At 45.3% G+C, this 261,170-nt stretch overlaps 1 protein-coding gene and 2 pseudogenes across 4 annotated transcripts; 1 reads left to right on the top strand and 2 right to left on the bottom strand.

The window, feature by feature from the left end:
- The first annotated feature begins 21,864 nt into the window (after positions 1 to 21,864).
- On the top strand, positions 21,865 to 158,958 carry ZNF92 (zinc finger protein 92). 4 transcript variants are annotated; one of them, XM_001097169.5, is made up of 4 exons: positions 127,363 to 127,506; positions 145,331 to 145,457; positions 146,252 to 146,347; positions 156,158 to 158,958. In XM_001097169.5, exons 1-4 carry the CDS (start codon positions 127,504 to 127,506, stop codon positions 157,690 to 157,692), a joined length of 1,761 nt encoding a protein of 586 aa, XP_001097169.1. In that variant the 5' UTR covers positions 127,363 to 127,503; the 3' UTR covers positions 157,693 to 158,958. The 4 variants fall into 4 exon arrangements, with proteins under 4 accessions (XP_077852789.1, XP_001097169.1, XP_014988891.1 ...); XM_077996663.1 differs by lacking the exons at positions 127,363 to 127,506; positions 145,331 to 145,457; positions 146,252 to 146,347 and adding exons at positions 21,865 to 22,041; positions 121,167 to 121,228; XM_015133405.3 differs by lacking the exon at positions 145,331 to 145,457.
- Positions 91,401 to 91,892, bottom strand: LOC708787 (putative ribosome biogenesis protein RLP24 pseudogene; annotated as a pseudogene).
- Positions 158,959 to 177,589: 18,631 nt separating the features above from the next.
- On the bottom strand, positions 177,590 to 178,684 carry LOC698978 (S-adenosylmethionine decarboxylase proenzyme pseudogene; annotated as a pseudogene).
- Between the last annotated feature and the right edge of the window lie 82,486 nt (positions 178,685 to 261,170).

Below are 261,170 nucleotides of genomic sequence, written 5' to 3'. Positions count from 1 at the left end.
GTCTTCCCTTTGCTAGGAAAGAGAATTCCCAGACCCCTTGCGCTTCCCAGGTGGGGCAATACCCTGCCCTGCTCCATGGGCTGCACCCACTTGTCTGGCAAGGCCCAGTGAGAAGAACCCAGTACCTCAGTTGGAAATGCAGAAATCACCCGTCTTCTGCGTTGTTCATGCTGGGAGCTGCAGACTGGAGCTGTTCCTATTCGGCCATCTTGGCACCATCCCCCTTTATATTATTTTTTTTGAGACAAGCTCTCACTCTTTTGCTCAGGGTGGAGCGCAGTGGTACAGTCATGGCTCACAGGCATGAGTCACAATGCCCATACCAAATAGCATACTTTAAATATGCATAGTTTATCATATGACAAGTATACATCAATAAAGCTGCTTTTACAAGGGTATGGTGATAAGTAACTTGGCCAAAGTCCCACAATAACAAAATGCCATAGAGTAGATTCACCACATTTTTTTTCTTTTTTTGAGAGGAAGTCTTGCACTGTCGCCCAGGCTGGAGTGCAGTAGCGCGATCTCAGCCCACTGCAACCTCTGCCTCCTGGGTTCAGGAGATTCTCCTACCTCAGCCTATCGAGTAGCTGGGACTACATGTGCGTGCCACCACGCACAGCTAAGTTTTGTATTTTTAGTAGAGATGGGCTTTCGCCATTTGGCCAGGATGGTAGCGATCTCTTGATCTTGTGATCCCCCTGCCTTGACCTCCCAAAGTGCTAGGATTACAGGTGTGAGCCACTGCGCCTGGCCAGATTCACCACATTTAATGAGTCCTCTATGATTGGATATAGAGATTTTGTCAATTAGAAATAAAACTGTGATGCAATCTCTCTAGCTGTTTGGTATCTTTAATTATATTGAAACCTATTTCTCTTTTTCTTAAACCCAGTTTCAAGAAGTAGAATTACTACATGGGTCAAAGACTATGGACATTTCTAAGGCTATTAAACAAGTGGGTCTACAGGAAGCTTGTAGGAAGACCATGCCATCTGTTCCTTTAATTAGCCCATGTTCCACCAGAACACTTTCTTACCATGAAGGAGTAAATAAGTTCCCTTTTATCTCTTATTTTAGCCCATGATTTCCCCATTCCTGACTTCCTGTGGAAATATAGACAATGAAAGGGTCCCTCTGAGCTCTTAGTTTGCCAGCCTGTGAGATGAGCTTATGACCCATCTCTCTCCTTGGTAGCTGTGAGGCATGAGGACAGCAGTGGTGGGCAGAGCCTTCCATGAGGACATGGGACTTGGACCAGTCCACTCTGGGATGCCCTTGGCTAAAATCAGCTCCCTGTGAGCCACATGCACCAGGAGCAGTGCCCTACCTGCTCCCAGAACTAGGGAACAGTGCTGCTCTCCCCCATTTGTTGGTGTCCACCTCTAGAATGCCCATTGGATTGATTATGATGTTTTTGGACATCTTCTTGTACTTCCCAATCCACAGTGAGATGGTGAGCCGGTTGAGGTGCCCTGTGTACATAAAGGTCTCACTGTCCCACTTTTTCCATTCCAAACACCTGCAATCACAGGACAGAGGCTAAGCTGGCCCCACAAGGGATCCCAAGAGCAGCTCACAGCCCTGCTTTCAGAAAGAGGGAGATGGGAAACAAACCTCAATCCAGGCACTGGGAGAAACAAAACAAGGAAGAGGCCCCCTGTCACCTCCTTGGCTAGTGAGGCCTGCAGAAAAGCTAACAAGTTGCTACAACACAAGGCAGAATGAAGAAAGAACTAGAATATAGGAGCAAGGTGTTTTGAAAACATTAATTCTCTTTTTTCTTTTTTCTTTTCTTTTTATTTTTGAGACAGAGTTTCACTTTTGTTGCCCAGGCTGGAGTGGAATGGCATGACCTTGGCTCACTGCAACCTCTACCTCCCGGGTTTGAGTGATTCTCCTGGCTTAGCTCCCTGAGTAGCTGGGACTACAAGTGTTTGTCACCATGCCCGGCTAATTGTATTCTTAGTAGAGATGGGGTTTCACCATGTTGGCCAGGTTGGTCTTGACCTCAGGTGATCCACCTGCCTTGGTCTCCCAAATTGCTGAGATTACAAGTATGAGCCAAGGCGCCCGGCCTGAAAACATAAATCCTAACTGGGAAGTTTGAAAAAGGTTTTGTAATGGTGATAGTAGTGATTGTAAAAAAAAATCATTACCACTACTGGGTATCCTCACTGTGCTAGGTGTCTATTGCACACTGTCTTGTTTAATTCTCTCAACAATCCCAGGAAGTTACGATGACACCATTTTGTAGATGAGGAAACTCAGTGGCAAAATAACTTGATCAAGGTCACATAACTAGTAAATGGCAAAGCCCAGATTCGTAGCCAGGATTATTGAATTTCAGGTCTGGAAAAATCGATGGACTCGTGGTAATAGTCCATAGGATAATAGCTAACACCTATTGAGGCTTATTACATGCCAAGCCCTGTTCTAAACATTTGTATGTGTTAACTCATGTATCACCTTGAGGGAAAGAAAAGGGACAGGGAAGGACCACCAAGCCAATGAAATAAAGAGCTCTTGCAAAACCTCTAATGTAAGTGACTAGAGCTCAAACACAGAGAACAACTGTCCCAGGATGACAAGCCCATTAGGACCATTAGGAACACGGAAGGAAGTGTACCCTTCCTACTGAGATCTGTTTTTTTTCTTTTTTTTTGAGACAGAGTCTCACTCTATCATTCAGGCTGGAGTGCAGTGAGGCAATATCAGCTCACTGAAACCTCCACCTCCCAGGTTCAAGGGTTCTCCTTCCTCAGCTTCCCAAATATCCGAGATTACAGGTGTTCACCACCACACCTGGCTAATTTTTGTATTTTTAGTACAGAAGGGGTTTCTCCATGTTGGCCAGGCTGGTCTTGAACTCCTGACCTCAAGTGATTTGCCCACCTCAGCCTCCCAAAGTGCTGGGATTACAGGTGGTGAACCACTGCACCTAGCCCCTCTTCATCTGCTTCTAACAATCCCTGTCTTCCTTTGGCTCAGGTAAGGCTAATTCTACTCACTGTGCCCCAGAAGGCACATGACTAAAGGTTGATTTTATTCTCCTGGCCACAGAGACAGGTTTAGAGATGGGCCTATGACCCAAATCAGGCCAACAAGACTGGTTCTAGGAAAGGCACTCTGCCTTTGTGGGAGTTGCTAAGCCGAATCTAAGCCTGAAAATTTCTGGGGCCTCTACAGGAAGACAGGCTGCAAAGAATGAAGTCGACCTAGAGGAAAGGAGAGACAAGAAATAGCAGATGTATGAAAAGATGGAAATGGGGAAGAGAAGGATCCTGGATCCAGCCATGCCTGATCCAGTTTTATTCCTGGACTTTAAAATCCCTTCTTGCTCAAGCAAGTATGATTTGAGCTTCTTTTACTCGCAACCAAAAGGCTGGTCAAATACTGGTCAGGCCTCCTAGAGAAAATCGCACTGGAGTTGGCCAGGCAAACAGCTCCACATGGAAAAGGGCTTTCCTACTATAAAAGGCCAGGGAGCTGGGAGAGAGCTGGTGTTGATGAAGGGATTCTTGTAAGTTAGGGGTGAAGGAACAAGTGGTTGAATTCCATGGCCAATCATGCCTCCCTTCCCAACTCTGCAGCCCCAGGACTTGATACAACCCCAGAGGTGGGAGGGACTGAGTTGGGACACTGTATTTAAGCTGGAGAGTCACATGAAGTGAACGCAGAAGTCAGAAAGCCTGAGGCACTGGGTGGACTGGATCCTGACTAGAGCCAGCCAAGATTTTACGCAGGGAGCCAGTGCCATGAAAACCTACTCTTGGGACTATGTGTAGGTCAAAGAGAGGTGTGGGGTACCTGGAAAAAGGGCAACTGATCAGACAGCTATTACAACAAGCCAGGGATGAGGCAAAGGAATCAGAACTACAGGAGGGAAGGGAATGGGTGGGAAGATGGTCAAGAATTTTGGCTCTGAAATCAGGGTAATCTGGATTCCAGCCCCATTGACTAGCTAGGCCATACTGGATACACCACTCACACCAGAAACTCAATTTTCCCCATTTGTAAAACCAGCACAAGACCTACCAGGGTTGCTGTGAGCATTAGAAATAATGGACATCAATGGCTCATGGCAGGTCCAGGGCAGTGGGTAGTCCAGCTGGGCCTCTTGTCTTCCTGCCCACAGTGAATCCTGTAGTTTAGTTGAGGTTAAGAAGTGCTGACTAGGCTGCTTGGAGCCAGGTCTCATGGGCCAGAGGTGAGTCAGATAAGTGTCCCTGATTTCCAGGAGCTCATAGTCTGATGGAGGAGACAGGAAGAAAAATGGAGAATCTGAACTCATGGAAATAGCTGGGAAAGAGGATGCAATTGAGGAGAAAGGGTAGGCAGGGCTCTGGGGCTAAGACTGTGACCAGCAGAACCAAGGGAAGCAGGCAAAGCGCCTCGAGACGCTGCCTTCCCCCAATCAGACCCGAGGTCTCATCTCTCATAGGAGTGGCTCGCCCCATCCATGCTCAGGCTCTTGCTGCAGCACCCCAAGCAGAGCTCACAGAATACAGAGGCTGCTAGGCCTATGGAAGGGTGGCAGCAGGAAACAGAAGCTCTCTGCAACCTGATGCCAGCAAGAGAGGAACAGAAGGAGGGGCAGCGGGAGCCAAGACACAGCCCAGGCCCCACAACCAGGCCAGCCCTGGACGCAGAGTAGGCTCCAACTGGGACATGGAACAACTGCATCTGTCAAGGAGTGAACCCTCCCTCACCGGAGGCTATGAGGCTCTTCCCTCGGGATCCTGCGCTGAGTTCCACCTTCTTACTTTAGTCCTCTCCTCTAAACCGGACAGAAGCACCTTGCTCAAAACTCAAACCTGGCAGCAAGGCCCTCTACAACCTAGCTCCAAGCTGACTTTCCAATCTTCTCCCCCTCCTGCCCTAGGCTTTCTCCTTTCCGGGCCTTTGCTCACACCATTCCCAGGTGCCCACACACCTTCGCCCAATCATTTCCTCCATTTCCCATTCTCCAGGCCCACTTCCGCCTACCGAAAGCCTTTCCTCCTGTGAGACGCTTGGACCAGGTGAGTTACCTGGTTTTTTGTTTGTTTGTTTTTTTGTTTTTTTGATGAGGAGTCTCGCTCTGTCGCCCAGGCTGGAGTGCAACGCGCAATCTCTGCTTACTGCAACCTCTACCTCCTGGGTTCAAGCAATTCTCCTGCCTCAGCCTCCCGAGTAGCTGGGATTACAGGCGCCCACCACCATGCCCAGCTAATTTTTGTATTTTTAGTACAGACGGGGTTTCACCGTGCTGGTCAGGGTGCTCTCGAACTCCTGACCTCGTGATCTGCCTACCTCGGCCTCCCAAAGTGCTGGGATTACAGGCGTGAGCCACCGCGCGCGGCCTCTCTTAGCATTCTTTATATCCACCCCAGGTACCCGCACATGCCCTGCACACAGCGTACACATCCGGGCAATGTTCTGTTTCCATCGCACCCTTTTTTTTTTTTTTGTTAATTTATTTGGTTCCAATCCCCCTCCAATGCCAGCTCTCCATGAAGTCCTGGCTCCCGCCTGCACCGCATCTCCCTTGCTGCCTTAAGTCCCACTTTCCCTGTCACCCGTGTTCCCGTGGCTCTGGGCCCCCGGCGGCACCAGGCGCGCTCTTCTGTTTCTGGCTGTCCCGCTGGCGCTGCTGCGCTTACACACCCCCCGGCGCGCAGTCGTTGGTAGATGTGGAAGGTACCGAGAGTCGTAGGAGGAAGAGGCGCGCTGACACCCAGCCCCTTCCCGCGCACCCAGAGCAGGAAGAGCAGCGCCCACCCGGCCAGCGACGCGGCGGGCCGCACTGTGCCGCGCGCACTCCGAGCGGGGAGGATTCAGCTAGGCAGGAGATTCCCCAGCCACTGAGGGTGGAAAACTGGCCTTGACCTCAGCAGGTCACGTCACTTCGTGTGCACAAGGCCTCGAGAGACACTTTTTGAAAAAATTTTGAGGTACTTTTCTTTTTTGTCTTTTTCTTTTCTTTTTTTCTGAGACAGAGTCTCGCTCTGTCGAGACTCACACCACCTTGCTCCGCGCCCATCCCAATCCGCACCCGCCTCCCAGGAACGCGGGCTAGCCCTCCGCCTCACAATTGTCTCGGGGCCCGGAGGGTCGGTGGCCAGTGGCCCGGGAGGTGATCACTGAGCAGTTGTGCTGGGGAATCAGACCAGGAACTCGCTGCTCTCATTGGCTGCGGGAGTCAGACCGTCCCACCCTCTTCTCCCAGCCGCCGCGGCAAGGCCGGGGCGAAAGGAACATGGGTGCTGCTGGGGTCCTGGGCGCTCTGCGGGTCCGGGACTCAGGGCTCCTTAGGTGGCAACTTGTGGACACCGCCAGTAAGCGGTAAGGCGTCAGGTGTCCTCCCGAGGGGTGGGAGGCGCCCTGGCCTCGATTCATCCTTCAGCTAGGCAGGAGATTCCCCAGCCACTGAGGCTGGAAAACTGGCCTTGACCTCAGCAGGTCATGTCACTCCGTGTGCACAAGACCTCGAGAGACAGTTTTTGAAAAATTTTTGAGGCACTTTTCTTTTTTGTCTCTTTTCTTTTTTTCTGAGACAGAGGCTGGCTGTGTCGCCCAGTCTGGAGTGCAATGACGCGATCGCGGCTCACTGCAACCTCCACCTCCCGGGTTCAAGCGATTCTCCTGCCTCAGCCTCCCGAGCAGCTGGGATTACAGGCGCCCGCCACCGCGCCCGGCTAATTTTTGTATTTTTGTATATATATATATTTTTTTGGTACAGAAGGTTTCGCCATATTGGCCAGGCTGGTCTCCAACTCTTGACCTCAGGTGATCCGCCGGCTTCAGCCTCCCCAAGTGCTGGGATTACAGGCGTCAGCCACCGCGCTGGGCCCAGGCGCTTTTCAAAAATGTATTTGAGCTGTGCGGCAGTCCTGGGCAGTAGGTTGTGGTGAATCTCATGTATTCCCGTTGCAATGCCCTACTCCCAAATAAACATCTTCTCTTTGAGAAAGCCTTTCTCTGTTTGTTATTTTGGTTGGCAGTTTGAAAACATATAATAAAGCCGGGCGCTATGGCTCACATCTGTAATCCCAGCACTTTGGGAGGCGGGTGGATCACTTGAGGTCAGGAGTTCCAGACCAGCCTGGGCAATAATGGCTAAAACCTGTCTCTACTGAAAATACAAAACTTAGCTGGGTGTGGTGGCAGGCGCCTGTAAACTCAGCTACTCGGGAGGCTGAGGCAGGAGATCCCTTGAATCTGGGAGACGGAGGTTGTGGTGAGCTGAGATTGCACCATTGCATTCCAGCCTGAGTGACAGCCAGACTTGGCTTCAAAAGAAAAAAAAAGAAAAGAAATAGAAAGAAAAGAAAACAGATAATAAGGAAAATTCACTGAACCTTGCTCATTATAATGAATGTTTGGAGACAATTTAAGTGTCTTTTAATAACAGACTAATTGAATAAATTAAGCTACACACAGATGAGTGTGCATACACACACATTTATACACAACTTGTGTGTGTGTGTGTGTGTGTGTGTGTGTATATATATATATATATATATTTTTTTTTTTAAACGGAGTCTTGCTCTCTGGCCCAGGCTCAAATGCAATGGCATCAGCTTGGCTCACTATAACCTCCTCTCCCGAGTTCAAGCGATTCTCCTGCCTCAGCCTCCTGAGTAGCTGGAATCACAGGTGTGCACCACCACACCCAGATACTTTTTGTATTTTTAGTAGAGATGGGGTTTCACCATGTTGGCCAGGCTGGTCTTGAACACCTGATCTCAAATGATCCACCCACCTCGGCCTTCCAAACTGCTGGGATTACGGGCATAAGCCACCATGCCTGGCTTGTATCTATCTATCTATCTATCCATCCATCCATCTATCTTTTCAGAAGAGATATGATCTTGCAATGTTGTCCAGGCTCTGGGCAAATATATTTCTTTTTAACTTTATCATATTATTTTTAATTATTTTAAAAGTTTAAAAGATTATAACTTTATCATGTTATTAGTAAATACACGTAACATGACTGAACTGTATAATAAAATATATTTGATTCTAAATTTTATGTTATGTATTTTTACCACAAACAAAATTTAAAATGACACCTAAAAGAGTTATAAACTTGTTCAAAATTTGCCTTCAAACCTCAAAAGTATTTCTCTCACACTAAAATAATATAAACAATAAATAGATTTTAAAATTAAGAAAATTTCCATGACTACTCACCTAGACAGAACCAAACAATTATTGGCCACCAGCCAAGAATAAAAATATACAAATCATAAACAAAATAGAGGTAGTATTTATACAAGCAAACAAACACATAGATAATTATATTGACAATAGACATAGGGCTGATTCATATTTGACTTTTGTCCCACACTCTTAAGGTGTACAGAGTTGAATATTGTCATACAAAATTATAATATATAAATTAAAACTAAAAACACAATAAGCTGATGTGAAGTGGCTTACCCTAAAACACAAAATACAGAAATATAAAATTGCAAAACAGAGTTAAACATTAATCAAAAAAATTCTGACTCGTATACTGCACTTTGTAGAAACCAGAAACACAATGAACTGATGTGAGGCATCCTACTCTAAAAAAAATACAGAAATATAAAATTACAAAACATAATTAAGATAAGCTTTCACCCATAAAATCCTGAGTAAACATAGTGTTTATTCTAGATAACTACATTTTTTTTTTTTTTTTTTTTAGATGGAGTCTTGCTCTGTCACCCAGGCTGGAGTATGGTGGCAGGATTGCAGCTCACTGCAACCTCCACCTCCCAGGTTGAAGCAGTTCTCCTGCCTCAGCCTCCAGAGTAGCTGGGATTATAGGCACCCACCACCATGCCCAACTAGTTTTTGTATTTTTAGTAGAGATGGGGTTTCGCCATGTTGGCCAAGCTGGTCTCGAGCTTCTGACCTAAAGTGATCCACCTGCCTCGGCCTCCCAAAGTGCTGGGATTACAGGCATGAGCCGTCGCCCCCCCACCAGAAAACCACAATTTTCAACTCTGCCTGTGCAGCCATGAAGAGCATGAGTTTTGAATCATTAGCCTACAGTTAGGGCAACAACATTTCAGAGAAAACACATTATAATTATTCTTAAAGAGCTTTGATGAGAAAGTTTTAAGGAATAAAAATTTAAATAATACTAGAGAAATTTAAACTATGCTATTGATACATTGCTGCTCTTCTTACATATAGTAGTAAGGCTGTAATCTAGCCTTTAGAAGAAAAGTCTTACATTTCTAAATACAAGAACAATATAAATATAGTAAGTAGGGTATAAAATGTTGATATATAAAAAATTAGGAATAAATTGTACTAACATTCAGATAAAGTTTTAGGAACATGGATGGAAATGCTAATAATAATATTCTACCTACAGTTAATTAAACATACAAGCCAAATATCTTAATAAATTATTATGTTACTTTATTTTAACATACACGTTCAAGCATGTTATTTTAGAACTTTTGAAACCAAAATTACAGACAAATATGACATATGACAACTCAGAAAGTGAAAACACAGCCATGGTAATCTTCATATTAAAGAAGACAGAAGTATAAAATAATAATTGAGAAATAAGGTAACAATTGGGAATTTACTATATGTATAACAATGTTCTAAGTTTTCTTATGGCATAAGCTTTTGCAAGAAATCTATGAAATGAGTACACACAGTAAACTCCCTTATAGTACAGGCTGTTGGCATATAGAGTTTAAATTTCTAAGATTAGCTCCTACTAAGAAAGAGAAAATTTTTAAGTGAAATAATTAGATTTTTCTCTGAGTCTTATGGCTGGGTACGGTGGCTCACGCCTGTAATACCAACACTTTGGGAGGCCGAGGCGGGCAGGTCACGAGGTCAAGAGATCGAGATCATCCTGGCCAACATGGTAAAATCCCATCTCTACTAAAAATACAAAAAGTGGCTGGGCATGGTGGTGTGCCCCTGTAGTCTCAGCTACTGGGGAGGCTGAGGCAGGAGAATCGCTTGAACCCGGGAGGTGGAGGTTGCACTGAGCTGAGACAGTGCTACTACACTCCAGCCTGGCGAAGACTGAAAGTCTGTCTCAAAACAAAACAGTCTTATAAAAAGAATATAGGGATAAATGGCTTAAAAGTTAGTTGGAAAAAATGGAAGGTTCTGATAAACTTTCACATTTCAAAGTGATGAAACAAACAGCACTACCAAAAAAGAATACTTCAAAAATTAGAAAAAAAGAGACTTTCAAAGATAAAAAAAAAAAAAGAGCTAAGGGTGTTCAACACCAGGATATTTCTAGAAAAAATGTTAAAGAGAGTTCATTATGTTGAAAAATGAAATGATACTGGACAGCATCATAAAACTGTATAAAAATATTAAGCTCTGTGTTGAATGTAAATATAGATGCAGATATACAATTTTCCACTATAATAATAAAGGTGCATAAAATTGCTAAATCTCGACTTGGCATGGTGGCTCATGCCTGTACCCAGCACTTTGGGAGACTGAGGCAGGCCGATCACTTGAAATAGTCAGAAGTCCGAGACCAGCCTGGCCAATATGATGAAATCTCGTCTCTACTAAAAATACAAAAACCAGCCAGGCATGGTGGCAGGCACCTGTAATCCAAACTACTCGGGAAGCTGAGGCAGAAGAATCACTTGAACCCAGGAGACGGAGGTTGCAGTGAGTTGAGATGGCACCACTGTTCTCCAGCCTGGGCAACAGAGCGAGACTCTGTCTCAAACAAAAAAAAATTGTTAAATCTCTGTTAATATACACACAATATATAAATTGTGATGTTAGTAAGAAAGTGGGAAAAAATTTAAAGTATACATTTTGTATATTAATGAAGTTGAAGGCAAAATCCTTTTGCCCTGGGGACCTTAGCACCGGGCAAGGGAGGACACAAAGCTGCCATTTTCTCTCTGTCTATTCTTCCATCTCCCCCATCAGAATTTTTCTTGGTCTGCAGGAATAGTCAACGGGGCCAGGCTCTGTCCTGTCACACATACACACACACACACACACACACACACAGGCTGGTATGGTGTGTATGGATAAAACCTGGAATTTAAAAAAAGTTTAAATTTCCTAAAAGTGGGAAACAGGACTTTGGGCTGGGGAAAGGGTAAGTCCTTGCTTCCTGCCATGTGGCTTCTCAGCAGAGTTGTTGGGGCCTTCTCCCTGCAGGTGTCCCCCAAGGAGATGATGCAGGAGATTTATCTGGTGCTCATGGTCCGTGATGACATGTGTCACTGCACCTGCTTGTCACTGCACCTGGACAGCAACATGCCAGACCACTTCTCAGAGCTATATAGCATTGAGGAGCTACAGGAAGGCTCAGCGCTGTGCACAATGGAGGGTTGGTTTGGAAGTTAGGTGGTCTGTCCTGGCGAGAGTCCCTAGACACAGGGCCAGGCACCTCACCACCCCTTCTGGGGTCTCTGTGTCACAGATGAGCACATGAAGGTGGGATTGGAGCCTAGGTCTGCATCTCAGGCTGTCACACCAGCACCTTCTAACTTCATGGCCCATGACTTAAAGAAAAGAGTTGTGATTCTGAAAAAAAATCAGGCAGTACCGAGCCAGGGCTTGACATCAGCCCAATCAAAATTTGTAAGGATAAACCATGTTTTATTAAAAAAAAGAAAAAAACCCCCAAACTTTAAAAGTTTCAGTCTTCTAATGCAGAAGTCTGCCCAGTACAGCACCACCAACTGGTGTGGTGAGATCAGGTTGGGTGTAAAGCCAAAGCTCTCAGGTACTCAAATGCCCTGGGGAGGAGCCACTCGTGTTCCCAGGACCTATCTGCTTGTTAAGAGCAGTGTGGGAAACATCTGTAGCTCAGTGATGCCTATAACTGTTCACAGAACCTTTCCTTTTTCCTAAAAGAACCACCATTAAGCCGGGCACAGTGGCTCACCCCTGTAATCCCGGCACTTTGGGAGGCCAAGGCGAGTGGATCACAAAGTCAGGAGTTCGAAACCAGCCTGGTCAAGGGGGTGAAACCTCATCTCTACTAAAAATACCAAAATTAGCCAGACACGGTGGCAGGCACCTGTAATCTCAGCTACTCAGGAGGCTGAGGCAGGAGAATCACTTGAACCCCGGAGGGAGAGGTTGCAGTTAGCCGAGATCATGCCACTGTACTCTAGCCTGGGCAACAGAGGGAGACTCCATCTCTGAAAAAAAAAAAAAAGAACCACCATTAAAATCCCATGATGAGACTGGGAAGGAGGAGGCATCACCACCCAGGCGGTGGTGGAAAGGCTGGAGGAAACACCTAAACATGTGCAATCCCAATGCCCAGCTGCCAGGACCAAATCCATATCCCCCCAACATCAGATACCCTGGAGGTTCCAATCATGCCAATACACTCTTTCCTCCAGGCCCCTTTTCTTCTCTACCAGGAGCTCCCCAGGGAAATCCAGCTTTCCCTCCAGGTGGGCCCCCTCATCCTGTGCTACAGTCAGGGTATCCGAAATGCCAACCCTCAGGTCCCTACCCTCCTTTATACCCACCACCTGCCCCCGGAATGCCTCCTGTGAATCCCTTGGCTCCTGGTATATTAGGACCAGGAGTGATAGTGGACAAGAAGATGCAGAAGGCTGGGCATGGTGGCTCACACTTGTAATCTCAGTACTTTGGGAGGGCAAGGTGTGTGGATCTCCTGAGGTCAGGAGTTTGAGACCAGCCTGGCCAACATGGTGAAACCTGTCTCTACTAAAAATACAAAAATTAGCCGGGTGTGGTGGCGGGCGCCTGTAATCCCAGTTACTTGGGAGGCTGAGGCAGTAGAACCACTTGAATCTGGGGGGAGGAGGTTGCAGTGAGCCAAGATGGCGCCACCACACTCCAGCCTGGACAACAGAGCAAGACTCTGTCTAAAAAAGAAAAAGAAAAAAAAAGACGCAAAAGAAAAGGAAGAAAGCTCATAAAAACATGTACAAGCACCAGAAGCATGGCCAGTATTCCTTCTCTTCCTCCTCCTCTTCCAGCAGTGACCTGCGTGAATACAGGCCCTGGACCCTGTATTCAGACCCTCAAGTCGCACCAGTTCTGCTCGCCCATCAAGCTTTAGATCCCATGTTGTATTGGAGGAAAGTAGCCCTTGTGCTCTCCACCCCTACCCACGCCTGGGCCTCACCCTGCAGTTCAGCCTTGAGTGCCTAGAGAAAATGGGAAGAGGATTGGATTGCTACGGCACAACTATCTTCTTGCTGCTTGGATAGATCATATAGCCGGTGAATTTAGCAGGGGAGCTATTTTCCAAAGATGATGAGCTAAATGTTGAAGACAAGTTTACAATCTGTAAAATGTTATTTTTTATTGCTTCTTTTAATATTTGTGATTGAGGCCAGGTGTGGTGGCTCACGCCTGTGATCCCAACACTTTGGGAGGCCGAGGCGGGTGGATCACTGGAGGTCAAGAGTTCGACACCAGCCTGCTCAACATGGTAAAACTTTGTCTCTATTAAAAATATAAAAATTAGCCAGATGTGGTTGTGGGCGCCTGTAATCCCAGCTACTTGGGAGGCTGAGGCAGGAGAATCGCTTGGGAGGCAGAGGTTGCAGTGAGCCGAGATTGTGCCACTGCACTCCAGCCTGGGCAACGAGAGCAAAACTCCATCTCAAAAAACAAACAAACAAAAAAACAAAAACAAAACAAAACTTGTGATTTAGGGGTTTTGTAGAAATTTAATTATGATGAAAAACCTATATCTTTTTTGTAATGTTGGCATACCTCGGTAATTTAGTGGCAAATACATTTCCCAGTGGGACTTTTGTCGGTGGCACTAACTCAAGGTTGCTGGGAAGTGGAGTCCATTTCGTGGATGAGCTCTGACTGCCGTTTTGGAACCTCACCTCTACTTATTAGCCCAATACGCTGTCTCAGGTCCTTGTCTCATTCTCCAACTCTCAGTTCAAATAAAGTTATTTCTCCTGGAAAAAAAAATTCCGTGAAACGCCCATTGGATGACAGTACTGAAGTTGCATGCCCTGGGAAGTCCTCAGGACACCCCTGCATGAGGGCTGCCCCAGAAGAGCAGGGCAAGGTTGTGGAAGTCTCAAAGCTCTGAAGACCCTGCCTACAGAAGACAGGAGTGCACACAAAACAGTTGGCCTGTGGGCTCCCCAAGACCTATGTGTACCTCAGAGGCATTTGGCAGAAGATTTGCTGTGAACAAAAATCCCTGCCCACTAGGAGACAGGGGTGTGTGTGTGTGTGTGTGTGTGCACATGTGCACATGTGTTGAAACCAGAACTCCACCTTATGTGTTCATTGTAGAATTTGAAAATGGAAGCCTAAAGTTGAAAATTAAAATCACCCATGATAGCCGTAAACTATTTTCTGTGCTAGATGGGTTGTTCCAGGGTGCAGGGTCCTGGTAACACCCTTCTTTCTCCCTTCCTAAAAGAGTTACACACACTGCTCAAGGCCTGAATCCACAGGTACCACGTCCAAGCCCTGCTCAAGAGTCTGGACCCATCTGCCACCTTCAGCAGGGTCGACCGAAGCTGCTTGTCCTTCTTGAGCATTTTATTCAATGGTGACCTAAGAGGGATGGGAGGCATTGGTGCCAGGACTGAACAGAGGGAAAGGGAGCAATGGAGGCCAGGGGCTGAGGACCAGGCCTTCTGAGATGGAGGGGTCTGGCCCTGAGACACCCAGACCATGATCACATTTAGGTAGAAAGACAGCTGGCCCCGTTTGGCCCTGTGCTGACCACCAGCCTTGGGTTCCTCATAGATATATAGTTATCACAGATATTCAAACAGTGGGAATTGGAAGAATGGCTTGGAGATGGGCCCTGTCAACTGTGGGTCACCTGAGCACATCCTGCCAGGGACCCAGGAGGGGCCATTGTGTCTCCAGAACCATGACTGGAAGGTGCAACTCCTATGGGGAGCAAGGAAGAGGGTCCTCATTAGGGCAGAGGGTCACACACCAACAGGCCTGGCTTATTCAAACTTGGCCATTCCTGCAGCACTTCCAGTGCCTACCATGAGCAACTGGAACCCACCCACTGGGAACTGCAAGATGCATGGGGACCTCATGTACCTGTCTGTAATTACAGCCAATGGCCAGTGAGGCAGCATCACTGCATCCACACGGGACTTTTACTGGAACCAGTAAGTATCTGCCAGCACCCCACAGGCTCTTGGGATGCCACTTGTTCTGGGTCTGTGGGCAGACAACCAAGGCACTTACTTAGTGCCCATCCACTTCTTATAGGCCCACAGCCTATCACTCAAACCCAAGCCCACCAGCCCCGGCTTCCCAAGCCATTCCCACTGGAGCTGCTCAACCACATCAGCCTGAACTTCACAAAACCCTTTGTCATGCCATAGCAAAAAGGTGATGGCTTTGTCCCACTGCCCCTGCCTTGTGTCATGTCATGTGGGGGTATGGGATGAACTGGCCAGCCTAACTCCAGTGCTTCTGCCCAAAAAACTGCCCCCACTGCCTGAGTCCCCTTCTAGGGAGCTGTCAGTCAATGTGGGAGAGAGCAGCCCTGGGAGGGACCCCATCTGCTTCTGACTTCAGTGCCAAGAAGAACCTAGAGCAGGTAGAGGTCTCAGAGAAGAAGCCTGTGGCAGGGCTTTGAGCTTGGTGGGCTGTGTATCTCCCTCTCCACTGCCTGCCATGGGGCCTAGCACCACCCATTCAAGAGGACAACCATCCCATTCCAGGTGTGCAGCTGGACGGCTCCCAGGCAGGGGCTGCCATGACACTGCGTGCTCACAGAGGATGTCTACACCTTGAGGCTGGGCTATGAGGAGAACATTCCTGAACACGTGCATGCAGCCTGGCCCTGCCCTCACTGGGAACCCCCTTCCTCCTGGGTACCAGATAGAATTCTATGCCCTTTTCTGGAGGCTCCATGCTGGTCAGTTCATTTGGAAGTCTTAAGGCTATTAATGAAGAGGAAAAAAAAAAAAAAACAGAGAGAGAGACTTCTCAGAGCAGGTTGTGGAGCACAGGCTGAGCCCTTGTCTTCCTTCCTGGTCCCTCTGCAGACCTGGGATTGTAAGGAGCTGCAGATAATGAGGAAACTGCTCTGCCAGAAGTGGCCTGATTGGCTGCTTCAAGAAAGAGCCATAATCAAGGTGCCTATAGCCCCTGGTGACTGACTGGCGGCCTCAGGCCCAGCTGCCATCTGCAGGCAGGCTTTCTTGTGGACAGGATGAAAGCAAGGAAAGCTGGAATAAGCCCAGCCCTCTCAGGCACCCTGAAATGCTGTCTAGGTCTCCCTGCAAGGCCTTCTAGCCTTCTGCTTCCTGGCAGGCCACCCATGCACCTTTTTCTGGCCTCTTTGAGACCTTGATTCCTTGGAAGGAGGGGACTCTATTTCCCACTGGGCTGAGTGGCCAGGGCCTTCCCAGTTCCCATCTTCTACTAACAACCATGGGGCTCTCACCTGGGCACACACTGCCTAACCATGCCCCTTCTAAGGCAGGAGCTCATTTGTCTTACACTTTCAGCTTACTAGAACTTAAAAGTTATCAGTGCTGTTACTGAGATAGAGAAATGATGGGAGGAAGGTTACTTTCCCAGTATTCCCATATGGGGTGCAGGGAGTAGGGAGGCAAGTCAGGGCCTGTGGTTGTGCCTTTTGCTGTGCCTGAGGGCAGGCAGGTCAGGGCTGGGCACATGGATGTCTGGGGGACCACCACTGCTGACTCCCTCCCCTTTCCCCGGAGCTATAACCAGGCCAATCCATAATCTTATCATGGAGATAATCAGCACCAGTGACAGCATAGGTGAGGCTGCTGAGGATGCTGGGGGAGAGTTCCCAGCCTGTCCTGGCAGCCGGTCCTTGCCAGGGGTGGCTCATAACTCAGCCTCCGAAAGAAGCAGGCAGACATCTCTGCAGGAAACTGCGGGGCTGTGGCTCAGGGCAGCCCAGCCCCGCTGATGGTGGAGTGGAGCTACCTCCCATCAGGCTGTGTCTCCACAGCAGACCCTTGGAGTCAGGAGGTGATTTACAGCGTGTGCAAAGCAGTCAGCTCCATCAGATGCACGGCCTTCAACATTCAATTCAACTCTGACATCTCACCAGAGAAGCAATGGGGACCAGCCAGTGTAAAAGCCCTGCAAAGTTGGACAGAGCCTCACGTTGGGGGGTCTGGGGTCCTCAGTGTTGGTGGGCCTGTCTGCCCATCTGAGCACTGCTCCCTGGGGCTGTGTTTGCAGGCCTCCTGAAGGAGGGCTGTGGGCTCCCCAAGTGAGGTCCTGAGTCTGTGGAACATGCCTGAGGCCACGCTCACAGTGATTTGCGCCTACTTGCACCTCCTTGACCATCCCACTACATTATGAGTGACTGTGCCAAGGTGAGTGTCAAGCACCCTCTGGGCTGTATCAGAAAAGGCCTTTGGACCTGGCCTGGGATTGAAAGATGGCAAATGAGGGGTCTGGGGTTGCATTGTCACCCTACATGGTAACAGGAAGTGAAAGCATCCAGGCCTACAGGACTGGAACCCTATCGAGGGGGTTAGGAGGCTGTTCACTTTCCTCTGGGCCCATGTGGAGAAGCGGAGGGAGTCTAGGGAGTCCCCGGGAGACTCTTGTTCTGTCTGGGCGTCCCCCAGCTCCACCCTTTGATAACCATTTCCTTGGGAGAGCTCAGGAACCTCTTGTGCTCCAGTGAGGCAGGGCCTCCCCTCACAGGATATTGGTAAGGAGGCATTCTGAGAGTCTAGCTAGAATGAGAAGTTAGCACAGTGCCTGACAAGTACTTGTGGGAGCTGTCATCCTCTGTAACCATCACGTGGCCTTGTAGGGTTCAGACTACCTGGCCTGGGGCTTGGCAAGGCTGTTTGGGGGTCAGCTGGTTTAGGCTCCCACTCTCTCCTCAATCAGACAGCGTCTCTGTTTGGTGTTTATTTATGGGTTTAAAAAAACCTAAGATTTCATTTATAGTAGTTTCAAGCTTGTATGTATCTGTATAGATTTTATTAGAAGGAAGAGGGCTTAAGGCAACAACATTTTTGGCTGTGCGTGGTGGCTCATGCCTGTATTCCCAGCATTTTGGGAGGCTGAGGTGGGCGGATCAACTGAGGTCAGGAGTTCGAGACCAGCCTGAACAACATGGAGAAACCCGTCTCTACTAAAAAAATACAAAAAGTAGCCGGGCGTGGTGGTGCATGCCTGTAATCCTAGCTACTCTGAGGCTGAGGCAGGAGAATCGCTTGAACCCGGTAGGCGGAGGTTGCAGTGAGCCGAGATCACGCCATTGCACTCCAGCCTGGGCAAGAAGAGTGAAACTCTGTCTCAAAAAAAAAAAAAAAAAAAAGAAAAGAAAAAGAAAACAACATTTTTAAAAGGTCTCAGTGAGGGCATAGACTTCCATCTCACGAACGCTAATGTTGACCTTCTCTTGCTGCCTTTGTGCAAAGTATACATAGGAAGTGCAGCCAGAGGTGACAAGGCTCAGTGTCTAGAACCGTGCTGCTTGGGCTTGCTTGCTGCCCTGCAGCCAGTTGAACTCTGGGTGTGAGGTCATGCCCATCCTAGATCTACAACCCCACTCCCTCTCCCAGGCCCTGTGTAACCAACACAAGGCAGTGCTAATGAAAAGACTAGTGATGGGCCTCAAGCACCCCAATACCATCCAGGAAGATCTGAATGCCATCTGTGGCTGGGGCTGCCTGGGGACAGGGGCTGTGGCTGCCTTGGCTTGTCATGGCCCTACCACAGATGCACCCGTCCTGTGCTGCTTCACCAGCAGCCAGCTGTCCATGGCCCTGAGCCTGTCACACCATGCTTGCTACCTCATGCTGCTCTTGTGTGAAAAAATTATCCCGAGATGGCGCTGCTGGATGTTAGTGCTGGAAAGGGGGCAGCACCTTTGTCCTGGGGGATTAGGAACTGACCAGATCCTTCCTGACTGACCCCCAGAACAAGTGGGGGTTGGTGCTGCGTTGAATGATGACCCTCCCCAAAATGTGTTTGCACTGGCTCAAAGAATATATAATGCAAGGGCCTAAAATGAAGACACATGAATCGTGTTATGTGGAGATTAGCTTGCAGCCAGGAAACAGGTGCCTCTCAGGTATCTCATCTTCCCCAGCAAGTGTGGAATGTGTCCATGCCCATGGTGTGATCTGTCCTTCTTAACTTGTACACAACTCCAGGTCAGTTCTGAGTGAAGGACATGCAGATGAGATTTCTCAGGTCATTTGTATGTTTGACATTATGGCTGCTGCTTTTGCTGCCACTAGCCCTACACCCAACCTGGCTTAAAGTCTAGGCTTTAGGTAAAAAAGGTGGAGGGCTTCCTGTGTCCTGTGATGGGAAGTCAGAGATCTGTGGTAGGGCTGGGGGTTGGGGTGCACTTTAGTTTTGTGGCAGGATGAGAGCTGCAGTGATTTTATTAATTGTGATTGGCCTGGCCTGGTTATAGCTCCGGGTGAGGGAGAGAGAGTCAGCAGTGGTGGTCCCCCAGACATCCAGGTGCCCAGCACTGGCCTGCCTGCCCTCAGGCACAGGAAAAGGCACAACCATAGGCCCTGACTTGCCTCCTTACTCCCTAATCCCCAGATGGGAATACTTGGAGGCTACAATCTGAAAGTCTTTTTCTCCTATTTTAACCCCAGCTGCCTAACACGTCATGGAGATAGGATGGGTGAGGGGCTTTAGGGGAACCAGGGCAGAATCATGGGTCCTGGGGGAAAGTTAAAGATACAGGAGTGGTTTTCACCTCTCTGTGGAGCCCAGCTCTCTACCTGGTCATTGCCACACAGCACCTTCTACAGAGACTAGCTCTATGGTGATTGGGAATCCCAACAGCCCCAGGCTGCTCCCTGTCCCCTGCTGCCTGTGCTCCTTCCCTTGCCTGCTGTCAGAGCCCACATGAAGGAGGAGGTTGCCACCCTGTGAGCCTGAGGGAGCTGTGTCTGACTGGGGCTTCTGCCCGGTGTATTGCAAAGAGCTACTTATGGGTATGGTCTGTCCAGATACCTTGTTTCAAGAAGAATGGGTGCAAGCTAGCAAGTGTAGCATCCCCACAACTGATAAATACATTTTTCTTGTTTTTAAACCATCACATCTTTATATGACATTAGAATAAAGTTTTTAAAACCTGCTGCTCCAGTTTCACCTGGGTGGTCTGTAACCCAATCTCGCAATCAAACTGGATTTGATTGTGAGTGCTGTTGTTAGAAATGTTACTAAGAGAGGAATATGTATAAATTAGATCAAATTTAAGGTTATTCTTATAATGCCACTTGAGTGGAAAGCAAGAGGGTGGAGTCACAGGCACTCAGCTGGGGTTTACCTACCTTCCAGTTACTAGACTCATGAGGGTGTGGAACAGGTGAACCTGTCATTGGTGACAAAAGGAAAAAGGCTGGAGTAAAGGCCAGGTTGGGGAGGGGTGCTAGGCTGTGGGGTTAAACCCTGGGCATGTTGGACCTGTGAGGTCCCTGAACATCTAACTAGCTGGGTACCTGCCCTTGTCACATCAGTTGAGGTAAGGGGATTGGGCAGCTCTCTCTAGAAGTCACACTGCTGGGAGAATAGAGGAGTGTCTAAAACTTGCCATCCTAGGGTAGGTTTTAGACCAACCTGGACTCCCTTAGACAGCTAATGAGATGGGAGGAAGGTAGTCCCCCAGGTGAACCTGAGGGACAGAGCCTATGAAGTCAGAGGGAGTGTGTGGAGGTGGCCTGTCCCTATGAGAGGGGGAGTCTAAGGCTCATTACTGCTAGTGGCTGCTGCTCAGCCATCCCTCTGCAGAAGAGGCAGGTCCTCGGCCATATATATAGTTCAGTGCCTTTTGGAGTGTTTAGAGAGTCCTTCATGTTCTAGGAATTCTAAAAGCAACAACAACAACAACAAATTCCAATTCTAATGTCTGTTATTTTTCCCGGAGCCAACTGGAAAAAAAATGTCCTTCACCTCAAAGTCTTAAGGGACACCAAAGGATAGCCATCAGTGTCTTGGCCATTGAAGCTTCATGTATGCTCTCTGCCACCAATTTGATTTGCAGCCTCATGGTTGTGTTGTACTAAATATACTTTCCTCTAGCCTTGTCCACATATATAGGTGTATGTGTAAATATATGTGTATGTGTATGTGTGTGTGTGAATATATCTTAGCCTTTCTAAGATGAGCATATTGCCTGGGCGTGGTGGCTCACGCCTGTAATCCCAGCACTTTGGGAGGCTGAGGCAGGCCGATCACTTGAAGTCAGGAGTTCAAAACCAGCCTGGCCAACATGGCAAAACCCTGTCTCTACTAAAAATACAAAAAAGTTAGCCGGGGGTGGTGGCAGGTGCCTGTAATCCCAGCTACTCAGGAGGCTGAGGTAGGAGAATAGCTTGAATCTGGGAGGCGGAGGTTGGAATGAGCCGAGATCCAGCCACTGCACTCCAGCCTGGGTAACAGTGAGACTCCGTCTCAAAAAAAAAAAAAAAAAAAAAAAAAGCACATTTGGGCAACATAATTCCTGCTTATCCGTTCCCAGCCCCCGCTGCCCCTCCATTTCTAATAGCCATCCCACGTTGTGGTCAGCAGTGTGGTACAGCATGCTGAGAGAGGAGCTCAGGGATGGGACAGGGGTCTTTCCTGCATTATCCAAATGATTAGAGAGTTGTTAAAAAAGGTGTCCAGTTGTTCTACTTTCTACTTTTAAATAGCGAATAAGATGCATTATACAAAGAGACCCAGGTAAGGGAAAGAGCAAGTGCATTTCAAGGCTCAGCTCACTTCTTAAGTAGCTGTGATACTCAGGGCGTGTGACTCCGCCTACAGGGGCCTGTTTCCCTGTCCATAAAGGGCACTAATGCTGGGGACGGTGGGTGTAGGGGAGGGTCCTGGAGCCTTATTCAATCTGTGGCGCCAGTGTAGGAACCGTCCAGCGACGCAGTTGGGGAGGAGGGCGTGGCTTCCGGCGTTTGGCTGGGCCTCTGTCTCGGGCTCGGGCCGGAGCCTGGGATCCATCTCTCCTCTTCCGCGTGTTGCCCCTCGGGAGCCCTCGGTGACTTTGTCACAGCCTCTGTTGCCGTGAGATCTGCAGGTACTGGAAGATGCATAGCTAAGATGCCAGGACATCCTGGAAACTGGGAAATGGTGAGTATGCGGGGTTGGGCATCCCAAGAGGGGAGAGTGGGCTGGTTGAAACCGGCGGAACCGGCCTCCCCACGGTCAGCTCCCGGCTCCGCCGACCTGATTCCCAGCTGGCGCAGCTCCGCCCTCAGCCCCTTCGGAGGGTGGGTGGGGGGCCCAAGATGGAGGCGGGGTCAGCGAACTTTGACCCTTAGCGTCCCCTTCCCGCGCCGCGACCTGCCTGAAGCTCCCTGGGCAGCGGTGCACCCGCATCCCCTTCTCTCTCCCAGATTGTTCAGGGATGACAGGCGGGTTATCAGAGCAGAATCCCCACTCGGTGGGTGCGTGGGAGGAGCTGCGGCCAGTGGGGTCTCCAGTGTCTGCTGTTAAAAAAATTTTTTTTTTTTTTTTTTTGAGATGAAGTCTCACTCTGTCACCCAGGCTGGAGTGGTGTGGCGCGATCTTGGCTCACTGCAACCTCCACCTCCCAGGTTCAAGCAGGAGGACATTGTCCAGTGCCTCCTGGGAAGAAGGACATTGAGTAATTTAATGGGCAGCATGGGGATGGGAGAATGTTTTGAGGGTTACCATGGTCTGACTTGACAGTTAAGTCAGACATGTTTGTGTTTCCATCAGCACTGCCACTCCCTGAGTTTGTCACCTTGGAAATACTTTTTCACTTATTTCCACTTCAATTTTTCGATAACTGTGAATTATGTTTCATCAGTAGAGCTGAAATTTTTTTTATAAAGTCAAAGACCATGAAGGGTGAATTTCAGAAAAATCTAGTCGTATGTTTTATTTGTTAAAAATGTTTCTTTATCTTCATCAGAGTGATTTTAGTAAGTAAATTTCTTTCTGTTCTTTTTGGGTGGTGATTTCAAATAGAATTCCAAGGCATTGCTTTGGGAATGCTACAAGGGAAAAGAAATAGGAAAAATTTCTTTTTCATTATGGCTATAGAAAGTGAATACATTTCCACAAGAAAATATGAAAGATTAATTGATGAAGTGCATATATTTGTCAAAACATCAGCTCCCCTTTTTTGCAGGGTCTAAAATTTGTAACAGTGGATATCTCTGTTCTGTATTCTGTTGTCTAAATGCCCAAGTTTAATGTTAAATTTTATGAGATAGAACTTGGCACCTTCTGGAAATGTTCACATATGGTTTATTAAACTATTTATCATGAAAGTATGTAAGTGACATGTTTAATGTCTGAAAGAGATAGAGACTTCAGCTTTTCCTGTTGAAGTATAAAATTTAAGTGCCTTACTATTTCCTTACAATATTCTATAAACACGGTGTTTGAGTGATTTTGCTGTTTTCTTTAAACACTGGGCATTAGTTTTAAACTAACGTTAGGCAGAAAAGGGCTTTCTTTCATAAGGAGGAGCAAACTACTAGAAGGTCAGAAAAAAAATGTGGGACGAGGAGGACGGGATAAAACATGGTGAAATCAGATCCTAGATCAGAGAATGTTTTACCTAGACGTCAGCCTGTTCTTAAGAGGGACATAAGGAGGGGTTTTAAGGTTGGGTCGAAGTTTGGGGTCTGGGGAAGGAAAGAAAATTAAGAAAAGTTTGGTTCACAAGTATTTTGTTCTGTCCACTAGAGACAAACTTATTTGTTTATGAGACAAAAAAAAATAAAATAAAATAAATGGGAATTTAGAGAGTCTCTGGCTTTGGGATATCTAAAACAGGAAGGGTGTTTCTTAGCCATAAGATGCTCTTGAAAAACACAAATGATGGGGGATTTCTTTAATCACAGCTGTTATCTACCCACTCCATCTTCTCCTACCACTTTTCCTTGCCTTGTACTTTTTTTTCATTTGGCTCTTCTTGATTTGTACCTTTTATAATAAACTGGTAAATGCAAGTATAGTATTTTGCTGAGTTCTGTGAATAGTTGTATCAAGTTATTGAACTTGAGAAGGAGGTTATGGGAGCCCCCAATTTATATGGGAACTCTCTCTTCCTCCACCCCTCTAACAGGCCCCAGTGTATGTGGTTCCCCTTCCTGTGTCCATGTGTTCTTATTGTTCATCTCCCAATTATAAGTGAGAACATGCAGTGTTTGGTTTTGTGTTCCTGCATATTAGTTTGCTGAAGATAATGGCTTTCAGCTCCATCCATGTTCCTGCAAAGAACATGATCTTGTTCCTTTTTATGGCTGCATCGTATTTCATAGTGTATAAAGCAATTGCAACTGAAGCAAAAATTGACAAATGAGATCTAAATAAACTAAAGTGCTTCTGCACAGCAACAGAAACTATCATCAGGATGAACAAACAACCTAGAGAAGGGGAGAAAATTTTTGCAATCTCTCCATCTGATAAAGGTCTGATATCCAGAATCTACCAGGAACTTAAACAAATTTACAGGAAACAAACAACCTCATTAGAAAGTGGGCAAAGAACACGGAGAGACACTTTTCAGAAGAAGACATTTATATGGCCAACACACGTGAAAAAATAGTTCAACATTAGTGATTATTAGTGAAATGCAAATCAAAACTGCAATGAGATAACATCTCATGCCAGTCAAAATGGCGTTATTAAGAAGTCAAGAAACAGCAGGTGTTGGTGAGGCTGTGGAGAAATAGGAATGCTTTTACACTGTTGATGGGAATGTAAATAAATTCAACCATTGTGGAAGAGAGTGTAGCTATTCCTCAAAGACCTAGAATCAGAAATAACATTTGACCCAGTGATCCCATTACTGGGTACATACCCAAAGGAATATAAATGATTCTATTATAAAGATACATGCATGTGTATGTTCATTTAGGACTATTCACAATAGCAAAGACATGGAATCAACCCAAATGCCTATCAGTGATAGACGGAACAAAGAAAATGTGGTACTATTTCATTTATTTTCTTCTTTTTACCTGATTGCTGTAGCTTGACTTCTTGGTACTATGTTGAACAGAAGTGGTGAGATTTGATATGCTTGTCTTCTTTCTGATACTAGAGGAATAATTTGTTGCATTTCTCTCTTGAGTATAATGGCATCTGAGGCCTTAATATATATGGCCTTTATTGTGTTATAATGCATGCTTTTATATGTACATTGTTGGGAGTTTTTATCATAGAAGTGTATTAAGTTTTGTCAAATGCTTTTAATAATTTTTTTGAGATAATTATATAATTTTCATTAGTCATTTTGTTATTGTAGTATATTATTTTTAATGATTTGTGTATGTTGAAACATTCTTGCATCCTGGGGATGAGTCCCACTTGATCATAGTGTATGATCCTTTTAATATGTTGTTGAATTCAGTGTCTAGTATTTTGTTGAGAACTTTTTCTGTATCTTCAAAGGGATATTTGCTTATAATTTTCTTTTCTTGTAGTGTCCTTCACTGGCTTCAGTATGAGGGTACTAATAGCCACCTCAAGTGAGTTTGTAAGTGTTTTTTCTCTTCCATTTTTGGAAGAGTTTGAGAAGGACTGACATTAGTTCTCCCTTAAATGTGTGATGCAGTTCACCCATGCAGTCATTTGGTCATGGGATTTTTAAAAATTGGAGATAGTTGGTTACTGCTTCGATCTCCTTCCTCATTATTGATCTATTCAGTATTTCTATTTCTTTATAATTTAATCTTGGTGGGTTTGTTTCTAATAATTATTTCTTGAGTTATCAAATTTGTTGTCATATAATTGCTCATAGTAGTCTCTTACTATTTTTTGCATTTCTGTGGGATCTGTTGAAATAACTTAATTTTTTATTTATAACTTTTTTAAAGTCCTCTCTCTTTTTTTCCTTGGATTAATATAGCCAAAAAGTTTGTCAATTTTGTTTTTTTAAAAAAACTCAGCTCAATTAAAAAAATTTTTCTATTATCTTTCTAGTCTCTGTTTACTTTCTTTTTTCTCTAATTCTTAACATTTTCATAATTAAGCTAACATTGGAATTATTTTGGTCTTCTTGTTCAAGGTTTTTGGGAGTTAAAGTTAGGTTTTATTTAAATGTATTTTTTTTTATTAGTGTAGGAGTTTATTATTATAAACTTCTGTCTTAGAACTGCTTTTGTTGTATCCCAGAAGTTTTGGATCCTTGTGTGCTCAATTTTATTTGTGTTGGGATTCTTTCCTATTTCCCTTTTGATTTCTTCTTTGACCCCCATTGGTTGTTTATGAGCATGTTGTTTAATATCCACATATTTGTGAGTTTTCCAATTTTCTTCTTGCTATTGGTTTCTAGTTTTATACCATCAGAGTCAGAATAAAAGCTTGACATAATTTTAACCTTCTTAAATTTGAAAAGCTTGTTTTTAATTTTTTGTTTAATATATAATCTCTCCTGGAGAATATTTTATGTATTTTTGAGGTAAATGTGTATTCTTATACTGTTAGGTGAAATGTTATGTTTATATCTATTTAGTGTATAGTGTTACACAAGCACACTTTTTTTTTTTAAGATTTGTTTGAATAATCTGTCTGTTGTTTCAAGTAGGATATTAAAGTTTTCTATTATTGTATTCCTATCTACTTCTCCCTACAGTTCTGTCCATATTTGCTTTATATATTTAGAAGCTCCAGTGTTGGGAGCATATATAAATATGTTTTTTTTTTTAGACAGAGTCTTCCTGTGTCACCCAGAATGTAGTGCAGTGGTGTGATCTTGGCTCATTGCAATCTCTGTCTCCTGGGTTCCAGCAATTCTCCTGCTTCCTGCTTCCGCCTCCCGAGTAGCTGGGACTACTGGTGTGCACTGCCATGCCTGACTATTTTTTGTGTTTTTAGTAGAGACAGGGTTTTGCGTGTTGGCCAGGCAGGTCTCAAACTCCTGACCTTGGCCTCCCAAAATGCTGGAATTACAGGCATGAGCCACCACACCTGACCAAGCATATATATGTTTAATTGCAAATCCTCTTGACAAATTAGCCTCTTTATTATTATATGGAGAACTCATTTGACTGTTGTGATAGATGTTGCCAGGAGGTCTATTTTGTCTAATTTAAGCATAACTCCCAATGCACTTCTTTGGTTATTACTTGCACGGAGTATCGTTTTCCATCTTTTCACTTATAGATGGTTGTCCTTATAGCAAATGCTAGTCTCTTGTAAGCAGCATATCATTTTGTCTTTTAAAAATTTATTCATTCTGTTTTAGTCTATTTTGTGCTGCTATACCAGAACACCACAGACTAGGTAATTTATAAAGAGTAAAAGTTTATTTGTCTCATGATTCTGGAGGCCAGGAAGGCAAAGAGCATGACACTGGCATTTGTTAAAGGCCATATTGCTGCATAATAACATAGCCAAAGGTATGAGGGAGAGAGAACTTCCTTTTCTATAACAGACTCACTCTTGTTATAATTAATCAGTTCCCATGATAAGGACATTAATCCATTCATGAGGGCAGAGTGCTTATGACCTAATCAATTCTTTTTTTCTTTTTTTCTGAGACGGAGTCTTGCTTTGTCATGCAGGCTGGAGTGCAGTGGCGCAATCTCAGCTCACTGCAACCTCCGCCTCCTGGGTTCAAGCGATTCTCCTGCCTCTGCCTCCCGAGTAGCTAGGACTACAGGCATGAGCCACCACGCCTGGCTAATTTTTGTATTTTTAGTAGAGATGGGGTGTCACCATATTGACCAGACTGGTCTCAAACTCCTGACTTCATGATCTGCCCACCTCGGCCTCCCAGAGTGCTGGGATTACAGGCATGAGCCACCGCGTTCGGGTTTTTTTTTTTCTGAGATGGAGTTTCAGGCTTGTCACCAAGGCTGGAGTGCAATAGTGTGATCTCGGCTCACTGCAACCTCTGCCTCCTGGATTCAAGTGATTCTCCTGCCTCCGCCTCCCAAGTAGCTGGGATTATAGGCGCCCACCACCACCATGGTAATTTTTGTATTTTTAGTAGAGACAGGTTTTTGCCATGTTGGTCAGGCTGGTCTCCACAACTCCTGGCCTCAGATGATCCACCCACCTCGGCCTCCCAAAGGGCTGGGATTAACAAGTATTAGCCAGTGTGCCTGACCAGTCCTAATCAATTCTTGAAGGTCCCGCTTCTTAATAGTATCATAATGGCTATTGAATTTTAACCTAAAATTTAGAAATGACATTTTCTGTAGCAGTGTCTGTTTATTGGATAATTTAATCTCTTTATATATAAAATAGTGATAGGTTACTATTAATGTTACCATTAATAAGTTATTATTGTGGTTTTGTTTTCTGACTATCTAAAATTTATTTGTTTGTTTTTTCTTCTTGTCTTATCTTTCCTGTGACTGTGTTCATTTTTGTTGAGACAGGGTCATGCTTTGTTTTCTAGGCTGGAGTGTGTGGCATGGTCATAGCCCTCGGTAGTCTCAATATCCTGGGCTCAAGCAGTCCTCCCATCTCAGCCACCCAAGTAGCTGGGGCTACAGGCATGTTCACAACATGCAGCTATTTTTTGTAGAGATATGGTCTCCTTATGTTGCTCGGGCTGGTCTTAAACTCCTGAGCTCAAGTGATTCTTCCACTTCTGTCTCCCAAAGTGCTGGGACTACAGGAATGAGCCACTGCATCCAGCCTTAACTTTTTGGGTTTTTTTTTTTTTTTTTTATATGCTTTAATTGCTTTCTCTTTTTCTTTTGTGTATCTACTACAGTTTTTTCCTAGTGGTTATCATGGGACTTACATAAAACATCTTATATTTTAACAGCCTAGCTTAAGATGATAACAATATAACTTCAATGCCATAGAAAAACTACAAGTTTTCTCCTTTCACACGTTTTATACTATATATCGCACTTTAGAACTTTTTATATTGTGCATCTAACAAATTATTGTGGCTACCTGTATTTTTAATATTTTTTAATAGATCTTACATTAGAGTTAAAAGTGATTTATGCAAAACCATTACAGTATTAGAGTATTCTGAATTTCACTACTTACCATTTCCAGTGACATTTATACTTTATGTCTAATGTATAATGTAATGTTTTTCATATTGTTAGTTAACATTCCATCATTTCAGTGTGAAAAATTTCTTTTAGCATTTCTCGTAACACAGGTTAAGTGGTGATAAATTCTCTCAACTTTTTTCTTTGTCTTAAAATGTTTTGATCTCTTCTATGTCTAAAGGACAGCCTTATTAGATATAGTCTTAGTTGTCCAGTTTTTTTCTTTTTAAAGCATTTTAAATATATAATTGAGTCTCCTAGCTTGCAAAGTTTCTGCTGAAAAATTCACTGATAACATTATAAAGGTTCCCTTGTATGTGAAGAATCTCTTATCTCTTACTGTTTTCAGGAATTGAGCTTTATCTGTGAATGCTGAAAATTTAATTATAATGTGTTCTAGGGCAATCCTATTAGGTTCTTTTTGCTGTAAGTATATTGAGCTTCATGAAACTGGATGTTCATATCTTTTTCTAAATTTGGGGGTTTTTTTGGTTGTTGTTGTTGGTTTTTTTGAGACAGGGTCTCATTCTGTCAGCCAGGCTGGAGTGCAGTGGCATGATCTTGGCTCACTGTAACCTCTGCCTCCCAGGCTCAAGCAATTCTCCCACCTCAGCCTCCCAAGTAGCTGAAACTACAAGCATGTGCCACCACACCTGGCTAATTTTTGTAGAGATGGAGTTTGGCTATAATGCCCAGGCTAGTCTCAAACACCTGAACTCAAGCCATCCCTGCACCTTGGCCTCCCAGAGTGCTGGGATTACAGGTGTGAGCCACCATGCCTGGCTTAGATCTGGGAAGTTTTTAGACATTATGTCTTTCAATTTCTTTTTCTCTCTCCCTTCTTCTGAAAATTCTAAAATGTGTTGATTTGTTCACTTTATGATTGGTCACTTTCAAATAGCCAACTTTGAGTTCACTTAATTTTTTTATTTTATAATTGAGTCTCCTGTTACAGTTTTCTATTGTAGTTTTTCAGTTCTATCATTTTTTTAACTTTAGCTGCAGGATTTCTGTTTGGTTGTTTTTTATGGTTTCTATTTTCCTATTAATTTTTTTTTTTAAATGAGTGATCTTGTAATGTTATCCAGGTTAGGCTTGAACTCCTGGCCTCAAGAAATCCTCCTGCCTCAGCCTCCCAAAGTTTTATTATTACAGGTGTAAGCTACCATGCTTGGTCTACTTCTCTATTATATTTCTCACTTCATTTCTGTGTTGTTGTTTTCTAAAATTTTTGAGTTATCTATTGTGTTCTTTTGCATCTTATAAAAGTTTCTTAAGGTGATTATTTTCAATTCTTTGTCAGACAATTCTGAGATCTCCATTTCTTTGTAGATGTTTCCTAGAGCCTTATTAGTTCTTTTGGTGATGCTTATGTTTTCCTGATTCTTTTTCATCTGTATAGCCTTATGTTTGTATGCCTAAATGTGAAAGAACAAATCTTCCAGTAATTATATAATAGTTTTGAAAGATAATTTCTTTTATTGGGTCCCTGGGCTGATGAGATTTCAACTGAGTGCATTTGAGTTTGTTGGAGCCAGATGACATGACTTCTACTTGGCCTTGAGTGGGTTTCATGATTGGCTGACCTGTTATCAGGACATCAGTTATAGATTCTGTCTATTACCTAGAAAGACTCAACTTTCTTCAGAATCTTTATTATTAGAGCTGGTGTTGGGATAAGAAATTGCACTTGTTTCTGCATATAGGGGTGCTTGACTCCTGCTGGATCTCTGGTCTAACCCAGTCATTAGACAGTTCACTGGATGGGCAGGACTGACCCCTGATCAAAACTGAGAGCCACTGGAATTGATTCACAGGGCTGCTTCAAGATATACAACTGAGACTAAAAGTCTTCAGTTTTGTCTCTGGGTCCATGATATATTTCCCTCCGGGTTTCTGGGTGGGCAGGACTGTTCCCAGACGCTGGCCAACAGGGATTAAAACTGGGTTACAGGGCTTGCTTTAAGATTCACAGTGAAACTGATGTCAGCAGGCCTGCCTCAAGGGGCACAGACTTGGATGCTTTTAAACAAATCCCAGGTTGAGCAAAACTGCTCCTGAACTGTGGCTGCATGAAACAGAGCCAGGTTACAGTGCCATTTCAAGACTCATATCCAGAATAATGTTGATTGTCCTACATCCATGGGCACAGGTGGATGTTTTTCCCTGAGGGTCCCTTAATTTACATATGAATTAGCTGTATGCCTCTTACCTATAGAAATATCTGTGTTTTTCACCTGTGTTGTCCCTACTTTGTTTATGACATATTTCTTCTTGGCTTTCTTTTTTTTTTTTTTTGAGATGGAGTCTCGCTCTGTTGTCCAGGCTGGAATGCAGTGGCGTGATCTCGGCTCACTGCAACGTCTGCCTAGCAGGTTCAAGCGATTCTCCTGCCTAAGCCTCCCAAGTAGCTGGGATACAGGAGCCTGCTCTCACACTTGGCTAATTTTTTGTATTTTTTAGTAGAGACAGGGTTTCACCATGTTGGCCAGGCTGGTCACAAACTCCTGACCTCAGGTGATCCTCCCACCTCAGCCTCCCAGAGTGCTGAGATTACAGGCGTGAGCCACTGTGCCCGGCCTTTTTTCTTGGTTTTCAATGATTATTTTATTATATCCAGGTGATAGTCAGGAAAATAATCTGAAGTTCACAATGTACTTATAGTTTGAATGTATATGATTGTGTGAGAAGAACACTTTTGTTATTTGAAGGTAATTTAAAAAATTTTTTGTAACTGTCTCTTAAGTAGTCTGAAGTGTTTAATTGTTGTCACCTCAAACATTATTAAGTGTACAGTTTAGAATTGTTAAGTACAATCCTATTGTTTTTCAAGAGGTTCTAGATAATTTTTGTCTTACAAAAGTAAAAGTGAGTACCCGTTAAACAACAAATTGTCCTTTCTACCTCTTTTCCAGTTCCTGAAGAACACCATTCTACTTTTTGTTTCTATGAGTTTGATTAAATATTTTATACAAGTGTAATTATACAGTGTCTCCTTCTTTTTGATTATCTTATTTTACTTAACATAATGTTCTAAAGATTTATCTTTATTGCAGTACTTGTCAAGATGTCCTTTTTTTAAAAGACTGAATAATATTCCATTGTATATATGTGCCACATTTGTTTAAAATAGTCATCCATAAAGAAACATTTGCTTCCAGGTATTATTTTTTGTGAATAATACTGCAATGTACCTGAATGTACAAAATATCTACTCCATGTTCTGCTTTGACTATGGGATATTTTAAATATACTCATTTAGTACCATGTATATGCTCTTGATTTTGTTACCTGATCCTTTACGTTATATCCCCCAAATCATTGCCAAAACCAGTTGTCTCGAAGCTTGCCCCTTCTGTATTGTCCTAGGAGTTTTACAGTTACAGGTTTTATGTTAAAGTCTTAGTTCATTTTTTAAAATTGACACATGTAATGTTACATATATTGGGGTATAATTATATATAGGTTGTATAATGATCAAGTCAGAGTATTTAGTGTATTTATTACCTAATGCAATTGTTATTTTTGTGGTGAGAACATTCAAAAGCCTCTTTTCTAGCTATTTTATCTTATCTTTGTTTTTTGGGTTTTTTTGAGACAAAGTCTTGCTCTGTCACTTAGGCTGGAGTGCAGTGGTGTAATCTTGGCTCACTGCAACCTCCACCTCTCGGGTTCAAGTGATTCTTGTGCCTCAGCCTCCTGAGTAGCTGGGATTACAGGCATGTGCCACCACACCCAGCTAATTATTGTATTTTTAGTAGAGATGGGATTTTGCCATGTTGGCCAGGCTGATCTCGAACTCTTGGCCTCAAGTGATCCACCAGCCTTGGCCTTCCAAAGTTATAGGATTACAGGTGTGAGCCAACTTGCCCTACCTTTCTTTTTCTTTTCTTTTCTTTCTTGACAGAATTTTGCTCTGTCACCCAGACTGGAGTGCAGTAGTTGAATCATAGCTTACTGTAACCTCAAATTCCCAGGCTCAAGTGATCCTCCCACTTTAGCTTCCCAAGTAGCTGGGACTACAAAAACATGCCACCATGTCTGGCTAATAATTTTATTTTCTGTAGAGACGGGGTCTCATTATGTTGTCCAGACTGGTCTTGAACTTCTGACTTCAAGTGATTCTTCTATCTCAGCCTCACAAAGTGTAGGGATTATAGTTGTGTTTCACCACACCTGGTTTCTTCTAGCTATTTTTAATATGCAATTTTAAAAAATTAATTATTATCCTGCTGCATAGTAGAAAACCAGAACTTATTTCCCCTATCTAATTGTAACTTAATATTGTTAAGTAACTTCTTCCCATCCTCCCCGTTTACTCTTCTGTGACCCCTGTTGTATTCTTTCCTTCTATAAACTCCCCTTTTTTTTCAGGTTCCTCATAAAAACGAGATTATGAGATCATAAAGTATTTATCTTTCTGTATATGGCTTATTTCACTTAACATAAAATACTCAAGGCCCACCTATGTTTTTGCAAATAACAGAATTTTATTCTTTTTTATGGCTGAATAGTATTTTATTGTGTATATCTACCACTTTTTCTTTATGCATTCATGTGTCGCTATACATTTCAATTGATTCCGTATCTTAGCTATTACAAATAATGCTGCAATAAACATGGGGATGCAGATGTCTTTTTGACACATGAATTTCTTTCTTTTAGATATATATGCAGTAGTAAAATTACTGGATCATATAATCGCTCTATTTTTAATTATTTGAGAAAACTCCATACTCTATAATGGCCATAACTATTTATAATCCCACCAACAGTGTATATATGTTCCCTCTGATTGCATCCTCATTAGTACTTATTTTATGTCGTTTTAAAATTTATAGCCATTCGGCTGGGCACGGTGACTCATGCCTGTAATCCCAGCACTTTGGGAGGCTGAGGTGGGCGGATCACCTGAGGTCAAAAGTTCGACCTGACCAACATGGAGAAATCCCGTCTCTACTGAAAATACAAAGTTAGCTGAGCGTGGTGGTGCATGCTTGTAATCCCAGCTACTTGGGAGGCTGAGGCAGGAGAATCGCTTGAACCTGGGAGGCAGAAGTTGTGGTGAGCCGAGATCGTGCCATTGCACTCCAACCTGGGCAAGAAGAGCAAAAACTCTGTCTCAAAAAAACAAAAAACAAAAACAAAAAAAAGAAAGAAAAAAGAAAAATTATAGCCATTCTAATGAAAGTGAGGTGATATTGTAGTTTGGATTTATGTCTCCTTGATGACTAGTGATGTTGAGCATCTTTTTATGTACCTGTTAGCCATTTGTATGTCTTTTTTTTTTTTTTAACAAATGTCTATTAAGATCTTCTTCTTTTTGAGATGGAGTTTCACTCTTTGTTGCCCAGGCTGGAGTGCAGTGGCACAATCTTGGCTCACTGCAACTTCCGCCTCCCGGGTTCAAGCGATTCTCCTGACTCAGCCTCCCGAGTAGCTGGGATTACAGATGTGTGCCACCACGCCTGGCTAATTTTTGTATTTTTAGTAGAGATGGGAGTTTCACCATGCTGGCCAGACTGGTCTCAAACTCTTGACCTCAGGTGATCCACCTGCCTCGGACTCCCAAAGTGCTGGGATTACAGGTGCGAGCCACTGCGCCTGGTCATTTTTAATAGATTGTTTGTTTTCTTTTAAAATTTTAAAGTTTTTAATATATTCTGGATATCAACCCCTCTTCATATATATAGTTTGCAAATATTTTCTCCTATTTTCTAGGTTGTCTGTTCATTCTAATAATTGTTTCATATGCAAAAACATTTTAGTTTGATGTAATCTCATTTGCTTATTTTTGCTTTTGTTGCCTATGCTTTTGAAGTCTTACTTTAAAAATTTGTTTTCATTCTAATGTTGTAAAGCATTTTTTCTATGTTTTTATCTAATAGTTTCATAGTTAAGTCTTTAATTCATTTTGAGTTGATTTTTGTATATGGCGAGGGAGAGAGGTCTAGTTTTTTCTTCTTCATGTGGATATTAGATTTTCCCTGTACCGTTTATTGAAGAGATTAGCTTTTCTGCAAAATGTGTTCTCACCATTTTTGTTAAAAATCAGTTGGTTTTAGGTGCATAAATTTATTTCTGGGCTTATTGGGCACATTGATCTATGTGTATGTTTTTATGTGAGCACAATGCTGTTTTGGTTACTATAGCTGTGTAGCAAATTTTGAAGTCAGATATTGTGATGCCTTCAGCTTTGTTCTTTCTTTTTAAAATATGAGGAGTATTTACTAGACAAGTGGCTGATTACGTTTTTCAACAAAACCATCTTTGAAAGTACTGGCTGATTCCTCCTTAAAAGGTACAAATCAGTCTTTTAAAAAACGTTTATTTCAGAGGCCAAGTTGGGTGGATCACAAGGTCAGGAGTTCAAGACCAGCCTGGCCAAGATGCTGAAACCCCGTCACTACTAAAAATACAAAAATTAGCCGGGTGTGGTTGTGCACCTATAATCCCAACTACTTGGTAGGCTGAGGTGGGAGAATCGCTTGAACCTGGGAGGCGGAGGTTGCAGTGAGCTGAGATCACGCCCCTACACTCGCTAGCCTGGGTGACAGAGCAAGACTCCGTCTCAAAGACAAACAAACAAACAAAAGTTTATTTTAAATTCAGGGATACAAGTGCAAGTTTGTTTTATAGGTAAACTTATGTCATGTGGGAATTTGTTACATAGATTATTTAATAACCCAGGTATTAAGCCTATTACCCATTTGTTATTTTTCCTGATCCTCTTCCTCCTCCCATGTTTCACCCTTTGAAAGGTCCCAGTGTGTGTTGTTCCTCTCTATGTGTCCATGTGTTCTCATTATTTAGCTCCCACTTATGAGTGAGAACATGTGATATTTGTTTTTTTTTTTCCTGTGCTAGTTTGCTAAGGATAATGTCCTCTAGCTCCATCCACATCCCTGCAAAAAACATGATTTCATTCTTTTTCTGGCTGCGTAGTATTCCATGGTGAATATGTACCACATTTTTCTTTATTCAGTCTACATTGATGGGCATTTAGGTTGATTCCATGTCTTTGCTATTGTGAATAGTGCTGCAGTGAGCATGCATATACATGTGACTTTATGGTAGAATAATTTATGTTCTTTTGAATTTATATCCAATAATGGGATTACTGGGTTGAATGATATTTCTGTCTTTAGGTCTTTAAAAAATTACCACACTATCTTCCACAATGGCTGAACTAATTTATACTCCCACCAGGAGTGTATAAGCATTTCTTTTTCTCCACAACCTTGCCAGCATCTGTTATTTTAAACTTTAAAAAAATAACCACTTTGACTGGCATGAGATGGTATCACGTTGTGGTTTTGATTTGCATTTCTTTAATGATGAGGGATGTTGAGTTTTTTTATTTTTTTATGATTGTTGGCTGGACATAAGTCTTTTTAACAGTGTCTGTTCATGTCCTTCACCCGCTTTTTAATAAAGTTGTTTGTTTTTGTTTTTGTTTTGTTTTTTTGAGATGGGGTTTCATTCTTGTTGCCCAGGCTGGAGTGCAGAGGTGCCATCTCGGCTCACCGCTGCCTCCGCCTCCTTGGTTCAAGCGATTCTCCTGCCTCAGCCTCCCAAGTGGCTGGGATTATAGGTATGCACCACCACACCTGGCTAATTTTTTTTCATATTTTTAGTAGAGACAGAATTTCTCCATGTTGGTCAGGCTGGTCTTGAACTCCTGACCTCAGGTGTTCCTCCCGCCTCAACCTCCCAAAGTGCTGGGATTACAAGTGTGCGCCACTGCATCCGGCCAGTTATTTGTTTTTTCTTGTAAATTTGTTTAAGTTTCTTATCGATGCTGGTATTAGTCCTTTGACAAATGCATAGTTTGCAAAAATTTTCTCCCATACTGCAGTTTGTCTGTTTACTCTTTTTTTTTTTTTTTTTTTTTTTTTGAGACGGAGTCTTGCTTTGTATCCCAGGCTGGAGTGCAGTGGCGCAATCTCGGCTCACTGCAAGCTCCGCCTCCTGGGTTCACGCCATTCTCCTGCCTCAGCCTCCCAAGTAGCTGGGACTACAGGCACCTGCCACCACGCCTGGCCAATTTTTTTGTATTTTTAGTAGAGACGGGGTTTCACCATGTTGGCCAGGATGGTCTTGATCTCCTGACCTCGTGATCTGCCCGCCTCGGCCTCCCAAAGTGCTGGGATTACAGGTGTGAGCCTCTGCGCCCGGCCTCTGTTTACTCTTTTAATAGTTTCTTTTGCTGTGCAGAAGCTCTTTAGTTTGATTAAATCTCATTTGTTAATTTTTGCTTTTGTTGCAATGGCTTTGGCATCTTTGTCATGAAGTCTTTGCCTGTGCCTATGTTCTGAATGGTATTGCTTAGGTTGTATTTCAGGGTTTTTATAGTTTTGGGTTTTGCATTTAAGTCTTTAATTTCATCTTGAGTTAATTTTTGTATATGACGTAAGGAAGGAATTCAGTTTCAGTTTTCTGACTATGGCTAGCCAGTTCTCTCAACATTATTTACTGAATAATAGAAATTATTGTTCTTTCCCATTTCTTGTTTTTGTCAGCTTTGTCAAAGGTCAAATAGTTGTAGATGTGCAGCTTGATTTCTGGCCCTCTATTCTGTTTCATTGAGACAAAGAAGGGCTTTACATAAGGGTAAAGGGTTCAGTTCAACAAGAAGATGTAACTGTTCTAAATATAAATGCACCCAATCCAGGAGCACCAAGATTCGTAAAGCAAGTTCTTAGAGACCTACAAAGAGACTTAGACTCGCATATGATAATGGTGGTAGAGTTTAACACACCACTGACAATATTAGACAGATCATCGAGACAGAAAATTAACAAAGATATTCAGGACCTGAACTTAGCTCTGGATCAAGTGGACCTGATAGATATCTACAGAACTCTCCACCCAAAACAACAGAACATACATTCTTCTCATCACCACACAGCACTTACTCAAAAATTGGTCTTGTATTGTAGGTAAAATAATCCTCAGCAAATGCAAAGAACTGACATCATAATAGTCTCTCAGACCACAGCATAATCAAATTAGAATTCAAGATTAAGAAATCTGCTCAAAACCACACAAGTACATGAAAATTGAATAATCTGTTACTGAATGACTTTTGGGTAAATAGTGAAATTAAGGCGGATATCAAGAAGTTCTTTGAAACTGAGAACAAAGACACAATGTACCAGCATCTCTGGGATGCAGTTAAGAAGTGTTAAGTGGAAAATTTATAGCATTAAATGGCCTCATCAACAAACTAGAAAGATCACAAGTCAACAACCCTAACATTTCTACCAAAAGAACTGCAGAACCAAGACCAAATGAAACCTAAAGCTAGCAGAAGACAAGAAATCACCCAGATCAGAGCCAAACTGAAGGAGATAGAGACATGAAAAACCCTTCAAAAATTCAACAAAACTAGAAGCTGGTTTTTTTGAAAAATTAATAAAGTAGATAGACCACTGGCTAGACTGAAAAAGAAGAAAAAAAGAATCAAATAAGCACAATCAGAAATGATAAGAAGGAAATCACCATTGAGCCCATAGAAATACAATCATCAGAGAATTTATGCGTACATAAACTAGAAAATCTAGAAGAAATGGATCCTTTTTTTTTATATACACCCTCCTAAGACTGAACCAGAAAGAAATTCAATCCCTAAACTGACCAATAATGTGTTCTGAAATTGAAGCAGTAATAAATAGCCTGCCAACCAACCAACCAACCAAACAAACAAACCCAGGACCAGATAGATTATTCACAGTGGAATTTTACCACAGGTACAAAGAAAAGCTGGTACCATTTCGACTGAAACCATTAAAAAAAAAAAAAAATTAAAAAGACGGACTCTTCCCTAACTCATTGTATGAGGCCAGTATCATCCTAGTACCAAAACCTGGCAGACATACAACAAAAAATGAAAGTTTCAGGTCAATATTCTTGAGAAACATTGATGTAAAAATTCTCAATAAAATACTGGTAAACCAAATCCAGCAACACATCAAAACGCTTATCCACCAGAAAGAAATTGAATCCCTGAATTGACCAATAATGTGTTCTGAAGTTGAAGCAGTAATAAGTAGCCTGCCAATCAAAAACAACAACAAAACAAAACAAAAACCCGGGACCAGATAGATTCACAGTGGAATTCTACCAGAGGTACGAAGAGGAGCTGGAACCATTTCTACTGAAACCATTCAAAAAAATCGAAAAGGAGGGACTTCTCCCTAACTCACTTTATGAGGCCAGCATCATCCTAATACCAAAACCTGGCAATATACAACAACAAAAAAAGAAAGTGTCAGGTCAATATTCTTGATGAACATTGATGCAAACATTCTCAATAAAATACTGGCAAACCGAATCCAGCAACACATCAAAATGCTTATCCATATGATCAAGTTGGCTTCATCCCCAGAATGCAAGCTTGGTTCAACATATGCAAATCAGTAAATATGATTCATCACATAAACAGAACTAAAGACAAAAAACACATGCATATTTTAATAGATGCAGAAAAGGCCTTCAATAAAATTCAACATCCCTTTATGTTTAAAACTCTCAATAAACTAGGTATTGAAGGAACATACCCCAGAATAATAAGAACTATATATGACAAACCCACTGCCAATATCATACTGAATAGGCAAAAACTGGAAGCATTCTCCTTGAAAACCACCACAAGAAAAGGACGCCCTCTCTCACCACTCCTATTTAACATAGTATTGGAAATTCTAGCCAGGGCAATCAGGCAAGAGAAAGAGATAAAGCGTATTTAAATATAAAGAGAAAAAAAGTCAAATTATCTTTGTTTGCAGTTGACCTAATCCTATGTCTAGAAAATCCCATAGTCTCAGCCCAAAAGCTTTTTAAGCTGATAAGCAACTTTAGCAAAGTTTCAGAATATAAAATTAATGTGGAAAAATTACTAGCATTTCTGTATACCAACAAGAGGCAAGCACAGAGCCAAATAATGAACAAACTCACATTCATAATTGACACAAAAAGAATACAACACCTAGGAATACAGCTAACTAGGGAGTTGAAAGAGCTCTACAAGGAGAACTTTAAGGGCATGGTGGCTCACGCCTGTAATCCCAGCACTTTGGGAGGCTGAGGTGGACAGATCACTTGAGGTCAGGAGTTCGAGACCAGCCTGGCCAACATGATGAAACCCTGTCTCTACTAAAAATATAAAAAGATTAGCTGGGTGCGGTGGTGGGCACCTGTAATCCCAGCTGCTCGAGATGCCGAGGCGGGAAAATTGCTGGAACCCAGGAGATGGAGGTTGCAGTGAGCCGATATGGTGCTACTGCGTTCCAGCCTGGACGATGGGTGACAGAATGAGACTCCGTCTCAAAAACCACTTAAAGAAATCAGAAAAGATACAAACAAATGGAGAAACATTCCATGCTCATGGATAGGAGAATCAATATTGTGAAAATGGCCATATACCGAAAATAATTTATAGTTTCAATATTATTCTTATTAAACTGCTGTTGACATTCTTACAAAGTTAGAAAAAACAATTATAAAATGTATAATGAACCCAAAAAAGAGCCCATATAGTCAAGGCAATCCTAAGTAAAAATAACAAAGCTGAAGGCTTCACACTATTCAGCTTTAAACAATACTGCAAGGCTACAGTAACCAAAACAGCATGGTGCTGATACAAGAACAGACACAGACCAGTGGAAGAGAATAGAAAACTCAGAAATGAGGTCACACACCTACAACCATCTGATCTTTGACAAACTTAACAAGAAGAAGCAATGGGAAAGGGATTCCATATTTAATAAACAGTACTAGGAGAACTGGCTAGACATATGCAGAAAATTTAAACTGGACACCTTCCTCTCCACCTTATACCAAAATTAACTCAAGGTGGATTATAGACTTAAATGTAAAATAAAAAACTAAAAACCCGACTGGGCATGGTGGCTCACGCCTGTAATCCCAGCACTTGGGGAGGCTGAGGTGGGTGGATCACATGAGGTCAAGAGATTGAGACCAGCCTGGCCAACATGGTAAAATCCCGTCTCTACTGAAAATACAAAAAATTAGCTGGGTGTGGTGGTGGGCACCTGTAATCCCAGCAACTTGGGAGGCTGAGGCAGGAGAATTGTTTAAACCCGGGAAGCGGAAGTTGCAGTGAGCTGAGATCACACCATTGTACTCCAATCTGGGCAACAAGAGCAAAACTCTGTCTCAAACAAACAAACAAAAAAACCTAAAACTAAAAATCCTACAAGAGACCAAGCATGGTGGCTCATGCCTGTAATCCCAGAACTTTGGGAAGCCAAAGTGAGTGGATCACCTGAGTTCAGGCATTTGAGACCCACCTGGCCCACATGGCAAAACCCTGTCTCTACCAAAAGTACAAAAAAAAAAAATTAGCCAGGCATGGTGGCACAAACCTATAATCCCAGCTACTTGGGAGGCTGAGGCATGAGAATCACTTGAGCTGGGAAGGCAGAGATTGCAGTGAGCCAAGATCACGCCACTGCACTCCAGCTTGGGTGACAGAGTGAGACTCCATCTCAAAAAAACAAAAACAAAACAAAAAAGAAAAAACCCTAGAAGAAAATGTAGGCAGTACCATTCAGGACATAGGCACAGGCAAAGATTTCATGGCAAAAACACCAAAAGCAATTGCAACAAAAGCAAAAATTGACATATGGGATCTAATTAAACTAAAGAGCTTCTACACAGCAAAAGTAACTATCATCAAAATGAATAGACAACCTACAGTATGGGAGAAAATTTTTGTAATTCATTTAACAAAGGTCTAATATCTAGAATCTACAAGGAACTTAAACAAATTTACAAGAATAAACTAACCTCATCAAAAAGTCTCAAAAGAAGACATACATACAGCCAACAAACATTAAAAAAAGCTCAGGCTGAGTGCGGTGGCTCATGCCTGTAATCCCAGCACTTTGGGAAGCTGAGATGGGTGGATCACCTGAGGTCAGGAGTTTGAGACCAGCCTAGACAACATGGTGAAACCCTGTCTCTACTAAAAAACAATACAAAAATTAGCTGGGCATGGTGGCAGGTGCTTGTAATCCCAGCTACTTGGGAGGCTGGGGCAGGAGAATTGCTTGAACTTGGGAGGCGGAGGTTGCAGTGAGCCATTATTGTGCCACTGCAGTCCAGCCTGGGAGATAGAGCGAGAGTCTTTCAAAAAGAGAGGAAAAAAAAAAAAAAAAAAAAGCTCAACATCACTGATCATTAGAGAAATGCAAATCAAAACCATAATGAGATACAATTTCATGTCAGTCAGAATGACTTTTATTAAAAAGTTAAAAACAATAGATCCTGATGAGGTTGTGGAGAAAAGGGAATGCTTTTATACTGTTGGAGGGAGTATGAACCTGTTCAGCCATTGTGGAAGACAGGATGGCAATTCCTCAAAGACCTAGAGGCAGCAATACCGTTTGACCCAGCAATCCCATTACTGGGTATATACCCAGAGGAAAATAAATCATTCTATTATAAAGATACATGCATGTATGTGTTCATTGCAACACTATTTACAATAGCAAAGTCATGGAATCAACCTACATGTCCATCACTGATAAACTGGATAAAAAAATATGATACATATATACCATGAAATACTGTGCAGTCCTTTGCCCATATAGTCAAGGCAATCCTAAGTAAAAATAACTAAACTGAAGGCTTCACACTAGAAAAAGAACAAGATCATGTCCTTTGCAGGGACATGGACAGAGTTAGAAGCAATTATCCTCACCAAACTAATGCAGAAACAGAAAGCCAAATACCGAATGTTCTCACTTATAAGTGGAAGCTGAATGATGAGAACACATGAACATATGGTGGAAAACAACACTGGGCACCTGTTGCCAGGGGAGAGCATCAGGAAGAATAGCTAATAGATGCTGGGCTTAATACCTGTGTGATCAGATGATCTGTGCAGGAAACCACCATGGCACATGTTTACCTATGTAACAAGCCTGCACATCCTGCACGTGTACTCCTGAAGGTAAAAGTTGAAGAAAAGTTGAAGAAAGTTGAAGTACAGGCAGATAAGAGGCAATAAACAAGAAGAGAGGGAAAGAGAAGATGGAAGGGAAAGAAGAGGTAGCCTGGAATAATGAAAGGATCCCCAGGTGGTGTCAGAACATGAGGGCCAGAGGCCTGGCTCTGCCTCTGTCTAGCTGTGTGGCCTTGAGCAAGTCCCTTGGCCTCTCCAGGCCTCTTTTGTAAAAAGGGATAAGTGAAATAGCTGCTTGTGACATTGTCATGAGATTTGTATAAAGTATTAATCAAAGAGTTTTCTGTAAGCAACTGGAAAAGAGCTGTGTCATTCTGAGGACTGGTGACCTGCAGTCTCAGGGGATGTCCCAGGGCACTTGCCAGTTGCAGGCATTAGATTTGTATAGTCCTGATGCCCACAACAAGCCTTCACTCTTATTTCTTGCTATGAAAATGTGTTGGCCATCTTTGTTATATAATGCACAGTAGGTTTCAATTTCCTAAGCTCTTTTTCATCCCTGTTATTCTGTCTGCCCTTGACAAAAAACTAAAGGTCAAGTAGGGCAACCCCAGAATCAAGTCAGGGCCTCAGCTCCTCACACAGAAGCCAGATCTTTGCTTACTTCCTCAGCTTATGTCACCCTCAGCCTCTCTGCTTTTAGAACATGTCATGCTTCATCCCACCTTGAGGCCTTTGCCCATGCCGAAAACCCAGCACCTGATAACAGTATCTTTCATGTAATAGGTTCTTAATAAATATCATTTAAATGTTAAAAATAATAATTTATTTTTTAGCTCCACACTTTGCTTCTGTTTTTATGGTTTTAATCTCATTTTCTTCATGCATTGTTTTTCCTCTTTTGTTTAGTTTTCTGTTTTCTCATTTAGCTGATTAAGCATCTTTAAGATAGATGTTTTAGCCAGGCACAGTGGTGTGTGCTTGTAATTGCAGTTACTTTGAAAGCTAAGGCAGGAGAATTGCTTAAGGCCATATGTTTGAGACCACCCTGGGCAATATTGTGAGGCCCTGTGTTTAAACATACATATATATATATAAAATTATTATTATTTTTGAGATGGAGTTTCTCCCTTGTTGCCCAGGCTGAAGTGCAATAGCGTGATCTCGGCTCACTGCAACCTCTGCCTCCTGGGTTCAAGCAATTCTCATGCCTCAGCCGCCCAAGTAGCTGGGACTACAGGCATGCACCACCACACCTGGCTAATTTTGTATTTTTACTAGAGACAGGGTTCTCCATGTTAGTCAGGCTGGTCTTGAACTCCCAACCTCAGGTGATCCGCTCACCTCGGCCTCCCAAAGTGCTGGAATTACAGACATGAGCCACCACACCCAGCTAAAAATATTTTTAAAAATTAGTCATGTGTGGTTACATGTTCCGGTAGTCCCAGGAACTCAGGAGGCTGAAGTGACAGGATTGCTTAACCCCAGGAATTTGATGTTGCTGTGGCTATAATTATGGCATTGCACTCTCGCCTGAGTGAGAGAGTAAGACCTTTTTTCTTGCCTTCTTATACTTTAATTTTTATTTTAGATTTGGGGGGTACCTGTGCAGGTCGGTTACATGGGTATATTGCATGATACTGAGATTTGAAGAATAAATCATCCCATCACCCAGATAATGAGCATAGTACCCAATAGGTAGTTTTTTAGCTCTTGACCCCTTCCCTTTTTCCACCCTCTATTGTTTTCATTTTTATGTCTATGTATACCAATGTTTAACTCTCACTTCTAAGTGAGAACATGCATCTTTTGGTTTTCTGTTTGTGAATTAATTTGCTTAGAACAGTGGCTTCTAGCTGCTTTCATGTTGCTGCAAAGGACAAGATTTTGTTCTTCTTTATGGCTAAGTTGTATTTTGTGGTGTAAAATACCAATGGTAAATCCAATTTACCATTAATAGACACCTAAGTTGATTCCATGTCTTTGCTATTGTGACTAGTGTAGTGATGAACATACAAGCGCATGTGCTATTTTCATAGAATAATTTTCTTTTGGGTGTATACCCAGTAGTGGGATTGCTGGGTTGAATCTTAGTTCAACTCTCAGTTCTTTGGGAAATCGCCAAACTGCTCTTCATGGTGGTGGAACTAGTTTACATTCCCACCAACGATGTATAAGTGTTTCTGTGCCCCTGAAACCTCATCAACATCTGTTTTTTGTTTGTTTGTTTTGTTTTTTAATTTTTTTTTTTGAGACAGAGTTTCGCTCTTGTTGCCCGGGCTGGAGTGCAATGGCGCAATCTCGGCTCACTGCAACCTCCGCCTCCTGGGTTCAAGCTATTCTCCTGCTTCATTCAGCCTCCTGAGTACCTGGGATTGCAGGCATGTGCCACCATGCCCGGCTAATTTTGTATTTTTTTTTAGTAGAGATGGGGTTTTTCCATGTTGGTCAGGCTGGTCTCGAACTCCTGATCTCAGGTCATCCGCCCATCTCAGCATCCCAAAGTGCTGGGATTACAGGTATGAGCCACCGTGCCTGGCCTGTTTTTTAATTTTTTAACAAAAGCCATTCTGAGTGGTGTAAGATGATGTTTAAGTTTCTTACAGATTCTGAATACACTTAACACTGCTTTTGCTGCATCCCAAAGATTGTGGTATGTAGTGTCTATGTTTTCATTTATTTCAAAAAATTTTTAAAATTTCTGCCTTAATTATGTTCTTTATCCAAAAGTCATTCATGAGCAAGTTGTTTAATTTCAATGGCATTCTGTGGTTTTGAAAGATCTTCTTTATATTAATTTTTATTGTTTTATGTGGCCTGGGAGTATGGTTGGCATGATTTTTATTTCTTTTGAATGTATTGAGATTTGCTTTATGGCTGGAATGTGGTTAATATTACAGTATATGCTGTGGGCAGATGAGAAAAATGTATATTCTTTAGTTATGTGTGGAGTATACTGTAGATGTCTGTTAGTTCCAGTTGGTCAAGTGTCAAACTCCAGAATTTCTTCGTTTAGTTTTCTGCCTAATCTGTTAAACACTGTCAGTGAGATGTTGTATTCCCCAACTATTGTTGTGTGGCTATTTAAGTATTTTTGTAGGTCTAGAATTACTTCTCTTATGAATCCGTGTGCTCCAATGTTAGGTGCATCTATATTTAGGCTAGTTATCTTGTTGAATTGAATCCTTTATGCAATGCCTTTCTTTGTCCTATATTGTTAAAGTTCTTATTTCTTTAAAAAAAATGCCAGGTGTGGTTGCTCATGCCAGCACTTCAGGAGGCTGAGGCAGTAGGATCACTCTAGACCAGGAGTTTGAGACCAGCCTGGGCAACACAGCAACATTCTGTCTGTCCAAAAATTAAAAACAACTATCCAGGTGTTGTAGTCATATGTACTCAGCAGACTTAGGTGGCATGACTGCTTGAGTTGAGAAATTTGAGGTTATATTTAGCTATGATTGCACCATTACCTTCTAGCCTGGGAGACAGAGTAAGACCCTGTCGGTGTGGAAAAAGAAAAGAAAAATATTTTAAATTTTAAAAAATTAATTCATAAATTTTCACTTTTTAGTGAAAAAAATTTCACTTTTGTTTTGAATATATGTTTTGTTCCTTTGACTGGGCTATGTTTCCTGGTTACTTTTATGTATTGTGATTTTGTTGAGGTTTTGGCCAAGTAAGAAACAACTACCTATTCATCTCTTATGGAACGGCTTTTTACAGGGGAAAATTGACAACATTCAGCTGCACTAGTCATTCTGGGAGCTTTTCTAACCTATTAGCAAAAATGTGTCTTCTCTGGACTACTGTGTGTATTTTCTTGTTAAAAAGGTTTACCTCGGTGGCTCACTCCTGTAATCCCAGCACTTTGAGAGTCTGATGCAAGTGGATCACGAGGTCAGGAGATCGAGACCATCCTGGCCATGGTAAAACCCTGTCTCTACTAAAATACAAAAAATTAGCCAGGCGTGGTGGTGTGCCTGTAGTCCCAGCTACTCAGGAGGCTGAGGCAGGGGAATCCCTTGAACCCAGGAGACGGAGGTTGAGTGAGCCAAGATCATGCCACTGCACTCCAGCCTGGGTGACAGAGCAAGACTCTTTCTCAAAACAAAAAATAAGGTTTACCTCTTTTTCTGCTCAAGAGCTTTTAATCTCTTCCCTTGGTCACTGTTACAGGCACTGCAGTCTCTCTGTTGTTGCAGCAAGCATTTATCTTCATTTCCCTTGACCAAATCTCTCATTTTAACTGTATCTTTATTCTCTTCAGCAGGAGTTGTTAAAGGAAGCAATAACCAGTCTTTGATAGCCCAAGAATAACTCAGTAACTCAGAAATTTGGATACACGTTCCACTGTTTTAGTCTTTCCTCAGGGAGAAACAGAAGTGGGAAGATTTGTCCAACTGCACAGTGGTGTAGTGCACAAATGTAACAAATCTTCTAAATGTGGTTATTCTTGGCTTTTTGCTCACATGAGTTGTTGCAAACTCAACTGGTTTTGTTCACCCTGTTGTCATTAAAGTTAATATATTGGCTGGGCACGGTGGCTCATGTCTGTATCGCAGCACCTGGGAGACCAAGGCAGGCAGATCACTTGAGGTCAGGAATTCGAGATCAGCCTGGCAAACATGATGAAATCCCATCTCTACTAAAAAATGCAAAACTTAACTGGGTGTGGTGGCGGGAGCCTGTAATCCCAGTTACTCGTGAGACTGAGTCAGGAGAATTGTTTGAACCTGCGAGCGGAGGTTGCAGTGAGCCGAGATTGTGCCACTGTACTCCAGCCGGGGCAACAGAGCGAGACTCTGTCTCAAAAATAAAATAAAATAAAATAAAATAAAACAAAATAAAATAAAATAAATAAAATAAAATAAAATAAAGAATCAAATAGAATAGTTGATATGTTGAGAAAAAAGGGATCTCAGGTTTTTGATTCAACTATTATGGTGCTGTTCTCAGCTGGCCTAGTTTTGTGCATTCGATTTATGTAATATATTTACTTCAATCTAGTAATTGGAAAATTTTAAAAATATTTTTCAGATATGTTTTCTCATTATGCCTTAGATATGTTGAGAAAGTGCATAGAAGCTTTTTTCTTTTCTCTTTCTCTTTCTTTCTTTTCTTTTCCTTCCTTCCTTCCTTCCTTCCTTCCTTCCTTCCTTCCTTCCTTCCTTCCTTCCTTCCTTCTTTTCTTTTCTTTTCTTTTCTTTTCTTTTCTTTTCTTTTCTTTTCTTTTCTTTTCTTTTCTTTCTCTCTCTGTCTCTCTCTCTCTCTCTCTCTCTCTTTCTCCCATTCTCTTTTGATGGAGTTTTGCTCTGTCACCCAGGCTGGAGTGCAATGGTGCAATCTCGGCTCACTGCAACCTCTGCCTCCTGGGTTCAAGCGATTCTCCTGCCTTAGCCTCCTGAGTAGCTGGGATTACAGGCTACCGCCACCATTCCTGGCTAATTTTTTGTATTTTTAGTGCAGACGGGATTTCACCATGTTGGCTAGGCTAGTCTTGAACTCCTGATCTCAAGTGATCCACCTGCCTCAGCCTGCCAAAGTGCTGGGATTACAGCTGTGAGCCACCACATACGGCCCTAGAAGCTTTTTTTCAGAAAGTAATATTGGGAAGATATGGGAACTGTGACCTTGAGAATTTACCCTTAAGGAGAGTGGGAAAGTAAAGGGTAAGTGTGAAGAACACAATAGATGTTACGATGGCTATACCAAATATAGGACAACAAAGGGTAAGTGTGAAGAACACAATAGATGTTACGATGGCTATACCAAATATAGGACAACTACCTATAGCAAACATATCACTTCTAAAAGAGGTCAAGAATATGAAGTATTCCGAAGACAGCACAATTTATGTCAATTGCTTTTTCTGTACTTTTTTTTTTTTTTTTTAGATGGAGTCTCGCTGTGTCACCCAGGCTGGAGTGCAGTGGTGCCATTTGGGCTCACTGCAAGCTCTGCTTCCCAGGTTCACACCATTCTCATGCCTCAGCCTCCCAAGTAGCTGGGATTACAGGCATGTGCCACCACGCCCAGCTAATTTTTGTATTTTTATTAGAGACAGGGTTTCACCATGTTGGGCATTCTGGTCTCAAACTCCTGACCTCGTGATCCGCCCGCCTCAGCCTCCCAAAGTGCTGGAATTACAGGTGTGAGTCACCGTGCCCGGCCCTGTACCATGTGTTTCTACAAATATTGATATCAATTTTGAAATGTATTTTTCTTTGAAATAAAACTTAGAAAATCTGAATACTAATCTAGACTACATTCAAAATAATCATATGAACCAATTAAAATATGACTGGATTAAATGTTCAAAAATATTTCTAAAAAGCAGATATTTCAAAATGAGAATATTTCTAAATACGATCAGTTTAATGGGTCCTTGTTAAAAGGTTTTCACCAAGAAATAATACCTTCTTCTGCTATAATCTACAAATTTCGTCAATATGAGAAGGTATTTACCCCTTAATTATTACTTAGTCAATATTATGGAATAGATAATTGTGGAAAACATCACACATATAATACAGCTTTGACAACCAGTAGGGAAGGTTCTATATTACATATTTACCAAGATATTTTTTTGAAGAAAAAAATTATCAGTGCAGTAAGTCTGATAAAACCTTGAGCCAAAGCTTAGTCCCTAGAAAACATTAGAAAACTCATGTTCTAGAGAACCACTACAATGTGAAAAGTGTGAGAAAGTCTTTTATTCTTCATCTTTATTATACATCAGAGTACCAGTGTTCAAGAGACGTCATACAAATGTAACAAATGTGTAGAAGTTTTTAGCCAGTTGTCAAAACATACTCAGCATTAGAGAATCTATATTGGATAAAACTCAGATACAGTAAATGTGAGACAGTTCTTAGTCAATAATCAAATCTAAAAAAAATGAGATAATCCGTAATGATGAGAAAACTTACCAATTTAAAGAATGTGGCAAAGCTTTTAACCATAGTTTACACTTTACTCAACACCAGAGAAATTCATACTGCAGAGAAACCCTGGAATTGTTAAAATGTGACAAACTATTCAATTGGTACTCAACCCTTACTTAACATAAGAGAATTCATATTAGAACTCCATAAAAGTAATTAATGTGAAAAGAATTTATCCAAAATATGGAACTTAGAAATCACCATAGAGTGCACACAGAAAGAAACTTCACAGATGTAATAAATGTGAGGAAATATTTGATAAAACTCAAGTATAAATGTGTCAGAAGATTTACACAAGAAAGGACTAAAGCACGAACATTTTCAGACTTTACATTGAACCAGAGTATTTATTATAGAGAATAATATAAAGTCAAGGCAAATAGATAATTTATTTTCTTCTTTCTTTCACTCAAGGAAGAACATTGATGTTCTGTCATATTCAGTGGATATATTACTGATACTGGCAGTACTTGAAATATTTGAAAAGCAAGTATTATTGATATAATTCAATTCTCAAATCAGTTTATGCTATAAATTAATTCCTAGTGTTTATATAAAAATATGAGGTCTGCTTTTTCTGCCTCAGTGCTATGAAAGGTCTATATTAGGTAAAAGTTATTAATGTCTTTTTTTTTTATTATACTTTAAGTTCTAGGGTACATGTGCATAACGTGCAGGTTTGTTACATATGTATACTTGTGCCATGTTAATGTGCTGCACCCATCAACTCGTCAGCACCCATCAACTCGTCATTTACATCAGGTATAACTCTCAATGCAATCCTTCCCCCCCCCTCCTCCCCGTAATAGGCCCCGGTGTGTGATGTTCCCCTTCCCGAGTCCAAGTGATCTCATTGTTCAGTTCCCACCTATGAGTGAGAACATGCGATGTTTGGTTTTCTGTTCTTGCGACAGTTTGCTGAGAATGATGGTTTCCAGCTGCATCCATGTCCCTACAAAGGACACAAACTCATCCTTTTTTATGGCTGCATAGTATTCCATGGTGTGTATGTGCCACATTTTCTTAATCCAGTCTGTCACTGATGGACATTTGGGTTGATTCCAAGTCTTTGCTATTGTGAATAGTGCCGCAATAAACATAGGTGTGCATGTGTCTTTATAGCAGCATGATTTATAATCCTTTGGGTATATACCCAGTAATGGGATGGCTGGGTCATACGGTACTTCTAGTTCTAGATCCTTGAGGAATTGCCATACTGTTTTCCATAATGGTTGAACTAGTTTACAATCCCACCAACAGTGTAAAAGTGTTCCTATTTCTCCACATCCTCTCCAGCACCTGTTGTTTCCTGACTTTTTAATGATTGCCATTGTAACTGGTGTGAGATGGTATCTCATTGTGGTTTTGATTTGCATTTCTCTGATGGCCAGTGATGATGAGCATTTTTTCATGTGTCTGTTGGCTGTATGAATGTCCTCTTTTGAGAAATGTCTGTTCATATGCTTTGCCCACTTTTTGATGGGGTTGTTTGTTTTTTTCTTGTAAATTTGTTTGAGTTCTTTGTAGGTTCTGGATATTAGCCCTTTGTCTGATGAGTAGATTGCAAAAATTTTCTCCTATTCTGTAGGTTGCCTATTCACTCTGATGGTAGTTTCTTTTGCTGTGCAGAAGCTCTTTAGTTTAATGAGATCCCATTTGTCAATTTTGGCTTTTGTTGCCATTGCTTTTGGTGTTTTAGACATGAAGTCCTTGCCCATGTGTATGTCCTGAATGGTATTACCTAGGTTTTCTTCTAGGGTTTTTATGGTTTTAGGTCTAACATTTAAGTCTCTAATCCATCTTGAATTAATTTTTGTATAAGGAGTAAGGAAAGGATCCAGTTTCAGCTTTCTACTTATGGCTAGCCAATTTTGCCAGCACCGTTTATTAAATAGGGAATCCTTTCCCCATTTCTTGTTTTTCTCAGGTTTATCAAAGATCAGATGGCTATAGATGTGTGGTATTATTTCTGAGGACTCTGTTCTGTTCCATTGATCTATATCTCTGTTTTGGTACCAGTACCATGCTGTTTTGGTTAGTGTAGCCTTGTAGTATAGTTTGAAGTCAGGTAGCGTGATGCCTCCAGCTTTGTTCTTTTGACTTAGGATTGTCTTGGAGATGCGGGCTCTTTTTTGGTTCCATATGAACTTTAAAGCAGTTTTTTCCAATTCTGTGAAGAAACTCATTGATAGCTTGATGGGGATGGCATTGAATCTATAAATTACCTTGGGCAGTATGGCCATTTTCATGATATTGATTCTTCCTATCCATGAGCATGGTATGTTCTTCCATTGATTCTTCCTATCCATGAGCATGGTATGTTCTTCCATTTCTTTATGTCCTCTTTTATTTCACTGAGCAGTGGTTTGTAGTTCTCCTTGAAGAGGTCCTTTACATCCCTTGTAAGTTGGATTCCTAGGTATTTTATTCTCTTTGATGCAATTGTGAATGGAAGTTCATTCATGATTTGGCTCTCTGTTTGTCTGTTACTGGTGTATACGAATGCTTGTGATTTTTGCACATTAATTTTGTATCCTGAGACTTTGCTGAAGTTTCTTATCAGCTTAAGGAGATTTTGGGCTGAGACAATGGGGTTTTCTAAATATACAATCATGTCATCTGCAAACAGGGACAATTTGACTTCTTCTTTTCCTAACCGAATACCCTTGATTTCTTTCTCTTGCCTGATTGCCCTAGTCGGAACTTCCAACACTATGTTGAATAGGAGTGGTGAGAGAGGGCATCCCTGTCTTGTGCCAGTTTTCAAAGGGAATTTTTCCAGTTTTTGCCCATTCAGTATGATATTGGCTGTGGGTTTGTCATAAATAGCTGTTATGATTTTGAGATATGTTCCATCAATACCGAATTTATTGAGAGTTTTTAGCATGAAGGGCTGTTGAATTTTGTCAAAGGCCTTTTCTGCATCTATTGAGATAATCATGTGGTTTTTGTCTTTGGTTCTGTTTATATGTTGGATTACGTTTATTGATTTGCATATGTTGAACCAGCCTTGCATCCCAGGGATGAAGCCCACTTGATCATGGCGGATAAGCTTTTTGATGTGCTGCTGGATCCGGTTTGCCAGGATTTTATTGAGGATTTTTGCATCGATGTTCATCAGGGATATTGGTCTAAAATTCTCTTTTTTTGTTGTGTCTCTGCCAGGCTTTGGTATCAGGATGATGTTGGCCTCATAAAATGAGTTAGGGAGGATTCCCTCTTTTTCTATTGATTGGAATAGTTTCAGAAGGAATGGTACCAGCTCCTCCTTGTACCTCTGGTAGAATTCAGCTGTGAATCCATCTGGTCCTGGACTTTTTTTGGTTGGTAGGCTATTAATTATTGCCTCAATTTCAGAGGCTGCTATTGGTCTATTCAGAGATTCAGCTTCTTCCTGGTTTAGTCTTGGGAGAGTGTAAGTGTCCAGGAAATTATCCATTTCTTCTAGATTTTCTAGTTTATTTGCATAGAGGTGTTTATAGTATTCTCTGATGGTAGTTTGTATTTCTGTGGGGTCGGTGGTGATATCCCCTTTATCATTTTTTATTGCATCTATTTGATTCTTCTCTCTTTTCTTCTTTATTAGTCTTGCTAGTGGTCTATCAATTTTGTTGAACTTTTCAAAAAACCAACTCCTGGATTCATTAATTTTTTGGAGGGTTTTTTGTGTCTCTATCTCCTTCAGTTCTGCTCTGATCTTAGTTATTTCTTGCCTCTGGTAGCTTTTGAATGTGTTTGCTCTTGCTTCTCTAGTTCTTTTAATTGTGATGTTAGAGTGTCAATTTTTGACCTTTCCAGCTTTCTCTTGTGGGCATTTAGTGCTATAAATTTCCCTCTACACACTGCTGTAAATGTGTCCCAGTGATTCTGGTATGTTGTATCTTTGTTCTCATTGGTTTCAAAGAACATCTTTATTTCTGCCTTCATTTCGTTGTGTACCCAGTAGTCATTCAGGAGCAGGTTATTCAGTTTCCATGTAGTTGAGCGGTTTTGATTGAGTTTCTTAGTCCTGAGTTCTAGTTTGATTGCACTGTGGTCTGAGAGACAGTTTGTTATAATTTCTGTTCTTGTACATTTGCTGAGGAGTGCTTTACTTCCAATTATGTGGTCAATTTTGGAATAAGTGCGATGTGGTGCTGAGAAGAATGTATATTCTGTTGATTTGGGGTGGAGAGTTCTGTAGCTGTCTATTAGGTCTGCTTGCTGCAGAGATGAGTTCAATTCCTGGATATCCTTGTTAACTTTCTGTCTCGTTGATCTGTCTAATGTTGACAGTGGAGTGTTGAAGTCTCCCATTATTATTGTATGGGAGTCTAAGTCTCTTTGTATGTCTCTAAGGACTTGCTTTATGAATCTGGGTGCTCCTGTATTGGGTGCATATATATTTAGGATAGTTAGCTCTTCCTGTTGAATTTGATCCCTTTACCATTATGTAATGGCCTTATTTGTCTCTTTTGATCTTTGATGGTTTAAAGTCTGTTTTATCAGAGACTAGTATTGCAACCCCTGCTTTTTTTTGTTCTCCATTTGCTTGGTAGATCTTCCTCCATCTCTTTATGTTGAGCCTGTGTATGTCTCTGCATGTGAGATGGGTCTCCTGAATACAGCAGACTGATGGGTCTTGACTCTTTCTCCAGTTTGCCAGTCTGTGTCTTTTAATTGGAGCATTTAGTCCATTTACATTTAAGGTTCAGATTGTTATGTGTGAACTTGATCCTGCCATTATGATATTAACTGGTTATTTTGCTCGTTAGTTGATGCAGTTTCTTCCTAGCCTTGATAGTCTTTACATTTTGGCATGTTTTTGCAATGGCTGGTACCGGTTGTTCCTTTCCATGTTTAGTGCTTCTTTCAGGGTCTCTTGTAAGGCAGGCCTGGTGGTGACAAAATCTCTAAGCATTTGCTTCTCTGTAAAGGATTTTATTTCTCCTTCACTTATGAAACTTAGTTTGACTGGATATGAAATTCTGGGTTGAAATTCTTTTCTTTAAGAATGTTGAATATTGGCCCCCACTCTCTTCTGGCTTGTAGAGTTTCTGCCGAGAGATCTGCTGTTAGTCTGATGGGCTTCCCTTTGTGGGTAACCCGACCTTTCTTTCTGGCTACACTTAAGATTTTTTCCTTCATTTCAACTTTGGTGAATCTGGCAATTATGTGTCTTGGAGTTGCTCTTCTCGAGGAGTATCTTTGTGGCATTCTCTGTATTTCCTGAATTTGAATGTTGGCCTGCCCTACTAGGTTTGGGAAGTTCTGCTGGATGATATCCTGAAGTGTGTTTTCCAACTTGGTTCCATTTTCCCCCTCACTTTCAGGCACCCCAATCAGATGTAGATTTGGTCTTTTTACATAATCCCATACTTCTTGCAGGCTTTGTTCATTTCTTTTTCTTCTTTTTTCTTTAGATTTCTCTTCTCGCTTCATTTCATTCATTTGATCCTCAATCGCTGATACTCTTTCTTCCAGTTGGTCGAGTCAGTTATTGAAGGTTGTGCATTTGTCACGTATTTCTCATGTCATGGTTTTCATCTCTGCCCGTTCGTTTATGGCCTTGTCTGCATTAATTATTCTGGTTATCAATTCTTCCACTCTTTTTTCAAGATTTTTAGTTTCTTTGCCTTGGGTACGTAATTCCTCCTTTAGGTCTGAGAAGTTTGATGGACTGAAGCCTTCTTCTCTCATCTTGTCAAAGTCGTTCTCTGTCCAGCTTTGATCCGTTGCTGGCGATGAGCTGCGTTCCTTTGGAGGGGGAGATGCGCTCTTATTTTTTGAATTTCCAGCTTTTCTGCCCTGCTTTTTCCCCATCTTCGTGGTTTTATCTCCCTCTGGTCTTTGATGATGGTGACGTACTGATGGGGTTTTGGTGTGGGTGTCCTTTCTGTTTGTTAATTTTCCTTCTAACAGTCAGGACCCTCAGCTGTAGGTCTGTTGGAGACTGCTTGAGGTTCACTCCAGACCCTGTTTGCCTGGGTGTCAGCAGCAGAGGCTGCAGAAGATAGAATACTGCTGAACAGCGAGTGTACCTGTCTGATTCTTGCTTTGGAAGCTTCCTCTCAGGGGCGTACTCCACCGTGTGAGGTGTGGGGTGTCGGTCTGCCCCTAGTGGAGGATGTCTCCCAGTTAGGCTACTCAGGGGTCAGGGACCCACTTGAGCAGGCAGTCTGTCTGTTCTCAGATCTCAACCTCCGTGTTGGGAGATCCACTGCTCTCTTCAAAGCTGTCAGACAGAGTCGCTTGCGTCTGCAGAGGTTTCTGCTGCTTTTTGTTGTTGTTGTTGTTGTTGTTGTTTAGCTGTGCCCTGTCCCCAGAGGTGGAGTCTACAGAGACTGGCAGGCCTCCTTGAACTGCTGTGAGCTCCCCCCAGTTCGATCTTCCCAGGGCTTTGTTTACCTACTTAAGCCTCAGCAATGGTGGGCGCCCCTCCCCCAGCCTCACCACTGCCTTGCGGTTAGATTGCAGACTGCTGTGCTAGTAATGAGGAAGGCTCCTGGGGGCGTGGGACCCTCCCGGCCAGGTGTGGGATATAATCTCCTGGTCTGCCCATTTGCTTAAAGCACAGTATTGGGGTGGGAGTTACCCGATTTTCCAGGTGTTCTGTGTCTCAGTTCCCCTGGCTAGGAAAAGGGATTCCCTTCCCCCTTGCGCTTCCCAGGTGAGGTGATGCCTCACCCTGCTTCAGCTCTCGCTGGTCGGGCTGCAGCAGCTGACCAGCACTGATTGTCCGGCACTCCCCAGTGAGATGAACCCAGTACCTCAGTTGATAATGCAGAAATCACCTGTCTTCTGTGTCGCTCGCGCTGGGAGCTGGAGACTGGAGCTGTTCCTATTCGGCCATCTTGCTCCGCCCCGCAATGTCATTTGTTTTAATGAAAGTTTCATGGCAAATGTAAAATATATAGAGAGAATATAAAGAAAAATACTTGAATATAAAACAGTAATGCATCTAAAAATATACATGTTCAAGACAGTACAAGGAATATTCTGAATTTTTCAAATTATTTCACCAATTGCTCTTTTTAAAATACTGACATATCTTTGTAATGGAAGAAAGTAGCAGCATTGGGTACTTTTCATGATGGAAGACATAGAAGACAAATATTATCTGATAATATTTCAGATATCAGAAAAGTGAAAATAATTTCTATCAGAATAATTGTAAGTTTATTCAAAATTAATATTTATTAGATAGCCTTATGCTTTAAAAATGGAGAAAGCATGACTCCCTAATCACGGTATTGGAAAAAAAAATGCCCCTTCAGTGTTAATTGGATTTTGACCAGAGAGCATATAGGGGATTGTAAATGCTTCATTTAGACTATATGTGAACTTAATTTGGGGTTTCATTATTATTATTTTTTTGTTTCAATAGGTTTTTGGGGTACAGGTAGTGTTTGGTTACATGAATGAGTTGTGATTCATGTGGTGATTTTGGTGTACCTGTCACTGAGCAATGTACACTCTACCGAATGTGTAGTCTTTTATCCCTGACTGCCCCCAACCCTTTGCCCTAATTCCCCAAAGCCCAATTGTATTATTCTTATGCCTTTGCATTCTCATAGCTTAGCTCCCACTTATGAGTGAGAACATTAATGTTTGGTTTTCCATTCCTGAGTTACTTCACTTAGAGTAATGGTCTCCAGTTACATCCAAATTGCTGTGAATGCCATTAATTTAATTCTTTTTATGGCTGAGTAGTATTCCATAGTGTGTGTTTTCTTCCCTTTTTTCCTTTGAGACATATTCTAGCTCTGTCATCAAGGCTGGAGGGCAGTGGTGTGATCTTGGCTCACTGGAACCTCCACCTCCTGTGTTCATTCAGTTCTCATGCCTCAGCCTCTTGAGTGGCTGACACTACAGTCGTGAGCCACCATTCCCAGCTAATTCTTGAATTTTTTGTAGACACGGGGTTTTGCCACGTTGGCCAGGCTGGTCTCAAACTCCTGGCTTCCAGTGATCCGCCCATCTTGGCCTCCCAAATTGCTGGGATTACAGGTGTGAGCCACCACACCTGGCCACATTTTCTTTATCCATTTGTTGATTGATGGGCATTTGGGCTGATTCCATAGTTTTGCACTTGCAAATTGTTCTGCTATAAACATGCGTGTTCACGTGCCTTTTAATATAATGACTTCTTTTCCTCTGGGTATTTACCTAGTAGTGAATTGCTGAATTAGATAGATCTATATATCTCCACACTGTTTTCCATAGTGGTTGCACTAATTTACATTCCCACCAGCAGTGTATAAGTGTTCCCTTTGCACCATACCCGTGCCAACATCTATTATTTTTTTATTATGGCCATTCTTGCAGAAGTAAGGTAGTATCCCATTGTGGTTTTGAATTGTATTTCCCTGATCATTAGTGATGTTGAGCCTATTTTTCATATGTCTGTTGGCCATTTGTGTATCTTCTTGTGAGAACTGTCTATTCATTTCCTTAACCTACTTTTTAATGGGATTGTTTTTTTCTTGCTGACTTGTTTGAGTTCCTTGTAGATTCTGGATATTAGTCTGATGTTGAATACATAATTTGTGAAGATCTTCTCCCACTCTGTGGGTTGTTTGTTTACTCTACTGATTATTTCTATTGCTTTGCAGAAGCTTTTTAGTTTTATTAAGTCTCATCTATTTATCTTTGTTTGTGTTGCATTTGCTTTTGGATTCTTGGTCATGAAGTCTTTACCTAAGCCAATGTCTAGAAGAGTTTTTCCAATGTTATCTTCTAGAATTTTTATGGTTTCAGATCTTAGATACAAGTCTTTGATCCATCTTGAGTTGATTTTTGTATAAGGTGAGAAATAAGGATCCAGTTTCATTCTTCTATGTGTGGTTGCCAATTATTCCAGCACCATTTGTTGAATAGGGTGTCCTTTCCCCACTTTATGTTTTGGTTTGCTTTGTTGAACATCAGTTGGCTATAAATATTTGGCTTTTTTTTTTTTTTTTTTTTTTTTTTGAGACGGAGTCTCGCTCTGTCGCCCAAGCTGGAGTGCAGTGGCTGGATCTCAGCTCACTGCAAGCTCCGCCGCCCGAGTTTACACCATTCTCCTGCCTCAGCCTCCCGAGTAGCTGGGACTACAGGCGCCTGCCACCTCGCCCGGCTAGTTTTTTGTATTTTTTAGTAGAGACGGGGTTTCACCGTGTTAGCCAGGATGGTCTTGATCTCCTGACCTCGTGATCCGCCCGTCTCGGCCTCCCAAAGTGCAGGGATTACAGGCTTGAGCCACCGCGCCCGGCCAAATATTTGGCTTTATTTCTGGGTTCTCTCTTCAGTTTCATTGATCAACATGCCTTTTTTATACCAGTACCATGCTATTTTGGTTACTGTGGTCTTATGGTATCATTTGAAGTCAGATAATGTAATGTCTCCAGATTTGTTCTTTTTGCTTAGTTTTGCTTTGGCTATGCAGTCTCTTTTTTGGTTCCACATAAATTTTAGGATTGTTTTTTCTAGTTCTGTGAAGAATGATGGTGGTATTTTGATGAGAATTGCATTGAATGTGTAGATTGCTTTTGGCAGTATGGTCATTTTCACAGTCTTAACTCTACCCATCCATGCGCATGAGATGTGTTTCCATTAGTTTGTGTCATCTATGATTTCATTCAGCAGTGTTTTGTGGTTTTTCTTGTAGAGGTCTTTCACCTCCTTGGTTAGGTATATTCCTGAGTACTTTATTTTATTTTATTTTTGCAGTTATTGTAAAAGGGCTTGAGTTTTTGATTTAATTCTCAACTTGGCCACTGTAGGTGTATAACAGAGTTACTCATTTATGTACATTAATTTTGTATCCTGAAACTTTACTGAATTCATTTAACAAATCTAGAAGCTTTTTGGATTAGTTTTTAGGATTTTCAAAATATACAATTATGTCATCAGCAAACAGCAACTGTTTGACTTCTTCTTTACTGATTTGGATGCCCTTTATTTCTTTCTCTTGTTTGATAGCTTTGGCTACGACTCGCAGTACTGTGTTGAATAGAAGTGGTGAAAGGGGGCCGAGCGCGGTGGCTCACGCCTGTAATCCCAGCACTTTGGGAGGCCGAGGCCGGCGGATCACAAGGTCAGGAGACCATCCTGGCTAACACAGTGAAACCCCATCTCTACTAAAAATACAAAAAATTAGCCAGGCGTGGTGGCGGGTGCCTGTAGTCCCAGCTACTTGGGAGGCTGAGGCAGGAGAATGGCGTGAACCCAGGAGGCAGAGCTTGCAGTGAGCCGAGATCGTGCCACTGCACTCCAGCCTGGGCAACAGAGCCAGACTCCCTCCAAAAAAAAAAAAAGTGGTGAAAGGGTCATCCTTGTCTTGTTCCACTTCTCATGGGGGAATGCTTTCAACTTTTTCCTATTCAGTATAATGTTGGCTGTGTTTGTCATAGATAGCTGCTATTACCTGAAGGAATTTTCCTTCTATGCCGATTTTGCCGAGGGTTTTAATCATAAAGCAATGCTGAATTATGTCATATGCTTTTTTCTGCATCTATTGTGATATTCATGTGATTTTTGTTTTTAATTCTGTTTATGTTGTGTATTACATTTATTGACTTGTGGATGTTAACCCATTCCTGCATCTCTGGTATAAAACCCACTTGATCATGGTGGATTACATTTTTGATATGCTGTTGGATTCAGGTAACTAGTATTTTGTTGAGGATTTTTGCATGTATGTTCATCAGGAATATTGGTCTATAGTTTTCTCTTTTGTTATATCTTTTCCTGGTTTTGGTATTAGAGTGATACTGGCTTCATGGAATAATTTAAGGAGGATTTCCTCTTTCTCTATCTTTTGGAATAGTGTCAATAGGATTGGTACCCATTTTTTTTTTTTTTTTTTAATGTCTGATAGAGTTCAAGTATGAATCTGCCTGGCCCTGGACTTTTTTTTTTTTTGGTAACTTTTTAATTACATTATAATCTTGCTGCTGCTGCTGCTGCTGCTGCCTCTTCTCCTCCTCCTCCTCCTCCTCTTCTTCTTCTTCTTTCTTCTCCTTCTCCTTGTCCTCCTTGTCCTTCTCGTCCTTCTCCTCCTCCTTCTTTCTTCTTCCTCCTTCTTCTTCCTTCCTCTTCCTTCTTCTCCTTTCTTATTCCTTCTTTCTTCTTTCTTCTTCTTCCCTCTTTCTTCTTTTTCTTCTTCTTTCTCCTTCTTCTTCTTCCTTGCTCTGTCACCCAGGTTAGAGTGCAATGGCATGATCTTGACTCACTGCAACCTCCGCCTCCTGGGTTCAAGCAGTTCTCCTGCCTCAGCCTCCCAACTTGCTGGGATTACAGATATGAGCCACTCCCCCAGCCAGAATCTTGAATTAATTTAAAATTTTTAGTGAGCCACCACTCCAGAGAACAGAGGGTGGTATGCACAATAAAAATTCTTAAAAAGCAGCCATATGTTAAAAGTACACTAAACTCTTTGCCCAGTGAAGTGCATTTCTTGGTCTCTGGAAAGCTCAGAAGAAACTCCCCAGAAGAAATTGGATAAGACTTAATATGGTCAGGATTAAAGATGCAATTGGCAAATAAATTTGGTAATTATCTTTTTTGTTTTACACATTTTACTCAAAAGGTGAACCCCCAGGTTTTTTATTATTGCTTAAAAATACTTCATAAAAATTCTGTTTAAAAAAAGAAAACTGAATTGTATCCCGTGTTTGACACAATTGATTGTCTGATTAAAATTAAAGTGAACTTCAGTAAAATCTCATAAACAGATCAATGTAATCTCAGTCAGCTTTGACCGCTCATAAGAATTTTTTTTTTTTTTTTGACATGGAATTTTGCTCTTGTCGCCCAGGCTGGAGTGCAATGGCGTGATATCGGCTCACTGCAACCTCCATCTCCCAGGTTCAAGAGATTCTCCTACCTCAACCTCCCAAGTAGCTTGGATTACAGGTTCCTGCCACCTCACCCAGCTAATTTTTGTATTTTTAGTAGAGACGGGGTTTCACCAAGTTGGCCAGGCTGGTCTTGAACTCCTGACCTCAGGTGATCCACCCACCTCGGCCTCCCAAAGTGCGGGTATTATAGGCATGAGACACCACACCTGGCCCATAATAAGATTTTTTATAAACCTTTGGTTTTTTTGTTTGTTTGTTTTTGGAAACAGTGTCTCACTGTGTCCCCCAGGCTGAAAGTGCAGTGGTGTGATCATGGCTTACTGCAGCCTCAACCCCACCAGGCACAAGTGATTCTCCTACTTTAGCCTCCCCAGTAGCTGGGAATATAGACATTGGACACCATGCCCAGCTAATATCTAATTTTTTTTTGTAGAGATGTGGTCTCCCTATGTTGCCCAGGCTGGTCTCAGACTCCTGAGCTCAAGCAGTTCTTCCTCCTCAGCCTCCCAAAGTGTTGGAATTACAGACTTGAGCCACCAGGCTCAACTCTATACATCTTTTAAAAACTCTTTTAATTTTTTTCTATTCTTTTTCTTTCTTCAATTTCTATACCCATTTAATTGTTCTATCTCTTTTTTCTTTTTTCAATTTAAGAAAACATTTAAATAATCTCTACATTAAGCAAAATTACTGTGTAAGAAAAATCACATCCTCATGTCTCTTTTTCAATATTATCTTTTTTCCAACAAACGTATCTTATTTTCTTTATACACACTGTATACAGAATTGTTCTTTATTTCTAGTTTCAGTCGCCATGTTAGTAAGAATTTTAAATCCTAATGATGTTAATTCATAGTAAAAACCTAAGAAGTAAAAATGTTTAACCCATTCTGTAATGCCAGCACTTTGGGAGGTTGAAGTAGGCCAATCACGAGGTCATGAGTTGGAGACCAGTCTGGCCAACATGGTGAAACCCCGTCTCTACTAAAAATACAAAAAAATTATCTTGGCATGGTGGCGGGCGCCTGTAGTCCCAGCAACTTGGGAGGCTAAGGCAGGAGAATCTCTTGAACCTGGGAGGTGGAGGTTGCAGTAAGCCGAGATCGTGCCACTGCACTCTAGCCCGGGTGACAGTGAGAGACTCTGTTCCCCCCAAAAAAGAATTTATGAATACACATTTTATAATACTTAGAAACATAATTCTAGTTGAATAGTTTTTCAATTTGGAACAAAACATATTTACTAATATCTAAATATCTTTTGTTTCTCTGAAATAAAAAGCCAAAAGTATATGATTATATTTAGTAATTAATGTCAGTAATTATATCAGTTTTTTCAATTTGGAATTGATCTAGGTGTTTAATGAATAATACTTAATTTAGCTTAGCAAAACTCTAAGCATATAGAAACCTTTGTAATTAACATTATTAAACATTCTATGTTTGTAATCTTTTATTTATATCTATTTTATTCATTTTTAACTATGTTTGGAAAATCTCATGAGCCATTAGAAAAATCTGGTCATTATCTCCAGTTAAATTATCTGTTAGCTAATTTCATATTACTGTAATTTCATATTACATATAACATAAACTCATGTTAGGCAAGTTTCATAGAGGCAATAAGTTTAAAGTTAAATACATGCATATTTTGCTGATAAGTCAGAAGCCAGTTGTTTTTATTAATTCAACAATATTAAACTAATTACATTTACCAAATAATTTGCTCAAGTAATGTGAACTTGAAATATATTTGGACTTATTTATTTAATTTACAAACCCATGTTTATCTGTAAGTTAATTTGGTACCATGTGGATACTATACAAACAGGTATAAACATATACATACATGTAGACACGGTGCATAACTTACGCATATACACATGGATGCATTTAAAACTCAAAGAGATTGAGGAGTGCAATTGGAAAGATACTAGAACTTACACCTGAGAGGAACCTTTCTACCTACACAAGTCTTGGGGCTCTGTGAGAAAAAATAACATTACTCTGCCAAAAAAGAGTCCCTTATATCCTGTCTTCTTCGAAGGGTCCCTGGGCCTTTAGAAATTTCCTTCAGGGCCCCTTATATGGTGTCAAAAGTGGCAAAAGGAAGGACTGACAGAACATAGTAAATGAAAAAACTAATTCTAGAGCAGCCAGTTTGAGAATATCTTCTTTATCAAAAAGCCAGTAATGTTTTAGATTATCCTTGGCAAAAAATATGTCAACAAGAGGATAAATGGGGAGTTCGTATAGATAGCAGGAGTTTAAGAAGTGGAAAATTTAGATGACTGAGAAGCTTTTATGGAGAGAACAGAGACCTCAAATAAATGTATATGTCCATATATAGTCTAAATATCAGTTTCAATTAAGTAAACTTTTGACTATAGAGTTCTTAAAATATTTTTGCCAGGTTTTAGCTGCATAAATAGCAAACATTTCTGTTTCTTGGCTATTTTATTCTGAAATTTACACTACTAATAAGTTTTGGAGGTGGGGCATATTTGTTCACTAGAGGTGTGGGATAGTCGTTAGTTAAAACTGCCTTTGAAATGTTTTAATTATTTTCTCTTTGGGTATATATCTTATTTAGTTTAAGAGAGAAGGCTATACAAACAAAAACACTTTTTATCACATTCTTAACATATACCAAACTTTTAAATCAAAAGGATACCTTAATAAATGTCTCAGAGCTACACAAATAAACACACATGAGACCAAAACCAAGAAGTCCTTTATAGCTGTAATTAAAGTCTCCAAAGAAGAAGCAAAAGCTATAGCCCTTCTAAGATCCACATCTCTCCAACTGACAGCTTAAAGAACATTCGGCTAGCTGCAAATGGGGTGCAAGCCACATCTGTAGGTCATATATTTTAGGGTCCCGGCTTCTCAGCTGACCATCTTTACAAAGGCCAGATGGAATATTAAAAAATACAGTTGGTAAAACAAGAAAACGAAAGCTGTTCTTGGGTATAGAAAAGCTTACAAATGTAATAAACTGGACTTGGAAGTTAAAATAATTAATGTAGAATAGTTAACTGAGATAACAGTCATGATAAGATTATGTCAATAATTGAACTGGATGAATTAATAGTTTATTTAGTAGGACCATCAACATTTCAATCCTACAGCAAATAAAATTTACATCTTTCTATTTACTCTTTGCGTGACTACTCAGTTGCCCTCCATTACTTAATTACTAAAACCTAATTCTCAGTGAGGCTTTCCTGGGACCAGCTAAGCTTCAGTCCTTAACCACACTTGCATCAGCTTTCTCTCTTCTCCTTATCTTGCCTAGTGCGAACCACAGTGGTGCTCTGCTTGTCTGTTTCTTTGTATGTGTTTGCATTAAGACACCTGCCTTCATGTCAATTCTAACCAGTTACAGCTATGAGATTTTTTTTTCACAGCATATAAAATGGTTATTTTCTCATTTAAAATCTTGCACATGTTTACCACAGTGTGGGCACTCTTTTGAACTACATGTTTCTAAAAACACCTTAGATATACAACTTTAGAACACAGCCAAGAAGTAAAATTTTTTACAACAGAAATATTAAACTATAATGGTATTTTGAGTATAAAATCTTTAGATAATGTTTTAAAGAGTCATTGCTTTCAAAGTATATTTGAAAAATAAAAATTTTTAAAAATTAGCTTAAGCAATAGATCTTTTTGGAGACAGAGCTTCACTCTATAGCCCTGGCTGGGTGCAGTGGCACAGTCTTAGCTCACTGCCACCTCCATCTCCCAGACTCAATCCATCCTCCCATACTCAGGCAATATTCTCACCTCAGCCTCCCAAGTAGCTGAGGCCACAGGTACACACCATCACACCCAACTAATATATGTATTTTTTCTAGAGATGGGGTTTCACCATATTGCCCAGACTAATCTCAAATTCCTGGGTTCAAGCAATCCACGCATCTCAGCCTCATAAAGTGCTGGGATTACAGGCATGAGCCACCACACCTGGCCCTAGACTTTTATCTTTTAAGATGGAGTTTCACTCTTGTTGCCCAGGCTGGAGTGCAATGGTGCGATCTCAGTTCACAGCAACCTCTGCCTCCCAGGTTCAAGCAATTCTGCTACCTCAGCCTCCTGAGTAGCTGGGATTACAGGCATATGCCACCATGCCCAGCTAATTTTGTATTTTTAGTAGAGACAGGCTTTCTCCATGTTGGTCAGGCTGGTCTCGAACTCTCGACCTCAGGTGATCCACCCGCCTTGGCCTCCCAAAGTGCTGGGATTACAGGCGTGAGCCATCACACCTGGCCGGCCCTAGACTTTTAAATGAGAAAATAAAAGGACTTAAAGGGGGTATATTGTAACATAATAGAAAAAACACACTGAAAGTAAGCAAAAACAACAGAATCACATTTCAGTGGTGCTATAATCTAATTTGTTACTTGACATGTTTCACAACTTGCTTTGTGTATCATCACTGCATAATGACATCTTTATTAAGGGCTTCCATCCATTCCAACCAGATGTTATTAAACCATGCTCCCTTGTTGCATTCTTAGATGAAAACACCTTCATTGTCATGTGGAAATGATTCCTGACAGTACGCCCTGAGAGATGACCAAAAGAAAGGCAGTTGGTTTTTGTGCTCTGGCTTCTGAGATTTGGCCTAAGTGTCTCTAGTGAGATACATTAGGGGAGGTGAGAACATGTGGTTGCCTGTGAGTCTCGACCAGTGCTTTTCAGGTGAGTGTCTGGGCTGGGGGGAGACTCGAGGTGTCTCATGGAAGGGAGGCTCTGTTCTCCTGCACAGAGGCTGTCACACTGAGAATTGTCCTGTGATTCTGTTTCTCTCCCAGGGTCAGTGGAGACTGAGAACCATCAACTTAATATAATCAAAAAGTCAGAATCTTGTTTAGAGTTTATGTTTGGCAAAATTTAGGGTGACCACAGGGGAGCATAGATTACAGTTTCCCTGAATATACACTCCTATTAGTGTGACAGGCCAATTGTTTTCTAACAGTCACACAGACAGGCCTCCATAGCACTCATGTTATACAGGCAAACTTTCACAGCGTCTGCCTTAACATTAAGTTAGTACTTAACCCTAGAAAAATCAATCCCTGGACACCAAAGCCAGAAATGAAACATATGTTTGGTAAGAGTCCTGTGCAAGTTTCTCCTAAAACCTGGGGCAAGTCAAGATAATGAAGATAGCCCCACATTCCTTGTACCAGGACCAGTCTTGTGTCAAATAAATTTATTGGGCATCTGAGGCAACTCTCCAGACCCAAACCATAGGTAATATAAGATAGAAGTAATCACCCCAGTACCAGGGCCCTCGTAGATTAAGTAGATTTAGGGGACGTTTCTGGCCTCTGACCTTTTAGTTAAAACAAAATTATTTACCTGTAGACATAGGTGAGTATGATACTGCACATAGGCATGTAGTTTGAAACATATATAAGCAGTGGAAAAATGTTAGTCTTGAGTTGATCTGGGGAATTATCTTTGACCTTCTCCCTGTACTTGTTTACAGAAATAAACTCTCTTCTTTCCCAGTTTGTCTGCGTCTTGTTATTGGGCCACAAGAACACACAGCCAGACCCAGTTTGGTCCAGGAACAACATTTGGCAAGCTAGCCAAGAGTTCCTGAAATGGTGCTGCACTCAGTGACCCGTGATTGTGGCGAGATGATTATTTGGAGACTCCCAGAAGCTGCTGGATAAGATAGACCTGGGGATTCTCCCAGGGGCTATCCCATGTACAAAAACCACATGTCCCTCTCACCACTGGGGAGGAATGGTGATCAGGCAGGAGCAGATGCACTCATAGGGTGAGTAAAACTGGATCATATGCAGGAAGCCTGTTATTTTCTTATCTGGCGTATTAAGCCATTTGGTCTGATACCATCAGGAAAATAGTAGGGCTTATTTGTATGCTCACTTGCTGTTTGGTTAGAAGTAAACCTGAAGCTGATTTCAGATCTGTTTTATCCAAGTACACTTCCTTTTGTGTTTGTCTGAAACTGTCTCCATGTTCATGTCTGGTTTTGTCACTTAAAATGGAAAGTGCTGCTCTCCTTACCTCAGGGAGCCCTCTGGGAAAAATCCTGTCAGATTGGAAATAGTACAAGGATCCCCCCATGACTAAGAAGAAAATGGTTTACTATTGTAATGTGGTTTGGCCAATGTATGTTTTAGGATCCAAAAAATGGTGGCCAATTCTGGGGTCTTTAAGCTATTATATCTTTCAGTTACAACTGTTTTATCAATGTTTGGGGAAATGGGAGGAAAGATTTTAAAATTCCCCTACATTCAGGCACTTATGTTGCTACATAACCAAGAGGTTAAAGAGAATAAGTTAATGTTGCTTTGCTCAGACAAAGTGTGTCCTGACCCTGAGGGAGAGGAAGAAAGAAAAAGAGCTGGAGAGTCAGCAATTGCTATACATGCCTAATCCAGTAGAAGCTAGTGCCCCACCACCTAGTCAAGAGAGTGAAGAGTCACCTCCCGCAAAGTACAAAGAGGCTGCAAACATAGTCTCTCCCTCCTGAACTAGGCAAGACACTAATTTTGGCTGAGGAGCTACCAAGCCTGGGACAGGACAATTTCCCCTCTGACAATATCCCATGGGAGTTAATCAGCAAGAGCCTCTGGCTGGATATTACTGAGCATGAAGCCCTTTTTCCACATCTGATTTACTGAATTGGAAAAGTTCCAGTCCTTCCTACAGGGAAGATCCCCAGAAGATGACTGAACTGTTTACCACTATTTTTGCCACCCATTGCCCTACCTGGGCTGATGTGCAAGCCCTCCTAAATATTATGCTTACTGCAGATGAGTGAAGGCTAGTATTAGACAAAGGAGAAAACATGGCACTTTCATGATGAAAGCCCTGATGATACCCTAGAACCTGGTGAGGTGATTCTGTGCAGTGACCCAAATTTGGACCCAAATGAGGCCAGTGTGGCTGGAGTTAATTGTCTGTAGCGTTATAAAAGGTGTATTCTAAAGGACATTAGGTCGGGGTGCCGAGACCTAAAAGTCTGAACAAAGTGCTGGAACTTCAGCAGAAACCTAATGAGGACCCCTCAGAATTTATGGAACTGATCTGTCAAATGTATAGAAAGTATACAGACTTAGATCCACAGGACCTCAAAAATGTCAGAATGGTAAACATGACTTTTGTAGGGCAAAGTGCCCCCAGACATCAGAAAGAGAGTCCAGATGTGGAAGGGGCTATTGAAATGACTGCTTCTCAGTTAATTGACATTGCATTCAATGTCTGTAATAGCAGGGAAGCCAAGGAAACTAAGGCTCTATGGCAGGCAGCAATACTTATAGCCACTGTGGTAGGAAACCCAAAGAAAAAGGGACCCCTGAGGCAGAAAGAAAATATTGAAAAAGATCAATGCACTTACTGTCAGGAGACAGGGTATTGAAAGAAAGACTGCCCCAAGTTGAGTAAGAAGGAGCCCAGGTCATTTATGGCTGTTAAGCCTGAAAACTAATCCAAGGAGGACTGAGGGGCCCAAGACTCCTGATGGCTCCAAGCCTGTCTGACGTTAAGATTTTCCCTCAGGAGCCTTGGGTAAATTTGACAGTGGGGAAATGAAAATTGGACTTCTAAATCCATATGGGTGCTGCTTACTCATCAATTAATACCCCAATTACTGAACCTTTTTTGAGACTGAGTCGCTCTATTGCCCAGGCTGGAGTGCAGTGGCATTATCTCAGCTCACTGCAACCTCCACCTCCTGGGTTCAAGCATTTCTCCTGCCTCAGCCTCCCAAGTAGCTGGGATTACAGACATGCTCCACTACGCCCAACTAATTTTTGTATTTTTAGTAGAGACAGGGTTTCACCATGTTGGTCAGGCTGGCTCGACCTCCTGACCTCAAGTGATCTGCCCATCTTGGCCTCCCAAAGTGCTGGGATTACAGGCGTGAGCCACCACACCCGGCCTTACTGAACTTTTTGACACCTCTGTCAATATAGTTGGGGTGAGCGGAAAGCTAAAATCAGAACAGTTCTTTCACCCTCTATCCTGAAATGTGGGCAATAACTTAATAACTCATCGGTTTCTTTTTTTCTTTCTTTCTTTCTTTTTTTTTTTTAAGACATTCTTGCATTAAGACCATTTGGCAGCCTGTGGATACAAGGTCTCAAGCAAAAGGGTACAGGGGTACAGATATGCAAACAAACTGTGGGATACTTAGGATTTTTGTTACAGAGAGAAACCAGAGCCCTGACAGTGGAGAGGCAAAATGCAGTTGCCTCTATCACGACACCCACAACCAGAAAGCAGCTAAGGGGCTTCCTGGGAATGGCAGGGTTCTGTAGAACCTGGATTTCCAATTATGGCTGATGGTAAAGCTGCTATATGAACTGTTAAAAGGGGCCAACCACAACCCGTTTAAATGCATTGGAGGTGAAACACCAGAATGCGTTTGAACAACTAAAGCTTAAGATGACATCTGCCCCATCTCTGGGGCTGCCAAATCCTCATAAACCCTTGCAACTTTATGTGCATGAAAGACTGGGTCTGGCACTCGGGATCCTAACACAAAAACTGAAAGAAATATTGCAACCAGTGGCTTATTTGTCAAAAGGCTCGATACCGTGGCAAGGGGCTGGACTGGACCCCTTGTCTCAAAGCAGTAGCTGCCACCTGTTTGTTGCTCAAGGGAGCTAAGAAGCTGACTTTGGGTCAGCCCATCATGATTTATGTGCCCCATCAAACCTGGTGTTATTTGAGCAGAAGGGTGGCTACTGGCTGACGGGTTGGCAGATTAGGCCATCCTGCTTGATAATCCTGCAGTAAAACTGCAGACCACTGGAGCCTCAAACCCCGCCATTTTGCCGCCACCTACTGGGGAACAAAGGAACTAGTACACAACTGCCTAGAGGTTATCATCAAGTATTTTCTGGTCTCCCAGATCTAAAGGATGCAGCCCTCCCCTGTGCACACTGGTTGCTGTTCATGGATGGAAGCAGCTTAGTCACCAAGAAAGGAGAAATGCTGCCTATGCTGTAGTAACTCTCTTGGAGGTAGCAGAGGCAAGAACACTCCAGACAGGGACTTCTGCGGAAAAGGCCGAGTTAGTTGCTTTTACCAGAGCCTTGCAACTGTCCCAAGGTGAGAGCACCAATATCTACGCTGATTCCAAATAGTCCTTCATGATAATCCATGCACACGGAGCTATTTGGAAGGAAAGGGAACTGCTAAAAGCTGATAATACTGAAATTTAATATGCTAAGCAAGTGTTGGAGCTGTTGGAGGCAGTAAAAGCTTCGAGAAAAATAGCTGCTGTGCATTGTCCAGGCCATAAGCACAGCAATTTCAAACCAGCTAGGGGAAACACCGTCACCTACTGCACAGCCAGGCATCTAGCCAGCACCAGTGCCAAGGTCCAGGCACCTTTCATTTCCCAAGTAGATTTGGCAGCTTTCAAACCCCAGTATAGTTTGAGGATGAAAAGAGTGCCAAGGACAAAGGGTTTATTCAAGACAAGGAAGGCTGGAAAGTAAATAACGAGGGCCTGGTTTGGGTGCCAGCACAGCTTCCTTCAACCCAATGCTAAAATATATTCATGATAGCACGCATTTTGGATGAGATGCCTCGTTAACTTTTGTGCAAAAAATATATGAAGGAAAAGAGACTGAAGGCTCACTTGAAAAGTATAATACAACATTGCCATCTTTGCACTGAAAATGAGACCAATAACTATAGCAGAGGACAACCCAGACAACAGGCAAGAGGGAAGCATCTACTAGAAAATTGGCAGATTGGCTTTACTCAAATGCCACTTGCCTTTGGAGGGTACAAATACCTCTTAGTTGTAGTGGACACTCTCAGGCTGGGTGGAAGCATACCTATATCATACCGAGTGGCCAACAGAGGTAGTTAAAGTGCAGCTAAAGAACATCATACCCCGATATGGGCTCCCTGACATTATTCATAGTGAAAATGGGCCTTCATTTACCTTGGAAATAACCCAACAAGTAAGCAAAACGCTAGAAATAAAATGGAAGCTGCACTCGGCATGGAAGCCTCAATCCTCTGGACAGACTGAAAGAATTCATCATACTTTAAAGACAACTCTTGCTAAGCTATGTCAGGAAACTCAGTTAAAATGGATTCAGGTACTTGGGATTGCACTGCTCTGGGTAAGAATAACCCCCAGAAATGGGATTAAATTAAGTCCTTATTAAATTATTTTTGAGAGGCCCTTTGTAGCCTTGTCCTGGGTTGCTAGAGTGTCACTGGATACAGAATTAGCTGTTAGAACTTACGTCACTCAGGATGAACTCTTAACTATTTGCATAAGTTTGCTTCTTAGAGGAATGTCACAGATTTTGTAGGAGATTGCCACCCATTTCAGCCTTGTGATCAAGTGCTGCTGAAGGAATGCAGAGAAGCTGATCCTGCCCAACAGCTACAGGAAAAATGGAAAGGGCCCTATGACGTGCTGTTGACTAATGACTTGGCACTGAAGCTGACAGGCATCAAATCCTGGGTTCATCATAGGTGAGTGAAGAAATTCCAGTCAACCGGGGCCTCCACAACGGAAACACCTGCCGCCACTCAATGGGAAATGGAACCCCTGGAGGACTTAAAGTTCCTATTCAGAAAATGATACAGATTTCTTTTATGCTATGCTTCCTTTTACACCTCTTACTATTGCATCACACACTTATAACCCCTGTCTACAATGGGCACAGGACTATGCAGACAGCCTCCAGCAGGATTCCTGTTGGGTCTGTGGCCTGTAACCACTTTCTAGCACCACAGGTCAGCCTTGGTGGGTCTCACCTGTGCAAGGAAAAGACTAGGCGTACCTACAAACCTTTCTAGGAAATTTAAAAACTGCATTGGGTTGCAAATGACTGGGATAACTAAAGCAAGTGTGTCAGAATGGCCCACAAATGAGACTTTAAGTGAGCCAGGACACAAAAAGCCATTCTCTTTAATAGAACAAGGGTCCAAGTTATAGGATTAGCTACTCTTTTATTAGATTCAAAAGTGCCCATTCAAACCTTCAAGCCCCAAAATGTTTGATACAAGAATGACTTTCCCCAAATTTGGGATGGTTTCATTTGGTTAACTGCTTTTACTGGACATTTGAGACAAATAGCCTCCTTGTTCTTTGAGCAATGAAAACATTTCCTTGACCATTGGCCTAATGCAACTCAGGTTATAGGATGGATTCCCTCTGAGTGGTACCAATATATTATAGTACTCCAGCAGAGGGATATGTTCACCACAGATTGGTCTCAAATGGCCTGGCCTAAATTGGTATCCTCCCAGCACAACTCAGTGGCTTTGCAGCACCAACCTATGGCCATGGCTTCCCTTGGGCTGGTAGGGATGTTGCACTCTAGGCTTCCCATAGGCATAAAGTCATTAGGTAAAAACCATTCAAAATCTGCCCAATCTTCCACATATGATTAACAGATGGACCAGGTCAGTCTTTCACTGGTACAACCATCTATCTGCAATATTCATGCTCTTAATAGGATTAGATAATGTTACATGGCACATAGAGGCATTAGCCAACTTTACTCAGTGGGCTCTAAGTGACAGCTTCCAAAGCATTTCTCTTATAAATACTGAAATGTATCATATGTGAAAGGCTATTTTGCAAAATCGAATGGCCTTACTGCAGCCCAAGGGGGAGCTCATGCCCTCATCAAAACCGAATGCTGTGTGTATATTCTGAATAATTCTGGGAATGTCTTTCTAACACTAAAGGGTATACGTCAGCAAATTCTAGCCATTTCTAGCCCGCCGTTATCACAAAATGATTGACTTGCATCATGACTCAGCACAGAACCTTCTTGTTGGCAGGAAGTCCTGGCATTCTTTGCTGTTTTCCTAGGCTTAAGTATATCTCTGTGCTGTGTAATGCATTGCTGCTATATACTGTGTGCTGTTTCACAACATTCTCCAAACTCATGCCATCATGTTTCAGCAGGTGCTGCTGCTGAAAGCCTGAGGCGAATAGTATTTCCAAGAGCAAATGAACCTCTGCCACTCTAATCCCATGTTCACTGCCCCCTAACAGTGACCCCCCTCAGCAGGAAGTAGCCAGAATGATCACGATGTCCCGCATCCCAGCAGTCTATCCAGCTTGGGCATGATAGAAATGATGCGCAAATTGACAGTGGGGATTGTGGCAGGCCAATTCTTCCTAACAGTCACACAGACAGGCCTCCATAGCATTCCAGTTATACATTCAGACTTCCACAGCATCTGCCTTAACATTAAGTTAGTAATTAAACCTAGGGAAATTGATGCCCAGACACCAAAGCCAGAAATGAAACATATGTTTGGTAAGAATCTTGCCCAGGCTTCTCCTGAAACTTGAGACAAGTCAAGATAATAAAGAAAGACAGCCCTACATTCCTTGTACCAGGACCCATCTTGGGTCAGATAAATTTATTGGGGCTCTGAAGCAACTCTCCAGACACAAACCATAGGTAAGATAGGACAGAAGTAATCACACTGGTACCAGGGCCCTCACAGATTAAGTAGATTTAGGGGACATTTCTGGGCTCTGATATTTTAGTTAAAACAAAATTAATCACCCATAAACTTAGGCAAGTATAATATTATACGTAGGCATATAGTTTGAAACATATATAAGTACTGGAAGAACTTTAGAATCTTGAGTTGGTCTGGTGAATTATCTCTGACTTTCTCCTTGTACCCAGTTACAGAAATAAACTCTCTTCTTTTCCAGTTTGTCTGCATCTTGATATTGGGTTGCAAGAACATGCAGCTGGACCCAGTTCTGGCCGGGAACATTAGCTGCAGTTACATATGGGTTTGTAAAGGGAAATAGCAAAAATAGTTTCTAAGTTGTTTTCCAAGCTTTGCATTAAAATAACGTAAGCAGCCAGGCACGGTGGCTCACACCTGTAATCCCAACACTTTGGGAGGCTGAGGTGGGTGGATCACGAGGTCAGGAGTTTGAAACCAGCTGACCAACATAGTGAAACCCAGCGTCTACTGAAAATACAAAAATTAGCTGGGCGTGGTGGTGCGCACCTGTAACCCCAGCTACTCAGGAGGCTGAGGCAGGAGAATGGCGGGAACCTGGGAGGCGGAGCTTGCAGTGAGCCGAGATCGCGCCACTGCACTCCAGCCTGGGCAACAGCGTGAGACTCCGTCTCAAAAAAAAAAAAAAAAAAAAAAAAAAAAAAAAAAAAAAAAAAAAGCAAGTTTTATTTTTTCCAGAGGATCTCATCTGACAAGGAATCGCAGAGAAGTAAAAAAGAGAATAAAATGGCTGGTTTTCAGGTAAATGTGTTCAAGTTCAGGGGCTGTGTCCACTTCCTGGAATGTTACATGTTTAGAACTCAAAAACCTTTACTTCTCTACATGTGATATTCCTGCCTAATGTGTTTTATTTATTTATTTATTTATTTATTTATTTATTTATTTCAGCTACATTTTCCCCTTTTCTTCCTGTGGTAGTCAAAGAGCCCTGCAAAATTTCTCTCCACAGTATACCAGAACCTTCCCTCTACTCTTTTCATTCAGGCTTTGTACACACCATGACCAAACCTCACTATGAATGTATTGCATGCAATATTAAAAGTGTTCCATTTGGCTAGGCATGCTGGCTCACACCTGTAACCCCAGCACTTTGAGAAGTCAAGGTGAGAGAATCTCTTGAGTCAAGGAGTTTGAGACCAGCCTGTGCAATATAAGGAAACCTTGCCTCTACAAAAATAAAACAAATTAGCTAACATGATGTCACACACTTGTGGTCCCAGCTACTTAGGAGACTGAGCTGGGAGAATCACTTAGGCCCAGGATGCTGAGGCTGCAGTGAGCCATGATCATGCCAATGTACTCTAGCCTACATGACAGAGTGACACCCTATCTCAAAAGAATGTTCTCTTTGTGACAGATCAACATGAGCAGGTGTGGACACCCAAGATTTCTATTGGGGATAGGGTCATGCCCTCAGATATTGGTGAAGGGAACACATGCTGTTTAGGTCCCATCTGGATGCTCCATCTGCTCTATGCATAACAGAATTAAGGAAACGCAGAAAGAGGATGGCATTAATTCCCCCAGAATTAGAAAGTTTTGAACAAAAGAATACTTAGAAGACACTTTTTATGATGCTAAAGAAAAATATTAATTATATTTACTAAATATTACAGAAGCTGGGAGATTTCTGTGTGTAGCTTAATCTTTGAATAAAACTGACGTATCTATAATTAGATTCAGATTGTAATTTACTTCTTTGTGTTCAATAATATCACAGCTCTGGGTGCAGTGGCTCAGCCTGTTATCCCAGCACTTTGGGAGACCAAGGCAGGTAGATCACGAGGTCAAGAGATCGAGATCATCATGGCCAACATGGTGAAACCCCGTCTCTACTAAAAATATATAAATTAGCTGGGCGTGGTGGTGTGCACCTGTAGTCCCAGCTACTCGGGAGGCTGAGGCAGGAGAATCACTTGAACCCGGAAGGTGGAGGCTGCAGTAAGCCGAGATTGTGCCACTGCACTCCGGCCTGGCGACAGAGCAAGGCTCCGTCTCAGACAAAACAAAACAAAACAAAACAAAACAAAACACAGCAGTGATATTGTGCCCTCTGTGTGAATTAGCACTTATACCAATTCTTTGTATTACAGTTCATGTTAATTTTATTCTGTTGGATAAAGTACTGACAGAGTTTTTAACTGTAGAGTTAATGATTTTTCTCTTTATTATTAATAAGTAACTTTAGGAGATTTACCAACTGATGTACATAAATCATCACATATAATCTGGAGGCTCCCAATTCTTTTCAAATTCTCCTTGCTTATAGCTTGCTTTAGAAAAATGGAAGTTCTCACTTTTGTGTACTGGGATAAACCCAGGCTCTGCCATGTACTTAATATTTGACAAAATATTCTCCTTGGGCCAAAAGCATTGGCATAACTGGATAGCTTATTAGAAATTTAGAAACTCAGGCTTGAGCCCAGATCTTCTGAATCAAAACCTGCATTTTAATAAGATCTCCAGTTCATTGTTTTACACATTAAAATTTGAGGCATACCTTCTAACTGACCGTAACTTCTTCATATAAGAAATATTCAGCCAGGCTTGGTGGCTCACGCCTGTAATCCCAACACTTTGGGAGGCCGAGGCGGGTGGATCACAAGGTCAGGAAATTGAGATCATCCTGGCCAACATGGTGAAACCCTGTCTCTACTAAAAATACAAAAATTAGCCAGGCATGGTATTGGGCGCCTGTAGTCCCAGCTGTTCAGGAGGCTGAGGCAGGAGAATTGCTTGAACCCAGGAGGCAGAGGTTGCTGTGAGGTAAGATCTCACCACTGCACTCCAGCCAGGGTGACAGAGCGAGACGCCGTCTGAAAAAATTAAAAAAATAAAAAAATCACAACTTAGCCTGTATAATGTAAAAAAATATATATCAGTAAAAAAATATATGCATGGGTTAATGTGCTAAATTTTATGCTGTCTCATCCACAAAAGCATACTCACTAATCTGGTTTAGTGGATTTTTTGCCGTTCTTCTTCAGCATTAGAGAATAAATTAGAGAGTATTTCTGTGTTAAAAATTTTTTACTGGACAACTCCAGTCACTCATATACATCAGAGCCAGTTCTTTTTACTCTCTATTTTCTTTCTGTTTTTCTTTTCTTTTCTTTTCTTTTCTTTTTTCTTTTAGACAGAGTCTTGCTCTGTTGTCCAGGGTGGAGTGCAGTGGCACAGTCTCAGCTCACTGCAACCTCCGCCTCTTGGGTTCAAGCGATTCTCCTGCCTCAGCCTTCCGAGTAGCTGGGACTACAGGCGCCCGCCGCCTCGCTCAGCTTTTAGTAGATACGAGGTTTCACCATGTTGGCCAGGCTGGTCTGGAACTGCTGACTGCCTCGGCCTCCCAAAGTGCTGGGATTACAGGTGTGAGCCACTGCGCCCGGCCAACTTAGATTTTTCTGCAAATAAAAATTGGATAACCATTGTATACAATATAATGATTTTTTTGAGACTGAGTCTGGCTTTGTTACCCAGGCTGGAATACTCTGGTGTGATTATGCCTCACTGCAACCTCAATCTCCTAAGCTCAATTGATCCTCCCACCTTAGCTTCCCAAATAGCTGGGAGTACAGGTGCAAGCCACCACACCTGGCTTTATTTTATTTTATTTTAGTTTTGTAGAGATGGAATTTTGTCATATTGCCCACACTAGTCTCAAACTCCTGATCTCAAGTGATGTGCCTACCTTGGCCCCCCCAAAGTGCTGGGATTACAGGTATAAGCCACCATGCCCATCCTGTGCCCATATTAAATGAGTTTAATATGTGTATAAATTGTGAAATAATTTTTTGTTTTTTTGAGACAGAGTTTCACTCTTGTTGCTCAAACTAGAGTGCAGTGGCGCGATCTCGGCTCACTGCAACCTCTGCCTCCCAGGTTCAAGCAATTCTTCTGCCTTAGCCTCCCCAGTAGGTGGGATCACAAGGCACACTAATTTTTTTTTTTTTTTTTTTGAGATGAAATCTTGCTCTGTCACCCAGGCTGGAGTGCAATGGCACGTCTCAGCTCACTGCAACCTCCGCCTCTTGGGTTCAAGCAATTCTGCCTTCCTCAGCCTCCTGAGTAGCTGGGATTATAGGCGCCCACCACCACACCTGGCTAATTTTTGTAGTTTTAGTAGAGATGGGGTTTTGCCATGTTGGCCAGGCTGGTCTCGAATTCCTGACCTCAGGTGATCCACCTGCCTCGGCCTCCCAAAGTGCTGGGATTACAGGTGTGAGCCACTGCGCCCAGCCTAATTTTTGTAATTTTAGTAGAAACTGGGTTTCACCATGTTAGCCCAGCTGGTCTCAAACTCCTGACCTCAGGTGATCCGCCCACCTTGGCCTCCCAAAGTGCTGGGATTACAGGCGTGAGCCACTGTGCCCGGTCAGTTGTGAAATAATTAATTCAATAAAGTTAATGAATGCATGTATCATCTTACATAGTTTTCTTTATTGTATTCAAGTATACAAAAACATTATTATCTACTATAATCATGATGCTGTACATTAGATTCACAAACCTTAGTTATTTTATAACTAAAAGTTTGTACCCTTTAAACAACATCTTCCATTTTTCCTACCTCTTGGCTCTGGTATCCACCTTTGTACTCCCCGCGTCTAGGAGTTCAACCTTTTAGATTCGTCATACACGTGAGACAAATAAGAAATATTTGTATCTTCCTCTTTCAATTAGCATGTTTTTCTTCAGGTTTATCCATGTTGTCAGATTGACTAAATAATACTTCATTGAGTATATATACAACATGTTTTCTTGATCCATTCAGCATTCAACAACATTTAGATTGTTTTTATATCTTGGCAATTTTGAATAATGCTGCAAGAAATACGGGGATCTAAATACTCAGTATACTAATTTTATTTCTATAGATTATATATATACACACAGAAGTGGGATTGATGTATGGTAGTTCTGTGGGGTTTTTTTCTAAATAATCTCCATACTGATTTTTGTAATGACTACCAATTTATAACTCATTAACAGAGTACAGAATTTTTTTCACACCCTTTTCAAAATGTTATATATTTTTCTTTTTTCTTTTGTATAAACTCTGGGAGCACAAGTGTAATTTTATTACATGAATAGATTGCAGAGTGGTGAAATTAGCACTTTTAGGATATTCATTACCTGAGTAACATACATGTCTCATTTTTTTTTATATTAGCCATCTTAACAAGTGTGAAATGATAGCTCGTTGTGATTTTAATTTGCATTTGCCTGATGATTGGTCATGTCGAGCAGCTTTTCACATATCTGTTAGCCATTTGTATGTCTTTACTAAAAAAATTTATTCCTTTACCTATTTTTATTTTTTTATTTTTTGAGACAGAGTCTCACTCTGTCGCCCAGGCTGGAGTATAGTGGCATGATCTTGGCTCACTGCAACCTCTGCCTCCCGGGTTCAAGTGATTCTTTTGCCTCAGACTCCCAAGTAGCTGAGATTATAGTTGCGCACCACCACATGGGATAATGTTTGTATTTTTAGTAGAGACAGGGTTTAATAGAGACAGAGACATCCACCCTCCTTGGCCTCCCAAAGTGCTGGGATTACAAGCATGAGCAATGGTGCAATCTCAGCTCAACTGCAACTGCCACCTCACGGGTTCAAGTGATTCTGCTGCCTCAGCCTCCTAAGTAGCTGGGGTTACAGGCATGTGCCACCACACCTGGCTAATTTTTGTATTTTTAGTAGAGATGGGGTTACACCATATTGGTCAGGCTGGTCTCAAATTCCTGACCTCGTGATCCACCCGTTTCGGCCTCCCAAAGTGCTGGGATTACATGCATGAGCCACCGTGCCGGGCCTCCTTTACCTAGCTTTAAATTGGGTTATTATTATTATATTTATTATTGTTGTTTTCACCTTTGATTTGTATGAGTTATTTATATATTTTGGATATTAACCACTTAACAGATATATGGTTTGCAAATATTATCTCCCATCTTGTGATTTTTCTTGTCGTATTCTGTTTAGAAGCTTTTAAGTTTGATGTAGTCCAAGTTGTTTATATTTGCTCTTGTTTTTGTACTTTTGGTACCATTTCCCAAAAAATTACTGTCAAGACCAACATAGAGGAGGTTTACCATATGTTTTCTTTTCGGATTTTAAAGGATCGTGTTTTATTTAAGTCTTTATTTTATATTGAGTTAATTTTGGGGCATAATTTAAGAAAAATGGTCTAATGCCATGCTTTTGCTTGCAGATATCCGTTTATTTAGCACCAAATATTGAAGAGACTATACTTTCTGCATTGTGCATTCTTAGTACCCTTATTGAAGATTAACTGACCTAATATGAATAGGTTTTTTTTCTGGGCCCTCTACCATGTTCCATAGGTTCTTTTGTCCACTTTTATGTGCATGCCATCATGTTTTTATTACTGTAGTCTTGAAATACAGTTTGAAATCAGAAACTATAATGCCTTCAACTGTTTTCTTCTTTCTCAAGATTGCTTTAGCTATTCAAAGTCTGTTAGAGTTTCATATAAATTTTAAGCTTTTATTTTCTATTACTGTGAAATAGGTCACTAGAATTTTGAAAGGAAATTCATTGAGTCTATAGATTGCCCTGGATAGTGTGAAAACTTTAACAATATTTATTCTTCCAATCTATAAATGTGGCAACTTTTACATTTATGTATTCTCCAATTTTTATTATATATTTTATTTTTCATCATAAAGGTCTTTTACCTGGTTTAATTTCTTTTTAAGAAATGTATTATTTTGATGCTTTTAAAATTTATTTTATTTTTTATTTTTTTTGGAGGTGGAGTCTCGCTCTGTCACCCAGGCTGGAGTGCAGTGGCATGATCTTGGCTCACTGCAACCTCCGCCTCCCAGGTTCGAGCAATTCTTCAGCCTTCTGTGTAGCTGGGACTACAGGCACATGCTACCAGGCTCAGCTAATTTTTTTGTATTTTAGTAGAAATGGGGTTTCACCATGTTGCCCAGGCTGGTCTCGAACTCCTGAGCTCAGGCAATCTGCCCACTTTGACATCCCAAAGTGCTAGGATTATAGGTGTGAGCCACCTCACCCAGCCTCAATGCTATTTTAAATGAGATTTTTAAAAAATTTTTCATTGAATAGTTTGTTGTTAGTGTATGAAAACAATTGATATTTGTATGCTAATTTTATATTCTGCTAATTTACTGCATGCATTTATTACGTTAAACAGCTTTTTGGTGTACTATTTATCGTGTTTTTTTTTTTTTTTGAGATGGGGTTTCGCTCTTGCTTCCCAGGCTGGAGCGCAATGACGTGATCTTGGCTGCTGGCAACCTCTGCCTTCGGGGTTCAAGCAATTCTCCTATCTTAGCCTCCCAAGTAGCTGGCATTACAGGCAGGCACCACTATGCCCAGCTAGTTTTGTATTTTTAGTAGAGACTGGGTTTCTCCATATTGGTCAGGCTGGTCCCGAACTCCCAACCCCAGGTGATCCACCTGCCTCGGCCTCCCAAAGTGTTGGGATTACAGGCGTGAGCCACTGCGCCAGCTATTTATTGTTTTCTATATGTAAGAGTTTGTCATCTACAAACAGTGACATTTTTCTTTTTTCTTTTTATTTCAGATGGCTTTTTAAATTTTCTTGCCAAATTGTTCTACTTAGGATTTTCAGTAATATGTTAAAATAGAAGTATTTGAATTAGACATAACGTAGTCTTTTTGTAAATCCTTTCTTATTTTGAGCAGACTTTGCTTTCAGAACTTTGTTTTGTAGGGCAGATACCAGGGCAGGGTTCTGCAGTTGGGTTCACATAAGGTAGGCCTGTTAGAAGATGTATAGGTGAGTGTGGCTCCTTTTGAGTACCTGGGAGGATTTCCTCAGGTCTCTGTGTAGGTTCGCAAGTAGGCAGGACTGTCCATGAACTGTGGCTAAAATGGCTAAAACTGAGTCACAGACCTGCTTCAGAGGTCACAGTAAAGACTAAAGGCCAAGTTCTGTAGGCCCGCCTCCATGACCATGACTGAGTGTCCTGAGGCCTCTGGGAAGGACTGCTTCTAGACCGTGGCTAGGAGACATCAGAGATGATTACAGAGTCACTTCAGAATACTCAATGTGACCAAGTTGAGTGAGTCATTTTCTGGTCTGTAACCAAGATAAGGGGCCCTCAAGTTTGCCACCTGAATGAGGGCCTGCCTTCCCAATACAGCCCTCCTCAGTTTTGGGCTTTTGCAGGGTGTCACAATACTCTCCTTGGATCCCAAAACTCTCATAAAGGCACTTTTGTCCATGGATGGCAGCAAAATGATTGTTGCCCTGGCAGGATAAACAAGAGTTTAAGAAGAGTTTAAGAAGAGTTCCACATTCTTGCTGATGTCACTCTCGCAATAGGGTTTCACTTTCTATTTTTCTCTCTTTCAAATTTGTCTATAATTTTAGATTCAAACGTTCAGAACAATATACTGTAATTTACATGTTATGTAAGAAGTTTATTAGATACTAGGCACTCCTTATTTATTAAAATGTTCATTTGTAAGTTTTATAGTAGCCAAAAATAAATCAAGATTTTCATTTTCTCAACCAATATCTAAATTATTATATAATTTATTCCAAAATTTTTATTTTATATGCAAGTGACTCATATTTCAACATACACATTTTTACTTTATTTAGACGTCTAAGGCTTTTTTTTTTTTTTTTGCTTCTAAAGACTGAATTTGCTTCTAAAGACTGAATTGCAGACTTTTAATTTTGTGTAAAAATAGCATCAGTATATTAATGGTAACAAATTATCTTTACCGTCTTTAAATGCTATTTCTTATTAGAGCATTTTCCGAATGACTGTAGTGCATTTTCTGGAAAATTTTACTGCCAAAGCAGGATTTAGACTATGATATAGCTGTTAAGTGCTGTTGTCATTTCCTGTGCTCAAAATAAAGTTGTTTCTTGGCCGGGCATGGTGGCTCATGTCTGTATTCCCAGCACTTTGGGAGGCCTAGGTGGGTGGATCATCTGAGGTCAGGAGTTCAAGACCAGCCTGGCCAACATGGTGAAACCCCATCTCTACTAAAAATACAAAAAATTGCCAGGCATGGTGGCAGTCACCTGTGATCCCAGCTACTTGGGAGGCTGAGGCAGGAGAATTGCTTGAATCCGGGAGGCGGAGGTTGCAGTGAGCCGAGATTGTACCACGGGCGACAGAGCGAGACTCCATCTCAAAAAAAGATAAATAAAATAAAGTTGTTTCTTAACTATACCTGTTATTCTCCTGTAGCAACCAGGGATGATTGGTCTCATACATGTTAAGAAAGAAAGAGAGAGAGAGAGAAAGGAAGAAAGAAAACCAGGAAGAAAGAGAGAGAGAGAGAAAAGAAAGAAAGAAAAGAAAGAAAGAATAAAAAGGACCAGTCGCGGTGACTATCATGCCTGTAATCCTAGCAAATTGGGAGGCCGAGGCAGGTGGATCACTTGAGGTCAGGAGTTTGAGACCAGCCTAATCACCATGGTAAAAGCACATCTCTACTAAAAATGCAAAAATTAGCCAGGCGTGGTGGCACGCACGTGTAATCCCAGCTACTTGGGAGGCTGAGGCAGGAGAATTGCTTGAACCCAGGAGGCGGCAGTTGCAGTGAGCCGAGCTGGTGCCCCTGCACTCCAGCCTGGGTGACAGAGTAAGACTCTGTCTCACAAAAAAATTATAAAAAAGAAAAAAAATTTACTGCCATACAGTAGACACCAATTATTGCAAATGTGTCCACTCCAGAAGTGCACAAGCACATTTGAACACTGTAGTTATCTAGCAAAATTATTTTTTAATAGTACATCAATGTAGCATGCAGAATTTTGTGGGTAAATATTTCTCTTATTTTTGTTGTACAATTCATATTACTGGGTTTCTCTTTTAGGGTAGATTCCTTGACATCAGTTTATTGTGTTTTTGGTTTTACTTATGCATTATAACTTTGGATGACAATTTGCAACTCTATATATGCAATTTAAGTCAATGTGGGGCTTAATTAGAAAATGAATCAGTCAGATGGCTGTCATTCTTAAATTGCACATATGAATGTGCATGTTGTGTCTATAAATATGACCCCAACTTTGTTCACAGCTTATCTTATATGTTTTTTCTTGGCTGATATTTTATGTTTTTTTTTTCTTGTCTAGGTGAGTAGTCAGGAAAATCATCTTAATTTTACGATGTGTTTATTGATGAATCTATATTTTATCTATGTGAAACACTTTCGTGATTTGAAGGTGATTTTTGGATAGCTTTATAACTGATTTTTTTAGTTATCCTTTAAGAAAAATATTGTGGTAAAGAACATAACATCAAATTTACCATCTTAAATCTTTTTTTTTTTTTTTTGAAATGGAGTCTTCCTCTGTCGCCCAGCCTGGAGTGCAGTGGCACAATCTTGGCTCACTGCAACCTCCACCTCCTGGGTTCAAGCAATTCTCCTGCCTCAGCCCCCGGGTAGCTGAGATTACAAGCGTGCACCACCACGCCCAGCTAATCTTTTCGTATTTTTAGTAGAGACAAGGTTTCACCATGTTGGCCAGGCTGGTCTCAAACTCCCCACCTCAGGTGATTCAACCACCTCAGCCTTGATCTTTTTAAGTGTATGTTTCAGTTGCGTTATGTATAGTCACATTTTTTATGCAAAAGACCTCTAGAATGTTTACATCTTGCAACACTTTATATAATAATTGCCTATTTCACCTTTATATAACAACTGCCTATTTCACCTTCTCTCTACCCCTTGACTAATGCCATTCTACTTTATGTTTCTATTTGACTACTAACATATTTCATAAAAATGAAATCATACACTATCTGTCACTTTGTTACTGGCTTATTTCAGTTAACATTCTCAAGATTTATTCTTAGAGAATGTGATCAAATTTCCTTTTTAAAGGCTGAATTACACTATTGTGTGTATATGTGTGTGTATACATATGTTGTGTGTATATATATATACTCACTATAGTGCACATATGTGAGTATATATATTTGGCATATATATATATTTGTATATGCCACATTTTTTTAATTGCTCATTAGGGACATCTGGGTTGCTTCTATCTTTTGGATTTTGTAAACATTGCTGTAATAAACAAATATTGTGTGTGTGCAGATATCTCTTCCAGGTTATGTGTCTTATATTTTGTATGCATACTTAGATGTGGAATTGCTGAATACTATGACAATTCCATTTTTAATTTTTTGAAAAACCTCCATGTTGTTTTTTATACTGGCAGAGTCATATTTCCCCACCAGCAGATTACAAATGTTCTCTCTCATTTCTCCACATTCTTGACAGATTTTTTTGTAGTGATTATTCTAATTGGTGTGAGATAATATCTCATTGTATTCTGCTTTGCATGTTTGTAAATCATCCTTTCAAATGCTTATTGGCCATTTGCATATTTTTCAAGAAATTTCAGTTCAATTTTGTTCTCATTTTTAATTTTGTTCTTCATTTTTTTGTTGTTGAGTTTTAGGAATTGTTTATATGTTCTTGGTACTAATACCAATCAAATATGTGATTTGCAAATATTTTTACCTTTTTCTACTTCACCATTTCCTTTGATGTGTAGAAATTTGGAATTTGATATACTCCCATTTTTCTGCTCTTTGTTACTTATACATTTAATTCCATACATAAACAAGTGCTAAGACTGATGTCATATTTTCTCCTATATTTTTTCTAAGAATTTCATTACTTATGTTTTTTATGTTTAGTTAATCCATTTAAAAGATTGTTTTGTATCTGGAGAAAGGAAAGGATCCAAGTTTGTGGTGTTTTTAATGAAGATATTCAGTTTTCAACATTATTTGTTAAAGACTCTTCTTTCCCCATTGGGTGATTGTGGCAACATTGTGGAAGTTCAGTTGATCACATGCAAAAGAGCTTTCTATTCTGGGCTTTCTATTCTGTTCCCTTATACAATTATCTGTCTTTATGTCAGTACCACCTTGTTTTTATTTCTGTAGCTTTGTTACATGTTTTGAAACCAGGAAGTGTAATGCCTCTTTGTTCTTGTTTTTTTGGGAATACTTGCCTAGTCATTGTCCCTAAAAGAAATTTTAGGATTCTAAAAATATTTCCGCAAAAAAGTACCATTGGGGTTTTGATAGATATAAAGTTGAAGTTGTACATAACTCTTGGTAGTATTAAAATCTTAAAAATATTAAATTATTTTACCCTTGAACAAAAATATGTTCAAGCATGTGTTTAAATAATTCCAAGTAATTTTGGATTTGCCACTTTTTCTTCTTTTAATGTCTAGTTTCATTTTATTTTGGTCAGAGAAGATATATTTCATGATTTCAGTCTTTTACAATTTTATATGTCTTGTTATGTATCCTAACAGAATTTGCCATGTGCAATTGAGAATATTGTGTATTCTGCCAGTTTTGACTGGAGAGTTTTGTACATGTTTATTAGGTCTATTTGCCTATAATGTTCAAGTTTTCTGGTTTTTTTGATTGACCTTATATTTGATTTTTCTATTCATTATTGAAAGTGAGGTCTGGTCTAGAAGTGCATAATTATTGTGTTGCTATGTATTTCTTACTTCACTTCTGTCAATATTTCGTGTAATATACACACATAAATATGTAAATTTATGTAAATTTATGTAACTGTTATAGATTCCTGGTAAATAGATCTTTTTTTATTTTTTAATTTTGTGGATACATAGTAAGTGTATATGTTAATGTGTTTCTTGAGTTTTTTTTTTTTTAACAGGCCTAAAGTGTTTAATAATGACACCAGGGTAAATGAGATATACATCACCTCCAGCATTTACTATTTTTTTGTATCATGAATATTCCAATTATACTTTTTTAGTTATTTTGAAACATACAATAAGTTATTGCTGACTGTAGTCACACTGTTGTGCTATCAAATACTAGCTCTTACTCATTCTAATTACATTTTTGTACTCATTAATCATCCCTCCTCACTACCCTTCTCTGCCTCTGATAACTATAATCTACTCTTTATCTCCATGAGTTCAGTTGTTTTAATTCTTAGATCCTACAAATAAGTGAGAACATGCAGTTTTTGTCTTCCTGTACCTGAGTTATTTTACTTAATATAATATCCTCCAATTCTATCCACTTTGTTGTAAATGACAGAATCTCATTTTTCATGGCTAAGTTGTACTATATTGTGTGTGTGTATGTAGTATATTTTCTTTATTCATTTCTCTGTTGATGCATACTTAAGTGGATCCCAAAACTTTGCTATTGGGAATAGTGCTGCAGTAAACATGGGAGGCCAGATATCTATTCGGTATATTAATTATTTTTATTTTTTAGTATGTATACCTAGAAGTGTGAATGCTGGATCATATGGTAGTCCTATTTTTAGTTCTTTAATGAAACTCCATACTGTACTTCATAGTCACTGTACTAATTTATATTCCCAGAAACAGTGTATGAGAGTTCACTTTTCTTCACACTTTCAGCAACATGTATTATTGCCTGTCTTTTGGGGAAAAGTCATTTTAGCTGGATATCTAAAATGTAGAGATGATATCTCATTGTAGTTTTGATTTGCATTTCTCTTACAATCAATGATGCTGAGCACCTTATTATATACCTGTTTGTCATTTGTATGTCTTCCTTTGAGAAACAATCATTTTATCCAACCTTAATGGAATTATAGCATTTTTTCCATAGCATTTTTAAGTACCTTATATATTCCTGTTATTAGTCACTAGTCATATAGATACTATGCAAATAGTTTTCCCATACTGTGGGTGTTCTCTTCACTTTGTTAATTGTTTTCTTTGCAGTGCAGCAGCTTTTTAATTTGCTGTGATCCTGTTTGTTCCTTTTTTTTTCTTTTTTTTTTTTGAGACAGAGTTTTGCTCTTGTTGCCCAGGCTGGAGTGCAATGGCGCAGTCTCGGCTGTGGTACAACCTCCGCCTCCCAGGTTGTGGTACAACATCCGCCTCCCAGGTTGAAGTGATTCTCTTTCCTCAGCCTCCCAGGTAGCTGAGATTACAGGTGTGTGCCACCGTGGCTGGCTAATTTTTGTATTTTTAGTAGAGATGGGATTTTGCCATGTTGGCCAGGCTGGTCTTGAACTCCTGACCTCAGGTGATCCACCCACCTCAGCATCCCAAAGTGCTAGGATTACAGGCATGAACCAGCGTGCCCAGCCCTGTTTGTTCATTTTTGCTTGGTTGCCTGTGCTTGTGAGGTACTATTCAAGAAATTTTTGATCAGTCCAGTGTCCTGGAGAGGTTCCCTAATGTTTTAGGATTTTTTAGTAGCTTCATAGTTTCAGGTCTTAGATCTAAGTCTTTAGCCCATTTTGCTTTTATTTTTGTATATGCCAAGAAATAGAGATCTAGTTTTATTTTTCAGCATATGGGTATTTTTTTCCTCAGCATCATTTATTGACAAGACTGTCCCTTTGCCAATGTATGTTGTTGCCACCTTTGTTGAAAATAGGTTCACTGTAGATATACACATTTTTGTCTGAGTTCTCTATTCTGTTCTGTTAGTCTATGTGTCTGATTTTATACCAGAACCATGCTGTTTGGGTTACTATAGTTCTGTAGTATAATTTGAAGTCAGGTAATATAATTTCTGATTTTGTCCTTTTGCTCATGATGGCTTTAGTTGTTCCGGGTCTATTGTTCAGTATACATTTTGGAATCTTTTTTTCTGTTTCTGTGAAAAATGTCATGGTATTTTGATACAAATTGCATCAAATCTCTACATTGCTTTGGGTAATAGGAACATTTTAACAGTATTGTTTCTTCCAGTCCATAAAAATTGAGTATCTTTGCATTCTTCTGTTTTATAGTTTTCATTATAGAGATCTTCTTGTTTCTTTGGTTTAGTTTATTCTTGGGTATTTCTTTCTATTTGTTGCTATTGTAAATGGGATGACATGCTTAATTTCTTTTTCAGATTATTCACTTTTGGCATTTAGAAATGCTACTAATTTTTTTTGAGATGGAGTTTTTATTATTATTATTATTATTGTTATTTTGAGACGGAGTCTTGCTCTTTCACCCAGGCTGGAGTGTGGTGGTGCGATCTCAGCTCACTGCAGCCTCTGCCTCCTGGGTTCAAGCAATTCTTCTGCCTCAGCCTCCCAAGTAGCTGAGATTATAGGCATCTGTCACCACACCCAGCTAATTTTTGAATTTTTCATAAAGATGGGGTTTTGCCATATTGGCGAGGCTGGTCTCGAACTCCGACCTCAAGTGATCTGCCCCTTTTGGCCTCCCAAAGTGCTGGGATTACAGACTTGAGTCACCGTGCCAGGCCACAATGCTACTACATTTTGATTTTGTGTGCTACTACATTTTGATTTTGTGTGCTGCAATTTTACTAAATGTTTTAATTAGTTCTAATGGTTTGTTTTGATGGAGACTAGGTTTTCCAAATGTAAGATTATATCATCTGCACACAATATTACTTTGATTTATTTCTTCCTTATTTAAATGCCCTTTATTTCTTTCTCTTGTCTGATTGCTGTAGCTACAGCTTCCCTGACTATATTGAATTAGAGTGGTGAAAGTAAGCATCCTTCTTTTGTTCCAAATCTTAGAGGAAAGACTTTCAGTTTCTCCCCATTTAATATAATTGAGACGTGGTTCTATCATATATGGACTTTGTCATGGTGAAATATGTTCTTTCTATACCTATTTTTTTAGGGTTTTCTTATGAAGCAATGTTAAATTTTATCACATGTATTTTAAGCATTACTTAAAATATTCATAAGGATTTGTCTTCAATTATATTCATATAATGTATCACATTGATTGATTTGTATATGTTGAACCATCTTTTTATCTCTCAAATAAATTCCAATTGGTCATGATGAATGATCTTTTTATTTATTTATTTATTTATTTTCTTTTAAAATGGTTTTATTTTATGTGCAAATAATGAACAGATGTTGTACCCATAAATTCTACTTTACAAAAACAGGATTTTTTTTTTTTTAAGAAAACTACATAATAACTTTTAAAAGGCACTGGGATTCCTCTGCTTCTAGATCATTGCTAGGTTAGAAGAATAAAGTTTGTTCTACTAGGAATCACAAGTTAGAACTGAGTATTCTCCAAAGTGAAAATTCTAGAGCGTAGTGCCATTCCAGGCAAAGATTATTAGTTCTCATCCCCAACTTCCACAACTATCTATCAGAATGGTTAAATCAGGTCAAAACAGTCCAGCATAATTAGACTTCATCGAACAATGCCATTATGCTTTCTAAGATGCAAATAAACTAAAACAGGGTATACTAAAATCAAAATAATATTTGACACGGTCATACAAATTGTTAGTTCCTTGTATCTGCTCCCCACTTTTTGTTTTTTTTTTTGTTTTTTTTTTTTGGGACAAAGTCTCACTCTGTCGCCCAGGCTGGAGTGCAATGGGGCGATCTCGGCTAACTGCAACATCCACCTCCTGGGTTCAAGTGATTCTCCTGCCTCAGCCTCCAGAGTAGCTGGGATTACAGGTGCCCACCACTGCACCTGGCTAATTTTTTGTAGTTTTAGTAGAGACTAATTTTAGTTTTACCATGTTGACCAGGCTGATTTCGAACTCCTGACTTCAGGTGATCTGCCTGCCTCTGCCTCCCAGAGTGCTGGGATTACAGGCGTGAGCCACAGTGCCCAGCCATATCCCCCTTTTATAACATTAATAAAGGGAATATTTTACTGCAAAGAAATTTTTTTTTTTTTTTTTTTGAGGCCGAGTCGGGCGGATCACGAGGTCAGGAGATCGAGACCATCCTGACTAACACGATGAAACCCTGTCTCCACTAAAAATACAAAAAAAAATTAGCCGGGCGCGGTGGCGGGCGCCTGTAGTCCCAGCTACTCGGAGGCTGAGGCAGGAAAATGGCGTGAACCCGGGAGGTGGTGCTTGCAGTGAGCCAAGATCTCGCCACTGCACTCCAGCCTGGGTAACACAGCGAGGCTCCGTTTATACATCACTAGCCATGAATTTTTGCCATTAGTTATAATTGCAAATGCTACCTAGTGCCACTGTCCAAATGGCATAACCATTTTACGTCCACAATTCACTTCTATAGTTATAAGTAGAATTTTCATGATTTAAATAAGTACATCTATCAGTGAAGATTTAACACTGGATGCAGTCTGACATCCGTAATATCTGATGTTTTGTAGATAACAATGTAGGAAAGATATATTTTAATCACTTTTCATTTAAGTGACATTATGTAAAAAATAAACCAATAATTTAGCAGTTCCAATTCTCTAAGGACATTTTCAAATGTATATAAATGGTTACAGAGATTTTTAAGAAATGTCTTCCATGTCCACATCCTCTTGTAACTGCTGTACCATTTTCTCTTCCAGCTGCTTCCCTTTGCCTGCAAGGCTCGGATGAGATGAATGTTTTGCTTGACTTCTTTGATATCCTGAACATTCTGTAGCTCTTTCTTTTTCTTCAATCTGTTCATTATAAATTTAGCTTGATGTTTCTGTTTGATCTCTTCAACTCTCTTTATTGCATCAATAGTTTTATTCCATAGCTCTCGCTGGTATTTGATAGGTTCATTTCTACGTTTTTCAAATTCAAATGAACTATCCACTGTAAGGTCTTTACCAGCTGCTTTTCAGACGGAATGGTTTGGTCTACCTAACTTTGCGAGGATTGCACTTCTTTTTAAAGTTTTTGTGACATTTAGATTTACAAAATCTGAACACCTTGCAATCATTGCGGATGAACATCATGCCATGGCCAGAATAGATGGGCCCCAAACAGAAATAACACATCTTGACATGCATGTTGAATCCGTGGGTCCCCACCGACTGAATGCCAAGCTTGAGAGGAAGTTGAATGATGTTTTTAATGTGTTGTTAAATTTGATTTTCTAGTATTCTCTTGAGGATTTTTATAATGATGTTTATCAGAGATAAGGCAGTTTTCCCTGCCCTTGCAAAGCCTTTCTCACCTGTCACTATGTAAGATGTCCCTGCTTCCTTTTCTGCTGTGATTGTAAGTTTCGTGAGGCTTTCCTGGCCATGTGGAACTATGAGTCAATTAAACTTTGTTTATAAATTTTCCAGTCTTGGCCAGGGGCGGTGCCTCATGCCTGTAATCCTAGCACTTTAGGAGGCTGAGGTGGGTGGATTACCTGAAGTCAAGTTTGAGACCAGCCTGGCTGACATGGCGAAGTCCCATCTCTACTAAAAATACAAAATTAGTCAGACATGGTAGAGGGTGCCTGTAATCCCAGCTACTCAGGAGGCTGAGACAGGAGAATCACTTGAACCCGGGAGGTGGAGGTTGCAGTAAGCCAAGACTGTACCACTTCACTCCAGCCTGGGCTAAAGAGCGAAACTCCGTCTCAAGAAAAAAAAGAAATTACCCAGTCTTGGGTAGTATTTTTTGTTTGTTTGTTTGGTTGGTTGGTTTTTGAGATAGGGTCTCACTCTGTCACCCTGGATGGAGGGCAGTGGTATGATCTTGGCTCACTGCAACCTCCACTCCCCAAGTTCAAGTGATTCTCCTGCCTCAACCTCCTGATTCCCTGGGACTACAGGTGTATGCCACCATGCCCAGCTAATTTTTGTATTTTTAGTAGAGACAGGGTTTTGCCATGTTGGCCAGGCTGCTCTCAAACTCCTGACCTCAGGTGATCCACCTGCCTGACCCTCCCGAAGTACTGGGATTACAGGCATGAGCTACTGCACCTAGCCTCAGGTAGTATCTTTATAGCAGTGTGAAAATGAACTAATACAGGAAATTGGTACTGTGTAGAATAGGGTACCGCTATAAGGATACTTGAAAATGTTGAAATGACTATGGAACTGGGTAGTGGGCAGAGGTTGTAGGAATTTGGAGAGCTCAGAAGAAGACAGGAAGCTGTGGGACAGTTTGGAGCTTCCTAGAGACTTGTTGAACGATTTTGACCAAAATGCTGATAGTGATTTAAACAATGAAGTCCCGGCTGAGGTGGTCTCAGATGGAGATGAGAAACTTATTGGGACCTAGAGTAAAGGTCACTCCTGCTATGTTTTAGCAAAGAGGCTGGTGGTATTTTGCCCCTGCCCTAGAGATGGTGTGAAACTTTGAACTTCAGAGAGATGATTTAGGATATCTGGTGGGAGACATTTCTAAGCATCAAAGCATTCAAATGTGACCTGGGTTATTCTGAAAGCATTCAGTTTTATGCATTCACAAAGAGATTATTTAAAATCGGAACCTCCCAGCACTTTGAGAGGCTGAGGCAGGTGGATCACCTGAGGTCAGGATTTCAAGACCAGCCTGGCCAACTTGGCGAAACTCTGTCTCCACTAAAAATACAAAAATTAGGCTGGGCGCAGTGGCTCATGCCTGTAATCCCAGCACTTTGGGAGGCTGAATCAGGTGGATCACGAGGTCAGGAGATCGAGATCATCCTGGCTGAAATGGTGAAACTCCATCTCTAGTAAAAGTACAAAAAAAAAAAAAAAAAATTAACCGGGCATGGTGGTGCACCTCTGGAGTCTCAGCTACTCGGGAGGCTGAGGCAGGAGAATGGCGTGAGCCTTGGAGGCGGAGCTTGCAGTGAGCCGACATCATGCCACTGCACCATCCAGCCTGGGCAACAGTGTGAGAATCTGTCTCAAAAAAAAAAAAATGTATATATCTATATAGACAAAAGTTAGCTGAGCGTGGTGGTGGGCGCTTGTAGTCCCAGCTACTCAGGAGGCTAAGGCAGGAGAATTGCTTGAACCTGGGAGGTGGAGGTTGCAGTGAGCCCAGATGGCACCGTTGCACTGCAGCCTGGGCAACAGCGGGAGACTCCGTTTCAAAAAAAATAAATTTAAAACATAAAATTGGAAATTATGTTTGTTTGTTTGTTTGTTTATTTATTTATTTATTTTTCAGACACTCTATTGCTCAGAGTGATTGCAGTGGCACAATCTTGGCTCAGCACAACCTCTGCCTTCCAGGTTCAAACAATTCTCCTGCCCCAGCCTCCCGAGTAGCTGGGATTACAGGCATAAGCCACTACTGTCTGGCTAACTTTTTTATTTTTAGTAGAGACAGGGTTTCACCATGTTGGCCAGGATGATTTGAACTCTTGACCTCAAATGATCCACCTGCCTCGTCCTCCTAATGTGCTGGGATTATAGGCGTGAGCCACCATCCCCAGCCAAGAACGTATGTTTAAAAGGGAAGCAGAGCATAACAGTTTGGAAAATGTGCTGCCTTAAGATGCAGTAGAAAAGGAAAATTCATTTTCTGGGAAGAAATTCAAGCCAGCAGCAGAAACTTGCAAAAGTAACAAGGAGCCAAGACAATGGAAAAAATGTCTCCAGGACATGTCAGAGAACTTCACAGCAGCCCCTCCCATCACAGGCCCAGAAACCTTGGACAGAAAAATGGTTCTGTGGGCTGGGTGCAGGGCTCCCCTGTTGTGTGCAGCCTCAGGACATGGTGCATTCTGTCCCAGCCATGACTAAAAGATGCCAACATACAACTTGGGACATTTTTTCAGAGGGTGCAAGCCCCAATCCTTGGTAGCTTCCATGTGGTGGTAGGTCTGCAGGTGCACAGAAGTTAGGAACTGAGGTTTGGGAACCTCCCCCTAGCTTTCGGAGAATGCCTGGAAATGCCTAGATGTCTAGACAGAAGCTCACTGCAGAGGTGGACCCCTCATAGCAAACCTCTGCTACGGCAGTGTGGAAGGGAAATTTGGGGTTGGAGCCCTTATACAGAGTCAGCACTGGGGTACTGCCCAGTGGAGCTGTGAAAAGAGGGCCACCATCCTCCAGACCCTAGAATGCTAGATCCACCAACAGCTTGCACCATGCACCTCAAAAAGCCAAAGATACTTAATGCCAGCCTGTGAAAGTAGCCAGGGTGCAGGGGCTGTACCCTGTGAAACCATAGGAGTGAAGCTCCTCAAGGCTGTGGGAGCCCACCTCTTCTTTCATCAGCGTGACCTGGATGTGAGACACGAAGTCAAAGGAGATTATTTCAGTGCTTTAAGATTTAATGATTGCCCCATTGGATTTTAGACTTGCATGTGGCCTGTAGCCCCTTTGTTTTAGCTAATTTCTCCCATTCGGAATGGGAGCATTTATCCAGTGCCTGTACCTCCATTGTATCTTGGAAGTAACTAAGTGGCTTTTTTTTTTTTTTTTTTTTTTGAGACGGAGTCTCGCTCTGTCACCCAGGCTAGAGTGCAGTGGCCGGATCTCAGCTCACTGCAAGCTCCGCCTCCCGGGTTTACGCCATTCTCCTGCCTCAGCCTCCTGAGTAGCTGGGACTACAGGCGCTGGCTTTTAATTTTACAGGCTGCTGAGCAGAAAAGACTTTCCTTGTCTCGGATGAGACTTTGGACTTGGACTTTTGGGTTAATGCTGGAATAAATTAAGACTTTGGGGGACAGTTGTGAAGGCATGATTTGTTTTAAAATGTCAAAGGGACATGAGATTTGGGAGAGGCCAGAGGTGGAAGGATATAGTTAGGCTTTGCGTCCCCACTCATATCTCATCTTGAATTGTAATCCCCAGGTGTTTACGAAGAGACCTGGTGGGAAATGATTTGATTATAGGGGCAGTTTTCCCCATGCTGTTCTTGGGATAGTGAATTCTCATGAGACCTGATGGTCTTATAAGGCAGTTTTCCCTGTTCTTCCATGCTCTCTCTCACCTGCTGCCATGTAAGACATGCCTACTTCTGCTTTCACCGTGATTATAAGTTTCCTGAAACCTCCCCAGCCATGCAGAACCGTAAGTCAATTAAACCTCCATTGTTTACAAATTACCCAGTCTTGGTTAGTACTTTTATAACATTGTGGGAATGCACTAATACAGTCTGTTTCGTTAAAAGACTAAGTTTCAACTCGGAGCCAAGATGACTGACTAGACACAGCCAGGGGAAACAACTGACAAGACACTGAGACATTGCAATTTCCATCCCATTCTGAGCCTATCTTCAGATGAAATGCATTGCAAGTGGGCAGAGGGAGGACACAGATCTAGACTGCCAGGTTTTTTGTTTTTTTTTTTTGAGACGAAATCTCATTCTGTCACCCAGGCTGGAGTGCAATGATGTGATCTCGGCTCACTGCAACCTCTGCCTCCCAGGTTCAAGCAATTCTCCTGCCTCAGCCTCCTGAGTAACTAGGATTACAGGCACGTGCCACCACGTCCGGTCATTTTTGTATTTTTAGTAGAGATGGGGTTTCACCATGTTGGTCAGGCTAGTCTTGAACTGCTGACCTCGTGATCCACCCGCCTTGGCCTCCTAAACTGTTGGGATTACAGGCGTGAGCCACTGTGCCCCACCTAGACTGCCTTTTATATTTACTTAAAATTCTAGAGCACTTTAGCCTGAGGGGCTAGCAACAACTCAGGTACCAAGTGCTGGGATAAATAATTTTCTCTGTCTAGGGCTGATCAAAGTGTTCCCGTCATGGGCAGTGGCCAAATTCTGCCTTGGTTTACTTCCTACTAAGACAGGGCAGCACTGAGTTTCAATGCAAAGTTCAACAATCCCTTGCTCCCCTTCCCCTAAGCATACAAATTATCTTTGTGCCGCATATTACTGCTGAGAAATGAGGGATAAGTGGTGTAGAAAATTCTAGACTGTCTTTCCCTCTTCAGTGCCTCTATTTTGTTAAAACCGGGTACTGTAATTACTCACATAATTTTTGGTTGTCGTGAAGGTGCTTTCTTGTGTGAATAGTTGTTCAATTTGGTGTTCCTACATGGGATGATTGCTAGAGGGCTCTAATCAGCCATCTTGCTCCATCTCTGTCTCTCTTCTTTTTTACCATTATGAAATGACAATCTTAGTCTCCTGTGACAGTTGTTTACTTAATATGTATTTTGTCTAGTATAATTATGACTACCTTACCAAATTGTGGTTATTATTTGCATGGAATATGTTTTTCCATCCTGATACTTTCGGCCTATTTAACTCCTGAGAGCTAATATGACCCTATTGTGGAAAGCATATTGTAACATTTTGTTTGTTGTTAATTCCTTTAGCTGTTGTATTTATTTTCATTAAAGATTTTAGTCCATTTATAAATAACATAATCTCTAATGGAAAAGTTACTATTACCATTTGGTTTGTATTTCTTTTCTGTGTTTCCTGTGGATATGTTTTTCTTCATTTGCTCTCTGTCTTCATTTTTTTTTGGTGATTTTGTAGTGACATGCTTTGATTCCTTTCTCTTTTTTTGTTATACTTTCTGTAAGTTTTTATTATGATCATCTTAAGAAATGCAAAGTACATAAAACATTAAATTTATAGCTATATTTTATTCTAATAAGGTTACTTCAATTAAATCATAACTATACATCTTTACATCTGCCATTGTATTATTGTCACAAATATTTTATTTCTTATCAACAAACATTTATGCTGTTTTTTATTTTTTTCAAATTCTGTAACATTTTAAAAGCCGTATGCACCATGATTATAAGAGTAGCAAATTTTTTATCTGTCTAAATATTTCCCTTTAAAAAGAGTGTTATATTTACCTATGGTTTTATGACACTGTCCTGCATTATTTCACTTTTCAACATATTGGACTCCCTTTAACATGTCTTCTAGTACTGTACTAGTTGTGAAGAACACACTCAGATTTTGTTTATCTTGGAAAGTCTGTATTATTATCTTAGTTTTTTTTTTTTTTTCTGACGGAGTCTCAATCTATTGCCCAGGCTGGAGTGAAATAGCACGATCTCAGCTCACTGCAACCTCTGCCTCCCGGGTTCAAGCGATTCTCCTGCCTTAGCCTCCTGAGTAGTTTGGATTACAGGCACCCACCATCACGCCTGGCTAATTTTTATACTTTTGGTAGAGATGGGGTTTCGCTGTGTTGGTCAGGCTGGTCTCAAACTCCTGACCTCGTGATCTGCCTGCCTCAGCCTCTCAAAGTGCTGGGATTACAGGTGTGAGCCACCGTGCCCAGCCTAAGATTTTTATTTCTTAAAGGTCAATTTCTAGAGATTCATTTTTTTTCTTTCAAGGGGACAAGTTTTTTGGTTTCTCTATATGTGCAGTGATCTTTTGATGAAACTTGGTTATTTATGAAACAGCTGTCTAATGTAGTATTTATAGGCTGGCTTATTATAGGGCAATACTCACAGCAGTCAGCCAGGCTATCAATTCTGGATGCTTTATGAACATATCCTCAGGTATATCTTCTCTGGACTTCTGTATGTATGGTTTTTTGTTTGTTTGTTTTTGTTTTTTGGTGGTTTTTTTTTTTTTTTTTTGGTGAGACGGAGATTTACTCTTGTTGCCTAGGCTGGAGTGCAATGGCACAACCTCGGCTCACCGCATGCTCCGCCTCCCAGGTTCAAGCGATTCTCCTACCTCAGCCTCCCGAGTAGATGATATTACAGGCATGTGCCACCACACCAGGCTAATTTTGTATTTTTAGTAGAGACGGAGTTTCACCGTGTTGCCGAGGCTGATCTCGAACTCTTGACCTTAGGTGATCCGCCCGCCTCGGCCTCCCAAAGTGCCGGGATTACAGGCCTGAGCCACTGCTCCCCGCCTGTGTGTGTTTTTTGAATTGAAGAGTTTTTTTTTTTTTCATTCCTTTTTCAAATCCTGTAATATTGTGATTTCTTTGTTTACTTTCTGTGGTATTCCAATTTCTCTAGTAATATAACAAGCATCAACCTTCTTCTTAGCAGAAATAAACTGTTTTCTTCATTACTTCATCATTTCCTATAATGCACCATGTAGGGGAGATGGAATCTAGTCTACAGTCAGTCCTGGAGAAAGATAAAATTTTAAACACATCTTCTATTGTTCTAATTTTCTCCTGAGAGATATAATGGGAGGTTTTTTGTTTGTTTGTTTGTTTGTTTTTCTGAGTCCAGTTAATATTGTGGAAAATATGAATGGGTGTAATGGACAGTCTTTAAACAAGACCTGGTTACTTTGTACAGCAACAGGAATATACATGGAATGTAAAAAGAGCGGAGACAATTGCCATAAATCCTGATGGGTGGGAAGGAATGAACAGATAACACATGTGTGAGGTCCAAAGTTCAGTGGAAAACCAAAGTTTTAAATGTAGCTTAGGAAGCTCTGCTGCAATGGAACTGATTCTTTTTTTCTCAAACAGGGTTTTGCTTTGTCACCCAAGCTGGAGTCTCATAATCTCAGCTCACTGCAGCCTTGACCTCCTGGTCTCAAGCAATTTTCTCCCCTCAGTCAGCCAAGTAGCTGGGATTACAAGCATGTGCCATCACACCTGGTTAATTTTGTTTATTTTTTAAGTAGAAATGAGGTCTCACTATGTTGCCCAGGCTGGTCTCAAACTCAAGCAATCCTTCTGCCTTGGCCTCACAAAGTTCTTTGGTTACAGACATGAGTCACTGTGTTTGTCCTGGAATTGGTTCTTGAGAATTTGAGCTTTATTTGTCTTGTGGCCACAGAGAAAAATTTTCTGCCTATGCTTATAATGTTCTTAAATCCTTAAAGGTTTCTCCTATCCCTCCAGTGATTTTCTAGTGGATTCACAGTTAGAGCCAAAATCCTTTTCTTATCCTGGGAGGGCTTGCATGATCTGACTGCCCTTCCATTGCTTTTGGAGATCTGTAGCAATCTGTGCATATTTTCTGAGACCTGTATGTTATTTTTAATGTTCTGTTTGTGCCTTATGTCCAGATCATTTGAGGAATAGTGGAGAAATTGAGATTTCACTCAGAAATTCCAGAAATACCAGGGACAGATGTCATATGTTTTTATCTTTATAATTTCCAGTCAATAGCGTTTTCATATGTGATCTTAAAGAAAATCAGACTTTGACATTTCATCATAGCACAAAGCATCTTACTAAATGTGAGAATAATTATCAATTTTATTTTAAAAATTTATATTAGAAGAAACTCAGCTTAGAAATTTGAACTCCATATGTTTAATGCCTCTAGTGTAGAATATTTTTTATGTCTACTCATCTCAGGAAATTCATAAAGAAACTAATGTCAAAGAGGAACTTGGAACATTACCCAGCATATAGTAAATTTTAATTGTTACTTATTTATAATAACTTTATTTTAAAATTATGTTGGCCGGGCACGGTGGCTTACACTTGTAACCCCAGCACTTTGGGAGGCCAAGGTGGGCAGATCATCTGAGGTTGGGAGTTCGAGACCAGCCTGGCCAACATGGTGAAACCCCATCTATACTAAAAATACAAAAATTAGCCAGGTATGGTGGTATGCGCCTGTAATCCCAGCTACTTGGGTGACTGAGGCAGGAGAATCATGTGAGCCTAAGAGGTGAAGGTTGCAGTGAGCCAAGATCACACCACTGCACCCCAGCCTGAGTGACAGAGTGAGACTCCATCTAAAAAAAAATAAATAAACAAAAATAAAATTATGTCTTCTTTAACATAAATATTATCAGAATTGTGTGCTATATGTGTTCACTTTGTAATCTGAAATATGCCAAATTTGCTTGCAATTCTAGATTTAAAAGTTCTGAAATAAAATGGTTGATTTTACATGCCTTTTTAAAAAATTGTTTTACTTTAAGTTCTGGAATACTTGTGCAGAATGTGCAGATTTGTTACATAGGTATACATGTGCCATGGTGGTTTGCTGCACCGATCAACCCGTCCTCTAGATTTTAAGTCCAACATGCATTAGGTATTTGTCCTAATGCTTTCCTTCCCCTTGTCCCCATCCCCTGACAGGCCCTGGTGTGTGATGTTTCCCTCCCTGTGTCCATGTGTTCTCATTGTTCAACTCCCACTTTTGAGTGAGAGCATGCAGTGTTTGGTTTTCTGTTCCTGTGTTAGTTTGCTGATGGCTTCCAGCTTTATCCATATCCCTGCAAAGGACATGATCTCATTCCTTTTTATGGCTGCATAATATTCCATGGTATATATGTACCACATTATCTTTATCTAGTCTATTATTGATGGGCATTTGGGTTGGTTCCATGTCTTTGCTATTGTAAACAGTGCTGTAATAAGCATACGTGTGCATGTGTCTTTATAGTTGAATGATTTGTATTCCTTTGGGTACATACCCAGTAATGGGATTGCTGGGGCAAATGGTATTTCTGGTTCTAGATCCTTGAGGAATCACCACACTATTCTCCACAATGGTCAAACTAATATACATTTCCACCAACAGTGTAAAAGCGTTCCTATTTCTCCACAGCCTTGCCAGCATCTATTGTTTCTTGACATTTTAATAATTGCTATTCTGATTGACGTGAGATGATATCTCATTATGGTTTTGATTTGCATTTCTCTAATGATCAATGATGTTGAGCTTTTTTTTCATATGTTTGTTTGCTGCATGAATGTCTTCCTTTGAGAAGTGTCTGTATACATCCTTTGCTCACTTTTTGATAGTGTTGTTTTTTTCTTGTAAGTTTGTTTAAATTCCTTGTAGATTCTGGATATTAGACCTTTGTAGGATGGGTAGATTACAGAAATTTTCTCCCATTCTTTAGGTTGCCCGTTCACTCTGATGTAGTTTCTTTTGCTGTGCAGAAGCTTTTTGGTTTAATTAGATCCTGTATGTCAATTTTGGCTTTTGTTGCAATTGCTTTTGGCATTTTTGTCATGAAGTCTTTGCCCATGCCTATGTCCTGAATGGTATTGCCTAGGTTTTCTTGTAGGGTTTTTATGATGTCGGTTTTACATTTAAATCTTTAATTCATCTTGAGTTAGTATTTGTATAAGGTGTAAGAAAGGGATCCAGTTTCAGTTTTTTGCATATGGCTGGCCAGTTTTCCCAGCACCATTTATTAAATACGGAATCCTTTCCCCATTGTTTGTTTATGTCAGGTTTGTCAAAGATCAGATAGTCGTAGATGTGTGGTGTTATTTCTGAGGTCTCTGTTCTGTTCCGTTGGTCTGTCTGTTTTGATACCAGTACCATGCTGTTTTGGTTACTGTAGCCTTGTAGTATAGTTTGATGTCAGGTAGTATGATGCCTTTCTTTTTGCTTAGGATTGTCTTGGCTATACAGGCTCTTTTTGGTTCCATATGAATTTTTATTTTTATTTTTTTGAGAAAGAGTTTCACTCTTACTGCCCCGGCTGGAGTGCAATGACGTGATCTTGGCTCACTACAACCTCCACTTCCTGGGTTCAAGCAATTCTCCTGCCTCAGCCTCCTAAGCAGCTGGGATTACAGGCATGCGCCATGCCTGGATAATTTTGTATTTTTAGTAGAGATGGGGTTTCTCCATGTTGGTTAGGCTGGTGTCAAACTCCTGACCTCAGGTGATCTGCTTGCCTCGGCCTCCCAAAGTGCTGGGATTACAGGTGTGAGCCACTGCACCTGGCCATGAAATTTAAAATAGTTTTTTCTAATTCTGCGAAGAACGTTAATGGTAGTTTAAAGGGAATAGCAATGAATCTATAAATAACTTTGGGAAGTACGGCCATATTTATGATATTGATTCTTCCTATCCATGAGGATGAAATGTTTTTCTAATTGTTTGTGTCCTCTCTTATTTCCTTGCGTGGTGATTTGTAGTTCTTGAAGAGGTCCTTCACATCCCTTATTAGCTAACTGTATTCCTAGGTATTTTATTCCCTTTGTAGCAATTGTGAATGGGAGTGCATTCATGATTTGGCTCTCTGCTTGTCTATTATTGGTGTATAGAAATGCTTGTGATTTTTGCACATTGATTTTTGTATCCTGAGACTTTGCTGAAGTTGCTTATCAGAGTAATGATTTTTTGGGTGGAGACAATGGGATTTTCTAAATACACATTCATGTCACCTGCAAACAGAGACAATTTAACTTCCTTTCTTCCTATTTGAATACCCTTTCTTTCTTTCTCTTGCCTGATTGCCCTGACCAGAACTTTCAATACTATGTTGAATAGGAGTGGTAAGAGAAGACATCCTTGTCTTCTGCCAGTTTTTAAAGGGAATGCTTCCAGCTTTTGCCCATTCAGTATGATATTGGCTATGGGTTTGTCATAAATAGTTCTTATTATTTTGAGATATGTTCCATCAATACCTAGTTTATTGAGATTTTTTTTTTTTTAACATGAAGGGATGTTGAATTTTATTGAAGGCCTTTACTGCATCTATTGAGATAATCATGTGGTTTTTGTCATTGGTTCTGTTTATGTGATGGATTATGTTTATTGATTTGTGTATATTGAACCAGCCTTGCATCCCAAGGATGAAGCTGACTTGATTATGGTGGATAAGCTTTTTGATGTGCTACTGGATTTGGGTTGCCACTATTTTATTGAGGAGTTTTGCATTAATGTTCATTGGAGATACTGGCCTGAAGTTTTCCTCTTTTACTATGTCTCTGCCAGGTTTTGGTATCAGGATGATACTGGCCTCATAAAATGAGTTAGGGAGGAGTCCTTCTTTTTCAATTGTTTGGAATAGTTTCAGAAGAAATGGTACCAGCTCCTCTTTGTACTTCTGGTAGAATTCAGCTGTGAATTCATCTGGTCTTGAGTTTTTTGGTTGGTAGGCTATTAATTACTGCCTAAATTTCAGAACTTGTTATTGGTTTATTCAAGGATTTGACGTCTTCTTGATTTAGTCTTGGGAGGGTGTATGTGTCCAGAAATTTATCCATTTCTTCTAGATTTTCTAGTTTATTTGCATAGAGGTGTTTATAGTATTCTCTGATTGTAGTTTGTATTTCTGTGGGATCAGCGGTGATATCCTGTTTATCATTTTTTACTGTATCTATTTGCTGCTTTTCCTTTTCTTCTTTAGGAGTCCAGCTAGTGGTCTATCTAGTTATTTTTTTCAAAAAAACAGTTCCTGGATTCATTGATTTTTTTGAAGGGCTTTTTGTATTTCTATGTCCTTCAGTTCTGCTCTGATCTTAGTTATTTCTTGTCTTCTGCTAGCGTTTGGATTTGTTTGCTTTTGCTTCTCTAGTTCTTTTAATTGTGCTGTTAGGGTGTTGATTTGAGATCTTTTTTTTTTTTTTTTGAAACAGAGTCTCACTCTTGTTCCCCAGGCTGGAGTGCAATGGTGCAATCTCGGCTCACTGCAACCTGCGCCTCCCGGATTCAAGCGATTCTCCTGCCTCAGCCTCCTGAGCAGCTGGGACTACAGGCGCCCACCACCACGCCCAGCTAATTTTTGTATTTTTAGTAGAGACGGGGTTTCACCATGTTGGCCAGGCTGGTCTTGAACTCCTGATCTCAGGTGATCCGCCCGCCTCGGCCCCCCAAAGTATTGGGATTACAGGCGTGAACCACCGTGCCCAGCTGATTTGAGATCTTTATAGTTTTCTGATTTGGACATTTTGTGCTACAAATTTTCCTCTTAACCTTGCTTTAGCTGTGTCCTAGAGATTCTGGTATGTTGTCTTTTTGTTCTCATTGGTTTCAAAGAACTTCTTGGTTTCTGCCTTAATTTCATTATTTACCCAGCAGTCCTTCAGAAGCAGGTTGTTCAATTTCCATGCAGTTGTGAGGTTTTAAGTAAGTTTCTTTTTCTTTTTTTTTTTTTTTTTTTTTGAGACGGAGTCTCGCTCTGTCGCCCAGGCTGGAGTGCAGTGGCCGGATCTCAGCTCACTGTAAGCTCCACCTTCTGGGTTCACGCCATTCTCCTGCTTCAGCCTCCTGAGTAGCTGGGACTACAGGCGCCCGCCACCGCACCTGGCTAATTTTTTGTATTTTTAGTAGAGACGGGGTTTCACTGTGGTCTCGATCTCCTGACCTTGTGATCCGCCCGCCTCGGCCTCCCAAAGTGCTGGGATTACAGGCGTGAGCCACCGCACCTGGCCTAAGTAAGTTTCTTAATCCTCAGCTCCAATTTGATTGCACTGTGGTCTGAGAGACTGTTTGTTATAATTTTAGTTCTTTCGCATTTGCTGAGGAGTGTTTTACTTCCAGTTATGTGGTCAATTTTACAGTAAGTGCCATGTGGCACTGAGAAGAATGTATATTCTGTTGATTCGGGGTGGAGAGTTTTGTAGATGTCTGTTAGGTCCCCTTGATCCAGAGCTGAGTTCAAGTTCTGAATGTTCTCGTTAATTTACTGTCTCATTGATCTAATATTGACAGTGGGGTGTTAATAACATGTTTGAGTTTATATGTCATATAAAAAGTAAATTAAATAATTTTTATTCACCTTGCACCTATTAAAGTGTTTGCCTCTTATATTTATTGCATGCAAAACATTATTAGCATTTTCATCCACTTTTTTTACCCTTAATGTAAATGATAATATAATTTATTCCTAATTGTTCCTTTAATATATAAGTGTTTCATATTTTATAATATTCATAGTGTTTCTGCACTTGGAAATAAAAGGCTTTTGATTACTTCTTAAGGCTGGATTGTAGCCTTTCCAGTTTGTGTAAGAAAAGCAGCAATATATTAGTAACAAGTTTTTCTGGTATCATTTTATGCTTATTCTTTAAAATTTTTTATTAAAGCTTTTACTAAATAATCATAATGCATTTTGGTGAAATGTTATTGCTGTCACTGTGATACTAATAATTTTAAAATTGTGGTCTTTTTTTGTTTGTTTGTTTTGTTTTTTGAAATGGAGTTTCTCTCTGTCACCCAGGCTGGAGTGCAGTGGTGTGATCTTGGCTCACTGCAGCCTCCACTTCCCGGGTTCAAGTGATTCTCTTGCCTCAGCCTCCTGAGTAGCTGGGAATACAGGCGTGCATCACCACACCTAGCTAATTTTTGTATTTTTAGTAGAGACAGGGTTTCATCATGTTGGCCAGGCTGGTCTTGAATTTCTGACCTCAGGTGGTCCACTCGCCTTGGCCTCCTAAACTGCTGGGATTATAGTCATGAGCCACTATTCCCAGCCAAATCTGTGTGCTCTTCACGCATTCCCAGTCATAGTAGAAAATTGTAGTTATCTAGAAAAATTTTTCTGGGTAAAATCTTAAGTAGTACACTATTTTTTTATTTAGGTTTTTATGGTTTAAAGTTTCTTTTAAATTTCTTTTGCAATTTTATATTTCTGTGTTTCTAATTTCAGGGTAGGCCACCTTACATAATTTGTGTTTTAGTTTTTATTTATATATTATAGTTTTAATAGAAATATTCAACTGTGTATATTTTAAGAAAGTGTTGCTGGGCATGGTGGCTCACTCCTGTAATCCCAGCACTTTGGAAGGCTGAGGTGGGTGGATCACCTGAGGTCAGGAGTTCGAGAGCAGTCTGACCAACATGGTGAAGCCCCATCTCTACTAAAAATACAAAAAATTAGCTAGGCATGGTGGCAAACGCCTGTAATCCCAGCTACTTGGGAGGCTGAGGCTGGAGAATCGCTTGAACCTGGAGGCAGAGGTTGCAGTGAGCCGAGATCAAGCCATTGCACTTCAGCCTGGGCCACAGAGTGAGACTCCATCTCAAAAAAAAAAAAAAAAAAAAAGTAAGAAAAGAAAGAAAGAAAAAGAAGGTGTTCAGAAAAACTGAAATATGCATGTCATATGTCACTTGACTTATGTTCCTTGACTCAGATTGTCTTTTGGCAATTTAACTATCTATGCTTTTGTTTGCCTGTATACATACCCTCTCTTTTTTTTTTTAATGATGTATTGTTTTTGGTTGGTGATCAATGGTTGTTCATCCTGTCTAGGTGAGTAGTCATGAAAGTTGTCTTAATTTCTCCATCCGTTTATTGGACAATCCATATTATTTTTGTAGGAGAGAAATACTTTGTGATTCAAAGGTAATTTTTGAAAAGTTTCATAAATCTGTATCTTTTTAGTTTTTATTGTTTATTTTCAATAGTGTTCAAAACCATATAAAATTTATAATCTTAAATATTTTTAATGTATAGTTCAGTCATGTTAAGTATAGTGACATTATCACACAACATATCTTTAGAACATTTTTGTCTTCCAAACCAAAATTCAATACACATGAAAAAACTACTCATTGTTTTTCTATTACCTAGACCTTTCCAAATATCATTTTATTTCTTGTTTATAGATATCTCATATAAGTGGATTCAGACAATATCCAGTTTTTGTGACTACCTACTTTGTTTAACATGTTGTTAAGATTTATCTTTTTTATATGTTACCTTTTCTGGTTTTGAAAAGCTGAGTAATATTTTATTAGTTTTATATTCCAAATTATATTTATTCATTCATTTGATGAGGAAAGTTTTGGCTTCTTTGACCTATCTTCTTTTGCAAATAATGCTGCAATAAATATGGGTATGCAAATAACACATGACTGCATATGGGAAGCTTTATTTCTGAGTACACTGTTATGTTTTGTTTTTCTAGTTGTCTGCCTTTATGCTAGTATCAAACTGCTTTAGCTATTATGGCTTCAGAATGTATTTTAAAACCAGGAACTTCAGGCTGGGCATGGTGGCTCGCGCCAGTAATCCCAGCACTTAGGGAGGATGAGGCAGGTGGACCACTTGAGGCCAGAAGTTTGAGACAAGCCTGGCTGACATGGCGAAACCATGCCTCTACCAAAAATCCAAAAATTAGCTAGGCATAGTGGCACACGCCTGTAACCCTAGCTACTCGAAAGGCTGAGGCATGAGAATCATTTGATCCTCAGAGGCAGAGGTTGTAGTGAGCTGAGATCACACCACTGCACTCCAGCCTCTGTGACAGAGTGAGACTCCATCTCAAAAAGAAAAAAGTGTGATGTCTCCAACATTGCTTTTGATTTTTGAAAATTGTTTGGCTCTTCATGGTCACTTCATATTCATATGATTTGGGGGTTGTTTTTTCTATTTATGCAAAAATAAACTGAGAATTTGAAAAGGATTGCGTTGAATCTGTAGCTCACTTTAAGTAGTATATCATCTACCTAAAGACATCTTCATAATATTAAGTCTTCCCACCCTTAAAGAAGAGTATGCTCAAGAGTGTATTGCTTAATTTCCATATATTTGTGAATGTTTCAGATTTTCTTCTCTTATTTTATTCCATTTTGGTTATAAATAATAATCAGTAAGTTTTCAATTTTTAAAAGTTTAAGACTTGTTTTATGACCTAACATGTATAGTATCAAGAAGAATGTTTTATGAGATATTGAGAAGGTTGTGTATTTTGTTGTGTGGAGTGTTTGCCATATATACATCTATTAGGTGTGATTTTACAATGTTTCAAGTCTTCTGCTCCCTGTGTGTTTTGTACTTTAATTTTGTCAATATTTACTTTATAAATTAAAAACCCTGATGTGAGATATAAATGAGATATGCTCACATGAGCAGACAGACACACATATACAATTGTCATAGGTTTTCAATGAATGAACTCTTTTATTAAAGTCTTTTTTGATTCTTGTAGTTTTGAATTAAAATATATTTTATGAACTATGACAAATTTTGACTTAAAATGTATTTTGTCTAATTAATTGTGATCTCTTATGCTCTCATTCAGTTAACATTTGCATGAAATACCTTTATGTTTGTTTGTTTTTTGAAATATCTGGGTTTTGTTTTTGTTTTTGTTTTTTGTTTTTGTTTTTTTTTTTTTGAGATGGAGTCTTGCTCTTTCTCCCATGCTGGAGTGTAGTGGCGCGATCTCGGCTGTCTGCAACCTCCACCTCCCGGATTCAACCAATTCGCATGCCTCAGCCTCCCGAGTAGCTGGGATTACATGCACTCACCACCATGCCCGACGAATTTTTGTGTTTTTTATAGAGATAGAGTTTCAACATGTTGGCCAGGCTGCTCTCGAACTCCTGACCTCAGGTGATCCACCCACCTTGGCCTCGCAAAGTGCTGGGATTACAGGCATGAGCCACTGCGCCAGGCCTGAAATATCTTTTTTTATACTGCCACTTTTAGTCTATTTTTGTCATTAGATCTAAAGTGAAACTGTTGTACACAGAATATAGTTGGAGCTTTTAATCCAATTAAAAACATTTTTTTTGCAATATATGATTGTTAATTGGGAAAGTTAGTTCCTAAATATTTAAATAATATTCTGAAAGATGACTTACTATTGGCATATTATTAATTATTTTATTCGATTATTGTAACTATTGCATTCTCTTTTTCTTTTACTTTGTCTTCTTTGTTGTCTCATTTATTTTCATATTGACAGATTTTAGTTCCTTTCTCATTTTTTATGGAATATCTTTCTAGGTAGTTTATTTATGTTTACCATGGGCATTACATAAGACCTCTTGAAGTTACAACAATATATTTTAAACTGGAAAGATCTTCAGTTGCATCCAATTCTTTTGTTTGTTTGTTTGCTTTTTGAGACGGAGTCTTGCTTTTTCTCCCAGGCTGGAATGCAATGGTGCGATCTCAGCTCACTGAAACCTCCTCCTCCTGGGTTCAAGCAATTCTCCTGCCTCAGCCTCCCGAGTAGCTGGGATTACAGGCACGTGCCAGCACCCCCAGTTAATTTTTGTATTTTTACTAGAGATGGGGTTTCACCGTGTTGGCCAGGCTGGTCTCAAACTCCTGACCTCAAGTGATCTGCCCGCCTCGGCCTCCCAAAGTGCTGGGATTACAGATGTGAGCCACCGCGCCCAGCCCTAATTTTTTTAAAGTACATCTACCCTCAACTTTGTTATTGATGTCACTAATTGTATCTTTTTATATTAACAGGTGTTTATAACTCTATTTGTTTTTTTGTCTATCATGTTTATGAGTATAGTCAGTGTTTGCTGCATCATCATTTTATCACTGCACAGTTTTATATATGTGTTACATATATGGCTTTTCCAGAGAGTTATGTATTTTCGTATGATGTGTTGCTTTCTAGCATTTTATTTTCAATGGAAGGGACTCCCTTTAGCATTTTTAGTAGGGCAGGTCTACTAGCGATGTACGTTTTCACTTATTTATTTATTTTGAGACTCATTTAAACCTCGGAGGCAGAGGTTGCGGTGACTCAAGATAGCACCACTGCACTCCAGCCTAAGCAACAGAGTGAGACTCTTTCTCAAAAAAAAAAAAAGTTAAAATACAGAATTTATTTTTATGTAAGACTAAAAGAAGCAAGAGTTTGGTTTTTGAAGAGTTGTAATTATATTTAAAGTTTATTGTTCAATAGTAAAGACTTGGAACCAACCCAAATGTCCATCAATGATAGACTGGATTAAGAAAATGTGCCACATATACACCATGGAATACTATGCAGCCATAAAAAAGGATGAGTTCATGTCCTTTGTAGGGACATGGATGAAGCTGGAAACCATCATTCTGAGCAAACTATCGCAAGGACAGAAAACCAAACACCGCATATTCTCACACATAGGTGGGAATTGAACAATGAGAACACTTGGACACAGGGTGGGGAACATCACACACTGGGGCCTGTCGTGGGGTTGGCGGGGGAGGGATAGCTTTAGGAGATATACCTAATGTAAATGATGAGTTAACAGGTGCAGCACACCAACATGAAACATGTATACATATGTAACAAACCTGCACGTTGTGCACATGTACCATAGAACTTAAAGTATAATAATAATTTTTAAAAAAGAAAAAAATAAAATAAAGTTTATTGTTTTACATTGAAAGAATTTTAGATTTTTTGAAATATGAGTATCAATGAGCATTTGGTTACCTTGTAATTTTTTTTTCATTTTGAAGAAGAATTTTTCTGGTTATAGTATTCTTCCTTGGAAATTTTTCTCTTCCAGGACTTTGACTATATCTCTCAACCTTTTTTCTGGCCTGTAGGGACTCTGCGGATAAATCCACTGCCAATCTCATTGGAACAAACTTATAGACAACACATTAGATTTCTTTTGCTGCTTCCAAGATTCCGTATTTGTCTATAACTTTATTTATTTATTTATTTGTTTGTTTGTTTGTTTGTTTGTTTGTTTGTTTTGAGACAGAATCTGATTCTGTTGCCCAGGCTGGAGTACAGTGGTACATTCTTGGCTCACCGCAACCTTCACCTCCCAGGTTCAAGCAATTCTCCTGCCTCAGCCTCCCGAGTAGCTGAGATTACAGGTGCCCGCCACCATGCCCAGATCATTTTTGTATTATTAGTAGAGACAGGGTTTCACCATGTTGGCTGGGCTGGTCTTGAACTCCTGACCTCAGGTGATCCGCCCGCCTTAGTCTCCCAAAGTGCTGGGATTACAGGCATGAGCCACCATACCCAGCCTGTCTATGACTTTACCATTTTTGTTTATAATCTGTCTTGTTATGAGTCACTTTGTGTTTATCCTAAAGTATGTTAAGCTTCTGGATTTTTTACAAGTGTTCTCTTTATGTTTGAGGATTTTTCAGTCATTGTATCTTAATATATTGTTTAGCTCCTTAATTTTTGTTTCTTTTTATGCTTTTAATCTTTTGGTTGATAGTCTCATTTTCCTGCTTTCATTTACTTGTCTGTTTCCCATTTTATGCATTGAATACCACTCAGGTAGTTATTTTGAATTTTTTAGGTAAAATTCATATCTTCATTTCTTTAGGGTTGATATATGGATATTTATAGAGGGTTTTGGGGGCCATATTATGGTGAAACTTTGTATATGTTGTAAGCTTTTATTGAAATTTGTACATTTACAAAAAGCTTCCTGTCACAGTATTTATAAAGTGGCTTTGTCATGAGGGTGTCTGATACCAGTTGACCAAGCTAGAGATTCTAGAACCCTCTCAAACTTGTTCTTCAGGATGTGTCTACTCTGGAATTGCGTGTACATTTTTTAAATTAATGAAGTTTGTCTGTGTTTCTTCTTAAGAGACTATAATCACTTGCTGTACCTGTTGTTTATTTGTGATACTGACCTCTCTGTGCTGCTGTGAGAATTATTTATCTTTGCTCTCAGCAGAAGCAGCCTGCCATTCAAAGTAGCACCATTCGTTTTAGCACTTTGTGTTATAGGAGGCAAAAAGCAGTCTTTGAAAAGTTCCCTAAAAGCTGGAATTATGGACATCTGTGCCAGTATTTTCTTTCTCTCTTGAGGGAGAAGTCAGAAGTTTACTTCTAGGGGCATCATGCTGCATTAGAGAGGAAGAAGGACTGTGATGGGTAAATGTAACACACTTTCCTTCTTCTGTTTGGCTCTTGGCATTGTGCTTACCTGTGGTGCTGCAAACTCTTAATTTTTAGAATTATTACAATGGAATTTCATTAAGTATATTCTTGTTAAGTGTATATGTATATAAAGACCTGTGGTATTTTATTATGCCATCTTGCTCTTGTACTTGGTAGAACTTTATACATTAGATTTGTAAAGCATATTCACAGGAGTCTAGTAAGTGGGATAATTTTTTTTCTTTCTTCCAATGGTGTCTTCTATTTCACTGAAGATAAATTGCCAGGGCAAAGCATAATACATTAATTCCAAAGTGTAATACTGAGAAGACATGGAAACTGCAGTCTTCTGAATTTACACATAAGAAAAGACTGAAAACGTGTGGGTGAGTGTATGGGGCATGTTACAATGCACTTAACCAGTGTTCATCCACTATTCATAGCAAAATCTTTCAATGTGATAAATGTGTGAAAGTCTTTAGTAAATCTTCAATAATAAATAGACATAAGACATGCTGGACATATTGGAGGGAAAGTAATTTTAAATGTTAAAAAAAGTAACAAATTATTTTAAATGTCTTAAATTCTAAGTTAACATCAGAGAATCAATACCAGATGGAATCCCTACAAATGTAAATAATGTGGCAAAGGCTTTAATAAGTGCTCACACTTGACTGAAAATAAGGGAAATCATCTTGGAGAGAAACATTACAAATGTAATGAATGTGGCCAAGTGGTTAAATCTTGCTCTACCCTTTCTATTATTAAGAGAATATATGCTGAAAAGAAACCCAACGAATGTGAAAGACATGGCAGAGTCTTTAAGTGGTCCTCATCCCTTACTCAACATAAGAGAATTCATCCTGGAGAGAAATCTATAAATGTGACAAATGTGACATAGTCACAGTCTTCAACTTTTACTAAACGTATAATACTTTGTAGTAGAGAGAAACCCTACAAATGTGAAGAGTGTGGCAAAGCCTTTAAATTGTTTCTATATGCAACATAAGGACATTCACACTGCAGTGAAACCATACAAATGGGAAATATGTGGCAGAGCTTTTTTTTTTTTTCTTTTTTTTTTTTTTCCTGAGATGGAGTCTTGCTCTGTCGCCCAGGCTGGAGTGCAGTGGCGCGATCTTGGCTCACTGCAACCTCCGCCTCCTGGGTTCAGGCCATTCTGCCTCAACCTCCGGAGTAGCTGGGACTACAGGCACCCGCCACCACGCCTGGCTAATTTTTTGTATTTTTAATAGAGACGGGGTTTCACCGTGTTTGCCAGGATGGTCTTGATCTCCTGACCTCGTGATCTGCCCGTGGCAGAGCTTTTATATGGTTTTCATACCTTACTAGACATCCTAGAAAGAAATTCTACAAATGTAAAGAATGTGGCAAAGCCTTTAATCAGAGCTCACACCTTAATGAACATAAGAAAGTTCATACCGGAGGGAAACCCTGAAAATGTATAGAATGGGACAAAGCTTTTAACACTCAAATCTTGCTAATCATAAGGCAACTCATACCAATAGAAACCATACAAATGTAAAGAATGTGCCAAAGTCTTTTACCAGTTCTTATACCTTACTGTACATGAGGAAATTTAAACCTGAGAAAAATTTTACAGATGTGAAGAATGTGGCAATGTGGCAATGTCTGTAATACCTGTTATCTTACTTGATATGGAAGAGTTCATACTGACTAGTAGTGTTATAAATGTAATTACTGTCTAAAAACATTTTACAAAATATAGATTAGATTGCAAAATTTTAGTGAAGAACAACATTGCAAATACAAAGATGGGTTCAATGCCTTCACTTATATCATGGATCTTTTTGTACACAGGAGAAATTATGCTGGAGAAAAATCCTCAAACAGTTGCTCACACTTTATTCAACTTTAGAGAATTTGTATTGGAGACAGACACTACAAATATAATAAATGAAGAAAAACTGTTTGTTCTAAAAATATCAGAAAACATCAGAGTGTTCATATTAAACGATATTTTAGAAAACAGCAAAGTGTTCACATTAAATGATATTTTTCAGATTCAGTAAATGTAAAAAAATAAATATAGCCAAAATAATCATCAGATAATTCACAGGAGAAATCACTAAGGCACACACAACACTTTAGACATTAAGCAGAGTGTTGATTATAGAGATTAATCCAAAATTAAGGCAGGGCTGGGTGGCTCATGCCAATCCCAGCACTTTCAGAGGCCAAGGCAGGTGGATTACTTGAGGTCAGGAGTTCAAGACCAGCCTGGCAAACATGATGAAATTCTGTATCTACTAAAAATTAAAACAATTTACCAGAACCATAGTGGTGTGGCGCCTGTCCTCCCAGCTACTCGAGAGGCTGAGGCAGGAGAATCATTTAAACCCGGGAGGCGGAGGTTACGGTGACTCAAGATAGCGCCACTGCACTCCAGCCTAAGTGACGGAGCAAGACTTTGTCTCAAAAAAAGTTAAAATACATAATTTATTTTTATGTAAAACTAAAAGAAGCAAGAGTTTGATCTTTGAAGAGTTATAATTATGTTTGAAGTTTATTGTTTTATATTGAGATAAGCTTAGATTTTTTGAAATGTGAATATTGATGTAATTAAACAATCTCTCATCACTTGATGCTATGCCTTCATTTGTAGCATTTATTAAAAAGCATTTGATCAATTGTTGCTGCATTAAAGCTATAAGAAGTTCTTCTGTATTAGATTGACATCATTCATATTCTTTTTCATGAAATATTATGGATACTGAAATTTAAGATGCACGATCTTTATTAAGCACATAAATGACAGAATAAGAAATATTATAATCATCAGATGTCATCAAATCACTGCAATACATAAACAATTTATTAGAAATTAGACTTAGTATAGGGTCTAACTGAAAACACAATTGTTGCTGACAAGCATATTGCTAATTTCAAGACACTTAATTCTCAGATGCCCTAGGAAAAAGCATAGGCAGGGGAAGCATAGGCAAAAGTAGCACACAGAAAGACTCTGGAGGGACTTGGTCACAAATACTGTGTTGCCAATATTAGAAAACCGTAAAAGTTCTAATGGAAGTTTTTTTATTTTTTATTTTATTTTTTATTTTTTTTGTTTTTTGGTTTTTTTTAGACAGAGTCTCACTCTGTCACCCAGGCTGGAGTGAAGTGGCTCAATTTTGGCTCACTGCAACCTCTACCTCCCGGGTTCAAGTGATTTTCCTGCCTCAGCCTCCTGAGTAACTGGGATTACAGGCATGCACCACCACACCTGACTAATTTTTGTATTTTTAGTAGAGAGAGGGTTTCACCATGTTGGTCAGGCTGGTCTTGAACTCCTGACCTCGTAATCTGCCTGCCTCAGCCACCCAAAGTGCTGGGATTACAGGTGTGAGCCACCGCACCTAGCCAGTTTTTTGTTTCTTTTTGTTGTTGTTGTCGATTGTTTTCTGATCATCCTATTAGTGAATATACACTTTTTTTATCTAAAGGCTTCCAATATCCTTTGTCATCATGTCCATGTGCATAACAATAAAGAGATAATGAGAGTCATACTGTCAAATATTAAATTTGGAGGGATATTTCCAAGTTGGAAATTGGAATTTAAAGGAAAGCATCTTTTGCTTTTCATGTACACTGAAAGTAGTTGAAGTTCTTTTCTCTCTGACATTACTATCTCTAAGTTCACAAAACAGACACACAGAATTTAAAATGTCTTATCTAATATTAAGACACTTATGTGATTACATAATTTTGTACTGTTTAATTTTCTTAACAATTTTATGCCCTCATTGGTCACAAATAATTATTATCAATATCTTTTTTCTTTTGATTTCAAAGTACCCTTACTTCATACTCTCTGTCTTACATTTTAAGAATCATAGACAACAAAAGGACACTATCCCTACTGAAATAAAACATTAACGTATACATTTTATTAACAAAATTGAAACATACTTTTCAAATTTGTGAATATATCTTAAAAAGCAAATTGCAAATTTAAAATTGTATGAGACTGTGTGAGTAAAAAATTCAGAGTTTTTTTTGTTTTTGTTTTTTTGTTTTAAGACAGAGACTCACTCTGTCACCCAGGCTGGAGTGCAGTGGTGCCATCTCGGCTCACTGCAGCCTCCACATCCTGGATTCCAGCGATTCTCCTGCTTCAGCCTCTTTAGTATCTGGGATTACAGGCGTGCACCACCATGTCTGGTTAATTTTTGTATTTTTAGTAGAGATGGGGTTTCACCATGTTGGTCAGGCTGGTCTCAAACTGCTGACCTCAGGTGATCCACCCGCCTCAGCCTCCCAAAGTGCTAGGATAACAGGCATAAGCCACGGCGCCCGGCCCAGAGTTTTTTTTTTAATAAAAAGGGAATGCTATCTTCTTCAATTTTTGCAGATTATTATTCTTTTATTGCTAAAAAGTGTTACCCAGCCGATTAACATGAGTAATATTTTATAACTTAGTTTCCTGATGAGATATGAAATACTATAACTGAATTTATGTTTATATTTATAATTATACTTACTATTAAAAGCTTCTATATCTGTTATTTAGTAACTCTACAAAAATTTAATAAATGCCAAATGCAGATATTTCTAGTTTATAAAAATTAGAACATTTTTGTATTAGCAATTGCTATAACAGAATTAAACTTTTTTATGGTTATCTGCTACAAGCTAATAAATGAGAAAGGCTGAATAATAATCTTAGGGTTTATTACGTCTCAATTTTAAATGGTTGTAAAGAGTATAAAATATACTAAAGTATTTCCAATTCTGAAAAAAAAATGGGCAGGTGCTATGGCTCATGCCTGTAATCCTAGCACTTTGGGAGGCCGAGGCAGGTGGATCACCTGAGGTCAGGAGTTAAAAATACAAAAGGTGGATCACCTGAGGTCAGGAGTTAAAAATACAAAAATTAGCCAGGCATGGTGGCAAGCGCCTGTAATCCCAGCTACCCAGCAGGCTGAGGCAGAAGAATCGCTTGAACCAGGTAGACAGAGGTTGCAGTGAGCCAAGATCACTCTATTGCACTCCAGTCTGGGCGATAAGAGCGAGACTCTGTCTCAAAAAAAAAAAAGGATGACTGAATTCTGAACAAGTTCCGATATCTTTTATAATAATAACATTCAAAATTTTAGTTATATATATATACCATAAATTAAAATTAGAAAAATGAGAAAACGTAAATGCAATTCTAATTCAAAGGTAATATTACAAATTCTTTCAAAATTTTTAAAATCCTTTCAAAATTTATAGCGTAATAAAATTCAAGAAATTGATCTTTTAATTTGGAAACTTCTACTGCATTTAGCTGTTACTCAGTAAGATATATTACTGAAATTATTAGAAGGGAATTATTTTAGCACTTTATTGAGAAAATTCTACCTCATTCCATCACTTACCTGAGTCTTGAACTCTCACTGTTAATAATGCTGACAAATAGACATTTACCCAAATGAGTCCTGAAGTGAGTCTATGTATGAGGGATGAGGCCCCCAATATATACTTACAAGGAAGTAATGCCATTAGCTCATCCCCCTCCAGGCCCATAATTTTAATGTAAACTCTGTAAGGATGACAAGCCCTAGCTTTCTGATAATTAGAAATGGAGCCACAAAAGGAAAAACTGAACTGAATTACTAGAAAACACAATAGGAATAACTGGGTTTTAAATTATTCTGTGTGAGCTCACTTTTCCAGGTAACTTTGGCCTGGTAGATTGTATGGTCTTAGTCTTTGGCAACAAAACCAATACCTCCTAATAACCAAAACATTAAAATAAATAGAAAACAGTGCCAGATTTCCCAATGTATGCCCACTGGTTGAAGTGATTCAGGGTGTCTTCTACGTATATTCTCCAATGGTCTCTAGTTTTTTCACAGTCAGAATTACACCAAAAGTACCTTTGTGGGAATTAGAAAAATGCTACCTCTATCAGACTTCCATATGCAAAGTCCTCAGTCTTGCAGACAACACATCTGTGAGCCAGTGGACCAGACATGGGAGCAAAATACAGGCTGCTTTTCACCGCTTCTCTCTACTAACTTGTTTAGGTGCATTTACTAAGAGCAGAATGCCTCCATTTTAAACTCCCTGAGTTTTGAGATAACCTGTCTTCTTCAAGAGATCTTGGCTGGGCGTGGTAGCTCACACCTGTAATCCCAGCACTTTGGGAGGCTGAGGTGGGTAGATCACCTGAGGTCAGGAGTTCAAGACCAGCCTGGCCAACATAGTGAAACCTATGTTGAACCTAAAAGTTAACCTTTTAGTCTCTACTAAAAATACAAAAATTAGCTGGGTGTGGTGGCGGGCACCTGTAGTCCCAGCTACTCGGGAGGCTGAGACAGGAGAATCGCTGGAACCCAGGAGGCGGAGGTTACAGTGAGCTGAGCCGAGATCCGGCCACTGCACTCCAGCCTGGGAGACAAGAGTTTCACTCTTGTCTCAAAAAAAGAAACAAATGAACAACAACAAAAAAAGAGATCTTACTTAGATACGATGTATCGAGCAGTTCTTGTGGTTAATTTGGTCAACCCATTCTTCTATCTCCTCTGCGGCTTATGCTCATAGGAGTGTTTCATTTCATACACTAACAGGAAAGTACCCACTTTTTAGCAATCTTTTTCTTTCTGTAAGCCTATGAATCTTAAAACAGAACAACAGTTCAGCTGGTTTATGTTCAGCATGATATGCTGTCATGTGTCATCTTTGATTCTTTAAAAAATTCCTCCTCAGCTGGGCACGGTGGCTCATGCCTGTAATCCCAGCACTTTGGGAGGCTGAGGCGGGCAGATCACGAAGAGGCAGGAGAATAGCTTGAACTGGGAGGCAGAGGCTGCAGTGAGATGAGATTGTGCCACTGCACTCCAGCCTGGGCAACAAGAGCCAGACTCCGTCTCAAAAAAATAAATAAAAAAAAAGAATAATAATAATAGCTCCTCATTTGACCTCAGTCAGAACTACTCACCTTATCACCTTATATAATTTTTCATTTTCTTTTCTTTTTTTTTTTTTTTTTGAGACAGAGTTTCGCTCTTGTTGTCCAGGCTGGAGTATAGTGGTGTGACCTCGACTCACTGCAAATCCCGCCTCCCGAGTTCAAGTGGTTCTCCTGCCTCACCCTCCAGAGTAGCTGGGATTACAGGCACCTGACACCATGCCTGGCTGTGTTTTTGTATTTTTAGTAGAGACAAGGTTTCACCATGTTGGCCAGGCTGGTCTTAAACTCCTGACCTCAGGTGATCCACCTGCCTCAGCCTCCCAAAGTGCTAGGATTACAGGCATGAGCACCGCGCCTGGCTCACCTTATATACTTTTATTGTCCACAAGTTTTATTCTCACTGCTCTCTCCAACCCAATTTAATATATTATGTTCTGCCATTGATAGGCCTTCCTATGTTAACCCAGTTGGCATTTTTAGGTATTGATTTGTCCTCTTGAAAGGCCTTTCAAGTTTAATTGAAATTCGTTTCTATTTTTCAAAGAAAAACTGTCATGTAAAAATCCTGTACTAAGAAAATATATTTATTAAAACTAAAACTTTTTAGTTTTAATAACTAAGACCTTAGTTATAAAGGCTTTAGTTAGTAAACTATATAAGCCTCAGTTATTAAGGTTTTAATGATTAAAACTAATAACTCTTGAAAGCCTTTCACGATCAATTGCAATTTTTTTATTCCTCAAAGAAAAATTGTCATGTAAAAATCCTATATTGAGAAAATATATTTATTAAAACTAAATGTAAAATAAACACATTCCAGAGCAAAAAAACTGAGAAACTTTGGTGCTAGCCAACCCATCTTACAGAAAATATTGAATGAAGATTCTTAAGGCTAAAATCAACTGACCACAGATAATTTGAATTCACATAAAATGACAAAGAGTATTGGTAAATGTAATTGTTATTACAAAACAAAGTATAAAAGAATATTACTTTTTCTTTATGATTTTAGTTCATTTCAAACAATTGTATAAAAATATGAATATAGGCTGGGCATGGTGGCTCATGCCTGTAATCCCAGCACTTTAGGAGGCTGAGGAGGGTGGATAACTTGAGGTCAGGAATTTGAGACCAACCTGGCCAACATGGTGAAACCCCATCTCTACTAAAAATACAAAAAAATAAAAAAATTAGCCAGGTGTGGTGGCAGGTGCCTGTAATCCCAGCTACTTTGGAGGCCGAGGCAATAGAATTGCTTGAGCCCAGGAGGCGGAGGTTTCAGTGAGCCAAGATCAGGCTATTTCACTCCAGCCTGGGTGACAGAAAAAAAAAAAAATTAGAATTGTTTTAAATTTACACAAGTCATACATTTAATATGCTTTTCTGACCATCTTCTCTTAACTAAACTTTTACTTACACTGTATTTTCGTTGGTTGAAAAAATAATACAACATTTTAGCCTAAATTGTTAGTTCTGTGCTTTAGAAATATACGTTTTTTGTTTCACCTAAGTTGTCCCATTAGGAACGCAAACTTGTTGCCTAGATAAAAATTGCTTGCAGCAATGAAACAGGCAACTGGAAGTTTGATAGGCTAAATGAGAAAAATAAAAAGTATTTAAAAGCCAGCAGATTAAAATTGTTTAGAAAAGCTATAAGATCTGCTTCTATATTTTTGTCCTTATGTCTATATGTGTTATGTGTATGTGACCATACTTGGCAAATGAAGGTAGTTTTTAACTTGTTGGTTAAATAGAAATAGCTTTGTAGGCCCGGCACAGTGGCTCACACCTATAATCCCAGCACTTTGGGAGGCCAAATCACTTGAGGTCAGTAGTTCGAGACAGACCTAGCCAACATGGCAAAACCCCATCTCTACTAAAAACACAAAAATTAGCTGGGTGTGGTGGTGGGTGCCTGTAATCCCAGTGACTTGGGAGACTGAGGCAGAAAATCACTTGAACTTGGGAGGCAGAGGTTGCAGTGAGCCAAGATCATGCCACTGCACTCCAGCCTGGGCAATAGAGTAAGACTCCTCCATCTCAAGGAAAAAAAAAAAAGTCTTCATAATAATCATTTAAATATAATTCAATACTTCAGCAAATTTTTGGTTTTGAGCCTGTGGACTCAGGTGTCAGGATGGGTGGCCACGTTGAGGCTTGGCAACAAGTTCTCAGTGCCTACACTGGCAGCTACCAGACAGAATCAAGCCCAATATGACTCCTTCTTCTCTGTTCCAGCTTTGCCTCCTCGCTCTTCTTTAAGAGGATGGATTTTTCTTCTGCCCTGTGCTCCACACCTGGTATGTAAATTCACGACTTACTCAAAACCTGCCTTTCATAGCTACCTTGTGTGCCGCATGCTTACTTAAGAGCGAAGATGACTGGGAAATACAATGAGAATAATGCCTGTTTCATAGTTTCAAAATCCTTTTCTATAATTTAAAATATTAAAATCATATTATGGTAATTTAATAATAATCATAACATTTCTGAGTCATTTTTGTGTTAAAATACTAAAACATTGGCCAGGCGCGGTGGCTCATGCCTGTAATCCCAGCACTGTGGGAGGCTGACGCAGGCAGATCACAAGATCAGGAGTTTGAGACCAGCTTGGCCACATGATGAAACCCCGTCTCTACTAAAGATACAAAAAAGGTAAAAAGGTAAAAATAACTAGACCTAGCAGACATGCTTAGTATGCCCCCAAGAAGCAACTGTAGATTATATATGTTACACCATCTCAAAAAAACTAACAAACAAAACATACAATCCTAAGAAGACAACTGAAACTTTGTGTACATTTCTGCTACATGGTAGGCCAGTTAAACATTTATACAGATATTTTATTGTAATTTTTAATGCATGTTTCCTGGTAGTATAAAAGCTTTCTTATGCAAGAAGGCTGATGTTATAACAGAAGCTTAAAGGATATTAGGAAACATGTTTTCTTCATGGGACATTTCTGAAAAAGTCTCCAATGATAAGGATACTTATTTCATTAGAATAGTTGTAAAACGGTTAAATAAAGTATTATAGATCCACTAGTATTGAGCAAAGCTAAGTAAATTGATTGGATTGCTTTTGCAGTTGCAGATTGATGACAATCAGATCCACTTAGAGTGGAAAAAATGTGTTGACCCTTATAAAATAGTCACTGGAAGGCCTATGCCCCTAATAATAGAACCTCATGCATCTTCTGCTACTGAAGTCTAATTATCACTAAATTCAGCAAGGCTTTAATGCATTATGGCCAAGCATATTTTCACCAGGTAAAGAAAGCTAATAGTCTACTGACTGAGGATTGTAAAACTCTTTATACTCTAGAACCCAGAGATTGAGTCTGCTTGCATCTGCACTGCAGCAAGACTTGAGGATCTTGAACCTTGATTTGATAATCTTATAACTCAGAAGGGGCCCTCCAATCTCTTGCAATTGTTAAGGTAAAGCTAACCAGGGAAGATTCTTCTCAAAAGAAGACGGCAACCTTGATGTAAATAGCTGTTTACACAAGATCAAAAATCAAGACATCTCTGCTATCATGACACTCTTAGTTCACAGATTTTTTTATGGCTCTATAAATAACAAAAATAAAAAAGGGGTCTCTTGTGTGCACTCATGGGTTATACTTTTATATGTAGAGAATTTTGCATCAAACCTTATATAAGAACAAACTTAGGCCTTGATAGGTAAAAGATGAAGGGCCAGCGTAGGTGAGAAATTTTAATGGGACATTTGTTGCCTTATAATACCAGAAACAGAATATTGGTCCACTGCTGTTAACCTACTTCATAAGTTAAAGAGAGCTTGTTCAGAATTGGTTAGGGAGCATTGCCAGGAAGCCATTACTCCTCTGAATGGGCATAATTTTTAGGTCTTTTTTTGCCATGGTTTAGAGTAAATGAGGCGATGGTTAGAAATTTATCCCCCATAATTGGTTCTATAGCAGATTCTACCGTAAAGGCTATGGTTGGTTACATGATAGACTTTAAACTTTCTTGTTAAAGTTGTGCTAAATAATGAATTTCTCTGGATTGCTTACTGGATAAACAAAGAAGTATCTGTGCAGTTGCTAATACTTGTATTTGCACTAGAGAAATACATTGGCTATTACAGAGATTCAGTTACAGGAGATTAATGAACAGGATGCTTGGTTGAAATGAATAGATGTTTATCTAGCTAATTATTTGATTTATTTAATTTTAGTTGGTTTGTTCATGGGGACCCTGGCTAAAAAGCATACTTCAATCTCTTGGTATTACCCTCCTGATGTCAAAATAGTAGTCTCCCTACCGCACTGTATTCTCTCAAAAGTTATAAATGTTTGCATGCAGTCATCTCTAGAATGTCAAATGGTTTCTAATTAACTGGAATAACAAAAACTCAAAGACATATGTGACCATGAGGACACCATAACCTATAACATAACAGATAAGGACAAAAACCCAAAACAATGGAAACTAAGTGGCGCTAAGGCCCTGAGTTTTGGTCACAATCTGACCTACATGAGAACTTAACCAAATGGAAAGAATTTTTAAAACAAAATTATCAGAGGCCACTATTCGTGACTGAGCGTGTGCACTAGGCCCAAACAGACCAAACCAAACCAAAATAGAGTCCCTCATGCTAAATGTCACATAAACTGAAAATTTAAGGAAAGAGGTAGATCCTTAAGATCTATAGGCCAGGTTTTGTTTTTCTTGTGTAAACAGTAGATTTCAACACAAGGAGGTCCTCTTACTGTAAGCCTTTAAAAAATATAATAACCTGAAGCCCTTATTTCCACTTTACAAAACCCACAGTTCTCTTACTTCACAGTGAGATTTGAAACTAAATAAGTACATTTTTAATGGTGACAGAGTGATATCAATGTCTTAAAGTTTTGGTCTACATCTGAAAATTGAGAAGGTAACCAAATGGGAGAAATTGTTAAATTAATTATAGCCTAAACCTGCCCCCTTTCCTGTATAAGTTTGGTCAATAGGTGTTTTTCAAGATAGTAAACTGAAACCTAACTAGATATGTAAGTAGACTGTAACACATTCTTGTACCAACCACTCTGTTTTTGCCAATAAAAAAGTTAACTGTTCAAACAATGTTCAAATAAGGCAAATCCCAAGCTGTAATCCATCTGGCTGTTTCAGTACCTCACTTTCATTTTCTCTGTGTCATTTTGCTTTTTCTGTCCATAAATCTTTTTCCACCAGGTGGCTGTGCTGGAGTCTCTCTGAGCCTACTTCTGGATCCACAGGCTGCCTGATTTGCAAATTATTTTTTGCTGAATTAAACTCTGATTGGTTTTAAAGTTGGTTGTTTTTAAGTTTTCAAATTTTTTACAATAAAAAATAATGTGTTGGGCTTTCATTTTCTAAACTCATCCCTCAGTGATTTTCCTGAATTATTCTACATTCTTTCAAAATGCTTCTGCAATTTCTTTCTTTTTTTTTTTTTTAACTTTCGAGATAGGGTCTCACCGTATCACCCAGACTAGAGTGCAGTGGTGTAACCAGTTATGGCTCACTGCAGCCTTGACCTTCCATGCTCAAGCAATCCTCCTCCCTCAGCTCCCCGAGTGACTGGGACTACAGGCATGCACCATTATACCATTATGCCCAGCTAATTTTTTAGCTTTTTTCATGAAGATAGGATCTTACTATGTTGCCCATGCTGCACTTGAACTCCTGAGCTCAAGTGATTCTCCCACCTCAGCCTCCCAAAGTGCTAAAATTACAGATATGAGCCACTGAGTGCATCTGCAGTTCTTGAGAGGAGTATTACCAATAATTAAACAGTACTATATGGTCACAAATTCAAAAGGAATCTGGCATCTATTCTAGAAGTGTCACTCGCCAGGATCTCAAGCATCTAAGGCAGTTACTTTAGTAGTGTTATTTATGGAGGTGCATGGGCTTTGGGGTCAGACAGAGTTGATCCTGAATCTCAGCCCAGCCATTTAGTAGCTGTGGGTCTTTGGACAAGTTTCTTGATGTGCAAGAGTTCTATAAACCACATATGCAAAAAATAAGGCAGAATGATACTGATTGCAAAAATAGTAGCAATTTTTTATCCCTTCTATATCCATGCCCATTGCCAGGGACTTTTACAGCTGTTCCCATTGAGATCCAGAATCTGTTTTCTGAAACCTAGATCTGGCTGGCCTCATTTGCTCAAGGCAGTAAAAATATGTGAACATGACAGTGTGCTAGTTTGGGGACTAGCAGTCTTGAATGCTTCTGTTTTTCTCTCACAGTGCTGCCATCTCCATGAAAAAAAGCCCATGCTAGGCAGCTGGAGGATAACATACCATGGGGGAGGAGAAGCAAGGTGTCCCTGTTGACAGCTCCAGAAGCAGAAGCTCACATCCAGAAGCACAGCTGCCTAGTTAACAAGCAGCTGATAACACATGTCTGAAGGAGCTCAGCTGAGATCAGAAGAATTGCTCCACTGAGCCCAGCTTAAATGACTGACCATTTCAATTGTGAGCTAAGAAGCCTTGGCTGGGCTGGGCACGGTGGCTCATGCCTGTAATCCCAGCACTTTGGGAGGTTGGGGTGGGTGGATCACCTGAGGTTGGGAGTTTGAGACCAGCCTGACCTACAAGGAGAAACCCTGACTCTACTAAAAATACAAAAGTAGCCGAGCGTGGTGGCGCATACCTGTAATCTCAGCTACTTGGGAGGCTGAGGCAGGAGAATCGCTTGAACCCAGGAGGCGGAGGTTGCCGTGAGCTGAGATTGTGCCATTGCACTCTAGCCTGGGCAACAAGAGCGAAACTTCGTATTTAAAAAAAAAAAGTCTTGGTTGGTTTGTCATGCTGTAATACCTAACTAATACATGCACCCAGTGCAGTTAGGATGCCAGGATTTAATGGCAGGTTGATTAGTGGTTGTTATAGTTACCTTCCAACAGTTGGCACCCTAAAGGTACTGATTTTTTTTTTTCTGCTTTAAAGTTGGATGTTTTGTAAGAGCAATATTGAGTAATGCAGAAAAATATGTAAGCATGTTTGCATGTGATTGGTAGTTGTACTCACATAATCCCCACACCACAGGAGAAAACAGATAAACACACCCTGGCCACTAGGGCCAGGCCAAATAGCAAGATAAGTTTACCTTGAATCTATTTTCTCTATATCTAAACACTGGAAGTGATGACTGTGGAGAGATCTGAAGACATAGAGTTTTAATCTCCTGTGGCCCCATCATCTTTTGTTTACTGTCCGATCTCTGGAAGAAAGGTGGGCAACAGGTGGCCAGCAGTGGTGTACCTGTGGTTATTTTATTCCTGCTGCCCTCTGCTCTTTCTATGGTGACTATCTGTTCCATCCTCAAAACTGAAGAAGGATGTTGGTAAAGAGAGGCTGTCCCTTCACTTCTGGCAGAAAAGGGATGTTCAGGCCCTTCACCGTCCTGATGTCAGGGCTGCACTTCAATGTGGCAGCTGTTGGCCATGTGTGGCTACTGGCTGCCTGGAATGTGGCTGGTCTGAACTGCAGTGTGCTAGATAGGTAAAATACAGAGTTAATTTCAAAGATTCAGTTCCAAATAAATATATATACTTTATTAATAATTGCATATCACGCACATATTAAAATGATAAGGTTTTAGATATATTGGGTTAAATTGTTACAATCAATTCCACCTGTTTCTTATTTATTTTTAAAGTTTGGCTCCTAAAAAATGTACAATTCATGTGTCGCCCACATTTTATTTCAGAGGATTGCCTTATTTTTAAAATTTTAGGCTGCCTGCTTAAAAAACCAGAAGCCGGCTGGGCGCCGTGGCTCACGCCTGTAATCCCAGCACTTTGGGAGGCCAAGGTGGGTGGATCACGAGGCCAAGAGATCAAGACCATCCTGGCCAACATGGTGAAACCCCGTTTCTACTAAAAATACCAAAATTAGCTGGGTGTGGTGGTGCGTGCCTGTAGTCTCAGCTCCTTGGGAGGCTGAGGCAGGAGAATCGCTTGAACCCAGGAGGCAGAGGTGCAGTGAACTGAGATCGCGCCACTGCACTCCAGCCTGTCGACAGAGCTAGACTCCGTCTCAAAAAACAAGAAACAAAAACAAAATAAGAAAACCAGAAGCCAGGAAGGTCATAAAATCTGAAAATTTTGAATAATTGGTATTATATTCTTTGCATTTGTGAATAGCCATATATTATTTATAAATGCATATGGCCTTATTCACAAGGTTAAATGCAAATACCCTCTAGGGTGGGCCTGACTCAGCTCAGGGAGGAAGCCCTGTCTGAAAAGGCTACAGCTTAGGCTGTCACTCTTCCTTCAGCCCAGCATCTGATCACATCTCCTGTCACTCAGGGCCTGAAGGGGAGGGGGCCTTAAACGTTACCCAATCAGGAACGCTGGGCTGGGAACCGTCCAATCAGGCACGCAGCTGGAGCGGACAGCACAGCTTCCGGGATTTGGCGGGGCCTTTGTCTCTTACTGCAGCCGGCGCTCCACGTCTCCTCTTCACTGCTCTGTCTCCTCTGCGTCCAGGGTCACCGATGTGACCCTGTTACCAGCAGGAACTTGGAGCTTCACAACTAAGACGCCAGGATCCCCTGGAAGCCTAGAAATGGTGAGCCTGCTGGGTCCGACATCCCGAGAGACGGGGAGGGTCTGGTTGGAACCGGTTGGAAGTGGCTGTGGCGGGCCTCGGGCCTCCCCGCAGTCTGCCCCGAAATCGGCAGCCCGAGTTCTCCTTGGCGCAGCTCGGCCCTCAGTCTCCTTCAGCCGTAAGATGGCGGCTGGGCTGACAGCCGGGACTCCGGGCGTCCTGTCTCCTCCCTGCGCAGTGACTGTGCTTTGGCCTGGAGCCCTCTGTGGGCAGCTCTGCAGCCGCAGAACCGCATCTCTCGCCGAGTGTGCAGGGACGACGGGAGAATCGTCAGAGGAGAATCCTGACTCGGGTGCGGGGTTTATGAATGGAAAGAGCTTTGGTCTGTGCGGTTCCCAGGTCCTCTTTTTTCCTGTTAAAAATTTATGGGAGTGAAGGTATTTTTATTAAAGAACCCTTAATCGAAGAGCGATTCAGGAAATTTGGAGCACCCAGCTATGGTTTGTAGTTTGTGGTCCATGGGAAGGGCTTAAAGCAAACACTTTTATAAGATGCATGATGAAAAAAAGTTTAATAATCGGTTAGGTACAGTTACGTCGTTTTTTAATTTGTATGATTAAGGTGGAAATTTCCTGGTCATGTAATCAGAGGTGGTCAGTTTACAGTTGGTTAAGCCTGAATTTTGTTCCCTCAGTGTTATTTACCCTCCCTTCCCTCCGCCAAAAATACATTCGAGTTTGATTTTTTCAAAGTTGGAACCCAGGGACTAGAGCCACCTCAGTCTAATTGCCTGCCACTTAATTATTTTCACATCCACAAGGGACTGATTTTCCCCTGCAATTTGCACATGTGTCCCAAGCAGGGTCTCAGGTCTACCCCCCATCCCCCATTCCTCCAGCTTAACTCTGGCTTGCAGTAAAATACTAAATTTCCAGGTCCTTCTGACATTCCCAAATGCCTACTTACCCTCCCTAATTCGCATTATCAACTGTGTTTCCTTTAGTGTACATTTTCGATGCCGTGTTTTAATTAATCACTTTTGACAAAGCATTGGATGGCACGTTTTAAAAGATTTGTTTCCTGTTTGTAAATATCTCCTATGAGAAGAAAGCAAAGAATAATCCGCTAACGTTGTATTGTAAATCTCTGTGCCTCTTTTCTTTTTATCTTCCTTAGGCACAGTGATCTTATCAGAATGTTTTTGGGTCATGATTGCTTTCCCTTTGGAAACTTTAGGGGGTGATGTGTTCTCAGCCACCCTTCAGTTATTTTTCAGTACTGTCTGGGGCAAGATACCTTCCATGGCAATGTTTGCTAGAGCGTCTAGTAAATATCAGCTCCTGGGTCATTTTCTCTCGTAGAACAACCTGAAGTATGGAATGTAGCCTCTCAAGGGAGCAGGTGGATGCCCTGGGACCGAGAGGCATCTCCTGGGCTACTCTTCCTTTGAAAAGCTTACTCCTTGAGATATTAAGATTGTCTTCACTCAACCCAGCTTTCATTTCTTGGAGAAACATTGCTGGTCAGCCCATCAGATACTGGTGTTGGGAGGAAAACACCAAAATTGTTTCTGTCCCCAGGATTCTGTAAGATTTGTGAAAGAAAAAAAAAGTATTCCAAAAGATACAACAAAACCCGTCCTGGAGATCGAGACCATCCTGGCCAATATGGTGAAAGCCCGCCTCTACTAAAATACAAATAATAAAATAAGCCAGGCGTGGTGGTGCATGCCTGTAATCCCAGCTACTCAGGAGGCTGAGGCAGGGAAATCGCTTGAACCCAGGAGGGGGAGATTCCAGTGAGCTGAGATCATGCCGCTGCACTCCAGCCTCCAGACTGTCTCAAACAAACGAACAAAAAACTTGACCCCAGTGAGATGGTACAAGAACTTGCAAAGTAAAATACACCTGGGGTATAGTGTCTTCTGAGAGGGTGGTTACTGAGTCTCCTTCTATTGCCCAGGCTGGAGTGCAGTGGCGTGGTCTCAGCTCACTACAGCCTCTGCCTTCCAGATTCAAGTGATTCTCCTGCCTCAGCCTCCCGAGTAGCTGGAATTACAGGCACGCACAACCACGCCCGGCTAGTTTTTTGTATTTTAGTAGAGACTGGGTTTCACTGTGTTGCCCAGGCTGGTCTTGAACTCCTGAGCTCAGACAATCCTCCTGCTTTGGCCTCCCAAAGTGCTAGGATTACAGGCGTGAGACACCACGCCTGCTGACAAATCTGTGTTCTGATCAGCACTGCCACTTCCTGGGTTTGTCATCTTGAAAAGATTTTTTTTACTTATTTTGACTTTCATTTTATTAGAGCTTGAAAGGTAAGGCATATTTACAAAGGGCATAAAAGAGGTGAGTTTCAGGAAAAAAATTAATATCTAATCACATATTCCATTTGTTAAAAATTCTTTTACCTTTTTCTTTTTTCCCAGAATGAATTTAGGAATTTTCTCACTTGTTGTTGTTGTTGTTGTTGTTGTTGAGACAGACTGTCGCTCTGTCACCCAGGCTGGAGTGCAGTGGTGTGATCTCGGCTCACTGCGACCTCTGCCTCGCAGGTTCAAGCGATTCTGCTGCCTCAGCCTCCTGACTAGCTGAGATTACAGGTGCATGTCACCATACCTGGGTAATTTTTGTATTTTTGGTAGAGACGGGGTTTCACCATGTTGGTCAGGTTGGTCTCGAACTCCTGACCTCGTGATCTGCCCACCTTGGCTTCCCAAAGTGCTGGGTTTACAGGTGTGAGCCACCACACCTAGCCCACTTGTGTTTTTTATGGCTGGGTAATTACAAACATAATTCTAAGGCTGGCCGGGCGCGGTGGCTCAAGCCTGTAATCCCAGCACTTTGGGAGGCCGAGACGGGCGGATCACAAGGTCAGGAGATCGAGACCATCCTGGCTAACACGGTGAAACCCCGTCTCTATTAAGAAATACAAAAAACTAGCCGGGCGCGGTGGCGGGCGCCTGTAGTCCCAGCTACTCGGGAGGCTGAGGCCGGAGAATGGCGTAAACCCGGGAGGCGGAGCTTGCAGTGAGCTGAGATCCGGCCACTGCACTCCAGCCTGGGTGACAGAGCGAGACTCCGTCTCAAAAAAAAAAAAAAAAAAAAAAAAAAAAAAAAAATTCTAAGGCTTAGCTTTTAGAATGCTACCAAGGAAAAGAATAGGGATAATCTCTCTTCCATTTTGGCTGTAGAAAATGAATACATTTCCACAAGAAAATGTGGTAGATAATTGGTGAGTTACATAGATTCACTTTGCAGAGTAAATTTGTTACAGTGAATATGTCCGTTCTGTACCATCTAATCTTGATTTCTGAGTTGCATGCTAAATTTTATGGGATTAAACTTGGTACCTACTAAAAGTGTTCCCATATGACTACATGATTTTTAATGGAAATAATAAAATAATGAATCTGTTGTCTGAAGGTAATAGATAGTTTTGCTTTTCTTATTGAAGTGTGAAATGTAAGCACCTTAAAATTTCCTTCACTCATATTTATACTGTGTTTGAGTAATTTTGCTGGATTTTTCAGACACTTAGTTTCAAAAACCAAGAGAGTGACTCTAACATGGAAATTAAAGCTTCAGCCCAGTGACTCCAGCCATAGGGCTGTTATTGAGCCTGCAAAAAGAGGTTATTAAAGGCCCAGTTAGGTTCTTTTTGGGGAGCCTCCCCTGCAGATGTCCCAGCCTGCTCACCCCAGCCATGGAAGAAGCCTTTATACTGAGAGAAGCTACAGAGCCCTGGAAAGCTGGGGACCCACAGGCAGATGGAGTTAACATTAAGATGGAAGGGGATTGGGAGGGTCTTACTGAAGATAAAGCTGTCATTGTTTTGAGGCAGTTTCTAGAGGTAGTTTATTTTGAGGCAGTTACTCTTTTTTTTTTTTTTCCTTTTTTTTTTTTTTTTGAGATGGAGTCTTGCTCTGTTGCCAGGCTGGAGTGCAGTGGTGCAATTTAGACTCACTGCAGCCTCTGCATCCCGGGTTCAAGTGATTCTCCTGCATCAGCCTCCTGAGTAGCTGGGACTACAGGCAGGTGCCACCATACCCAGCTAATTTTTGTATTTTTAGTAGAGACAGGATTTCACCATGTTGGTCAAGATGGTGTCCATCTCTTGACCTACTGATCCACCCACCTCGGCCTTCCAAAGTGTTGGGATTACAGGCATGCGTGCCCAGCCTGGCAGTTACTTTCTGAAATAAAACAAAGTTAGAATTATGTAAAAACATTTGAATTCCAAAGGAGTATTGCAGCAGGAGGAAGTACCAACTATAAGATCTTTAAGGACTGCAAAGTTTAGGCAGACAAGGGCTTTCTTTCATAGGGAAGAGCAAACAAGATTAGTAAGAAGGTGGGCGGGGAACTGCAAATAGAGGGAATCAAACTTTAGGCCTGGCATGGTGGTTCACACCTGTAATCCCAGCACTTTGGAAGACAAAACTCAGCTGGGTGTGGTGGTGGGCGACTGTAATCCCAGTTACTTAGGAGGCTGAGGCAGGAGAATCCCTTGAACCCAGGAGATGGAAGTTTCAGGGAACTAAGCGTCACTGCACTCCAGCCTGGGTGACAGAGCAAGACTCTCTCTCAAAAAAAAAAAAAAAATCAGATTTTAGATGAGAGAATGTTTTACCCTGAAGTCAGTATGTTCTTAGGAGGGACATAAAGTGGGGTTGTATGTTGGCTCAGACTGAAGGTAGCTCAAAGTGCAGGAGTTGATGGGAAGGAGATAAGTAAAGTTTGATTAAGAAGTATATTTGGCCGGGCGTGGTGGCTCACGCCTGTAATCCCAGCACTTTGGGAGGCTGAGGCCGGCAGGTCACGAGGTCAGCAGATCGAGACCATCCTGGCTAACATGGTGAAACCCCGTCTCTACTAAAAATACAAAAAATTAGCCGGGTGTGGTGGCGGACGCCTGTAGTCCCAGCTACTCAGGAGGCTGAGGCAGGAGAATGGTGTGAACCTGGGAGGTGGAGCTTGCGGTGAGCCGAGTGGCGCCACTGCACTCCAGCTTGGGTGACAGAGCAAGACTCCGTCTCACAAAAAAAAAAAATAAAGTATTTTTCTTTTGACCACTGAAGCCAAATTCAGCTGATTTTTTTTAATGAGAAAAATAAAATGTGCAGTCTTTATCTGGCTATGTGGTATGTAAGGTAAGAGTGTACCATCTAAGTCATAATGGTAAGGGTGGTTCTTTCCATAAACTGTTCCTGGAGAACACAAAGGATGGAGAATTTTATTAATCACAGCTGTTTACCATGATTATCTGTGTGCTTCATTTTTCCCTACATCTTTTTTCTGTCCTATACATTTTTTCCATTTGACTTTTCCCAGGTTTATCATTTATAATAAACTGGTCAACATAACTACAGTGTTTTGCTGAGTTCTGTGAGCAGCTCTATCAAATTATTGAACTGGAGGGAGGTTATGGGAGTCCTCAGTTTTTAAGCAGTAGCTAAGAAGAATAGATGGACCCATGAGGTTTGTGACTGACATCTGCAGTGAGGACAATGTTGTGGGACTGAGCCCTGAATCAGGGTCTGTGCTGACTCTGGATAGTGTCAGAATTCAAATGTTAGAAAATGAGTTGGTGTTGGAGAATTGCTTGGTGTTCACCAATCTGTAGATTTGGGGACAGAAGAAAGATATCACAGAGGTCTGACCTGGAATGGAACTCTGGGTGTCTGGGAATGGGAAGCTCTGCTCTCCTGTACACAGGCTGTCACACTGCCCATTGTCCTAGGATTCCAGGTCTCCTGCCATGGTGAGAGAGGACTGAAAACTTAGAGGAAAGAAGCTCTGATAACAGACATCCTTTCCCCACAGCTGCCACCGCATGATTCCCACCCACTCACAAACATACTCACCAGACATTGAAGTGCACACACTCCTCCCAGGACTAGGCACCACCCTCAGGAATTTCACCGCAGCATTTTTGAACCTGTTTCTTGCCCACAAAATTGTCTACAAGTGTCCTGGCATATCTCCATCTCCAGACACTGAATCTGCAGCAGCAACCTGCTTTCTCCCCCAACCTGGGGTTCTGCATTCTGCACCACCTGTTCATAATCTCATCTGCCCGCATGGACACAAATACATCAGAGGACAGCCCCACCTGGGCCACTATCTGTAGCACAAACCAGTCCTTCCACCTACATTGCACTCTTCCCCCACCCATGGATCTTTTCTCTTTTAACTTTAATTTTTGGTTTGGGGGTACACATGCGGGATTGTTCTATAGGCAAAATTGTGTTGTGGGTGTTTGGTGTAGATTATTTTGTCTCTGAGGTACTAAGCGTAGAACCAAATGGGCATTTTTTTTCCTGATCCTCTTTGTCCTCCCACCCTCTACCCTCAACTAGGCCTCAGTGTTGTCTGTTGTTTCTCTTATTGTCTCCATGTGTTATTATTTAGCTCTTACTTATAAATGATAGCATGCATTTGGTTTTCTGTTTCTGCATTAGTTTTCTGAGGATAATAGTCTCCAGCTCCATCCATGTTGTTGCAAAGAAAATGATCTTGTTCTTGTTTTATGGCCATACAATATTCCATTATTTTTATGTACCATATTTTGTTTTTATTAAATCTTTATTTTATTTATTTCTGAAGACAGGGTCTCACTCTGTCGCCCAGGCTGGAGTGCAGTGGCGTGATCTTGGCTCACTGCAGCCTCAATCTCAATCTTCCGGGCTCAAGCAATTCTCCCACCTACGCCCCCCAAGTAGCTGGGACTATAGCATGCACCACCATGCCTGGCTAATTTTTCTTTTTGTATTTTTTGTAGAGATGGGGTTTTGCCATGTTTCCCAGGCTGCTTTCCAACTCCTGAGCTCACGCAATCCACCTGCCTCACCCTGCCAAAGTGCTGGGATTACAGGCATGAACCACTGTGCCCAACCATAATGTATTTTCTTTAGCTTACCATTGAGGGTATTTAGGTTAATTCCATGTCTTTGGTACTACGAATAGTGCTTCAGTGAACATGCATGTGCATGGGTCTTTATGATAGAATAATTTATATTCTTTGGCTATATATCTAATTAGGAGGTGGGTCAAATGGTAATTCTGTTTTTAGTTTTGTAAGGAATGAAGGGGTGGCCTGCCCCTCCACACCTGTGGGTGTTTCTCGTTAGGTGGAGACTTGAGAAAAGAAATAAGACACAGAGACAAAGTATAGAGAAAGAAAAGCGGGGCCCAGGGGACCGGAGCTCAGCTTACAGAGGACCCACGCCGGCCCCGGTCTCTGAGTTCCCTTAGTATTTATTGATAATTATCTTTACCATCTTAAAGACAGGGGAGTGGCAGGACAATATAAACAAAGAAAAAAGAGGAAATCGGCAGTAAGACATATGAACAAAAACCTCTGTGACATGAATAAGTTCAAAGGACAAAGCTGTGCCTTGAGATGCATATGCAAACATCTCCATAAACCTTTTGGCAGCATAGTTTCAGTCTATCACATGAGGAGAAACCTTAGACAATACCTAGCTTATCTAGGAACAAAGTCACACCCTGCACGCCCAAAATCCATTAAACCTTGAGTTACCACAGCACATGTCTCTTGCAAGGACAAGGTTGGGGGTAGGGTCACAGATTAACAGCATCTTAAATACAGAACAAAATGGAGTCTCTTATGTCTACTTCTTTCTATATAGACACAGTAACAGGCTGATCTCTTTCTTTTCCCCACAAGGAATTGTCACACTGCTTTTCACAATGGTTGAACTAATTTACATTCCCACCAGCAGAGTATAAGCATTCTCTTTACCCTGCAACTTTGCCAGCACATCTATTATTTTTTGACTTTTTTGGTAATTGCCATTCTTACTGGTGTGAGATGGTATCTCATTGTGGTGTTTTGTTTTGTTTTTTGTTTGTTTGCATTTCTCTAATGATTAGTGATGAGCAATTTTTAAATATGCTTGTTAGCCACATGTATGCTTTCTGTTTTTTCTTTTTTTTTTTGAGATGGAGTCTCGCTGTGTCACCCAGGCTGGAGTGCAGTGGCACGATCTCGGCTCACTGCAACCTCCACCTCTTGGGTTCAAGCAGTTCTCCTCCCTCAGCCTCCCAAGTAGCTGGGATTACAGGCACGCCCCACCATGCTCGACTAATTTTTGTATTTTTTTTTGGTAGAGATGGGGTTTCACCATATTGGCCAGGCTGGTCTCGAACTCCTAACCTTGTGATCTGCCCGCCTCAGCCTCCCAGAGTGCTAGGATTACAGGCGTGAAGGCACCACACCCACCTGCTTTCTCTTGAAAAGCATGTGTTTATGTCCTTTGCCTACTTTTTAATAAGGTTTTTTTTTTCCTTGTAAACTTGCTTAAGTTCCTTATGGATTCTGGATATTAGATCTTTGTCAGAAGCATAGTTTGCAAATATTTTTCTTTATTCTCTAGGTTGTTTGTTTACTCTGTTGATAGTTTCTTGTGGTTTTTGTTTTTGTTTTCTGTGAAGATGCTTTTTAGTTTAATTTGGTCCCATTTATCTAATTTTGGTTTTGTGGTGATTGCTTTTGGTATCTTCTTCATAATATCGTTGGCCGTTTCTATGTCTAGAATTGTATTTCCTAGGTTATCTTCCAGGGTATTTTATAATTTTAAGTTTTACATTTAAGTCCTTAATTTATCTTGTGTTTATTTTTGGATATAGTGTAAGCAGGGAGTCGAGTTTTAATCTTTTACATAGTGCTAGCTAGTTATTACAACACCATTTGTTAAATAGGGAATCTCCCCTACATTTCTCTTGTCAGCTTTGTCAAAAATAAGGTGATTGTAGGTGTGCCATATTGTTGCTGGGCTCTCTATTCTGTTGCATTGGTCTCTGAGCCTGTTTTTGTGCTGGTATCATGTTGCTGTGGTTACTGTAGCCCTATAGTATAGTTTGAAGTCCGGTAATGTGATGCTTCCAGCTTTGTTCTTTTTGCTTAGGGTTGCCTTTGCTATTTGGGCTCTTTTTTGGTTCTGTATAAATTAAAAACAAGTTTTTTCAGTTCTCAAGAATGTTGTTGGTAGTTTGATAGAGCATTCGATTTGTAAATTTCTTTGGGCAGTTTGGCAATTTTAATGATATTTTTTGCTTTCTATTTTTTGGAGATGGAGTTTCACTCTTGTTGCCCAGGCTGGAATGCAGTGGCATGATCTCGCCTCACTGCAACCTCTGCCTCCCAGGTTCAAGTGACTTTCCTGCCTCAGCCTCCCAAGTAGCTAGGATTACAGGTGCGTGCTGCCATGCCTGGCTAATTTTTTGTAGTTTTAGTAGAGATGGGGTTTCACCATGTGTCTGTGAGGTGTTGTAGTCTCCCAGTATTACTGTGTCAGAGTCTTAAATCTCTTCTTAGGTCTCAAAGAACTTGCTTTATTCATCTGCACTCATGAATTTTTATAACACCTTTCTCTCTTCCACTGTTTTCCCCCATAAACATTCTTTCAAGTGCATACAGTATGCCCAAGACCTTAGATTCCTAAAGCCAGTGTCTACTGAAAATCAGATGTTGAAGAGATTAATAACACGCCCAGAGACCTGGCTGTTGTAGGAGAAAATATAAATTAGAAAGAAGAGGCTTAATTCTTCTACCTGAAAATAAAAGAAAGTATTTTGCTCATCTCTTTTCTTAAAAGCATTTAAATGTACTTTTTTGTTGTTCTTTTGGAACATATGTAAATTATATTAACAGCCAAATAAGCTTTTTGTTATTCTTTTTGACTCAAAATTGTCTTTAGGATAATTCGTTGCTTTGTTTTTGCTTTGGCAAAGGTTTATTTTTTTTCACTTTTAGTGTTTTAAAGTAGACACAGGGCCAGGCGCAGTGGGTCATGCCTGTAATCCCAGCACTTTGGGAGGCTGAGGTGGGAGGATCATGGGGTCAGGAGTTCGAGACCAGCCTGACCAACATGGTGAAACCCTATCTCTACTAAAAATACAAAAATTAGCCGGGCGAGGTGGCGTGCGCCTGTAATCTCGACTACTCAGGAGGCTGAGGCAGAAGAATCGCTTGAACCAGGGAGGTGGAGGTTGCTGTGAGCTGAGATCCTGCCACTGCACTCCAGCCTGGGTGACAGAGTGAGACTCTGTCTCAAAAAAAAATAAAAAAGTAGACACAGACTTGTTTAGGTTTAAGTTCATTTTAGGATTACAGAAGAGTCGAGCACAAAGATGGCATTAAATTCAGCAATACAGAATGATAAAGATTAAAAGATAGTGAGTAATTTTGACAAAAAACTGATTATCCAAGGTAATTATCTAGTATTTTCAGGCTAAAGTACTTACACTGCAAAAGCACGGTTCAGTGTATGAATAGTGGAGTCTGTAGTTGTATTTTGCTTTCTATTTATTACTTCAGAACAATTAGCATAGTTATGCATAATGTTTGTAGATAAATGCATTCATGTAAATTAAACAGTATTTTCTACATAGTATGAATTTAAGGCCACAGAATTTACTTGAAATGAATCCCTTGTTAATATTGTTGTTTATACTTTTTTTTTTCTTTTGAGATGGAGTGTCGCCCAGGCTGGAGTGCTGTGGTAAGATCTCGGCTCACTGCAACCTCTGCCTCCTGGGTTCAAGTGCTTCTCCTGCCTCAGCCTCCTTAGTACCTAGGATTACAGGCACCCACCACCATCCCTGGCTAATTTTTATATTTTTAGTAGAAATGGGGTTTTGCCATGTTGGCCAGGCTAGTCTTGAACTGCTGACCTTAGGTGACCTACCTGCCTCGGCCTCCCAAAGTGCTGGAATTACAGGCGTGAGCCACCACACCCAGCCTGTTATTTATACTTTTAAAATATAAAGTGTTTTAATTGAATTATGTTTACAGACAATTTTTAAAACTTCTACATACCTTATGACTAGTACATTAATATATTTATACTTATTTACATCTGATATCCAAAGAAAATCCACTACCAAATTTTTACAGTAGATACTAGCATGACAGACTTATTAATTTATCCCATAGGGATAATTACAGATGAGCATGATTTTAGTGTTTTCCATTTCAGTAAATTGGAATGCTGCTGTTACAGGACAAATAAAGGTGATGTCGCCACCCAACAAACATAATAGCTCTTTAGTTAGCCATGTTGCAAGCTCAGATATATTTTACTATATGAACTAAGTCAGATTCCAATTCTTTTTTTTTCTTTCAGATCACTTTGCATTACTGAACTTTTTCAAATTACAGAATTCAACTCCAAAATAAATAAATACCTATTAAATTGTTACTCACTTGCATTTTCCTCTCCTAAAATTTTAACATAGCAAAGCATCTTAAAGACGTGTGAATAGGTTCAGTGCACTCTCAGTGGCTTACAATCATGAGGCAAATACCACATTTATCCACAAAAATATAAGATAAACAGATCAATATTTTGAAATATTGCTGACATAAAAGAAAAAAAGTAAACTACTATACTTTTACCACAATTATTTTGGTAGATGATAGTAGAACATTGTTTAAAATAATGCTCCTATACAGAACACATGCTGTGCTTGGTATACTTGGCACATTAGCAGTTGGTAACTGCTCAGCTTCCATCTGCAGGTTATCTAGCAGGACCCTTATTCAGGCCCGCTTTCAAACCCTGAGCTCTGATATGCCTGTCTCCACAGGAACTATTCTGGTAGGAGTCTGACCCTTCTTCCTCCACCTACTCTTAAGACTTCAGTATTCCTCCAGATTCACACTTGCTGCCATCTCCATTTTCAGCAAAAATGCCTGGCACAAAACTCACAAAGCTGAGCATCTCCTCCGTAGTTGTTACCCCAGATGTTGTCTCTTCACTGACTAAATTATGACTATTAGATAAAGAGAATAGGTCTATCTACAAAAATAATTCTCCCTACTTTATAGTCACATCTCCTTCAATGCAAAAATACAGCTTGGTGATGCCTGTTTTATAACTTTAAAACATTCGTTGAGTTTAGACAGAATATATACTGCTCTGAAGTTCCTTAAAATCTCTTCTTATTGTTTGTTTTTAAAATCATAAAAGTATAAAAACTGTAAACATTCTACTAAACATATCAGTAGAAACCCTGTTACCCTACTTTTTATTTAGTGGATCCAGAAAGAATAAAAGATTCCAATTCTTTGTCAAAAAATTCTGGTGGAAACGGTCAGATGTATTTCAGTATAGGACCCCCATCCAATGGCTAGGAGATGAGACAGCAGCAGAGATGGAAAAGAAACCTTATAAAATTCTGCTGAGAATATGCCCCCTTTCTTCATAATGCTCATGTTTCTCATGCTGAGGGTAGCTGTGCACTTTGGCTGTTTACAGAGAAATGTGTTTTAGGGGAATATTTTCTGACTGACTTGATCAATCTTTTATCTGAGTTCTTTCTTAAGATTTTTTTTTTTTTCATTTGTTTGTTTTGAGATGGAATCTTGCTCTGTCACCAGGCTGGAAGTGCAATGGCACTATCTCGGCTTACTGCAACCTCTGCCTCCCGGGTTCAGGTGGTTCTCCTGCCTCAGCCTCCCGAGTAGCTGGGACTACAGGCACATGCCACCACACACAGCTAATTTTTGTGTTTTTAGTAGGGATGTGGTTTCACCATGTTGGCTAGGATAGTCTTGATCTCTTGACCTCGTGATCCACCCACTTTGGCCTCCCAAAGTTTTGTGATTACGGAGGTGAGCCACCACACCCAGCCTTAAGATGCTTTTAACTTCGTTTTTTCTCTCAATGTACTCTTTCTCAGACTGAGAGCTGTTTTTCTCTTGAATGCTTTGTGTGTCTGTGTCAGAAGTCTGTGAATGAGTTGGGCTGTCACAGCGAGAACTCAGAGCTCGCTCTATTCTGACTCATGCTGGAAATCTAGCACTATAAGTAGAAACTGAGGCTGCAACAGTGCTCTTGTTCCCATTATTGTGAAGGTACATTCCTACCTAGGAGGCCTGCAGGCTCTCCTGCAGCTCAGGCTTCACTCTCTGATGTGGTTCTGGAGTGCTGCTGTGGCAAAAGGGGTTTACATAAGATGTGATCAGCCAGCTGTGAGCTGTGTGCTGTGGGCATATCAGTGGAAGATAGTAGGAGTCAAGAGAAGACACCAGCCACCAGGAGACGGCGAGCTGGAGTGCTGCAACCCAGTGCTCAGAGTAGAGAGCTATTGCTTTAAAATACAAATAGCCAAAAAGAGAGCACTATATTCAACCATTTCTGTAGGAGAGTGAGAGCCTACCTTCAGCAGGCACCTGGCTTCAAATTGCAAAACTACCTCCTGTCATGGAGATGTGAAAAGTTTATTTTACCATTGAATATAGGCAATTAGCTTACACAGATGGCCTCCCCAATTGCCAGGTGAATTTAGGATGAACTATGCATAACATGGGACTGTAAATTCTACTTATGGACTAATTATTGTGACCGTCTTTCTGTCTTTGCAATCTCTTAAGCAGATTGACTGTGATGCATGTCACATTCTGGTTGTGGAGTTCCTCTGGGGCTGGAGAAAACTTTTCTTTTAATTACACTTTCCAAACACTGTTTAAACTTACCACACATGATATAAACATATAAGGTACCAACCAAGCTTTAATCTAGATGGGACTTTTTGTCTCAGGCTTCCAGTCAACTCATGATTGTGCTGCAAAATGCATGCTGTCCCCTAAATATGCAGGCAGAGTCTTGCCTCTGCTTATTTGGTATCTAGTCCTGTATAATCACATCTAGAGAGGCTAGACCCAATTTCTAAATACATCACAGAACAGCAGTCAACCATTTTACCTCTTTCAATGACTCTTGTATCTTTAGACCTGAAACTGATTCAGAGACTGTGGGGCCCAGAAACCCAGTTAGAGTAACATTCATGCATTGAGTAGACATATAGGCATGAGAATCACCACTTTCCCCTTCCTCCTTTTTTTAAAATGCCCACAAATGTGCAGGTAACACTGCTATTTCACCCATCCAGGATCTAAACCAGTGGCTCCACATTCTGAATCTGGGTCTTGCAGTAAACCTTTTATCTGAGAAATGCAAATCCTTTTAATTATATGGCTCAAAGAGACATCAAAATGAGACCACAATTATGTCTTTCTCTCTCCTTTGAGCTCTGTATTTATCTCTTGAAACTGCTTGCTATTGCCATAAGTAGCTATAAATTAAACTAATAATGCCACACTGAACACTATGACCCACACCCTATACAGTTTAGCAACATATGTCAATCAGTAATCAAGGTTAGTTTTAGTAAATAAGAATTCCTGACAAACAATTTTGCATCAGCCCACTCTCTGTCTGTTTTTGCCTTTAAAAATCCACTTGTAACTGCTGCTAGATTCCAGGCAACTTGAATCTTTGCTCCAAGTTTACAATCTTCAAGCTTGGCCCAATGAACTGTCTACTTATATTCATGTTTCCTCAGCGTTTTCCTATTAAGGAGGAAATTAAGGACATATTATTTAGAATGTGCCAGAGCAGCCTTTATGAGGGGATCTCTCCTTTGGTTGTACTTTTCTTGCTGTAACACCCAGGAATGCAGAGCCAGGTTGACCCCACCTAGAATCCACACATAAGATCTGGCCTCTGCCTGGGATTTACAAGACAGTACTAGACTTTGGATTAAGAATGTACAGAAAACCGACAGGAGGCATTCTCTGCATTGTGAGATGTCAACATAGACATCTTAAAGCTACCTCCTTTGATAGTGTGGCTATTTGAGTTTTTCAGATCTCATTCAGTGACCTGTTACTGTTACGTGAGAGGTGCCAGGTATAAATAGAATCTGATGGCAGAATCTATAAATGTAAACAAAGCATCTTAGGATTGAGAGATCAAGGCCACAGAGCATCTTAGGAGTGAGAGATCAAGGTCACAAAGTATCCAGAGCCATGACTACAACTATAACTACCTGTAAAAAATGTGATACTGGAGTAGAGTATTCTTGTCCTTCCTCTTACCCAAAGACTACCTGATCAGGACAGGTGAGCCAGGTTGTGGAGCTCCACCAGGGCCGTTCTGTTTTCTATTTAGAATCAGCCTGAGTCTCTACTGCCTGGCTTACCATTGGGCCATCAGCCCAGGATCACTGAGAACCCTCTCACAATCACCTAGGCATCTTTGAAACATTTGAGGATGTCCAGAGTAAAACTGTGTTAGGCTGACAAGAGTGGTTAATTCTGCTTTTGTCTCAGTGTAAGAGAAATGAGTCATGCCAAAAAAATGTGGGCTTCATTTGGGCCACTTCTTTATATTGCTGTGACTTCTGAGGTCATCATTTGAATGGATGTTTATGGACAGAAGAGTTGTTACTATTATTTCTGTTTCTTTTACCTTGTTAAGAATACATGCGTATCTTCTAACAAAATTACCCTAGAAAACCCTAAGAGATTTGTTTAAATTGCTTATTAGTATATGTTATACAGTTGACAGGGCAGTGGCTAAAAAAGATTAAATTACACAAACTGTGGGATTTAAGTTTCTCGTAGGTAAGCTTAGGAAAAACAGAACAGGAAATACCCCAGTGGCATAGAGAGCAGAATTCTACATAGTGTCCTCTCCCTGCCCCAATTCTGTTCAGAATCACCCTTTTTGGAGGCCTTAAGCCAAGGTCTGGCTTCACCTTGGAGTCTAGCCTCATAGAACTGATTAAAAGAGATAAGTGTTGGGTGATGAATTCTGCTGCCTTTCTAGAGCTGTTGCTGAGAATTTCCTGAAATCTAAAAGCAGATAAATGGGAAAAATAAAGTAATGTTTTAGGGCCTTAATTTCTTAATTTTGTATTGAAATCAGTGCCTGCAGAGACATGCCATTTAGCAACTTATTCCTTATTATATTCCTGAAGACCCAGTAGTTGCTCCACAAGCCACAAACAAGTAAATATAAACACAATAAAAATTCCTCCAAACTACATTAAACTCTTTTCTTTATTCCTCTCATCTGTCTATATGTAGCTTTTATTCTGTACATTTTTCAAAAAAAATAATGACAAAGGAGAAATAAAAATGCTGGGCCCTTTATCTAAATTCTGGCAATTATTAAACAACTCCCAGGGTGTTACGAGGATTAAATCATGTAATGTTTTATTCCCAGCAGTGCTCTGTAACATACTCTTGAGGACATAGTATCTGTTTAATAAACATTGCATTAGTGTATGTGTAAATGTTTTTTTCCAAATGCAGACTTCTTTGGACATTACTGGCCTCTGTTTCCTCTGTAAAGAGCCAGCAAAGAATATACTTTAGGATGAAGATTGGTTGTCTTTATTTGTACCAGAAGTATTTATGTTGTGACGAATGTGCTGAGTGTAAGGGACTCTGTGATGTGCCTGCTTTCTCTAGCTAGTGCTAATAATGAGCGCAGGGGAAGCAACATCAACATCTATAGAGGACTTGTTTAAAATACCCATTCATGGACCCTTTTCAAACCTGCAGAATCACATTATATAGAGTGGGGCCAAAATCACCAAGCGATTTATAAGCTCATCAATGCTTGAGAGATAATACTTAGCTAAGTGTTTATCAGCCCAGGCTTCTAATTAAGATTACGTAGCCAGTTTGCAGAAATCTCTATTTGTGCCCTCCCCACAGGTTCTGTTCTATTGTTCTGGAAGCATCCATATTGCTTGAAGGGCCTCATGTGACTCTAGGTGAGGCCAGAATCTAGTATGAGAGGTTCAAGATACATTCGTGAGTGTTAAGTTCTGTCTTTGCACTAAAGGGCCTGTTCTCCTTGGGTTTGGTAGGGACAAGGCAGAGTGGCCCATATTTCCATTACTTTAGCAAAAATTGCTGGTGTCTGGTAGGAGAGGGCACCTGAGGACAGGAAAGGAGAAACTTATATCTTTATCTCCATAGAGCAGCTTATTTTTCTTGAATCTCTTCTGTTATAAAGGACGGAAATGGGTGGGCTTTTTCTGCAGGTCTTGGACCTTTTGCCTGTGGGTGTGATGGTAGCAGGTAAACAGGTGGTGCCGACACCTTTAAAGGCATATTCTCCAGATTCAGGTGTAATTTCTCCAGAGAATCTCATCTGAGAAGAAATCCTAGAGCAGGAGGAGAAAGATGAAAAAATGGCTATTTTTCAGCTAAAAATGTCTCAGATTAAGAGCTGTGTCCACTGTGCCTCCTGGAATGCCATGTGTTTAGTACTTACAAACCTTTACTTCTCTACTTGTGCTTTTCCTCCCTAATGAGTTTGTTTTAACTACTTTAAAAATTTTTTCATTATAGTCAAGTGTGTGAAAAATTTTTATTTACTTATTTTTGAGACGGAATCTTGCTCTGTCACCCAGGCTGGAGTGCAGTGGCGTGATCTTGGCTCACTGCAATCTCCGCCTCCCAGGTTCAAGCAATTTTCCTACCTCAGCCTCCTAACTAGCTGGGATTACAGGCGCATGCCATCATGTCTGGCTAATTTTTTTCTGACAGGGTTTCACCATGTTGGCAAAAATCATTGGCATTATTGGTGATCTTCTTAGAAATTAAGAAATTCAGACTTTATTCCAGATGTTCTGAAAAAATATATGCATAACAAGATCTTCAGTTTATCATACACATTAAAATTTGAGAGGTCCCTTCTAACTCCACATCTTTTCCATCTGAAACATATACACTCAAAAATGTATGTTTGTGTTCATGCCCTTAATTTTATACTTTATCATCCAGAAAAGTGTCATATATATACTCTCATGTCATTCCCTTTTCTCAGAGTTATATTAGAAAATATTTCTGTATTGAAAATTATTTTATTGGATAATTTCAATCACTCCTGTAAGTCAGAACTTGTTCTCTCTACTCTTTCGTTTCACCTTAAGTCAAATGAAAAATTCTGCCCATGTCCACTTAGTAAACATATGTGTGTTTGTGTGTGTGTGTGTGTGTGTGTGTTTTTCAGGGACCACTGACATTTAGGGATGTGAAAATAGAATTCTCTCTGGAGGAATGGCAATGCCTGGACACTGCACAGCGGAATTTGTATAGAGATGTGATGTTAGAGAACTACAGAAACCTGGTCTTCCTTGGTGAGGATAACTTCAATACATAATTCCTAACGTACTCTAAAGATTTCATTTCTCTTCTTTGTAGAATGTCTTTTGGTAATTTATGCTTTGCATAAATGAGTTTCAGATCCCAGTTTTCAAGAAAACAGATTTGTCAGTGTAGAAAAGAACTTCTTCAAGATGTTTCATTTTGACCTGAACTCTCCACATTCCTGAGCTGATCTTTATCCTTTACTCTAAATTAGTGGTAATTCCAGAAATTTATTGGCATAAAATATTGTTGCTACCACCAATTTTTCATTTAGTAAATTTAGTAGTACTGGGCAGTATTAAGTAAAATTAAAGATCTACAAATGTAGGCCAGGCATGGTGGCTCATGCCTGTAATCCCAGCACTTTGGGAGGCCGAGGTGGGTGGATTACCTAAGGTCAGGAGTTTGAGAGCAGCCTGGCCAACATGGTGAAACCCTTTCTCTACTAAAAATACAAAACTTAGCCAGGCGTGGTGGTGGGCGCCTGTAATCCAACTACTCAGGAGGCTGAGGCAGAATTGCCTGAACCCAAGAGGTGGAGGTTGCAGTGAGCTGAGATCGTGCCATTGCACTCTAGCCTGGGTGACAGAGTGAGGCTCTGTCTCAAAACAAAAAAATCTACAAATTTAAAATATTTTAAAAATATTTAGATATTTGTCATAAATTAGTATTTGGGGATTAATTTACTAGATTAATCTATTACATCTTCTTTACTGAGCATGTTACTATGTTGGTAATTGGAGAATGTGAGCAAGATTTATGTTACTTATTTTTAATAAAACAGGTATTGCTGTCTCTAAGCCAGACCTGATCACCTGGCTGGAGCAAGGAAAAGAACCCTGGAATATGAAGAGACGTGAGATGGTAGACAAAACCCCAGGTAGGTGACAGTTAATACAACAGACGACACAAATGAGAGGTCCAAAAGTCAAGGAGAAGGCCAGTCTTTTTTGAGACGGAGTTTTGCCCTTGTTGTCCAGGCTGGAGTGCAAGGGTGCGATCTCGGCTTACTGCAACCTCTGCCTCCCAGGTTCAAGCGATTCTCCTGCCTCAGCCTCCTAAGCACTGGGATTACAGGCACCCACCACCACGCCTGGCTAATTTTGTATTTTTAGTAGAGATGGGGATTCTCCATGTTGGTCAGGCTGGTCTCAAACTCTCGACCTCAGGTGATCTGCCCGCCTCAGCCTCTCCAAAGTGCTGGTATTTACAGGCGTGAGCCACTGCACCCAGCCTCAGTCTTTACAATGTAATTTGGGAAGTTGTTTCCAAAAAAGAAAGTTTCTGGGAAGCCTCAAACTTTTGTTTTGCTCTCACATAGGGGCATCTTCTGTCTAATGCTTTTAAATTTTCTAAGGTGATCTTCCTTCAAGTTTACAGTGAAAGCCAAAGTCCTTTTCATGGCAATAAGAGACTACACAATCTGACTGCTTTTCCGTTGCTTTTGAGGACACACAAATAACTGCATAATTTTGAGAAACTCTGTTAAACTACTTTTCTTTTTGTTTTTTTGAGATAGAGCTTCGCTCTGTTGCCAGGCTAGAGTGCAGTGGTGCAAGCTTGGCTCACAGCAGCCTCTGCCTCCTGGGTTCAAGCAATTCTCCTGCCTCAGCCTCCCAAGTAGCTGGGATTACAGGCGTGCACCACCACACCCAGCTAATTTTTGTATTTTTAGTAGACATGGGGTTTCTCCACGTTGGCCAGGATGGTCTTGATCTCTTTACCATCGAGATCTCGTGATCTGCCCGCCTCGGCCTCCCAGAGTGCTGAGATTACAGATGTGAGCCACTGTGCCAAGCCCAGAAATATATTATTAATATTATTATTATTTTTCTGAGACGGAGTCTTACTCTGTTGCCCAGGCTGGAGTGCAGTGGTGCAATCTTGGCTCACTGCAAGCTCCGCCTCCTGAGTTCATGCCATTCTCCTGCCTCAGTCTCCTGAGTAACTGGGACTATAGGCGTGAAACGCCACACCCGGCTAATTTTTTGTATTTTTAGTAGAGATGGGGTTTCACCATGTTAGCCAGGATGGAGAAATGTATTGTTTTAATGCTATTACAAATAAGATTGTTTTTTCCTCTGTTATATCAGGTAGCTTATTTTAAGTGTGTGGAACCATAGCTTGTATGTTAATTTTATATTGTGCTGATTTACTGAGTATTAGTTGAGACAGGTATAAATGTTTATGATTTTCTCTGTATAAGATTGTGTGATCTATAAACAGCAACTTTTTACTTATCTGTCTTCAATTTCAATGGCTTTTTAGAACTTTTTAAATTCTTTTGCTACATACTTCCAGTGCTATGTTAAAATAGAAGCATTGACATTGGCACAATATAGTTTTGCATTGGTGTTTGTAAATTTGAAGGAGCAAACACCTCTTCAAGTTTTGATAAACTGGTTTTAGAAGGTAAAAATCTTTTGTTGGGTTCCCAGGGTGATGGGATGCCCTCTGGATTTGTTGTGGAGAGGGGTGTAGCTTGGTCACAAGGCTGCTGGGTCTACACTAGGGTCCACCTTTACTGGCTTGTTACAAGGGGCTTGGGTAATTGTAATTTCCATTTTATTTTTGAACAGACTCCATTTATTTTTTTCCATTTTATTTTTTTCCATTTTATTTTTGAATAGCCTCCAGGACTTTACTCTGTAGGGCAGACAGTAGGGCAGGTTTCTGTAGTCCGGTCTGCATATAGTGGACCTTATATCAGGATGTGGATGAGTATGACTTTCACTGAGTACCAGAGAGGATTTCCCCAGGCCACTGTGTAAGTTTCTGTGTAGATATAACTGGCCATAAACTGTGGCTCAGAGAGTTTGAACTGAGTCATTAAACTGCTTCAGAGACCACAGTAAAGGCCAAGGTCTGCAGGCCCCCCTGCCTGCATGGCTATAAATGGTTATCTTTCTTCAGGCCGCTGGAAGGGCAGGACCTTTTCCAGACTGTGGCTGGGAGAAGTTTGTGATGGTTACAGAGTAAGTTCAGAATTCTTAGTGGGACCAAGTTTGGTGGGCCATTTTCTGGTCTGTAGCCAAGAACAGGAGTCCTTTAGTTTGCCTCCTGAATGAGGGCCTGCTTTCTGAAAACAACACTCCTCAATCTTGGGTTTAGCATTTCACAACTCCCTCCCTGGATCTCAAAGCTCTCTTAAAGGCACTTATTTTTGAGATGAGGTCTTGCTTCATAACCCATTCTGTTCTTGAAATCCTGGCCTGAATCAATTCTCCAACCTTAATGTATAATGTAGCTTTCATTACAGGTGTGAGCCGTGATGCCTGACTCTCTCAAAAGGCATTTTTATGAGGGATGGCTGACGCATTTGCTTGCTATTGGAGGACAGCAAAATAAGGCACCTTTTATTGTCCTATCTTCTGATGTCACTCTTCCTATACATTTTTACTTTGTATTTTCTATTTCAAATTTGTCTGTAGCTTTAGAATCAGACCTTTAGGACAACATGCTAGAATTTACATGTTATGCCTGAAGTAAATTAGATAATTAGTAGGCACTACATAATTACTAAAATAGTTACTTATAAAATTAAGTTTGCTGCAGGCGAAAAGGAATAGTATTTTCATTCACCCACTTTCTTTAGCCTATATCTAAGTAATAACATAATGTGTCCCCCAAATATTTGTTTTATGTATCAAAGGCACTAACTATATTCAACAAAATAAAAATTTTTTCTTTATTTGGCAAACGTAAAGCTATTCTTTGCTTCTAAAGTTGGATTGCAGCAGTTTCACCTTGTGTAAGAATAGCATATATTTAAAACATAAAAATTACCTCAATTTTAAAAAGTGCTTAGTTATTAAAAGTTTTTTATTAGAATCCTCTATGTATGATTATACTGCATTTTCTCTGAAATTTTACTGCCATACATACTTGCCTTCCATGAGTACACAGTTACAGTCAAATATTGCAGTTATCTAGACAAATTCTTTTTAATGGTACATCAATATTGCAAACCAGATTTTATAAGTAAACATTTCTCTTAATGTTTTACAGTTCCATATTACTGTTTATTGTTTAGGTTTCTTTTTTTTTTTTTGAGACGGAGTCTTGCTCTGTCACCCAGGCTGGAGTGCTGTGGCCGGATCTCAGCTCACTGCAAGCTCCGCCTCCCGGGTTCCCGCCATTCTCCTGCCTCAGCCTCCGGAGTAGCTGGGACTACAGGCGCCCGCCACCTCGCCCGGCTAGTTTTTTTTTGTATTTTTTAGTAGAGACGGGGTTTCACCGTGTTCGCCAGGATGGTCTCGATCTCCTGACCTCGTGATCCGCCCGTCTCGGCCTCCCAAAGTGCTGGGATTACAGGCTTGAGCCACCGCGCCCGGCCATATTGTTTAGGTTTCTTATCGGTTTATTTTGTTTCTTGTTTTTACAGTTTTAGCAATTTGCACTACTGTTTGTACACTTTAAGTGAATGTTGGGTTTAACTAAGAAATAAATCAGCCTTATGTCCATCATAGTCTGATTATATATGTGTGTGTTTTTATCTATAAATATGACCTTAATTTTGGTTACAGCATTTCTTGTGTATATTCTTTCTTAGCTGATTTTCAATGGTTGTTTTGTCTAAGTGAGTAGTCCTGGAAATACTCTTCTTTTCACCATGTGTTTAATGATAAATATTACATAATTTCCTTTGGGTAAGAGAGACACTTTTGTAATTTGAAGGTAATTTTTGGAAAGATTTATAATTGTATTTTTTTTTAGTTTTTCTTTTAAAAAGTAATTGTTGTAAAAACACATGACCTAAAATTTACCATCTTAAATCTACTTAAGTTTACATTTCCTGGCCAGGCATGGTGGTGGCTCACATCTGTAATCCTCAGATTTTGGGAGGCCAAGACAGGAGCATCACTTGAGCCCTATTTTTTTTTTTTTTTTTTTTTGAGATGGAGTTTCACTTTTGTTGCCCAGGCTGGAGTACAATGGCGCCATCTTGGCTCACCATAACCTCCGCCTCCTGAGTTCAAGTGATTCTCCTGCCTCAGCCTCTGGAGTAGCTGGGATTACAGGCATGTGCTACCACACCCGGCTAATTTTGTATTTTTAGTAGAGACAGGGTTTCTCCATGTTGGTCAGACTGTTCTCCCCCTCCCAACCTGAGGTGATACGCCCGCCTCAGCCTCCCAAAGTGCTGGGATTACAGGAGTGAGCCACGCGCCTGGCCAGAACCCAAATGTTTGAGGCCAGCTTGGACAACATATGGAGACCCCTTCTCTACCACTTTTTTTTAAAATAGCCAGACATGGTGGTTGTCACCTGTGGTCCCAGCTACTTGGGAGATTGAGGGGAGAGGACTACTTAAGCCTGGAAGTTTGAGGCTGCAGTAAGCCTTAATCGTGCCACTGAACTCCAGCTTGGGTGACAGAGTGAGACCCTGTCTCCAAAAAGCTGTACATTTCAGGCGTGTTAACTATATTCACATCATTATGCAAGACTTCTAGAAATTTTACATTTTGTAAAACTGAAACTCAGTACCCATTAAGCAATAACTGCCCATTTTACCCTCTCTCCAGCCCTTGACAAACACCCTTCCACTTACTGTTTTTATGAGTGTGACTGTTTAAGATAGCTCATATAAGTGGAATCACACAGTATCCATCATTTTCCTACTGGCTTATGTCAGGTGACAAAATATTCTCAAAGTTTATCTTAAAATGTGACAAACATTTTCTTTTTTAAGGCTGAATAATATTCCATTGTATCGATATGTTACATTTTTGGATGTGTTTATAAATCAAGAAGGCAGTTGGGTTGCTTCATCCTTTTGGCTTTTGTGAATACTGGTACATGGATGTTCAAATACATTTTTAAGATCCTATGTTGCATAGTTTGGATATAGATTCATAAATGGGATTACTGTGTTTAATAATAATTCCATTTTTAGTTATTTGAGAAACATATAATATTTTAAAATAATGGCTGCATCCTTGTTTTTCACCAAAAAATAACATGGGTTTTATTTTCATTGCATCATCAACAGATTTGGTGCCTTTTAAAAAATTTTATAGTGGCTGTTCTAACCGGTGTGAGGTGATTTTGTTTTTCATTGTGCTGCTTATGCATTTCTCTACAAATTAGTAATTTTGTCTGTCCTTCAAATGCTTTTTCCCATGTATATATCTCTTGATAAAGATTCAGTTAAAGTTCAATATTACTGAACTTTATATGATAAACTTTATATGGTAAAGTTCAATTTCTTAATTTCTGTTCTTCATACCTTCATTTCTCATCAAGTTATTCAACTTTATTGTTCAGTTTGAAGAGTTGTTTATATATTCTGAATATTAACTCCTATCATATGTGATTTGCAAATATTTTCACTTATTGTGTAGGAGACATTATCACTCTCTTGAATATTTTCTTTGATGTGTAAAAATTTTGAAGTATAGCGTAATTCAATTTTTCTATTCTTTGTTGCTCGTGCATTAATATTGTAAATGGTGCCAAGACCAATATAATGTCTTTCCTCTATATTTTTCCTAAGAGATTTGTTAGTTATTTTTTTATGTCTAAGTGTTTTATTTAAAATAATTTTTGTATATGGTTCAAGGAAAGGATCAGACTTTATAAGTGTTAATATCCAATTTCACCATTTTTTTGAAGAGATTATCTTTCCTCTATTGTGTGCTCATGGCAACTTTGTGGAAGATCATTTGATCATATACAGAAGGGTTCATTTCTAGGCTCTCTGTTCTGTTCTTTCATCTCTTTATCTGTCTTTGTGTCAGTACCACATTGTTTTTGTTATTGTAGCTTTTAATATGTTTTGAAATCAGGAAGTATAATGCCCGTTTGTTCTTTTTCATGGGTGTTTGCATAATTATAGCTTTTAATCAAATTTTTAAAATTTAGACAATATTTATGTTAAAAACTATGTGCTATGGTATTTTTATAGAGATTATGTTGAATTTCTTTACCACTATAGGTTGTACTGACATCTTAAAAAAATGAAGTGTTTTTTTTTGTTTTTTTTTTGAGACCTCGTTTCACTCTTGTTGCCCAGGCCAGAATGCAATGGCTGGTGCGATCTCAGCTCACTGCAACCTCTGCCTCCTGGGTTCAAGCGGTTCTCCTGCCTCAGCCTCCTGAGTAGCTGGGATTATAGGCACCCACCACCATGCCTGGCTAATTTTTGTGTATTTAGTAGAGACGGGGTTTCACCATGTTGGCCAGACTGGTCTCAAACTCCTGACCTCAGGTAATCCACCCGCCTCGGCCTCCCAAAATGCTGGGATTACAGGCATGAGCCACTGTGCCCGGCCCAAAATGAAGTTTTTTGACCCTTGAGCAAAAAAATATGTTGAAGAATGTGTTTTATTTTCACATTTCTTTTATTTCCTAGTTTCTTTCAGTTTTGGTCAGAGAACATACAGTTTATTATTTTGGTCTTAAGTTTATTTATTGTTGTTTCTGAGACAGGCTGGAGTGCAGTGGCATAATTTTGTCTCACTGCAGCCTCAGTCTCCTGGGCTCAAGTGATCCTTTTCCTCAGCCTCCTGAGTAGCTGGGGCTACAGACATGCACTACCATGCCTGGCTAATATTTTGATCATTTGTAGGGACAGGTTCTCACTATGTTGTCCAGGCTGGCCTCAAACTTCTGGCTTTAAGTCATCCTCCCACCTTGAAATCCCAAAGTGTTGGGTTATAAGCATGAGCCCCTGCACCCAGCTAGTATTCTTATGTTAATAAGACTTGATGTATGTCCTAACAGAATACACCAGCTGCAAATAAGAATATTGTGTATTCCCTTGCTTTTGACTAGAAAGTTTTGTACATGTCTGTTAAGCCTAGTTGGTCTATGATATTGATTGGATGTTCACGTTCTCCAAACCTCATGCTGCGATGTAATCCTCAATGTTTGATGTGGGACATGGAGGAAGGTGCTTGGGTCATGGGGGCAAATTCCTTATGAATGGCTTGGCACTCTCCTCTTAGTAATCAAAAAGTATACACTCCATCAATTCAAGTGAGAGCTCATTTATTAAAAGAGTAGATAGATATGGTAACTTAGATTACTGGTAAATTGACCCATTTTACCATTATATAATATCAGTCTTTATCTCTTACTGGTACTTAAAGCATGTATGTTTGATATAATCATGACTACCTCACCCAATTGTGGTTGCTATTTGCATAGATATAGATCTTTTTCATTCTGTTACTTTCAGCCTATTTGACTTAGTGCCAAAATGGATCTCTTTTAGGCAGTATATTACATTCTTTCTTACTTATTTATTTACATATTTATTTCTTTTTGAGATAGGATTTCCTCTGTCAACCAGGCTCGTTTGCAGTGGTGTGATCATGGCAATGAGCTGCAGCCTCAACCTCCCAAATTCAGATGATCTTTTCATTTCAGCCTGTCAAGTAGCTGGTTACAGGCATGTGCCATCATACCCAGCTGGTTTTTTGTATTTTTTGTAGAGACAGGGTTTTCCCATGTTGCTGAGGCTGGTCTCAAACTCCTGCAATCAAGTGATCAGCACACCTTGACCTCCCAAAGTCCTGGGATTACATTTCTTTTTATTAAGTAGTTTAATTTATATTTAAAATGATTTTTTAAAGAAATGATGTTACTATTACCAGTTTCATTGTTGTTTCTTGTGTAGATATGTTTTTTCTCATTTCCTGTTTTACTCCTTAAATTTTTGTTTAATCTCATAGTGACATGCTTTATTTTTTGTTTTGCATAGTTTCTATAAATATTATCTTCGTAATCATCTTGAAAAAGGAAATTATAAAAAACATCTTAAAACAGTTTCTAGTTTGTTACTAATATTACAAATTATTTTATATTGTGTTTCTATTAACAGATTTATTCAGATTCATATTTTGTTTTTTGTATTCTATAGAAGAACTTTAAGGGTTTGATGCTCCATCATTATGATAGTAAAGAATTCTATGTTTGTCTATATTTACATTTAATAGAGAGCTTTTTATTTATATATGGTTTTCTGATGCTGTCCAGCATTATTTTATTTTTCAACATAATGGACTCATTTTAGCATTTCTCTTTTTGTATATGCAGTGTCTCACTATGTTGCTCAGGCTGCTCTTGAACTCCTGGTCTCAAGTGATCTGATTGCCTTGGTCCCCTAAAGCTGTAGGATTTCAGGCATGAGCCATGGTGCCTGCTCACCATGTAGCATTTCTTATAGGACTGTGCAAGGGATAATTAACACCCTTACCTTTTATTTTGGAAAATCTATTTTTTTCTTGTTTTTAAAGTAAAACGATTTCTAACCGAGTGTTATTGGTTAGGAATATTTTTTCTCTTATTACGTCAAAATTTGGAAAGTTCTCAGACTTTTTTATCTTCAAGTATCCTCTGTACTACTTTTTTTTCTATATTCTTCTAAGATTTCTTCCATGAATATATTGATTTAGTTGATGGTGTCCAATAATTTTACATTCTGTGTTTTAATTTTGTTTTGGACTTTGACTACATCACTCAGTTTCTTTATGGCCTGCAAAATTTTTGTTGACAGTTCACTGGTTATCTCATAAGACTATGCATATAAATGACATATTACTTCTGTCTTACAGCTCCCAAGGCTCTCTTCTTGTCTGTAACTTCTGTAATTGTGCTTATATATGTGTTATAAGTATCTTTGTGTATATCCTAGTTTGTCTAGCTTCTTCATTTTTTATTTTATGATTTTTAGTTACTGTTTTTTCTTGTATTTTTTACCTCTACAATTTCTGAAGGGGTGTTGATATTTTGAATATTTTTGTTGTTATCCTCATTTGTCTGATTTTCAAAAATCATCTGTGTTTCTATTTCACTCATGGAATATTATTCAATTTATTTTCAATTTCTTTAATTTATAACTTTATTTTTTATGGTTGCTTTCTAAAAATTTTATAATTTTTTGACGGGGCCATGTTGCCCTAATATTTTGTATACATTGTAATCTTTGATTGAGATTTGGACATTAAAAAAAAGCTGCCTGTTACAATCTTTATTATGTAGCCTTGTCCTGGCATAATCTTAAACCAGTTGTCTTGGCTAGAGATTCCCTGAGTCTCTCAAACATGTTCTTAGGATGTATCTTGTCTGAAATTTTGTGTTTACTTTTTAGTTAAAGGAATTGATTTGTGTTTTTTGATAAGTTAGGAATCAGTTGCTACACGTTTGTTGTCTGTAGTGCTGCTGCATTCTCTCTGCTGCTATAATGTTTACCTTTGATCTCAGCAAACTGTCATTCCAAAGTATACCACCATTTCTTTCAGCGCTTTATGGCATGGGAGACAGAAACCAGTGTCTAAAAAGGCCCCTAGAGGCGAGAAATAAAGATGTATGTGCCAGTATTCTTGTCTTCTAAAAAAGAAACCAGGAATTGGCAATTTACTGCTAAAGGCACTGGGTTATTGAGGAGCAGGAAGAGCTATGTTGTGTAAACATAACACAGTTTTCTTTTCCTTCTATGTAGCCCTTTGCATTGTTCTCACCTGGGGCACTGTACACATTTAACTCATTTATAACTTTTCCACAAATGTATTTTGGTCAGTATGTTTTTATTACGTTTATATTTCTATAAGGAATTAGGGCCTGTAATATTTTGCTGTGCCATCTTGCTTATGTTGTAGTTTGTATAATTTTATAGGTTCAATTTGTAAAGTATATTCATCTGAGTCTAGTAAGTGAAGTAACTTGTTATTTTAATTTTTTTCAGTTATGTGTTCTCATTTTACCCAAGATGTTTGGCCAGAGCAGAGCATAAAAGATTCTTTCCAAAAAGTGATACTGAGAACATGTGGAAAGTATGGACATGAGAATTTACAGCTAAGAAAAGACCATAAAAGTGTGGATGCATGTAAGGTGTACAAAGGAGGTTATAATGGACTTAACCAATGTTTGACAACTACTGAGAGCAAAATATTTCAGTGTGATAAATATGTGAAAGTCTTTCATAAATTTTCAAATGTAAATAGAAGTAAGATAAGACATACTGGAAAGAAACCTTTCAAATGTAAAAACCGTGGCAAATCATTTTGCATGCTTTCACAATTAACTCAACATAAGAAAATTCATACTAGAGAGTATTCTTACAAATGTGAAGAATGTGGTAAGGCCTTTAACTGGTCCTCAACACTTACTAAACATAAGATAATTCATACTGGAGAAAAACCCTACAAATGTGAAGAATGTGGCAAAGCTTTTAACCGGTCCTCAAATCTTACTAAACATAAGATAATTCATACTGGAGAAAAACCCTACAAATGTGAAGAATGTGGCAAAGCTTTTAACCGGTCCTCAACCCTTACTAAACATAAAAGAATTCATACAGAAGAGAAACCCTACAAATGTGAAGAATGTGGCAAGGCCTTTAACCAGTTCTCGATTCTTAATAAACATAAGAGAATTCATATGGAAGATAAACCCTACAAATGTGAAGAATGTGGCAAAGCCTTTAGAGTATTCTCAATTCTTAAAAAACATAAGATAATTCATACTGGAGAAAAACCGTTCAAATGTGAAGAATGTGGCAAAGCCTTTAACCAGTTCTCAAACCTTACTAAACATAAGATAATTCATACTGGAGAGAAACCCTACAAATGTGATGAATGTGGCAAAGCCTTTAACCAGTCCTCAACCCTTACTAAACATAAAAGAATTCATACTGGAGAAAAACCCTACAAATGTGAAGAATGTGGCAAAGCTTTTAAACAGTCCTCAACCCTTACTGAACATAAGATAATTCATACTGGAGAGAAACCCTACAAATGTGAAGAATGTGGCAAGGCCTTTAGCTGGTCCTCAGCTTTTACTAAACATAAGAGAAATCATATGGAAGATAAACCATACAAATGTGAAGAATGTGGCAAAGCCTTTAGTGTATTCTCAACCCTTACTAAACATAAAATAATTCATACTAGAGAAAAACCCTACAAATGTGAAGAATGTGGCAAAGCCTTTAACCAGTCCTCAATTTTTACTAAACATAAGATAAATCATACTGAAGGGAAATCCTACAAATGTGAAAAATGTGGCAATGCTTTTAACCAGTCCTCAAACCTTACTGCACATAAAATAGTTTATACTGGAGAGAAACCCTACAAATATGAAGAATGTGACAAAGCCTTTAACAACTTCTCAACCCTTATTACACATCAGATAATTTATACTGGAGAGAAACCCTACAAACATGAATGTGGCAGAGCCTTTAACAAATCCTCAAATTATACTAAAGAGAAACTACAAACCTGAAAGATGTGAGAGTGATTTTGACTACATCTCAAACTTTTCTAAACATAAACCATACTGGTGCCCTAGAAATGTGAGGAATGTGACAAAGCCTTTAAATGGTTGTCACACTTGATTGTAGGTAAGATAATTTATAATGGAGAAAAATCCTACAAGTATGAAGAATGTGGCAAACTTTTAACCAATCCTCACACCTTATTGCACAGGAAAGCATTTATACTTGAGAAAAATTCTATAAAGAATATGGAAAAGCCATTTATATCTGCTCACATCTGAACATCAGAGTGTTAATACTTAATAAAATGCAGTTACTGTCAAAAGATCTTTCAGAAAATATAAGCCTTTAACATGAGGAAGAGTATTCTTAAGACAAACATTGCAAATAGAGGGTTGTAGTACCTTTACGTTTGTGATAGATCTTATTGTACACATTTTGTGCCAGAGGAAAACCCTAAAGCATTAGTTGCTCAAACTGTTCAACATCAGGGAGTTTTATATTGGAGAAAAACCCTGCAAATGTAATAAATATGGAAAAACATTTTTTTAAAAAACTACAGCTTGGAAAACAGTTCATTCTAAAATATATTTTTGCAGATGCAGTAAATATGAAAAATATTTAATCCAAAATTAAGTCTATGTAAATATCAGAGAATTCACAGTGGAAATCATAAGGCATGAGGCACTGACACTTCAGACATTACACTAAATTAGAGTGTTGGGTATAGGAAATTCAAAACTAGAATTTTGTTAGATAAGTTATTTATATATAACTTTAAAAGAAGTGGAAGAGTTTTTGGAGATTTATAATTACATTCAAAGTATACTTTTTTCTTGAAAAAAATTACAGATTATTTGAAAAGCAATTAATAATGTAATTTAACTCTCAAATTCATGTTTTTCTTCATTCCTATTGTATTCACATGTGAAATCAAGTGATCAGTTGTTGCTGAATCAGAGATATGAGAGATTCTTTTTTAAAGGTGGGCATTATTTATGCCCCTTTCTATGGAAGAGTAAGAAAATTAAAATATAAGATGCATGAGGAAAATGTAGAGATGCTCTTTGTGGTTAACTTAGAATATTAAGTGCTGCTTGAGGTACATGTTTAGACTAATATTCTTTTGCAGTATAGTGAGAAAACATTTTCAGTTAGAATTAGTGTATAATTTTGTTGATTGTGCTTTTATGTAATAAAATGCAGTACTTTAAAAAAATTGATTGTGTGTGAACTTAATTTTGTAATTAAACATTTTTTTTTTAACATGCTAAGACTTGTGTATTTGATGAAGTGTTATTTTGCCACTGACTTTTACCTATCCCACGTTACTCAAGGGTGTGAGGTAAAAGATGGTAACAGTATATTATTTGGTAACATAGTGGACTTACCTCTCTAGTAATCTTTTCCAGTGGCTTAAACTGCAAATACATTAAAGAATAGTGTTCCCATAGGTTAAATTTTTATCTTTTTAAAATTTAAATTTATTTTTCTTAATATTTGTGGGTACATAGTGTATGTATTTATGCCATATATGCCATATTTTGATACAGACATACAATATGTAATAATGACATCAGAGTAAATGAGGTATTCACCTCTAGCATTTTATTCTTTGTATTACAGACAATCCAGTTCTATCTACACTTTTATTTATTTTAAAATGTACAATTGTTATTGACTACAGGGTCATTTTTATGGTCATAATAATAATTATACAGAAGTAAAAATAAAATCCATATTTCTGAGACCTAAATTTTATTTTTAAAAATTTGTTTTGTATTTTACTTTGAACATGTGGCCTCTGTGCCTGCAAACGCACACAGACGTTTAGTTTTGATTTACATAAAGATATATTACTGAAAAAATAAAGCTTAGGTATAAGAAAATTATGAAGTATGTTTTTGTAAGTATGAATTTCTATTTTCAGAAGAAACTGAGAAAGCATTAATAAGGTGACTACTAGAAAACTAAAAACCTCAAATATGTGTAAGGCAAATCTATATGCTGCTTTGTATTGAATTCATGACTATAAGATCTTAGGGCTTATGGTTCATAACCTCCCCAGGCAATTTCTCTGTTTTACTTGCCTGGTACTCATGCGAGACCCATAATTTTTCTGTTTCTTATAATGTGTTTTATAGTTTTTGAAGTATTTATTATGTGAGCTCATCAGGGATTATAAATTATTTTTATAAAATTGCACACAAAAATAACTTTTAGATGTAATTCCACAATTAGTGTATTTTATTTAGTTAGAACATTCCATTTTGTTATTTTACTTGGAGAACCCTATATAAGTCTCCCTTTTTGGTTTTTTTTTTTTTGGGATGGAATTTTGCTCTTGTTGCCTAGGATGGAGCGCAGTGGCATGATCTTGGCTCACCGCAGCCTCCGCCTCCTGGGTTCCAATGATTCTCCTGCCTCGGCCTCCAGAGTAGCTGGGATTACAGGCACGTGCCACCATGCCTGGCTAATTTTGTTTTAGTAGAGAGAGGGTTTCTCCATGTTGGTCAGGTTGGCCTCGAACTCCCGACCTCAGGTGATTCACCTGCCTTGGTCTCCCAAAGTGCTGGGATTACAGGCGTGAGCCACTGCACCCAGCGGTAAGCCTACTTTTAGTTATTGCTGCTTCCAGATTTTGTTCTGTTTGAGACGTAGGCTTGGTCTTGTTGCCCAGGCTGGAGTGCAATGGCACGATTTTGGCTCACACAACTTCCACCTCCCGGGTTCAAGCAGTTCTACCTCAGCCTCCTGAGTAACTGGGATTACAGGTGCCCACCACCACACCCTGCTAATTTTTGTATTTTTAGTAGAGACAGGGTTTGGCCTTGTTGGCCAGGGTCGTCTTGAACTGACCTCGTGATCCGCCTGCCTTGGCCTCCCGAAATGCTGGGATTACAAACATGAGCCACCGCGCCCAACTGCTTTCAGATTTTTTAATTGACAAGTAAATTTATGTATTGAGCCAATTTGTTAGGGTATGTACTAGGGAGGCTTCATAAGTCAGGATTTTTTTTTTTTTTTTTTTTTTTTTTTGAGACAGTCTCGCACTGTTTCCTAGGCGGGAGTGCAGTGGCGCGATCTTGGTTCACTGCAACCTCTGCATCCCAGGTTCAAGCGATTCTCCTGCCTCAGCCTCCCAAGTAGCTGGGATTACAGGCACCCACCACCAAGCCCAGCTAATTTTTTGTATTTTTAGTAGAGACGAGGTTTCACTGTGTTGGCCAGGCTGGTCTCAAACACCTGACCTCGTGATCTGCCCCCCTTGGCCTCCCAAAGTGCTGGGATTACAGGCGTGAGCCACTGCGCCCGACCAGGATGTTTTTATATATGAATGCAGCAAACAAACATGACAGTGCTTGCTGTATAACAGATGCTTAATGATAACCCATAAGTACACTCTGTCTTGGCTTACTGCAACCTCTGCCTTCCAGGTTCAAGCAATTCTTCTGTCTCAGCTGCTGGAGTAGTTGGGTCTACAGACACACATCATTACACCGGGCTAATTTTTTGTGTTTTTAGTACAGATGGGGTTTCACCATGTTGGCTAGGGCCTGGTCTTGAACTCCCGATCTTAAGTGATCTGCCCACCTCAGCCTCTAAAAGCACTGGGATTACATGCATGAGCCACTGTGCTCAGCCTTCAATGCCATTTTTTATAGATTTAGAAGAAGTAACTATTTTAAAATTCATATGGAAGGATAAAAGAGCCCAAATAGCCACAGCAAGTTTAAACAAAAACAATAAACCTGGAGGTCTCATATTACCCAACTTCAAATTGTACTACAAGCTACAGTAACCAGTACAGCATAGTTCTGGTACAAAAAAATATATATATAGGCTAATGAAACAGAGGAGAGAGCCCAGAAAAAAAGCTACACTTCTACAATCAACTTATTTGTGACAAAGTCAACGAAATAAACCAAGGGAAATAACCCCCTATCCAATAAATGGTACAGGGGAAAACTGGACCCCTACCTCTCACCATATAAAAAATGTAACTCAAGATAGATTAAAGACTTGACAGTGAGACTAAACTATAAAAATCCTAGAACACTTAGAAAGTACTTCACTAGACTTTGGCCTCTAGAAAGAATTTATGACTAACACCTTAAACATGAGTGCAAAAAATAAATAAATGGAAGTTGACACCTAATTAAAGAGCTTCTGCACAGCAAAATAAATTATCGACAAACAGACAATCTACAGTATGAAATAAGAGATTTGCAAACTGAATACAACAAGGGATTAATATATATGATCTATAAGAAATTTAATTTTTAAAAGCAGACAAATGATATATAAATAGGCACTTCTCAAAGGAAAACATAAAAGCTGCCAAAAAAAACCAAATTGGCCAGAGTGGGGGTTCATGCCTATAATCTCAGCACTTTGGGAGGCTGAGGCAGAAGGATCACATGAGGCCAGGAGTTTAAGACCAGCCTGGCCAACATAGTGAAACCCCATCTGTACTTAAAATATGAAACTTACCAGGTGTGTTTGTGCATGCCTGTAGTCCCAGCTACTCAGGAGGCTGAGGCAGAAAGATCACATGAGGCAAGGAGTTCAAGACCAGCCTGGCCAACATAGTGAAGCCCCGTCTATACTTAATATACAAAACTTAGCCAGGTGTGTTGGTCCATGCCTGTGGTCCCAGCTACTCAGGAAGCTGAGGCACAAGAATCACTTGAACCCAGGAAGCAGAGGCTGCAGTGAGCTGAGATTCTACCATTTCACTCAAACCTGGGTGACAGAGTGAGACTCTGTCTCAAAAAAAAAAAAAAAAAAAAAAAGGTTGCTCAACTTTCCTAATAATCAGAGAGGTGTAAATCAAAATGACAACGTGATACCATCCCACACCAGTTAGAATGGCTGTTATTAAAATTAAAAAAAAAAAATGTTGAAGTCGTGAAAGAAAGGAAATTTGTATACACTTTTAGAAATGCAAATTAGTTCAGCCTTAGTGGAAAGCAGTTTGGAGATTTCTCAAAGAACTAAAAATACAACTGCCATTTGACCTATCAACCCCATTACTGGGTATTTACCCAAAGGAAAAGAAATTATTTTATCAAAAAAGACACCTGCACTCACATGTTTATTGTAGCACTATTTATAAATAGCAAAGACATAGAATTAAACTAGGAACCCATGAATCTTAGACTGGATAAGAAAAATGAGATACTTATACACCATGCAATACTATACAGTCACAGAAAAAAATGAAGTAATGTCCTTTCAGCAACATAGATGCAGCAGAAGATCATTATTCTAAGCAAGTTAACTCAGAACAGAAAAATACCACATGTTCTCACTTATAAGTGGGAGCTAAACATGGGGTGCACATGGAAACAAAGATGGAAAAATAAACACTGGGAATTCTAAGAAGGAAGGAAGGAAGGAAGACAAACATTGAAAAACCACTTACCAGGTATGATGTACATACACTACTTGAGCAATGAAATTATTCAGTGTCCACCAAACATCAACGTCATGCAATATACCTGTGTTACAAATCTGCATATGTACCCCTTGAATCTAAAGTAAAAATAATGAAATATTCTGTGGTGTATAATGACATATTGCATTTCTCCAGTTTTGGGTTAATAGTCAAAATTAGGGGTGAAAGACACAGAATTATGTCTCTTTTATGCATATGGGTGAATGTTTCAGATGAAAAGTTTCATTTAAATGAAACTTTTAGATATGTGCATGTTCAAATTTATAATTCAGAAACTATAATTTTTTAAATAAACTATATAAAAACTAAAAATATAAAGTATTTATCAATTTAGTTTTCTCAGCTTTGAAATACTGTCATTATTTCTAGATGACAGAACACTAGATTTCAGGTTCTGTGGCTGTAGAAACTGGACATGTTTTGATTGACTCTGCTTTACTTCCTGCCTTCCTGTTTTGCACAAACACAGCAGCACAAGGAAGGCCAGAAAGGCTGCACCTTGATTGCAAACACACCAGGGCCCTTCTAGGGGAATATATGTGTGAGCATATTATCTTGAAATTCATGGCATCTTTTGTGGAAGTACAGATGTCTATATGGCAAATAATAAAGAAAAATAAAAATTAGATATTTCAGTAGCATCAGAAAAGTATTCTAAAAGTACTTCTGGCCCATTATTCTTTCTTTTTTTTCATCAGAATGGTTTTGATGGAATGAGCATTTACAGCAGTGTGGTTTTAAATAACCCACATTCTCTGTCTCATCATTCTTGGGCTATGGCCATAAGAATTTTATTTTTTAAAAAATATTTTCTTTTCCTAATTCAGTAATTTTGCATGATTTTCACAGCCTCACGTTTTCAAAATTAAATGGCTTATTCTAAGAAACATGTGATTAAACTACTCACCATTTTTCCCAAAAAGAGTAGAGTAGCAAACTAACTCTATTGTCTAGTGTAGTTAATAAATAAAAAATAATGCTGTAGAGTCATTTATTTTAGCTGTACATTTGGAAATAAAACATTTCTTGGGTTATAGGCCAAGAGGTTTCAGAGATGTTAGCTTATAGAATTTCAAAAGACCTGGTGTACAAACATTCACCCCTATGGATAAATAGAAATATGTTGTTAAAAATGAGTTTAAAAGAAACTTAACGTGTTCATTAAATAACATTTAAAACCACAGTGTAAGTGACTAATTAGCAATTTCAATCTATTTTATTTTAGTCACTGAGAAAACTTAATATACTTTAATTATTTATTGTGGGATCCCATTCAGAATCCAAGGTAGATTCATCAGAAGGGTGAGTATAGGAGTGGATTCCAACTTTTCCCTTTCATTTTGAGGCCTTCTGTCCTCAATTTTAAAATTAAAAAACTGGGCCAGTTAAAAAAAACCTTTAGCGTGGCCATCATTCTCAAGATTTGGACAACAGTTTTGCTGTAGAGAACTTAACAAACCCCAAGTGCCCTCAGGGTGCTGGTAACGTTAGCATTGTTTCAAACTGGTTTCCCGCCATGCAGAGCCTATCCATTGCGTGGGGCTCGACGACATCAAGAGGTCAAGATGGTTCCTGTCCAGGGTCACACCCTGGTGTTACCCAAAGACTTCTGGAGTAACCCCAGCCCGACTGGTGTTGGCAACAGGATCTCCAAGCTTTTCCTATTGCAATTTCTCTTCTTTACTGTCGGAGACCATGTCTCCTAACCAGTCTCTATATGCAATGCTGCAGGAATTTTCACAGTTCAGGGAAATAGTTCTGTTAGGCAAGATCAGGAAATGCCATAGTAACTGGGAACATAACTCAAGGGATTGCCAATTTTGTAATTTTTCTAGGAACAGAGGGTCTTCTTTTCCCACCCAGTGAGCATCTCTCTCTTTAACCTTGGGCTGAAGAGCCCATGGTATTTCAAGGTCAACAGTGCCACCTAGTGGAATAGGAATCCTCTTCATGAGGCACCTTGTTACCGGCCCTTTGTTAAAATAATCTAGTTTCCCAATTCTCCCTTTTTGCACCCCTCTACTAGAGACCAAATTTTATGCTTCTTCTATGAATGGGAAAACTCAACAATGAGGAGGAAAATGTCCTCCAAAACCAAATTTTAGTCTCAATACTTTTCCATCAGCAGGAAAATTACCATTTGGTCCCTACGTTCTTTTAAGTCATCTATTCTTCCTCCAGTAAAAATTGTACTTAAGGCCGGGTGCCGTGGCTCACGCCTGTAATCCCATCACTTTGGGAGGCCGAGGCGGGCGGATCACGAGATCAGGAGATTGAGACGATCCTGGCTAACATGGTGAAACTCAGTCTCTACTGAAAAAAAAAAAAAAATTAGACGGGCGCAGTGGCAGGCGCCTGTACTCCCAGCTACTTGGGAGGCTGAGGCGGGAGAATGGGATGAACCTGGGAGGAGGAGCTTGCAGTGAGGCGAGATCATGCCACTGCACTCCAGCCTGGGCAACAGAGTGAGACTCCAACTAAAAAAATAATAATAATAATTATAATTATATATATATATATATATATATATATACACACACTTAAATGGTAAGGGGATTTTATGTCCAGAAGTTAACTAGAGTCACTGCGTTTATTTATAAGAATAAATATGTTAGTCCAGGCCATAATAGCAGAACATAGAGTTCAATCCAGTACATTTCCTCCATTAAAGAAGCCTTGCCCAAATACAACTGGTACATAGTCTTTCCTGAGATTTATCTATTGGGGAGTCACACAGATCACATAAACCAAGGAAGTCAAAGGCAAATCCCCAGTAAAGGTCTAGAGCTGCATGGGTAAGCATGACTGACTCCATTGCTTAGTTCCTTTGGATCCATGGCTGAGTGTCACACCTGCATCCATGGGTGACACCTTTAACAAGTGCTGTGGCTCGGGACAAAGGAGGACAAACAGTTTGTGGGACACCCCACTGTCTTCCCCTCCACCCTGGGGCATTCCAAAGAAAAGAAAGGAGACTAAAAAGAAGACTTTTTCTCACTTATCTTTCTAGATGGGTAACAGATCATCCTTGACCTGCACTACTCTGGAATGCATTCTGAAGCATTGGGATGCCTTTGACCACAAGAGTTTTTTTTTTTGTTGTTGTTAAAAAAAAAAAAACCAGCAAATTTTCTTTTGTGCAAGGGCTTGGCCTTCTTACCATCTTGAACTAGCCTGGCCCATGGAGGGAAGCCTTGGTTTTAAATCCACTTAACAATTAGATCTTTCCTGTAGATGGGAGGGAAAATGGTCTGAGATCCCTATGTACAGGTGTTCTTTTCCCTGCAAGACAACCTAGACCTTTGCAAACATTGAACAATCAACTCAGCTCTTTTAGCAGTCGTATCAGGCAGGCCCCAAAAAGTGATTCCCCAAAACTAGAGAATAAACTTCCAGGGGAATCATCTGAGGTAGCTATCAAGTGTCTGGGCCCTTCCTGTTCCCCTCATTTTGGGCCCCCTGCAACCATGCCATCAGCTCCTCCAGCTTCACCATTTCCAAAACTCCCCAATCCCCCAGCTTCAATCTTATCCTTACAGAAAATGCCCAACGGAGGTGATGCCACTAGGATTCAAGCTCCTTTCACATTGCAGGACCAGGACCTTAGGCCAATTTTCTGATGACCCCGATAAGTACATAGAAGCTTTCCAAAATTTAACTCAGGTGTATGAACGCTCATGAAGGGATGTTATGCTGCTCCTAAGCCAAAACCCTAGCCACAGCTGAAAAAAAGACAGCTCTGCAGGTAGAAGAGAATTTTGGAGATGAGCAATATGTCTCCTGTAGTAGTCAAAAAAGAAAAAGAGAAAATAGAAAAGGTGAAGAGTTAGGGGAACCACCATTTCCAATAGGAAGAGAGGCAGTACCTCTTTACAACCCTGACTGAAACTCCAATGACTCCAGAGATGAATGGAAAAGAAAACATTTTGTAATGTGCGTATTGGAGGGCCTACAAAGAACTAGGGCCAAACTTTTGAATTACTCTAAACTGTTCGTGATAGACCAAAAACCAGATGAGAATCCCTCAGGCTTTATGGAAAGGCAGAGAGAGGCACTAATAAAACATACCTCCTTCCCCACTAATTCAGTTGAGAGACAGCTCATCCTCATCCTAAAGGGCAGGTTTATTACACAGGCAGTTCCTAATATTAGAAGAAAACTGCAAAAACAAGCTGTAGGACCAGATAGCACCTTGGAAAACCTCCTGAGGATAGCCACCTCAGCCTTTTATAATAGGGACAAGGAAGAGGCTCAAAAGAAAAAGCACAAGAGAAGGACATAGCTGCGCTGCAGACTTGCAAAGTCCAGGATCCCCAAGGGGCATTTACTAGTTGCTACCGGTGTGGCAACTCAGGGCACTTTAGGAAGGAGTGCCCAGGCAGCAAGAAGAAGCCACCTTGACCTTGTGCAGCCTGTGGTGGGAATCACTGGAGACTGGACTGCCCCAAGAAGTGGAGGTCACTGGATTCAGAACCAGTCTCACAGTAGTCCAGCAGGACTGACAGGTCCTGGGGCTCAAATTCCTGGCTCCAGTGGCTCAAAATGCAATTACTGCATAGGAACCCCAGGTGATTAGAGAAACTGAAGAAAGGAGGGTGGACCTCATAGACACTGGAGGTAACCTTTCTCTTCTCCTCTCTAGTCCAGGCCTCCTCTGTCCTTGTAGTTGTAGTTTGGGGGGCCTATTATTTACACATGCCTTTTTAATCATGGCTGAAAGTCCTATTCCTTTATGAAGTAGAGACATTTTAGCTCACATGGGGGCCAGCATCTTTATAGCTCCAGGACAAATTCTTTGTCTCCTCCTGGTGGAAGCTAATATTAATCCAGAAGTGTGGGCAACTCAAGGAAGAATTGGTCAAGCTATAACTGTTTGGCCAGTCTGGATTGATCTTAAGGATCCCACTTCTTTTTCTAACAGAGACAATAGCCCCTAAAGCCAGAGGCTAGGAAATGGCCAGAAGCCATTATTAATAAACAGAAAATGTGGGGCTACCTCAAACCCTGTAACAGCTCCTGCAACACCCCAAAATTAGGAGTGCAAAAACCTAGAGGGAATGAAGCACCTTGCCTCATTAATGAAGCTGTAGTTCCAATCCATGCAGTGGTACCTAATCCCTATACCTGAGGGAACTAAATGGTTCTCAGTATTAGATCTAAAGGATGCCTTTTTCTGTATACCATTACATCCTGACACTCAATAACTATTTGCTTTCAAAGATCCCTTTGGCCAAACAACCCAGTTAACATGGATAATGCTGCCACAGGGATTTTGATACAGTCCTCACTTATTTGGCCAGGCACTGTCAAAGGACCTCTCTGAGTTTTCCCATTCTCAGATCAGGGTCTTGCGATCTACAGATGACCTACTGCTCTGCTCATTTTAGCATGCAACCTGCATATTGCTTTAACCAATATATTATTCCTTCAGTTTTGATCCTTCAGGATATGATTCAATTCTTCAGGATATGATTCAAGTCCCTTCAAACTGAGAGAAGAATAACTTATTTGTTAAGGTAAGTGATGTAAAAAAATCCCTGATTACTTTTGACCAACATGTCCTCCGCTCCTAGCATCCCCGCAATCATCATTCTACCACCTGCTTCTATGAGTCTGAATTTTCTTTTACACTCTACATAGAAATGAAATCATGTGGTATTTTTTTTCTGTGCCAGTGTATTTTACTTAGCATAATGTCCTCCAGGTTCATCCATGTTGTTGCAAATAACAAGACTTTCTTCTTTTTAAGCGTCAGATAGCATTCAATTACATAAATATATAACATTTTCTTTATTCATTCACTTGCTGATGGATACTTGGTTGATTCAATACCTCAGCTATTGTGAGCACTTTCTTCCTTTTCTTTTGCTTTTATATCTCTTTTTTCTCCCCTTTTTCATTTCGGGAAGTATTTTTATTTTTTATATAAATTATAACTGTTAAATACCTTTATTTCTATCCCTTCTTTTGGTAACTATTTTGGCTGATTGAAAAAAATAAGTTTCTCTACAATTTTGGATCAAGGCCACTATTTATTATTAACATAATTTGAGTGATTATGCAAATAGTAATGCAAATCAACACTGATTAGTGAAACAATTATCTAGCTTCTGGTAATATTCTCCTTTCCCACTCAACACGAAAGTTGCATCTTTGTCATTTCTCCCACTTGTAAGAAAAAATCGCTTCTGATCAAATTAATCAGCTGAAGATTTGTAAAATTTAACTTTTTTAGTCTGAAAATTAAACTGATCTATTACCAGAAAAGTTGTTTTTATATGTATTATTTTACTCCATTTTATTTAAATTCTTCTGAAAAGCTAAACTGACAAAACATGCATTTATATTTTTTGAAAATTAAAAATGCTTAAAAAACATTTTTATCGAAAACATAACTAAAAATAATTTTAGATTCCTAGAGAACATGTCTCAAATCCTTCAAGTTACCTTCCTCTGACCATAGATGTATATTTTTCTATACTGCTGTAATAAAGTTTTGGTTGCCCTTTGTGACCAACTCCATCATTTCTATCCTATTTTGTTGTGCAGTATTTATGTTACACATTTTACATTTTTAAAGTTGTAGTCCATAAACAATTGACAAACTAGTTTCCATGTAAAACTCTCTGCTTAATCAGCAGTCACTTTATCTTCACTCTTCAAAGGCATTTTAACTGCCTGAAAATCAAAGGGACAGTTCAAGTGATTGTGCTGAGCTGGTTCTCTCCAGAGTCAATCTATTCAAACTCACCCAGATAGTCTTCTGGCGAAAGAGGGTTCACTTCAACAGCATTCACACAGCAATGTGGAACAGATGTAATAAAATAAAAGATGAATCACTGCCTTCTAGGAAAAGGAGTTATTTTTTCTTATTCTGTGGATGTGAATATGGTGGTTGTAAGGTTGAAAAAAAAGCTAAAGTTACACACACACACACACACACACACACAGAAACACTTTATGTTAATAGTGAAGTGCAGATCCTATGCAACCTTCTTGTTTGTCAAACATACCCTGAATGGTTTGGTCAAATGTTATGTTGCTGCATCCATCATTTTTATTAGACTCTGATGATCACTTTCTACTTTATCAGTTTAAATACGCACTTAACATTATTTAGTGTTCTGTCCTTGATGCTTGTGCTCAGACATATAACTATTAAAATACCATTGATAAAAAGATGAGGTTTGATTTATTTATGTTACTACAGAGCAATTGATGCCAGTAAACATAAGTCCTCCAAACCTTTGAAAATGTGCTTTAGTTTTTCCTTAGTCTGGAAAGCCAAATTTAGCCAAAAGTAAATATAATAATAAACTTGACTATAAATCACTTTGGAATTGCATCTAAATCATTAAATAAAAAGTTAAATTTGATAAATGTATTTGACTGTGTCAGGAATTTTTTAAAAATTTGGATAGCAAGTGTGATAAAGCTGAAAGTTGAGAAATATGCATGCTTTTATGACAAATCATTTTGTGATCATTTAAATTTTTGGTTTAACAATGTTATATAGTAGACTTCAGTACCAGTTGGCTGTGTTTAAAATGTGAATATTGACATATCAAAGAAGAAAATGGTGATAATAAAGAATACAAAGCAAAGCATGATAGTGTTGATGTCTGTTATGAGACCTCAGTTTTTGATGTCTTAGTTTTAAACAAGAAACACCAAACAAAGGAGTTACACCATAGGGTAATTTATTGCAAAAGAGAAAGACTATTCTAAAAGCTAGGTCCAGAATAGCCAGTACACCCTGAGAGAGAAGGGATTTAGGACAGGTGGCTTATAAGAATGAGACAGCAAAGATTGGAACTCAGGAAGCTTCCAATCATGGCAGAAGGTGAATGGGGAGCCAGTGTATCACATGGAGAGACAGGAAGCAAGAGAGACAGGAGGAGGTGCCAGGATTCTTTAAACAACCAGTTCTTCACACCTGTAATCCCTGCACTTTGGGAGGCTGAGGCAGGTGGATCACAAGGTCAGGAGATTGAAATGATCCTGGCTAATGCAGTGAAACCCCATCTCTACTAAAAATATAAAAAATTACCCATGCGTGGTGGAAGGCACCTGTAGCCCCAGCTACTCATAAGACTGAGGCGGGTGAATTGCTCGAACCCAGAAAGTGGAGGTTGCAGTGAGCTGAGATCATGCCACTGCACTCCTGCCTGGGTGACACAGCGAGAATCCGTCACAAAATAGATAGGTAGATAGATAGATAAATAAACAAATAAATAACCAGCTCTTCAGTGAACTAACAGAGCAAGAACTCACTCATTACCTTGGAGCAGGCATTAAGCCATTCACAGGGATCCATCCCAGGACCACACATGTCTAACATTGGGGATCATATTTCGATACGAAATTTGGAGGGGACAAACATTCAAATTATATCAGATACTTAGAGTTCTTTCAGATGAAAGTTGAGTCTCCAACCTCCTTGATAGCCAAGATACACAAAGCCGGTTCTCATAACTTTCAAAAGTGAATTAACTAAAAAGGTAGACAGGGGCTTTTGTTAGGTGCTTTGTTTGAAGAGAAATCCTTAGAGGGCTTATTTCTCCTTGGAGCATAGCGTCAATTATTATTAATAGCTTAGAATATACTCTTGATAATATTAAGGAAGTATTCTCTTACATGTCTTTATAAGACTTTAAAATAATAATGGATTGACTTGATAAAACATCCTTTAATATCTACTCATTTACTGATTTATAGACTCATTTTTCAGAGATGTAATATAAGCTATAGTAATATTAATGTTTTTCTTAATATTGATCACTTCTATACTTGGGATAAACCCTTTATGCTTTTATATTATTATTTTAATGTATCATTAAATTCTACTTACTGACATTGTTATTAATCACATAGTTTTGTATTCACAAGTGAGATTATTCTAAAATACTTTTGGTTATCTTGGTCAGGGTATTGGGAACAGGAACCTTATAGGATAAATTTTATAGCTTTCTGTCTTTGTGTAAAGACACGGAGCAGAAAACACCCACATTAAATATTTCCCATTTGTTTCATTCCTTAGTATAATTTCTTTTTTTTGGAAAAATATTTGCAAAATAACTGACAAGGAATTTTAATAAAAATACATAAGAGTTCCTATAACTTGGTAACAAAAACCAACCTAATTAAAAAATACACACTCAAACTCAAAGACATATTAATAGCCAATAAACACATGAGAACATGTTCATTAGTCAGAGAAATGCAGACTGAAACCACAAGATACCACCACACGCAAAGAAGTCACAATACTTGTGTGCAAATGTTCATAGCAGTTTAATAACACTTGCCAAAATCTAGAAACCAATAAAATGTTCAACAACAGGAAAACAGATGAACAAATTACAGTATATTTATACAATAGAATCCTACTCAGCAATAAGGACTGTTGAACCTCAACCATGTTTATGCTGAAAGAATTACAAAGTTCCAGGGAAGGAAATAAAAATGAACCCTAGTCTATGATGAAAACATTTGAGCATGGTGGTGGTGGAGATTGCTTAATTGCCTGGGTAGAGATAAGTGAGCTCCTTTTGTCGTGGTAAGGTGTGAGCGAAGGAGAACAATTTACCAAAATTATAGCTTAGATTTATGTATATATATATATAATATATATGTATTTTTGAGATGAAGTCTCACTCTGTCACCCAAGCTGGAGTGCAGTGGCAATCTCGACTCACCGCAACCTCCGCCTTCTGGGCCCAAGCAATTCCTTTGCCTGAGCTTCCTGAGCAGCTGGGACCACAGGCATGCGCCACCATTCCTGGCCAATTTCTGTACTTCCAGCAGAGACAGGGATTCACCACGCTAGCCAGGCTGGTCTCGAATTCCTGACCCACCCCAGCCTCCCAAAATGCTGGGATCACAGGCGTGAGCCGCCACGCCCAGTCAGATTTATGTATTTCAATTTAAATAAATTTTATCTAAAAAGGGCATGTAGTCACTAGACAGATATGCCTAATTAGAATGGTGGTGTTGGAACTTGTATATAAACGATTAGTGTATCATTTTGTTTACTTTATATGTTTGAAAATTCTCCATATTAGGACTGGGTGCGGTGGCTTATGCCTGCAATCCCTGCACTGTAGGAGGCCGAGGCAGGTGGACCACCCAAGGTCGGGAGCCCAAGACCAGCCTGGCCAACATGGCAAAATCCTGTCTCTACTAAAAATACAAAAAGTTGGCTGGGCATGGTGGCGCGCACCTGCAATCCCAGCCACCCAGGAGGCTGAGGCAGGAGAACCACCTGAACACAGAAGGTGGAGGCTACAGCGAGCTAAGATTGTGCCACTGCACTGCAGCCTGGCGACAGAGTGAGACTCCATCTAAAACAAACAAACAAACAAACAAACAAAAAACCTCCATATTAAGATGTTTACAAATCTAAAATCAATCGTCTGGGTCCCTAGGCCAAATATCCAACAATTTATCAGACACCCCTTGAGAAGTCTGTTTGATGGTTTTCTTATTATCTTGAAGTCACATACCTCAAGCTTTGCGTTTCAAATTTCACTATAGGATTCTGTTGAGAATCCAGGAAAACGGTGGCTATTGCACAAGTCATGATTTTTGTTTTAAGACAGAGTTTCACTTTTGCTTGGACTGGAGTACAGCCCTGTGAACACAGCTCACTGCAGCCTCAACCTCCTTTTATTTATTGTAGAGACAGGGGCCTGCCATGTTGCCCAGGCTGGCCTCAAACTCCTGGGCCCAAGCAATCCTCCCACCTCAGCCTCCCAAACTTTTCAGATTGCAGGTGTGAGCCATGGCACCCAGCCCAAAGTTCAGTTTTGGAATAAGAATTTGGACACTTGACCAGGCACGGTGGCTCATGACTGTAATTCCAACACTCTGGGAGGCAAAGGTAGGTGGACCGCTCAAGGTCAGGAGACAAGACCAGCCTAGCCAACATGGTGAAACTCTGTCTCTACTAAAACTACAAAAATTAGCTGGGTGTGGTGGCGCATACCTGTAGTCCCAGTTACTTGGGTGACTGAGGCACGAGAATCACTTGAACCTGGGAGGCGGAGGTTGCAATGAGCCGAGATCGTGCCACTGCACTCCAGCCTGGGTGACAGAGCAAGAATGTCTCAAAAAGAAAAGAAAAATTTTTTGGACACTTGCCATCATTCAAGGCACTAGCACAGAGGCCTGTGGAGGGCCCTAAGGGAAGAAAATCAGAAAATTGAAACAAACTAATGGAAATGTTTTAGGAAATCACAGGACAGTCTCTGAAAGGAGGAAAGGATGGAATCAAAACTAGCAGCACCTCTTCCATTATGACAAGAGGAAGGGCAAAGTGGATGAGATTGTAAAGCCCGAGGCCTGGAACCCATCAAATCCATCGCAATTATCCGTCCAAGAGAATAAAATAATATCACATTTCCACTTATGTGTCTATGATGGAAGCTTGATGACTGCTTACTGATGAACCCCCAAATTCACTCACCTGTTTGTGGCAAATGAATCTTGTGAATTATATATTGCACAGATGTGTAATATTTTGCTTTTCTAGGAACACTATCTGTTTTTAATGAAAATTGAGGAAATATTTTCTAACTGAAGCATATTCTGAGAAAGATCAGAAAATACATTTTCATAAGATTTTCAGCTTATTGCACATTTGACTGTAGAACTAAAATGTTGCCAAATAAAGAAAATGACAAAGCCAAGCGTGATGGCAGAAGCCTGCAGTCCCAGCTACCTGGGAAGCTGCAGCAGGACTGCTTGAGCCTAGGAGTTCAAGGAAGCAGTATGCTATAATCGTACCTGTGAACAACCACTGCACTCCCGCCTGGACAACAGAACAAGATCCTAAGTTAAAAAAATAAAGAAAATGATCAAGCTTATAAATTTTTCCTGCTTAACAGAAATAACCATGAATGAAATAAGGAAATTCATAGTTTGATCATCCTCAACCAATGTTTTAAGAATCTAGTCTATAATAAAGGTTGGGACCTAACACTTTAAACTTTTCTCTAACTCCAAACTCACAAATACACATTGTTATATTGATTTTAAACTTCAGATATATAGTATTTGGTCAAGCAGACTATTTTAAAAAACAGGACAACAGAAAAGTTTCTGAATGTCAAGAGACAAACTTTTATTGAAGCATAAATTGTGGTGTAGAAATACATTTCAACTGATTTAAGTCCAACACTAGTGAAAGGAGAAATTATGGCACCAAAACATTCCCTCTTCTATCATACCATGACTTAGATTATGATTCAATCTACATTTCTGTTTTCTAGGCTTTGTCCCAAATTTGTGCAGTTTTTCAACATTAGAATTCTTAATTCTATTAGGGAAAAAGAACAGACCTCAAGTCAACAAATCTATTGGGATATTGTTTACGAACAAAGTCCACCTTAAGCATTGGTCCTAAAAACAGAGCTCTTCAAAATATTAGGTGCTGTGCTCATTACAGAATCAAACTGATTGAAAACTTTCTTTTCTTTTTTTTTTTTTTTTGAGATGGAGTCTCACTCTGTCGCCCAGGCTGGAGTGCAGTGGCCGGATCTCAGCTCACTGCAAGCTCCCCTCCCGGGTTCACACCATTCTCCTGGCTCAGTCTCCCGAGTAGCTGGGACTACAGGCGCCCGCCACCCCGCCCAGCTAGTTTTTTGTATTTTTTTAGTAGAGACGGGGTTAGCCAGGATAGTCTCGATCTCCTGACCTCGTGCTCCGCCCGTCTCGGCCTCCCAAAGTGCTGGGATTACAGGCTTGAGCCACCGCACCCGGCCGATTGAAAACTTTCTTAATGAAACTTTCAGTCAACAACATGCTTCAAATAAAAGTTAAGCAGTGTTCCAACCACTTGATTTCAAACCAAGTAGATTTTAGGTTTAGAAACACTTTAAAAAGGTGTTTCATTTATAAATATGGAAGGAACAAAAACATCACTGCATCAATCCAGAAACTATCAAAATATTTAGAGGACAAGAAACATAAAATTCAGTCAACTTTGCTATTTTCTCAGTTCCTTAAAATCCCAGATTATCTGCAAATATAGCTAAAAGGTACCAACTCTTGAAAGCCTATATTACTAGTCATTTCCCATTGAGTATTTTGCAATTTTATTTATGTTCTACTTATTTGTTCATGTCTTCTGCTTCATGATGTTTATCTGAATAATGTGGACAAATTTTCATTCTGGGCAGTCATTCATTTCATCCTATGAATGCCATGGTGAGGGAAACACCTTAGAGGAACAGATGAAGTCAGAACACTCACATGCATCACAGTCTCAGAACTTCAAGTCACAAGATGGAAAAGACATTGGTTCTGCTTTGGATCAAAGTTTATAGAACACTACTTAGTGGAAACTAGTGGAAATAGCTGCTAAAGGAAAAGTTAAGGTGAATGATCCCAGCTGACTTGATTTACTGACTCCAGAGCAAAATTACATTTAATCTCTCTGGCAGTTAACTAAATAAAAATCATTTTATACTACTACTTAGTAAGTTAGTAAAGGTGTGCTACTCATTAGATGCTAATCTCATTTACTGAGGAACAGAGAATTGTATATGTTTTCCACAGTTCAGCTAGTACATCCTAATCTCAATCTACAACTCTGAGTCTTCCCTGCTAATCAACTGTTTCCCAAAAGAGCACATTACAATAAAAAGGAGGCTAAATTGCCATGCCCTTTAAAGAATATTAAGCCCAGGGACTATCTCCCCCATTCCCCATCTGGGGTATAGAATTAGTACATAAACCCACAGTGTTAACAGTGTATTGCTTTATTTGGGGTCCTGGGGGAGACACCAGGAAGAGGGAAGACAACAAAGGACTACAAATGCAGGGTCCAATAATGTTAAAATAGTAAATATGCAAAATGTGTAACTGGAATCATTTTCTTAAGGACTCAACTCATGGAAGAAAAACTTTAATCGCTGTTTCAAAAAACATCTGTATGAAGTAGAAATTGATTTCAATAACATTAGTGAAGAATGTGTTCTAGAAAGTGGAGGTAACTGGATGTAAAATCATGGCAGCAATTTAATAGAACAGTCCCAGAGGGTTAGGCTGAGGCCAACACCTAATGAGGATGAAAGCCTTGTCTGTGGGGAATTTTGGGTGATACTTGGAGAAATATTACACTGTGCACAAACCAAATAGAGTTGCTTTCACAAGTGTTGTAAAGTTTCCTATAGTAAAAGGTTTTTTCTACATGCACCTCAATTTCACAGCAAGAGTGGCAGAGAATACCTAAACTCTGAAGACAGCATTCATGCAAGATAGATCTAACTCCTTGATATAAAAATGCACACAATTCAAAATGATTATGCTGTAATTACATCGAGGGCTTTCTGCACCTGCAGAGTGGTGGGTATAGAAAGCACTGCCCCCAGCATCGACATCTAGAAAGCATCCACCACCTTCTTCATGTGTTCTCTTTTTGTATTTTTTCTTCTTTTTTCTTAATCAACTCTGATGTTGTTGCTGTTCTTAGCAAAACTGATAAAAACACAATTGTAATCATTGAACATAGCACTCTGGCAATCAAGATGCTTAAAACCTTCTATCTTCTGGGGCGAAGCAAGCTCTGTGCGACATTTAGAACTCTGATAACCAAACAAGGTGGTCACAAATTCTCCTGGCTTGAAGACTTCTACAACTTTCCTGACCAGGTCTTCCTACGAGGTCTGATTTAAGTGTGTTTCAAAGCTAACATAAGAAAATTCTGTTTCTGGAGTTGATGTGAATAGTCCGATAAGTTCCATCCGATTTCATCCCATTCACCGAATACCCACAAGGATTGAACATTGTGGCATCAATGACAGAAGCCGGTATCAGGTCACGAATTCCACTCTCACGAGTGACATCCTTTGCAATAACACAATCTTTCATGTAGAACTGGTCCATAACTGCTGGGTCAAGCTCACTCATCAGAATTTTCAAGGTTTGATCTGGCTGACTGATTACCCGACTCTCTGGGAAATCCAGAGTATGTAAGTACCAACAGACAGAATTCATACGTTCCATACAATATGCTGTTCCATTTGGGAAGATTGCATTAAGAAACTCTATTTCTTCCTGGAAATTCTGGTGTGGGTACACTTTGTGATAAGACTTCATGAAATTCTTATGAGAATAAAAGAAGCTTTGAATTGAGTCAAACCCACTGTAATCCCTAGCAAGTTTCAACAGGGGAACCAGTGCTTTCAGCAAGAGGGTGGTACCACATGTCTTCAGAATGAAACATCTCTTGGAGACAAACATGCTACTCTCACTGAGTACATAAGCTTCCTGCTTATCAGTTTTTGTCACACTTATGATTGAACATTGCACATCCTTCAAAAGTATGTCCCACTCAGATCTTGGGATAGTGTGAAGATCCCCAGATCCTTGGTTCGCATCGGGCTGCTGCCAGGAGAAGCAAACCTCCGGCAGCTTCTTGGTCCCTTCGAAAAAATGTGCAGCTTCCATCACCATGAGATTAGTGAACAACCAACAACCACAGAAAATCAACTAAATTAAACCTCTTTTCCTGCCGCTGCTGCCGCTGCCGCTGCATATTGTTCCAGCTGTTTTACTAAAGTTCAGATTCCTTTTTTTTTTTTTGCTATAATTTTATATTAACTTTTTTTTAAAGGACTAATAAAAATTTCCCAGCTTTGTGTGAGCAAAAGTTGAACGTGAGTCTTTTGGAAATAGAGGCAGACACAGTTCAGTCTCTTGTACTCTGCTGCTTTCCCATTAGAGAGAGTAGAGCGAGCGCTAGCTAATGTCGCCAGCCATACTGTGTAAGCTCCTTAGTATAATTTCAAATTCTTATTTGATCTTATATCAATTTGCCATTATCAATTTATGTTATGTAAAAATAATACATCTCATTAAGATGTTTCATAATTTCAGAATATAATTATGTACACCTCATAATTGCATTTATAATAATGCAATAAAAGTGCATTATTATTTTCTATTGTTACACCTCCTTTTTTTCTCTCATGTTTTGAAAATTGCTAGTGTTTTAGTTATTATTATTATTATTTTTTTGATGGAGTCTTACTCTGTTGCCCAGGCTGGAGTGCAGTGGTGTGATCTCTGCTCACTGCAACCTCTGCCTCCTGGGTTCAAGCAATTCTCCTGTGTCAGCCACCCAAGTAGTTGGAATTACAGGTGTGCACCACCAGGCCAGGCTAACATTTGTATTTTTAGTAGAGAGTTCACCATGTTGGTGAGGCTGGTCTCAAACTCTTGACCTCAAGTGATTCACCCGCCTAGGCCTCCCGAAGGTGATTACAGGTGTGAGGCACCATCCCCGGCCCCAGTTATTTTAGTATTGTATTTAGTTTATTTTATTTAGTATTAATTACTATTTATTTACTAATTAATATTATTAATATTATTTTATTACCATTTTATTTTATATTTAGTGTAATATTTTATACTAAAATAACTAGCATTTTAGTTATTCTGTTAGTCTTTTCTAAAATATTTATTGCTGAGTTTCATGGTTTCATGTTGTTTAAGTAGACACTATAATTATTTATTTTTAAATTTTAGTTAGAATGCTTCATTTTGTTTTCACCTTTTATTATGAAATATTCAAAGCTAAGAATTTATTTTGGAGTCCTGCTTTGACCACATTGCAGTCATTCATCACTTGAGAACAGAGATATTTTCTGACAAATGCTTTGTTCGGCAATTCCATCACTGTGTGAACATCACAGAATGAGCTTACAAAAGGCTAGATGGTAGGGCCAACCACACACCTAGTGGTATAGCCCATTGTTCCTTGGCTACAAATCTATTCAGCACATGACTGCACTGAATACTGTAGGCAACTGTAACACAATGACATTTGTGTATCTAAACATAGAAAAGAAACAGCAAAAATACATTATTATCTCCTCATGGGAGCACTGTCATAGACACAATTCATCACTGGTCCAAGTGTCATTATGTGACGCATGACTGAATATAGGTTTCTATAGTGGTTTCGGTGGTGAGGATTAGTGTGTGTGTGTGTGTGTGTGTGTGTGTGTGTGTGTGTGTTTCTGAGACAGAGTCATACTCCGTTGCCCAGGCTGGAGTGCAGTGGTGTGATCTCAGCTCACTCCAACCTCCGCCTCCCAGGTTCAAGTGATTCTCCTGCCTCAGCCTCCTGAATAGCTGGGATTATAGGCATCTGCCACCATGCCTGGTTAATTTTTGTATTTTTAGCAGAGACGGGGTTTCACCATGTTGGCCAGGCTGGTCTTGAACTCCTGACCTCCCGCCTCAGCCTCCTGAAGTGCGGGGATTACAGGGGTGAGTCACCGCGCCCGGCCTGTTTCTATAGTGTTTTAAAATAAAAAAAGAAGTTTCCTTATTTTCTGAGTAATCTGTCGTTTTAATCTTAAGTTTCGAGACAATTGTTATTTAATAAAATGTTTGTTGAAATTCTATATTCATTGATTGCTTTTTTGAATCTTTGTGCTTTTTAGTGTGTATCATATAATCAATTTGTATAAATAATCATAAATGTAAGAAAAGAAGGTATATTTTCATTAAAGAAAAAACTTATCCTATTCATTCCATCTAACTTATTGCTATTGTTTATATCACTTATATCCATATTTAATTTTTGTATCCTTAATTTGTCATTAACATACAACAAGTAAAATCTTTCTCTAGGCTGAGAAAATCATTCTCCAACCTGTCTCAAAAAAGAAAAAAACAGGAAAAAAATTATTCTCTGGTTATGATTTTCCTGTCTTTCCCAAGGGTTGTATTTTATTTATTATATTGATTCAAAGAGTAAAACTTTGATAATCTCAAAATTGTATTATTGATTATAGATTTTTATCATAGGTAATTTTTCTGCTTGTCATGGTGAATAATTTTGGCTTGGATGTTATGTCACTGTTTTCTACACTAGAAGTCACCTTTTATGTTTTAATTAATATTGCCTTTCTCAACTTTGCTTTTAGACTTTTGAGGTCATTTAGCTTTAGCGAGATGTTTCACAAGCAACAATTTGTTAAACAAATACAGTCCTGTAGTGTGAGAGTCTTTGTTTCTTGGCAGTGAAATTTACACCATTAGGTACAAATCATTGGGGTAAGTGCCTCCTGGATCCAGCCTCTGTCAGTCTATTTCATGCTGTATTTTAATACTCTGCTATTGAATCTTCTATTTGGCCTTCTGATGTCTGGGCAATGCTCTACTTGTTTTCATCTTTGTCACTCATTTGAAAGATAAACGTGCAGTTTTTGATTCTGCTAGGAATTCCCTTAAAACATTAATACCAAAATTACCTCTCCATAACTAAGCTCTCTAATAAAAAAAATAGCTGTTTTTGCTAATTTTTGGGGGGGAGGAGAGCTTAGTTATCTTAAGTCTCTCTCTCTCTCTCTCTTTTTTTTCTGAAATGGAGTTTCACTCTTGTTGCTCAGGCTGGAGTGCAATGGCATGATCTTGGCTCACTGCAGCCTCGGTCTCCCAAGTTCACGCGATTCTCCTGCCTCAGCCTCCCGAGTAGCTGGGATTACAGGTGCCCGCCACCACACCTGGCTAATTTTTTTTTTTTTTGTATTTTTTGTAGAGATGGGGGTTTCACCATGTTGGCCAGGCTGGTCTCGAACTCCTGATCTCAGGTGATCCATATGCCTCGGCCTTCCAAAGTGCTGAAATTATAGGTGTGAACCACCGTACCCAGGCTATCTTAGCTTTCTTTTATGAAAGACAAGGAAATGTATATTTTTCAGGTTTTTTCTTCTCTTCACCCCATTCATTTTCACATTTCAAGGTATATCTGGGAGCCTGCAACTCCTCCCACCCTCACACTGCCCCCTACAACTCTCCCACACCACCCTCTCCACCTCTACCCTCCCCACTGTGCAGTTAATCTGAGAGTCTAGAAATTGCTTCCCTCAACCCCTTTGATTATCTTATTCTTTTTCCAGGATTTTTTTTTTGATCTTCTGCAAATGACTCTTTTCTAAGTACAGCTCAAGTGTTGACTTCATCAATGTTTGAATTAGACATGAGGTCACATGGATACCAACATCAGCGGCAAATCCCTTCTTTTCTACCTTGCTTTCTCCTTTGGCATCATTTCGCCCCAAAATATCTCTGTTCATCTCTTTGGTGGGCAGAATAATGGTCCCCTAAAGATGCCCAAATCCTAATCCCCAGAACATTTGAATATGTTATCTTACATGGACAAAATGATTTTGCAGATGTGATTAAGGTTAAGGACTTTGAGATGAGGATATCATCTCAGATTATCCAGGTGGGCTCAACCTAATCACACGAGTCCTTAAAAGAAACTTTTCTAGCTGAGTTTAGAGTCAGAGAGAGAGGCTGGGCACAGTGGCCTATGCTTGTAATCTCAGAACTTTGGGAAGCTGAGGCAGGAGGATTGCTTCAGCCTAAGAGTTTGAAAGAAGACTGGGCAACATAACAAGACTCTGTCTCTACAAAAGAAAAATTTAAAAATTAGCCAGGCATCATGGTGCATGCCTGTAGTTCCTAGATACTTGGGAGGCTGAAAAGGGAGGCTCACTTGAGCACAGGGGGTTGAGGCTGCAGTGAGCTATGGATAATATCCCACCTGGATAATCTGAGATGATACCCTCATCTCAAAGTCCTTAATTTTGATCACATCTGCAAAATCATTTTGTCCATGTAAGATAACATACTCACACGTTCTGGGGATTAGGATTTTGGCATCACTGTACTCCAACTTGGGCAACAGAGCAAGACCTCATCTGAAAAAAAAAAAAAAAGAATCAGAGAGGGAGCTGTGATTATGGGAGAATGGTGAGAGAGATGCAATGTTCCTGGATTTGAAAACAGAGAAAGGGGCTATGCACTGAGAAATGTGATGTGAGCAGCCTCTAGAAGCTGAAAAGGACAAGGAAATAGATGATCCCTAGGGCAGGGGTCCTCAACTCCCAGGCTATGGCCTGTTAGGAACTGGACCGAGCAGCAAGTAGTGAGTGGAGGGCAAGCAAGTGAAGCTTCATCTGAATTTACATCTGCTCCCCATCACTCACATTCCTGCCTGAGCTCCGCCTCCTGTCAGATCAGCAGTAGCATTAGATTCTCACAGGATCATGAACCCTATTGAGAACTGTGCATGCGAGGGATCTAGGTTGCCCACTCCTTATGGGATTCTAACGCCTGATGATCTGTCACTGTCTCCCATCAACCCCAGATGGGACCATCTAGTTGCAGGAAAGCAAGCTTAGGGATTCCACTGATTCTACATTATGACAAGTTGTATAATTATTTCAGTATATATTACAATGTAATAATAGAAATAAAATGTAATAATAGAATAAGAGAAATAAAGTGCACAGTAATGTAATGTGCTTGAATCATCCAGAAACTACCACCCCCACTAACTGCTTGTGGTCCATGAAAAAATTGTCTTCCACGAATTCGGTCCCTGGTGCCAGAACGCTTGGGGACCGCTGCCCTACTGCCTCCAGAAAGGGGAACATGGTCTCCTTGACACCTTGATTTTAGCACAGTGGGACCGATTTCAGTTTTCTGACCTACCGAATTGTCAATAATACATTTGTATTGATTTAAGCCACTGAATCAGTGGTATATCTGATGGCAGCACTATGAAATTAACGCAGTCCACAACGCATGCCTTTAGATGGCTTACCAACCAGTTGCAGGACCACTCTCCCACTTTTTCTTCTGCTGCTCTGGTTGGTCAATGTTGGCTGCTCCAGAAGCCACTGGAACAATGTTAACACTACTAGGATACAGCAGAGAGAGGAAAATGGCCAGGACTGGATCCAAAGGCAAATAGGACCTGGACAGGCTTGGGAATGTTGTCAGGATCAAATGAGTTACTATATGCAAAGTGGCTTCAACAGTGCCTGGCTCATGGTGTTATGTTTTAGCTAATGCTTTCTCACTTTGAACACCAGGGGAAGATGATTGAGTTGGTCATACTCCTTACTTCATGATATGTCCTCTGGACCTGTGCATGGCCCATCTTGTTTTCATTCATTCATTCATTCATTCATTCATTCACTCCCTTTAACTGCCATAACTCACTCCAGTTCCCTTTTCTTCCCTAAGCAATCATTTTAATGTACCATTTGGGTGTCTCACCTTTTGAACGTGTTCTTACAAAATGCACATTTTAGTTTTGTGTGCATGCAATTTTTAATTTCTGTAAATGACATTAATATAGAACAAGTCACTTGCATAAGAACTAGTTTTTTTTTTTTTTAAAGATATAAGCTTGTGGCCAGGCATGGTGGCTCAAGCCTGTAATCCCAGCACTTTGGGAGGCCGAGATAGGCGGATCACGAGGTCAGAAGATCGAGACCATCCTGGCTAACATGGTGAAACCCCATCTACTAAAAAATACAAAAAAACTAGCCGGGCCAGGTGGCAGGCGCCTGTAGTCCCAACTACTCGGGAGGCTGAGGCAGGAGAATGGCATAAACCCGAGAGATGGAGCTTGCAGTGAGCCGAGATGGCGCCCCTGCACTCCAGCCTGGGCGACAGAGCGAGACTCCATCTCAAAAAAAAAAAAAAAAAAAGATATAAGCTTGTATCTATATTCATTGCTTCTAACTACTGCCTAGTAGCCCATGGTATAAATTTATTGTGGCTGACTCCTCCACACAGTTAATGTAAAAAATGTTTAACCCTTGAACAACATAGGCATGACCTAATGAGGAGGTTGCCTCAATGCTGGGCTAGAGCTGGGTCCCAGAGGCTCCTGAAATTCAGAATTTAATCTTAAATTGCTGCAGCAGGAAAGGTTAGGGTAGGTTTGCATGGCAGATGGAGAGGCATTTAGTAGGCCGGGAAGTAGCTAGTTATCAACCCACATGACATGAGGACACTGTTTCACTATTTCAACAACCCATGTGGCTGTATCATGCCTATTAGCTGAATATTACCCCTTGTGTTAGTCTGTTCTTGCATTGTTTAAAGAAATACCTGGGGCTGGATAATTTATAAAGAAAATAGGTTTATTTTTCTAATGGTTCTGTGGGCCATACAAGAAGCATGGTACCAGCATCTGCTCCTGGTGAGGCATCAAGAAGCTACCAAACATGGCAGAAGATACAGAGGGAGCTGGCATAACACATGGCAAGAGAGAGAGCAAGAGAGGGAGAAGAGGGAGGTTCCAAACTGTTAAACAACCAGATCTCACATGAGCTAACTGAGAAGTCACTTATCACCAAAGGACGGTGCTAAGTCATTCATGAGGAATCCACATTCATGATCTGATACGGTTAGGCTTTGTGTCCCCACCCAAATCTTACCTTGAATTGTAATCCTCAGATGTTGAGGGAGAGACCTGGTGGGAGGTGACAGGATCGTGGGGGGGGGGTTCCCCATGCTGTTCTCATGATAGTCAGTGAGTTCTCATGAGATCTGATGGTTTTATAAGTGTTAGGCAAGTTTCTCCTATGCTCACACTCTCTCCTGCCACCTTATGAAGAAGGAGATTGCTTCCCCTTCTGCCAGGAGGGCTTCCCACGTTTCCTGAGGCCTCCCCAGCCATGCTGACCTGTGAGCCAATTAAACCTTTTTTATTTATAAATTACCCAGTCTCGGCTACTATCTTTATGGCAGTGTGAGAATGAAAACATGACCCAATCACCTCCCAGCAGGCCCCGCCTCTAACATTGGGGATCATATTTCAACAGGTGATTTGGAGGGGACAAGTATCCAAACTATATGACCCCTGCTATCCCTACCTCTCCACTTCTAGTAATGAATTCCCAGGAATCCTCCAACTTCCCCACCATAAACCATAATGCAAAAAACTTCCTTGTACAAGTCCCATTATGGACCCTGAGATAGATACCAGGCAAGGAATTGCTAAGGCATGTGAATGCATATATATAATTTGCATGAGTAACATGGCAATGGTGGTACCAGTCTACCCACCCACCAACAGAGCATGTGGCCTCCCATAGCCCCACCAGCTCTCCAACTGTCACCTAGTCCAGTAGGCATGAAGAAGTAGCTCACTGTGGTTTGCATTTGCATTTGTCTATTTCTAATTACCCGTAATCTTGGGCTCTCATCTTATGGTCAAAACCTTGGTGGCTTCCCATTGTACAAATATCCTTTTCATAGCAGTTCTTCTCTTTTTTAAAATATGGGATTGCTCTCTTTTTATCACTGATAGGCAGGAGTTCCTTGTATAAAAGTGTCAAGGTATTTGTCAGAGGTGATTCTCAAAGGGCCAGCCCTGCACTAGACTGTGTCAAGATGAGGAGATTGGCTCTCTCAGTGACTCTGCCTCACACAATTTGGGGTCACCTGTATCCCAAAGTAACACTGTGTGTGCTCAGAGTCTCTAAAACTCTCTCTCTTTTTTGAGACAGGGTCTTGCTATGTTGCCCAGGCTGGAGTGCAGTGGCATGATGATGGCTCACTGCAGCCTCAACCTTCCAGACTCAAGCTACCCTCCCACCTCAGCCTCCTGAGTAGCAGAGACTACAGGCGGACACCACCATGCCTCGTTCATTTTTGCATTTTTTTTTTTTTTTTTTTTTTTGTAGAGACAGGTTTTCACCATGTTGCCCAGTCTGGTCTCAAACTTCTGAGATCAAGCAATCCACCTACCTTGGCCTCCCAAAGTGCTGTGATTACACTGCGCCAAGACAGAAATCTCTTAATGAAAGCCTTTATGTGACTGCTGTCCTTCACCCACTGGCTGAAAACTAGGATTGAAACAAATACCACTGAAACAGCCACATTGAAAGATAGGAATGGTATTTTGTGGTCTAAAGTAAACCATGGCTAAGTCAACCAAAATGCCCTTATGTTGTATCAATCCTATAGAGTTATCAACCCAAACAATTCCCTCATTACAGTATTTTAGTCCTGCTTTTTTTTTTTTTTTTTTTTTTTTTGAGATGGAGTCTCACTCTGTCGCCCAGGCTAGAGTGCAGTGGCTGGATCTCAGCTCACTGCAAGCTCCGCCTCCCGGGTTTACACCATTCTCCTGCCTCAGCCTCCCGAGTAGCTGGGACTACAGGCGCCTGCCACCTCGCCCGGCTAGTTTTTGTATTTTTTTTAATAGAGACGGGGTTTCACCGTGTTAGCCAGGATGGTCTCGATCTCCTGACCTTGTGATCCACCCGTCTTGGCCTTCCAAAGTGCTGGGATTACAGGCTTGAGCCACCGCGCCTGGCCAGTACTTCTTTAGTACTTATTTTAGTACTTCTACAATGTCCACGATTTTTCACTTCTTTTTTTTAAAAAACCTCAAGTTCCGCACCCGTGACAACTTTCTTAGACTCAGCTGTCTGTGGTCTCATAATAGGAATTAGGTGAAGAAAGAGCTTCATGTGCAAATAAGATGGGGAAATCTAGATTCGCTAAAATTTTTTTTTTTAATGAGGACTTTCTCATTATGCATAACTGAGGAAGCGTTAGTGTGGGAAAATGAGTGCTAGTCTTAGAGGAAATAGTTCTCTTATCTCTTCCCTAGCACATATCATACTGCAGTTTGGGCATAACCATTAATGGTTCTGAAGCCTCAGTTTCTGAATCTGCAGAATGGGGGCAATAATATAATTATGCATAAAGGCAGGGGACTTAACAAGATGTTTGACTGACTTTCTGCTCAAGCCTAAGATGCATTCATCTCTAAACCTTTCTTCCTCTGATCCTTCAGCCTCCCGCTCAGCCCTTGTGGAAAATATTTGATAGGAAAAACTGAGATGCCACAGCAGCCATGGCCAGCGACGCTCGAAATAAAGCCTTTGTTGATTTAGTTGCACTTCTGTAGACCCTGGAGGGGATACTGTTGGAAGCCCAGTAGTAATTGTATATCTGGACTTCCCACCTTCTGCTCCAACAGGCTGTTGCTGGCAGAACCATGCGCTCCACTGGCACAGACCGTTTCCCATCACAGCTTATCTGAGCAGTGTTGAAAGATCCAAAGTTATTATTTACAGCTCAGTGAGGAGAGGGCAGAGAATCAGAGGCTGTGGATGAGATCCACACTGCAAATGCTACTCATGGAGAATGACAGCGTCTGAGATGCCTAAGGGGCAGAGAAAGGGATTCTTAGCAACTCCTGATGTCTCAGAGAGCCGCACAAGCTATGCTTCCGCCCTCCAGACGCCTCCCCTGCTGAATGCAGCCAACATTGATTCCTTCCCTTCCTCACCCACCCTATTCCATATTAGGGTGACCAACTCATCCCAGGTTGCCTGGGACTTTCCTGGTTTTCATACTGAAAGTCCAGTGTCCCAAAAAACTCCTCAATACCTGGCAAGCAGAGCTAGTGGGTCACCCTACCCATACTATTTAGATGAAGCATTTTTTTTTTTTTGGTCATTGACTATATTTGGTTACGAGTCTAGCCACACTAACATCAAACACTCACTGGATGTCTAGTGAGTACACTGTGCTAAACTTAGCAGACACACTGCCATAATCTGATTTTTTTGTCTATTTTTCCACAACATGTTACAAAATGCTTTTTATATACCTACCGTTCAGATCTTGTTTTCTATGTACCATTGTCCAAAAAAACAACCAAACAAAAAATAGAGCTTCTTGGAAAAATGGTTGATTCTAGGACCGGGGAAAAAAAAGGTAATAATATGAGCCCGGAACATTTTATGATGCCAGAAATTAAGGTGATGTTCAAGAAAATGTAGAATGAGACAGCACATCAACAAAGTACAAAAGGCCAGGGGAGTGGCTCATGCCTGTAATCCCAGCACTTTTGGAGGCTGAGGCAAGAGGATTACTTGAAGCCAGGAGTTCAAGACCAGCCTGGGAAACAAAGGGAGATGCTATCTCTATGAAAAATTTTAAAAATTAGCCAAACATGGTGGCATCTGTAGTCCTAGCTACTCCAGAGACTAAGGTGGGAAGATCACTTGAGTCCGGGAGTTAGAGGTTGCATCAACTATGATCATGCCACTGCACTCAAGCCTGGGCAACAAAATGAGACCCTGTCTCTTAAAAAAATTAATGTAAAATAAATAAAATAAAAATTGCTGATTAAGTCCGGGCATGGTGGCTCACCCCTGCAATACCAGCACTTTGGGAGGCTGAGGCAAGTGCATCAATTGAGGTCAGGAGTTTGAGACCAGGCTGGCCAAAATAGTGAAACCCTGTGTGTACCCAAAATACAAAAATTTTTCCCCCATTGCCACAAGGGGAGAAAAAAGCACAGAAGACAACTTGAAGAAGCCCCTAATGAGGCCGGGCGCAGTGGCTGATGCCTGTAATCCCAGCACTTTGGGAGGCTGAGGTGGGTGGATCACCTGAGGTCAGGAGTTCGAGACCAGTCTGACCAACATGGTGAAACCCGTTTCTACTGAAAATACAAAAATTAGCCAGGCTTGGTGGTGGGCGCCTGTAATCCCAGCTACTCAGGAGGCTGAGGCAGGAGAGTCACTTGAACCCAGGAGGCAGAGGTTGCAGCGAGCCGAGATTGGGCCACTGCACTCCAGCCTGGCGACAGAGCGAGACTCCATCTTAGGAAAAAAAAAGAAAAAAAAAGCCACTAATGAGCAAATCTGGGACAATCTGAGCAATGAAATAATAATATCAATAATAATAATGATGCATTCTAATCTATAGAATAAAGTAAATATCTGTGAATACATACTGACATAGATGGATAGATAAAAAATAAATTATTACAATAAAATTCTAATTCATGAATAGTCGAAGTTGAAGTTGAGCCAAACTCTTCTGGAGCAATCTCCAGACAAAAAGCTGGCACAGCAGGGTGCCTTGACCTGGCCATTGCTGCCCAGTGGGGATTCATCTATGGGCAGTGTTGGCTGTGGGGTCCTTCTTGCATTTGTCATCCATGGTGTTCTGAGGTTTTCCTCACTCAATCCTGCCCTACGCTCTCCCGGAGGACACCTGCTGCCTGGGTTGAAGAGAAGAGAGAAGTAAGACCAGAACTTCAATTCTTAGTTTCAGGACATTCTGCACCGGCCTCTATAGCAGCTCTCAACCCTTCCCCTTCTCACACACATAGGTGATCTCGACTGTAAACAGCCCTCTGCTTCCCAGCAATTTCTCATGGCTTTTTTCCCCACCCTGACATTTCCCCACCATAGATTCTCTAGATTGTTCTTGGGAGAGGGAGCTGGGCAGGCTGTGCTGAGTTAGACAGAAGACCACTTAGAAACTCTGATTTAGATAATCAGTTAAAGGGCTGAGCGTGGTGGCTCACACCTGCAATCCCAGCACTTGGGGAGGCCAAGGAGGATGGATCACTTGAGGTCAGGAGTTAGAGACCAGGCTGGTCAACATGGTGAAACCCTGTCTCTACTAAAGATACAAAAATTAGCCAGGTGTGATAACAGGCACCTGTGATCCCAGCTACTTGGTAGACTGAGGCGGGAGAATCGCTTGAACCCAGGAGGTGGAGGTTGCAATGAGCAGAGATCACACCACTGCACTCCAGCCTGGGTGACAGAGTAAGATTCCATTTCAAATAATAATAATAATCATAAGGATAATAATAATAATATTCAGCTAAGGATTTTAGATGAAGAAAGCGTAAGTAATGGGAAGCAACTGAATGTGTTTGAGCAGGGAAGAGTGATATTACATTCCTAGAAATTTAAAATAAGGCTCTGTGTACCCAACATTCTCATTCAAATCCTGGTTCTATTCCCCGGAGCTTGAGACCCTGTACAAATTAGTTGGTCATTCTAATCCTACTTTTCTCATCTCTAAAATGGAATTAAAAACAACATGTCATGCATAGGACTAAATAGATGAATGCAATCAGAATAGTGTTTGGTTCATAGTTAAGTGCTCAAGATTCTAGTTATTGCTATAGTCCAGTTGGAATTTTTCAAAAAGAAATCTTAAGAAACTGTTCCAAATGAGACAGAATGGTTGTCTAAAAGCTGGAAGTTTATTCTGAAAGATTTGGGAGGCAAAGAACTGATTCTTAATCTTGGTTGTCTTTCTTTGTTTTTATCTCTTTCTCCTTCCTGCCTCCCTGCCTCCTTCTTTCCTTCCATCCTTCCTTCCTTCCTTCCTTCCTTCCTTCCTTCCTTCCTTCCTTCCTTCCTTCCTTCCTTCCTTCCTTCCTTCCTTCCTTCCTTTCTCCTTCCTTCCTTCTCTCTCTCTTCTTTCTTTCTTTCTTTCTTTCTTTCTTTCTTTCTTTCTTTCTTTCTTTCTTTCTTTCTTTCTTTCTTTCTCTTTCTTCTTTCTTTTTAGAGGCAGGGTCTCAGTCTGTCACCCAGGCTGGTCTCGAACTCCTGGCCTCAGGAGTTCCACCCACCTTAGTCTCCCAAAGCGTTGGAATTACAAACATGAGCCACCGCGCCTGGCCCAGGTCCATGCTCTTAATCATGCCTCAAGCCACATCCCTCCTCTAAATACGCATTTCCACTAAGAAAAATGAAAATAGGACAAAGGTGGCTAACAGCAGAAATCCAACTTCAAAGTTTCCCCGAGTCCTTCTGTTGTGTAGTGAGTTCAGAGGCTACAAACGGCCAAGCAAGACACACAGATGATTAAAGGTAGTCAGGTGGGATGCAGTAGGGAGTGCTGGAGACTGTGGTGAAGTGGAGAGTCCCTGAGATGCAACTCAGCATCAATCCATTGCTGCCTTGAAAAAATGAGAGCCCAGTGTGGTCAGGACTTTTGGACAAGTCAGATGTTTTATGTGAAATCTCTGGATTTGTAGTAGAAGATGGAAGACCATTTTTATTTTTTGCTGATAGTGGGATCTTCTGGGGTCCTGGATTAAATATTCAATTTCCCCAGTGAGTTGAAATATTATCTTTGTCCTGATCCTTCCCATTGTTCTTTTATTTATGCTTTTCTTCTTTGTGAACTCAAAGATTGTTATATCCAACTAAAAAAACCCTGTGGGTCACTACTTTAAATTGCATTAAGCTTATGTACGTTGGCAGAATTATCATCTTAAGGATGTGAAATCTTCCCTTCCAATTATTCTCATCTTATTTCGTACCCTTTGGGAGGATTTTTTTTTTTTTTAGTTTTCTTCCAAAATATCTTGATTTTTAAAATAATGCCAAAATTCCAAGCCTGTTTGAACTGTATGGGCCAAGCAACAGCTCCTGGGAGCTGTGTTTGGGTCCAGGGGATCCCTGTTGTCCCCTGAGATTCAGGGCAGCCTCACCCCACAGGGGAGACTGAACACACTGTCATTCAAAGATAACTCTGTCCCAGGCGAGGAGATCTCCAGTGCCAGATAACTGGGGGCAGGCTGGGCTGGGAAACTCTGGGATGTTAGCTGCTTGACCCACTCTGTGGGAAGCCAGGGTGCCCACTTCCTTCACACTCAGCCAGATAAGCCCGCCGAGGCCGTGCCTTCCTGCTGAGGCCCCTGCCAGCTCATTTTTGATCAGCACTTAAAACAACAATGAAAAATAATTCATATGGTGTGCTTTCCTTTTTAAAAAGCAAAGCAATTTATTTTTTATTTTGATTTTTGAGACAAAGTCTAGCTGTCCCCAAGGCTCGAAGGCAGTGGCATGATTACAGCTCACTGCAGCCTTGACCTCCTGGGTTCAAGTAATCCTCCCGCTTCAGCCTCCAGAGAAGCTGGAACTACAGGCAGGTACCACCACGCCCTGCTAATACTTTATTTTTTTATAGAGATACGGTCTCACTATGTTGCCCAGGTGGGTGTTGAACTCCTAGACTCAAGCGATCCTCCCACCTCGGCCACCCAAAGTGCTGGGATTATAGGTGTGAGCCACCTTGCCCAATGTGCAAAGTACATTTTTAAAAAATAAGAAAAGACCATCTGTTGGTCCAGGAATATTTATTGAGATCCACTAGTGCCAGGCACTGGGCAAGGCTCTGGCGACAGGGTGAAGTTCCCACTTTTGTGCATCTGAAGCTCTAGTGGGGAACACAGGCAGTAAGCCCAGAAACAGATGAAAAAATACGGTGCATTTCAGCGATGGTCAGGGCATAAAGAGATAAGGTGAGTGGAACAAGAGGGACTGGAGGGCCACCTTAGGCAAGAGCTTGGGGAGGGCCTCTCAGCAGAGGAGACATTTTGCCGAGACAGGAATGACGAGAAAGAGACAGTGGTGGGACTCCTGTCTCAGTGGTCACTCTGATACCCAGGAAACCACTGTGACTTTCGGGCATTTAACTGGCCAAACTGTTTTGCCTAATTGTATTTTTATATTTTGTTATTTATTTATTTAATTTATATATTACATATTTGCATTTTCTAAAATCTGAAAGTGGCCATGCAGTGTTTTATAACTGCCTATTTTTCCTACTTGAAGCCTCAGTTTCCCCATCTGTCAACTGGAGATGTTCTCAGTAGTCACCCCACATGAAGGCAAAACACAGGCCGATGTGAGGATTTACTAAGGAAATGACCTATGGAACACATTTGATCCAAAGATGAGCAATTATTGGTATATTTTTATTATATGTTTTTACTTTTTTATGAGTCCCAAGAGGTGGAGATTGGCATTTGCATTTTGCAGGTGAGATTTTTCAGGCTCAGAGAGTCACACATCAAATGCTGAGGTGCAAGCAGTTGTTGGACCTTCCTTTAACTCCCCAGCCTGGATGCAGTGAAACCTCAACCAGCTAGATACCCTTTATCTGGGGAGAGGAAGTCGAAGTTGAAACCAGTGGCTTCTTTTTGGTCATTTTTTTCCCCTTTCTGCGAAGTTTGTTTTTGTGAACATTGCCCTATCTGATGTCACAGGTTTTAGGAACCTAAACCACAGACATAAATACATTGTGTTGTGCTTTGAAGGACTGTGTAGTGAGACAAGTGAGCTTGGTGATGGCGGGGGGATACAGCATGGGGACGCAGGGCTTTTTTTTTTTTTTTTCCAGAACTAAGAATGTCAATGTTTGTTCTCGGGTCAAAGAAGTCAGTGTCTTTGGTGGGAGCTGGGTCACCATCACCCGGACCACGCTGGGGTGCTAAGTGCCCACATTCTCCCCAGCACTGTCCTCAACAGCCAGGAGGCAGGCACAGGGGAAACCCACCAGCAACACCAGCACCACGGTGTCCACACCCGCCGAGGATGCTGCAGAAAAGGCCGGTGGACCGGGGTGCCTGGGGGCAGGGCATGCCGGGCACCATCCATCTTCAGGCAGTTTCTGGTTAACCCGAATATCCTGTTTGGTTTTCCTGTGCCTTTTGAGAATGTCCCTCAAACCTCTGAATACTCTCTGTGATCTAAGTGTCATGAGGCCTGCAAAACCTCGCTTTCTGCTGCAGACTTCTCCGCTTCCTGGCCCCCATGAAGACTGTTATCCACATGCAGCCCAAGGGATTCTGTGAAAATCAAAGTCAAGGCAGGGCCCTCCTCTGCTCAAAACCCTCCCATGGCTCCCCACTTCACTCAGGGAAGAAGCCACACCCATACTGTGGCCTCCTCCACCTCTCACACTCACTGCACAGGCGGCCACCAAGCCCCTTTCTACCCCAGCGCCTTTGCACTTGCTGCCCCCTTACTTCATTGCAATCCCTTCTTAGCAGAGAGGCTGACCCTGAATTCCCTCCTGAAATAGTGACCCTTCGTAAATAATTCTCCCCTTGCCTTGCCTTATTTGTCCTCATATCTCTTCATCACACCTGACATTTTAGATATTTATTATTTTCTTTCTTGCCATTGCGCGTAAGTTCCCAGGGTCTCCCATGTTTCTCCAGTGCCCAGAGGCTGACTGGCACATGGAGTGAACACAATCACTTCCTTTTGTGTGTAAATAAATGAAAGAAGCTTGGTCCTTACCACTTCAGACCAGGGGGTTTAGCCCAGGTCTCTGGGACAATGAGGATTCTGTAGGATTTTTCACTAGGGATTGACAGAATCAATTGGTTTGGGAGAGATCACTGCAGCTTCTGAAAGAAGTCACCTGTCCCACTAGGGCATGTGCCATGTGGAATACAGACAACTTGATATCAGTGCCTCCCTCCCTGGGGGGAAGTTCCAGGAATTAAATCAGATAACATTGGGATGAGGCTTAGCCCTGTCCTTGGCGCACAAGAAGTACTCAGCCAGTGGTCATGGTCAGCATCAGCTGCAGCATGAATGGATCATGGAGACAGGGGGGCTCGCTGACATCTAAGTTCCCAGATTGGGCAGCTGCATGGAGGGGGTTGTGTGCTGTGGGAATAAAGGAGGAGGGAGTCTGAGGTGGAGCTGAGGCTGAGGGTACTGAGGTCAAAGCAGGATAAAAATCTGTTGGTTCTGTGAGATGTTCAGGTGGCATGCCCAGTCAGTAGCTGGACTCAGGAGAGAGCCCACTAATGGATTTGGGGGTCATTAGTGCCAACGTGGTGACTGAAAACTAGAGAATGGGTGAGGTGGCCCAGAGACCACATATAGAGACAGAAGAGAAGAGCTAGGATGGAATGCTTAGGGCCCCCCAGTATTCTAAGGGAGAGAGAAGAGGAGCCCATAAATGAGACCAAAGCAAAGTCAGAGAGGTCAGAGGAGCATCAGCAAACAGCGATGGTAAGGAAGACAGTCACCCATGTGACTTTGTGGTTCCTCCCACAAAAGGGATAGAGTATATTTGCCCAGCCTTGACTTCAGTTAGGTCATGGGACTTGCTTTTGCCAATAGCATGAGATGAAAGTGACAGTGTGTCATTTTGAGACCAGGCTTTAAGATCTCTTGCATGTGGCTGGGTGTGGTGGCTCATGCCTGTGATCCTAGCACTTTGGGAGGCTGAGGCAGTGGGTCACAAGGTCAGGAGTTCGATACCAGCCTGGCCAACATAGTGAAGCCCCATCTCTACTAAAAATACAAAACAATTGGGCCAGGCGTGGTGGTTCACACCTGTAATCCCAGCACTTTGGGAGGCTGAGGCGGGCAGCTCACGAGGTCAGGAGTTCAAAACCAGCCTGGCCAACATGGTGAAACCCTGTCTCTACTAAAAATACAAAAAATTAGCTGGGCGTGGTGATGCACACCTGTAATCCCAGCTACTCAGGAGGCTGAGGCAGGAGAATTGCTTGAACCCAGGAGGCAGAGGCTGCAGTAAGCGGAGATCTGCACCATTGCACTCCAGCCTGGGTGACAGAGCAAGACTCCATCTCAAAAAAAGAAATACAAAACAATTATCCAAGCATGGCGGCATGCACCTGTAATCCCAGCTACTTGGTAGAGTGAGACAGGAGAATCGCTTGAACCCAGGAGGTGGAGGTTGCAGTGAGTCGAGATCACACCACTGCACTCCAGCCTGGGCAAAAGAGCGAGACTCCATCTCAAAAAAATAAAAAAAAGAAAAAAAAGGTTTCTTGCACGCTTCCACGTGGCTGTTGTGCCTGTGCCCCTACTATCAACAGCCATGCCCAGAATGGCCCATTGGTCCCAGGAGAAGGATGAGGGACCCGTGAGGCAGAGCAGAGCCAGCCCAGCCAAGACAGCCGAACTCCAGCTGAACAGGAAATATATTAATGGGTCCGGCCAAGGTCTCCCAATCTGCAGCCAACTCCCTATTCAAGAGAATAAAAGGTTGGGGTGGTTTCTCAGGCAGTATTCTTGTAGGCATAGGTGACTGATCCATGCTGTGAGATGGAAATGAAATTGCAGTGAGCTGAACTGAAAAGAGGATGGGACAGAAGAAGTTTTGGTGAATAGAGGTGGAACAGATATCGTCAACTGCCCAAAGACAGCTCTTTTCAACTCTCCTCCCTGGTGGGAGAACCCCCTTTTGTTTGAGGGGGCATCAACACATGCCTTCAAGGAAGAGACACCCTCCTGAAACTGAGGGGATAAAATAAGTCTCAGGATGGAAGCCCACACACTGAAGATGGTAGAATGGAAAAAGAAAGAGAACATAGGTTTTGGAAGATGTCTTCCAGCCACTGTATCAATAATTCTTGAACTACCGGGGCAGACACTGCTCAGTACTGCCCAACGCCTTCGCTCCTTTTCTTCCTTATTGATAGAACCCTGACTTTATGGGGATGGCAATGAGCCAGCAAAAGGCACTCACTCCCCTAGACTGCCTTGCAGCCAGGAGTGGCCACATGATGCAGTATGACCAATGATATGGAAGCCAAATTTGCCCAGTGGGGCCCCCGGAAGAGCTTTCTGAAAAGAGACAAACATGGTGGACACACTGCTCAGCCCATTCCCCCCTCTTCCAGCCTGTAAGGTGGATACAAGCTGAGGGTGGAATGGTCATGCTGCAATTATGGCCAACCATGAGGACAGAAGCCACATGTTCGAGATGGCTGAGCAAAAACTGAGAAAGTGGTCAGGCACAGCGGCTCATGCCTGTAATCTCAGCACTTTGGGAGGCTGAGACGGGCCGATCACTTGAGGTCAGGAGTTCAAGACCAGCCTTGCCAACATGGCAAACCACGTCTCTATCCAAAATACAAAAATTAGTCAGATGCAGTGGTGGGTGCCTGTACTCTCAGCTACCCGGAACATGTACCGTTTGTATAATAATTAAATGGATATGTTTACAGGCCCAGGACTCAAAAGTCAGCCAAGTTAGATAAACGGCCCCATGCATCAAGACAACTCAGAAAGCAAAAAATCCAACCCCTGCTGCCAAGGCCTGTTTGGCCGGCAGGTGGCATCGCTGGAGAATCTCATGCCAAGACCCAGCCCCTGCCTGATGTGATCCTCCTAGAGGGCGGGGCCTGGGTTTCAGTCCTGGCTGTGCAAGGAACTTCCTGAGTACCCAGGTGAATCACTGTGCTAATCCCTCTCTGGGGAGGCTGGAGTCCAAGTTAAGTTAATGGATTCTTGCCAGAGGAATCAAGAGCCTCCAGCAGAGTGCAGACAAACCCGGGCCCTACAAAGAGACCATCACCCATGACCTGGATGGAAGTCAGCCCACTCCAAGAGCCTTGTGCCCCCTGAAGTTCCTGGCAGCCAAAAGATCCGAGGTAAGAGGCCGTTCCACCCAGCAACAGCCCCTCCACGAGGACAATGGACGTGCAGATGAAATGAACCTAGATAACAAGGCAAAAGCCAGACACGGTTGCCCGCTTCTCATCCTACGGGAATCACGCAGCACTCTGAGAGAACTGGGAGGACCAGAGTCTCCTTGTGGGCAGATGTCACCGGAATTCACTCTTCCAAAAGGATCACAGCAGCCGAGTCCTTGCACCCTGACGGCGTTTAGAAGGAAACACGCGTACAACGGTCCCCATGACGGTCGTCCTCCGTGAACAGGGAAACGTTGACTGTGGAAGTCTTGGAGCCAGACCCAGGAAACCCTAGGCCCACGAGAAGCGTGGGAGTCAGGAAAAGAGGAGGCCCCTGTGCAGGCCACATCCCAGCCAGCCTCAGTGCATCCCACTCCCACGTGTTTCCCGGAATGACAGCCGAAATCGAAAGCTGGCCAGAATGGCCGGGGATTGTGCTCCAACTGATCCCCCAGCACGTTGGAGTCCTCCCACATGGGCACCGGGCCAGGGTGCGGACCGCTAGTGCCACCAAGGGAACGCGGGGGTGGAGTCGGAAGTACCTTCCCTATTCATCTGGAAGCACCTGTTTAGCAGATGAAGGTGGGGGACCCCAGGCACACCTCACCAGACTGCATCCTCACCCCATCTGAGCAAACTGCTGCCCACCCTCTCCGTCCCCGGAATGAAATCCCAAGACGATGGAGGAGTGCCCGCCTCCTGACCTCACGACGTGAAGCGGCTGCTCGGCTAGGAACCGAATTCCAGGGGGATTCGAGGAGCCCTGCGCACAGGACTGCTAGGGTCGGGCCCCGGCTTGGCCACAGGAAAATGAGGCACTCGGAGGTTTCTGTTCTCGGGGGTGGTGTGCTCCTCTTCCTTGCTAGCAGAGTTGCTGCTTTGCGGCGGGGGAGGTGCTTAGGGCTCCTGCGAGTCTCAGCCAGTCCCACAGTTCACCCCGGATACAGGAACCACGGAAAAAAACAAAGGACACGGAGCTCCGGAACCCAAGCAGAGCCTCACAGAGTGGCGGACAAGAAGGTCGGTGGACTCGGGGGCGGGAGGGGTACACGAAAAGAAAAAACAAATTAGGGCTGCAGTGCTTGAGCCATCTTCCTATCGGCAGACGCCACGTACACGCACACAGCACACAGGCCCACAGAGACACACGCCCAAACACACACGCGCGCGCACAGCCACACAAGCACGCGCGCGCGTGCAAGCACAAACACACACAGACGCACACACACACACACACACACACACACACACACACACACACACACACACAGAGTGCCGCCTACACACACGGGCAGCCAACACTCGAAACAATCCCGCACAAATACACCTCCGGGCACCGTCTCAGGCTGCGCGGTTCTGCTCCGCCAGGAAGCCCCTCCCAGGAGAGAGCACCCCGAGAACACAGGCCTGCTGTCGTCAGAAATCACGGGGGGGAGGGGGCAACGTTTAAGGAGACTGACCCTCACTGGGTCCAGGCAGGCTTGACGCATGGCGCGGATCCTTTTGGATGGTTAGGGATTTCGCGGTGGATCCCTGGGCCTTCCCTGGACGTTTCCTCAGGCTGGATTGCCCTGCCCTGTCCTAGATGGTGGGACTATACCGTGGATCCCCAAGAGAACGCAGGCGGGAGCCCAACACCGACGCCCATCACAGAGGTCCCCCCTCTCCGCTAAGCCGCAGGGACTCGTCGCCAGGCAACGAAGACCTTCACTGTGACGCAAGCCAGGGCTCAGCACTCGCGCCAGGTGCCCGGCCACTGGCGCATGCGCACTCGAGGGGCTGGCTCCGGCGCCAGGCTGGCATGGTTGTCAGCCTGCCTAAGCAAGGAACATGGTGCAGGCAGAGCCGGCCTGGGCTGAGGAAATAGGCTGCCTCCGACCATCATTGCGGGCCGAGAAAAGTCTCCCCCAAAGGGCCTCCCGAGGCCGTCTCCGTGGTCGGCTCCCCCTGGTGGAGGAGGCGATGGGAGACTGCGAGGAGGGCGCTGGAAAGGGCTCTTCGGACTTCATTCCCGAAAACGGCTCTGTGCAGGAATCGGATCCCAGAGGGTTGGGAATGGAGTCTGGTGAGTCGTTGAGGGCTCTCCGGCTGATGGATGAATACCTGAGACCCCAGAGGAGGGTGTCAGCGGAAGATTGCGGGACCCTTGAGCTCACTGCCTCCCTTCATCCTGGGCTGTTTAGGGACTCCTGCTTCTCAGCACGGCAGTCGGAGAGAAGCGGGAACCGCGACCAAGGGAAGGACACGGTGGAGAAGGGGTCTCACCCCTGGAACTGGCATCCCACGGGGGCACGTGAGTTGGAGAGAGGGTCTCAGAGGCCGTCTGCGGCGATTGCAAGATTGAAGTGGTTGTCCACCAGTGCTGTTGAGGGGCACTGTGGATCCCCCGTGAGAGCAAGACAAAAGCAAGGCCCGCCTGGGAGAACGAGAAGGTTTGTGCTGGAGTCCAAGTCAAGTTCACGGATTCTTGCCAGAGGAATCAAGAGCCTCCAGCAGAGTGCAGACAAACCCGGGCCCTACAAAGAGACCACGACCCACGACCTGGACTGAAGTCAGCCCACTCCAAGAGCCTTGTGCCCCCTGAAGTTCCTGGCAGCCCAAAGATCCGAGGCGAGAGGCCGTTCCACCCAGCAACAGCCCCTCCACGAGGACAATGGACGTGCAGATGAAATGAACCTAGATGACCAGGCAAAAGCCAGACACGGTTGCCCGCTTCTCATCCTACGGGAATCACGCAGCACTCTGAGAGAACTGGGAGGACCAGAGTCTCCTTGTGGGCAGATGTCGCCGGAATTCACTCTTCCAAAAGGATCACAGCAGCCGAGTCCTTGCACCCTGACGGCGTTTAGAAGGAAACACGCGTACAACGGTCCCCATGACGGTCGTCCTCCGTGAACAGGGAAACGTTGACTGTGGAAGTCTTGGAGCCAGACCCAGGAAACCCTAGGCCCACGAGAAACGTGGGAGTCAGGAAAAGAGGAGGCCCCTATGCAGGCCCCATCCCAGCCAGCCTCAGTGCATCTCACTCCCACGTGTTTCCCGGAATGACAGCCGAAATCGAAAGCTAGCCAGAATGGCCTGGGATTGTGCTCCAACTGATCCCCCAGCACGTTGGAGTCCTCCCACATGGGCACCGGGCCAGGGTGCGGACCGCTAGTGCCACCAAGGGAACGCGGGGGTGGAGTCGGAAGTACCTTCCCTATTCATCTGGAAGCACCTGTTTAGCAGATGAAGGTGGGGGACCCCAGGCACACCTCACCAGACTGCATCCTCACCCCATCTGAGCAAACTGCTGCCCACCCTCTCCGTCCCCGGAATGAAATCCCAAGACGATGGAGGAGTGCCCGCCTCCTGACCTCACGACGTGAAGCGGCTGCTCGGCTAGGAACCGAATTCCAGGGGGATTCGAGGAGCCCTGCGCACAGGACTGCTAGGGTCGGGCCCCGGCTTGGCCACAGGAAAATGAGGCACTCGGAGGTTTCTGTTCTCGGGGGTGGTGTGCTCCTCTTCCTTGCTAGCAGAGTTGCTGCTTTGCGGCGGGGGAGGTGCTTAGGGCTCCTGCGAGTCTCAGCCAGTCCCACAGTTCACCCCGGATACAGGAACCACGGAAAAAAACAAAGGACACGGAGCTCCGGAACCCAAGCAGAGCCTCACAGAGTGGCGGACAAGAAGGTCGGTGGACTCGGGGGCGGGAGGGGTACACGAAAAGAAAAAACAAATTAGGGCTGCAGTGCTTGAGCCATCTTCCTATCGGCAGACGCCACGTACACGCACACAGCACACAGGCCCACAGAGACACACGCCCAAACACACACGCGCGCGCACAGCCACACAAGCACGCGCGCGCGTGCAAGCACAAACACACACAGACGCACACACACACACACACACACACACACACACACACACACACACACACAGAGTGCCGCCTACACACACGGGCAGCCAACACTCGAAACAATCCCGCACAAATACACCTCCGGGCACCGTCTCAGGCTGCGCGGTTCTGCTCCGCCAGGAAGCCCCTCCCAGGAGAGAGCACCCCGAGAACACAGGCCTGCTGTCGTCAGAAATCACGGGGGGGAGGGGGCAACGTTTAAGGAGACTGACCCTCACTGGGTCCAGGCAGGCTTGACGCATGGCGCGGATCCTTTTGGATGGTTAGGGATTTCGCGGTGGATCCCTGGGCCTTCCCTGGACGTTTCCTCAGGCTGGATTGCCCTGCCCTGTCCTAGATGGTGGGACTATACCGTGGATCCCCAAGAGAACGCAGGCGGGAGCCCAACACCGACGCCCATCACAGAGGTCCCCCCTCTCCGCTAAGCCGCAGGGACTCGTCGCCAGGCAACGAAGACCTTCACTGTGACGCAAGCCAGGGCTCAGCACTCGCGCCAGGTGCCCGGCCACTGGCGCATGCGCACTCGAGGGGCTGGCTCCGGCGCCAGGCTGGCATGGTTGTCAGCCTGCCTAAGCAAGGAACATGGTGCAGGCAGAGCCGGCCTGGGCTGAGGAAATAGGCTGCCTCCGACCATCATTGCGGGCCGAGAAAAGTCTCCCCCAAAGGGCCTCCCGAGGCCGTCTCCGTGGTCGGCTCCCCCTGGTGGAGGAGGCGATGGGAGACTGCGAGGAGGGCGCTGGAAAGGGCTCTTCGGACTTCATTCCCGAAAACGGCTCTGTGCAGGAATCGGATCCCAGAGGGTTGGGAATGGAGTCTGGTGAGTCGTTGAGGGCTCTCCGGCTGATGGATGAATACCTGAGACCCCAGAGGAGGGTGTCAGCGGAAGATTGCGGGACCCTTGAGCTCACTGCCTCCCTTCATCCTGGGCTGTTTAGGGACTCCTGCTTCTCAGCACGGCAGTCGGAGAGAAGCGGGAACCGCGACCAAGGGAAGGACACGGTGGAGAAGGGGTCTCACCCCTGGAACTGGCATCCCACGGGGGCACGTGAGTTGGAGAGAGGGTCTCAGAGGCCGTCTGCGGCGATTGCAAGATTGAAGTGGTTGTCCACCAGTGCTGTTGAGGGGCACTGTGGATCCCCCGTGAGAGCAAGACAAAAGCAAGGCCCGCCTGGGAGAACGAGAAGGTTTGTGCTGGAGTCCAAGTCAAGTTCACGGATTCTTGCCAGAGGAATCAAGAGCCTCCAGCAGAGTGCAGACAAACCCGGGCCCTACAAAGAGACCACGACCCACGACCTGGACTGAAGTCAGCCCACTCCAAGAGCCTTGTGCCCCCTGAAGTTCCTGGCAGCCCAAAGATCCGAGGCGAGAGGCCGTTCCACCCAGCAACAGCCCCTCCACGAGGACAATGGACGTGCAGATGAAATGAACCTAGATGACCAGGCAAAAGCCAGACACGGTTGCCCGCTTCTCATCCTACGGGAATCACGCAGCACTCTGAGAGAACTGGGAGGACCAGAGTCTCCTTGTGGGCAGATGTCGCCGGAATTCACTCTTCCAAAAGGATCACAGCAGCCGAGTCCTTGCACCCTGACGGCGTTTAGAAGGAAACACGCGTACAACGGTCCCCATGACGGTCGTCCTCCGTGAACAGGGAAACGTTGACTGTGGAAGTCTTGGAGCCAGACCCAGGAAACCCTAGGCCCACGAGAAACGTGGGAGTCAGGAAAAGAGGAGGCCCCTATGCAGGCCCCATCCCAGCCAGCCTCAGTGCATCTCACTCCCACGTGTTTCCCGGAATGACAGCCGAAATCGAAAGCTAGCCAGAATGGCCTGGGATTGTGCTCCAACTGATCCCCCAGCACGTTGGAGTCCTCCCACATGGGCACCGGGCCAGGGTGCGGACCGCTAGTGCCACCAAGGGAACGCGGGGGTGGAGTCGGAAGTACCTTCCCTATTCATCTGGAAGCACCTGTTTAGCAGATGAAGGTGGGGGACCCCAGGCACACCTCACCAGACTGCATCCTCACCCCATCTGAGCAAACTGCTGCCCACCCTCTCCGTCCCCGGAATGAAATCCCAAGACGATGGAGGAGTGCCCGCCTCCTGACCTCACGACGTGAAGCGGCTGCTCGGCTAGGAACCGAATTCCAGGGGGATTCGAGGAGCCCTGCGCACAGGACTGCTAGGGTCGGGCCCCGGCTTGGCCACAGGAAAATGAGGCACTCGGAGGTTTCTGTTCTCGGGGGTGGTGTGCTCCTCTTCCTTGCTAGCAGAGTTGCTGCTTTGCGGCGGGGGAGGTGCTTAGGGCTCCTGCGAGTCTCAGCCAGTCCCACAGTTCACCCCGGATACAGGAACCACGGAAAAAAACAAAGGACACGGAGCTCCGGAACCCAAGCAGAGCCTCACAGAGTGGCGGACAAGAAGGTCGGTGGACTCGGGGGCGGGAGGGGTACACGAAAAGAAAAAACAAATTAGGGCTGCAGTGCTTGAGCCATCTTCCTATCGGCAGACGCCACGTACACGCACACAGCACACAGGCCCACAGAGACACACGCCCAAACACACACGCGCGCGCACAGCCACACAAGCACGCGCGCGCGTGCAAGCACAAACACACACAGACGCACACACACACACACACACACACACACACACACACACACACACACACACAGAGTGCCGCCTACACACACGGGCAGCCAACACTCGAAACAATCCCGCACAAATACACCTCCGGGCACCGTCTCAGGCTGCGCGGTTCTGCTCCGCCAGGAAGCCCCTCCCAGGAGAGAGCACCCCGAGAACACAGGCCTGCTGTCGTCAGAAATCACGGGGGGGAGGGGGCAACGTTTAAGGAGACTGACCCTCACTGGGTCCAGGCAGGCTTGACGCATGGCGCGGATCCTTTTGGATGGTTAGGGATTTCGCGGTGGATCCCTGGGCCTTCCCTGGACGTTTCCTCAGGCTGGATTGCCCTGCCCTGTCCTAGATGGTGGGACTATACCGTGGATCCCCAAGAGAACGCAGGCGGGAGCCCAACACCGACGCCCATCACAGAGGTCCCCCCTCTCCGCTAAGCCGCAGGGACTCGTCGCCAGGCAACGAAGACCTTCACTGTGACGCAAGCCAGGGCTCAGCACTCGCGCCAGGTGCCCGGCCACTGGCGCATGCGCACTCGAGGGGCTGGCTCCGGCGCCAGGCTGGCATGGTTGTCAGCCTGCCTAAGCAAGGAACATGGTGCAGGCAGAGCCGGCCTGGGCTGAGGAAATAGGCTGCCTCCGACCATCATTGCGGGCCGAGAAAAGTCTCCCCCAAAGGGCCTCCCGAGGCCGTCTCCGTGGTCGGCTCCCCCTGGTGGAGGAGGCGATGGGAGACTGCGAGGAGGGCGCTGGAAAGGGCTCTTCGGACTTCATTCCCGAAAACGGCTCTGTGCAGGAATCGGATCCCAGAGGGTTGGGAATGGAGTCTGGTGAGTCGTTGAGGGCTCTCCGGCTGATGGATGAATACCTGAGACCCCAGAGGAGGGTGTCAGCGGAAGATTGCGGGACCCTTGAGCTCACTGCCTCCCTTCATCCTGGGCTGTTTAGGGACTCCTGCTTCTCAGCACGGCAGTCGGAGAGAAGCGGGAACCGCGACCAAGGGAAGGACACGGTGGAGAAGGGGTCTCACCCCTGGAACTGGCATCCCACGGGGGCACGTGAGTTGGAGAGAGGGTCTCAGAGGCCGTCTGCGGCGATTGCAAGATTGAAGTGGTTGTCCACCAGTGCTGTTGAGGGGCACTGTGGATCCCCCGTGAGAGCAAGACAAAAGCAAGGCCCGCCTGGGAGAACGAGAAGGTTTGTGCTGGAGTCCAAGTCAAGTTCACGGATTCTTGCCAGAGGAATCAAGAGCCTCCAGCAGAGTGCAGACAAACCCGGGCCCTACAAAGAGACCACGACCCACGACCTGGACTGAAGTCAGCCCACTCCAAGAGCCTTGTGCCCCCTGAAGTTCCTGGCAGCCCAAAGATCCGAGGCGAGAGGCCGTTCCACCCAGCAACAGCCCCTCCACGAGGACAATGGACGTGCAGATGAAATGAACCTAGATGACCAGGCAAAAGCCAGACACGGTTGCCCGCTTCTCATCCTACGGGAATCACGCAGCACTCTGAGAGAACTGGGAGGACCAGAGTCTCCTTGTGGGCAGATGTCGCCGGAATTCACTCTTCCAAAAGGATCACAGCAGCCGAGTCCTTGCACCCTGACGGCGTTTAGAAGGAAACACGCGTACAACGGTCCCCATGACGGTCGTCCTCCGTGAACAGGGAAACGTTGACTGTGGAAGTCTTGGAGCCAGACCCAGGAAACCCTAGGCCCACGAGAAACGTGGGAGTCAGGAAAAGAGGAGGCCCCTATGCAGGCCCCATCCCAGCCAGCCTCAGTGCATCTCACTCCCACGTGTTTCCCGGAATGACAGCCGAAATCGAAAGCTAGCCAGAATGGCCTGGGATTGTGCTCCAACTGATCCCCCAGCACGTTGGAGTCCTCCCACATGGGCACCGGGCCAGGGTGCGGACCGCTAGTGCCACCAAGGGAACGCGGGGGTGGAGTCGGAAGTACCTTCCCTATTCATCTGGAAGCACCTGTTTAGCAGATGAAGGTGGGGGACCCCAGGCACACCTCACCAGACTGCATCCTCACCCCATCTGAGCAAACTGCTGCCCACCCTCTCCGTCCCCGGAATGAAATCCCAAGACGATGGAGGAGTGCCCGCCTCCTGACCTCACGACGTGAAGCGGCTGCTCGGCTAGGAACCGAATTCCAGGGGGATTCGAGGAGCCCTGCGCACAGGACTGCTAGGGTCGGGCCCCGGCTTGGCCACAGGAAAATGAGGCACTCGGAGGTTTCTGTTCTCGGGGGTGGTGTGCTCCTCTTCCTTGCTAGCAGAGTTGCTGCTTTGCGGCGGGGGAGGTGCTTAGGGCTCCTGCGAGTCTCAGCCAGTCCCACAGTTCACCCCGGATACAGGAACCACGGAAAAAAACAAAGGACACGGAGCTCCAGAACCCAAGCAGAGCCTCACAGAGTGGCGGACAAGAAGGTCGGTGGACTCGGGGGCGGGAGGGGTACACGAAAAGAAAAAACAAATTAGGGCTGCAGTGCTTGAGCCATCTTCCTATCGGCAGACGCCACGTACACGCACACAGCACACAGGCCCACAGAGACACACGCCCAAACACACACGCGCGCGCACAGCCACACAAGCACGCGCGCGCGTGCAAGCACAAACACACACAGACGCACACACACACACACACACACACACACACACACACACACACACACAGAGTGCCGCCTACACACACGGGCAGCCAACACTCGAAACAATCCCGCACAAATACACCTCCGGGCACCGTCTCAGGCTGCGCGGTTCTGCTCCGCCAGGAAGCCCCTCCCAGGAGAGAGCACCCCGAGAACACAGGCCTGCTGTCGTCAGAAATCACGGGGGGGAGGGGGCAACGTTTAAGGAGACTGACCCTCACTGGGTCCAGGCAGGCTTGACGCATGGCGCGGATCCTTTTGGATGGTTAGGGATTTCGCGGTGGATCCCTGGGCCTTCCCTGGACGTTTCCTCAGGCTGGATTGCCCTGCCCTGTCCTAGATGGTGGGACTATACCGTGGATCCCCAAGAGAACGCAGGCGGGAGCCCAACACCGACGCCCATCACAGAGGTCCCCCCTCTCCGCTAAGCCGCAGGGACTCGTCGCCAGGCAACGAAGACCTTCACTGTGACGCAAGCCAGGGCTCAGCACTCGCGCCAGGTGCCCGGCCACTGGCGCATGCGCACTCGAGGGGCTGGCTCCGGCGCCAGGCTGGCATGGTTGTCAGCCTGCCTAAGCAAGGAACATGGTGCAGGCAGAGCCGGCCTGGGCTGAGGAAATAGGCTGCCTCCGACCATCATTGCGGGCCGAGAAAAGTCTCCCCCAAAGGGCCTCCCGAGGCCGTCTCCGTGGTCGGCTCCCCCTGGTGGAGGAGGCGATGGGAGACTGCGAGGAGGGCGCTGGAAAGGGCTCTTCGGACTTCATTCCCGAAAACGGCTCTGTGCAGGAATCGGATCCCAGAGGGTTGGGAATGGAGTCTGGTGAGTCGTTGAGGGCTCTCCGGCTGATGGATGAATACCTGAGACCCCAGAGGAGGGTGTCAGCGGAAGATTGCGGGACCCTTGAGCTCACTGCCTCCCTTCATCCTGGGCTGTTTAGGGACTCCTGCTTCTCAGCACGGCAGTCGGAGAGAAGCGGGAACCGCGACCAAGGGAAGGACACGGTGGAGAAGGGGTCTCACCCCTGGAACTGGCATCCCACGGGGGCACGTGAGTTGGAGAGAGGGTCTCAGAGGCCGTCTGCGGCGATTGCAAGATTGAAGTGGTTGTCCACCAGTGCTGTTGAGGGGCACTGTGGATCCCCCGTGAGAGCAAGACAAAAGCAAGGCCCGCCTGGGAGAACGAGAAGGTTTGTGCTGGAGTCCAAGTCAAGTTCACGGATTCTTGCCAGAGGAATCAAGAGCCTCCAGCAGAGTGCAGACAAACCCGGGCCCTACAAAGAGACCACGACCCACGACCTGGACTGAAGTCAGCCCACTCCAAGAGCCTTGTGCCCCCTGAAGTTCCTGGCAGCCCAAAGATCCGAGGCGAGAGGCCGTTCCACCCAGCAACAGCCCCTCCACGAGGACAATGGACGTGCAGATGAAATGAACCTAGATGACCAGGCAAAAGCCAGACACGGTTGCCCGCTTCTCATCCTACGGGAATCACGCAGCACTCTGAGAGAACTGGGAGGACCAGAGTCTCCTTGTGGGCAGATGTCGCCGGAATTCACTCTTCCAAAAGGATCACAGCAGCCGAGTCCTTGCACCCTGACGGCGTTTAGAAGGAAACACGCGTACAACGGTCCCCATGACGGTCGTCCTCCGTGAACAGGGAAACGTTGACTGTGGAAGTCTTGGAGCCAGACCCAGGAAACCCTAGGCCCACGAGAAACGTGGGAGTCAGGAAAAGAGGAGGCCCCTATGCAGGCCCCATCCCAGCCAGCCTCAGTGCATCTCACTCCCACGTGTTTCCCGGAATGACAGCCGAAATCGAAAGCTAGCCAGAATGGCCTGGGATTGTGCTCCAACTGATCCCCCAGCACGTTGGAGTCCTCCCACATGGGCACCGGGCCAGGGTGCGGACCGCTAGTGCCACCAAGGGAACGCGGGGGTGGAGTCGGAAGTACCTTCCCTATTCATCTGGAAGCACCTGTTTAGCAGATGAAGGTGGGGGACCCCAGGCACACCTCACCAGACTGCATCCTCACCCCATCTGAGCAAACTGCTGCCCACCCTCTCCGTCCCCGGAATGAAATCCCAAGACGATGGAGGAGTGCCCGCCTCCTGACCTCACGACGTGAAGCGGCTGCTCGGCTAGGAACCGAATTCCAGGGGGATTCGAGGAGCCCTGCGCACAGGACTGCTAGGGTCGGGCCCCGGCTTGGCCACAGGAAAATGAGGCACTCGGAGGTTTCTGTTCTCGGGGGTGGTGTGCTCCTCTTCCTTGCTAGCAGAGTTGCTGCTTTGCGGCGGGGGAGGTGCTTAGGGCTCCTGCGAGTCTCAGCCAGTCCCACAGTTCACCCCGGATACAGGAACCACGGAAAAAAACAAAGGACACGGAGCTCCGGAACCCAAGCAGAGCCTCACAGAGTGGCGGACAAGAAGGTCGGTGGACTCGGGGGCGGGAGGGGTACACGAAAAGAAAAAACAAATTAGGGCTGCAGTGCTTGAGCCATCTTCCTATCGGCAGACGCCACGTACACGCACACAGCACACAGGCCCACAGAGACACACGCCCAAACACACACGCGCGCGCACAGCCACACAAGCACGCGCGCGCGTGCAAGCACAAACACACACAGACGCACGCACACACACACACACACACACACACACACACACACACACACACAGAGTGCCGCCTACACACACGGGCAGCCAACACTCGAAACAATCCCGCACAAATACACCTCCGGGCACCGTCTCAGGCTGCGCGGTTCTGCTCCGCCAGGAAGCCCCTCCCAGGAGAGAGCACCCCGAGAACACAGGCCTGCTGTCGTCAGAAATCACGGGGGGGAGGGGGCAACGTTTAAGGAGACTGACCCTCACTGGGTCCAGGCAGGCTTGACGCATGGCGCGGATCCTTTTGGATGGTTAGGGATTTCGCGGTGGATCCCTGGGCCTTCCCTGGACGTTTCCTCAGGCTGGATTGCCCTGCCCTGTCCTAGATGGTGGGACTATACCGTGGATCCCCAAGAGAACGCAGGCGGGAGCCCAACACCGACGCCCATCACAGAGGTCCCCCCTCTCCGCTAAGCCGCAGGGACTCGTCGCCAGGCAACGAAGACCTTCACTGTGACGCAAGCCAGGGCTCAGCACTCGCGCCAGGTGCCCGGCCACTGGCGCATGCGCACTCGAGGGGCTGGCTCCGGCGCCAGGCTGGCATGGTTGTCAGCCTGCCTAAGCAAGGAACATGGTGCAGGCAGAGCCGGCCTGGGCTGAGGAAATAGGCTGCCTCCGACCATCATTGCGGGCCGAGAAAAGTCTCCCCCAAAGGGCCTCCCGAGGCCGTCTCCGTGGTCGGCTCCCCCTGGTGGAGGAGGCGATGGGAGACTGCGAGGAGGGCGCTGGAAAGGGCTCTTCGGACTTCATTCCCGAAAACGGCTCTGTGCAGGAATCGGATCCCAGAGGGTTGGGAATGGAGTCTGGTGAGTCGTTGAGGGCTCTCCGGCTGATGGATGAATACCTGAGACCCCAGAGGAGGGTGTCAGCGGAAGATTGCGGGACCCTTGAGCTCACTGCCTCCCTTCATCCTGGGCTGTTTAGGGACTCCTGCTTCTCAGCACGGCAGTCGGAGAGAAGCGGGAACCGCGACCAAGGGAAGGACACGGTGGAGAAGGGGTCTCACCCCTGGAACTGGCATCCCACGGGGGCACGTGAGTTGGAGAGAGGGTCTCAGAGGCCGTCTGCGGCGATTGCAAGATTGAAGTGGTTGTCCACCAGTGCTGTTGAGGGGCACTGTGGATCCCCCGTGAGAGCAAGACAAAAGCAAGGCCCGCCTGGGAGAACGAGAAGGTTTGTGCTGGAGTCCAAGTCAAGTTCACGGATTCTTGCCAGAGGAATCAAGAGCCTCCAGCAGAGTGCAGACAAACCCGGGCCCTACAAAGAGACCACGACCCACGACCTGGACTGAAGTCAGCCCACTCCAAGAGCCTTGTGCCCCCTGAAGTTCCTGGCAGCCCAAAGATCCGAGGCGAGAGGCCGTTCCACCCAGCAACAGCCCCTCCACGAGGACAATGGACGTGCAGATGAAATGAACCTAGATGACCAGGCAAAAGCCAGACACGGTTGCCCGCTTCTCATCCTACGGGAATCACGCAGCACTCTGAGAGAACTGGGAGGACCAGAGTCTCCTTGTGGGCAGATGTCGCCGGAATTCACTCTTCCAAAAGGATCACAGCAGCCGAGTCCTTGCACCCTGACGGCGTTTAGAAGGAAACACGCGTACAACGGTCCCCATGACGGTCGTCCTCCGTGAACAGGGAAACGTTGACTGTGGAAGTCTTGGAGCCAGACCCAGGAAACCCTAGGCCCACGAGAAACGTGGGAGTCAGGAAAAGAGGAGGCCCCTATGCAGGCCCCATCCCAGCCAGCCTCAGTGCATCTCACTCCCACGTGTTTCCCGGAATGACAGCCGAAATCGAAAGCTAGCCAGAATGGCCTGGGATTGTGCTCCAACTGATCCCCCAGCACGTTGGAGTCCTCCCACATGGGCACCGGGCCAGGGTGCGGACCGCTAGTGCCACCAAGGGAACGCGGGGGTGGAGTCGGAAGTACCTTCCCTATTCATCTGGAAGCACCTGTTTAGCAGATGAAGGTGGGGGACCCCAGGCACACCTCACCAGACTGCATCCTCACCCCATCTGAGCAAACTGCTGCCCACCCTCTCCGTCCCCGGAATGAAATCCCAAGACGATGGAGGAGTGCCCGCCTCCTGACCTCACGACGTGAAGCGGCTGCTCGGCTAGGAACCGAATTCCAGGGGGATTCGAGGAGCCCTGCGCACAGGACTGCTAGGGTCGGGCCCCGGCTTGGCCACAGGAAAATGAGGCACTCGGAGGTTTCTGTTCTCGGGGGTGGTGTGCTCCTCTTCCTTGCTAGCAGAGTTGCTGCTTTGCGGCGGGGGAGGTGCTTAGGGCTCCTGCGAGTCTCAGCCAGTCCCACAGTTCACCCCGGATACAGGAACCACGGAAAAAAACAAAGGACACGGAGCTCCGGAACCCAAGCAGAGCCTCACAGAGTGGCGGACAAGAAGGTCGGTGGACTCGGGGGCGGGAGGGGTACACGAAAAGAAAAAACAAATTAGGGCTGCAGTGCTTGAGCCATCTTCCTATCGGCAGACGCCACGTACACGCACACAGCACACAGGCCCACAGAGACACACGCCCAAACACACACGCGCGCGCACAGCCACACAAGCACGCGCGCGCGTGCAAGCACAAACACACACAGACGCACGCACACACACACACACACACACACACACACACACACACACACACAGAGTGCCGCCTACACACACGGGCAGCCAACACTCGAAACAATCCCGCACAAATACACCTCCGGGCACCGTCTCAGGCTGCGCGGTTCTGCTCCGCCAGGAAGCCCCTCCCAGGAGAGAGCACCCCGAGAACACAGGCCTGCTGTCGTCAGAAATCACGGGGGGGAGGGGGCAACGTTTAAGGAGACTGACCCTCACTGGGTCCAGGCAGGCTTGACGCATGGCGCGGATCCTTTTGGATGGTTAGGGATTTCGCGGTGGATCCCTGGGCCTTCCCTGGACGTTTCCTCAGGCTGGATTGCCCTGCCCTGTCCTAGATGGTGGGACTATACCGTGGATCCCCAAGAGAACGCAGGCGGGAGCCCAACACCGACGCCCATCACAGAGGTCCCCCCTCTCCGCTAAGCCGCAGGGACTCGTCGCCAGGCAACGAAGACCTTCACTGTGACGCAAGCCAGGGCTCAGCACTCGCGCCAGGTGCCCGGCCACTGGCGCATGCGCACTCGAGGGGCTGGCTCCGGCGCCAGGCTGGCATGGTTGTCAGCCTGCCTAAGCAAGGAACATGGTGCAGGCAGAGCCGGCCTGGGCTGAGGAAATAGGCTGCCTCCGACCATCATTGCGGGCCGAGAAAAGTCTCCCCCAAAGGGCCTCCCGAGGCCGTCTCCGTGGTCGGCTCCCCCTGGTGGAGGAGGCGATGGGAGACTGCGAGGAGGGCGCTGGAAAGGGCTCTTCGGACTTCATTCCCGAAAACGGCTCTGTGCAGGAATCGGATCCCAGAGGGTTGGGAATGGAGTCTGGTGAGTCGTTGAGGGCTCTCCGGCTGATGGATGAATACCTGAGACCCCAGAGGAGGGTGTCAGCGGAAGATTGCGGGACCCTTGAGCTCACTGCCTCCCTTCATCCTGGGCTGTTTAGGGACTCCTGCTTCTCAGCACGGCAGTCGGAGAGAAGCGGGAACCGCGACCAAGGGAAGGACACGGTGGAGAAGGGGTCTCACCCCTGGAACTGGCATCCCACGGGGGCACGTGAGTTGGAGAGAGGGTCTCAGAGGCCGTCTGCGGCGATTGCAAGATTGAAGTGGTTGTCCACCAGTGCTGTTGAGGGGCACTGTGGATCCCCCGTGAGAGCAAGACAAAAGCAAGGCCCGCCTGGGAGAACGAGAAGGTTTGTGCTGGAGTCCAAGTCAAGTTCACGGATTCTTGCCAGAGGAATCAAGAGCCTCCAGCAGAGTGCAGACAAACCCGGGCCCTACAAAGAGACCACGACCCACGACCTGGACTGAAGTCAGCCCACTCCAAGAGCCTTGTGCCCCCTGAAGTTCCTGGCAGCCCAAAGATCCGAGGCGAGAGGCCGTTCCACCCAGCAACAGCCCCTCCACGAGGACAATGGACGTGCAGATGAAATGAACCTAGATGACCAGGCAAAAGCCAGACACGGTTGCCCGCTTCTCATCCTACGGGAATCACGCAGCACTCTGAGAGAACTGGGAGGACCAGAGTCTCCTTGTGGGCAGATGTCGCCGGAATTCACTCTTCCAAAAGGATCACAGCAGCCGAGTCCTTGCACCCTGACGGCGTTTAGAAGGAAACACGCGTACAACGGTCCCCATGACGGTCGTCCTCCGTGAACAGGGAAACGTTGACTGTGGAAGTCTTGGAGCCAGACCCAGGAAACCCTAGGCCCACGAGAAACGTGGGAGTCAGGAAAAGAGGAGGCCCCTATGCAGGCCCCATCCCAGCCAGCCTCAGTGCATCTCACTCCCACGTGTTTCCCGGAATGACAGCCGAAATCGAAAGCTAGCCAGAATGGCCTGGGATTGTGCTCCAACTGATCCCCCAGCACGTTGGAGTCCTCCCACATGGGCACCGGGCCAGGGTGCGGACCGCTAGTGCCACCAAGGGAACGCGGGGGTGGAGTCGGAAGTACCTTCCCTATTCATCTGGAAGCACCTGTTTAGCAGATGAAGGTGGGGGACCCCAGGCACACCTCACCAGACTGCATCCTCACCCCATCTGAGCAAACTGCTGCCCACCCTCTCCGTCCCCGGAATGAAATCCCAAGACGATGGAGGAGTGCCCGCCTCCTGACCTCACGACGTGAAGCGGCTGCTCGGCTAGGAACCGAATTCCAGGGGGATTCGAGGAGCCCTGCGCACAGGACTGCTAGGGTCGGGCCCCGGCTTGGCCACAGGAAAATGAGGCACTCGGAGGTTTCTGTTCTCGGGGGTGGTGTGCTCCTCTTCCTTGCTAGCAGAGTTGCTGCTTTGCGGCGGGGGAGGTGCTTAGGGCTCCTGCGAGTCTCAGCCAGTCCCACAGTTCACCCCGGATACAGGAACCACGGAAAAAAACAAAGGACACGGAGCTCCGGAACCCAAGCAGAGCCTCACAGAGTGGCGGACAAGAAGGTCGGTGGACTCGGGGGCGGGAGGGGTACACGAAAAGAAAAAACAAATTAGGGCTGCAGTGCTTGAGCCATCTTCCTATCGGCAGACGCCACGTACACGCACACAGCACACAGGCCCACAGAGACACACGCCCAAACACACACGCGCGCGCACAGCCACACAAGCACGCGCGCGCGTGCAAGCACAAACACACACAGACGCACGCACACACACACACACACACACACACACACACACACACACACAGAGTGCCGCCTACACACACGGGCAGCCAACACTCGAAACAATCCCGCACAAATACACCTCCGGGCACCGTCTCAGGCTGCGCGGTTCTGCTCCGCCAGGAAGCCCCTCCCAGGAGAGAGCACCCCGAGAACACAGGCCTGCTGTCGTCAGAAATCACGGGGGGGAGGGGGCAACGTTTAAGGAGACTGACCCTCACTGGGTCCAGGCAGGCTTGACGCATGGCGCGGATCCTTTTGGATGGTTAGGGATTTCGCGGTGGATCCCTGGGCCTTCCCTGGACGTTTCCTCAGGCTGGATTGCCCTGCCCTGTCCTAGATGGTGGGACTATACCGTGGATCCCCAAGAGAACGCAGGCGGGAGCCCAACACCGACGCCCATCACAGAGGTCCCCCCTCTCCGCTAAGCCGCAGGCACTCGTCGCCAGGCAACGAAGACCTTCACTGTGACGCAAGCCAGGGCTCAGCACTCGCGCCAGGTGCCCGGCCACTGGCGCATGCGCACTCGAGGGGCTGGCTCCGGCGCCAGGCTGGCATGGTTGTCAGCCTGCCTAAGCAAGGAACATGGTGCAGGCAGAGCCGGCCTGGGCTGAGGAAATAGGCTGCCTCCGACCATCATTGCGGGCCGAGAAAAGTCTCCCCCAAAGGGCCTCCCGAGGCCGTCTCCGTGGTCGGCTCCCCCTGGTGGAGGAGGCGATGGGAGACTGCGAGGAGGGCGCTGGAAAGGGCTCTTCGGACTTCATTCCCGAAAACGGCTCTGTGCAGGAATCGGATCCCAGAGGGTTGGGAATGGAGTCTGGTGAGTCGTTGAGGGCTCTCCGGCTGATGGATGAATACCTGAGACCCCAGAGGAGGGTGTCAGCGGAAGATTGCGGGACCCTTGAGCTCACTGCCTCCCTTCATCCTGGGCTGTTTAGGGACTCCTGCTTCTCAGCACGGCAGTCGGAGAGAAGCGGGAACCGCGACCAAGGGAAGGACACGGTGGAGAAGGGGTCTCACCCCTGGAACTGGCATCCCACGGGGGCACGTGAGTTGGAGAGAGGGTCTCAGAGGCCGTCTGCGGCGATTGCAAGATTGAAGTGGTTGTCCACCAGTGCTGTTGAGGGGCACTGTGGATCCCCCGTGAGAGCAAGACAAAAGCAAGGCCCGCCTGGGAGAACGAGAAGGTTTGTGCTGGAGTCCAAGTCAAGTTCACGGATTCTTGCCAGAGGAATCAAGAGCCTCCAGCAGAGTGCAGACAAACCCGGGCCCTACAAAGAGACCACGACCCACGACCTGGACTGAAGTCAGCCCACTCCAAGAGCCTTGTGCCCCCTGAAGTTCCTGGCAGCCCAAAGATCCGAGGCGAGAGGCCGTTCCACCCAGCAACAGCCCCTCCACGAGGACAATGGACGTGCAGATGAAATGAACCTAGATGACCAGGCAAAAGCCAGACACGGTTGCCCGCTTCTCATCCTACGGGAATCACGCAGCACTCTGAGAGAACTGGGAGGACCAGAGTCTCCTTGTGGGCAGATGTCGCCGGAATTCACTCTTCCAAAAGGATCACAGCAGCCGAGTCCTTGCACCCTGACGGCGTTTAGAAGGAAACACGCGTACAACGGTCCCCATGACGGTCGTCCTCCGTGAACAGGGAAACGTTGACTGTGGAAGTCTTGGAGCCAGACCCAGGAAACCCTAGGCCCACGAGAAACGTGGGAGTCAGGAAAAGAGGAGGCCCCTATGCAGGCCCCATCCCAGCCAGCCTCAGTGCATCTCACTCCCACGTGTTTCCCGGAATGACAGCCGAAATCGAAAGCTAGCCAGAATGGCCTGGGATTGTGCTCCAACTGATCCCCCAGCACGTTGGAGTCCTCCCACATGGGCACCGGGCCAGGGTGCGGACCGCTAGTGCCACCAAGGGAACGCGGGGGTGGAGTCGGAAGTACCTTCCCTATTCATCTGGAAGCACCTGTTTAGCAGATGAAGGTGGGGGACCCCAGGCACACCTCACCAGACTGCATCCTCACCCCATCTGAGCAAACTGCTGCCCACCCTCTCCGTCCCCGGAATGAAATCCCAAGACGATGGAGGAGTGCCCGCCTCCTGACCTCACGACGTGAAGCGGCTGCTCGGCTAGGAACCGAATTCCAGGGGGATTCGAGGAGCCCTGCGCACAGGACTGCTAGGGTCGGGCCCCGGCTTGGCCACAGGAAAATGAGGCACTCGGAGGTTTCTGTTCTCGGGGGTGGTGTGCTCCTCTTCCTTGCTAGCAGAGTTGCTGCTTTGCGGCGGGGGAGGTGCTTAGGGCTCCTGCGAGTCTCAGCCAGTCCCACAGTTCACCCCGGATACAGGAACCACGGAAAAAAACAAAGGACACGGAGCTCCGGAACCCAAGCAGAGCCTCACAGAGTGGCGGACAAGAAGGTCGGTGGACTCGGGGGCGGGAGGGGTACACGAAAAGAAAAAACAAATTAGGGCTGCAGTGCTTGAGCCATCTTCCTATCGGCAGACGCCACGTACACGCACACAGCACACAGGCCCACAGAGACACACGCCCAAACACACACGCGCGCGCACAGCCACACAAGCACGCGCGCGCGTGCAAGCACAAACACACACAGACGCACACACACACACACACACACACACACACACACACACACACACACACACAGAGTGCCGCCTACACACACGGGCAGCCAACACTCGAAACAATCCCGCACAAATACACCTCCGGGCACCGTCTCAGGCTGCGCGGTTCTGCTCCGCCAGGAAGCCCCTCCCAGGAGAGAGCACCCCGAGAACACAGGCCTGCTGTCGTCAGAAATCACGGGGGGGAGGGGGCAACGTTTAAGGAGACTGACCCTCACTGGGTCCAGGCAGGCTTGACGCATGGCGCGGATCCTTTTGGATGGTTAGGGATTTCGCGGTGGATCCCTGGGCCTTCCCTGGACGTTTCCTCAGGCTGGATTGCCCTGCCCTGTCCTAGATGGTGGGACTATACCGTGGATCCCCAAGAGAACGCAGGCGGGAGCCCAACACCGACGCCCATCACAGAGGTCCCCCCTCTCCGCTAAGCCGCAGGGACTCGTCGCCAGGCAACGAAGACCTTCACTGTGACGCAAGCCAGGGCTCAGCACTCGCGCCAGGTGCCCGGCCACTGGCGCATGCGCACTCGAGGGGCTGGCTCCGGCGCCAGGCTGGCATGGTTGTCAGCCTGCCTAAGCAAGGAACATGGTGCAGGCAGAGCCGGCCTGGGCTGAGGAAATAGGCTGCCTCCGACCATCATTGCGGGCCGAGAAAAGTCTCCCCCAAAGGGCCTCCCGAGGCCGTCTCCGTGGTCGGCTCCCCCTGGTGGAGGAGGCGATGGGAGACTGCGAGGAGGGCGCTGGAAAGGGCTCTTCGGACTTCATTCCCGAAAACGGCTCTGTGCAGGAATCGGATCCCAGAGGGTTGGGAATGGAGTCTGGTGAGTCGTTGAGGGCTCTCCGGCTGATGGATGAATACCTGAGACCCCAGAGGAGGGTGTCAGCGGAAGATTGCGGGACCCTTGAGCTCACTGCCTCCCTTCATCCTGGGCTGTTTAGGGACTCCTGCTTCTCAGCACGGCAGTCGGAGAGAAGCGGGAACCGCGACCAAGGGAAGGACACGGTGGAGAAGGGGTCTCACCCCTGGAACTGGCATCCCACGGGGGCACGTGAGTTGGAGAGAGGGTCTCAGAGGCCGTCTGCGGCGATTGCAAGATTGAAGTGGTTGTCCACCAGTGCTGTTGAGGGGCACTGTGGATCCCCCGTGAGAGCAAGACAAAAGCAAGGCCCGCCTGGGAGAACGAGAAGGTTTGTGCTGGAGTCCAAGTCAAGTTCACGGATTCTTGCCAGAGGAATCAAGAGCCTCCAGCAGAGTGCAGACAAACCCGGGCCCTACAAAGAGACCACGACCCACGACCTGGACTGAAGTCAGCCCACTCCAAGAGCCTTGTGCCCCCTGAAGTTCCTGGCAGCCCAAAGATCCGAGGCGAGAGGCCGTTCCACCCAGCAACAGCCCCTCCACGAGGACAATGGACGTGCAGATGAAATGAACCTAGATGACCAGGCAAAAGCCAGACACGGTTGCCCGCTTCTCATCCTACGGGAATCACGCAGCACTCTGAGAGAACTGGGAGGACCAGAGTCTCCTTGTGGGCAGATGTCGCCGGAATTCACTCTTCCAAAAGGATCACAGCAGCCGAGTCCTTGCACCCTGACGGCGTTTAGAAGGAAACACGCGTACAACGGTCCCCATGACGGTCGTCCTCCGTGAACAGGGAAACGTTGACTGTGGAAGTCTTGGAGCCAGACCCAGGAAACCCTAGGCCCACGAGAAACGTGGGAGTCAGGAAAAGAGGAGGCCCCTATGCAGGCCCCATCCCAGCCAGCCTCAGTGCATCTCACTCCCACGTGTTTCCCGGAATGACAGCCGAAATCGAAAGCTAGCCAGAATGGCCTGGGATTGTGCTCCAACTGATCCCCCAGCACGTTGGAGTCCTCCCACATGGGCACCGGGCCAGGGTGCGGACCGCTAGTGCCACCAAGGGAACGCGGGGGTGGAGTCGGAAGTACCTTCCCTATTCATCTGGAAGCACCTGTTTAGCAGATGAAGGTGGGGGACCCCAGGCACACCTCACCAGACTGCATCCTCACCCCATCTGAGCAAACTGCTGCCCACCCTCTCCGTCCCCGGAATGAAATCCCAAGACGATGGAGGAGTGCCCGCCTCCTGACCTCACGACGTGAAGCGGCTGCTCGGCTAGGAACCGAATTCCAGGGGGATTCGAGGAGCCCTGCGCACAGGACTGCTAGGGTCGGGCCCCGGCTTGGCCACAGGAAAATGAGGCACTCGGAGGTTTCTGTTCTCGGGGGTGGTGTGCTCCTCTTCCTTGCTAGCAGAGTTGCTGCTTTGCGGCGGGGGAGGTGCTTAGGGCTCCTGCGAGTCTCAGCCAGTCCCACAGTTCACCCCGGATACAGGAACCACGGAAAAAAACAAAGGACACGGAGCTCCGGAACCCAAGCAGAGCCTCACAGAGTGGCGGACAAGAAGGTCGGTGGACTCGGGGGCGGGAGGGGTACACGAAAAGAAAAAACAAATTAGGGCTGCAGTGCTTGAGCCATCTTCCTATCGGCAGACGCCACGTACACGCACACAGCACACAGGCCCACAGAGACACACGCCCAAACACACACGCGCGCGCACAGCCACACAAGCACGCGCGCGCGTGCAAGCACAAACACACACAGACGCACACACACACACACACACACACACACACACACACACACAGAGTGCCGCCTACACACACGGGCAGCCAACACTCGAAACAATCCCGCACAAATACACCTCCGGGCACCGTCTCAGGCTGCGCGGTTCTGCTCCGCCAGGAAGCCCCTCCCAGGAGAGAGCACCCCGAGAACACAGGCCTGCTGTCGTCAGAAATCACGGGGGGGAGGGGGCAACGTTTAAGGAGACTGACCCTCACTGGGTCCAGGCAGGCTTGACGCATGGCGCGGATCCTTTTGGATGGTTAGGGATTTCGCGGTGGATCCCTGGGCCTTCCCTGGACGTTTCCTCAGGCTGGATTGCCCTGCCCTGTCCTAGATGGTGGGACTATACCGTGGATCCCCAAGAGAACGCAGGCGGGAGCCCAACACCGACGCCCATCACAGAGGTCCCCCCTCTCCGCTAAGCCGCAGGGACTCGTCGCCAGGCAACGAAGACCTTCACTGTGACGCAAGCCAGGGCTCAGCACTCGCGCCAGGTGCCCGGCCACTGGCGCATGCGCACTCGAGGGGCTGGCTCCGGCGCCAGGCTGGCATGGTTGTCAGCCTGCCTAAGCAAGGAACATGGTGCAGGCAGAGCCGGCCTGGGCTGAGGAAATAGGCTGCCTCCGACCATCATTGCGGGCCGAGAAAAGTCTCCCCCAAAGGGCCTCCCGAGGCCGTCTCCGTGGTCGGCTCCCCCTGGTGGAGGAGGCGATGGGAGACTGCGAGGAGGGCGCTGGAAAGGGCTCTTCGGACTTCATTCCCGAAAACGGCTCTGTGCAGGAATCGGATCCCAGAGGGTTGGGAATGGAGTCTGGTGAGTCGTTGAGGGCTCTCCGGCTGATGGATGAATACCTGAGACCCCAGAGGAGGGTGTCAGCGGAAGATTGCGGGACCCTTGAGCTCACTGCCTCCCTTCATCCTGGGCTGTTTAGGGACTCCTGCTTCTCAGCACGGCAGTCGGAGAGAAGCGGGAACCGCGACCAAGGGAAGGACACGGTGGAGAAGGGGTCTCACCCCTGGAACTGGCATCCCACGGGGGCACGTGAGTTGGAGAGAGGGTCTCAGAGGCCGTCTGCGGCGATTGCAAGATTGAAGTGGTTGTCCACCAGTGCTGTTGAGGGGCACTGTGGATCCCCCGTGAGAGCAAGACAAAAGCAAGGCCCGCCTGGGAGAACGAGAAGGTTTGTGCTGGAGTCCAAGTCAAGTTCACGGATTCTTGCCAGAGGAATCAAGAGCCTCCAGCAGAGTGCAGACAAACCCGGGCCCTACAAAGAGACCACGACCCACGACCTGGACTGAAGTCAGCCCACTCCAAGAGCCTTGTGCCCCCTGAAGTTCCTGGCAGCCCAAAGATCCGAGGCGAGAGGCCGTTCCACCCAGCAACAGCCCCTCCACGAGGACAATGGACGTGCAGATGAAATGAACCTAGATGACCAGGCAAAAGCCAGACACGGTTGCCCGCTTCTCATCCTACGGGAATCACGCAGCACTCTGAGAGAACTGGGAGGACCAGAGTCTCCTTGTGGGCAGATGTCGCCGGAATTCACTCTTCCAAAAGGATCACAGCAGCCGAGTCCTTGCACCCTGACGGCGTTTAGAAGGAAACACGCGTACAACGGTCCCCATGACGGTCGTCCTCCGTGAACAGGGAAACGTTGACTGTGGAAGTCTTGGAGCCAGACCCAGGAAACCCTAGGCCCACGAGAAACGTGGGAGTCAGGAAAAGAGGAGGCCCCTATGCAGGCCCCATCCCAGCCAGCCTCAGTGCATCTCACTCCCACGTGTTTCCCGGAATGACAGCCGAAATCGAAAGCTAGCCAGAATGGCCTGGGATTGTGCTCCAACTGATCCCCCAGCACGTTGGAGTCCTCCCACATGGGCACCGGGCCAGGGTGCGGACCGCTAGTGCCACCAAGGGAACGCGGGGGTGGAGTCGGAAGTACCTTCCCTATTCATCTGGAAGCACCTGTTTAGCAGATGAAGGTGGGGGACCCCAGGCACACCTCACCAGACTGCATCCTCACCCCATCTGAGCAAACTGCTGCCCACCCTCTCCGTCCCCGGAATGAAATCCCAAGACGATGGAGGAGTGCCCGCCTCCTGACCTCACGACGTGAAGCGGCTGCTCGGCTAGGAACCGAATTCCAGGGGGATTCGAGGAGCCCTGCGCACAGGACTGCTAGGGTCGGGCCCCGGCTTGGCCACAGGAAAATGAGGCACTCGGAGGTTTCTGTTCTCGGGGGTGGTGTGCTCCTCTTCCTTGCTAGCAGAGTTGCTGCTTTGCGGCGGGGGAGGTGCTTAGGGCTCCTGCGAGTCTCAGCCAGTCCCACAGTTCACCCCGGATACAGGAACCACGGAAAAAAACAAAGGACACGGAGCTCCGGAACCCAAGCAGAGCCTCACAGAGTGGCGGACAAGAAGGTCGGTGGACTCGGGGGCGGGAGGGGTACACGAAAAGAAAAAACAAATTAGGGCTGCAGTGCTTGAGCCATCTTCCTATCGGCAGACGCCACGTACACGCACACAGCACACAGGCCCACAGAGACACACGCCCAAACACACACGCGCGCGCACAGCCACACAAGCACGCGCGCGCGTGCAAGCACAAACACACACAGACGCACACACACACACACACACACACACACACACACACACACACACACACACAGAGTGCCGCCTACACACACGGGCAGCCAACACTCGAAACAATCCCGCACAAATACACCTCCGGGCACCGTCTCAGGCTGCGCGGTTCTGCTCCGCCAGGAAGCCCCTCCCAGGAGAGAGCACCCCGAGAACACAGGCCTGCTGTCGTCAGAAATCACGGGGGGGAGGGGGCAACGTTTAAGGAGACTGACCCTCACTGGGTCCAGGCAGGCTTGACGCATGGCGCGGATCCTTTTGGATGGTTAGGGATTTCGCGGTGGATCCCTGGGCCTTCCCTGGACGTTTCCTCAGGCTGGATTGCCCTGCCCTGTCCTAGATGGTGGGACTATACCGTGGATCCCCAAGAGAACGCAGGCGGGAGCCCAACACCGACGCCCATCACAGAGGTCCCCCCTCTCCGCTAAGCCGCAGGGACTCGTCGCCAGGCAACGAAGACCTTCACTGTGACGCAAGCCAGGGCTCAGCACTCGCGCCAGGTGCCCGGCCACTGGCGCATGCGCACTCGAGGGGCTGGCTCCGGCGCCAGGCTGGCATGGTTGTCAGCCTGCCTAAGCAAGGAACATGGTGCAGGCAGAGCCGGCCTGGGCTGAGGAAATAGGCTGCCTCCGACCATCATTGCGGGCCGAGAAAAGTCTCCCCCAAAGGGCCTCCCGAGGCCGTCTCCGTGGTCGGCTCCCCCTGGTGGAGGAGGCGATGGGAGACTGCGAGGAGGGCGCTGGAAAGGGCTCTTCGGACTTCATTCCCGAAAACGGCTCTGTGCAGGAATCGGATCCCAGAGGGTTGGGAATGGAGTCTGGTGAGTCGTTGAGGGCTCTCCGGCTGATGGATGAATACCTGAGACCCCAGAGGAGGGTGTCAGCGGAAGATTGCGGGACCCTTGAGCTCACTGCCTCCCTTCATCCTGGGCTGTTTAGGGACTCCTGCTTCTCAGCACGGCAGTCGGAGAGAAGCGGGAACCGCGACCAAGGGAAGGACACGGTGGAGAAGGGGTCTCACCCCTGGAACTGGCATCCCACGGGGGCACGTGAGTTGGAGAGAGGGTCTCAGAGGCCGTCTGCGGCGATTGCAAGATTGAAGTGGTTGTCCACCAGTGCTGTTGAGGGGCACTGTGGATCCCCCGTGAGAGCAAGACAAAAGCAAGGCCCGCCTGGGAGAACGAGAAGGTTTGTGCTGGAGTCCAAGTCAAGTTCACGGATTCTTGCCAGAGGAATCAAGAGCCTCCAGCAGAGTGCAGACAAACCCGGGCCCTACAAAGAGACCACGACCCACGACCTGGACTGAAGTCAGCCCACTCCAAGAGCCTTGTGCCCCCTGAAGTTCCTGGCAGCCCAAAGATCCGAGGCGAGAGGCCGTTCCACCCAGCAACAGCCCCTCCACGAGGACAATGGACGTGCAGATGAAATGAACCTAGATGACCAGGCAAAAGCCAGACACGGTTGCCCGCTTCTCATCCTACGGGAATCACGCAGCACTCTGAGAGAACTGGGAGGACCAGAGTCTCCTTGTGGGCAGATGTCGCCGGAATTCACTCTTCCAAAAGGATCACAGCAGCCGAGTCCTTGCACCCTGACGGCGTTTAGAAGGAAACACGCGTACAACGGTCCCCATGACGGTCGTCCTCCGTGAACAGGGAAACGTTGACTGTGGAAGTCTTGGAGCCAGACCCAGGAAACCCTAGGCCCACGAGAAACGTGGGAGTCAGGAAAAGAGGAGGCCCCTATGCAGGCCCCATCCCAGCCAGCCTCAGTGCATCTCACTCCCACGTGTTTCCCGGAATGACAGCCGAAATCGAAAGCTAGCCAGAATGGCCTGGGATTGTGCTCCAACTGATCCCCCAGCACGTTGGAGTCCTCCCACATGGGCACCGGGCCAGGGTGCGGACCGCTAGTGCCACCAAGGGAACGCGGGGGTGGAGTCGGAAGTACCTTCCCTATTCATCTGGAAGCACCTGTTTAGCAGATGAAGGTGGGGGACCCCAGGCACACCTCACCAGACTGCATCCTCACCCCATCTGAGCAAACTGCTGCCCACCCTCTCCGTCCCCGGAATGAAATCCCAAGACGATGGAGGAGTGCCCGCCTCCTGACCTCACGACGTGAAGCGGCTGCTCGGCTAGGAACCGAATTCCAGGGGGATTCGAGGAGCCCTGCGCACAGGACTGCTAGGGTCGGGCCCCGGCTTGGCCACAGGAAAATGAGGCACTCGGAGGTTTCTGTTCTCGGGGGTGGTGTGCTCCTCTTCCTTGCTAGCAGAGTTGCTGCTTTGCGGCGGGGGAGGTGCTTAGGGCTCCTGCGAGTCTCAGCCAGTCCCACAGTTCACCCCGGATACAGGAACCACGGAAAAAAACAAAGGACACGGAGCTCCGGAACCCAAGCAGAGCCTCACAGAGTGGCGGACAAGAAGGTCGGTGGACTCGGGGGCGGGAGGGGTACACGAAAAGAAAAAACAAATTAGGGCTGCAGTGCTTGAGCCATCTTCCTATCGGCAGACGCCACGTACACGCACACAGCACACAGGCCCACAGAGACACACGCCCAAACACACACGCGCGCGCACAGCCACACAAGCACGCGCGCGCGTGCAAGCACAAACACACACAGACGCACACACACACACACACACACACACACACACACACACACAGAGTGCCGCCTACACACACGGGCAGCCAACACTCGAAACAATCCCGCACAAATACACCTCCGGGCACCGTCTCAGGCTGCGCGGTTCTGCTCCGCCAGGAAGCCCCTCCCAGGAGAGAGCACCCCGAGAACACAGGCCTGCTGTCGTCAGAAATCACGGGGGGGAGGGGGCAACGTTTAAGGAGACTGACCCTCACTGGGTCCAGGCAGGCTTGACGCATGGCGCGGATCCTTTTGGATGGTTAGGGATTTCGCGGTGGATCCCTGGGCCTTCCCTGGACGTTTCCTCAGGCTGGATTGCCCTGCCCTGTCCTAGATGGTGGGACTATACCGTGGATCCCCAAGAGAACGCAGGCGGGAGCCCAACACCGACGCCCATCACAGAGGTCCCCCCTCTCCGCTAAGCCGCAGGGACTCGTCGCCAGGCAACGAAGACCTTCACTGTGACGCAAGCCAGGGCTCAGCACTCGCGCCAGGTGCCCGGCCACTGGCGCATGCGCACTCGAGGGGCTGGCTCCGGCGCCAGGCTGGCATGGTTGTCAGCCTGCCTAAGCAAGGAACATGGTGCAGGCAGAGCCGGCCTGGGCTGAGGAAATAGGCTGCCTCCGACCATCATTGCGGGCCGAGAAAAGTCTCCCCCAAAGGGCCTCCCGAGGCCGTCTCCGTGGTCGGCTCCCCCTGGTGGAGGAGGCGATGGGAGACTGCGAGGAGGGCGCTGGAAAGGGCTCTTCGGACTTCATTCCCGAAAACGGCTCTGTGCAGGAATCGGATCCCAGAGGGTTGGGAATGGAGTCTGGTGAGTCGTTGAGGGCTCTCCGGCTGATGGATGAATACCTGAGACCCCAGAGGAGGGTGTCAGCGGAAGATTGCGGGACCCTTGAGCTCACTGCCTCCCTTCATCCTGGGCTGTTTAGGGACTCCTGCTTCTCAGCACGGCAGTCGGAGAGAAGCGGGAACCGCGACCAAGGGAAGGACACGGTGGAGAAGGGGTCTCACCCCTGGAACTGGCATCCCACGGGGGCACGTGAGTTGGAGAGAGGGTCTCAGAGGCCGTCTGCGGCGATTGCAAGATTGAAGTGGTTGTCCACCAGTGCTGTTGAGGGGCACTGTGGATCCCCCGTGAGAGCAAGACAAAAGCAAGGCCCGCCTGGGAGAACGAGAAGGTTTGTGCTGGAGTCCAAGTCAAGTTCACGGATTCTTGCCAGAGGAATCAAGAGCCTCCAGCAGAGTGCAGACAAACCCGGGCCCTACAAAGAGACCACGACCCACGACCTGGACTGAAGTCAGCCCACTCCAAGAGCCTTGTGCCCCCTGAAGTTCCTGGCAGCCCAAAGATCCGAGGCGAGAGGCCGTTCCACCCAGCAACAGCCCCTCCACGAGGACAATGGACGTGCAGATGAAATGAACCTAGATGACCAGGCAAAAGCCAGACACGGTTGCCCGCTTCTCATCCTACGGGAATCACGCAGCACTCTGAGAGAACTGGGAGGACCAGAGTCTCCTTGTGGGCAGATGTCGCCGGAATTCACTCTTCCAAAAGGATCACAGCAGCCGAGTCCTTGCACCCTGACGGCGTTTAGAAGGAAACACGCGTACAACGGTCCCCATGACGGTCGTCCTCCGTGAACAGGGAAACGTTGACTGTGGAAGTCTTGGAGCCAGACCCAGGAAACCCTAGGCCCACGAGAAACGTGGGAGTCAGGAAAAGAGGAGGCCCCTATGCAGGCCCCATCCCAGCCAGCCTCAGTGCATCTCACTCCCACGTGTTTCCCGGAATGACAGCCGAAATCGAAAGCTAGCCAGAATGGCCTGGGATTGTGCTCCAACTGATCCCCCAGCACGTTGGAGTCCTCCCACATGGGCACCGGGCCAGGGTGCGGACCGCTAGTGCCACCAAGGGAACGCGGGGGTGGAGTCGGAAGTACCTTCCCTATTCATCTGGAAGCACCTGTTTAGCAGATGAAGGTGGGGGACCCCAGGCACACCTCACCAGACTGCATCCTCACCCCATCTGAGCAAACTGCTGCCCACCCTCTCCGTCCCCGGAATGAAATCCCAAGACGATGGAGGAGTGCCCGCCTCCTGACCTCACGACGTGAAGCGGCTGCTCGGCTAGGAACCGAATTCCAGGGGGATTCGAGGAGCCCTGCGCACAGGACTGCTAGGGTCGGGCCCCGGCTTGGCCACAGGAAAATGAGGCACTCGGAGGTTTCTGTTCTCGGGGGTGGTGTGCTCCTCTTCCTTGCTAGCAGAGTTGCTGCTTTGCGGCGGGGGAGGTGCTTAGGGCTCCTGCGAGTCTCAGCCAGTCCCACAGTTCACCCCGGATACAGGAACCACGGAAAAAAACAAAGGACACGGAGCTCCGGAACCCAAGCAGAGCCTCACAGAGTGGCGGACAAGAAGGTCGGTGGACTCGGGGGCGGGAGGGGTACACGAAAAGAAAAAACAAATTAGGGCTGCAGTGCTTGAGCCATCTTCCTATCGGCAGACGCCACGTACACGCACACAGCACACAGGCCCACAGAGACACACGCCCAAACACACACGCGCGCGCACAGCCACACAAGCACGCGCGCGCGTGCAAGCACAAACACACACAGACGCACACACACACACACACACACACACACACACACACACACACAGAGTGCCGCCTACACACACGGGCAGCCAACACTCGAAACAATCCCGCACAAATACACCTCCGGGCACCGTCTCAGGCTGCGCGGTTCTGCTCCGCCAGGAAGCCCCTCCCAGGAGAGAGCACCCCGAGAACACAGGCCTGCTGTCGTCAGAAATCACGGGGGGGAGGGGGCAACGTTTAAGGAGACTGACCCTCACTGGGTCCAGGCAGGCTTGACGCATGGCGCGGATCCTTTTGGATGGTTAGGGATTTCGCGGTGGATCCCTGGGCCTTCCCTGGACGTTTCCTCAGGCTGGATTGCCCTGCCCTGTCCTAGATGGTGGGACTATACCGTGGATCCCCAAGAGAACGCAGGCGGGAGCCCAACACCGACGCCCATCACAGAGGTCCCCCCTCTCCGCTAAGCCGCAGGGACTCGTCGCCAGGCAACGAAGACCTTCACTGTGACGCAAGCCAGGGCTCAGCACTCGCGCCAGGTGCCCGGCCACTGGCGCATGCGCACTCGAGGGGCTGGCTCCGGCGCCAGGCTGGCATGGTTGTCAGCCTGCCTAAGCAAGGAACATGGTGCAGGCAGAGCCGGCCTGGGCTGAGGAAATAGGCTGCCTCCGACCATCATTGCGGGCCGAGAAAAGTCTCCCCCAAAGGGCCTCCCGAGGCCGTCTCCGTGGTCGGCTCCCCCTGGTGGAGGAGGCGATGGGAGACTGCGAGGAGGGCGCTGGAAAGGGCTCTTCGGACTTCATTCCCGAAAACGGCTCTGTGCAGGAATCGGATCCCAGAGGGTTGGGAATGGAGTCTGGTGAGTCGTTGAGGGCTCTCCGGCTGATGGATGAATACCTGAGACCCCAGAGGAGGGTGTCAGCGGAAGATTGCGGGACCCTTGAGCTCACTGCCTCCCTTCATCCTGGGCTGTTTAGGGACTCCTGCTTCTCAGCACGGCAGTCGGAGAGAAGCGGGAACCGCGACCAAGGGAAGGACACGGTGGAGAAGGGGTCTCACCCCTGGAACTGGCATCCCACGGGGGCACGTGAGTTGGAGAGAGGGTCTCAGAGGCCGTCTGCGGCGATTGCAAGATTGAAGTGGTTGTCCACCAGTGCTGTTGAGGGGCACTGTGGATCCCCCGTGAGAGCAAGACAAAAGCAAGGCCCGCCTGGGAGAACGAGAAGGTTTGTGCTGGAGTCCAAGTCAAGTTCACGGATTCTTGCCAGAGGAATCAAGAGCCTCCAGCAGAGTGCAGACAAACCCGGGCCCTACAAAGAGACCACGACCCACGACCTGGACTGAAGTCAGCCCACTCCAAGAGCCTTGTGCCCCCTGAAGTTCCTGGCAGCCCAAAGATCCGAGGCGAGAGGCCGTTCCACCCAGCAACAGCCCCTCCACGAGGACAATGGACGTGCAGATGAAATGAACCTAGATGACCAGGCAAAAGCCAGACACGGTTGCCCGCTTCTCATCCTACGGGAATCACGCAGCACTCTGAGAGAACTGGGAGGACCAGAGTCTCCTTGTGGGCAGATGTCGCCGGAATTCACTCTTCCAAAAGGATCACAGCAGCCGAGTCCTTGCACCCTGACGGCGTTTAGAAGGAAACACGCGTACAACGGTCCCCATGACGGTCGTCCTCCGTGAACAGGGAAACGTTGACTGTGGAAGTCTTGGAGCCAGACCCAGGAAACCCTAGGCCCACGAGAAACGTGGGAGTCAGGAAAAGAGGAGGCCCCTATGCAGGCCCCATCCCAGCCAGCCTCAGTGCATCTCACTCCCACGTGTTTCCCGGAATGACAGCCGAAATCGAAAGCTAGCCAGAATGGCCTGGGATTGTGCTCCAACTGATCCCCCAGCACGTTGGAGTCCTCCCACATGGGCACCGGGCCAGGGTGCGGACCGCTAGTGCCACCAAGGGAACGCGGGGGTGGAGTCGGAAGTACCTTCCCTATTCATCTGGAAGCACCTGTTTAGCAGATGAAGGTGGGGGACCCCAGGCACACCTCACCAGACTGCATCCTCACCCCATCTGAGCAAACTGCTGCCCACCCTCTCCGTCCCCGGAATGAAATCCCAAGACGATGGAGGAGTGCCCGCCTCCTGACCTCACGACGTGAAGCGGCTGCTCGGCTAGGAACCGAATTCCAGGGGGATTCGAGGAGCCCTGCGCACAGGACTGCTAGGGTCGGGCCCCGGCTTGGCCACAGGAAAATGAGGCACTCGGAGGTTTCTGTTCTCGGGGGTGGTGTGCTCCTCTTCCTTGCTAGCAGAGTTGCTGCTTTGCGGCGGGGGAGGTGCTTAGGGCTCCTGCGAGTCTCAGCCAGTCCCACAGTTCACCCCGGATACAGGAACCACGGAAAAAAACAAAGGACACGGAGCTCCGGAACCCAAGCAGAGCCTCACAGAGTGGCGGACAAGAAGGTCGGTGGACTCGGGGGCGGGAGGGGTACACGAAAAGAAAAAACAAATTAGGGCTGCAGTGCTTGAGCCATCTTCCTATCGGCAGACGCCACGTACACGCACACAGCACACAGGCCCACAGAGACACACGCCCAAACACACACGCGCGCGCACAGCCACACAAGCACGCGCGCGCGTGCAAGCACAAACACACACAGACGCACACACACACACACACACACACACACACACACACACACACAGAGTGCCGCCTACACACACGGGCAGCCAACACTCGAAACAATCCCGCACAAATACACCTCCGGGCACCGTCTCAGGCTGCGCGGTTCTGCTCCGCCAGGAAGCCCCTCCCAGGAGAGAGCACCCCGAGAACACAGGCCTGCTGTCGTCAGAAATCACGGGGGGGAGGGGGCAACGTTTAAGGAGACTGACCCTCACTGGGTCCAGGCAGGCTTGACGCATGGCGCGGATCCTTTTGGATGGTTAGGGATTTCGCGGTGGATCCCTGGGCCTTCCCTGGACGTTTCCTCAGGCTGGATTGCCCTGCCCTGTCCTAGATGGTGGGACTATACCGTGGATCCCCAAGAGAACGCAGGCGGGAGCCCAACACCGACGCCCATCACAGAGGTCCCCCCTCTCCGCTAAGCCGCAGGGACTCGTCGCCAGGCAACGAAGACCTTCACTGTGACGCAAGCCAGGGCTCAGCACTCGCGCCAGGTGCCCGGCCACTGGCGCATGCGCACTCGAGGGGCTGGCTCCGGCGCCAGGCTGGCATGGTTGTCAGCCTGCCTAAGCAAGGAACATGGTGCAGGCAGAGCCGGCCTGGGCTGAGGAAATAGGCTGCCTCCGACCATCATTGCGGGCCGAGAAAAGTCTCCCCCAAAGGGCCTCCCGAGGCCGTCTCCGTGGTCGGCTCCCCCTGGTGGAGGAGGCGATGGGAGACTGCGAGGAGGGCGCTGGAAAGGGCTCTTCGGACTTCATTCCCGAAAACGGCTCTGTGCAGGAATCGGATCCCAGAGGGTTGGGAATGGAGTCTGGTGAGTCGTTGAGGGCTCTCCGGCTGATGGATGAATACCTGAGACCCCAGAGGAGGGTGTCAGCGGAAGATTGCGGGACCCTTGAGCTCACTGCCTCCCTTCATCCTGGGCTGTTTAGGGACTCCTGCTTCTCAGCACGGCAGTCGGAGAGAAGCGGGAACCGCGACCAAGGGAAGGACACGGTGGAGAAGGGGTCTCACCCCTGGAACTGGCATCCCACGGGGGCACGTGAGTTGGAGAGAGGGTCTCAGAGGCCGTCTGCGGCGATTGCAAGATTGAAGTGGTTGTCCACCAGTGCTGTTGAGGGGCACTGTGGATCCCCCGTGAGAGCAAGACAAAAGCAAGGCCCGCCTGGGAGAACGAGAAGGTTTGTGCTGGAGTCCAAGTCAAGTTCACGGATTCTTGCCAGAGGAATCAAGAGCCTCCAGCAGAGTGCAGACAAACCCGGGCCCTACAAAGAGACCACGACCCACGACCTGGACTGAAGTCAGCCCACTCCAAGAGCCTTGTGCCCCCTGAAGTTCCTGGCAGCCCAAAGATCCGAGGCGAGAGGCCGTTCCACCCAGCAACAGCCCCTCCACGAGGACAATGGACGTGCAGATGAAATGAACCTAGATGACCAGGCAAAAGCCAGACACGGTTGCCCGCTTCTCATCCTACGGGAATCACGCAGCACTCTGAGAGAACTGGGAGGACCAGAGTCTCCTTGTGGGCAGATGTCGCCGGAATTCACTCTTCCAAAAGGATCACAGCAGCCGAGTCCTTGCACCCTGACGGCGTTTAGAAGGAAACACGCGTACAACGGTCCCCATGACGGTCGTCCTCCGTGAACAGGGAAACGTTGACTGTGGAAGTCTTGGAGCCAGACCCAGGAAACCCTAGGCCCACGAGAAACGTGGGAGTCAGGAAAAGAGGAGGCCCCTATGCAGGCCCCATCCCAGCCAGCCTCAGTGCATCTCACTCCCACGTGTTTCCCGGAATGACAGCCGAAATCGAAAGCTAGCCAGAATGGCCTGGGATTGTGCTCCAACTGATCCCCCAGCACGTTGGAGTCCTCCCACATGGGCACCGGGCCAGGGTGCGGACCGCTAGTGCCACCAAGGGAACGCGGGGGTGGAGTCGGAAGTACCTTCCCTATTCATCTGGAAGCACCTGTTTAGCAGATGAAGGTGGGGGACCCCAGGCACACCTCACCAGACTGCATCCTCACCCCATCTGAGCAAACTGCTGCCCACCCTCTCCGTCCCCGGAATGAAATCCCAAGACGATGGAGGAGTGCCCGCCTCCTGACCTCACGACGTGAAGCGGCTGCTCGGCTAGGAACCGAATTCCAGGGGGATTCGAGGAGCCCTGCGCACAGGACTGCTAGGGTCGGGCCCCGGCTTGGCCACAGGAAAATGAGGCACTCGGAGGTTTCTGTTCTCGGGGGTGGTGTGCTCCTCTTCCTTGCTAGCAGAGTTGCTGCTTTGCGGCGGGGGAGGTGCTTAGGGCTCCTGCGAGTCTCAGCCAGTCCCACAGTTCACCCCGGATACAGGAACCACGGAAAAAAACAAAGGACACGGAGCTCCGGAACCCAAGCAGAGCCTCACAGAGTGGCGGACAAGAAGGTCGGTGGACTCGGGGGCGGGAGGGGTACACGAAAAGAAAAAACAAATTAGGGCTGCAGTGCTTGAGCCATCTTCCTATCGGCAGACGCCACGTACACGCACACAGCACACAGGCCCACAGAGACACACGCCCAAACACACACGCGCGCGCACAGCCACACAAGCACGCGCGCGCGTGCAAGCACAAACACACACAGACGCACACACACACACACACACACACACACACACACACACACACACACACAGAGTGCCGCCTACACACACGGGCAGCCAACACTCGAAACAATCCCGCACAAATACACCTCCGGGCACCGTCTCAGGCTGCGCGGTTCTGCTCCGCCAGGAAGCCCCTCCCAGGAGAGAGCACCCCGAGAACACAGGCCTGCTGTCGTCAGAAATCACGGGGGGGAGGGGGCAACGTTTAAGGAGACTGACCCTCACTGGGTCCAGGCAGGCTTGACGCATGGCGCGGATCCTTTTGGATGGTTAGGGATTTCGCGGTGGATCCCTGGGCCTTCCCTGGACGTTTCCTCAGGCTGGATTGCCCTGCCCTGTCCTAGATGGTGGGACTATACCGTGGATCCCCAAGAGAACGCAGGCGGGAGCCCAACACCGACGCCCATCACAGAGGTCCCCCCTCTCCGCTAAGCCGCAGGGACTCGTCGCCAGGCAACGAAGACCTTCACTGTGACGCAAGCCAGGGCTCAGCACTCGCGCCAGGTGCCCGGCCACTGGCGCATGCGCACTCGAGGGGCTGGCTCCGGCGCCAGGCTGGCATGGTTGTCAGCCTGCCTAAGCAAGGAACATGGTGCAGGCAGAGCCGGCCTGGGCTGAGGAAATAGGCTGCCTCCGACCATCATTGCGGGCCGAGAAAAGTCTCCCCCAAAGGGCCTCCCGAGGCCGTCTCCGTGGTCGGCTCCCCCTGGTGGAGGAGGCGATGGGAGACTGCGAGGAGGGCGCTGGAAAGGGCTCTTCGGACTTCATTCCCGAAAACGGCTCTGTGCAGGAATCGGATCCCAGAGGGTTGGGAATGGAGTCTGGTGAGTCGTTGAGGGCTCTCCGGCTGATGGATGAATACCTGAGACCCCAGAGGAGGGTGTCAGCGGAAGATTGCGGGACCCTTGAGCTCACTGCCTCCCTTCATCCTGGGCTGTTTAGGGACTCCTGCTTCTCAGCACGGCAGTCGGAGAGAAGCGGGAACCGCGACCAAGGGAAGGACACGGTGGAGAAGGGGTCTCACCCCTGGAACTGGCATCCCACGGGGGCACGTGAGTTGGAGAGAGGGTCTCAGAGGCCGTCTGCGGCGATTGCAAGATTGAAGTGGTTGTCCACCAGTGCTGTTGAGGGGCACTGTGGATCCCCCGTGAGAGCAAGACAAAAGCAAGGCCCGCCTGGGAGAACGAGAAGGTTTGTGCTGGAGTCCAAGTCAAGTTCACGGATTCTTGCCAGAGGAATCAAGAGCCTCCAGCAGAGTGCAGACAAACCCGGGCCCTACAAAGAGACCACGACCCACGACCTGGACTGAAGTCAGCCCACTCCAAGAGCCTTGTGCCCCCTGAAGTTCCTGGCAGCCCAAAGATCCGAGGCGAGAGGCCGTTCCACCCAGCAACAGCCCCTCCACGAGGACAATGGACGTGCAGATGAAATGAACCTAGATGACCAGGCAAAAGCCAGACACGGTTGCCCGCTTCTCATCCTACGGGAATCACGCAGCACTCTGAGAGAACTGGGAGGACCAGAGTCTCCTTGTGGGCAGATGTCGCCGGAATTCACTCTTCCAAAAGGATCACAGCAGCCGAGTCCTTGCACCCTGACGGCGTTTAGAAGGAAACACGCGTACAACGGTCCCCATGACGGTCGTCCTCCGTGAACAGGGAAACGTTGACTGTGGAAGTCTTGGAGCCAGACCCAGGAAACCCTAGGCCCACGAGAAACGTGGGAGTCAGGAAAAGAGGAGGCCCCTATGCAGGCCCCATCCCAGCCAGCCTCAGTGCATCTCACTCCCACGTGTTTCCCGGAATGACAGCCGAAATCGAAAGCTAGCCAGAATGGCCTGGGATTGTGCTCCAACTGATCCCCCAGCACGTTGGAGTCCTCCCACATGGGCACCGGGCCAGGGTGCGGACCGCTAGTGCCACCAAGGGAACGCGGGGGTGGAGTCGGAAGTACCTTCCCTATTCATCTGGAAGCACCTGTTTAGCAGATGAAGGTGGGGGACCCCAGGCACACCTCACCAGACTGCATCCTCACCCCATCTGAGCAAACTGCTGCCCACCCTCTCCGTCCCCGGAATGAAATCCCAAGACGATGGAGGAGTGCCCGCCTCCTGACCTCACGACGTGAAGCGGCTGCTCGGCTAGGAACCGAATTCCAGGGGGATTCGAGGAGCCCTGCGCACAGGACTGCTAGGGTCGGGCCCCGGCTTGGCCACAGGAAAATGAGGCACTCGGAGGTTTCTGTTCTCGGGGGTGGTGTGCTCCTCTTCCTTGCTAGCAGAGTTGCTGCTTTGCGGCGGGGGAGGTGCTTAGGGCTCCTGCGAGTCTCAGCCAGTCCCACAGTTCACCCCGGATACAGGAACCACGGAAAAAAACAAAGGACACGGAGCTCCGGAACCCAAGCAGAGCCTCACAGAGTGGCGGACAAGAAGGTCGGTGGACTCGGGGGCGGGAGGGGTACACGAAAAGAAAAAACAAATTAGGGCTGCAGTGCTTGAGCCATCTTCCTATCGGCAGACGCCACGTACACGCACACAGCACACAGGCCCACAGAGACACACGCCCAAACACACACGCGCGCGCACAGCCACACAAGCACGCGCGCGCGTGCAAGCACAAACACACACAGACGCACACACACACACACACACACACACACACACACACACACACACACAGAGTGCCGCCTACACACACGGGCAGCCAACACTCGAAACAATCCCGCACAAATACACCTCCGGGCACCGTCTCAGGCTGCGCGGTTCTGCTCCGCCAGGAAGCCCCTCCCAGGAGAGAGCACCCCGAGAACACAGGCCTGCTGTCGTCAGAAATCACGGGGGGGAGGGGGCAACGTTTAAGGAGACTGACCCTCACTGGGTCCAGGCAGGCTTGACGCATGGCGCGGATCCTTTTGGATGGTTAGGGATTTCGCGGTGGATCCCTGGGCCTTCCCTGGACGTTTCCTCAGGCTGGATTGCCCTGCCCTGTCCTAGATGGTGGGACTATACCGTGGATCCCCAAGAGAACGCAGGCGGGAGCCCAACACCGACGCCCATCACAGAGGTCCCCCCTCTCCGCTAAGCCGCAGGGACTCGTCGCCAGGCAACGAAGACCTTCACTGTGACGCAAGCCAGGGCTCAGCACTCGCGCCAGGTGCCCGGCCACTGGCGCATGCGCACTCGAGGGGCTGGCTCCGGCGCCAGGCTGGCATGGTTGTCAGCCTGCCTAAGCAAGGAACATGGTGCAGGCAGAGCCGGCCTGGGCTGAGGAAATAGGCTGCCTCCGACCATCATTGCGGGCCGAGAAAAGTCTCCCCCAAAGGGCCTCCCGAGGCCGTCTCCGTGGTCGGCTCCCCCTGGTGGAGGAGGCGATGGGAGACTGCGAGGAGGGCGCTGGAAAGGGCTCTTCGGACTTCATTCCCGAAAACGGCTCTGTGCAGGAATCGGATCCCAGAGGGTTGGGAATGGAGTCTGGTGAGTCGTTGAGGGCTCTCCGGCTGATGGATGAATACCTGAGACCCCAGAGGAGGGTGTCAGCGGAAGATTGCGGGACCCTTGAGCTCACTGCCTCCCTTCATCCTGGGCTGTTTAGGGACTCCTGCTTCTCAGCACGGCAGTCGGAGAGAAGCGGGAACCGCGACCAAGGGAAGGACACGGTGGAGAAGGGGTCTCACCCCTGGAACTGGCATCCCACGGGGGCACGTGAGTTGGAGAGAGGGTCTCAGAGGCCGTCTGCGGCGATTGCAAGATTGAAGTGGTTGTCCACCAGTGCTGTTGAGGGGCACTGTGGATCCCCCGTGAGAGCAAGACAAAAGCAAGGCCCGCCTGGGAGAACGAGAAGGTTTGTGCTGGAGTCCAAGTCAAGTTCACGGATTCTTGCCAGAGGAATCAAGAGCCTCCAGCAGAGTGCAGACAAACCCGGGCCCTACAAAGAGACCACGACCCACGACCTGGACTGAAGTCAGCCCACTCCAAGAGCCTTGTGCCCCCTGAAGTTCCTGGCAGCCCAAAGATCCGAGGCGAGAGGCCGTTCCACCCAGCAACAGCCCCTCCACGAGGACAATGGACGTGCAGATGAAATGAACCTAGATGACCAGGCAAAAGCCAGACACGGTTGCCCGCTTCTCATCCTACGGGAATCACGCAGCACTCTGAGAGAACTGGGAGGACCAGAGTCTCCTTGTGGGCAGATGTCGCCGGAATTCACTCTTCCAAAAGGATCACAGCAGCCGAGTCCTTGCACCCTGACGGCGTTTAGAAGGAAACACGCGTACAACGGTCCCCATGACGGTCGTCCTCCGTGAACAGGGAAACGTTGACTGTGGAAGTCTTGGAGCCAGACCCAGGAAACCCTAGGCCCACGAGAAACGTGGGAGTCAGGAAAAGAGGAGGCCCCTATGCAGGCCCCATCCCAGCCAGCCTCAGTGCATCTCACTCCCACGTGTTTCCCGGAATGACAGCCGAAATCGAAAGCTAGCCAGAATGGCCTGGGATTGTGCTCCAACTGATCCCCCAGCACGTTGGAGTCCTCCCACATGGGCACCGGGCCAGGGTGCGGACCGCTAGTGCCACCAAGGGAACGCGGGGGTGGAGTCGGAAGTACCTTCCCTATTCATCTGGAAGCACCTGTTTAGCAGATGAAGGTGGGGGACCCCAGGCACACCTCACCAGACTGCATCCTCACCCCATCTGAGCAAACTGCTGCCCACCCTCTCCGTCCCCGGAATGAAATCCCAAGACGATGGAGGAGTGCCCGCCTCCTGACCTCACGACGTGAAGCGGCTGCTCGGCTAGGAACCGAATTCCAGGGGGATTCGAGGAGCCCTGCGCACAGGACTGCTAGGGTCGGGCCCCGGCTTGGCCACAGGAAAATGAGGCACTCGGAGGTTTCTGTTCTCGGGGGTGGTGTGCTCCTCTTCCTTGCTAGCAGAGTTGCTGCTTTGCGGCGGGGGAGGTGCTTAGGGCTCCTGCGAGTCTCAGCCAGTCCCACAGTTCACCCCGGATACAGGAACCACGGAAAAAAACAAAGGACACGGAGCTCCGGAACCCAAGCAGAGCCTCACAGAGTGGCGGACAAGAAGGTCGGTGGACTCGGGGGCGGGAGGGGTACACGAAAAGAAAAAACAAATTAGGGCTGCAGTGCTTGAGCCATCTTCCTATCGGCAGACGCCACGTACACGCACACAGCACACAGGCCCACAGAGACACACGCCCAAACACACACGCGCGCGCACAGCCACACAAGCACGCGCGCGCGTGCAAGCACAAACACACACAGACGCACGCACACACACACACACACACACACACACACACACACACACACACAGAGTGCCGCCTACACACACGGGCAGCCAACACTCGAAACAATCCCGCACAAATACACCTCCGGGCACCGTCTCAGGCTGCGCGGTTCTGCTCCGCCAGGAAGCCCCTCCCAGGAGAGAGCACCCCGAGAACACAGGCCTGCTGTCGTCAGAAATCACGGGGGGGAGGGGGCAACGTTTAAGGAGACTGACCCTCACTGGGTCCAGGCAGGCTTGACGCATGGCGCGGATCCTTTTGGATGGTTAGGGATTTCGCGGTGGATCCCTGGGCCTTCCCTGGACGTTTCCTCAGGCTGGATTGCCCTGCCCTGTCCTAGATGGTGGGACTATACCGTGGATCCCCAAGAGAACGCAGGCGGGAGCCCAACACCGACGCCCATCACAGAGGTCCCCCCTCTCCGCTAAGCCGCAGGGACTCGTCGCCAGGCAACGAAGACCTTCACTGTGACGCAAGCCAGGGCTCAGCACTCGCGCCAGGTGCCCGGCCACTGGCGCATGCGCACTCGAGGGGCTGGCTCCGGCGCCAGGCTGGCATGGTTGTCAGCCTGCCTAAGCAAGGAACATGGTGCAGGCAGAGCCGGCCTGGGCTGAGGAAATAGGCTGCCTCCGACCATCATTGCGGGCCGAGAAAAGTCTCCCCCAAAGGGCCTCCCGAGGCCGTCTCCGTGGTCGGCTCCCCCTGGTGGAGGAGGCGATGGGAGACTGCGAGGAGGGCGCTGGAAAGGGCTCTTCGGACTTCATTCCCGAAAACGGCTCTGTGCAGGAATCGGATCCCAGAGGGTTGGGAATGGAGTCTGGTGAGTCGTTGAGGGCTCTCCGGCTGATGGATGAATACCTGAGACCCCAGAGGAGGGTGTCAGCGGAAGATTGCGGGACCCTTGAGCTCACTGCCTCCCTTCATCCTGGGCTGTTTAGGGACTCCTGCTTCTCAGCACGGCAGTCGGAGAGAAGCGGGAACCGCGACCAAGGGAAGGACACGGTGGAGAAGGGGTCTCACCCCTGGAACTGGCATCCCACGGGGGCACGTGAGTTGGAGAGAGGGTCTCAGAGGCCGTCTGCGGCGATTGCAAGATTGAAGTGGTTGTCCACCAGTGCTGTTGAGGGGCACTGTGGATCCCCCGTGAGAGCAAGACAAAAGCAAGGCCCGCCTGGGAGAACGAGAAGGTTTGTGCTGGAGTCCAAGTCAAGTTCACGGATTCTTGCCAGAGGAATCAAGAGCCTCCAGCAGAGTGCAGACAAACCCGGGCCCTACAAAGAGACCACGACCCACGACCTGGACTGAAGTCAGCCCACTCCAAGAGCCTTGTGCCCCCTGAAGTTCCTGGCAGCCCAAAGATCCGAGGCGAGAGGCCGTTCCACCCAGCAACAGCCCCTCCACGAGGACAATGGACGTGCAGATGAAATGAACCTAGATGACCAGGCAAAAGCCAGACACGGTTGCCCGCTTCTCATCCTACGGGAATCACGCAGCACTCTGAGAGAACTGGGAGGACCAGAGTCTCCTTGTGGGCAGATGTCGCCGGAATTCACTCTTCCAAAAGGATCACAGCAGCCGAGTCCTTGCACCCTGACGGCGTTTAGAAGGAAACACGCGTACAACGGTCCCCATGACGGTCGTCCTCCGTGAACAGGGAAACGTTGACTGTGGAAGTCTTGGAGCCAGACCCAGGAAACCCTAGGCCCACGAGAAACGTGGGAGTCAGGAAAAGAGGAGGCCCCTATGCAGGCCCCATCCCAGCCAGCCTCAGTGCATCTCACTCCCACGTGTTTCCCGGAATGACAGCCGAAATCGAAAGCTAGCCAGAATGGCCTGGGATTGTGCTCCAACTGATCCCCCAGCACGTTGGAGTCCTCCCACATGGGCACCGGGCCAGGGTGCGGACCGCTAGTGCCACCAAGGGAACGCGGGGGTGGAGTCGGAAGTACCTTCCCTATTCATCTGGAAGCACCTGTTTAGCAGATGAAGGTGGGGGACCCCAGGCACACCTCACCAGACTGCATCCTCACCCCATCTGAGCAAACTGCTGCCCACCCTCTCCGTCCCCGGAATGAAATCCCAAGACGATGGAGGAGTGCCCGCCTCCTGACCTCACGACGTGAAGCGGCTGCTCGGCTAGGAACCGAATTCCAGGGGGATTCGAGGAGCCCTGCGCACAGGACTGCTAGGGTCGGGCCCCGGCTTGGCCACAGGAAAATGAGGCACTCGGAGGTTTCTGTTCTCGGGGGTGGTGTGCTCCTCTTCCTTGCTAGCAGAGTTGCTGCTTTGCGGCGGGGGAGGTGCTTAGGGCTCCTGCGAGTCTCAGCCAGTCCCACAGTTCACCCCGGATACAGGAACCACGGAAAAAAACAAAGGACACGGAGCTCCGGAACCCAAGCAGAGCCTCACAGAGTGGCGGACAAGAAGGTCGGTGGACTCGGGGGCGGGAGGGGTACACGAAAAGAAAAAACAAATTAGGGCTGCAGTGCTTGAGCCATCTTCCTATCGGCAGACGCCACGTACACGCACACAGCACACAGGCCCACAGAGACACACGCCCAAACACACACGCGCGCGCACAGCCACACAAGCACGCGCGCGCGTGCAAGCACAAACACACACAGACGCACACACACACACACACACACACACACACACACACACACACACACAGAGTGCCGCCTACACACACGGGCAGCCAACACTCGAAACAATCCCGCACAAATACACCTCCGGGCACCGTCTCAGGCTGCGCGGTTCTGCTCCGCCAGGAAGCCCCTCCCAGGAGAGAGCACCCCGAGAACACAGGCCTGCTGTCGTCAGAAATCACGGGGGGGAGGGGGCAACGTTTAAGGAGACTGACCCTCACTGGGTCCAGGCAGGCTTGACGCATGGCGCGGATCCTTTTGGATGGTTAGGGATTTCGCGGTGGATCCCTGGGCCTTCCCTGGACGTTTCCTCAGGCTGGATTGCCCTGCCCTGTCCTAGATGGTGGGACTATACCGTGGATCCCCAAGAGAACGCAGGCGGGAGCCCAACACCGACGCCCATCACAGAGGTCCCCCCTCTCCGCTAAGCCGCAGGGACTCGTCGCCAGGCAACGAAGACCTTCACTGTGACGCAAGCCAGGGCTCAGCACTCGCGCCAGGTGCCCGGCCACTGGCGCATGCGCACTCGAGGGGCTGGCTCCGGCGCCAGGCTGGCATGGTTGTCAGCCTGCCTAAGCAAGGAACATGGTGCAGGCAGAGCCGGCCTGGGCTGAGGAAATAGGCTGCCTCCGACCATCATTGCGGGCCGAGAAAAGTCTCCCCCAAAGGGCCTCCCGAGGCCGTCTCCGTGGTCGGCTCCCCCTGGTGGAGGAGGCGATGGGAGACTGCGAGGAGGGCGCTGGAAAGGGCTCTTCGGACTTCATTCCCGAAAACGGCTCTGTGCAGGAATCGGATCCCAGAGGGTTGGGAATGGAGTCTGGTGAGTCGTTGAGGGCTCTCCGGCTGATGGATGAATACCTGAGACCCCAGAGGAGGGTGTCAGCGGAAGATTGCGGGACCCTTGAGCTCACTGCCTCCCTTCATCCTGGGCTGTTTAGGGACTCCTGCTTCTCAGCACGGCAGTCGGAGAGAAGCGGGAACCGCGACCAAGGGAAGGACACGGTGGAGAAGGGGTCTCACCCCTGGAACTGGCATCCCACGGGGGCACGTGAGTTGGAGAGAGGGTCTCAGAGGCCGTCTGCGGCGATTGCAAGATTGAAGTGGTTGTCCACCAGTGCTGTTGAGGGGCACTGTGGATCCCCCGTGAGAGCAAGACAAAAGCAAGGCCCGCCTGGGAGAACGAGAAGGTTTGTGCTGGAGTCCAAGTCAAGTTCACGGATTCTTGCCAGAGGAATCAAGAGCCTCCAGCAGAGTGCAGACAAACCCGGGCCCTACAAAGAGACCACGACCCACGACCTGGACTGAAGTCAGCCCACTCCAAGAGCCTTGTGCCCCCTGAAGTTCCTGGCAGCCCAAAGATCCGAGGCGAGAGGCCGTTCCACCCAGCAACAGCCCCTCCACGAGGACAATGGACGTGCAGATGAAATGAACCTAGATGACCAGGCAAAAGCCAGACACGGTTGCCCGCTTCTCATCCTACGGGAATCACGCAGCACTCTGAGAGAACTGGGAGGACCAGAGTCTCCTTGTGGGCAGATGTCGCCGGAATTCACTCTTCCAAAAGGATCACAGCAGCCGAGTCCTTGCACCCTGACGGCGTTTAGAAGGAAACACGCGTACAACGGTCCCCATGACGGTCGTCCTCCGTGAACAGGGAAACGTTGACTGTGGAAGTCTTGGAGCCAGACCCAGGAAACCCTAGGCCCACGAGAAACGTGGGAGTCAGGAAAAGAGGAGGCCCCTATGCAGGCCCCATCCCAGCCAGCCTCAGTGCATCTCACTCCCACGTGTTTCCCGGAATGACAGCCGAAATCGAAAGCTAGCCAGAATGGCCTGGGATTGTGCTCCAACTGATCCCCCAGCACGTTGGAGTCCTCCCACATGGGCACCGGGCCAGGGTGCGGACCGCTAGTGCCACCAAGGGAACGCGGGGGTGGAGTCGGAAGTACCTTCCCTATTCATCTGGAAGCACCTGTTTAGCAGATGAAGGTGGGGGACCCCAGGCACACCTCACCAGACTGCATCCTCACCCCATCTGAGCAAACTGCTGCCCACCCTCTCCGTCCCCGGAATGAAATCCCAAGACGATGGAGGAGTGCCCGCCTCCTGACCTCACGACGTGAAGCGGCTGCTCGGCTAGGAACCGAATTCCAGGGGGATTCGAGGAGCCCTGCGCACAGGACTGCTAGGGTCGGGCCCCGGCTTGGCCACAGGAAAATGAGGCACTCGGAGGTTTCTGTTCTCGGGGGTGGTGTGCTCCTCTTCCTTGCTAGCAGAGTTGCTGCTTTGCGGCGGGGGAGGTGCTTAGGGCTCCTGCGAGTCTCAGCCAGTCCCACAGTTCACCCCGGATACAGGAACCACGGAAAAAAACAAAGGACACGGAGCTCCGGAACCCAAGCAGAGCCTCACAGAGTGGCGGACAAGAAGGTCGGTGGACTCGGGGGCGGGAGGGGTACACGAAAAGAAAAAACAAATTAGGGCTGCAGTGCTTGAGCCATCTTCCTATCGGCAGACGCCACGTACACGCACACAGCACACAGGCCCACAGAGACACACGCCCAAACACACACGCGCGCGCACAGCCACACAAGCACGCGCGCGCGTGCAAGCACAAACACACACAGACGCACACACACACACACACACACACACACACACACACACACACACACACAGAGTGCCGCCTACACACACGGGCAGCCAACACTCGAAACAATCCCGCACAAATACACCTCCGGGCACCGTCTCAGGCTGCGCGGTTCTGCTCCGCCAGGAAGCCCCTCCCAGGAGAGAGCACCCCGAGAACACAGGCCTGCTGTCGTCAGAAATCACGGGGGGGAGGGGGCAACGTTTAAGGAGACTGACCCTCACTGGGTCCAGGCAGGCTTGACGCATGGCGCGGATCCTTTTGGATGGTTAGGGATTTCGCGGTGGATCCCTGGGCCTTCCCTGGACGTTTCCTCAGGCTGGATTGCCCTGCCCTGTCCTAGATGGTGGGACTATACCGTGGATCCCCAAGAGAACGCAGGCGGGAGCCCAACACCGACGCCCATCACAGAGGTCCCCCCTCTCCGCTAAGCCGCAGGGACTCGTCGCCAGGCAACGAAGACCTTCACTGTGACGCAAGCCAGGGCTCAGCACTCGCGCCAGGTGCCCGGCCACTGGCGCATGCGCACTCGAGGGGCTGGCTCCGGCGCCAGGCTGGCATGGTTGTCAGCCTGCCTAAGCAAGGAACATGGTGCAGGCAGAGCCGGCCTGGGCTGAGGAAATAGGCTGCCTCCGACCATCATTGCGGGCCGAGAAAAGTCTCCCCCAAAGGGCCTCCCGAGGCCGTCTCCGTGGTCGGCTCCCCCTGGTGGAGGAGGCGATGGGAGACTGCGAGGAGGGCGCTGGAAAGGGCTCTTCGGACTTCATTCCCGAAAACGGCTCTGTGCAGGAATCGGATCCCAGAGGGTTGGGAATGGAGTCTGGTGAGTCGTTGAGGGCTCTCCGGCTGATGGATGAATACCTGAGACCCCAGAGGAGGGTGTCAGCGGAAGATTGCGGGACCCTTGAGCTCACTGCCTCCCTTCATCCTGGGCTGTTTAGGGACTCCTGCTTCTCAGCACGGCAGTCGGAGAGAAGCGGGAACCGCGACCAAGGGAAGGACACGGTGGAGAAGGGGTCTCACCCCTGGAACTGGCATCCCACGGGGGCACGTGAGTTGGAGAGAGGGTCTCAGAGGCCGTCTGCGGCGATTGCAAGATTGAAGTGGTTGTCCACCAGTGCTGTTGAGGGGCACTGTGGATCCCCCGTGAGAGCAAGACAAAAGCAAGGCCCGCCTGGGAGAACGAGAAGGTTTGTGCTGGAGTCCAAGTCAAGTTCACGGATTCTTGCCAGAGGAATCAAGAGCCTCCAGCAGAGTGCAGACAAACCCGGGCCCTACAAAGAGACCACGACCCACGACCTGGACTGAAGTCAGCCCACTCCAAGAGCCTTGTGCCCCCTGAAGTTCCTGGCAGCCCAAAGATCCGAGGCGAGAGGCCGTTCCACCCAGCAACAGCCCCTCCACGAGGACAATGGACGTGCAGATGAAATGAACCTAGATGACCAGGCAAAAGCCAGACACGGTTGCCCGCTTCTCATCCTACGGGAATCACGCAGCACTCTGAGAGAACTGGGAGGACCAGAGTCTCCTTGTGGGCAGATGTCGCCGGAATTCACTCTTCCAAAAGGATCACAGCAGCCGAGTCCTTGCACCCTGACGGCGTTTAGAAGGAAACACGCGTACAACGGTCCCCATGACGGTCGTCCTCCGTGAACAGGGAAACGTTGACTGTGGAAGTCTTGGAGCCAGACCCAGGAAACCCTAGGCCCACGAGAAACGTGGGAGTCAGGAAAAGAGGAGGCCCCTATGCAGGCCCCATCCCAGCCAGCCTCAGTGCATCTCACTCCCACGTGTTTCCCGGAATGACAGCCGAAATCGAAAGCTAGCCAGAATGGCCTGGGATTGTGCTCCAACTGATCCCCCAGCACGTTGGAGTCCTCCCACATGGGCACCGGGCCAGGGTGCGGACCGCTAGTGCCACCAAGGGAACGCGGGGGTGGAGTCGGAAGTACCTTCCCTATTCATCTGGAAGCACCTGTTTAGCAGATGAAGGTGGGGGACCCCAGGCACACCTCACCAGACTGCATCCTCACCCCATCTGAGCAAACTGCTGCCCACCCTCTCCGTCCCCGGAATGAAATCCCAAGACGATGGAGGAGTGCCCGCCTCCTGACCTCACGACGTGAAGCGGCTGCTCGGCTAGGAACCGAATTCCAGGGGGATTCGAGGAGCCCTGCGCACAGGACTGCTAGGGTCGGGCCCCGGCTTGGCCACAGGAAAATGAGGCACTCGGAGGTTTCTGTTCTCGGGGGTGGTGTGCTCCTCTTCCTTGCTAGCAGAGTTGCTGCTTTGCGGCGGGGGAGGTGCTTAGGGCTCCTGCGAGTCTCAGCCAGTCCCACAGTTCACCCCGGATACAGGAACCACGGAAAAAAACAAAGGACACGGAGCTCCGGAACCCAAGCAGAGCCTCACAGAGTGGCGGACAAGAAGGTCGGTGGACTCGGGGGCGGGAGGGGTACACGAAAAGAAAAAACAAATTAGGGCTGCAGTGCTTGAGCCATCTTCCTATCGGCAGACGCCACGTACACGCACACAGCACACAGGCCCACAGAGACACACGCCCAAACACACACGCGCGCGCACAGCCACACAAGCACGCGCGCGCGTGCAAGCACAAACACACACAGACGCACACACACACACACACACACACACACACACACACACACACACACAGAGTGCCGCCTACACACACGGGCAGCCAACACTCGAAACAATCCCGCACAAATACACCTCCGGGCACCGTCTCAGGCTGCGCGGTTCTGCTCCGCCAGGAAGCCCCTCCCAGGAGAGAGCACCCCGAGAACACAGGCCTGCTGTCGTCAGAAATCACGGGGGGGAGGGGGCAACGTTTAAGGAGACTGACCCTCACTGGGTCCAGGCAGGCTTGACGCATGGCGCGGATCCTTTTGGATGGTTAGGGATTTCGCGGTGGATCCCTGGGCCTTCCCTGGACGTTTCCTCAGGCTGGATTGCCCTGCCCTGTCCTAGATGGTGGGACTATACCGTGGATCCCCAAGAGAACGCAGGCGGGAGCCCAACACCGACGCCCATCACAGAGGTCCCCCCTCTCCGCTAAGCCGCAGGGACTCGTCGCCAGGCAACGAAGACCTTCACTGTGACGCAAGCCAGGGCTCAGCACTCGCGCCAGGTGCCCGGCCACTGGCGCATGCGCACTCGAGGGGCTGGCTCCGGCGCCAGGCTGGCATGGTTGTCAGCCTGCCTAAGCAAGGAACATGGTGCAGGCAGAGCCGGCCTGGGCTGAGGAAATAGGCTGCCTCCGACCATCATTGCGGGCCGAGAAAAGTCTCCCCCAAAGGGCCTCCCGAGGCCGTCTCCGTGGTCGGCTCCCCCTGGTGGAGGAGGCGATGGGAGACTGCGAGGAGGGCGCTGGAAAGGGCTCTTCGGACTTCATTCCCGAAAACGGCTCTGTGCAGGAATCGGATCCCAGAGGGTTGGGAATGGAGTCTGGTGAGTCGTTGAGGGCTCTCCGGCTGATGGATGAATACCTGAGACCCCAGAGGAGGGTGTCAGCGGAAGATTGCGGGACCCTTGAGCTCACTGCCTCCCTTCATCCTGGGCTGTTTAGGGACTCCTGCTTCTCAGCACGGCAGTCGGAGAGAAGCGGGAACCGCGACCAAGGGAAGGACACGGTGGAGAAGGGGTCTCACCCCTGGAACTGGCATCCCACGGGGGCACGTGAGTTGGAGAGAGGGTCTCAGAGGCCGTCTGCGGCGATTGCAAGATTGAAGTGGTTGTCCACCAGTGCTGTTGAGGGGCACTGTGGATCCCCCGTGAGAGCAAGACAAAAGCAAGGCCCGCCTGGGAGAACGAGAAGGTTTGTGCTGGAGTCCAAGTCAAGTTCACGGATTCTTGCCAGAGGAATCAAGAGCCTCCAGCAGAGTGCAGACAAACCCGGGCCCTACAAAGAGACCACGACCCACGACCTGGACTGAAGTCAGCCCACTCCAAGAGCCTTGTGCCCCCTGAAGTTCCTGGCAGCCCAAAGATCCGAGGCGAGAGGCCGTTCCACCCAGCAACAGCCCCTCCACGAGGACAATGGACGTGCAGATGAAATGAACCTAGATGACCAGGCAAAAGCCAGACACGGTTGCCCGCTTCTCATCCTACGGGAATCACGCAGCACTCTGAGAGAACTGGGAGGACCAGAGTCTCCTTGTGGGCAGATGTCGCCGGAATTCACTCTTCCAAAAGGATCACAGCAGCCGAGTCCTTGCACCCTGACGGCGTTTAGAAGGAAACACGCGTACAACGGTCCCCATGACGGTCGTCCTCCGTGAACAGGGAAACGTTGACTGTGGAAGTCTTGGAGCCAGACCCAGGAAACCCTAGGCCCACGAGAAACGTGGGAGTCAGGAAAAGAGGAGGCCCCTATGCAGGCCCCATCCCAGCCAGCCTCAGTGCATCTCACTCCCACGTGTTTCCCGGAATGACAGCCGAAATCGAAAGCTAGCCAGAATGGCCTGGGATTGTGCTCCAACTGATCCCCCAGCACGTTGGAGTCCTCCCACATGGGCACCGGGCCAGGGTGCGGACCGCTAGTGCCACCAAGGGAACGCGGGGGTGGAGTTGGAAGTACCTTCCCTATTCATCTGGAAGCACCTGTTTAGCAGATGAAGGTGGGGGACCCCAGGCACACCTCACCAGACTGCATCCTCACCCCATCTGAGCAAACTGCTGCCCACCCTCTCCGTCCCCGGAATGAAATCCCAAGACGATGGAGGAGTGCCCGCCTCCTGACCTCACGACGTGAAGCGGCTGCTCGGCTAGGAACCGAATTCCAGGGGGATTCGAGGAGCCCTGCGCACAGGACTGCTAGGGTCGGGCCCCGGCTTGGCCACAGGAAAATGAGGCACTCGGAGGTTTCTGTTCTCGGGGGTGGTGTGCTCCTCTTCCTTGCTAGCAGAGTTGCTGCTTTGCGGCGGGGGAGGTGCTTAGGGCTCCTGCGAGTCTCAGCCAGTCCCACAGTTCACCCCGGATACAGGAACCACGGAAAAAAACAAAGGACACGGAGCTCCGGAACCCAAGCAGAGCCTCACAGAGTGGCGGACAAGAAGGTCGGTGGACTCGGGGGCGGGAGGGGTACACGAAAAGAAAAAACAAATTAGGGCTGCAGTGCTTGAGCCATCTTCCTATCGGCAGACGCCACGTACACGCACACAGCACACAGGCCCACAGAGACACACGCCCAAACACACACGCGCGCGCACAGCCACACAAGCACGCGCGCGCGTGCAAGCACAAACACACACAGACGCACACACACACACACACACACACACACACACACACACACACACACAGAGTGCCGCCTACACACACGGGCAGCCAACACTCGAAACAATCCCGCACAAATACACCTCCGGGCACCGTCTCAGGCTGCGCGGTTCTGCTCCGCCAGGAAGCCCCTCCCAGGAGAGAGCACCCCGAGAACACAGGCCTGCTGTCGTCAGAAATCACGGGGGGGAGGGGGCAACGTTTAAGGAGACTGACCCTCACTGGGTCCAGGCAGGCTTGACGCATGGCGCGGATCCTTTTGGATGGTTAGGGATTTCGCGGTGGATCCCTGGGCCTTCCCTGGACGTTTCCTCAGGCTGGATTGCCCTGCCCTGTCCTAGATGGTGGGACTATACCGTGGATCCCCAAGAGAACGCAGGCGGGAGCCCAACACCGACGCCCATCACAGAGGTCCCCCCTCTCCGCTAAGCCGCAGGGACTCGTCGCCAGGCAACGAAGACCTTCACTGTGACGCAAGCCAGGGCTCAGCACTCGCGCCAGGTGCCCGGCCACTGGCGCATGCGCACTCGAGGGGCTGGCTCCGGCGCCAGGCTGGCATGGTTGTCAGCCTGCCTAAGCAAGGAACATGGTGCAGGCAGAGCCGGCCTGGGCTGAGGAAATAGGCTGCCTCCGACCATCATTGCGGGCCGAGAAAAGTCTCCCCCAAAGGGCCTCCCGAGGCCGTCTCCGTGGTCGGCTCCCCGTGGTGGAGGAGGCGATGGGAGACTGCGAGGAGGGCGCTGGAAAGGGCTCTTCGGACTTCATTCCCGAAAACGGCTCTGTGCAGGAATCGGATCCCAGAGGGTTGGGAATGGAGTCTGGTGAGTCGTTGAGGGCTCTCCGGCTGATGGATGAATACCTGAGACCCCAGAGGAGGGTGTCAGCGGAAGATTGCGGGACCCTTGAGCTCACTGCCTCCCTTCATCCTGGGCTGTTTAGGGACTCCTGCTTCTCAGCACGGCAGTCGGAGAGAAGCGGGAACCGCGACCAAGGGAAGGACACGGTGGAGAAGGGGTCTCACCCCTGGAACTGGCATCCCACGGGGGCACGTGAGTTGGAGAGAGGGTCTCAGAGGCCGTCTGCGGCGATTGCAAGATTGAAGTGGTTGTCCACCAGTGCTGTTGAGGGGCACTGTGGATCCCCCGTGAGAGCAAGACAAAAGCAAGGCCCGCCTGGGAGAACGAGAAGGTTTGTGCTGGAGTCCAAGTCAAGTTCACGGATTCTTGCCAGAGGAATCAAGAGCCTCCAGCAGAGTGCAGACAAACCCGGGCCCTACAAAGAGACCACGACCCACGACCTGGACTGAAGTCAGCCCACTCCAAGAGCCTTGTGCCCCCTGAAGTTCCTGGCAGCCCAAAGATCCGAGGCGAGAGGCCGTTCCACCCAGCAACAGCCCCTCCACGAGGACAATGGACGTGCAGATGAAATGAACCTAGATGACCAGGCAAAAGCCAGACACGGTTGCCCGCTTCTCATCCTACGGGAATCACGCAGCACTCTGAGAGAACTGGGAGGACCAGAGTCTCCTTGTGGGCAGATGTCGCCGGAATTCACTCTTCCAAAAGGATCACAGCAGCCGAGTCCTTGCACCCTGACGGCGTTTAGAAGGAAACACGCGTACAACGGTCCCCATGACGGTCGTCCTCCGTGAACAGGGAAACGTTGACTGTGGAAGTCTTGGAGCCAGACCCAGGAAACCCTAGGCCCACGAGAAACGTGGGAGTCAGGAAAAGAGGAGGCCCCTATGCAGGCCCCATCCCAGCCAGCCTCAGTGCATCTCACTCCCACGTGTTTCCCGGAATGACAGCCGAAATCGAAAGCTAGCCAGAATGGCCTGGGATTGTGCTCCAACTGATCCCCCAGCACGTTGGAGTCCTCCCACATGGGCACCGGGCCAGGGTGCGGACCGCTAGTGCCACCAAGGGAACGCGGGGGTGGAGTCGGAAGTACCTTCCCTATTCATCTGGAAGCACCTGTTTAGCAGATGAAGGTGGGGGACCCCAGGCACACCTCACCAGACTGCATCCTCACCCCATCTGAGCAAACTGCTGCCCACCCTCTCCGTCCCCGGAATGAAATCCCAAGACGATGGAGGAGTGCCCGCCTCCTGACCTCACGACGTGAAGCGGCTGCTCGGCTAGGAACCGAATTCCAGGGGGATTCGAGGAGCCCTGCGCACAGGACTGCTAGGGTCGGGCCCCGGCTTGGCCACAGGAAAATGAGGCACTCGGAGGTTTCTGTTCTCGGGGGTGGTGTGCTCCTCTTCCTTGCTAGCAGAGTTGCTGCTTTGCGGCGGGGGAGGTGCTTAGGGCTCCTGCGAGTCTCAGCCAGTCCCACAGTTCACCCCGGATACAGGAACCACGGAAAAAAACAAAGGACACGGAGCTCCGGAACCCAAGCAGAGCCTCACAGAGTGGCGGACAAGAAGGTCGGTGGACTCGGGGGCGGGAGGGGTACACGAAAAGAAAAAACAAATTAGGGCTGCAGTGCTTGAGCCATCTTCCTATCGGCAGACGCCACGTACACGCACACAGCACACAGGCCCACAGAGACACACGCCCAAACACACACGCGCGCGCACAGCCACACAAGCACGCGCGCGCGTGCAAGCACAAACACACACAGACGCACACACACACACACACACACACACACACACACACACACACACACAGAGTGCCGCCTACACACACGGGCAGCCAACACTCGAAACAATCCCGCACAAATACACCTCCGGGCACCGTCTCAGGCTGCGCGGTTCTGCTCCGCCAGGAAGCCCCTCCCAGGAGAGAGCACCCCGAGAACACAGGCCTGCTGTCGTCAGAAATCACGGGGGGGAGGGGGCAACGTTTAAGGAGACTGACCCTCACTGGGTCCAGGCAGGCTTGACGCATGGCGCGGATCCTTTTGGATGGTTAGGGATTTCGCGGTGGATCCCTGGGCCTTCCCTGGACGTTTCCTCAGGCTGGATTGCCCTGCCCTGTCCTAGATGGTGGGACTATACCGTGGATCCCCAAGAGAACGCAGGCGGGAGCCCAACACCGACGCCCATCACAGAGGTCCCCCCTCTCCGCTAAGCCGCAGGGACTCGTCGCCAGGCAACGAAGACCTTCACTGTGACGCAAGCCAGGGCTCAGCACTCGCGCCAGGTGCCCGGCCACTGGCGCATGCGCACTCGAGGGGCTGGCTCCGGCGCCAGGCTGGCATGGTTGTCAGCCTGCCTAAGCAAGGAACATGGTGCAGGCAGAGCCGGCCTGGGCTGAGGAAATAGGCTGCCTCCGACCATCATTGCGGGCCGAGAAAAGTCTCCCCCAAAGGGCCTCCCGAGGCCGTCTCCGTGGTCGGCTCCCCGTGGTGGAGGAGGCGATGGGAGACTGCGAGGAGGGCGCTGGAAAGGGCTCTTCGGACTTCATTCCCGAAAACGGCTCTGTGCAGGAATCGGATCCCAGAGGGTTGGGAATGGAGTCTGGTGAGTCGTTGAGGGCTCTCCGGCTGATGGATGAATACCTGAGACCCCAGAGGAGGGTGTCAGCGGAAGATTGCGGGACCCTTGAGCTCACTGCCTCCCTTCATCCTGGGCTGTTTAGGGACTCCTGCTTCTCAGCACGGCAGTCGGAGAGAAGCGGGAACCGCGACCAAGGGAAGGACACGGTGGAGAAGGGGTCTCACCCCTGGAACTGGCATCCCACGGGGGCACGTGAGTTGGAGAGAGGGTCTCAGAGGCCGTCTGCGGCGATTGCAAGATTGAAGTGGTTGTCCACCAGTGCTGTTGAGGGGCACTGTGGATCCCCCGTGAGAGCAAGACAAAAGCAAGGCCCGCCTGGGAGAACGAGAAGGTTTGTGCTGGAGTCCAAGTCAAGTTCACGGATTCTTGCCAGAGGAATCAAGAGCCTCCAGCAGAGTGCAGACAAACCCGGGCCCTACAAAGAGACCACGACCCACGACCTGGACTGAAGTCAGCCCACTCCAAGAGCCTTGTGCCCCCTGAAGTTCCTGGCAGCCCAAAGATCCGAGGCGAGAGGCCGTTCCACCCAGCAACAGCCCCTCCACGAGGACAATGGACGTGCAGATGAAATGAACCTAGATGACCAGGCAAAAGCCAGACACGGTTGCCCGCTTCTCATCCTACGGGAATCACGCAGCACTCTGAGAGAACTGGGAGGACCAGAGTCTCCTTGTGGGCAGATGTCGCCGGAATTCACTCTTCCAAAAGGATCACAGCAGCCGAGTCCTTGCACCCTGACGGCGTTTAGAAGGAAACACGCGTACAACGGTCCCCATGACGGTCGTCCTCCGTGAACAGGGAAACGTTGACTGTGGAAGTCTTGGAGCCAGACCCAGGAAACCCTAGGCCCACGAGAAACGTGGGAGTCAGGAAAAGAGGAGGCCCCTATGCAGGCCCCATCCCAGCCAGCCTCAGTGCATCTCACTCCCACGTGTTTCCCGGAATGACAGCCGAAATCGAAAGCTAGCCAGAATGGCCTGGGATTGTGCTCCAACTGATCCCCCAGCACGTTGGAGTCCTCCCACATGGGCACCGGGCCAGGGTGCGGACCGCTAGTGCCACCAAGGGAACGCGGGGGTGGAGTCGGAAGTACCTTCCCTATTCATCTGGAAGCACCTGTTTAGCAGATGAAGGTGGGGGACCCCAGGCACACCTCACCAGACTGCATCCTCACCCCATCTGAGCAAACTGCTGCCCACCCTCTCCGTCCCCGGAATGAAATCCCAAGACGATGGAGGAGTGCCCGCCTCCTGACCTCACGACGTGAAGCGGCTGCTCGGCTAGGAACCGAATTCCAGGGGGATTCGAGGAGCCCTGCGCACAGGACTGCTAGGGTCGGGCCCCGGCTTGGCCACAGGAAAATGAGGCACTCGGAGGTTTCTGTTCTCGGGGGTGGTGTGCTCCTCTTCCTTGCTAGCAGAGTTGCTGCTTTGCGGCGGGGGAGGTGCTTAGGGCTCCTGCGAGTCTCAGCCAGTCCCACAGTTCACCCCGGATACAGGAACCACGGAAAAAAACAAAGGACACGGAGCTCCGGAACCCAAGCAGAGCCTCACAGAGTGGCGGACAAGAAGGTCGGTGGACTCGGGGGCGGGAGGGGTACACGAAAAGAAAAAACAAATTAGGGCTGCAGTGCTTGAGCCATCTTCCTATCGGCAGACGCCACGTACACGCACACAGCACACAGGCCCACAGAGACACACGCCCAAACACACACGCGCGCGCACAGCCACACAAGCACGCGCGCGCGTGCAAGCACAAACACACACAGACGCACACACACACACACACACACACACACACACACACACACACACACACAGAGTGCCGCCTACACACACGGGCAGCCAACACTCGAAACAATCCCGCACAAATACACCTCCGGGCACCGTCTCAGGCTGCGCGGTTCTGCTCCGCCAGGAAGCCCCTCCCAGGAGAGAGCACCCCGAGAACACAGGCCTGCTGTCGTCAGAAATCACGGGGGGGAGGGGGCAACGTTTAAGGAGACTGACCCTCACTGGGTCCAGGCAGGCTTGACGCATGGCGCGGATCCTTTTGGATGGTTAGGGATTTCGCGGTGGATCCCTGGGCCTTCCCTGGACGTTTCCTCAGGCTGGATTGCCCTGCCCTGTCCTAGATGGTGGGACTATACCGTGGATCCCCAAGAGAACGCAGGCGGGAGCCCAACACCGACGCCCATCACAGAGGTCCCCCCTCTCCGCTAAGCCGCAGGGACTCGTCGCCAGGCAACGAAGACCTTCACTGTGACGCAAGCCAGGGCTCAGCACTCGCGCCAGGTGCCCGGCCACTGGCGCATGCGCACTCGAGGGGCTGGCTCCGGCGCCAGGCTGGCATGGTTGTCAGCCTGCCTAAGCAAGGAACATGGTGCAGGCAGAGCCGGCCTGGGCTGAGGAAATAGGCTGCCTCCGACCATCATTGCGGGCCGAGAAAAGTCTCCCCCAAAGGGCCTCCCGAGGCCGTCTCCGTGGTCGGCTCCCCCTGGTGGAGGAGGCGATGGGAGACTGCGAGGAGGGCGCTGGAAAGGGCTCTTCGGACTTCATTCCCGAAAACGGCTCTGTGCAGGAATCGGATCCCAGAGGGTTGGGAATGGAGTCTGGTGAGTCGTTGAGGGCTCTCCGGCTGATGGATGAATACCTGAGACCCCAGAGGAGGGTGTCAGCGGAAGATTGCGGGACCCTTGAGCTCACTGCCTCCCTTCATCCTGGGCTGTTTAGGGACTCCTGCTTCTCAGCACGGCAGTCGGAGAGAAGCGGGAACCGCGACCAAGGGAAGGACACGGTGGAGAAGGGGTCTCACCCCTGGAACTGGCATCCCACGGGGGCACGTGAGTTGGAGAGAGGGTCTCAGAGGCCGTCTGCGGCGATTGCAAGATTGAAGTGGTTGTCCACCAGTGCTGTTGAGGGGCACTGTGGATCCCCCGTGAGAGCAAGACAAAAGCAAGGCCCGCCTGGGAGAACGAGAAGGTTTGTGCTGGAGTCCAAGTCAAGTTCACGGATTCTTGCCAGAGGAATCAAGAGCCTCCAGCAGAGTGCAGACAAACCCGGGCCCTACAAAGAGACCACGACCCACGACCTGGACTGAAGTCAGCCCACTCCAAGAGCCTTGTGCCCCCTGAAGTTCCTGGCAGCCCAAAGATCCGAGGCGAGAGGCCGTTCCACCCAGCAACAGCCCCTCCACGAGGACAATGGACGTGCAGATGAAATGAACCTAGATGACCAGGCAAAAGCCAGACACGGTTGCCCGCTTCTCATCCTACGGGAATCACGCAGCACTCTGAGAGAACTGGGAGGACCAGAGTCTCCTTGTGGGCAGATGTCGCCGGAATTCACTCTTCCAAAAGGATCACAGCAGCCGAGTCCTTGCACCCTGACGGCGTTTAGAAGGAAACACGCGTACAACGGTCCCCATGACGGTCGTCCTCCGTGAACAGGGAAACGTTGACTGTGGAAGTCTTGGAGCCAGACCCAGGAAACCCTAGGCCCACGAGAAACGTGGGAGTCAGGAAAAGAGGAGGCCCCTATGCAGGCCCCATCCCAGCCAGCCTCAGTGCATCTCACTCCCACGTGTTTCCCGGAATGACAGCCGAAATCGAAAGCTAGCCAGAATGGCCTGGGATTGTGCTCCAACTGATCCCCCAGCACGTTGGAGTCCTCCCACATGGGCACCGGGCCAGGGTGCGGACCGCTAGTGCCACCAAGGGAACGCGGGGGTGGAGTCGGAAGTACCTTCCCTATTCATCTGGAAGCACCTGTTTAGCAGATGAAGGTGGGGGACCCCAGGCACACCTCACCAGACTGCATCCTCACCCCATCTGAGCAAACTGCTGCCCACCCTCTCCGTCCCCGGAATGAAATCCCAAGACGATGGAGGAGTGCCCGCCTCCTGACCTCACGACGTGAAGCGGCTGCTCGGCTAGGAACCGAATTCCAGGGGGATTCGAGGAGCCCTGCGCACAGGACTGCTAGGGTCGGGCCCCGGCTTGGCCACAGGAAAATGAGGCACTCGGAGGTTTCTGTTCTCGGGGGTGGTGTGCTCCTCTTCCTTGCTAGCAGAGTTGCTGCTTTGCGGCGGGGGAGGTGCTTAGGGCTCCTGCGAGTCTCAGCCAGTCCCACAGTTCACCCCGGATACAGGAACCACGGAAAAAAACAAAGGACACGGAGCTCCGGAACCCAAGCAGAGCCTCACAGAGTGGCGGACAAGAAGGTCGGTGGACTCGGGGGCGGGAGGGGTACACGAAAAGAAAAAACAAATTAGGGCTGCAGTGCTTGAGCCATCTTCCTATCGGCAGACGCCACGTACACGCACACAGCACACAGGCCCACAGAGACACACGCCCAAACACACACGCGCGCGCACAGCCACACAAGCACGCGCGCGCGTGCAAGCACAAACACACACAGACGCACACACACACACACACACACACACACACACACACACACAGAGTGCCGCCTACACACACGGGCAGCCAACACTCGAAACAATCCCGCACAAATACACCTCCGGGCACCGTCTCAGGCTGCGCGGTTCTGCTCCGCCAGGAAGCCCCTCCCAGGAGAGAGCACCCCGAGAACACAGGCCTGCTGTCGTCAGAAATCACGGGGGGGAGGGGGCAACGTTTAAGGAGACTGACCCTCACTGGGTCCAGGCAGGCTTGACGCATGGCGCGGATCCTTTTGGATGGTTAGGGATTTCGCGGTGGATCCCTGGGCCTTCCCTGGACGTTTCCTCAGGCTGGATTGCCCTGCCCTGTCCTAGATGGTGGGACTATACCGTGGATCCCCAAGAGAACGCAGGCGGGAGCCCAACACCGACGCCCATCACAGAGGTCCCCCCTCTCCGCTAAGCCGCAGGGACTCGTCGCCAGGCAACGAAGACCTTCACTGTGACGCAAGCCAGGGCTCAGCACTCGCGCCAGGTGCCCGGCCACTGGCGCATGCGCACTCGAGGGGCTGGCTCCGGCGCCAGGCTGGCATGGTTGTCAGCCTGCCTAAGCAAGGAACATGGTGCAGGCAGAGCCGGCCTGGGCTGAGGAAATAGGCTGCCTCCGACCATCATTGCGGGCCGAGAAAAGTCTCCCCCAAAGGGCCTCCCGAGGCCGTCTCCGTGGTCGGCTCCCCCTGGTGGAGGAGGCGATGGGAGACTGCGAGGAGGGCGCTGGAAAGGGCTCTTCGGACTTCATTCCCGAAAACGGCTCTGTGCAGGAATCGGATCCCAGAGGGTTGGGAATGGAGTCTGGTGAGTCGTTGAGGGCTCTCCGGCTGATGGATGAATACCTGAGACCCCAGAGGAGGGTGTCAGCGGAAGATTGCGGGACCCTTGAGCTCACTGCCTCCCTTCATCCTGGGCTGTTTAGGGACTCCTGCTTCTCAGCACGGCAGTCGGAGAGAAGCGGGAACCGCGACCAAGGGAAGGACACGGTGGAGAAGGGGTCTCACCCCTGGAACTGGCATCCCACGGGGGCACGTGAGTTGGAGAGAGGGTCTCAGAGGCCGTCTGCGGCGATTGCAAGATTGAAGTGGTTGTCCACCAGTGCTGTTGAGGGGCACTGTGGATCCCCCGTGAGAGCAAGACAAAAGCAAGGCCCGCCTGGGAGAACGAGAAGGTTTGTGCTGGAGTCCAAGTCAAGTTCACGGATTCTTGCCAGAGGAATCAAGAGCCTCCAGCAGAGTGCAGACAAACCCGGGCCCTACAAAGAGACCACGACCCACGACCTGGACTGAAGTCAGCCCACTCCAAGAGCCTTGTGCCCCCTGAAGTTCCTGGCAGCCCAAAGATCCGAGGCGAGAGGCCGTTCCACCCAGCAACAGCCCCTCCACGAGGACAATGGACGTGCAGATGAAATGAACCTAGATGACCAGGCAAAAGCCAGACACGGTTGCCCGCTTCTCATCCTACGGGAATCACGCAGCACTCTGAGAGAACTGGGAGGACCAGAGTCTCCTTGTGGGCAGATGTCGCCGGAATTCACTCTTCCAAAAGGATCACAGCAGCCGAGTCCTTGCACCCTGACGGCGTTTAGAAGGAAACACGCGTACAACGGTCCCCATGACGGTCGTCCTCCGTGAACAGGGAAACGTTGACTGTGGAAGTCTTGGAGCCAGACCCAGGAAACCCTAGGCCCACGAGAAACGTGGGAGTCAGGAAAAGAGGAGGCCCCTATGCAGGCCCCATCCCAGCCAGCCTCAGTGCATCTCACTCCCACGTGTTTCCCGGAATGACAGCCGAAATCGAAAGCTAGCCAGAATGGCCTGGGATTGTGCTCCAACTGATCCCCCAGCACGTTGGAGTCCTCCCACATGGGCACCGGGCCAGGGTGCGGACCGCTAGTGCCACCAAGGGAACGCGGGGGTGGAGTCGGAAGTACCTTCCCTATTCATCTGGAAGCACCTGTTTAGCAGATGAAGGTGGGGGACCCCAGGCACACCTCACCAGACTGCATCCTCACCCCATCTGAGCAAACTGCTGCCCACCCTCTCCGTCCCCGGAATGAAATCCCAAGACGATGGAGGAGTGCCCGCCTCCTGACCTCACGACGTGAAGCGGCTGCTCGGCTAGGAACCGAATTCCAGGGGGATTCGAGGAGCCCTGCGCACAGGACTGCTAGGGTCGGGCCCCGGCTTGGCCACAGGAAAATGAGGCACTCGGAGGTTTCTGTTCTCGGGGGTGGTGTGCTCCTCTTCCTTGCTAGCAGAGTTGCTGCTTTGCGGCGGGGGAGGTGCTTAGGGCTCCTGCGAGTCTCAGCCAGTCCCACAGTTCACCCCGGATACAGGAACCACGGAAAAAAACAAAGGACACGGAGCTCCGGAACCCAAGCAGAGCCTCACAGAGTGGCGGACAAGAAGGTCGGTGGACTCGGGGGCGGGAGGGGTACACGAAAAGAAAAAACAAATTAGGGCTGCAGTGCTTGAGCCATCTTCCTATCGGCAGACGCCACGTACACGCACACAGCACACAGGCCCACAGAGACACACGCCCAAACACACACGCGCGCGCACAGCCACACAAGCACGCGCGCGCGTGCAAGCACAAACACACACAGACGCACACACACACACACACACACACACACACACACACACACACACAGAGTGCCGCCTACACACACGGGCAGCCAACACTCGAAACAATCCCGCACAAATACACCTCCGGGCACCGTCTCAGGCTGCGCGGTTCTGCTCCGCCAGGAAGCCCCTCCCAGGAGAGAGCACCCCGAGAACACAGGCCTGCTGTCGTCAGAAATCACGGGGGGGAGGGGGCAACGTTTAAGGAGACTGACCCTCACTGGGTCCAGGCAGGCTTGACGCATGGCGCGGATCCTTTTGGATGGTTAGGGATTTCGCGGTGGATCCCTGGGCCTTCCCTGGACGTTTCCTCAGGCTGGATTGCCCTGCCCTGTCCTAGATGGTGGGACTATACCGTGGATCCCCAAGAGAACGCAGGCGGGAGCCCAACACCGACGCCCATCACAGAGGTCCCCCCTCTCCGCTAAGCCGCAGGGACTCGTCGCCAGGCAACGAAGACCTTCACTGTGACGCAAGCCAGGGCTCAGCACTCGCGCCAGGTGCCCGGCCACTGGCGCATGCGCACTCGAGGGGCTGGCTCCGGCGCCAGGCTGGCATGGTTGTCAGCCTGCCTAAGCAAGGAACATGGTGCAGGCAGAGCCGGCCTGGGCTGAGGAAATAGGCTGCCTCCGACCATCATTGCGGGCCGAGAAAAGTCTCCCCCAAAGGGCCTCCCGAGGCCGTCTCCGTGGTCGGCTCCCCGTGGTGGAGGAGGCGATGGGAGACTGCGAGGAGGGCGCTGGAAAGGGCTCTTCGGACTTCATTCCCGAAAACGGCTCTGTGCAGGAATCGGATCCCAGAGGGTTGGGAATGGAGTCTGGTGAGTCGTTGAGGGCTCTCCGGCTGATGGATGAATACCTGAGACCCCAGAGGAGGGTGTCAGCGGAAGATTGCGGGACCCTTGAGCTCACTGCCTCCCTTCATCCTGGGCTGTTTAGGGACTCCTGCTTCTCAGCACGGCAGTCGGAGAGAAGCGGGAACCGCGACCAAGGGAAGGACACGGTGGAGAAGGGG

Source organism: Macaca mulatta, chromosome 3 (genome assembly GCF_049350105.2).
Source record: "Macaca mulatta isolate MMU2019108-1 chromosome 3, T2T-MMU8v2.0, whole genome shotgun sequence".
Lineage (NCBI taxonomy): Eukaryota > Metazoa > Chordata > Mammalia > Primates > Cercopithecidae > Macaca > Macaca mulatta.
The sequence above is the reverse complement of the archived record's forward strand: the minus strand, read 5'-3'. Positions and strand labels throughout refer to the sequence as shown.

Bases quoted from the DNA above. Each gene is read 5' to 3' on its own strand.
- ZNF92 (XM_001097169.5), top strand. The intron at 145,458-146,251 runs GTGAGGATAACT...TTAATAAAACAG, and splicing joins CAGAAACCTGGTCTTCCTTG to GTATTGCTGTCTCTAAGCCA. The intron at 146,348-156,157 runs GTAGGTGACAGT...AATTTTTTTCAG, and splicing joins GATGGTAGACAAAACCCCAG to TTATGTGTTCTCATTTTACC.